Source organism: Protopterus annectens, chromosome 10.part0 (genome assembly GCF_019279795.1).
Source record: "Protopterus annectens isolate FY-2018-M chromosome 10.part0, PAN1.0, whole genome shotgun sequence".
In the NCBI taxonomy this organism is placed as follows: Eukaryota; Metazoa; Chordata; order Ceratodontiformes; family Protopteridae; genus Protopterus; species Protopterus annectens.
The window spans coordinates 1,658,408,890-1,658,697,247 of record NC_056744.1 but is presented as its reverse complement, the minus strand read 5'-3'; the positions used below and the strand labels follow the sequence as shown (position 1 = coordinate 1,658,697,247).

The following is a 288,358-nucleotide window of genomic DNA, read 5'->3' as shown; positions in this document are numbered from 1 at the left end:
GCACAATTATCTCAGTAATGTTTGCGCAGATTTTTCACATTGTACAGGTGAGCTTTGGATTTACCGCCTTCATGTAGTCTTTTCCAAACCTAGTATGTACTACAAGAGACTGCAGTCTTGCAGATATAGCTGGCTTTTCATTTCCACCTTGACTTGCGTCATATCCCAAGCACTGCAATTTTTGCTGGCCTCTCTTCTACCATAGTCAGTGGTCTTGTTAGTGGTAGTAGTCTCGCTTGGTGTTTTGGATGTGGCATCTTGCTTCTCCTATGATGAAGGGCTGTTTTTGTTGTAAGTGTCCTAAGAGATGGTTGTTTCATTGTAGACTTTATTGGGTCTAAAGCTGTTTTATGAGAGAACCTTAAATAGTAGCCCATGAAGCACCCGACTTCTCTTTTCTTGACAGTATGTTCCTCCCTTTCAGACTTCACATACCTAAATATGCATCCATTAGTCTGCAGTGACTCTTGTAAGTTTGGGAGTGTCATCTTTGTACCGGACATGTACCCCAGTACCTCTGCTCCAGAAAGGAGAACATTTTAGATGGTTGCCCCTCACTCTGATCTTAGCATACCTCTCAACTGTTCATAATTTCACAGCAGGTCCAAATTTTTTCCTCCTGTTTTTTGGCCTCTTCCCTCATCAAATTTACAGTTAAGCTGCAGTGCAGAGCTATTTGTTTTACTTATTTTTCTTTATTCTTATGTTTCCTAGGAAGATGTTTTTAATTTGGAGAAATACATTAAACAACAATTTGCAGAATTACACCAGTTTCTCCTAGACAAGGAAGAACAACTCATCCAGCAGCTGAAGAATGTCGAAGAAAATACTCTAAAATGGATGGAAGGAAATCTCGAGTGCATTAAACAAGAGATCGTTACCTACCTTGTGACAGACTCTGATGGCAACTTGGAGGACAAGATTAAAGAAGAGGACAGCCTGAAAATAATGGAAGAAAATGTTAAATCTGTTGAAAATGATGCTATGGCCATTAACAGCATTAGTCACAGCAACATGGAGATCAGACAACCGGAACCTGTTGGTTTGCTAACAGTAAGCATACTTTTTATTTCTGCTTTTTTTTTGTTTTAGAAAGTGGAAAATGTGATAGCTGAGATAAAAAAGCATTATTAATTTTTTTTCAATTATTTCTTTATTTTGTTGGCCAGTCGGAGCCCATTCTCAGTGGAAGTGTAAAGAGAGAAGCTCCAGTATATTATTACAACACAAAAAAAAAATCCAAAAATAGATGGAAATTAGTGATGCAGTTCTACACTGGATGTTTTGATCACTCTTAAGTGATGCAACAATACATAACACTTTTCAGTCAATAGTAAATCGTCAGAAAAAACAAGTAGCTTTGGTGTCAGGCATGCGGATTGGAGAGATCTTACTTATTTATTTATTTATTCCAGTTTGATGACCGGGGAGGTCCACTGGGCTCGGGGAGCCCGTTTTCAGTGGAGGTCCGGGCAGAAAAGCTCCAACAATACATAGCTACATGAATAATTACTAAGAATTACTGACAAATAAATAGGTAGCATTCATAAAGAAACAAACAATTACAATTTAGTTAAGGTATAAAAGACAGGCAAATGGCCTTGATGCTAGATTTTACAGTATAGTTATTTATACATAATACAAATGAGCAAGGTTAGCTAGGTGCGACGTTAGCCAGGAGTAAAAGTGGAGGAGACCTTGAGAGGTATAGGGTGAAGAGTACAGTTGCATTTCCTGTTTGAGTAAAGGTAAGAATGAAGAAGAGTTTTAAAGTTTTCGAGGTTATCGCAGGTCCTAAGAGTGGAGGGAAGAGCATTCCATTTTTTGGCTAAGGTGAAGGAAAGCAGAAGTTGACCAGCTGGGTGCTTGGGTTTGTGGATGGTGATTAGGTTTTGGTGGGTAGATCTAAGTGTTCTATGGGGAGTATATGGTTGGAGGATACTGGAAAGTGCAGGGCACTTGGAAGGTTGGAATAGTAGTCTATAGGCAGTCGTGATTTGGAGAAAGTCAAGTTGGTTATGGAGTTCAAGCCAGTTTAATGAGTGAAGGGAGGAACAATGATGAGAGGAAGAATTGGCTTTGGTAGCAAATCTGGAGATTTTATTGTAACATACTTCTAGTTTGGAGGATCGTGAGGAGGATAAATTAGTAAGAAGAGGGGCGCCATACAACAGAGAGGGAAGGAGATAAGTAGTGGCGAGAGTTTGTCTGGTAGCAGGAGAGAGGAAGTGGTTGTTTCTATAAAGTAGGCCGAGCTTTTTATGTTTAGCTGGACGTGAGTATTAAATTTTAGGTGGTCATCAATGGTTAGAAGTTTGGCGGAGGGAACGACCTCTAGAATAGAGTTGTTATGACTGGTTATTTGGAATGAGTTTTTATTAATAGGGTAAGACTTAGAAGGTGAGAATAGAAGGATTTTAGTTTTGTTAGCATTTAATGAGAGGTGATTTTGGAGCATCCAGTTTTCGGTAGTTGAGAAGGCTGCTTGTGTCACTAGTTGGAGATCTGTTAAGTTGGAGGTGCAGAAGATCAAAGTAGAATCGTGAGCATATTGAACAATTTTAGTATTGGGTATGGCCTTGTAAAAGTCGTTAATAAAGATGTTGAATAGAACTGGGCCAAGTATGGATCCTTGAGGTACTCCAGTGGGGGTAGGATGGAAGGTGGAGGTGCCCTGGCCCCATTTGACAGCCTGGGACCTGTCGGAAAGATAACTGGAGAGCCAGGAGACAATTTTGTGGTAGAGATTGAGATTAGACAAATGATTAAGAAGGTGGGTGTGGGAGATGGTATCAAAAGCTTTAGATAAGTCCAACAGAACTGAGGATACTAAATTACCAGAGTCACGGGCTAAATTGACAGTATGTAAGAAGGAGAGAAGGGCCGTGTTGGTACTGGGCGTCACTTGTGTTGGGTAGGAGAGAGTAGCTGGTGTTTGGTAAGGAATGGCAAGAGCTGAAGGTGGATACATTTTTCAAGGAGTTTAGAGAGAGGGAAAAGGATGGCTATGGGGAGGAAATTAGATACTTTACAGTTTTTGCCACCCTTGTGAAGTGGAAGAATATATGCAGAGTGCCGTAGTTTGGGTACATAGGATTCAAGTAGGGATCTATTGATCAGGATGCTAATAGGGAGAGCAATACCATCAGAGGCTATTTTTAAGAAGGAGGAGGGAATGTTGTCAGGGGCATTGGAGCAAGGCTTTAGTTTAGAGAGTAGTTTCTTTATTTGGTAGGTGGAGATGGGTTTGAGTTCAAAAGTGGGGGGGATTTTTGGTTGGGGTGGGGTTGAGGGATGTTGTTGGTAAAGGTCTTGGTTAGTTCAGCAATAGAAGTGATGAAGAAGGTGTTGAATAGTGAAGCAATTTCAAGGTCAGATTTGCTGGTGTCGGGGCAGGGATTGGTTTTAGTACCTGGCCTAAGGAGAGAGTTGATAGAATTCCAAAATTTTGGGGAGTTTTTTGCATGATTGGTTTGCATTTTGATGTAGTAGGACTTTTTATCTTTGATAACTTTTGGCCAGGTTTCTTAGTTGTTTGTATTTAAATAAGATGTCTGGTTGTTTAGTTTGGAGGTAAGTTTTCCAGGTTTTATCTCTTTGTAGCATAATCTTTTTGGTGTCTTTGGTAAGCCATGGGGTGGTCTTAGTTTTTACTCTTTTTGTTTTTACTGGAGCTAGGGAGTTAAAGACATTTAAGAAAGTTGAATTGAAAAAGTCAATGTCTGAGTCTAATGGAAGAGTTTTCAGGGGGTTCCAAGTGATATTCCTGAATGAATTGGAGAAAGTAGTAGGGTTAAAGTTAGAGAGGTTCTGAGTGTGGATAAACTGGTGGGAGTGTTGCGGGATGAGGGAAGCTCGATGGGTGAAGGCAGGGAGGTGGTCTCCTAATGGGTCTGGTATGACACCAGATTGTATCACTTTATTGGGATGAGATACTAGGATCCAGTCTAGTATAGAGCCTGGGGGGGTTGGTTTTGTTGGGTCTAGTGATGATGTTAGTAAGTTGAGTGTAGTTAAATAGATTGATTGACATAGTGGGTTAGGATTGTTGATTTTGTTCCAGTCTATATTTACATCACCCAATATGTAAGTTTCCAGTTTAATATTTGAGGAGGCCCAGGACAGGATGTCTTCCAGGGTGTTGGTGTTGTTACCTGGAGGAATATAGAGGGAAATGAAGCAGATGCTTTTATGATTCTTAATTTTTAGAAGACCTGCTACAAGTTCAGCATTATTGAAAGAGGGGATGGGATTAGGATATGGAGTAAAGGACAGCTGGTTGGAGTAGACTAGTGCAACACTGCCACCTCGAGTACTTAGGCGGTCAGATCGAAGTGAGTGAAATCCAGGGGGAAGGAATTCAGAGTCACTTATATGAGGTTTTAGCCAGGTTTCAGAAATGGCTACAATGTCAGGTGAGTTGAAAGCGAGCCAGGCATGAAAGTGGTTTGTTTTATTTTTTAGGCTTTGGGTGTTGATGGTGGGGAATTTGAGGTATTTATTGATGGAATTATTGTGGGAGCTAGTGTGGTTAGTAGGACAGACGTTTGGTCCTGGATTATTGTGAATGTCACCGGCTAAGCAGAGGTAAGTGAGTTAAGGAATAAGATGTTTTGGTTTGTACTTAGTTAGAAGTGTCTGGTAATGAAAAGGTCTGGGTTTGTAGTATTTAGTAGTGATTGGGAGAAGTTTTACTTTGAAGAGGAGGGAAGGGTGGGAGGGAACTAAAGAGGCTGAGATGTTGTGGAAGTGTGTTGTGTGGGGGAGGTGGGGAGGCAGAGGTGGAGGGTATAGATGGAAGTGAGTATAGGAGGTGGCATGGTATTGAGGAAGTAGAAGAAGGATGAGGATGGATGTGGAAATAAAGGTTTTAGGAGTAAGAGAGTGCATAATAGGTGGGGCCTGTTGGATGTAATAGAGAGGAGGTTAAGGGACTTAGGAGGGAAGGGGTGAGGTAGTGAGAGGCAGGAGGGAAGGGGTGAGGTAGTGAGAGGCAGGTGGGGTGGAGGGAAAGTGTTCTGGATTGGTCGGGGGAGAGAGATACGGATGTTAGGAGGAGAATAAATGTAGGAGCACTGGGGGTGGTGGGATTTGGTAGTAAGGTAGGGGAGCGGAGAGAGCCCACAGGGCGAACGGAGCGGGTCAGAAACAAGGAAATGGAAGAGCAAGTCATCGAGGAACAATCAATGAGGTGAGTAGTAAGCACAGAGCAGCAAAGCTCAGGAGTAAGGTGCAGTTCTGATAAGAGAGATTGAGGGGGAGAAGGGAGACTACAGAAGGTAGGGCAATAGAGCAAGTAGGACAGACAAATATCCAGTAGCTTGATTTACTTTACAATAAAGTATTTAAAAGTAGTTTAATGCTGCCATCTAGTGGACGGATCAGTTAGCAGCAGCTAATGGATGTCAACAGTCAGGAAATTCGGGATTCAGATATTGATACAGTTGTTTCATGCCACTCAAAAGTTGTACATGTCTTACATGAACAATACCATTAAATAATGCTTATCCAAATTCGGTCAATAGACAACAACAATTCACAGACAAAAAAATGAAATAATGTTAATATTCTAGTCCCAAACTCAGACCAGTCTTTTCAGCTCGTCGTCTTAGTATCTTCAGTCGTTGAATTCAAATTTGGTTCATCCAACAGGTAACCATTTTGATGAAGCTATTATGAATCATTGATGTACAGATAGTCACTGAAGAAATGATCACTATTGAAGTCTTTGAGTCTTGTTCCGTACCATTGCTCCCAGTTCTAACAGTCCTGTTGTTTGCATCCTCTTCAGATTCTTCTGTAAACAAATACTTAGAGCCCTTTTGTGTGTTCCGTAGCTCAGACAGTGCAGATTAACACCAACTGCCACTAGATGAGTAATCCCAGTCCCCCCCAAAGGCAATTTGTCTTCATCTGTCTCAGCATTAATTTCTATCAATGCACAGTGAAAAATCACAGGGTTGTAAAACTTCCAACTATTCAAAAAGGCTTCAGGAACTCAGATGTAACAACTTCATGCTGTATAAGGCAATGTGCAATCCAGTCCTGTTTGAAACTCAGTTTCTGGAACACACTGCTGGCAGAGCTAACATCATGATGGAAACCTAAAACTTTTAAGCCAAGAAGATCGGAAGTCTGTGGGTTTATCCCCGCCACAGCAGGTGACGGGATTCTTGTTCCAATAATGAAAAATGCAGTGAAGCATTAGGGGATGCTGCACTCCTGAGATGCTGCCTTTGGGCAACACCTTAACTTAAGTAAGTGCTGACAGGCAGATTTTCAGTAGATGTTGGATTTTTATCAATCTTTTTTTTTTTTGCAAATACCCAAACCGTTACTCCCAGAAAACAGACAACGCAATGATTCTGGTCACCAAGGTAATGTCTGATTGCTTCGCAATACCTGCTTACAAACCAGTTGACACTTATTTTTAGAGATAACTTGGCAGTGTTTTGTTCAGATTCCTTGTTGTAGTCCCACATATATAAATGGAGGTTATGGGACTCGCACTTCATTGAATGAAACACAGGGTGATGCTTTTCTGGATGAAGATGATACATTTCCCAGTGTTGATGGTTGTGTCTGGTGGTGCAAGACCGTATCAGTACTGATTTTCTATAGTGTCATAGACTGTTCTAAGCTGAAATGCACCTAGAATAGAGAGAGTATGAGCTACACTTGAATGCGTTATACTTTGGATGGTGGTCAGCAGTTACATACCTCAGTGTGATAAGATGTTTCCTTAAGAAATTTATAAAGGAACATATTTATTTTGTGATGAAGCAGGAGGTTCTTCCATGCCTTGAAGTGGTGATGAAATGTGAGTGACCATGGTGGTTCTTACAGTGCTGGGGTTGCAGAGAGGTTTCAAGTTCTGCGAAAGTGAGAAGATGGGCATTTGTCAGATTTTTGCCAGGTGGAATGGGATACTGCCAGATCTATGTAAAGATTTTTTTTCCAAATTCAAACTAGTTTTTAGTCACTAGAGATAAACAGTGGTATGTTGTAAGGGACTGGTTAGACACAAAAGAGGAGCTCCATGGTGAGCCCCCTTAAGTTTACCAAAAGGGAGGTGTTTAGGTTAGTAAATTAATGAACAGTAGAATATTAATAACAGTACTGAGTCTAGATTTTGGTGTTGGGAAGTTTTTGATACAATAAGGGAAGACAGCTTTAACATTGAATTTTGCATATAGTTGAACTGTCTTGTATTTAAAAAAATGCAGCAACCTCACACATTTTTCATGATATTTATATCTGCTAGGTTTAGATGGTCTTTCAAAATTCGCATCTAACCCAGCATTCCAGTCACCACCTAATAAGACTCTAAATGTTCAGCAACATTATCTAAAAACTTTGTCTTCTTGAAGTAGGTCGATTGTAATATTGAAATCATCAGTATGGGTTGGTGATATTAATACTCTTAGTTGTAATCCATAGTAAACATCTTTAACAGTCACAAGTTTTTTTTAATCACTATTGATAATCCACCTGATTTATCAGTACCAAAATTATTGTATAATAATTTAGTCTCCAAGCGTTTAGCAACTGCCTGGATTCTTTCCATTGTTTAAGACGCCCATCAGCATTCTAGGAAGGCAGTTGAAGTAAGAGTTATGGAAGATAAAAGAGGGAAGTGAAAGGTCAGTACATTTTGTTACAATGTATGAATAAAATGGATACTGAGCAGTGTGAGTGATGTGAGTCCGTGTGGTGCGTTAGCACTAATTTCAGGACTTGCTGAACTTCACGTTCCTTACTGCTGGTTCAGTAGAATGACGTCTTCTTTTAAGTAAGCCATCATTTGCAAGTACTATTTACAGATTATACATGGTTATAACAAGTATCCTGTGCTAAACTGTAGTGTAGTGTCAGATAATTGCTCTTTCTTCAAAAGAAAGGAGACATAATAAAAACAAATGCTCAAATTTGATACATGCAGAGAGAGCCTGGGAGAAAGAGGAATTGTGAGAAATCTGTCCTGAATAACAAAGAAGAAGATATGACAAGAAAGACCATCAAGGGTGCAAACTTTATTTTTGACTGTTTACTGCTGGTTTCCATTCCGTTTTTTCTTTAGTACACTATGGACTTTTATGACTTTCTAAGAAAATCGGTTCCTTTTGAAGTCTGTGTATGGCCGAAATTAACTATATTCTTGTTTTGTTTCTCAGTGGTTCTTTCAGTCTGAAAACTAATATTTTATGAATTTTAGGATCTCTGGAAATTTTAGTTTGATATATTGTATTTTTTTGGTTAAATTAGGAGCCTTTTTAGAATGCCAAAGGTAATGTGGCATACAGAGACTGACATTTCTTCTTTTCTTTTTTTTTTTTTGATTTTCTTGCCCAGTTAGTTCCAGAAATTCATCTCGCTTATCTTTGATCTCCAATTTTATACTTGCTTCCAACTTACTAAGACCTTAAACTAAAGATTTTCTAATTTGCATGCCTAACTGATCTGTTGTATAAGTTAGTGCTTTTAGTTTATTGTAATTATAATTTTGGCAGTTATTTATCATTGCCTTCTTTATATAATTGTTTTGCTCTATGCAATGAAGGATTGCATATGCACGTGTGTGTGTGTGTGTGTGTGTGTGTGTGTGTGTGTGTGTGTGTGTGTGTGTGTGTGTGTGTGCGTGTGTGGAGAGAAGTGGGTTGATAAAGCTATACTTAACTACACAAATAGGTATGTAGTTCAACACAAATTTCTATATGTGGTATGTTAGAATAGTAGGATGCTTGATGAGGCTGGACTGTACGTAGTAAATTTGTATGAAAATTACCATAAAAATTTACTTTGATGAGGTTCCTTCAATATGGTATATTGGAATATGGCAGGAATAAAGAGAAATATGTAAAACAAAACTTCAGAGAGTATATTAAACATTTTTTTTAAATGAGGAGGAAATTACCAGAAACAGCAGTTAATGATAACGTGATTTCATTAAAATTGTTTGATAAAGAATGTAAGGAGTTTAATGAGAAACTGGATAAAATATAGAGAGGTTAAAGATTTTATATTTTTAGACAAGTAAAGAAAGCATATAAAGAGGTTGACAAAAAAAATGAAGAAAATTTGGGTTATTTTCAATGGCTGTGAGGAAAATGGTACAAAGCATACTGGATGCTAATGTCCGTTGGTATGAGTAAAACATGTTTGCTAGAATATGAAGAAATATGGTGCAACTGTAGATTACAAATGAAGGGAAAGAAGAGAGAGGGAACTGTACTGTATATTGCAAACAGTGGAAACCTAGAACTGGTCAGTAAATTCAGTAATAAATAGTCTAGAGAAATTATATTAAGGCTGAAAGATGAAGTCCAAGGGCAGGACCAGATTTATAATGAGTCTTATAAGTAATCAACAGGAAACTGGGACATTGTGATGCAAGAAAATTATGAGACAGATATAACACTGGGTCTGACTTCACAGAAATAAAGTGTACTTGTTCCCAGCCATAAAAAAGGATTAAATCAATCTGAATAAATACCACTTCACAATATCACTGTACTCTTCAATTAAAATTTTTCAAATATTATGCAAAATGTAAAATAAGAAATTAAGAAAATCGGCTTTCTTAAATATCACCTTACGTATGTTGCTCACAAACCAGCAGCTCAATGTTCTGCATTGAATCACAGCTTTCATAGATCTAGAAGCCACTTTTGATAACGTAAATAGAAATGCATTAATGGGAAAATGAAAAAGAGACTGCTGATAAAGAAAAAACTATCATTGATAAGAGAATTCTATATAAGACATACTGCCTGAGTAAGAATCTCTAAAAACAGGACAACTTTCTAAATGACTAGAGATCAAAAAGGGGAGTAAGGTAAGGATGTCTGCTGGTACCAAGCTTTTAAATCTATCTATAGAGATATATATGTTGAGGCTGGTTTGGAATGATGTTATGATGAAAAGGTAGGTATTCTAAAGATTAATGAATGTACATGCCCAGTAATCTGTTATACAGATAACATCATTACATTGGCCTTACAGTCAGAAGACTACAAAGTCAAATTTATAGATTGGAGGAAGATCGAAAAGGTGATTAACAATTAATATATAGAATCTTTATGATTTATGATATAGCTATGTCAAGAATCTCAATGGCAACATCCAGATCTGCTCTGAGTTACAGCACAATGGCACACAAATTACAGAACCAACTGATATTGCCAACATCCTGGCAGATAGGTTCAGTGCTAACTTTACCCCCCTCTCACCCCCTAAAGGGCCCATATCTATACAGGAAGAATGCAGGGTCCCTGTAATCACAACTTCAAAGGTAAAAGCAGCACTCTCTAAAGCCAAAAACACAGCATCCATGGGACTGGACAACATCCCAGGCTGCGTTTTGCACTAACTTCAGAACAAACTGGCTCCCCACCTAAGTACCATGTTCAATCATGGCCTCACGTCAGGTTTTGTGCACACTGAGTGGCACACAGCAACAGTTATCTCACTTTACAAAGGGGGAGCCACCACTGATCCTGGGAACTATCTCCCTATTAGCCTGACGAGCCTCGTCTGCAAGGCCATGGAACATATCATCATGGAATTCATAAACAAAGACATTGGTAACCTCCAAACACTGGACCCCACCCAGTTCAGGTTTGTGAAAGGCAGATCTTGCCTCCTGAACCTGGTCGACTTCTTTGAGGCAGACACCAAAGCCATAGACGAGGGTAAGGTGGTTCACACAGCCTTTCTTGACCTCACTAAGGCTTTCGACACCATCCCCCATTCTGGAATTATAGCTAAACTCACTAAACTATGTATAAATACCTATGTCACAAGATGCGTTGCTAACTGGCTCACTGACAGAACCCACACTGTAAAAGTTGCAGACTCCAAATCTGACTTCAAAGCAGTGACAAGTGGAGTACCACAGGGTTCAGTCCTGGGTCCTCTTCTGTTTAGTATCTACTTCTCTGAAGTACAGGCTAACATAGAAAGCCTCTTGCTAATGAAGTTTGCAGAGGACTGCAAACTAGGAGCTATAGTCAAGTCCCCAAATGTTGTGGACATCCTACAGAAGGGCCTCACTGAGACAGATGCCTTCTGTCAGAGCCATGGCCTCAAGCTCAATGACAAAAAGTGCGTTGTTATCCCCTTTTGTAAAAGCTCTGTACCCATGAACTACACCGAATGTGTGATAAGAGACCTTGGGACCCAGGTGGACAGTAGTCTCTCTTTTGATAATCACATTGCCACAGTAGTCAGGAAATCCTTCTACATAGCACACCTCATCACAAAAGGGTTCTCATCCAGGAAAAAAAGAGGTCATTGTTCCCCTCTTACAACGCCCCTTTTGGAATGTACCTCACAAGACATCTGCAGCAGCTGGAAAGGCCACAGAAGTATCTCACAAAGAGAATTACTAGCCTCAATCAGATGCCCTACACTGATCATCTCAAAAAACTCCAGCTTTACTCTGTAGCATATCGCCTACTCTGAGGTGATTTCTGCCTAACATGTAAAGCTATGTCAAACCCAGAGCTTTTGGACATGCTACATCTAAAGAAATCACAATCCCTCCGAGCTGCACGCTCTAGGCACCTAAACCTTGTCACCACAATAAACAGGACTTGCTGGAGGGATAGATTCCTCTCCCAGAGACTTCCCATACTCTGGAACAAGCTACCCATCTATGTCAAGCAAATAACACTCTTCAAGAAAAATCTTGGTGAGTGGATGGGAAATAGGAAATATACCCCGGGGATCACTTCCGTGTCTCTGCTCGACAGGGGCACAGGAAATTAACTTTCTTGGGTTGGCGTAAGCCAGGGAACTTTGTTGGCTAGACTTACTTATACCCTTGGGCTGATAGCCTAGTACCTACCAATGAACCTATAAGATAACACAGGGCTGCACACCATGCCATGATGTGTGTGGATAGATTGAAAGCCATGTCACTGTAAACTTTATTGTAAAGGATGAAATACTTCTGTGAATGTGCCTATGACTCCATAGTGGCCCTAAGCATACATTGAGTGGCACGGGAATGACACCTGCACCAGGTGGAGGAGAGACATCAGACCCCCTCCGAGCACCCCTATCACTTTGGCTATGGCTGGAGTCAACAGGCAGATGCTGGCAGTAACCACACTTCCATGATCAGTGCCTTTACCCTCCACCTGTCCAATATCTGTGCGTTCACTGGACTGGGTAGGCATAAGCCTACTGACTGTGCCCAATGGAAATGCAGGGGTTTGGCTGCATATCAACCTCAGTGTCGGATTCAACATCTGCACCTCCTGACTGTTCCTCATTTTGGCCACCATCATCATCATAGTCTGCTGATACACTGATGTCAGATGGCACAGGGCCCACGCTCCCACTGTCATGATCACCTGTGATAAAAAGCAAGAAAAACAGGAATAAAGGAATACCTGCTCTACTATAGTGTGATATATGTTAACAAACTAACAGTGCTGCCACTATTATAGACAGTACAGCAATACACACAACAGGCCTGAGATCAACTTCACACACTACAATATTTCTTTAAATTGCTCAGCAGTACTGACATAAAAATGTTTGCCTTATCATTTACAGATGAGATACTCCTCTGTAGTCCAGACAAACCTGGAAGAAGTTAAGCAAGAGGTAAGGGCAACATCAGCACAATTAACAGTAACATAGGGGGCATTAAATTTACACATTTATGTGTGCATTAATTAATGTCAACAAGAACATGTCTGACAACGCCAACCTAAGCTTATAACTGTAGCAGTTTTCAATCTTCCCCCCAAAAAGACATGTGACACAGAATTAACTTATTTATTTCAATTGATTTAATATACCACAGTATTCAACTGTTCAAATAACAAAGCCTATCTGGAGGCTCCTTTTGGGACATGCTTGCTGTCTCTGAAGGTGTTGTGCCCACACCCAGTACATGCTGTCCTGCATTTTCCTGGGAGTTGTCTGAATCTCTGAAATTGGCCAGGAACTGTTCCTTGGGGGTTAGTGGAGCTTCCCTAGTAGGTCCTGCCTGGTAGCTATTTGGTCACAGCCCACTACAGCTGCTTGCCTGTGTGCAGTAGTGATCATGTCAGTGGCACTGTGGCACACCTGTTCGTATGTATGTTCTGCCATGGCCGATCACAGCTTTCACATTTTGGGCAATTTGCTGCTGTATTTGCAGTCAGGGTGCCATATCTACCCATCTCCTTTCCAGGAGAAAAGCACCATGTTGACAAAACCAATCCATGATTACTTGATTTTCCCCATCTGTGATAGGGGGCCTATGTGGGTTGAGACAACTGAGTGGCATACTTGTAGGTGTTCTAAAAGACAACAGATGTATAATGCACATAGGTATTACATAATTACAAAATAACTGTTTCCAGATAAAACAGAAAATTAGTATTAACCACTGGAAAAACATAAAACAGTCTACAGATATGAAATACTAACAACAGGCAGGATGCAAAACAGTGAGAGTAACAAGAGCAACATATCCTTGTTTGTGCCATACCAGTAACTCTCCTTTGCTCATCCCCCCATAAAGAGCAGTCTGTTCTTGTTTGTGCCATAACAGTAACTCGCCTCTGCTCACCCCCAAAGAGGGCAGTCTGTTCTTGTTTGTGCCATAACAGTAACTCATCTTTGCTTCCCCCACAAAAGAACAGGCAGATGACCCATTTTGCTAACAAAACATCTTTGAAATGCTAAAAGTGTAATCAAAGGACCTGACCCTGAAACATTTGTATATATGTATCACACACCATTCCATTCTCATGTACTGTCAATCATGTCTACCTCTGAAATGGCTTGGCAAACATGCCCATGCTCTCAGTACATAGTAGTGCACACAGATAAAAGTGTAAAAGCCTTTGCTTCACATTATTCTTAAATACATTCCAGCATATGCAGCATGTAGGTGACAAAATGGGGGCATACCTGCTGAAGTTCAGTACTCTGTATAGAAATATCCCGAAGAAGAAGCATTCTTGCAGTCTTCCAAACATATACAACTCTTCTCACCATCAGTTTAGCTAGCTACATGTTTGTCTTTTTATAATGGTGTAGATTATTAATGGATTGAATCTGTCTTTATGTTTCACAGACGCTAATTACAGCATAAGCAGCTGAATTGCTTGCTAATCAACCAATTGAGCATGGTCAAGCTATTCAACAAGTTATAAAGCATCCACGTAGATGTCAAAACTTTTGGAGTGCAGACACGGAAGGTCTACACAGAATGTTAGGGGCTGCTGCTCCTTTAATCCATTTGTATGTGCTACAGGCTGAAGCCAGTGCTGCTGCTGATGTAAAGAGGGCCTAGACCAAGAAGGAGAAGAGTTTACAGGCCACGTTTAACGTCTCGCAACCTACATGATGTGGGAATTGTAGAGCACTACAGGGTGGACAGGGGCACACTACAGGAACTCTGTGACCTTTGCCACCTTTAACTCAGATCCTGAGGAAACAGCTGCAGCAGGATCATCAAGGGGAAGGGCCACACATCCCACCACCATTGCCAAGGTCACCATAGTCACAGGCAGATGAGTTAGAGGGGGAACCACCAGCTACTGTGGGTGTAGGCAGACATAGGCATGCTCAGTATGCCCTTGCATTGGCTATGAAACAATGCATAGCACACTCACTCACCACCTAGGGGCCTAAAACCTTCCTCCTACTCACACACATATAGTAATATTGATGCCAGGCAACTCAGACAACCTTTACCTCCCCATGTATTGGCTGTGTACTGCTTGCATCAGACAAGACCAGCCCTGAAGTAACACTGTGGCAACTGCTGCATTTACAAGGTAAGTCCTGAACCTAGAGTGTATTGTTTAATAATATTATGGCATATCCTTGTATTTCATCACTTGGTACAGTAAGCAAGTAAAATGTGGGAGAGTTGTATAGAAATTACTTTAACATGTGATACCAAAGACTTATTTGATTTGTATGTGTCCATTAGTAAGTAGTAGGCCTCAGGCATCAAAGATTCACAGTCATACCTCTCATAAATACTGATGATCACTGCATGCCCTCAGTTTACCACCATACCTTTGTACTGGAAAATCATTAAAGACAGAAGTTAGAAAGTAATGATGCACATTGCAGTTTCTGACTTCACATTCCTCTCATGATCAAACAGGCAAGATGAAAAACAAGGGAGTAAAAAGAGCAACATATCCTTGTTTGTGCCATAGTAGTAACTTACCTTTGCTCCTCCCCCAAATGAACAGTCCATTTTTGTTTGTGCCATAACAGTAATTCATCTTTGCTCATCCTAAAACAACAGTCTGTGTGGGTTTGTGCCATAACAGTAACTCACATTTGCTTGCCCCCAAAAGAGCATTCTGTACTTGTTTGTGCCATGCAGTGTGCCCTTTAGTTGTTGACAACTGCATATCATATTATTCCCAGTTAATATCCTAACACATTTGTGGCCAATGTTAATTAACTTATTTATTTCTATTTGTTAACTGGGTACTGTCCGACTGAGCAAGTAGCAAATTTTCAGTGGAGACCCAGGGAGAGAAGCTCCAGTACGTTATCAGTTTAGTATAGAACGAGTAGTAATATAATGAGTATTAATAAGTGGTACTTAACAATGCAATTAACATAGTTATTAAAGAAAGCAATAGTTGTAAAAAAACATGTAGTACAACATAGTACAGAGATCTAGTAACTGGAATAATCAAAGTCTAACAGAAAAATAAACAAATCAGATGTAGACATGAGATATAGCGCTATGTGCTTATAGAATGATATAGAATGACTTACACACTGCATGTGTCAAGAGTACTGTTCAGATAACTGATGAATGACCAAGAAACACAAAAAGGTAAGACAGAGCTGTATATTTGCAAGCAGTAATCATAACAGGTTGTGAGATCGCTAAGTGTACTATGATCGCTAAATGCACTACATCCAAATATAATACATTTTAATAAATGTACAAATACCAGTTTAGGATTTGATATTGGTGTACATTCTGCTGCAAAGCCGTTTGTGTGATAGAGGGATAAGGCACTTATCCTGTTTTCTGAAGGTGCATTGACATGAAATTTGTAATTATACCTATGTAGAAATGGATCTACTACACTAGCTTGAAGTTTCAAAACATCAAATTGCAAACTGTCAAGAGCAAAAGATTGAAGTCTTGAAACTTCAAAATTGTAATAAAAAAATAAAAACATTTTTTTTTACATTTTTGCAGAGGGCAAGCCCCCTGTATCCCCCACACCCCCTGCTAAATAAATATACCAACTCTGAGATCATACTATAATGAGGAAAATGGTAAATTTCCTGTTCCGTGCTGTACAGTGATCTCCAATCAAAATCTTTGAAGTTTCAAAACTTTAATCTTATAGTCTTGACCATTTGCAGTTCAAAGTTTTGAAACTTCCAGCTTGTGAAGGGAATCCATGGAAATATCTCATGTGTACTAACATTTTCTATTGTGTGTGCCATAGATTGCTTTTCCTCCTTTGACATATTTGTCCCTTTTTTTAACTGGATATGTAGAACACCCAGAAAGTAGAGAGCCAAAAATAGAAACCAGATGCATTCAGCAAATGTGATTCCCTGTGGCAGCAGGTATAAGTGTAGGGATGGAATACTCATGGTCCTGGGTTCTAGTACAGCATGTGCAACCTTTGTTTTACTGTTGTAACATTGCAGTTTATAGAAATGACCTTAAACATGAACAGCTGTTGTTTCAACTCTCTTGTGGCAACAGGTGTTAGTGTAGGACTGTCATGGACATGGTCCTGGGTTCAAATACATATTGCATGCACTTTTTACTGTTGTTCCACTTTGCATTATAGTCACTCTCACTTATAACACTTGCATAGTATAGCTGGTATTAGCCACATCACAAAATGCTCCACAGCACAGCGGGGCAGGCCTGCCTCACAGGATCCACCTCTCCCACTCCACTGGCCATAGCGCCATTGGCCAGCATGTCTGGAAGCCAACCTGGCAGAACCTCCTCTGCTGCCCCTGCACTACCTGCCCCCTTATTTAGTTCTACCCCAGAGGATAGGCCAGTGGTTCCCTCTGATAGCAGTGGCAGGGATGGTGAGTTTATTACCAATGAAGAACTGCCAGGGATAGTGCATAGGGTTGTGTGTTGCTTACAAGTCTACTGTTGATTTGGTGATGATGGAGCAAAGCTGCATTTGTTTTATTGCACAAAAAGGATTTATATTGCTATTCTTACTCTCTTTTTGCTGCATCCAGCCTACGGTCACATGTTAAGGACAGTGCTGTGCAAATCTCACGCATTTTACTTTTTATTCTGTTCGTGTAGACTTCTTTCTGTGGCTGTGTTCCAAAGGTTTTGGAATTCACTGGGAACACCAGCATGGAGTCTACACAGTTGCTTTAAAGCTTGTTGAGTAGCTCCAACATGTTTCCTTGGTTTAGCATGCAGTTCAGTTCTTATGCAGTAATTAGCATGTCACGGTGTTGAACTTGTTTGCACAGGGGTGCGTACTGCCACACGGTGCTTACTGAATTTAAAAGTTTCCGTGCCTGTGTGGGAAGGTCCACCTGGGGCACGCAAGATCCCTTTTCAGTGGAGACCTGGGGAGGAAAGCTCCAAAACATATTCAGTGAGAGAAAAACTTAAAGAAGCTGCAGCAGACACTTTGTGTGTACAAACAATAAAGTAATTCATATCAACAGTTACAGCAGTGCAACACAAGAGTAAACATCAGCTGAAGATAAAATAAATCATTGTGATTAGGGTGGTGATGCAGTAACATAAGGAGATAATCTTAAATTTGTATCCGTAGTTGCATCAATATTCTCAAAATAAATACTAAATGAGAAAAGTATAACCACTATAAATAAGTTGGCATGAGTGGTCACATAAGGAGAGGTTAGATAAGGCAATATCATCATACGTAGTTATTGGGATGGGATGAAAAGGTGCATCAGCTGTAATGTGAAATCTACTCTAATAAGTGTAGCAAACAGTAAGCCATAAGGAAAGACAGAGTTAAGCAACTACATGGGTATTGTAACTGATATTTTAAATATGTTTATTCTAGAAGTGATGTAAGCTAGGTGTGGATGACAAGTGGTATTTGTCAAAGAAGAAAAAGTCTAAAAAGAGGGTATTAGAGTAAAGAAAAAAAGTAGTCTGGGTTACTCTCTAATTATTTTATTCTTTTGTTGACCATGTTAGTTCAACTGGGTTTGTTGTCTTATTTTAGGGGAGACCTGAGGTGGTATTTATACTAGTAGGGAAATTTAGCACAGGCATTGGGGAACTTCCCCTACTCTTTGTCCATTGATCAGGGGTCCCATTTCACTGACGGACTTCTGCTTCTTTTCTGGGTGCAGTGGTGGCCCAGAGAAGTAGGAAGAATGCTTGAACCTTTGGGTTATAGTGGCAGTGATTTGATTGTGAAAAAGGCAGTTGAAGCCGTTTCATGATTATATGGGTTCACTGGAGGAAAGAAGAGACGTGTAAACCTTCGGAACCCACGGTTTTAGTGGTGGTGAGTCTACGTTTGTGGAGGAGGTAGTCAAGCCTTAAGAGAATTTAGTTAAAGTTTCAGAGAGAGAGAGCCAGCAGAGGAAGGTATTTAAGCTTTCAGAACTGAATAATGTTGAAATGGCAGATACAGAGGGTGGAAAGGTAGTTGAGCCTTTCAGGGACTCAGATGGCTTATTTCAAATGCAGCTGTTCAAGGAAGATAAAGGAGCTAAAGAAGGGCGTTTTATTACAATGCTCCAGTCGTGAAGGTTGCAGGATGATTTATTAACAGATTTGCTTTCAGCAAGCGAGCCAGAAAGTGGAAGAGAATTATCACGGGGCCGTAATATGTACAAAATACAACATGAAGTAGTACAGAAGATAAAATAGGAGGCAATTAAAAAGAAAACAAATGCAGATACTGTGAAGGAGACAGCAGAAAAGGGGTGGAAAATAATTTGGAACTCAAACAGAAAAAAATATATGGTGAAGATTTATAATAAAGAAAATAAAGCAATAGAAAGATATGAGGTATTGGACGATATCATTTTACCTTTGGGCACAAAAGTGGAGAGGTAAGAGCATTTTTTTTATATAAAGAGACTTTTTGTGACATTATTTTTGAAAATGGATGTGATGGAAAATTTGGGGGAGAATATAAAAAAGGGATGCTATCCTCGGAAGATATATATTTTTAAAGTTTTCAACAGAGAGACTAAACAGAAAGTTCATATTCAGTTCAGAACAGCTGTTGAAAAAAAGACTTAAACATTTAAGTAAAATGTGTAAAAATATGTTGGACATTCATAAAGTATATGATAATAGAGTATTATGGACTCCGATCATCTAGATGTATCATTCTGGTAGGAAGAGAGCTTTTAATTCTACTTCTAGAAAGTTCTCCTGCTTCTGTGGTTAAAGGTGCTCTTCTCAGTATTTCTATTCCCTTATCTAGTCTGTATTTTAGTTTTGTACCTTTTGTACAAAGACCTCGTAAATATATTTTGCAAGGGTCTGTGATGTATTTTGCTATGAGAATTGTGTGTTATAAGTTCTGCCTCATACCTTTTGTACAAAGACCTCATAAATATATTTTGCAAGGGTCTGTGATGTATTTTGCCTTGAGACTTGTGTGTTATATTCATTTGTAGAATATCTTTTATCCATTTACTGTTAGCTGTTGCTAAGTTTGTTTTGCCAGTTTCTAAAACCTCTTAAATCATAGGTAACTAGTCTGTTAATTTGTTAGTTCACATCTCCTGTGCTGTTCTGACTCTTATTTATATTTGAAACACGTGGTTTATTTACACGTCTTGGTACTTTCAGTGTTGGTCCATTTTTAATTATTGTTGGTATTTTGAAGCTTTTTGCTCGTTGCTCCATTCCTGGATTGTGTCTTAGTCTGACAACTTTCCTCAGAGGCTGAGGAATTTCTGGTACATCAGTATTGTTTTACATGTGATTTATTTAACTTGAAATTATGCTGCCTGAATCTGTTTAGTGATTTATGCCATATCATTTTTAATGCATTAGTGACTACTGGCAGTCACTTGCATCACATATTCTTGACTGTTGGATGGCTGGATTACAGTTGCTTAGAGTGGAGAGTCACAAACTTAATTAAATGTAAGGGAAGTCTTTTCTTCTGAACAGGAAAAAGTCTTTGCACATTTTGTTCTGCTGAAGTTTATTTTGTCACTTTTAACAGCAACACTGATTCCGCGGCAGTGCAGCGGTAGCGTTGTTACCTCACAGCAAGAGGTTCTCCCGTTTGATTCTCGGCTTGGCTTGGGAATGCCTTCTGTGTGGAGTCTGCATGTCCTCCCCGCGGTTGGGTAGCGTTTCGAAAGACATGCGTGCATAAATGGGCGTGCCTTTGTTGAAGGTTGGGCGTCGAGCTGGTACCTCGGCGTTTCATAAAAATCTACTTCCAATCATTAGCGGACCGGAGTTCCGCTATGGCGACCCCTTACCGGGAAAAGCCAAAAGACAAGCAACAACTGTATACTGAAAGTTCAGTACAGAGAATAAGTTACATGGAGAGTGCAAGGGGGCTTGCCCCTCTGCAAAAATGTGTTTCTCTTTGCCGGACCAGATCCCCGCTACTTATACATACTAACTCTGAGATCGTCAAACTGATTTTTGCGAAGTACACTTTAGCTAAAGTGGGTCTCGGCTGTCTCTTGTTCGAAGAATTGTGTTTTCAAACAAGAAACGTAGACCCATATATTTATATATATGGTTTACTATTAAAAACTGGGAAGTCAAAATAATTTTTAATCAAAATGTCTAAAATAACAAAAAAACTGATAACGGATAAAAAACAACAAAGACAGTGGTAATCTCCAGAAGAATTTATGCATTCTTGCTTTCATTGAACAAAATAATCCAACTTCTTCAGACACAAAATACAAACAATCCATTCCTTTTAAAGTGTTTCAACAGGAAATGACATCAACAGGAAATGACATCACAAATCTAATTACACATAAAAAGTACTTATAAAGTGCAATAGTTGTATAAAATGTGAAAAACTAGTATAAATGTTTTTATATAAAAATCATTGTAAGTATAAAAATCTTTATATTTATACACAAAAATTGCCTCCGAAACAAGAATTTATTAGATATTGCGAATGTTTATCATAGTGCTAGATTTGGTATATTTTAAATGTGGGTGCTGTAGAATTTGCCATCTTATAAAGGTGTCAAACAGGTTTTGTATTGCTGATACCATCTATTATTTGAAAGGCAGATTTAACTGAGAGTGTTGGTGTTGTTTACATTGCTTTATGTCAGTGCTAGTTTTTATATTGGAAAGACTGAGAGGCACCTTAAGCTGAGAATTTATGATTACCAGTACAGCATAGGCAGACGTAATGCTAATAACACCTTGGCTAGACATGTCATGGAATATGAGGGTCATTCCTTTGAATATATGGTTGTTGAGCAAGTGAGAAAAAATAAAAGGGGTGGTCCATGGCAATTATTTTTAGAAAGAAGAGAGTTATATTGGCAGCTTAAACTAAATGCTTCTGTTTTTCCTGGACACAATGAGCACTGCTCTTTGAAATGTATTTTAAAGTTGAAAGCACTTGAAAGGTAAAAAGTTGATTTTACTTTTTTTTGTTTAGGAGGCAATTTATATATATATATATATATATATATATATATATATATAAAGATTGTTATACTTATAATGATTTTTATATAAAAACATTTATACTAGTTTTTCACATTTTATACAAGTATTGCACTTTATAAGTACTTTATATGTGTAATTAGATTATTTGTGATGTCATTTCCTGTTGAAACACTTTAAAAGGAATGGATTGTTTGTATTTTGTGTCTGAAGAAGTTGGATTATTTTGTTCAACGAAAGTGCTAACACATAAATTATTTTGGAGATTACCACTGCCTTTGTTGTTTTTTAATCAAAATGTCGACAATAAATGTTGATTTCAATATTTCTAAGTGTTATAATTGATGAATGGTTAGTTTCCGATGGGTTTTACATTGCTAATGTTAATATACTCAAACAAATAGTTCGAAGCATTGAGGTGGTCTTTGTAGTCTTTATTGGACTTCCTGGTTATGTAACAACTTCCACACTACATCCATTATGACGTGTTTTGTTAAGTGCCGTTCAGGTATTTGTTCTGAAGCTGCCATACAAATTGTACATCTACAACACAAGCATTTACAGTTTTGCAGCCTGGCTGCAACCCTATGTAGGAGGCTGCATCCCCCACACCCCCTGCAAATTATATATTCCAACTCTGAGATTGCACTACAGTGCGGAAAAGGGGTAAATTTCTCAGTCCTGACTATAGTGCAATCTGTTATCAGAATGTCAAATGTCCATTAGTGAATGTGCAATACCATTCACTACTTTGTATTTGAACATTTGCAGGAGCACATTACTGAAACTTGAAAAGATGCATTCGTGCATTCCAGTAACTCAAAAGTATTGTTCCACATTTTAGTAGTAAACCTATATATTATATATGTGACATATATATATATGTGTGTGTGTGTGTGTGTGTGTGTGTGTGTATATATATATATATATATATATATATAGAGAGAGAGAGAGAGATATAGAGATACACATATAGATATATTTATTCAATAGTTTTCAGTTGCTATATCGCTTGACAGACTGGTGTTAATTGAATTGTTCACAAGCTAGATTTGCTATATCACCGTATCTATGACTCCCTACCCCTTAAATTAAGAAAGTAAAAATAGTGGTGTCTCTGCTGCTGAAAGACTGCAGATTATATAATGAATATAATAAACACTGAAAAGGATTTTTTTTTGTCCTTTCAGGTACCAGAAACCTTTGAAGATGTCACTGTTACTTTCACAGAAGAGGAGTGGAAGTTGTTAAGGAAACAAGATAAGGAGCTGTACAGGGACGTGATGGAACAGAACTACGAAACCTGTGTTTCTGTTGGTAAGTGAGAGCCGGCTTATGAAGTGAGTTCATTATTCTGAAAGTTATAATCATAACATGAAAATGTGCTAGAATAATTGAGAATTGTGCTCTTTACTCTTGTTTGGTGAGGGGATATAGCACCTCTCTCAGTCTCACTGTTCTTATTCCAAAGGGTTCTTACAGAATTAATGTCCGTCTCCACTGACCCTGTATGATCTTAAGTGATCCGTCTCTTTCTTGTCTACAGTGAATCTTCTCAAACATAAGCACGTCTCCCTCGGATTTAGCATTCTTGTTCTGCTACTGTAGTTACATATCACATTATAACATCATGTTTCGTTTCAGGTTTTAAACTCTTTTCCTGTACTGCGTGACATTTTTGACCATCTGCTCTTTTTCTGCATAAAACAGCCACCCCTTGAATAGGCTGTTTCCTTAGGGGTAGTTGATGCCCATTTTTTATTATCGGGGTACCCCATGGATAACATACTGTGATTAGGCAGTGTCTCATGAGGGACTGGCAGTTTGTTTCTCCAGTATCTTGTATTAACAAAGTGTGACCTGTTAGAAGTCTATACCTCATTTTATAGATAAAGAAACTTTGGCTTAATTAAAGTAATTGTTCAAAGTACACAGTTTGAAATCTGAGAAATAAAACCCAAGCCTGAAAGGTGCAGTTCATGTACAGCTTTTTAAAATAAAATGCTACTCTGTATTATCATATGTGTACATACATTGTTTTTATCACCATAAATGGGTGTGCAGTGTAAATTGCTAAGCAAGCATTAAGAAAGGCCTGTCACCTTCTAAGATGTTTGTGTAAACTGTTAAGGCAGAATATTTAAGCTCTGTGTTGCTGTGTCTTTATAAGAAGTCTGTGTGTTTCTAACAGTTTTCTCATAGTTCAAAGTGTACAGACATTCATTTAGAATAATGTTTGCCCTGCCGTGCTAGGATGGTATTAAAAGCATGTTACTGTCTTTTTAATTTTGAATCTAGTGATTTTCTGTTTGCTGGTCTGACACAGACTGCATTGGGTGATTTATTCCCATGTTCCTCTTGCCTGAATTATTTGGCCTGGATGAAACTGTTTAATTGGTAATCATCTGTTAGAAATAACTGTGGGGTAACATTTCCCTGATTTGTTTTTTGCTGGAATTATTTGTGGACGGCTCAAATCACTTTGTCTTGCTACACTTGTCTTTGCTTTGGTCTTCTACCCTTGGCCCAGTCTAACCCACTCTGCTTTATTTCCTTCGTACATGATACTTTTCAACCCTTCACTGACTTATTTTTCCTCTAATTTTAACCTTCCAATAATGTTATTTCTAGCTTGCAAAAATCAGTACATGACAAAAAGTTCTCTACCATAAAAGCCTTTCAAGCCAAGCCCCCAACAGTTGCTCATATTTACTTTTCTCCTCTCGTTCTGTTAGGCTACTTTGAAAATTCAAATTGTAACTCAGAGCAAGTCTGCTGTACGCTTACCATTCTCATACTTACTAGCACCAGCATCCAGCCCTGTTATGTTTTCCATAAAACACACCACTTTAGTTCCAAACTGGTTGCTAGAAAGTGATGAAGTCTGCCATCACACATAAACAGAACCCTTGCATGTAAACAAATCATCCCACATCATAAAATTAGTTCCTCCAGCTAAACAGAGGAACATCCCTGTACCACCTCTACTTAATTGTGTTTCTTCTACTTGCTAGCAATATCACACAAAGCCATGTTCCACCTCCGCTGATCAATAATTCCCATCATTTTGACCCCCACCTTTAGAATCTCTCTGTTAAATACTGGCAGTATCAAAAGCAAATTATAACAACTTGACTCCGTTCTGTGCATAAACAGCACTGATACTGACTCTGATGATGTTTCCATGGTAGGAAATGAAAGCGTTAAGTCCATTTTTATATTGTGTGAAGTCAGTTCATTTTTTACGTTGTTAAAATAAACTATTGATATTTCAATTGAGCTTCATTATTGAGGAGACCTCATTTGGGCTTGCAATTCAACTGAAGTGTTTGGTGGAACCACTGATACTGTATTAATCACTAAGCTGTGCCTTAAGGCAGCTGCAGAGAAATGGCCTATGAAAGGTAAACGGTTCAAGGGTGGAGCGTTGAGTTAGTGGGTCAAAAGAAATGGGCAGAAAAGACTGCAAACAGCGGTGTTAACCAAAGAAGGGGTGGAAAACACAGTAAAGAATGGGATCGACAATGCTTGAATGTAGATATATGCAAAACTCAGACAGGACTTACAGGATACAATAATGTAAAATGATGTACCATACTACATGTGCAAACAATGTAATGTTGTAGTGAGTATGCCTGTATTGTTATGTGAATGTTAATAAAATGAAAATATACAACTCTGAGGGGATCTGATCCATAAACTGTCTCCAATTGCATTGCACACTTAGCTCTTTAACAAGTTTGGTGAATTTGAGATTGGGAGCATAGTGAAGTATTCTGGACAAGACACTTCATGGGAATGGCTCTGTTTGCAAATTGATAATAGAAAAAAAAAACAGGCCTCAGTGGAATTGAACCCATGATTTGATGTTCTCATAGTCTTCTAAACAGTCATTCAGCATGATGTGCCACAAAAGAATGCTATAGTGACACTTCAGGGAAATGCCTCTTTTTGCAGAATAATAACTGAAAAAAAGCCAGGGCTTATGGGAATTGAACCCATGGCTTGTCTATTTGCTGTCCTTGTAAACAGTCAGCACAGTATGCAGCAGAACAACTCATACTGACTATGTTAGGGGAAAGCCGCTTCAAGGGAACGGCTCATAGATGCATAATGTGGTCAGTAAATTTGAGAAACAAACATATGACCCAAATCTCTATCCACTGCAATGAACAAAGTGAGCCATGTCAGCATTTTGAGTGCGAATGTAAACTTTACCCTGTTTCACTTATGCAAACTTTCACAAAACAGAGCTCAATTCGTATATGCAGCTGATGGTAGACATTGCCAATATACATGACATATTGTACATGTTGGACTTTTATCATTGCTAGACAACAAGCAGTGTCATTTGTTGATGGTTGTACATAACCGTTGTGCCCACAGGGGATTTGTTTTACACAGCATAAGCATGATGAAAAGCCTTGTTTCCCATCACGTTACAGAAGAAAACCACACTAACTGGGCTTAGAATGCTGCTGGCTGATTTTACTGCAGTATTTGTTGGAGTGGAGAGAGGGACCTGCTTATATAAGTACTACTTTATGCATGCATTCCTTTGTATTATGCAGTAACTGGCCATTAATATTTGAAAATGAGAATACTGATTGGTCAGCCCAATCAGTGTGCCCGTTGTAAATCCGAGCACATACCAATGGAAAAAGGTCCGGTCATCCGGACTTTTTTCCATTAATATATGTAATAAAAAATGTACTTTTATTTCAAATTTTTAATAAGCTGAAAAAACTGGAGAGTAAAATGAACAACAGAGATGGTGCAGAGAAAAATAAAAGGATAATCAGGTACATTAAACAAAATTAAATAAATGTATCTGATCATCCTTTTATTTCCTCTGTCCCAGCTCTCCTGGATGTTAAAAGCCTCCCGGTTTCTTTCTTAAAAAAAAAAAGAGAGAGAGAGCTATCCCTTTCTCCCTTGCTTCACACAGCACTGGTGGACTTGCAAAGGCATAGGAATGCAAGTCCCATACACATGCGCAGTGCACCAGCAACACTTCAGGACATCAAGGGAAAAGTGGAAGAAAACTACGACCTCATTATGCTAAGACATTAAGAAAAACAAGTAATTGTTTTCTTAAATAATGTCATGTATGATAGCAATAATCGACTCTGTGGTGTGGTATATTGAAGATTTACCCATGGTTGCCTTTGTTTAATCACTCGGGCTTTGCCCTCATGATTAAATCACACCAGCTGTGGGTAACTGTTAAGTATACCAAACCAACGTCGTCGGTTATTGCTGGTAAATTATCTTTTTTGAGTGCTCTTCACCAGCATTTGTAAATGTTTTGCTGAAATTCTCTCAAGGGTAATATTGTATGCTTACTCAGTGCAGTAGCCTGCAGGATTGTTAACAAAGATGTGAGACTTGCGTAGAGACCATATTCAAAGTAATGTTCAGTATTCTTGCAGTGTTGTGTGCCTTACACATATGTCATTAGCCACAAATATTTGTAACAGTACTACTGTAATCATATGTCCTTTGGTCAGTTGTACTTCTGTTATTGTGTTTGAGGAATGTATGTTTAGTACACCTACATGCCTGATGTTTACTTAAAGAATGTGAATCCAGATATGTATCTGTCAGGCCCAACCACACTAGGCTGAGTACTAGGATAGTAGTAGTAAGTATTTGTATGGACCATGCAGGAACAAAGCTGTTAATTCCATAACAGAGCTATGTCTGAAAAAAAAAAACAGGGACAGAAGAAGGGTAATGCATCCGCTAGAGCGTTTTGTTTATCTCCAAGCCCAACTTTACAAAGGCTGACACAGAGGTGGCACTAGAGGCTCTCTGTCTCCATGGTTGGTAGCTCCTTGCAATTTATTCCACCGACCAGCCCTTCTGTAACAATGTATGAGAAGAAACTGTCAACAGTGTTAATGCTGTGGGTGACCAGGATTGGGCACATGATATGGTTTGCTACAGGGTGACAGATATGATCCATGCTACCATCCATAGAGCAGAGGTCCTGGCATGGAAACAGAGGACAGTAGGTGGTGGGCCACCTACTGAACCTCCCTTTGTGGAGACCGAGGAGAGGAGTTCCTTGCCTCACTTAAAAGCAGTACCATCTCCAGCGAGTCCCACAGTGCACTAGCAGGATGTTGGAGCAGAGCTGGACAGACCCCACAGAGTATCATCTGAAAATGCCCCAAGTATGTACGCCTGTATCACAGTATCAATAGCTGCAACTTCTCCTTAAATATTAGTCAGGGTAAAGTTTTATACTGTCTGTCTGACATATGGCATGCAGGTACATCAGGGGTCAAAGTTCAATGTCAATCTGCAAAAGGTATGACCAGGGGGAATTGCTTACTAGCATATTTTCATAGTTGTAACTAAATCAGTTGCATGTGTATTTGTGGTGCTTTGTCCCACGTACACTGTATTTTTTTTTTTGCTTTGGTCTTTTTCCACATGATTCTTCATCTGACACCAACACCGTGGAACTGCCTCATTTATTGTTGGAGGATTATTAGCCTCTGATAATAGTGTAGATGATTTGGCACAGTCAGGCAGTGCAGAGGATGTGTTTGGTACAGGGGGTGAGACCCAGCTGCCCCACTCAAGATATATACACAGAGTCTTTGCCTGTGGGCACCCATGAAACACAACCATCTGAGAGATAACTGGTTGAAGGGAACACTGTGGAAGAGGGAAGTGTAGCTGACCCCAGTATAGCGATGTCTGCCTCTGTCCATTACACTTTTGGGTGGGGCAGGGATTGGTAATGGTACTCACCGGACGTATGGTTGCTACCCTCCCTCTGAGTATCAGTAGCTGCCACTCAATGTATATGCAAGGCTGTCATGGAGGCACAGCCTACTGCCATCACAGCCATGGTAGAGATGGGGGAGGGTTATCCAGGGTGTGTATACTGGCCTGTGGGATTGCATGGTGATCGAATGACAGAGCCAACTCTCGTGTGGAGAAGTGCAAGGGAAGTTGTGCTCTGCCTTGAATTTCCCGGACCTATCCAGTGGGCCAAGCCACCACCTTGCAACACCTGCTGGGTCTGTTTCTGCAGATGCATATGACCCAGAACCTCACAAAGGTACAGTGACCCATGCCCTTTAAAGCATGAACTACCACCCAAATCTGGTTCTGACAGGTCACAAAGAGCACTTTTTTTCATTTTAGTCACCTCTTTACTCACACACACATACACAACAACAACACACACACACACACACACACACACACACACACACACACACACACACACACACACACACACTTCCCAGTGAAAGACATCCACTTCACCACCTGTGGAAAAGATAACTATGCCTTGCCCCTCTGTACATAGTAACTTGGGTTGCTTGTGTCTGATGCACAGTGTGGGTAGCCTGTGTATGGGTAACAACAGTTGTATTTTTAGGTCTGCTTAACTTTTATGAGGTAAAGCTTTGTGCAGTGTACTGCCTCCTTGCTACTGTGCCCTCCTACATCTGGTATGATCATCCCATGCTGCTGGCTTCCCCCTCTGATTCCTTCCTGTCATGCTGGGAACTACTGTGCCTGTGAGAGGCCATCCTGCTGAAACTGCTTCCTTATTATAACATTGTGTAACATTACATAACACAGTCAGTATGTTAGTACTAGTGATAGGGTCATATTGCAAGGCAACAACTGGGCAAATCAAGACAGTAAAAGTATGCCTTCAACAGCCCAAACACATGTTCTGTAATGTTTTGAAGGTGTAGACTTCTTATTAAACCAAGGTTCCGGTGCATGTCCAGCATCCCCAGCAAGATAGAGGTGAGTGAAGTCAGCCCTCAGAAACTGCTGGTACAGGTCACAAGTGTGCCACATGTGAGAGTTGAGGTAACTACCTGAGTAGCCAGCTCACACATTGTATATGATACCTTGTGCATTACAAACCACCTGGAGTTTAGGAAGTGAAACCTTTTGTTGTTCACATACCTCCTTCCCTCTTTAGCAGGTGAGTTCAGTCTATTGCCCCTAGCACCTCAAGAAAACAGACTATGTTATAGTACTGCCACATGGTTTTGGCTCTCTCTTCTGGGGTGTGTGTGGGAACCACACATGAAGCATGGTATTAAAGAACTGATGGAATATTTTGGAGACAGAAGCCTGGGATACCCCTACTGTGTCCCCAGTAGGTCGCTGAAAGGTCTGTATGGCTAAATTACACAAAGCAACACATACCGTGGTATCCACTGGGATATGTACTACAAGAATCCCATGGGGCTGCAGAAAAGGCTGACACGTGTCCACAATCTGTTGCTTGGTGTGATTTCAATGCAGGACCAGTCCATTATGTTGTTGTCATGTAAGGCATGAAATGTTATGTGTATGATCTGATGATTCTGTGTCTCCAGTGATGGCATTGAGCACTTTCATGCATAGCATCTGCAATGAGAACATCAGGCAGGTACACAATTGCTATGGCTACCACAACCCTTAACATAATTCAGTGATTTACTTGGCCTGAACTCTGGCATTTATTCATGTTCAAATATACAGCAGGCACAGCTCAGAGGCATGGTATTTAAACATTTATGAATTGGTGCATTAGCTTAGCTTATTATATATTCATTGGCATATAGCACTGCTATGCATACCTTGCCAGTCAACTCTTGTCACACTAATTTGCTATAATGTTTATCTGTAACTGTTGGGTGAGAGTGACAGCTCTATTTAGTAAGTAACTTCCTCTCTTGTTTTCTCAGTTTATGGACACCATCTGGCTTTGCAGGATTGTTACTCATTGCAGAATTACTGTGACTTATGTGAAGGAACTTGTAAACAGTAGCCACGTAGTAAAGTAGTCCATTGAACAAAGCTGAATTGGAATACATGGCTGTCATTTTATGTATACCTGCTAGACAGGGGTGGGAGATAGTAATTTATCATTTTGCTTCTTTTCTCAGTTTAAAGAGCCACTATCTGGTTTTATAAGACTAATGTGCACTTTCAAAAATAATGTAATTTTGGTGAAACAACTTGGAATACTTTATTGTATGGTTGCTTTCTGCATGGAAGTTGGCAAAACTGAAATACAACACATGAACGCTATTTTTAATCAAAATTGTCTGAAATGCACACAGAAGTAACTGTAACTGCTGAGTGGGGTTTGGAGTTATCTGTTGAAAGTAACTGACCTCTTGTTCTTTACTCACTTTAAACATTCACCCATCTGGCTTTCCAGACTAGTGACCATTTTTGTGACATTGGATGGATTACTTATCTAGACATATGAGATGTGCACAGAAAAGGAGCTGCAGTTGTTGAGGCTGTATCTAGAGGAAAATAACTAGTTGCCTTTGTTGAGTCCTCATTATTCTGGATTTGCAGAACTAATGCAAAATGTGCAAAGCAACTTGGAATACTTCTGTGTGAACTACATTATGTGGCCATCTTGTGTTGCAATCATATGTGTGAATTGTACACAGAATTGGCTGTAACTGCTTGTTGGGGGTGGGGTGGGTGTCTGGATGAGAGTAATTGATCCTCTTGTGATCTGCCGAGTTTGTCATCTTTCAGAGCAGTAAGGCATAAAATACATTGCCGAACATTCAGACCTTCAGAGCTTCTAGGGGCGTAGTGGTACTGATACTCCATGGTAGTATAAGTGGATTTTGATGCAGGCTTTGTAGTGGCCTCTGTCTTGAGCACCACCTAGTTTAAAACTGCCCTTTCAAGAGTTGTGCACAGAATGTCATTGTAGGATGTGTTGGAGGCTGGAGACAATGTCCATATTTCTTTAATTTTCTTCCCAAACCTCAGAGGTGTGCACAGGTCACTATAGTTTGTTTTGGGCTGGGGACCATGTAGTTGTTGTTCAGTTTTACTCACAAATTTCAGATAGTACACAGAGGAGCTGTCAGAGTTTACAAGGACTCTATGATGAAAGAGTTCATGACCAAGACAGAGAAGAATAAGTAAGTAACTTTTTCTGAATTATGTTTGACTAATGATGGAAGCTATTTATCCAAACTGTAAGAGCAAATAGTTTGAAATGTTATAGAACTGGACATGAATATGAATAAGGAAGGTATTGTCCTGAGCTGCCTCTCCCCTTCCCTCTTTCTGCTAGTTTGAAAGATACCTCAAAGTAATACTACAGAAGGGGCTAATACTTTAAAAGTATAATATTTAAAAGGCTTGTCATATCTAGCATCTGTTAAACATAAATATTGAAGGTTAAAAAAGAAAATTGTGTAATTTTGGAAGTTCAGCCACGTTTATGAATTGTGTATGGTTCTGGTATGTGATGTTTGTGGACCAGCCCTGCAGAATTGTTTACTCACTTTCTGAATCCTCCAAAAAGTTTCAAGATGCAAAATATATGGGGGATAGCTAACAATGAAAATTACACAAGCTGTGATGTCTAGCCTAGGGTCTTTCAGGTTGAGAGAAGTTCCTTTCTGAAACAATGGACAATTTGACAGCGGGGATGATAGGGCCTTCATGATCTGTAGAAGGGCAACAGGTAGAAATAGGGGAAAATATACTTACTGAAGGGTTCCTAAGCATAAAGCGATACCAAGGTGATAATATAGAAAGAAAGAATGAATAACACTGGCATAATGTTATGTACACTAAAAGGGTGGAGTTTACCTTTACGGGGTTAAGGTAGAAATATAGCATTTTCACAGTTAGCAACACTCAGCGTATTATTCATAAATGCATATATCTAGTCTCTGGTCTGACTGATTGGAAGCCTATGTGCTGGGAAGCTTCTATATAACTTCCTTAGTTGACATTTTATTACCAACAACTTATAGTTTAACATTTACTTTATGTCCAGCACATTGGCTTCACTTGCTATTTCATCTTCAGTTGTTTACTTTGCCCTGTTAAAGTATCGGATATGTTGACATAAGTCATTATTCATAAGGGATGTCAACAGCAACCTGTTCACTGGTGTTTAAGAAAACCAAGGCAGATGGAAGGAGTACTTCCAACAGCTTCAGAATTAAGAAAACACAACAAAGGTCGCATTGCCGCATGCCTCATACAAAGTCTACGATGAAAGAGGAAGAAGAGCCCACCCTAAATGTAGGAGTAAGAACAGCACTAAGGGAAACCATCGGGCCTAGATAAGGTCACTGCAGATGTGATCAAGATGTTGGCTGAGAAAGGGGAGACATGACTTTGGAGGGTACTTGTAGCAGTATGGAGAGAAAGGTATCCCAGATGACTGGAGAATAAGCATTTTAGTGCCAGTGTACAAAAACAAAGGTGATATTCAGAACTGTGGGCAGTATAGAGTTATGAACCCCATCACACTGCATCAAAGTGCTACAGAGGGTGACGGATAAACTAATATATGTAGTAGAGTAGTGTACAGTAAGATAGGAGATGAGCAGTTTGGCTTCAGATCAGGATAGCACAACTGAACCAATGTCTGCAGTGAGATAGAGTTTGTAGAGGAAGCTAGAGATAAGGAAATAGTCCAACTGGGCAGTCCTAAACTTGGAGAAAGCATTTGACAGCATCACAGTAAAGCTGATTTACACAGTCCTGATCTGGGTGTGCATCATGGATCAGCTCGGAGTTCACTGCTATTCATATTGGTCATGAACTACATTAACTGACAGTTTGGAGGGGACAGATCATCAGTTTATGTATGCAGACAATGTTGCCTTACAGGCAGACTGTGCACAAGACCTTCAGCAAATGACAGGGGAAAGGAATGCAAAACTGAAGGCACATCAGATGAAACTGAGTACAGACAAGGCCATTTTCATGGCAACAAATGGGGACATATTTAGAAGATCAAAAATGACATTGAAGTGAGCACTTTCTTGGATGAGGAAGTCAAAGCTAGAATCAGAGTAGTTTCAACCATCTGACTCAGAGTGTCAGGCACAGTGTATGACAGAAGAATGACACAGGAGTTGAAAAGTTAAGTGTACCAAACAGTAGTGCAACCAGTACCACCATGTGGTACAGAAACCTGGGAAGTGAAGGTAAACCAGTTGAAGCTAGAGGTAATGGACACGAAATGACTGAAACAAGTGGCAGGATGCATATTGTGGGACAGTCGAAAAAATGTTGACATCAGAGCAGAAGTCAGAGTAGCTCCAATTAAAGACAGTTTGGTGAAGAAGATTGGGGAGATAGAGATGAAGGGAAGATGAAACTGGGATGTGCAACGAGATGGATGGACTTTGTGAGAAACAACCTGTGATAGCCAGGCATGACTGTCAAAGTGGCACTGAACTGAGAGAGAGAGAGAGATGGCAGCAGTTGACATCACACCTGTCCCCTTGTTGAAATTGGGGAAAAGGAGATAATGATATTGCCTGCAGGCAGATCCCTATGGTCCCAGAAACTGAACTCAGTGAACTTATAGGTCAATCTAGATAGCATTAATTAGCAAGTAATAGCTTATTACAAACACATCTTATTTGTGCCCCAGTCACCATGTAATATTCCTTAGTATTCTAAATGATCTCCCTATTAAAACATACTTCATTACTCTGGGTGCCTTCAGTTACCCTTCAGTAAACTGGGACAGCTGTATCTCCAGTGGAGGATGTATTCAAAAACTCCTAGGCTTAATAAACAAGAATTCCATTACACAGTTGGTAAATAAACCTTGTAGAAAACACAGTAGTCTTTACCTGATACTTACAAAATGACTGCTTCTTGCACTTCTCTGGTATCTCATTCCCCATTGAAGTCTGACAACAAATTTGTGACTTTCTTTAAAACCCTAAAAGTCCCTACTGCAAGCCCCACTGAAGACAAAGACCACAATCACAGCCGCCTTGTGCTACTATGTGAGAAAATATTGAAATTCACTTGTGACTGCTCTTCCACTGAGCTTAATACAGCAGTGAGATTCACTAGAAAATTCTACCTCCATTTACAAAAATGTACACATTTTACAAATTTGGGCTAGCAGGCCCTACCAGACTCAAGTATCAAGGGAAAATTAAAAAAAAAAAAAAACAAACCTAGTGGTCTACCACAATAAATTTACACAACAAAAGAAAGGCTCCTTAAATTATTCAGTAGGTACAAAAAATACTAAATAATATCAGGTCTACTAAATGAGACCATGAACTTAGGTTGTCATTTCTAGCCAAGCTATGTTCGAAAACTAAGAAAGAATTCCTTACATTGCTCTGAACTTATTCATAATGATGCCTCCTACTCTCTGACCCAGTAGACACTGATAATATCTTTGCAAACAAATGTATTGTTTTTTTTAACTATAAAGTTTATATTGTCAGAAAATTTATGATATTTAAGATATATTGAAATACAAGTGATCAAAAAAGGAAAAATAAAACAGAATTCAAGAACAAAACAAAAGCATGTTATTTCAAAAGTGTCTGCTATACAATAAGAATTTTAATAAAATAGAAGTAGTAACATTTATTGTACAAGTATCACTTATTTATTTAACAGTTCTTTAATTTTCATCCAAGAGTTGAACAAAGATGAAATTCTGGTTGTTCTTGTTTGATTGTTGCAAGTTCTAGGTGGCAAACTTCAGTTGCAAGATTTTTAAATTCATTCAGGTTTGGAAAAGATTAATTTTTCCAGTTGCTGGTGATAACTTTTCTTGCTGTTGCTAATATACTCCATAAGAGTGGGTCCTTTATCTTGAAACACAAGCAGGTATTGGGATATTAAATAAAAATAGTGATTTAGTTAAAGTGAATTTATCATTAAATAAAGCTTGTAGTAAAAGATTAATATTATCCCAAAATGGTTTATTTACAGTAGAAACAAAAAAACATGTTGCCAATCAGCTTTAACATTTGACTTACATTTCCAACATTCTACTCTCTTATTGTACATTAATTTGATAAAAGCTCTATGCATGAATTTCCAAGAGAACAATCTCCATTTTAGTTTGGAGATTTTTTGCTTTGTTGATAATAACCTACATTTTTTTCCTCATTAATAATAAATTTCCAACTGAAGATAAGTTTAAAATTATCCCAATAAGTAGGCTTATAATATTGAGATTTATCTTTAACCACTTTATACAATTTAGGTAATACTCCTTTCCCCGGTATAATCTGTTGCATCCAAATGATTAAAAGTTCAGTAAGTTTAGGGACAGAATTTCTAACAGTCAGTTGCATTGAATTAACTCTACTTTCAGTTACTTGTCTAAAGTTTTGAATGTCCAAACATATATCATTAGCTAAATCAAATTTATTTATTATATAATTAACTGATTGCAGTTTTTCACTATCCATCAACTGGAACCAATGTATCAGGTTTTTGTCTAAGAGTTATCATTGATAAGTTAAAATAAGAGAAATTATTCTGGGTATAAGCTATGGGAAACAGGAGGTAAAAACATGCTTTGCATTCTGGATATCTAAAGGCTGTCATTATCATTGAAATATAGGATAAATTGATTGTTTACTGTTATCTGAAAAGTAATTTTTAGCAGCCAGTGCATAGTATTGTTTAATATTAAATGATGGCGCAGAATTGTCAAATGAGTGGATGTCAGTCAAATGTTTTCTTGAAACTCTTTCTATCTTGCTTTATAATTAATATTTAACCAGAGATATATATTTTTAATGATTGATGAAAGGGTGTATAATTCTAAATCTGGTAAACTAATGCCGCCGAAAGACCGATCTCCACCGTGAGGATTCAAAGCATCTCTAGGCTTATTATGATGTCAAACAAATCTCAGGATTAATGAATTAAGCTCTTTTCTAATATTTTTAGAGGGAGGAAGAGATAGGGATTGAATTACATATATGATTTTTGGCAGAATAATCATTTTAATTATGGAAAATTTCTCTTACATAGGCAAAAAACATCTTGCCTTATTTCCTAATACAATTTTTTATAGAAGTTGCAGTGCAGAGTTATGATATAGGTTCATAGGTTTGTAGTAGGCTATTGGCCCTAGGGCCTATAAAAGCCTAGCTATAACAATTCCCTGGATATTTCTTCCCGCAATATTTACTTCCCTGGACCCCTGTCTAGTAGAGCAACTGACATGATCCCCGGGGTAAATTTCCTATCTCAAACGAACACAGTTAGCCAGCAAATTCGCAGTTGAACAAGAACCAAACCGCCAAAAAATAGATGGTGAAGATTCAACTTTATTTCCAAAAATAACAAACCGGTTTCGGCAAAAACATGCCTTCCTCAGTGTAAAAGTAACAGACATATAGAGTATAATTAGATATACAAATTTATACCCAAAGTTAACCAATGAGCATCAGTGAACTATCAGTGCTCATGAATAATATATAAATAAAATGAAAAATACAAAAAGCAAGGGACCAAAGCTATAACCTGACCTCTGATAAATTATTACAAATGGTTATAATATATATACATATACCAATTTAATTGTGTGTGAAAATCTTTATAAATAATATTTGTTGAATGAGAAAAAATAAATCTGAACACAAATGTTGCATGATAAAAAATAAAAAGTAGCAATCAATTGTTATATAACAAAGATATATAAGGAAATCACAATATGTTGAAAGTGATACAAGATATATGTGCATGAAATATCTATATTGTATAGATATATTAAATATATTAAATATATGAGGAAGAATTAACTTTCATATTGACAAATATGATAATTATATATAAAAACAAATAGAAATGTGCAGATCTGATCTGGTTCAAAAGATATTTTTTAATATCTTGTTGACACATGTCACTATATTATACCTGATAACTATATTATTAAATTGAAGGTTGGATGAATACCATTCCCCATAAAATTGTGGTTATGAATGGTCATGGAGTCCAGGCGGAAACAGTAAACCAGATAGCTAATTCATTACATTAAACAATAGTTGAATACCATTCCCCATATAATTGTTATTATACAATTGTTATTATAAATGGTCATTAAGTCCAGGTGGAAACAGAGAACCCAAACTAATAATCCAACATTTCTCCTTATGATCCAATATACCGTGCCAACCTTGTGTATTACTGCGATCACCAACAATTTTGTCTATAATCATAAACATGAACTGTGCTTGTTGGTGTTTTAAAACATGCCGATGTAGAGTATTAGTTTCCTTTTTCTTTCTAATATCACTCCGATGTTCATTCATATGTGTCCTAAGTGGCCTAGATGTCTGGCCCACATAAAATGCCCCACAATGACATGAGGCCAGGTAGACAACCCAGTTACTACTACAGTTACCAAAGATTTTACAATCAAAAACCTTACTGGTGTTGCGACTTGAAAATTGCTTGTACTTGGTGATCTGTTTGCAAGATCCACAATGGCCACACGGGAAGGTACCCAACAGTTCATGTCCTGTAATAGTAAGTTGTTTATAAATTGCTCCCCCACTACCTATGTGTTTGTAATGGGATAGTAAGGAACCCAATGTTTTTCCTTTCCTATATGAAAATTGACATTCTTCCCCCAAAACCACTCTAAGTTGTTCATTAGCCATTAATATGTTCCAGTGTCTGTTTATGATATCTCTGATGACATAATAATTTCTACCATATGTTGTTATAAATCTAATAGTAGGTGTCCTGGAATCTGCAGTGGTTATCTTGTAATCCAACATAGTCTTTCTATTAGTTTCGGAGGATCGTGTCCATGCTTGGTTAATGTCTTGTGTTTTATATCCTCTGTTGACAGATCTACGATATAAATCTTGACAAGCTGCCTCATAGTCTGATTTGGTGGAACTAAGACGCTTCATATGCATGAATTGTGATACCAGGATGATCCTGATGGTGTGGCGTGGGTGCATGCTGGAAGCATGTAGTAGGGCATTATATTGTGGATATTTGCGGAAGACTCTAGTAGCTAAGGTATGATCTGGGTTTCTCGAGATAGTTACATCAAGAAAGTTGATGGTCTGTGCATCAAAAGTAATGGAAAATTCAGTACCCCAGATATTGCCATTAAGATACTCTACAAATTCCTGCAAATATCCAGCATCCGCACGCCACACCATCCAGCAATCATCCAGGTGCCTGCGCCAAATATCCATTTCAACCAAATAGATATTGTGAGATACATCGTAAATCATGCATTCTTCAAAAAATGCCATAAATAGGTCGGCATAAATGGGAGCAAAGGAAGCCCCCATTGCCGTCCCCTGAAGCTGCCAATAACACTGGCCTTGGAAATACAAGACATTTTTATTAAGTACATGTTCTGACATGCAAATCAATAGCGTGTTAAACCCCGGTGGATAAATATTGCCCTTATCCAACCAATATTTGAGGGCTTGTAAACCATCCCAGTGTGGTATGCTGGTGTATAGGGCTTTAACATCTAATAAACACATTAACCACTCTGGCTCCAATTGAGTGTCTTCAATAATTTTGAGGAACTGTGTGGTATCCTGTAGCCTTGCCCGAACCAAACCCAAAAAGGGTTTAAGATAGTATGTCAGGAAGGCCGACAATGGTTCAGTCAAGGATCCAATACCCGAAACAATTGGTCTACCTGGAGGATTAGTTAATGATTTGTGAATTTTAGGTAGTAGATATAGAATTTGCTTACGGGGATCCTTGACCAAAAGTTGTTTGACACAGCTTTTGGAAATGATACCTTCTTCACATGCTAGATTTAAGAAAGAATCAATTTCCTTCTTGAAATTCGGGGTGAGGTCAATGGCCATGTTCATATAACATGCCGTATTAGATAACTGAGTTAAACCCTCATGAAGATAATCACTCATGTTTTGAACTACCACTGCCCACCTTTATCTGCACTTAATATGAATTCCTTGTTGTTACGTAACTCATGAAGAGCGATGCTCTCTTGCTGTGAAAGATTATGTCCCAACATAGTATATCCATGATTTTGAAAGTGTAAATCTCTGAAGACAGATTGCATGAAAATAGATACATTCTTATTCATTGGAGGATGGTTTTGCCTAAATTTCCTATCTCCCATCCAATCGTCAAGGTTCTTTTTTATGAGGGCCAAGGAGGCGCTCTGCTTGATATGTATGGGCAGTCTATTCCAGGGTTTGTGGAGTCTCTGGGTCAGGAACCTATCCCTCCAGCATGTTTTGTTCATTGTGATGACGAGATTTAGATTCCCTGGAGCATGTGGCTCTGAGAGATTGGGATTTCTTTAAGTGGAGCATGTCCGACAGCCTTGTATGTTAAGCAGAGCTCACCTCTGAGTAGACAATATGCCACAGAGTATAGCTGGAGGTTTTTTAGACTGTCAGCATAGGGCATCTGCTTTAGGCCTGTGATTCTTTTAGTGAGGAATTTCTGCGGCCTTTCCAGCTGTTGCAGATGTCTTGTGAGATACATATCAAATGGGGTGTTGTACTCTATAATGGGTCTAATGAGGGATGAGTACAGTGGGACAATGACCTCCTTTTTTCTAGATAAAAAGCCCTTAGTGATGAGGTGTGCCACATAGAAGGATTTCCTGACTGTTGTGGTGATGTGGTTATCGAAGGCGAGACCACTGTCCACCTGTGTCCCTAAGTCTCTCATCACACTTTTGGTGTTTAGTGTACTGCCACCTATGTGGTAATTCATGGGTACATGTTTTTTCCCAAAGGGGATAACTATATATTTCATGGCAATAATCTTGAGCCCATGGCTCTAGCACCAAACATCTGTTTCTGTAAGGCCCTTTTGTAGAATATCCACATCATTTGTGGATTCAATAATGGCTCTCCTTTGTTAGCCAGAGTCCCTTAATGTTGGCCTGTACTTCAGAGGAGTAGATGCCAAACAAGAGCAGTCCCAGGACTGAACCCTGAAGTACTTCACTTGTCTGAAGCTGGATTTGGAGTTGGCTACTTTTACAGTCTGGGTTCTGTCAGTAAGCCAGTTGGCAACCCATCACATGATGTAGGGATTTATGCCCAGCTTAGTAAGTTTATCTATGTTTCCAGAGTGGGGGATTGTGTTGAAGGCCTTCGCGAGGTCCAGGTAGGCTGTGTGGACCGCCTTACCCTCGGCCCCAGCTCTGGAGACTGATTTGAAGAAGTCAATCAGATTCTGGAGACAAGATCGGCCCTTCACAAACCCAAACTGGGTGGAGTCCAGTGTTTGAAGGTTGCCAATGTCTTTGTTTATAAGTTCCATGCCCTTGCAGATCAGGCTCGTCAGACTGATGGGACAGTAGTTCCCGAGATCCAAGGTGGAGCCCCCCTTGTGGAGTGGGATAACTGTAGCTGTGCGCCGCTCAGTGGGCATGAAGCCTGAGGTGAAGCTATGATTATACATGACACTTATGTGTGGTGCCAGTTCATTTTGTAGTTCATGTAGTACATAGCCCGGGATGTCATCTAGTCCCATGGATGCTGTATTCTTAGCTTTGGAGTGTGCGGTTTCTACCTGTGTGGCCTTGATTACTGGAATTTGGCAATCTTTTGGTATTGAGATGGGCCCATTAGGGGTGAGAGGGGGGTGAAGTTGGCACTAAATTGATCTGCCAGGATATTGGCAATATCCTTGGGATCAGTATATTTAATGCCATGCTGTTGTAGCTCAGAGCAGATCTGAGCATTGCCATTTAGATTCTTGACATAACTATAGAATGCCTTGTGGTTGCCTTTGGAATCTTTGGCAGTTTTATTTTCATAACTAGCTTTGGATGATTTTATGATGGATCTCAGCTTCTTACTGAGGCTGGTAAGGGAGTTTTTTGCATCCTGGGATTTTCATATTTTCTGCAACAGTTTCTTCCTTCTGTTGTATAGTTTGTTTAAGGCAGGGGACCACCAGATTGGCTTCTTTTTTTTGGAGGAGAGTGTCTTGGTTCTATTTGGGATGGGACGATTCATGCACGAGTGGATGTGCTCATACAGTGCCTTAGTGTAGGATTCAGCAGTCAAACTTTCACATCCCGTCTGCATGGGTGTCATGAAGTTTGTCACTTCTGACTTGAGTAGCATGACGTTGACTATGGAGAAGTTTTTTTACGGAGGTTTCCTTACTGGAGTGTGGGGGTGGGATGTGGATGTCAAAGGTGATTTGCTTATGGTCAGACCTGACCAATGAGGAGGTGACCACTGGTGTGGAGCATCTATCTCCCTTGTTGGTAATGACTAGGTCTAGGATATTGGAGCCCCTGGTGGGACAATGGATTAGTTGATCCAGGGCATTGGAATTTATGAATTCCAAGAACCGTTGGGAAAAGGTGTTGGTACCCTAGTAGTTTTCCCAGTTAATGGCAGGGTAGTTGAAATCACCCAGTATTAGGGTGTTTGGTTGTATCTTAATATTTTCCAGTATGTTTAGAAAGGTGTAGTGAGAATCTTGGGGCATGGTGGGGGATCTATAGCAAGCTACAATTTGGATTTCAGTCTTACCTAGTGTTAGTTGCACCTGGAGAATTTCAGATGCATTATGTTGGGCAACTAGCCTGAAGGTGTGAATATCCTTGGTGAACATGGACACTCCTCCACCTTTAGTGTTTCGGTCTTGGTTTGCTGGCCGAAAAGTGTGGTAAGAGTTGTAGCCTGGTATTGCAGCGGTGCTCTCTGGAGCCTTGAACCAGGTCTCCGTTACTGCACAGATATCAATGTTCTCCATTTTTAGGAGTGCCTCAAGACATGCAATAGGTGGATTGGACACTCTAAATTGGCCCTAGGTGTGAGGGTGTGCATGTGTGTAGGCCTTCTGTGGAAGGTTTGGCGCCGGGCTGGCAACTCGACACCGTAAAACTCCACTGCCAATCATGAGCGGACAGATGATCTGCTGTGGCGACCCCCTAACTGGGAAAAGCTGAAAGAAGAAGAAGAAGTGAAAAGAAGTAACATTAAAAGACAAAACTGAAACAAGGGTGACTTGAATGTAAACTAACACACACAAATTATATACTAGTAGAAAACAGGACTGAGAGTAACTGAAACTAATTATGCTAAATCTAGTAAATAATTAGTGACAATTTAGGATTAATTAGTGCTAATTATTGTTGCTTTTACATTAGGACATGAATAACTGAGTCTTCATGGGTTCTGTTCAAGCAGCTTTATTTTATACAAACACATCACTATAGAGGCTTACTGACTTTAACTTAAGTTAAGGGGTTGGGAGGGTGGCTTAATGGCTAAGGTGTCTGTCTTACAAACACAAGGTGCAGGATTTGAGTTTCACAAGGGATAACTGATTAGGCATAAAATGGCTCACAAGGGCAGTTAGCTTAGTACCAAACTATGAACCTATGAACTATAACTTGTATACAAATTAACAACTGCAATATGCATGCTCACTCTCTGGCTGCTTCTACAAAATGGCACTAGGGATTGTACATGTCTGGAATTTATACATGCATGTACAGCCTTGCATACGTCTTAATGATATAGCACACGGACATTACACTCTGATCTACATCCTCCCTGTTTGAGAAATAGATCATGCAATTTGCCATGAGACTATTTGGCATGTAGAAATCACAGGTAATCCATAGACATGCATTATACAATACTAAATCCACATGTATATACAATCAAGTCCACGTTGCTGCATATTTCATACTAGGCTTAGGAACTTGTCCATATCATGTGACATAAAACTGGGAATTAGATTTAGCAGCTGGGACAGTTTCTGCAAAATGGTTGACCTGCGGAATGTTTGAATCACTTACACCCTCAGAATCTACCAAGTAGGATCTCTGCTTGGCACTGATGCCTGTAATCTGTCCTGTTCAATCAGAACCTTTTGTCGTCTGGATTCATACCGTCTCTCCTTCCCTCAATGAATGAAGTAATTTGCTTGATCTGTTGTAACTAGATTTCTGGATATTATGCTTCTTAAACAATTGAGCCTTGATGTTTTTATCGTTGTTATGTTTACACTGCAGTAAACTTGAAGAAATAGGTAGCGTGGTTCTAGTTTGCCTGGAAAGTAGTCTCTGAGCATGTGCGCCAAGAATATCATCACTGGGTATGTTTCTGAGATTAAGCAAATTCAAGAATGCATTGGTATTGTCACTTTGACTTTTCAAGTATTTGCTTTGCACTCAGCACTGCACATTCAGCTGGACCATTGGACTGAGGATATTCCGGAAGATTAGTGACATGTACAAAGTTCCATTCTTTTGCAAATTTCTGAAACAACTGGCTAGTGAATTGTCAGAAAAAAGATTGTGAGGACTACCATGAGCTGAGAAATGACATTTCAATTTAGTAATAACAGTAGTTGAGGTTAAGTTTGGTAGTACATCAATCTCAAACCAATTCAAATAAGAGTCTACCATATCTAAGTAGTGTTGATTGTTCCACTCAAAGATATCAGTTGCTACAGTAGGCCAAGGTAGTTCAGGAATTGGACTTCACTTTGCAAATGCAGTCTAGTACTATTACATACTGAACAAGAATAAAGAACTCTATCAATGCCTTTTGATAATGAATGCCAAATACTAATTATCTTTCTCTTCTCTTAGTGGATGTGGATCCTGGGTGACCACAATGCTAAATCTGAATTTATCCTTGTTGTAAGGAAGCAGGAACAACAATTTTAGGACCTTTGAAAACCGTCATCTTCCATAAACAATTCATCTTTGTAAGGAAAATACGCTTGCACCTCAGGTGATACACTAGATTGCTTTGATGGCCATCCAACATTAATATAATGATTGAGCTTCTGTGAAATTAGATCAATCTGAGTGTGATCTCTTAACTCAAGTCTAGTGGTGGAAAATTATGCACTGACATCACATGAAAGTCAAAATTCTCTGCATCAACCTGTTCTGTTGTACTTCTGTGTGATCTGGAATCAGCCAGATAGAGCAATTTGCCTTTAGTGTAGACCAATTTGAAACTGTACTTTTGCAATTTGAGCATCATTCTTTGTAATTTCGCTGGATTGGAATGGATAGGCTTCTTTAGAATAGTAACTAGAGGTTGCTGATCAGTTTTAATCTGGATAGCGCAACCATAAATATAATCATGAAACTTGGAACATGCAAATACTATTGCCAAAATCTCTCTCAGTTTGAACATACTGCATCTCAGTTTGGGTTAGTGTTCTAGATGCATAAGCTACTGGTCTGCCCTCTTGAAGTATAACTGCACCTGGCCAAGTTTTGAAGCATCACAGAAAAGAATAATTGGCTTGTTGACATCATAGTATCTTGGGGTGGCATCTTTCTGCTTAAGGTCTTCAAATCCCTTCTGATGATGTTCCAGCCATGACCATGCAACATTTTTGCATGTTAGCTCTCTAAAAGATACTGTCAACTCACTGAAGTCTGGTATAAATTTGCCTAAATAATTGACCATGCCCAGGAAATGCTGTAAACCTTGTACATTGTCTGGCACTGACATTTTTAGAATACCTGCTTGCTTGGACGGGTCAGGTCTCAAGCCTGCACTTGTCAACAAACGACCTACATACGTAACTTCTGGAAGTCTGAATTTGTACTCCAGAGGATTGAGCTTTAAGTTCACTTTATGTGCTCTGTCTAGAACTTTCCTGAGGTTTCTGTCAGGCTCTGCTTCACCATTGCCTCCAATCAGTAAATCATATACTATTATGGCACAAGGATAACCCAAACAAATTTCCTCCATTGCACTCTGAAAAACTTCACTTGCAGAATTTTTTTTCCAAATGGCATCCTTAGGAATCTGTATCTGCTAAATGGTGTACCAAAAGAAGTTAGAAATGAGGATTTGTGATCAAGCAACACTTGCCAAAATGAACTCTCTGCATCCAAAACAGAAAATATAGTGGCATTCAGTATTAGAGCTGCAGCTTCTTCGACTGTGCACATTGGACGATAGGGTCTCTAATGCTTTGTTCAAATCCCTTGGGTCAATGCCTATTCTGATTTCATCTGAGCCTTTTTTGTGAGCGGATACCATGGACGACAGCCATTCAGTTGGTTCTCTGCTGAACAAATCACACCTTGCTGCATCATTTTATCCAACTGAGGTTTAACTTTATCTTGCATAGCTATTGGAACTCTTCTTGCTGGTCTGAACACTGGAGTGACCTCTGTGTCCACCTTCATGGAATACACAACCGGAAGCTTGCCCAATTTATTCATAGGTTCATACTAGGCTATCTGCCCGAGGGCATTTATAAGCCTAGCCCATAGTTTTGTGGCTTACGCCACCCCTTTAGTTTGGAGAAACTATGCCCTTTATTTTGCTGTGCCTCTATCTAGCAGTGACACTGAGGTAACCCCTGGGGTGTATCTGCGATCCCCCATCCATTGGTCAAGATTCCTCTTGAACAAGGCCAGCGAGGTGCTCTGTCTCACATAGACCGGGATATTGAAAATATCCGCATACTCTGAGAAAATGGCTTTGGAGAAGTTAGAATTCAGAACTGCACTCACATGAAGAACTTCTTTAGCAAAAGAAAGCAGATTCATTCTTAAACTATCTTTGAGACCCAGTAAAGATTGCACTGGTCTTTGGACTACATAGAATAACAAGTTGTAACAGTTCCTGGCCAGATAACACAAAAGCATCACTTGAATTTCTTCACCTCCATAAGCAACAAGTCTCACACTGCTGGTTACATTGAGTTGTTCATTTGTTCTCACTCTTACAAATGTGTCTGCTGATATAACATTATACTTTGACCCAGCATGTACTTTGACCTCTGTGGATTTTCCATTGGTCTGGACAGTACAAAACACTTCACTTCTTGTTAATAAGTTCACTGTGTCTACTCTTTCACCAAGCACTGATACACCATAGGTTGGTACTAGGCTATTGGCCCTAGGGCCTATCAAGCCTAGCCATAACAGTTCCCTGGCTATTTCTTCCCACATTATTTATTTCCCTGGACCCCTGTCTAGCAGGGCAACTGATGTGATCCCCGAGGTGAATTTCCTATCTCCCATCCAATCATCAAGGTTCCTTTTGAAGAGGGCCAAAGAGGTGCTCTGCTTGACATGTATGGGCAGTCTATTCCAGAGTATGGGGAGTCTCTGGGTCAGGAACCTATCCCTCCAGCATGTTTTGTTAATTGTATGACAAGGTTTAGATCCCTGGAGCGTGTGGCTCTGAGGGATTGGGATTTCTTTAAGTGTAGCATGTCCAACAGCTCTGGGTTTGACATGGCTTTGTATGTTAAGCTTCACATATCGTCTACTCGGAGTATATCTGGAGTTCTTTTAGACGGTCAGCATAGGACATCTGCTTTAGGCCTGTGATTCTTTTAGTGAGGTATTTCTGTGGCCTTTCCAGTTGTTGCAGATGTCTTGAGAGGTACATACCAAACGGGGCGTTGCATTCTATAATGGGGCTAATGAGGAATGAGTACAGTGGGGCAATGACCTCCTTTTTTCTGGATGAAAAGCCCTTAGTGATGAGGTGTGCCACATAGAAGGATTTCCTGACTGTTGTGGCAATGTGGTTATCGAAGGTGAGACCACTGTCTACCTGTGTCCCCAAGTCTCTTATCACACTTTCAGTGTTTAGTGTACTGCCACCTATGTGGTAATTCATGGGTACATGTTTTTTCCCAAAGGGGATAACTGTACATTTCTTGGCATTGAGCTTGAGCCCATGGCTCTGGCATCAAGCATCTGTTTCTGTAAGGCCCTTTGGTAAAATATCCACATCATTTGGGGATTCAGTAATGACTCCCAGTTTGCAGTTGTCTGCAAACGTTGTTAGCCAGAGTCCCTTAGTGTTTGCCTTTACTTCAAAGAAGTAGATGCCAAGCAAGAGCGGTCCCAGGAATGAACTCTGAGGTACCCCACTTGTCACTTGTCTGGAGCTGGATTTGGATTGGACTACTTTTACAGTGTAGGTTCTGTCATTAAGCCAGTTGGCAACCCATCGAGTGACGTAGGGATTAATGCCCAGCCTAGTAAGTTTATCTATGATTCCAGAGTGGGGGATGCTGTTGAAGGCCTTGGTGAGGTCCAGATAGACTGTGTGGACTGCCTTACCCTCATCCACAGCTCTGGAGATCGATACAAAGAAGTCATTCAGGTTCAAGGGTCAAGATCGGCCCTTCGCAAACCCAAACTGGGTGGGGTCCATTGTCTGAAGATTGCCAATGTCTTTGTTTATAAGTTCCATGATAATACGTTCCATGGCCTTACAGATAAGGCTCATCAGACTGATGGGGAGGTAGTTCCTGAGATCCAAGGTGGATCCCCCCCTTGTGGAGTGGGATAACTGTAGCTGTGCGCCACTAAGTGGGCAAGAAGCCTGAGGTGAGGCTATTATTAAACATGACAATTAGGTGAGATGCCAGTTCACTTTGTAGTTCATGTAGTATGCAGCCGGGGATGTCATCTGGTCCCATGGATGCTGTATTCTTAGCTTTGGAGAGTGCGTTTTTTTGCCTGTGTTGCCATGATTACCAGAATTTGGCAATCTTTCAGTATTGAGATGGGCCCTTTAGGGGGTGAGGGGGGGGTAACTAGCTTTGGAGGAATTTTTGAGGGATCTCAGCTTCTTACTGAGGCTGGTATGGGAGTTTTTTGCATCCTGGGATTTTCCTCTTTTCTGAAACAGTTTCTTCCTTCTGTTGTAAAGTTTGTTTATGGCAGGGGACCACCAGATTGACTTCCTTTTTTTTGGAGGAGAGCATCTTGGTACTATTTGGGATGGCATGATTCATGCATGAGTGGATGTGCTGATACAGTGCCTTAGTATAGGATTCAGCAGTCACACTTTCAGTTCCCATCTGCATGGATGTCATGAAGTTTACCACTTCTGACTTGAGTAGCATGAAGCTGGCTTTAGAGAAGTTTTTTATAGAGGTTTCCTTACTGGGGGGTGGGGGTGGGATGCGGATGTCAAGGGTGATTAGCTTATGGTCAGATCTGAACAACAAGGGGGTGACCATAGGTGTGGAGCATCGATTTCCCATGTTGGTAATGACCAGGTCTAGGATATTGGAGCCACTGGTGGGACTATGGATTAGTTGATCCAGGGCATTGGAATTTATGAATTCCAAGAACTGCCAGGCAAAGGTGTTGGTACACGAATAGTTTTCCCAGTTAATGGCAAGATAGTTGAAATCACCCAGTATTAGGGTGTTTGGTTGTATCGTAATATTTTCCAGAATGTTTAGAAAGGTGTAGTGAGAATCTTGGGGCATGGTGTGGGATCTGTAGCAAGCTACAATTTGGATTGCAGTTTTACCTAGTGTTAGTTGCACCTGGAGAATTTCAGATGCATTGTGTTGGGCAACTAGTCTGGTGGTGTGAATATCCTTGGTGAATATGGACACTACTCCACCTTTAGTGTTTCAGTCCTGGTTTGATGGCCGAAAAGTGTGGTAAGAGTTGAAGCCTGGTATTGCAGGGGTGCTCTCTGGAGCCTTGAAACAGGTCTCAGTTACTGCACAGATATCGATGTTCTCCATTTTTAGGAGTGCCTCCAGAGAGTGCATTTTGAGGTTTAGACTTCTAGCATTGAGTAGTATTACCTTCAGATTTTGCATGTTTCCATCTGTTACGGTGGTGGTTTTGTCCTTTGAACCTTTCCTAAAAAAGGCACTATAGGGGTGGCAAGAGCCTTAGCCTGTAACCTGAATCCCAGGGGCGACAGGTGCAGACCATCTCTGGCAAAGCATCGTAGTCTGTCGATCATGTTGTCCCAGGCATACAGATACTGGATCCCCTTTGAATGACACCAGAAGTTTAGCCAATTGTTCAAGTCAGTCATTTTGTCCTTATACTGTGGTATCATTCTGGGCAAAGGCAGGATGCTACTCAGGGCTAGGGTCATACCATCCTGGGCAACATGATCCGAGAGCTCTTCCATGTCTCTTTTTATGTAGTCCAGGGAGGTATGTCTCAAGTCATTCACTCCAACATGGACAATGACAGAGTCATATTTGTACCTGTGGAGTGACTTGAGTGCATGCGTTATGTGGCGGATCCTGGTACCAGACAGGCAGCTGACTGTAAATTTCTCCTTGTTCCACCTGGTGAGTGGGACATCAGTGTGCTTGACTATACAGTTACCTATGACTAAAGTGTTGGGTGTGCTGTCTTGCCTTAGGGGCTGCTGTTGGGTGGCACACTGGTGTTGTGAGCTGTATGACACTTTGGTTGCGATTGGTGTTTGCGTTTCAGCTTTGGAGGTCCTTGTTCCTTGGGCAGGTTACTTAAGGGCCTTCACATATGTGGGCTTAGTGTTGCTATGTGTGGGTGGTGGCGGTGTGGGTTTAGAAGGGGTATGTGTTGCTTGAGGTGTAGTGCGGGTGTTATCCTTCTCTTTTTGACTGTCTAGCATAATCTTGGGTGGAAAGAGCTTTGCTTCCAGTTTGGCTATCTAAGTGCATCTCTCACAGGTTATAGTGTTGGGTGCTAGGAGGAGAGGAAGATTTGATGTTTAATTTCATCTTCTCTAGTAGTGACATCAAGAACCCTAGACTTTATCCAACAGTTTGGCTATGTGAAAGGTAATTCTTGTCTGTTCAATCTGGTAATCTTCTTCAGAATAGTTACAAAGGCTGTAGACAGTGACTATGTGTTACACGTGACATACCTTGATCTGGCCAAGGGCTTTGACGCCATTCCCCATGCTGGCATCATACAGAGCTAAACACTTTAAAAATAATTCCACATGTGGTAAGATGGATAACAAACTGGCTGAAAGACAGAACCCATACAGTGTGGGCAGCAGGTGCCTCAGCAGGAAGAATGAAAGTGATCAGTTGTGGCTCAAGGAGAGAGAGAGAGAGAGATAGACGATCTCTGGTTAACAAAGATTGTAAATGACAGCAGACAGGGCTCTTGTCAAGTGATACCCTAATTTTGACCTCTCCCTAGTAAATTTGTGGTGCACTAATATCATGACTTTTGTCCTTTATTATATTGTACAGACAACATGCTGCAACAAAACAAAAATGTAGTCAGTGCCTACAATCAAATCTTAGTTGGATAATTCTCTCTCTTTTGATCATATGATAATGGTTGTCAGGAATTCTTTCTATTTAGCACAGTAATTACTAGTGGAATATCTTTAAGGTATAAAGTTAAAACACTCCCTTGTATGTGGCATTAGTCAGACTAATTACTGAATACAATGCCTCCTTCTGAATGCATCTCACCGAATATATCAGCTGAAAGATCTGAAAGGTTCCTAGCAAAAGAGATTAGAGGCCTGAAGTCCATAAGCTATTAAGGGAGGCTGCAAGTTCTGTCCTATTATTTAATCCCCTTCCCCACCCCAAGACACCCTCCTACTGCTTACCTAATTGCAGCTCTGCCTGTAGTACTACTTATCTGACTTGTGTTTTCCTGTATTAACCACGTCATCATGTTTGTCTTATTGCACTCACGACCTGCCATCCCTTCCTTTTTGTTCCTTCACTATCTTCATCAGCTGCTTTGCATACTTATTTGCATAGAAACTCCCTACTTCTGGGCAGCCATACAGTAACAAATTAGTATACCTGTCTCTGTATCCTCACTTGTTCCCCCTGTTACAGGTTCTTGTCTGATAAATTCTATTACTCATATATTCAGTCTGATATCTAGAATATTCCTTTTCGTACTGCTCTTCTCCCACTCCATCCTTTTACACGGTCCCTGTACTCCTAACTCATCTATTTCTGTTTGCCTCTTTTGTTTTCTTTCTAATAATTGCATGATACAACTTCATATTTCTTTTGTGCGTTTCCCCTCATATGGTTAGCACTGACTTGTTAAGGATTAGTAATACCTAAAGATGTTGTCATTTCCAACCATATGGTTAGCACTGACTTGTTAAGGATTAGTAATACCTAAAGATGTTGTCATTTCCAACCATATGGTTAGCACTGACTTGTTAAGGATTAGTAACATCTAAGGATGTTGTCATTTCCAACAATATGGTTAGCACTGACTTGTTAAGGATTAGTAATACCTAAAGATGTTGTCATTTCCAACCATATGGTTAGCACTGACTTGTTAAGGATTAGTAATATCTCAGGATGTTGTCATTTCCAACCATATGGTTAGCACTGACTTGTTAAGGATTAGTAATATCTAAGGATGCTGTCATTTCCAACCATATGGTTAGCACTGACTTGTTAAGGATTAGTAATATCTAAGGATGCTGTCATTTCCAACCATATGGTTAGCACTGACTTGTTAAGGATTAGTAATATCTAAGGATGTTGTCATTTCCAACCATATGGTTAGCACTGACTTGTTAAGGATTAGTAATACCTAAGGATGTTGTCATTTCCAACCATATGGTTAGCACTGACTTGTTAAGGATTAGTAATACCTAAGGATGTTGTCATTTCCAACCATATGGTTAGCACTGACTTGTTAAGGATTAGTAATATCTAAGAATGTTGTCATTTCCAACCATATGCTTAGCACTGACATGTTAAGGATTAGTAATATCTAAGAATGTTGTCATTTCTAACCATATGGTTAGCACTGACTTGTTAAGGATTAGTAATACCTAAGGATGTTGTCATTTCCAACCATATGGTTAGCACTGACTTGTTAAGGATTAGTAATATCTAAGAATGTTGTCATTTCCAACCATATGCTTAGCACTGACATGTTAAGGATTAGTAATATCTAAGAATGTTGTCATTTCTAACCATATGGTTAGCACTGACTTGTTAAGGATTAGTAATATCTAAGGATGTTGTCATTGCCAACCATATGGTTAGCACTGACTTGTTAAGGATTAGTAATATCTAAGGATGTTGTCATTTCCAACCATATGGTTAGCACTGACTTGTTAAGGATTAGTAATATCTAAGGATGTTGTCATTTCCAACCATATGGTTAGCACTGACTTGTTAAGGATTAGTAATATCTAAGGATGTTGTCATTTCCAACCATATGGTTAGCACTGACTTGTTAAGGATTAGTAATATCTAAGGATGTTGTCATTGCCAACCATATGGTTAGCACTGACTTGTTAAGGATTAGTAATATCTAAGGATGTTTCATTTCCAACCATATGGTTAGCACTGACTTGTTAAGGATTAGTAATATCTAAGGATGTTTCATTTCCAACCATATGGTTAGCACTGACTTGTTAAGGATTAGTAATATCTAAGGATGTTGTCACTTCCAACCATATGGTTAGCACTGACTTGTTAAGGATTAGTAATATCTAAGGATGTTGTCATTGCCAACCATATGGTTAGCACTGACTTGTTAAGGATTAGTAATATCTAAGGATGTTGTCATTGCCAACCATATGGTTAGCACTGACTTGTTAAGGATTAGTAATATCTAAGGATGTTTCATTTCCAACCATATGGTTAGCACTGACTTGTTAAGGATTTGTAATATCTAAGGATGTTGTCATTGCCAACCATATGGTTAGCACTGACTTGTTAAGGATAAGTAATATCTAAGGATGTTTCATTTCCAACCATATGGTTAGCACTGACTTGTTAAGGATTAGTAATATCTAAGGATGTTGTCATTTCCAACCATGTGGTTAGCACTGACATGTTAAGGATTAGTAATATCTAAGGATGTTGTCATTTCCAACCATATGGTTAGCACTGACTTGTTAAGGATTAGTAATATCTAAGGATTTTGTCATTTCCAACCATATGGTTAGCACTGACTTGTTAAGGATTAGTAATATCTAAGGATGTTGTCATTGCCAACCATATGGTTAGCACTGACTTGTTAAGGATTAGTAATATCTACAGATGTTTCATTTGCTTCCCCGTTGCATCTGTGATGACTAATGTAGTTCTGTTACCATCTGCAGTAATGTTCAGGGTCTGTATGACAAACATCTGTACATTATCCTGTTGTTAATATACACTTTTTGAGTTTGAATGTTGTGTCTTCATTCCCCTACTAAAGTGATCCTTGTCCAGTTGTGATAGACTAATTAGTAATTATGTTTATATATTTATATGCAGGATACAAAATTCCTCCAAAGAAGTTATTACAGCTATTTAAAGCAGATGAAGTTCCAAAGGATGTTGTGATGGGAATAAATATCACGAAGCAGAAGGATCATTTTGAAGATAACTCCAACAGTATGTAAATAATTTATTAATTGTATTTTACTTAAATTTGTTCTTTTTAACTGATGTTTTAAATATTTTAGGAAAAGTGAAAACGTGCATGATGTTAGAGGACTAAATGGTGTGACATAACAAGGAAAATTCTGATAAGATATGTTAATGTAAATATGAAAAGCTAAGATCTTTTTAAAAGAAAAAGGATTATTCCGTGACTGTGGCACTTGATCAACAGTTAGTGTGTGGAAGACATGGACATTACAGAAAAGACTGCTTTTCCAGTTTTGTGTAAAATAGTATAAAAATGCAGAATTCGGACTTTGCAGACACTTGTAGAAGACATTGCTATTGACTTCATTGAGTTATATTTTTACTTATCTGCAACCATACTAACATAATTGGCCATGTACATGTCCAGATGGAAAACAATCAGAAGTTTGTTTTTTCCTTCTGTAGGACAAGCCCTATTCACCCCATGTTATGGACTTCATGCCCCCCCTACTTATATGTAATACTAACTCCACTGTTACACAACCACAGAGACAAGAGAAAACTGTAAAACACAGCAAATCATTGCCAGCTCTGTAATAGAAGCAGTGTCGGTAATGATTCTCTTAGAGAAAATAAGATTTTATGAGGTGCAAATCCTCCATTTATGATCACCAGCTACAGCTTCATCCACTTTACACTTAGCCACAATTAGGGAAGCCATCAGATTTTCCTCTCTATTTCCTTTCTATTGGGTGACACTGAAATCAGATGACACGTATGTCACTAATGCATTGGGGACTGGCCACTGTTTCAGTGATGCACCATCTGCGTTAATTATACAAAATAAGAGGTTTGGATATGTCGAGGTTAATGATGTCAGTGATCATGTGGAACTCTGTATAAATACTGCTCATTAATTTAGAATTCCTACATACACTGTTTGCAGTTTGTCGTACATAATGTACTGCCTTTGCAGTCTTTCTTGTTCTTCCTTCAGAAAGCACAATAAAAACCTTTTTTTTTTTGCATCAGCTGAACCCCAGTAAACCCCCACATGGTGGACACCTAATACTCAAACAGATACAGTGTGAGGGATATACTTACCTAAAGGCATTGCAGGGAAAGTTCTCACATGAAGTCAATGTTAACTACAAGTAGGTTATCAGTAGTACACAACATCAGTCGCATGCATTATAGATCAAACACATAGATATCACTAGTGATACCTGCATTGCTTACTGTACTAGTTCCTTGTTTCACTTGAAAGAAAGTTACTGTTTGTCGTTTTTGCATTTAGTTACTTGTAACATATTGCACTCAAGTTACCTGGCACTTGCTCACTAAAGCAATTATATAAGTCAGCACTAAAAATTAAAAGCACTACACCTTCACTCCCCACTGGCCCTTGTTTTCAATTATTAAGGAATTCCCAATATTATTCTAGCATGTCCAAAGGTCAGTTGTCAATCTCCTCTCCGGTCCAGCTGGTGAATCTGGGAATCTTGAGGCAATGTTATAACTGCCTCATGTACACAGACAACCCTCTCCTCCTCCCACATAACACAAATACTTGCGAGAGATGCAGCTATTTAGCCAAACTGGAGGCTGAGCTCTCTCAACTCAGGACTGGCAAGACCAGACAGGAGGAGAAGGCAACTACACACACCACAAAACCAGCCTCACATAATGCTACCACACCACTGAGTCAAACACATAAACACACAAAGACATACTGAGGCTCTGAGTAAAATTTACCTAAACAGCAGAGGCCTCCAAAGCAGACACCCAAACAACTGCTACCTCAAGACACCCCACAAGCAACACATAAACCACAAAAGCAGTGTGCAAAGCAGTCACAGCCCTTAAGGCCAAATACAACACCAAACATACTTGTCATAGGTGACTCCATAGTCAGACACACTGACGTCCCACTCACCAGGCTGAACAAGGAGAGGGTCACAGTAAGCTGCCTATCGGGCACTAGAATCCGCCACATAACACAAGCACTCTGGTCACTCTATGGCAAGTACAAATATGACACAGTCATTGTCCATGCTGGTGTGAATGACCTGAGACGTACCTCCCTGGACTACATGAAAAGAGACATAGAGGAGCTCTCGGATTATGTAGCCCAGGCAGGTATGACCCTGACCCTGCGCAGTATCCTTCCTTCACCAAGAATGATGCCACAATATAGAGACAAGATGATCAGCTTTAGCAATTGGCTTAATGTCTGGTGTCATTCAAAGGGGATCCAGTGTCTGTCTGCCTGGGATGACATGCTTGACAAGCCACGCTGCTTCGCAAGAGACGGCTTGCACCTGTCACCCCTGGGATTCCGGATATTGGCTAAGGCTCTTGCCACCCCCATAGTGCCTTTTTTAGGCAAGGCTCAAATTCTAAACCTACCACCCTAGAAAACAAAATGGGAAGAAACTGAGGGTAATGCTGCTCAATGCCAGAAGTCTAAATCTCAAAATGCACGCACTCGAGGCCCTTCTCAGTATGGAGAACATCGATGTCTGTGCTGTAACTGAAACCTGGTTCAAGGCTCCTGAGAGCACCCCGGCACTATTAGGTTTTACCTCATATCATGCGTTCTGGCCCCAAAACCCGGATCACACCACAAAAGGAGGGGGTGTATCCATATTCATAAAGGATACCCACACCTCCAGGTTGGTGGCAACGCACGAAGCTGCGGAAACCATCCAGGTGCAACTAACCATAGGCAAAACTGCTCTACAAATTGTAGCATGCTACAGGCCACCCTCTCAAACTCAGGAACCCCACACAGCCTTCCTGAAGACACTGGAGGGTATAAATGTATCTCCAAACACCATCATATTGGGTGACTTCAACTACCCGAATGTAGACTGGGAACATTACTCAAGCCCTAACTTTCTAGCCCAACGGTTCCTGGAGTTCATAAATTCAAATGCCATGGAACAGCTAGTCACTGTTCCCACGAGAGGAGAAAATATACTAGATCTCATTATCACAAACATGGGGACAAAATGTTCCACACCGGAAGTATATCCCTCATTGGTGAGATCTGATCATAAACTAATCTCACTGGAAATCCACATCCCGCCCCACCCCAAACAAAAGACCACAGTGAAGAACTTCTCTAAAGCAAACTTCACACTACTCAAGACTGGTGTGGTATCCTTCAAGGCCCCTGAGCCAGTGGAAACCACAACCCAAGCTGCGGAAGCCCTTACAAATGCCTTCTATGAACACCTCCAGGACTGCATGGATCAGGCAATCCCAAATAAAACCAAGACTCTTTCCACAAAGGGCAAACGTCCAGTCTGGTGGACCCCAGCCATTAATAAACTTTACAATAAGAGGAGAAAGCTATTACATGATAGAACAAAATCCATAAAAGGGAAGTCACCCCTGATCATTATTAGTAAAAAATATGAGCACTCATAAAATCAACTAAGGCCAATTTTGAGAGAAAAATTGCCATGGATTCAAAGGACAATCATAAGGCCTTTTTCAGCTATGTTAGGAACCTGGGTGGAAACTCCCAGATATGCTCAGAATTAGTCCAAAATGATATAAAAATCACTGAACCCACAGACATTGCCAACATACTGGCAGACAGGTTCAGTGCAAACTTCACCCCTCTCCCCTAAAGGAGAGATAACTATCCCAGCAGAGTGTAGCCTCCCAGACAGCTCAAATGCGCAGGTGAAAGCTGCTCTCTAAAGCTAAAAACACAGCATCAATGGGACCGGATGGTGTCCCCGGCTGTGTGCTACACGAGCTAAATGAGGAATTAAACCCGCACATAAGGCAGCTGTTTAATCTCAGCCTTACCACAGGATACGTGCCCAAGGAGTGGCGTACGGCAACTGTGGTCCCACTCCACAAAGGCGGTTCCTCTACGGACCCTGGTAATTACCGCCCATAAGCTTAACAAGTCTAGTCTGCAAAGCTATGGAGAGGATCATAATGGAGCTCATAAACAAAGATATAGGGACTTGCAGACATTGGACCCGACCCAGTTTGGCTTCGTCAAGGGCAGATCATGCCTTTTGAACTTGGTCGACTTCTTCGAAACAGTCACCAAGGCCATTGATGAGGGAAAGGCAGTCCATACAGCCTACCTTGACCTTGCAAAGGGCTTTGACACAATACCCCACTCGGGTATTGTAGAAAAACTTACCAGCTTAAATGTAAACCCATATGTCACAAGATGGGTTGCAAACTGGCTTAAGGACAGAACCCACAGGGTTAGAGTTGCTGGCGCTATGTCAGACTCCAAGCCGGTCACAAGTGGTGTCCCACAGGGCTCGGTCCTTGGCCCCTATTGTTCGGCATCTACTTCTCAGAAGTACAGGCCAACATGGGAGGACTTTGGCTGACAAAGTTTGCAGACGACTGCAAACTGGGCCATAGTGGAAAGTGCATCGGACACGGATATCCTTCAGAAGGGACTCACAGAAACAGATAGCTGGTGCCAGAGCCATGGCCTGAAGTTAAACGACAAAAAATGTATAGTCATACCCTTCGGGAAAAACAAGGTAACCCCAAGCTACCATATAGATGGCAATCCACTAAGCACAGAAGAGGTTATCAGGGACCTGGGGACCCAGGTTGACAGTGGCCTTTCTTTTGACACTCACGTTGCTAAAGTGGTTAGAAAGACCTTCTACATTGCCCACCTGATCATGAAGGGATTCACATCCAGATCTAGTGAGGTCATTGTTCCCCTGTACTCTTCACTTATCAGACCAATGATCGAGTACAATGCCCCATTCGGGATGTATCTTGCCCGACATCTGCAGCGATTGGAAAGACCCCAAAAGTTCCTCACCAAAAGGATAAAGGGACTCCAAAATCTGTCATATGCTGCCAGATTGAAGAAACTCCAGCTCTATTCAGTTGCATACCGTCTGCTCAGAGGTGACATGTGCCTGACATACAAGGCCATGTCCAACCCGGAATTAATGGACATGCTCCACCTCAAAAAATCCAAATCCACCAAAACCACTAGAGCAAGCAACTTAAACCTTAGCACGGATATAAATAGGACGTGCTGGAGGGATAGATTTATCACTCAGAGACTCCCTATGCTGTGGAATAAAATCCCGGTCCATGTGAGGCAGAGCACCTCGCTGGCTCTGTTCAAGAGAAATCTTGACCTGTGCATGGGAGATCGTAGGTTTATCCCGGGAATCATCTCTGTGTCACTGCTGGACAGAGGCACAACAAACTAATGGGCACAGTATTTTTTCATATAAGGGGTGGCGTAAGCCACAAAAGTTTGGGCTAGGCTTATAAATGCCTTAGGGCAGATAGCCTAGTATAAACCTATGAACCTATAAGATATACATAGATTATTAAAAGTAACCTACCTAAACCAAAAAGGCAATTTAAATGTTACCTAAAAAACAAGCACCTTCAGCAGCCTCACAAACACACAACATAGGCAGAACCCATGTGAAACATAACGCAAGAGTAACAGCATCTCACCTTAAAAGCCCATAAGGAAGATCTTTGCACAATAAAATATTCTAGTTATAGTGACTCCATAGTGAAACACACCAGTGTATCACTCACCAGTCTGTGCAAGGAAAGCATTATGGTCAGTTGCTTATCAGATATCAGGATTCACCACAAATACTCATTCATTGTACATGTAGGTATAAATTACCTGAGATGTACCTCACTGGACTATATGAAGAAAGACATGACAGTGTCCAAGACAGATATGAGCCTAGCCTTGAGCAGCATTCTACCATCACCAAGAAACATGTAGCAGTGTGAACAAAAAATTATTAATTCAGTAATTGGCTTAACTTCTGGTGTCATTCAAAAGGGTACAATGTGTATCTTCCTGGGAGGATATGGTAGGGCCAAACTGCTTTGTCAAGGATAGTCTGCACTTGTCCCGCAAGGCTTCTGTTTTTTGGCCAAACCCTTGCCCACCCATGTAGTGCATTTCGTAGGCTGCGTTAGTCTTATAAACATTCCAGTGTAACAAAACAGAATTAGAAAGACTTAAAGGTATTGCTGCTGTCAGTGTCAGGGGTCATGACGGAAAACTTCACTCCCTCCAAGCACTTCTCACCCTGGAAATCACAGATATATGCACCATCACTGAGACCTGATTCAAGGCCAATGAGAGCACCTTAGGAGTGCAGGACTTCAACTAATTCCATACATACAGATCCACTGCATTACATGAAGGCACACCAGGTGGTGATGTCTCCATATTCATAAGAAACCATTTCATATCCAGACACATTAGACAAGAAAATGACCTGGAACTCCTCCATGTCCAAGTTACCATTAACAAAACCCCTTATCAGGCCATAGCAAGTTATACAACCCCCCCTCTGTGTCCTTAGTGACCCACCTCTCCTACTTAGTGTGTATGGAGGCCCTATGCATTAAAGCAAACACCATTTTCTTAGGGGGCTTCAACTATCCTTCCTGAAACTGGGAGACTTGTACATTCTAAAACTTGTATGCCCAGAAGAATCTGGATTTTGTCAATACAAACTCCCCTGGCTAAGTGGTCAGCACCCCAATCCAAGGTAAAAAACACTCTTGAAATGGTCACCAGTATGGGACAGCACTCTGCTCCCTATCATTTGTAGCTTCCTCACTGGTCAAATTGGTCCACATATCTGTCACATTTATCATAAAACTAAAGAGTGTAAGCATCCTCAAAATAACGTACATCAATTAGAACTGAGTGATGACTTAGCTAAATTCAAAACTCCCTCCGTATTTAATGACCCTACTGCTTACATACAGTACTTTACAGCTAAATTCTATGAACAGCTGCATTGATACATCTGTCCGCTCCAAAGTAAATACAATGCCAAATTTAAAAACAAACCCTTATGGTGCAACCCAGTTGTATTATAATAATAATAATAAATCATTGCATGTAAAAATAAATGCAACTCCCATGATACCAAATATTGCTAATCTAAAAAAGTAGGTCCAGACTCTGATTAAATCAACCAGTGAGGTATGAGGTAAAATGGCCACACAGTCACAGGACAACCACAAAGCCTATTTTAACTCTGTTAGAAACCTCAGAGCCAAAGCTCAGCATTGTGCAGAGCTACTAGTAAAAGAGATCACATACTCAGACCCAGATGATGTTGTAAACCTAGTAGCTATTAAATTTAGATCTAATTTCACCCCTTCTCCCTCCTATTACCCCCACATGACATACCAACATATGTACCACTTCAGATTTTTCAAGATCAAGTCCTCAAGGCATGTTCAAGGCTAGGAGCACTGCATCTGTGAGACTGGATAACATGCTGGGTTGTCTAATGAGCAGCCTGAAATATGGCCTGTCAAACCCACTACAGACTGTTCAACATCAGCCTCTAAACAGGCTTTGTGTTGGGTAATTGGAGGATAGCAGCAGTAATTCTCTTGTGTGAAGGGGAAACACAAACTGTACTAGGTAATTATACACTCTTAAGTCTGACCAGCTTCATTTGCAAGGCTATGGAAAGGATCATTATGGAATTAATAAAGACATGGGTAACCTGCAAACGCTCGATCCTAGCCAGTTGAGATTTTCTAAGGGCAGATCTTACTTGATTAAATTCCTCAAGAAGGTTACTGAAGCAATAGATGAGGGCAGATCAGTGCACATTACTTATCTAGACCTTGCAAAGCTTTCATCACCAACCTGCACTCTGACACCATCAATAAACTCTCTCAACAACAAGTACAACTGCAAGTGGTTGAAACTTTCTTGGATGATATAAGAATGTCATTTGGTCTTTATAAATGTGCAAAAGCAACCTTTAAAGCAGGAAAGCTGCAGCACCAAGAAAATATCTGTTGGGACAGGAATGTGATATAAAATAACTTAAGCAATAGGGAGTGTATAAATATTTGGGAATCGATAAAGGATCAACAATAAAACTTGAACTAATGCAAATACAGCCTGGTAAGGAATATTTTAAACAGTTAAAATTAATACTGAAAAAAGCTCTGACATCTAGGGACAAAGTCCAAGTTGTAAACCAATTTGCTCTTCCTGTTGTAACTTGCAGTTTTGGGGTGATTGACTGGCCTCAAAAGGTACTGAATCAGTTGGACTGGAAAACAATATGCTTCATGCTTATCAAATGGTTTATAAAAATCATTGTGTACCAAAATTATATATTCCCCATTCTGAAGGAGGGATGGACCTCCTTGAAATTGTTTGCTTGTAAAGATCAACAATTGTAGGACTGCATACATACCTGCTGACTTTACAAGATCTAAACTTAGAGAAAGTTTTAAAACATGAGGAGACCAAGTCTAAGATGACTTCCCTGCTTATTTTAGCAGAAGCATATTGGTGTCAAGCAGGAATGGAAATCAAATCAAATCAGAAGTAGATAAATATAAGGCAGCAACTGAATATGCCAAAAAGAATGAATATAAGGTGAAGGATCAGATAAGAAGGCAAGAAATGTGGAAAATGCATAAATATAGTTGCAAGTACAGAAAACTCCTGGAAAAACCTTATATCAATGTAAATCAAATGCAGGAATGGTTAAGGAGAGGTGAATTTAAACCAAAAGATGAAACGTTAATATTGGCAGCCCAGGATAGTGGGCTGTGTACACATTGGTTTACAAATTCCATTGAACATGTCAGAGTAACAGATAAATGCAGGTTTTATAAAGCAGAATTGGAAATGGATGCACATCTTGTTGCTGGGTGTGATACACTAATGGCAGATTCCTGTATACTGAAAGGCATAATAATGTGGCAGGACTGTTGCAGTGGGGATTGTGCAAACATAATAATATTGAAGTAACTGAGAAGCATTGGAAACATGAACCACAGAGCATTATAGAAAATTAACAAGTTTATATCACATGGGATCACACATTACCAACATTTCAAAAGATAGATGTGAGAAAACCAAATGTAGTAGTCCAGGAAAAGAAGACAAAAGGAGCATTGATCATTGAAACTGCTACACCCAGTGATTACAGTGTCTTATGTACAGTGAAACACAGTCATAAAATACCAGGATTTGTAGGCAGAAATGAAGGCAATGTGGAAGAAGGATACCCAGATAGTTATAAAGGTAGTAGGAACAATGGGTCTCATAAAAAAAAAGAATTTACAGTCATATTTAGATATGTTACCAATACAAGTTTTCTAGGCTCAGTGCAGGCGGTAGTGTCAAAATTACAAACTAAAACTGAATGCCAAGAAATGTATAATAGTATCCTTCACCAAGCAATATGTCCCCTATGTCTATAACATTGATAACACACCCCTAAAAATTGATCCAGTAGTGAGGGCCCTTTAACTTATATGGACAATGAACTGACCTTCAAAAACCATGTGGCTACTTTCATTGCACTGCCTATAAGTAAGGTATGACATCAGTGTCTAGGGGTGTCACTGTTCCACTGTACATATAAGTAAGGTATGACATCAGTGTCTAGGGATGTCACTGTTCCACTGTACATGGTGCTCATTAGGTCGATCATAGAATATAATGTACTTTTTGGTATCTTCCTGTCCAAACACCTGACTCATTGGAATGACCAAATTGATTTCTCATTAAGAAAATCAGAAGCCTAAATTATATAAGCTATGCAGCCTGTCTCAAATCCCTGTCCCCTATACTTTGTATCTTAGAAGCCACTGAGGGAAGATCTCTAACCTTTATATTTAGTCACATCTACCACATATTCAGAGGTGCATTGGTGGCGTAAATACCCACTCATGAGATTTTAATCTCTTTTGTAACATAAATTGAACATGTTGGTGGGATGATGATGTAGCACAAGCAATAATACTTCCATGAATAGTCTTCCTCTCCATGTAAAACAGACTAACTTTTTTACAGTATTCAGTCATAATTTGGATAAATGAACAGGTAAGCAAAAGTTTGTGTCTGTTGTACCTCTCCTGTATTGATGTATGGGGGAAACATGTAAATGTTTTTCCCATCCATGGGTTACTCTTACTATAATACAAAGATCAACTACTTACATGGGAACGTAAGGCTAGACTTCTGAAGATCCTAACAGCTCAGTAGTCTTGTATAATCTAGTAAGTACCTGTCATCCTAGAAAATAATTAAGTAAGATCATCATAATCATTAGAAATTAGATTTTGCACCAGTTATCAGTATAACTCCTAAGAACTTATCTCACAAAGAGATGTCTGTTGAAGTAGTAAGTGTTAAACATTGACTTTTATAAAAACTTTAGTTGGTTGGTGAGATATTAATATAGCAGCACAGTGGTACTAGTGCAGTATGGTGAGGTACCCATGTAGCAGCACAGTGGTACTAGTGCAGTATGTGGGGAGGTATCCATGTAGCAGCATGGTGGTACTAGTGCTGTATTGGAAGGTATCCATGTAGCAGCATGGTAGTACTAGTGCAGTACCAGGAGGTATCCATGTAGCAGCACAGTAGTACTAGTACTTTACAGGAAGGCATCTGTAGCAGCACTGTCATAGTAGTACAGTATGAGGAGGTATCCATATAGCAGCACAGTAGCACTAGTGCATTATGGGGAGGTATCCATGTAGCAGCAATGTGGTGTTAGTGTAGTATGGAGAAGTATCCATGTAGCAGCATGGTAGTACTATTGCAGTACGGGAAGGTATCCGTGTAGCAGCACAGTGGTACTAGTGCAGTATGGTGAGGTATCCATGTAGCAGCACAGTGGTACTAGTGCAGTATGGTGAGGTATCCATGTAGTAACACAGTGGTACTAGTGCAGTATGGTGAGGTATCCATGCAGTAACACAGTGGTACTAGTGCAGTATGGTGAGGTATTCATATAGCAGCACGGTGGTACTAGTGCAGTACGGTGAGGTATCCATGTAGTAACACAGTGGTACTAGTGCAGTATGGTGAGGTATCCCTGTAGCAGCACAGTGGTACTAGTGCAGTATGGTGAGGTATCCATGTAGTAACACAGTGGTACTAGTGCAGTATGGTGAGGTATCCATGTAGCAGCACAGTGGTACTAGTGCAGTACATGGAGGTATCTGTATAGTAGCACGGTGGTACTAGTGCAGTATGTAGCTGAAATGCATGGTCATTGAGTCAGGTTGTTGTGTTCAACATCTTCTTTTGCCCCCAAGCATATTATGTACATCAGAGTGGATTGTGTTAAGTCTGGAAGAACAGGAGGTGCAGCCCTTGAAGGAGATTGTGAGGGGTTGGTCACTACAGAAAAACATGATTTCATAAAGTAATAGTCTTACATAGAATATGAGTCCCAAATTACACCAACAGAAATCCTGCATTAGGCATAACATTCTGAGGAATGTGAAAATGAAAGAGACAAATGTATACAAAATGGGTGTGCGTGATGATGGTCCTTCCTTAGATCAGTGTGTTGCAGTATTCCAGTCTGTCATGTACTTCCCTACGTCCACCTTGACAGATCATTACAATAAGTAACAAAGTGAAGTAATCTGCTTTGTAACTTTTGCATGAGAGGCACATCTCCATCCACCTGAAGTCTGCCTCTCCTCATCAACTTGAACAGAAGGGAATGAATGTATTTATCTTTTTTCTGTGTCTGTGTAACCTCTAAAGTAGTATATACATAGAACTCAGAGGGGTTTTTGCATTTTCGAGCAGAAGGAGTACAGGCTCCCCTGCATAAGTGCCGTAAAATTAACTGTTTCTGACACTAATGTGACAATCTGGAGAGAAGAAAGAATGTATGTTCAGTATGCCGAGTGTCGGTCTACTGTAATCAGTTTGCAGTAGACTCTACAAAAACTTAAACCTATTTTCTTTATTTGCAGCTCCTGTCCATATCTATATGCAGAGTGATTACACCCAATCTAATATTGTAATAGCCAGTGTTGAAGCACCTCGGGGTAAATGTAACTGCACAACCTCATACTAGTATAAACAGCAGTCTTACTTTCATGCTTATATGTGCACCCCCTGATGACTCACAACAAGCAGCACCCACTACACACTAAACTCCCGCACCCAGCATCCGCAGCCTTTCCTACAGTTGTAGTTAAAATTGTAATATCCTGTGAAAGATTGTTTTATTTTATTTTTGGCAAAACAAGTCATTGTTTTAACACACCCCACTGAGTAGCACATATCATACTAAACTACTAGAAAAATGGTGTGACATGAACTCCATATGGTACAGCATTCTGCTTTTGGAATGGGTGACTGAGCTTGACAGATGTCTTCTTTCTTAGTATGCATTGGCAGTGTGTTAGCAGGTATTACTGTAGCATTTGATGATGGAAGACCATACAGCTGAGGGTTCTAGCTCTACACCAGGTGCTTTGCTTCATTTTCTATTACTGACTGTGCAGGACAGCAGAGAGGGATACTGCACTCCTAATATTCCAACTTTCAGATGGTACCTTGTAATGTGTTCACACATGCCTGACCTCATGGTAGGTCAAGTAAATGTGAAAGTTCATGTGACATTCATTGAAAAGGAAAGGGACTGTAGTAAATGTACTTTTTCATGTAGTATAACTTTTCACAAGTTATCAATTTCCTGTATCATACAGTTTTCCACATAATTATTTTCCATTAGTGCGTACATAACAGATTAGGACATGACTACAATGTGGCCCTCGGAAAACAACAATGTGTAAAGGCTTTTCCTTTTATTTTTGTGGATGATTTAAAACTGTAAAGATTATCAGATGAAGGACTGAAAGCACAACTGCAAGTGGTCAAAATTTTTTCAGATGATGTAAGAATGTTATTTGTTCTTGATCAATATGCAAACACAGCCTTTAAAGCAGTAAAGCTACAGTACCAAAAAAACATCAGCCTGCGACAAGAATGAGATGCAGAAGGCGGGTGTATAAATATGTGGGAATTGATGAAGGATCGACAATAAAACATTAACTAATGCAAATAAAACTTAGTAAGGAATATTTTAGAAGACTAAAATTCATACAGAAATCAGCGCTGACATCGAGGAACTAAGTCCAAGCTGTAAACCAATTTGCTGTTCCTGTTCCAACTTACAGTTTTGGGGTGATTGACTGGCCTCAAAAGGTGTTGGGTCACTTGGAAAACAAAAAAAAAAAAAATGCTTGTCAAATCAAAATGATGTAAAAAAATCAGTGTATAAGATAATATATTCTTTCTGAAAGAGGTAAAGAGGTATGAAGATGAATTACATGTATAGATCTGCAATTGTAGGACTGCATACGCATCTGCTGACTTCATCAGATCCAAACATACGGAAAGTCTTCATCAGATCCAAACATACTGAAAGTTTTAAACATGAAGAGAACATGTCTAAGATGACTTCCCTGCTTAGTTTAGGATAAGCATATCAATGTCAAATGGGAATGAAAATCAAACCAGAAGTAGACAAAAATCAGGCAACAAGTGAATGTTCCAGAAGAAATTGAGAAGGATCAGATGAGAAGACAAGGAATGAGGAAAAGGTACAAATATTGTGGCAAGTACAAAAACTACTGGAACAACCTCATGTTGATCAGGATTTGATCCAGGAATGGTTAAGGAAAGGTACAAATATTGTGGCAAGTACAAAAACTACTGGAACAACCTCATGTTGGTCAGGATTTGATCCAGGAATGGTTAAGGAAAGGTACAAATATTGTGGCAAGTACAAAAACTACTGGAACAACCTCATGTTGGTCAGGATTTGATCCAGGAATGGTTAAGGAAAGGTACAAATATTGTGGCAAGTACAAAAACTACTGGAACAACCTCATGTTGATCAGGATTTGATCCAGGAATGGTTAAGGAAAGGTACAAATATTGTGGCAAGTACAAAAACTACTGGAACAACCTCATGTTGATCAGGATTTGATCCAGGAATGGTTAAGGAAAGGTACAAATATTGTGGCAAGTACAAAAACTACTGGAACAACCTCATGTTGGTCAGGATTTGATCCAGGAATGGTTAAGGAAAGGTACAAATATTGTGTCAAGTACAAAAACTACTGGAACAACCTCATGTTGATCAGGATTTGATCCAGGAATGGTTAAGGAAAGGTACAAATATTGTGGCAAGTACAAAAACTACTGGAACAACCTCATGTTGATCAGGATTTGATCCAGGAATGGTTAAGGAAAGGTACATTTAAACTAAAAGGTGAAAGGATAATGTTAGTGGTCCAGGATAGTGGACTCTGTACAAGTTGTTTTACAAAGTCCATTGACCACGTGGGAGAAAGAGACAAATGCCGGTGCTGTAAAACAGAACTGATAACAGTTGCACATGTTGTTGCTGGGTGTGATACTGTAGTGGCAGAGGGCCTGTATACTGAAAGGCATTATAATGTGACAAGACTGTTGCATTGGGGATTGTGCAAACATTATAATATTGAAGTAGCTGAGAAGCACTGGAAACATGAGCCACAAAGCATTATGCAGAATGATGAAATTTATATCGTCTGGGATCACCCATTACCAACATTTCAGAAAATGAATACGAGAAAAGCAGATATAATTGTTTATGAAAAAGTAGCATTGATCATTGAAATTGCTATACCCAGTGATTACAGTGTCTTGCATACAAAGAGAGACAAAAGTATAAAATACCAGGATTTGCAGGATGAAACAAGATCAATGTGGAAGAAAGATACCAAGATGGTTTCAGTAGTAGCTGGAGGAATGGATCTCATAAAAATAATTTACAGTCATATTTGCATATGTTACCAGTCCATGTAACCCCATATAAATTGCAGCAGGAGTCATTTCAGGGTAGACTGCTGGTGATGCAAAGAGCACTTTTGGCTAAGGTCAAAGATTGAAACAATAGTAAATTTCATGAACTTTAATCATACCCTGACTTAGGAATTGAGTCCATACTGATCATGTTATTAGAAATCCAAAAGACTTGGAGATATTAAACCAGGAATAAACCAAATAAGTGCACTGAATGCAGTAAATGCTGCACACATCTTCACAATCGTCAACAGCATCATGACACTTGCATGACACTACATGGGGTCCAAATGGAGAGATGAAAAGTCCGCAAGCAAAGGAGAGTAGTAGTGCTGAAATGAATTCATCCTCAAGTCTTGGTGAGTACCATCACAAGGTGGACCCGGTTTTCACAAAATCTTACCAAGGCAACACTGATATATAGACTGCATTTATATAGCGTATATCATGGATAGAAGTAGGTCAAAAATTGAGAGATAGCTTGGCGCACAAGACCCAGGATAAAAAGTGCCCATTCCTGGTAGGCGCACTGGTGCCAGGACTGGAGAAAATGACAGTGTAGAATCCTCAAAATATGGCAACATTCCTACAATGGGGCCGTTTCAGGCCCAGGGGGAGGATGCCCCCCCTGTTGTAGAAGGAAGTAGTAGTCCACAAAAGTCACAAATACTGATAGGCCAAGGAATAGCAATAAAGACGATAAAGTGGACTATTGAGAATAAGAAAGAAATTGTGTATTGTTACTATTATGCAAAATGCCCAGAATTTCCAGATATAAGGTATACAAAACGATTAAGAGAAATTAGAAAGAAAAATACGTCCGCAAGAAAACCTGTCAGAAACTTCACATGAAAATTTGCATTCACTAGTACAACAGATTTGTGAAAAACAATATATAGATCAAGAACCTTTGATCTATTTGGAAAAAGAAGCATCTGAGTAACACAAAAATATAAACAAAGCCAAGAGATATTTTGAAAAGTATAAAAAAGAAATATGGGCATGGGAAAGAAAAAGAGATTTGATATGGTGCAATATTTATGCAAAGGAAAAAAGCCAAATTAATCAATATAAAGAAGGCAGCCCCAAAGATATTCAACAGGCAAACCCATCTGGATATGGAAAATTTCACAATAAAAAATATTATAAAGATGCAACATAGAAAAGAAGATTAGTAAATTGGAAGTTAAAAAAAATAGAAGTTGAAGTTATGGAGTGCCTGCAAAGTGAAGGATTTGGTGCAGAAGGTCTAACACAGGTTACATCACAGCATGATGGAGTGAGTCCTCAAAGTAAGGAGAAACAGGAAGATCAGTTGACATCTGAAGAAGAAAAATGGACATGGGAAAGAAAGATTTAATATAGTGTAATATTTATGCAAAGCAGAAACCAAACTAACCAATAAAAAAAGAGCAGCACCAAAGGTATTTGAAGAGAAATACAGGCAAGGGAATCCAGACATGGGCAACTTTACAATGCAAAAAATAAGAAGACAAAGAGGAAAAGTAGAAAAGGAGATTAGTAATGTAGAATTTAAAGAAATGGAAACTGAGGTTATGGAGTACATGCGAAGTGAAGGATTCAGTGTAGAAAACCTAATTCAGAAATCACCACAACAGAATAGAGCAATGGATATCACATTTAAGGGGAAACCAATGGAACACGAAGCGGGTCTATATCAGGACATCAAGCATTGAAAAGAGCGAACGCTCTAACATCGAACTCTGATAACCAAAACCACAGAATGTTGAATGGCCGGAACTGTGTTTTTATTCCCACATTTTTTTTTTTTTTTTTTTTTTTACCTGTGGAAAAAAAAATCGATGTTCCATATGTTAGACATTGTGTGGTTTCAGTTATTAGGAGTCTATGTAAAAGCGTTCACTCTTTTCAATGTTCGACTATCTAATATAGACTCCAGGAAGCAGTTGGTGAGGTGCCATATCAAGATATTTTGGAGCCTTCCACAGGAAACCAGTATAAATGTTTACTTGAAGCTAGACAGCAAGGAAAGGAACAGGAAACTGTGGAAACTCTGCTGCAGTCAATGTTGAGGAGTGATAGGCCAGTGAGTTCCCATATGACAGAGCAACGGATGGCACAGGATGAAATTGAAGCGAAGAAGCCACAGTTAGATCCTATAGAAATTTTTATAGAATGCCTGCAGGAAATGGAAAACAAGTGATGTGCCCTCAGGTTGGGAGAAAATGAGCTAAGAGAAGAGTTGCTTGATTTAATAGACATGGATAGATATATTAAAATCAAAGAGAAATAGACTGCAGAAGGTCAATAAAACCCAAAAAGTCAGAAGTCTGATAAAACAAATGAATGTAGTAATTAGGACTGTCCATAGAAATACATGAAATATAACCAAAGTAAACAGGCTATATTACTGTGCTGCTAAATTAATAAGTGATGAAGTTCTACCACAAGAACAGAGGGTAGCGAGGGAAAGGAAGTGGAGAAATCGAATACCATCATGGAAGTATCGAGTAGAGAAAACTATAAAGCAATTAAGACAAGAAGTCTCACTGTTAGAAGACTATAGAAGAGGGAATAGATCAACAGAAATATTAAATAAGATGTGATATAAGCAATACGCAGTATTAGAACAGACCAGGATCGATCATGCACTATCGCAAATAAACTAAACGTTCAGCACAGGAGGAAAAACTTAGAAGATACACAGATAAATATAAAGGAAAAGTACAAAATAAGCAATTTATTGACGACTCAAAAAAGATTTATAGGGAATTGGGAAACAAGGTAAAAGGAATTGAAAGACACCAAAAAAAGTGGAAGTAGAATCATTTTGGAGAAGTATTTATGAAGATCCTGTGGAACATAACAAAGATGCTAAATGGATGGAAGAAGTAAAAGAAAGACTAAGAAGCTTAAAGGTGCATAATATGAAATTGGATGAAGTAACAGCCAGAGAGATTGAAACAAAGTTAAAAAAAGCCTTTAATTGGAAAACACCAGATCCCGATGCAGTACCTAACTTTCGGTCAAAAGTATTGACATCTTTGCATGAAGATTTAGCCATGAATAAAAACTGTTTATATGCACACCCCAGACAGACACCAACATGGCCAACGGGCAAAACAATGCTCCTACTTAAGAGTGAATGTGCAAGCAACCCTAAAAATTATAGACCAATAACTTGCCTTATGACGACATATAAACTACACACGGGAATTGATGGTGGCAGAGATGATAGTCGTTTAGAAGAAAACTCAATTATGGCAGTAGACCAAAAGGGCAATAAAAGAAAGTCATATGGAACAAATGATCATTTTGTTAAATAGTCATACTGGAGAACTGTAAAAAGGGGAAGTATTTAAGTATTGCATGGACTGACTATAAAAATCATTTGACAGTATCCCACATTCATGGATAAAAGCGTGTGTAAAAATGTACAAGATATACCCCATACTGATAGACTGTATTTGAGTGACAAACCACTTTGCAGTTAAGCCATGATAAAGGACAGATTACTATCCCAGGGATAAAAACTCAAAGGGGAATATTCCAGGGTGACCCACTGTCATTGTTGGTATTCTGCTTTGCCATTAACCCATTAAGCTGTTTACTTAACAGCTTAGGCCATGGCTACAATTTGGCTCCTAGAAAACAACAGTGTGTAAAAATTTCTCATCTTCTTGGTCTATGATTTAAAACTGTATAGCTCATCATATGAGGAACTGAAAGCACAGCTGCAGGTTGTCAAAACTTTTTCAGATGATGTAAGAATGTCATTTGGTCTTGGTAAGTGTGCAAAAGCAACCTTTAAAGCAGGAAAATATCAGTTTAGGGCAAGAATGTAAGATAAAAGAACTTGAGCAAGAGGGAGTGTATAAATGTTTTGGAACTGATGAAAGATCAACAATAAAACATGAAAAAATGTGAAAAAAAATTAGCAAGGAATACTTTAGAAGACTTAAATTAATACTGAAACAGCGTTGACATTTAGGAACAAAATCCAAGCTATAAACCAATTTGCTGTTCCTGTCCTAACTTACAGTTTTGGAATGATTGACTGGCCCCAAAATGTGTTGGATAGATTAGATAGGAAAGCAAGAAGGATGCTTCATGCTCCCCAAATGATTTATAAAAAATCAGTGTATATTAAGATTATATATTCCCTGTTCCGAAGGAGGAATGAGCCTCCTTGAAATTAATTACATGTATAGATCTGCAGTCGTGGGACTCCATACATATCTGCTGACCTCAGAAGACCCAAACATAGTGAAAGTTTTGAAACATGAGGAGAATAAATCTAAGATGACTTCTCTGATTCATTTAGCAGAAGCATATCGGCATCAAGCAGGAATGGAAATAAAACCAGAAGTAGATAAAAATCAGGCAGCAACTGAATGTGCCAAAAAACAAAAGAAAGAATATAAGGTGAAGGATCAGATGAGAAGGCAAGAAATGTGGAAAAAGCATAAATATAGTTGCAAGTATCGAAAACTTCTGGAAGAACTTCATGTTGATCAGGAACGAATGCTGGAATGGTTAAGGAGAGGCAAATTCAAACTAAGAGATGAAAGATTAATATTGGCAGCCCAAAGTCCATTGAACATGTGGGAGAAACAGACAAATGTAGGTTTTATAAAACTGGATTGGAAAAGGTCACACACCTCATTTCTGGTTGTGACATACTAATGGCAGAAGGACTGTATACTGAAAGGCATAATAGTATGGCAAGACTGTTGCACCCGGGATTGTGTAAACATTATGGTATTGAAGTGGCTGAAAAAAAACTGGAAACATGAGCCATAAAGCATCATAGAAAATTATGAAGTTTATATCAAATGGGATCACCCATTACCAACAGTTCAAAAAATAGATGCTAGAAAACTGGTTATAGTGACACAAGAAAAGAAGACAAAAGTAACATTGATCATTGAAATCAGTATACCCAGTGACTACAGCATCTTACGTACAGAGAGACACAGTCATAAAATATCAAGATCTGCAGGCAGAAATGAGAGCAATGTGGAAGAAAGATACCTAGACAGTTCCAATAGTAGTAGGAGCAATGGATCTTATCTACAATTGTAACTAGATATGTTACCAATACGTGTAACCCCATACAAATTGCAGAAGTAGTCATTACTGGGCACATTGCGGGTGCTGCGAAAAGCACTTTTGGCTGACAACAAAGATTGAAACAATACTAATTTCATGAACTTTAATCATACTTTAACTTAGGAAGGGTCCATTACCATCATGGTATTAGAAACCCAAACTATTTGGAGAAATTAAGACTACATACATATTGGTTTACAAAGTCTATTGAAAAAGCGGGAGAAATTAAACACAAGTTGTATAATACAGCACTAGAAATAGTTGCATATGTCATTATTGGTTTCAGTATGTTTTCATCCTTAAAACATTTTACATTATTATATATTCCCTACTGCTATACCACATATACCAGCTGGCTTTTCTTATTTTGAGCCAGCTTTCAAAGAAATTTCCACACCTTACTGTCACTTATTTATTTTCTGCTTATACTTTTTATTGCTTTTTTGTATCCTGTCGTCTGTCTTGTTCCAGACATCATATAGTTAAGTTCTTGGTATTTTCATTCAAAACTTCCCATTCCTCTTTGTATATTATTTTCCAGTTCTTTATTAACTTACTCAGATTAATATCTTTATTTCTTGCTTTCCTTTTTTCACGTTTCATTTATCTCCATGTGTCCCCTACTTCCTTATTACTTGTATCCCTAAACTAGTGTCTTTCCATTAGCTTTCTGTTGTGTGCTATTACTGTACATCCTTAACCCACCTTCGTCTCCTTTCTCTAAGCACCCTTCCTGTTTTTTAGGTGTATTTGTGGTCCCAAATTATTCTTAAGCAGTCTTGTAATATATCTTTCTTTGATGGCTCTTCTATGTAATAAGTCACTGTAGCATAGCTTTTGATTGCTATTAAGACTGATTCCAGCAGTGTATCATTTTTATCTAATATAACAGTCTGATGTAATATAAGTCAGTGGTGTTGCCATGTTAGAGCAAAATGTTCATGATTTTGATTCTTTGCTGTGTTGCCTTCTGCAGACTATATTTCCTCCCTGTGTCCTGTGGGTTTTATTCATGGTCTGTATTGTCCTTCCCATTGCAAACTGTAGGTGAGCTATCATTGTCCAACTTCCCCATAGGTGTGTTTGCATGAGTGGGATTGTGTGTTATTTAACAGTATGGTTCTTTTCCGGAATGTTTTTCAGTGCTTTGTGCTTATTTGTTGCCAGGAGAGACTCCAGTCTGCCCATAACTCTGTAAGGATAAAACAGCTTATTGCAAAATGCATGTGTAAACAGATGTATGCAAAAACATTTGTAATCCTTATGTGCATCTTAACTTAAGGTTGTCGTCTTCTTTAATATTAAGGAGATGGAACTCAAATTACATCTGAATGATATTGATTTTGTATTTAAGATTTCTGGATGGCACCCCATACGGAGCTAATTTTTGGAGCTTTTGTTTTCCAAATGCATAATACTGCATTCAGCCATCCCTAGTTCATTTTATGTGATCAAGTCACGTATTAGATGCTTACAGCAAAATTATATTGTTTTGACATTATTGTTAGAGATGTCTTTAGGGTTCAGGATTCTCTGCTGTAAGAGTTATGATGTTTGCTTTTGGTACGCAACAAAGTTGTGTTTATGATATTTGAGCTCCATTGATAACTGTAGTCCCAATGATTTTGCCAAAAGAGGATACCATTCAAAGGGATATGCAGTTATTCTGTGTGTTAAATGGAAATTACTTGTATTCTTCATTGGCAGTTTTGAAGGCATTATGTAGTGGTTTTAGATTGAGTTGGATGCTTATTTGTTGGTGTAAAGTATGTTTTGCTTGTTTTTGCTGATAAATGTTTAGTGGTTGTATTCATATTTATGATGTTTCAATGATTTTATTACTTATTGTTGTATTTTTGTATGGTTTTCTCATATAGACCTGGTATATAAATATCTGATATGAGTACATGCATACATATATACTGTACACACACTTATGCAGTCTGTACCCTTTGCTGACCAGGTTAGTCCCACTAGGCCAATAGCCCCATTCCGTGGAAAATCCAAGGCGGTAGTCATACTGATAGGTAAGATTTAGCTATGGCCCAAGGGAACCTCCCCAACTCATATTGATAACACCATGGGATATTGTACATCCATCAGAACTGCAAGCAGCTCAGGTGGATGGGACTTCATTTACTGTTTCATTAAAGTACTGTGCACTTATGCCCTAATGTTGTCAGCAATGGAAAATAAATCCAGTCATCTGGGGTGGAAATAGAACCCACAACGTTCTCATCTTCCAGCACCAAAGGTGAGTGCTCTGTAACTGTTCAGCTACTAATATTGTAAACTGCACCAGAGACAGAAATGTCAGTTTGTTGTGCAGTTTATTTAAAGGGTAGATCAGGATAAAGTTCCTCCTTAGAAAGAAAAATGAAAATAAGTGTACAAAAATAAACATACTTTCTGCATGAAATAAATTTAGGGTTTTATTTTAGTCCTTGATTATGGCAGTTTGGTTAAGTTGACCCACAACTATTATTTCACAGTAGGGGAGGATGGCATAATGGTTAAGGTGTTTACCTTATAGGTGCAAGGTGAAGGGTTTGATTCTCACATGGGGTAATTGGCTAGGCTTGAAATGGCTCACAAGGGCAGTTAGCCTAGTTCTAAACTATGAACCTAAGTCCATAGGTAACCTCCTGGTACTCCACAGGTAAATTCCAGGACAGTTTCTGGTATTTCACAGATAAATTCCAGGAAAGTTTCTAGTATTCCACAAGTAAATGTGCAGGAAAGCTTCTGGTGTTCCATAAGTAAATACACAGCAAAGCTTCTGTTATTCCACAAGTAAATGTACAGGAAAGACTCTTTTTATTCCACAAATAAGCTCACACCTTCTCCAGCAAGTGTTTCACAATTAACCTCTGCTTTCCTAATTTATACAGTGATGGTAGATATGAACCATGACTGCATGTATACATTATGTGGTATGTACGCATGACCATAAAACAACATTTTTAACCTTTTTGACTAACCTCTATCTCATAAAAAAACCCTTCCCAGCATAGAATCCATCATTATATAGGGAATGAGATTGGGTGTGAAACCAGGATAATCTGTCTGCATTCGAGTGACTACTGCCAGACCTGTGTCAATGTAATGGAATGGCTGTAATGATACATTGTTTCTGTTCAACTTTATGTTGACATCCTGTTGTTTGTACAACCACTGTAGGAGTGCATGGTCAGTTACCAGAGTGACCCTGAATTCTAATAAGTAAGGCTGTAGGGACGTAAGTGCCAACTTAATACTGAGACATTCCTACTATGTTGCAGGTAGTGGACTAGGTGTTTCTCACCAACTATTTCCAGAAGTAACACGGCATCTAATTCAACACAAGATGCATCAGTGTATACAACAAATAAATTACTAAAACACAGCACAGTTTTTAAATTGTCAAAAGCAACTTGTTGGGTACAACCTTTTTGTTAGCAGCATGCTAGTCTGAAAAATTAGTTTGATTTTCATTTGGCGTTGGGTATTTTTGGGTGTTTGATGGCGCACCACACAATTCAACTTCTAAGGCTTTAATATAATAGTGTAGAACTTTATTCCTCACACTAAATGGACTTGTTCAGAACTAAATTACATAATGCAGACACTGCATTTTAGACACAATGGTATCACATAATCCAAAGCAACCACTTCAAGACATTTAGACCAAACTAGTTGCAGTACAAAAATATAACAATAAAATCCAAAATGTTTATTAAAAAAGCAGTATTACATGTAAATAACATCACAAGAATGCAAAAACATACATTTATAATGCACAGAACTGCACAAAATCTGTTGTTTAGCTACTCTAAGAACAATGTTAAAAGATTATACGCCCCAAACATGTACATTGAAGTTAGTTAACTATATGGACAAAAATTTGATATAAACCTTATTACTTTGATGACGAGCTTCATGAAAACCCTAGCAAAGGGTTGTACATTTGATTATGTAAAAGTGAGCATGTCGTAACTCCCCTTAGAGAAGAATGGCTGGGTGTTTCGGAGTAGCGTTTATTAGCACAAAATTGTGCTGGGTTTTAAAATGTTACTTAACACATTTTAGTGTTACGTCTCCAATTTGATAAGCACAGCAGTGTTGAATATTGTTTAATGGAATTGTTTCAAATTCAAACACAAGTAGATAAACACTCGCACAGTAACAGTTGCTTTCTTGTTGATAAGCTCTCAAATATGCATACTTAGTGTCCTCTAGCCATTTCTAACACTACAATATGTGACATTTTTTCATTAGAAATAAAAAAGGATTAGACTACCCTTTTTTAAAGGAAGAAGCTAACATCTTTCAAATTGACAGCACTGTACAATAGGAAAAAACTTCTGAGACTTTCAGAGATTGTTGGCTAAGCACAGTAATGCTGTCCAAGGTACATATTATAAGGAAATACTGGATCTTCTTGGAGTGGGGAACTCCCTTTATCTTCTGTGAGGAACCTGACAACATCCTTATGCAGTCTGATATGTCCCTATAATCCTATCAGGCATTATTGTTAATATTTGTGAGTAAGGTCGGTACTGTGGCAGAGTTCTTAACATATTGGGATTACCTGCAGGAAGATATGTGCCCAGCCAGCCCACATCCCAAAGCTCTGTAGACACAAACATAGACAGACTCCTCTTCATGTGAAGATGCATACCTGAATCCTTGATAAGAAGGCAATCAGCCCTCATCATCTTTTTTCTTTTTTACCGGTGAAGATGAAAGCTGTGTTCTGTGGATGGAGAGCTGCATCATAATTAGCCATTATTTAAAGTATTCAAACTGTGGTGCTCTGCCTTAGAAGCTGTGGATCGAGGCAGATACAGGTGAGGATAAGGGCCATCTCTATTCCTAATTTATGCTCCTCCTTCCTCCTAAAATTTCACAGGACTAAAACTACTAAAGGTGTGGAAGCTCAAACTACAAAAGTGATCTTACTCAAACAGCTACAGTTATAGTGAATTGCTCACATATCTGTAATATTTATATCATATATGATACTGATCACTGCTGTGGTAAAATTCTTGATGCATGTCAGACTGCCACAGTTATATCAGGAAAGGGGGGGGGGGAGTATTTCATCCTTTTGAGTTTTAAACAAGACTGGGTGAACATAGAGAGGATTTGTTATAAACTTGTGGTTACATATAGATACTTGACAGGGGATGAAAAATAGTCAAGTAGGCAGTACATTAACAAAAGGGAGGTAAACAGGGAACAGAGATCAAACTGTGAAGCATGTATCTGAGATTACCTAAAACTATGAATGGCGGAAGTTAGATGTGAGGAAAATGGTTATTTTGGAGGGAAGAGTGAACTGGAAAGAAAGGTGAGAAAAGGGCTATATGTCAGTTTTACAAAATTGTAAAGCAGCAGTTAAGTTTGTGATTTAGGCTACCTGATAAAAAAGAGCATTTGGCTGAAATAAACTAAACACCTACTCACATTGACCAAATTCTGATAAAAAGTGGAACTGAACTACCTAACCTTATTTTATTAGTGGTGCTAATAACAGAATAAAATACTTAATAAACGAAAACAAATCAAAAAAAAATTTAATTGCTAAACTGTGCACTCATCATTCTGATGAAATAAATTTCATATTTCCTTTGTTCTTGTAATAAAATACTTTCAAATAATTTGCTTTAGGTATGAAGCGTGCGGACTGTAATGTGAATCGCAGTCAACAGCCAGCTCTTTTGAAAACACAGTTACATCACCCTACAAGGAACGTCCAGCAGAGGTCTCAGCCTGGAAAAGACAGTGACGAGGTTTATGTCACTTGTGTACCACAGCTTCCATCAGATCATCACTGCCACCAAACCCCTGAACTTGACAATGGAACCCCTGCGGCACATCACCAGACAGAGCATCTACCACTGCATACTCAGCCAGTGAAGGTGTGTGATGAGCTTTCTCGTACTCCATCTCCAAGACTTCACTCAGGACATGGCTGCAGCAGGAGCTCTGAATGTAACACTGGAACACCTGCAGCACATCATCTGACAGAGCATCTACCGCCACATACTCAGCCGGTGAAGGCGTGTGATGAGCTTTCTCTTACTCCTACTCCAACACTTCACTCAGGACATGGCGGCAGCAGGAGCTCTGAATGTGACACAACTAAGAGATTTCACACAAAAAAAGAAACGCACAAATGTGCTGAATGCAGTAAGGCTTTCACACGTGCCAGTGGCCTGAAACAGCATCAAGCCATTCACACAGGACTGAAACCGTATAAATGTGCTGAATGCAGTAAGTGTTACACACAACTAGGCAGTCTTCGAAAGCATTATGCCATTCACACAGGACTGAAACCATATAAATGTACTGAATGCAGTAAGTGCTTCACACAGCTAAGCAGTCTTCGAAAACATTATGCCATTCACACAGGACTGAAACCATATAAATGTACTTTATGCCGTAAGTGTTTCACACAGCTAAGTCATCTTCAGTCACATCATGCCATTCACACAGGCACGAAACCACATAAATGTACCGAATGTGGTAAGTCTTTCAAATGGGCCAGTAGCATGAAAAGGCATCAAGTCATTCACACATGACTGAAACCATATAAATGTTCCAAATGCAGTAAGTGTTTCAGCAAACTCAGCAAGCTTCGACAGGATTATGTCATTCACACAGAATTGAAGCAATATGAATGTACTGAATTCGGTAAGTGTATCACACATCTCAGCAGTCTGCAACAGCGTCATGCCAGTCACTGAGGGAATAAACCAAATATACTAAATGCAGTAAGTGCTTCACACATCTTATCAATCTTTGACCAAATCATGACAGTCAAACTATGTACATGTTGGTTCACAAAGTCTGTAGAAAAAGTGGGAGAAATTAATAAATATAGATTCTGTAATACAGAGAAATAGTTGAACATGTCATTACTGGGTTCAGTATGTCTTCATCCTTAAAACATTTCACATTATTATTTATTCCTTTCTGCTTATAGGTTCATAGGTTCATACTAGGCTATCTGCCCTAGGGCATTTATAAGCCTAGCCAGAGTGTGTTTGGCTTTTGCCACCTATTTTAAATTAATTTTGCTATGCCCTTTTTCGAGGTTAGTATACTGTGCCTCTGTCTAACAGTGACACAGAAGTGATACCCATGGTAAACCTACGATCTCCTATCCACTCATTGAGATCCCTCTTGAAGAGAGTCAATGAGGGACTTTGCCTAACCTGGACTGGGATTTTATTCCAGAGTGAAGGGAGCCTCTGGGTTATGAATCTGTCCCTCCAGCATATACGATTTATTTCAGTACTGAGGTTCAAATCTCTCGAGCACGTAGCTCGATGGGATTTGGATTTTCTGAGGTGCAGCATGTCCATTAATTCTGGGTTGGACATGGCTTTATATGTCAGGCACAGATCGCCTCTGAGCAGGCGGTATGCCACTGAGTAGAGCTGGAGTTTCTTTAACCGGGCAGCATATGGCATCTGTTTGAGCCCTTTGATCCTCTTGGTGAGGTACTTTTGGGATCTTTCCAGTTGCTGCAGGTGTCTGGTAAGGTACATCCCAAAAGGGGCATTGTACTCAATTATGGGCCTGATGAGGGATGAGTAAAGAGGCACGATGACCTCCCCTGATTTAGATGTGAATCCCTTCATGATTAGGTGGGCTATATAAAATGTTTTTCTAACCACTTTGGCCACGTGGTTGTCAAATGAGAGATTGCTAGTCCCCAGGTCCCTAATTACTTCTTCTGTACTTAATGGATTACCACCTATGTGGTAATTTGTGGGCACTTTTTTTTTTCCAAAGGGGATGACTATACACTTTTTGGCGTTTAGCTTGAGGCCATGGCTCTGGCACCAGTTGTCTGTTTCTATGCTGCCCTTTTGGAGGATGCTTGTGTCGGCTGGAGAGTCGATTATGGCGCCCAGTTTGCAGTCATCTGCGAACTTGGTCAGCCACAGTCCTTCCGTGTTGGCCTGTACCTTCGAGAAATATATACCGAACAAGAGAGGTCCCAGGACTGAGCCTTGTGGGACACCATTTGTAACTGGTTTGGAGTCTGACATGGCTCCAGCAATTCTAACCATGTGGGTTCTGTCCTTGAGCCAGTTTGCAACCCATCTAGTGACATAGGGGTTTATATTTAAGCTGGTGAGCTTATCTATAATGCCCAAGTGGGGTATTGTATCGAAGGCTTTTGCGAGGTCCAGGTAGGCTGTGTGGACCACGTTCCCCTCTTCAATGGCCTTGGTGACTGTTTCAAAGAAATCGACCAGGTTTAAGAGGCAGGATCTGCCCTTAACAAAGCTGAACTGGGTAGGATCCAGTGTCTGTAGGTCCCCAATATCTTTATTTATGAGGTCTATGATGATCCTTTCCATAGCTTTGCAGACCAAGCTAGTCAGGCTTATGGGGCGATAGTTTCCAGGATCCGTTGAGGCACCACCTTTGTGGAGAGGGACCACTGTTGCTGTACGCCACTCTTTGGGTATATATCCTGTAGTAAGGCTGAGATTGAACAGTAGTTTTATGTTTGGGTTTAGCTCTTCTTGGAGTTCATGTAGGACGCAGCCCGGGACACCATCTGGTCCCATTGATGTTGTGTTTTTTGCTTTGGAGAGGGCTGCTCTTACCTGAGCATCTGAGATGTCAGGGGGGCAGCACTCTGCTGGGATAGATATTTGCCCTTTGGTGGGGAGTTTGCGCTGAACCTGTCAGCTAGGATGTTGGCAATGTATGTGGGTTCGGTGTATTTTTTGTCATTTTGGATTAATTCTGAGCATATCTGGGAATTCCCTCTCAGGTTCCTAACATAACTAAAGAAAGCCTTGTGATTATCCTTTGTGTCTTTGCAGTTTTTCTCTTGAAGCTGGCCTTAGACGATTTTATGAGTGCCCGTAATTTTTTGCTAATACTGATCAGAGATGCCTTCCCTTTTTGGAATTTTGCTCTATCATGTAGTAGCTTCCTCCTTCTGTTGTATAGTTTGTTTATGGCTGGGGTCCACCAGACAGGACGTCTGCCTTTGGAGGATTGGGTCTAGGTATTATTTGGGATTGCATGATCCATGCATTCCTGAAGGTGTATATAGAATGCGTTTATAAAGGATTCTGCCATCTGGGCCGTATTTTCCACAGGCCCGGGGGCTTTGAAGGATTCCACCTCGGTTTTCAGGAGTGTGAAATTTGCTTTAGAGAAGTTTTTCACTGTGGTTTTCTGGGCAGGGGGTGGGGTCAGGATGTGAATATCCAGTGAGATTAGTTTATGGTCTGATCTTACCAGTGAGGGATACACTTCTGGTCTGTAGCATAGAGTCCCCATGTTGGTGATGATCAGGTCCAGTATGTTTTCCCCTCTTGTGGGAGTGGTAACAAGTTGTTCCATAGCATTTGAGTTTATAAATTCTAGGAACTTTGGGCTAGGGTGTTGAAGCTAGAGTAATGCTCCCAGTCTATGTTTTGGTAGCTGAAGTCGCCCAATATAATGGTGTTTGGAGAGACCTTCATATTTTCCAGTGTTCTCAGGAAGGCCGAGTGGGGTTCCTGGGTTTGGGAGGGTGGTCTGTAGCAGGCTATAAACTGGAAGGCAGTTTTACCCACTGTTAGTTGCACATGGATAGTCTCTGATGCTTCGTGCTGTGCCACCAACCTGGAGGTGTGGGTATCTTTGACGAATATTGATACTCCCCCTCCTTTTGTGGTTCCGTCCAAGTTTTGCGGCTGAAAAGCATGGTATGAGGTATAACCTGGTAGTGCAGGGGTGCTCTCGGGAGCCTTGAACCAGGTTTCTGTTACCACACAGATATTGATGTTTTCCATGCTAAGGAGAGTTTCGAGTGCATGCATCTTGAGGTTTAGACTTCTGGCATTGAGTAGCATTACTCTTAGTTTCTTATCCCTTGTGATACCTATGGAGGTGGGTTTGTCTTTTGAGCCTTGCCTAAAAAAGGCACTATGCGGGTAGCAAGAGCCTTTGCCAATATCCAAAAGCCCAGCGGTGACAGGTGCAAGCCGTCCCTAGCGAAGCATCGTGGCTTGTCGAGCATGTCATCCCAGGCTGACAGGCATTGGATCCCCTTTGAATGACACCAATACTTAAGCCAATTGTTGAAATTGATCATCTTGTCTTCATATTGTGGCATCATTCTTGGTGAGGGTAAGATGCTACTCAAGGTCAGGGTCATACTGGCCTGGGCTACATGGTCAGAGAGCTCTCTGTCTCTTTTCATGTAGTCCAGGGAAGTACATCTCAGGTCATTCACACCAGCATGGACAATGACTGAATCATATTTGTACTTGCCTTGGAGTGACCTGAATGCTTGTGTTATGTGGCGGATCCTAGCGCCCGACAGGCAGCTCACTGTGACCTTCTCCTTGTTCAGCCTGGTGAGCGGGACGTCAGTGTGCCTGACGATAGAGTCACCTATTACAATTGTATCAGGTGTGTTGTTTAGCCTTAAGGGCTGTGACTGTTCGGCACACTGGCTATGTGAGCTATGTGTTGCACGTGTTTTGTTTTGGGGTAGCGGTTGCTTGGGTGTCTGCTTTGGAGGTCTCTGCTGCTTAGGCAGATTTTTATTTAGAGCCTCCAAGTATGTTTTTGTGTGTTTGTTTGTTTGTGTTTGGTTTGCTGTCGTGGTAGGTCTATGTGAGACTGGAATTGTAGTGAGTGTGGTTTCCTTCTCCTCCTGACTGGTTACGCCAGTACTTAGTTGAGAGAGCTTAGCCTCCAGTTTGGATATATGGTTGCATCTCTCACGTGTGTTGGAATTTGTTGGGAGGAGGAGAGAGAGGGTTGTCTGTGTACATGAGGCAGTTGTAACATTGCCTCAAGATTCCCAGATTCACCAGCTGGACCGGAGAGGAGATTGACAACTGACCTTTGGATATGCTAGAATAGTATTGGGAATTCCTTTATAATTGAAAAAAAGGGCCAATGGGGAACAAGGTACTCAAGGGGAGTTTGTGAGGGTGTAGTGCTTTTAATTTTTTAGTGCTGACATATCATTGCTTTAGTGAGCAAGTGCCAGGTAACTTAAATGCAATGTGTTACAGGTAACTTAAATGCAAAAATGACAAACAGCAACTTTCTTTCAAGTGAAACAAGGAAATAAGTACAGTAAGCAATGCAGATATTATTAGGGATCCACAGAAGCGCTGAAAAGCCGCGTTTTAGGTGGAATTAGCGTTGCAGGGAAATAACAAGCAAACAAACAACAAGCATACAAACAAAGCTAGATTCAGCAGGCCTGGATCTAGTCTATGCTACAGCAAACAAGGTGTACCAACTTCAGTAAGAAACAGTTCAAATATGCAGGCACTTTAAGCCTTTAACCAGAAATTCCCAGCTCAGAAGGGCAGAGTCCAGCCTCTCCTCCCACAAGAGTGCAGACTACGAACCTTCTTAATGTAAAATAACTGGCCTGAAGCCCAAGTGCTTAAACCAGAACTAATACACTTTTAGAATAACAGACACTGAGCCCTCATTCAGCAGTTCCCAACTTAGAAGGATGTAAGCTACCTGTCCTGCCACCACAGTGCAGGCCACAAACCTTCCTAATGTAAAACAACTGGTCTGAAGCCCAAGTGCTTAATCCAAAATACTTAGAATGATAGCTACACTTTAATCAAGTTACTACCAAGCAGTAATAAATACAATTGAATACTTTAAAGAATGCCTGGATTAGTGCTCAAGTTATACAAACAAAGCTAGATTCAGCAGGCCTGGATCTAGTCTATGCTACAACAAACAAGGTGTACCAATTTCAGTAAGAAGCAGTTCAAATATGCAGGCACTATAAGCCTTTAGCCAGAAATTCCAAGCTCAGAAGGGCAGAGTCCAGCCTCTCCTCCCACAAGAGTGCAGACCACGAACCCTCTTAATGTAAAATAACTGGCCTGAAGCCCAAGTGCTTAAACCAGAATTAATACACTTTTAGAATAACAGACCACGAACCCTCTTAATGTAAAATAACTGGCCTGAAGCCCAAGTGCTTAAACCAGAATTAATACACTTTTAGAATAACAGACACTGAGCCCTCAATCAGCAGTTCCCAACTTAGAAGAATGTAAGCTACCTGTTCTGCCACTACAGTGCAGACCACAAACCTTCTTAATGTAAAACAACTGGTCTGAAGCCCAAGTGCTTAAACTAAAAGGCTTAGAATGAGTTACACCAAGTAGTAATAAATACAATTGAGTACTTTTAAGATGACGCAAAAGCAAAATAAAGTAGGAAGAAACACAAATACAGTAAAAGCAGATATAATTTTTTTTTTTTTGAGTGAGCAAATGAGATGGGCCCAGGAGTTACAGGACAGAAACAAGTGCAAATGCAGGCCTTCAAATCAGAAAGTTGAGAGAGATGAAAGACCACCCAAATGGCCAATAACTACAAATTCTGGGCCAGAACCACTCCTTATGTGGCAGACAGGTTACCTAATGCTTACCACTCCCACTGATAAGCTGGAAGGTTTCCCCTCCAACACAGAAAGGCTTGGGGGGCTCAGAAGCTTACAAACAGTCCTGGATATAGCAAATCTGTATCTGGAACACTAATTACAGGAAAGGTAGGAAACAGGCTTACAATTTTTTTTTTTGTGCTGAATCACATATACCAGCTGACAATTTATTACAGTCTTCTTTTGGGCCAGCTTACAAAGAAATGTCCGCACCTTACTTACACTTTCTTATTTTCTGCTTTTAATTTTTATTGCTTTTTTTATGTATCTTCTCATCTAACTTGTTCCACACATCATCTTTTTAACTTTCAGTAGTTTTGTTTTTCTTTGAAAAACTTTCAATTTTCCCATTCCTCTTCATATACTATATTCCAGTTCTTTATTAATTTACTCAGTTTAGTATCTTTGTTTCTTGCTTCCCCTTTCAGTGTTTCATTTTTCACCATTTGTCATCTACTTCCTTATTACTTGTATACCTAAACTAGTGTTTGGCCATTAGCCTTCTCTTCTATGCTATCACTGTATCTCTTAACCCATCTTCACCCCCTTTATCTAAGTACCCTTCTTGTTTAATAATTTTGTTTTGGTCTAGGGTTGCCACCTTTTCAAATGCCCAAAGTGGGACATGTTTGTACAAACGTCAGATTTTGCAGGGTGAAATATACACATGTCCAGTACAAAGGACAAAACTTCTTTTTTTGCCTAAATAAAAGCTTATTATTGTAGCATTTTAGTTGCTTATTCTGTTTCTTATAACATTTAGGTGTTGTTATGGATTAGTAATATCTCAGGATGTTGTCATTTCCAACCATATGGTTAGCACTGACTTAAGGATTAGTAATATCTAAGGATGTTGTCATTTCCAACCATATGGTTAGCACTGACCTGTTAAGGATTAGTAATATCTAAGGATGTTGTCATTTCCAACCATATGGTTAGCACTGACTTGTTCATAGGTTCATACTAGGCTATCTGCCCTAGGGCATTTATAAGCCTAGCCAGAATGTGTTTGGCTTTCGCCACCCATTTTAAATTTATTTTGCTATGCCCTTTTTCGAGGTTAGTATACTGTGCCTCTGTCTAACAGTGACACAGAAGTGATACCCGGGGTAAACCTACGATCTCCCATCCACTCATCAAGATTCCTCTTGAAGAGAGTCAATGAGGGACTCTGCCTAACCTGGACTGGGATTTTATTCCAGAGTGAAGGGAGCCTCTGGGTTATGAATCTGTCCCTCCAGCATGTCCTATTTATTTCAGTGCTGAGGCTCAAGTCTCCCAAGTGCATAGCTCGATGGGATTTGGATTTTCTGAGGTGCAGCATGTCCATTAATTCTGGGTTGGACATGGCTTTATACATCAGGCACAGATCGCCTCTGAACAGGCGGTATGCCACTGAGTAGAGCTGGAGTTTCTTTAACCGGGCAGCATATGGCATCTGTTTGAGCCCTTTGATCCTGTTGGTGAGGTACATTTGGGGTCTTTCCAGTTGCTGCAGGTGTCTGGTAAGGTACATCCAAAAAGGGGCATTGTACTCAATTATGGGCCTGATGAGGGATGAGTAAAGAGGCACGATGACCTCCCCTGATCTAGATGTGAATCCCTTCATGATTAGGTGGGCTATATAAAATGTTTTTCTAACCACTTTGGCCATGTAGTTGTCAAATGAGAGATTGCTATCAGCTTGGGTCCCCAAGTCCCTAATTACTTCTTCTGTACTTAATGGATTACCACCTATGTGGTAATTTGTGGGCACTTTGTTTTTGCCAAAGGGGATGACTATACACTTTTTGGCATTTAGCTTGAGGCCATGGCTCTGGCACCAGTTGTCTGTTTCTATGAGGCCCTTTTGGAGGATGCTTGTGTCGGCTGGAGAGTCGATTATGGTGCCCAGTTTGCAGTCATCTGCGAACTTGGTCAGCCACAGTCCTTGTATGTTGGCCTGTGCCTCTGAGAAATATATACCGAACAAGAGAGGTCCCAAGACTGAGCCTTGTGGGACACACTTGTTACTGGTTTGGAGTCTGACATGGCTCCAGCAATTCTAACCATGTGGGTTCTGTCCTTGAGCCAGTTTGCAATCCATCTAGTGACATAGGGGTTTATATTTAAGCTGTTGAGCTTATCTATAATGCCCGAGTGGGGTATTGTATCGAAGGCTTTTGCGAGGTCCAGGTAGGCTGTGTGGACCACCTTCCCCTCGTCATTGGCCTTGGTGACTGTTTCAAAGAAATCAGCCAGGTTTAAGAGGCAGGATCTGCCCTTAACAAAGCCGAACTGGGTAGGATCCAGTGTCTGTAGGTCCCCAATATCATTATTTGTGAGGTCCATGATGATCCTTTCCATAGCTTTGCAGACCAAGCTAGTCAGGCTTATGGGGCGATAGGTTCCAGGATCCATTGAGGCACCACCTTTATGTAGAGGGGCCACTGTTGCTGTACGCCACTCTTTGGGCACATAGCCTGTAGTAAGGCTGAGATTGAACAGTAGTTTTATGTTTGGGTTTAGCTCTTCTTGGAGTTCATGTAGGACGCAGCCCGGGACACCATCTGGTCCCATTGATGCTGTGTTTTTTACTTTGGAGATGGCGGCTCTTACCTGAGCATCTGAGATGTCAGGGGGGCAGCACTCTGCTGGGATAGATATTTGCCGTTTTGGTGGGGAGGGGGGGAGAAGTTTGCGCTGAACCTGTCAGCTAGGATGTTGGCAATGTCTGTGGGTTCGATGTATTTTTTGTCATTTTGGACTAATTCTGAGCATATCTGGGAATTACCACCCAGGTTCCTAACATAACTAAAGAAAGCCTTGTGATTATCCTTAGTGTCCTGTGCAATTTTTCTCTCGAAGCTGACCTTAGACAATTTTATGAGTGCCCGTAGTTTTTTGCTAATACTGATCAGTGATGCCTTCCCTTTTTGGGATTTTTCTCTATCATTTAGTAGCTTCCTCCTTCTATTGTATAGTTTGTTTATGGCTGGGGTCCACCAGACAGGACGTCTGCCTTTGGAGGATTGGGTCTTGGTTTTATTTGGGATTGCATGATCCATGCATTCCTGAAGGTGTTCATAGAATGCGTTTATAAAGGATTCTGCGGTCTGGGCCATATTTTCCACAGGCCCGGGGGCTTTGAAGGATTCCACCTCGGTTTTGAGGAGTGTGAAATTTGCTTTAGAGAAGTTTTTCACTGTGGTTTTCTGGGCATGGGGTGGGGTCGAGATGTGAATATCCAGTGAGATTAGTTTATGGTCTGATCTTACCAGTGAGGGATACACTTCTGGTCTGTAGCATAGAGTCCCCATGTTGGTGATGATCAGGTCCAGTATGTTTTCCCCTCTTGTGGGAGTGGTAACAAGTTGTTCCATAGCATTTGAGTTTATAAATTCTAGGAACCTTTGGGCTAGGGTGTTGGAGCTAGAGTAATGCTCCCAGTCTATGATTGGGTAGTTGAAGTCGCCCAATATAATGGTGTTTGGAGAGACCTTCATATTTTTCCAGTGTTCTCAGGAAGGCCGAGTGGGGTTCCTGGGTTTGGGATGGTGGTCTGTAGCAGGCTATAAACTGGAAGGCAGTTTTACCCACTGTTAGTTGCACATGGATAGTCTCTGATGCTTCGTGCTTTGCCACCAAGTTAAGGATTAGTAATACCTAAGGATGTTATTTCCAACCATATGGTTAGCACTGACTTGTTAAGGATTAGTAATATCTAAGGATGTTGTCATTTCCAACCATATGGTTAGCACTGACCTGTTAAGGATTAGTAATATTTAAGGATGTTGTCATTTCCAACCATATGGTTAGCACTGACTTGTTAAGGATTAGTAATATCTAAGGATGTTGTCATTTCCAACCATGTGGTTAGCACTGACTTGTTAAGGATTAGTAATATCTAAGGATGTTGTCATTTCCAATCATATGGTTAGCACAGACTTGTTAAGGATTAGTTATATCTAAGGATGTTGCCATTTCCAGCCATATCATTAGCACTGAATTGTTAAGGATTAGTAATATATTAGGATGTTGTCATTTCCAACCATATGGTTAGCACTGACTTGTTAAGGATTAGTAATATCTAAGGATGTTGTCATTTCCAACCATATGGTTAGCACTGACTTGTTAAGGATTAGTAATATCTAAGGATGTTGTCATTTTCAACCATATGGTTAGCACTGACTTGTTAAGGATTAGTAATACCTAAGGATGTTGTCATTTCCAACCATATGGTTAGCACTGACTTGTTAAGGATTAGTAATATATTAGGATGTTGTCATTTCCAACCATATGGTTAGCACTGACTTGTTAAGGATTAGTAATATCTAAGGGTGTTGTCATTTCCAACCATATGGTTAGCACTGAGTTGTTAAGGATTAGTAATATCTAAGGATGTTGTCATTTCCAACCATATGGTTAGCACTAACTTGTTAAGGATTAGTAATATCTAAGGATGTTGTAATTTCTAACCATATGGTTAGCATTAACTTGTTAAGGATTAGTAATATCTAAGGATGTTTTCATTTCCAACCATATGGTTAGCACTGACTTGTTAAGTATTAGTAATATCTAAGGATGTTGTCATTTCCAACCATATGGTTAGCACTGACTTGTTAAGGATTAGTAATATCTAAGGATGTTGTCATTTCCAACCATATGGTTAGCACTGACTTGTTAAGGATTAGTAATGTCTAAGGATGTTATCATATCCCATCATATCGTTAGCACTGACTTGTTAATGATTAGTAATATCTAAGGATGTTTTCATTTCCAACCATATGGTTAGCACTGACTTGTTAAGGATTAGTAATATCTCAGGATGTTGTCATTGCCAACCATATGGTTAGCACTGACTTGTTAATTATTAGTAATATCTAAGGATGTTGTCCTTTCCAACCATATGGTTAGCACTGACTTGTTAAGGATTAGTAATATCTCAGGATGTTGTCATTTCCAACCATGTGGTTCGCACTGACTTGTTAAGGATTAGTAATATCCAAGGATGTTGTCATTTCCAACCATATGGTTAGCACTGACTTGTTAAGGATTAGTAATATCTAAGGATGTTGCCATTGCCAACCATATGGTTAGCACTGACTTGTTAAGTATTAGTAATATCTAAGGATGTTGTCATTTCCAACCATATGGTTATCACTGACTTGTTAAGGATTAGTAATATCTAAGGATGTTGTCATTTCCAACCATATGGTTAGCACTGACTTGTTAAGGATTAGTAATGTCTAAGGATGTTATCATATCCCATCATATCGTTAGCACTGACTTGTTAAGGATTAGTAATATCTAAGGATGTTTTCATTTCCAACCATATGGTTAGCACTGACTTGTTAAGGATTAGTAATATCTCAGGATGTTGTCATTTCCAACCATATGGTTAGCACTGACTTGTTAAGTATTAGTAATATCTAAGGATGTTGTCCTTTCCAACCATATGGTTAGCACTGACTTGTTAAGGATTAGTAATATCTCAGGATGTTGTCATTTCCAACCATATGGTTAGCACTGACTTGTTAAGGATTAGTAATATCTAAGGATGTTGCCATTGCCAACCATATGGTTAGCACTGACTTGTTAAGGATTAGTAATATCTAAGGATGTTGTTATTTTTAAACCATACTGTTAGCACTGACTTGTTAAGGATTAGTAATATCTAAGGATGTTTTCATTTCCAACTATATGGTTAGCACTGACTTGTTAAGGATTAGTAATATCTAAGGATGTTGTCATTTCCAACCATGTGGTTAGCACTGACTTGTTAAGGATTAGTAATATCCAAGGATGTTGTCATTTCCAACCATATGGTTAGCACTGACTTGTTAAGGATTAGTAATATCTAAGGATGTTGCCATTGCCAACCATATGGTTAGCACTGACTTGTTAAGGATTAGTAATATCTAAGGATGTTGTTATTTTTAAACCATACTGTTAGCACTGACTTGTTAAGGATTAGTAATAGCTAAGGATGTTGTCATTTCCAACCGTATGGTTAGCACTGACTTGTTAAGAATTAGTAATATCTAAGGATGTTGTCATTTCCATCCATATGGTTAGCACTGACTTGTTAAGGATTAGTAATATCTAAGGATGTTGTCATTTTCAACCATATGTTTAGCACTGACTTGTTAAGTATTAGTAATATCTAAGGATGTTGTCATTTCCAAATATATGGTTATCACTGACTTGTTAAGGATTAGTAATATCTAAGGATGTTGTCATTTCCAACCATATGGTTAGCACTGACTTGTTAAGGATTAGTAATATCTAAGGATGCTGTCATTTCCAACCATATGGTTAGCACTGACTTCTTAAGGATTAGTAATATCTAAGGATGTTGTCATTTCCAACCATATGGTTAGCACTGACTTGTTAAGGATTAGTAATATCTAAGGATGTTGTCATTTACTTCCCCATTGCATCTGTGATGACTAATGCAGTTCTGTTACTATCTGCAGTAATGTTCAGGGTCTGTATGACAAACGTCTGTACATTATCCTGTTGTTAATATACACTTTGAGTTTGAATGTTTTGTTTTCATTCCTCTACTAAAGTGATCCTTGTCCAGTTGTGATAGACTAAATAGTAATTATGCTTATATTTTTATATGCAGGATGCAAAATTCCTCCAGAGAAGTTATTACAGCTATTTAAAGCAGATGAAGTTCCAAAGGATATTGTGATGGGAATAAATATCAGGAAGCAGAAGGATCATTTTGAAGAAAACTTCAATGGTATGTAAACAATTTATTAATTGCATTTTACATAAATTTGTTCTTTTTAACTGATGTTTTAAATATTTTAGGAAAAGTGAAAACGTGCATGATGTTTGAGGACTAAATGGTGTGACACAACAAGGAAAAGTCTGATAAGATATGTTAATGTAAATATGAAAGCTGTGGCACTTGACCAGCAGTTAGTGTGTGGAAGATGTGGACATTATAGAAAAGACTGCTTTTCCAGTTTTGTGTAAACTAGTATAAAAATGCAGAATTTGGACTCTGCGGACAGTTGTAAAAGACTGATTGCTATTGACTTCATCACATGTATGGGTTACTGATGCTTCCACTATAATACAGTAAGTTGTATTTGTGCATATCTGCAGCCAGACTAACATAGCTGGTCATTTACATGTCCAGATGGAATCCGTAATCAGAAAGTTTTTGTTTTTTTTCCATAAGGCAAGCCCCTGTACACCCCATGTGATGGACTGCCCCCCTACTTATATGTACTACTACCTCCACTGTCACACAACCACAGAGATAAGTGAAAACTGTACAGTGAATCATTGCCATCTCTATAATAGAAGCAGTGTTAGTAATGATTCTGTTAGACAAAATAAGATTTATGAGGTGCAAATCCTCCGTTTATGATCACCAGCTACAGCTTCATCCACTTTACACTTAACCACTATTAGAGAAACCAGCACTAACATGGGAAGATTTTCCTCTCTTCATTTCCTTTATACTGAGTGACATTGAAATCAGATGGCACACATGTCACTAATACACTGGGGACTGGCCACTGTTTCAAGTGATGCAGCCTCTGAGTTAAATATACAGAAGGAGAGGTTTGAATATGTTGTGGTTAATGACCTCAGTGTTACTATCAGGTCATCTTGTGGAACGCCGTATAAATACTGCTCATTACTTTAGAATTCCTACACACACTGTTTTCGATTTATTGTACATAATGTTCTGCCTTTGGAGTATTTCTTGCTTCAGAAAGCACAATAAAACCTTTTTTTTTTGCATCAGATGAGCCCCTGTAGACCCCCATGTGGTGAACACCTAATACTCAAACAGATGAAGTGTGAGGTTGTCAGTAGTACGCATCATCATTTGCATGCATTAAAACACATAGACCTCCACAAACTTAAAAGTAACCTACCTAACCAAAAAGGCCTTTTAAATGTTAGCTAAAAAAACAAGCACCCTCAGCAGCCTCACAAACACACAACACAGGCGGTACCCATGTGAAACATAACCCAAGTGTAACAGTATCTCATCTCAAAAGCTGTAAGGAAGATCTTTGCACAGTAAAACATTCTAGTCTTAGTGACTCCATAGAGAAATCCCCCCATGTATCACTCACTAGTCAATGCAAGGAAAGCATTATTGTCAGTTGCTTATCAGATATCAGGATTCACCACAAGTACTCAGTCATTGTGCATGTAGGTATAAGTGACCTGAGATGTACCTCACTAGACATGACAGTGTCCAAGACAGATACAAACCTAGCCTTGAGCAGCATTCTGCCATCACCAAGAAAGATGTAGCAGTATTAACAAAAAATTATTAATTCAGTAATTGGCTTAGCTTCTGATGTCATTCAGAAGGGTACAGTGTGTATCTTCCTGGGAGGATATGGTAAATTGGCCAAACTGCTTTGCCAAGGATGGTCTGCACTTGTTCTACAAGGCTTTTGAATATTGGCCCAACCCTTGCCCACACTCGTAGTGCATGTTGTAGTCAGTGTGTGTTAGTCTTCTAAACCTTCTAACATAAAACAGAATCAGAAAAAGCTAAAGGTGTTACTGCTGTTAGTGCCAGGTGTCATGACGGAAAACTTCACTCCCTGCAAGCACTTCTCACCCTGGAATTCATAGATATATGCACCCTCACTGAGACCTGATTCAAGGCCAATGAGAGCTCGTTAGGAGTGCAGGGTTTCAACTAATTCCATACATACAGACCCACTGCATTACATGAAGGCACTACAGGTGGTGATGTCTGCATATTCATAAGTAACCAGTTCAACTCCAGACACATTAGATAAGAAAATGACCTGGCCTAGTCCATGTCCAAGTTACCAGTAACCAAAACCCCTTATCATGCCATAGCAAATTATACAACCCCGTATGTGTCCTTAGTCTGCCTCTCCTCATCAGCTTCTAACATAGTAGTTTGGGAGTTACACCACCTTAGAGTAGAAGGGAATAAATGTATGTATCTTTTTATATGTGTAGCCTCTAAATTAACATATACATAGAACTCAGAGGGGTTGTAGCATTTTGGAGCAGAAGGGGTACAGGCTCCCCTGCATAAGTGTCGTAAAATTAGCTGTTTCTGACACTAATGTGACAGTCTGGGGAGAAGTAAGAATGTATGTTCAGTATGTTGAGAGTGTCAGTCTAACTTCATCAATTTTCAGTAGACACAACAAAAATATAAACCTATTTTTTTATTTGCAGCTCTTCTCCATATCTATATGCAGAGTGGCTATACACAACCTAATATTGTAATAACCAATGATGTCCTTCAAGGATGCATCTGCAGTCATAACATATGGGCTGTCCTGCCTCAGGCAGCCCTTCGGTCGGCCGGATTCCAAAGTCTGGGTCTGGCCTCGGCTGATGTCGCACTTTCCCCGACGTCAGAGCGTCTGGGGTATAAAAGCATCAGCCGACGCCATTTTCCTCAGTCTTTCTTGCCGCGCGGTGCCCGAAGCAGAAGCTGTTCGCAAGTGCCCGTCGGTCAGATCCAGTGAATTCACCTACCGAAGACTTCGAAAAAGCTAAGTACCCCATTGGGGACTCTTTCTTGCCTCAGCCGATGTCAGACAAAGTAAATAATTGTTTAACTTGTGGGAAACAAATACCTCATAAGGATTTCCATTCCTACTGCCTTCCTTGCTTAGGCCCAGACCACGACATATCGGCCTGTTTAGCCTGTGCTTCCTTCAACCGACGAACTCTTAGACGTCGGTCGGAGTTTGCAGAGGAATTTTTTGGGGCCAGTTTTGCATATAAAATACCGTCGGAGACTCCGACATCGCATTTGGTGAAAAAAATGGAAGGACAAGGACCGACACTCGCGGCCCGCGGTTTTGGCTGAAACCACGGTAAGGCCTACCGCGAGTGTCTCGGTTTCAGCCGAAACCGAGTCCTCGGAGATTCCTTCTTCCGAATCCATTCAACTGACCACCGCGGCCCGGGAGGCCCCGGCTGAGTCGGCTACCGAGTTACCTACCGAAACCAGTGTCCAGGAAATGTCCGACACCATACCTTTGGGCATTTCTACTCCTGCACATGGGGCAGCTAGGCCCCCTGCTTCCATGTCCATTAAGGCCTTTTCTAGGGCTAAAGCTGCTAAACTTTCTAAAGCTTTGCCTCCCAAGACTACCTCCCAGAGGCCTTCCTCTAGTTCTCAGATCCTCAGCCTTGCAGAGGACCTTATTTCTTTAATTAGAGGTTCACAACCTCACCCGGACAGGGCCTCTCACCCTCCACCAGACAAAAGGCCCAGGACTGACCCCTCTGACCCGCACTCTTCAGATGAGTCCACGGATGGATCTGAGTTGTCAGACCACCAGGAGCAGGCTTATTCGCCCTATGAGGATTCTGATGCTGAAGAATCTATCCCTTCTGCCTCCCCTCCTGAAGAGTTTTCCTTTGGTGAGACTCTACACTCCATGAGAGAGCATTTTCAATGGCAAGGTCAGGAATTCTCTGATTCTAGAAAAAGATTAAGGACCTTTTTACATTTGCCTCAACATAGGCCCTTAGCTATACCTCCTGTTTTGAATGTAATTGATGATGTGTACAATGATGTCAGTACAGCCCCTGATACTCTCCCTCCGGCCCCTGCCAAACCTGATAGATACTACAGGGTCCCGGATTCTCATTTCCATCTGTATAAAGCCCATCCTGCAGACCCAGAAACTATTTCTCAGGGCCCTAAAGGGGTTGCAGCCACTGCCAAAAATCCTCTACCCTCTGAAAGAGAGTCTAGAGCTTTAGAGAGATGGGGAAAGAAGGTATATACTTCTGCAACTCTTTCTGTCAGGGCATTAAATTGTCAATTTCATATGATACAGTACCAAGAGTATTTGTTAGATGAACTGAATAAGAAACTTTCTTCTCCTGAACCCCTTGACCGTAAATCCCTTCAGGATTTGGTACACAACTCACAGCAGGTTAGTAATCATTTCTTAAAATGTGGCTGTGATGCATTGGAGGCTTCATTTAGGTCAGCTATGACTGGGGCAGTTATTCGTAGGCATGCCTGGCTGAAGGAACAATCTTTGCCAGACCATGTTAAAGCTAAACTCCTGGATGCTCCAATGGAGAAACAAAATTTATTTGGCTCCTCTGCTCAGGAGGTCTTAAAAAAGTTTGAAGAAAAGGCAAAATCTGTGCAAACAGTTAAGGATTTCCTGCAAGTACAGCCACTGAGATTCAGCAGAAACTGGCCTATTAAGAATTGGTCCTTTCCAGACTCAGACAGAGCCCAGAGAGGCAGGAACAGACACCCCAGAGGCAGAGGCCAATTGAAGGGCTCCTACAGAGGCCGTCAGCGGCAGCCTGCCAACCAGAGGAGTAGTGCAACAGCAGCAACAACAACTACTACACCAGGACAGGCTCAATGACTTTACTCTGATTCCGCCTACCAGGGCTCAACTGGAAGCATCCTTGGGCAGAAAGCTTGCTTTATTCTCAAAAAACTGGCATTATATTACAAGGGACACATGGACACTGCAAATAATAGACAAAGGATACAGGTTCCACTTCCACACTTTGCCAAAAAGAAACAGAATGCCAAACCTACCACCAAATCAGACGGCAGAGGCTTTAAAGCAGATCAACAACTTGCTTCAAATGAAAGCTATAGAAAAGGTACCACTTTCAGAATAAGGCCAAGGATTCTACTCCAGACTATTCCTTGTACCAAGAAAAGAAAATCAATGGAGGCCTATTCTCGACCTGTCCGCACTGAATGCTTACCTCATTGTGCCAAAATTCAAGATGCTGACCCTACAGCAACTTCTTCCCATGTTGGGCAAGGAGTCTTGGCTGGTGACTCTAGATCTCAAGGAGGCATACCTGCACGTCCCTATTCGACCAAGTTGCAGAAGACACCTCAGATTTCTTGCAGGATCAGAGCATTATCAATTCTCAGCTTTGCCCTTTGGCTTATCTACTGCACCTAGAGTATTCACGAAATGCCTGGCATCAGTAATTGCACACTGCAGACTTCAGGGGATTCAAATCTACCCATATCTGGACGACTGCCTTATACAAGTGGACAACAAGGGAAATTTGATAAAGGACTTGGCCTATGCCATCCACCTGCTACAGGCCTTGGGATACACAGTCAACATCCAAAAGTCAAGACTTGTTCCATCCCAAAGGATAACCTTTTAGGGTGCAGATCTGGACACAACCACCCAAATGGCCTTTCTCACAGAAGAAAAACAAAAACAACTTCCAGATTACTTCATGATTCTGACAAGACAAACACAGATTACTGCAAGGAAAATCCTGCAAGCCCTGGGTTACATGGCATCCTGCATAATTCTGATACCACAGGCCAAGCTGCATATGAGAAAATTACAATGGTACCTAAGGAGTGTATGGTCTCAACACAGTCACAGTTTAGAAACTTTGATACCAATCATTCCTTGCCTTCAAAAGGAATTCCTGTGGTGGGCTCAGGCCTGCCAGTCCAACAGAGGGTTGCCTTTCAACAAACCAAAAACAAAACAAACCATCACCACGGATGCTTCAGACCGAGGATGGGGAGCACACATGGAGGGCAAATGTATCCAAGGCCTATGGTCTCAAGGGCAGCTACGCATGCACATAAACCAAAAGGAAATGCTGGCAGTGATGCATGCAATCGAGGCTTTCAAACCCTTCCTCCATCAAGGCCACCTGTTAATAAGGACAGACAACACCACGGTCATGTGGCACATAAACAAGCAGGGAGGCACACACTCCTACCCTCTATGCCGGCTGGCTATGAATCTATGAGAACTATGCCTGAAACTCAATATCCAACTACAGTCCCAGTTCGTGCCAGGAAAAGAGAATACACTGGCAGACAGCTTAAGCAGAACTACCATGGATGCACACGAATGGATGCTGCACCCAGACATCTTCCAACTCATAGCAAAGACATGGGGAATGCCGGAGATAGATCTGTTCGCCTCCCCCTCAACCATCAACTGAAGATATTCTGCTCAAGGACATACCACCCACAAGCTTGGATGGTGGACTCTCTCTCTTTCAGCTGGGAAGCTCTAAAAGTATATGCCTTTCCACCTCTCCCATTAATGTACAAGGTTCTACTGAAGATCAGGGAGGAACAGCCAAGAGTGATTCTGATAGCTCCAGACTGGCCAAGGCAACACTGGTATCCACTATTGAGGAGCATGTCACAGGCAAAACCATGGCCTCTCCCCCTATGGCCTCTTCTTCTGACGCAGAACAATTTCAAGATCATGCATCCCAACTTGAAAACATTGCAGCTAACTGCCTGGAAAATTCCTTAAATCCCAATCAAAATGTTTTATCACAGAGAGTGAAGGACATTATCATGGAAGCTCGCCGGCCTTCCACAAGGAAGACATACTCAGCTAAATGGAAAAGATTCCTCATTTTGAACACTTCAAAAGGCTCAGATGTGACAGTGGCAAACATGACACATATTCTGGAATACTTAGCAGAATTGTTCCACAATGGCCTGTCCTATTCTTCCATTAAGATTCATGCCTCAGCAATTTCAGCAGAATACAATGTGGATCCACCTATCTTCTCACACCCTCTCCTCAGGCAATTTCTGAGAGGGATCAAAAATATTAAACCTCCAAGAAAACCCCCTCTACCTGCTTGGGATCTCAACTTTGTACTGGAGAAACTAACACTTCCTCCTTTTGAACCAGCAGCATCAGCGGATCTAAAGTTTCTGTCTTGGAAAACTGCATTACTTCTGGCAATAACTTCAGCAAGAAGAGTATCTGAGTTACAAGCATTAATGGCAGTACAGCCATTTCTTATCTTCCATCAGGACAGAGTTTCACTAAGAACCAATCCTACTTTTATGCCAAAGGTGGTATCTAGGGTATCCTTGAACCAAGCTATTCACTTGCCTACATTCTTCCCAAATCCACAGAATAGAGGGGAAAAACTTCTGCACACCCTGGATATACACAGACAACTACGCTACTACTTGGACAGAACTAAAAGTAGCACAAAAACTGACCAACTATTTGTAGCATATGTTACTGGGGTGCAAGGAAAAGCAATTTCCAAACAGACAATTTCAAAATGGATAGGAAATTGCATTCGAATTTGTTACTCCTTTCATGGAAAGACATTTCCTGAAAACATCAGGCCTCATTCCACAAGGGCCACGGCCACCACTACAGCCTTCCTACGAGGGGTGGCTACCAAGGACATTTTAGAAGCTGCTACTTGGAGCTCCGTGCATACATTTGCCAAACATTACAATCTACCTTTATACTCCAGATCCAGAGCAGGTTTTGCTACTGCAGTCCTGCAGGGGATCTTAACTACTCCAACCTTTTCTTAGTACCTCCTCCCCCAGATTGGCTATGGTATTCTACCCATATGTTATGACTGCAGATGCATCCTTGAAAGACATAGTACAGTTTTGTACCTACCATAAATGTAGATGTCCGATAGGTATGCATCTGCAGTCAGGTTTACCCTCCCTCCTACCCCTCTGTGGTATTCCTAGGTGCTTACCCTCTTTTAGCTAACTGGGGGAATCTATTATGGTGTATTTGTTTGTATATACATGTATATATATATATATATATATATATATATATATATATATATATATATATATATATATATATATATATATATATGTATATATATATATATATATATATATATATATATATATATATATATATATATATATATATATATATATTTTTTTTTTTGCAAATGTTTGGAACTTTATTGCATTTATCCAAATTTAGCCTTCCTAGAGGGTACCTGGCATCTGGGGCAAGAAAAACTGAGGAAAATGGCGTCGGCTGATGCTTTTATACCCCAGACGCTCTGACGTCGGGGAAAGTGCGACATCAGCAGAGGCCAGACCCAGACTTTGGAATCCGGCTGACCGAAAGGCTGCCTGAGGCAGGACAACCCATATGTTATGACTGCAGATGCATACCTATCGGACATCTACATTTATGGTAGGTACAAAACTGTACTTTGAAGCACCTCAGGGAAATTTAAGTGCAGCAACCTGATACTAGTATAAAAAGCAGTTTTATTTCATGCTTATATATGCACTTCCAATGACTAACCCAAACAGCACCCACTACATCCTGAATAACTCCAGCACCCAGCATTCACAACCTTTCCTACAGTTGTAGTTAAAATTGTAATATCCTGTGAAGGATTCTGTTTTATTTTATTTCTGGCAAAACAAGTAATTGTTTTAACAAACTCCACTAAGTAGCATTTATCATACTAAACTACTAGGCATGACTGATATATAGACTGTATTTATATAGCATATATCATGGACAGAAGTAGGTCAAAAATTAAGATTGAGAGCTGGGTGCACAAGACCCAGGATTAAAAAAGTGCCCATTCATGGTAGGCGCACTGGTGCCAGGACTGGAAAAAATGACAGTGTAGAATCCTCAGATACGGAAACATTCCTACAATGGGGCTGTGCCAGGCCCAGGGGGAGGATGCCTCCCTGTTATAGAAGGAAGTAGCAGTCTACAAAAATCACAAAAACTAATATGCCAAAGATGAGCCATAAAGACGATAAAGTGGTCTATTGAGGATAAGAAAGAAATTATGTATTGTTACTATTACGCAAAAAGCCCAGAATTCCCAGACACAAGATGTACAAAACGATTAAGAGAGAAATTACAGGAAAGAAAAATACTTCCACAAGAAAAAAGTGTCAGAAGCTTCAAATGAAAATTTGCGTTCATTAATACAACATATTTGTGAAAAACAGTATATAGATCAAGAAACTTTGATCTGTTTGGAAAAAGAAGCATCTGATGAAGTAGAAAAATATAAACAACAAAACCTAGAGATATTTGAAAAGTATAAAAATGAAATGTGGACATGGAAAGAAAGAGAAATTTGATATAGTGCAATATTTATGCAAAGGAAAAAGCCAAATTAATCAATATAAAGAAGGCAGCCCCAAAGATATTCAAAGAGGAATACAGGCAAACCCATCCAGATATGGAAAATTTCAAGTAGAAAATATCACAAAGATGGAACATGCAAAAGAAGATTAGTAAAGTAGAAGTTAAAAAAAAATAGAAATTGAAGTTATGGAGTACCTGTAAAATGAAGGATTTGGTATAGAAGGTCTAACACAGGTTACATCACAGCATGATGGAGTGAGTCCCCAAAGTAAGCAGAAACAGGAAGATCAGGAGACATCTGAAGAAGAAATATGGACACGGGAAAGAAAGATTTAATATGGTGTAATATTTATCCGAAGGAAAGGAGAAAGCAAAACTAACCAATAAAAAAAGATATTTGAAGAGAAATACAGGTAAAGGAATCCAGACATGGAAAACTTTACAATACAAAAAATAAGAAGGAAAAAGTAGAAAAGAAGATTAGTAGAAGTTAAAGAAATAGAAGCTGAGGTTATGGATTACCAGCAAAGTGAGGGATTAAGTGTAGAACATCGAATGCAGAAAGCACCTCAACAGGATAGAGCAATGGATATCCAATTTAAGGGGAATCCAGTGGAACAGGAAGCAGTTGGTCAGGTGCCATATCAAGATATTTTGGAGCCTTCCACAGGAAACCAGTATAAATGTTTACTTGAAGCTAGACAGCAAGGAAAGGGACAGGAAACTGTAAACTCTGATGCAGTCAACGTTGAGGAGTGATAGGCCAGTGAGTTCCCTGTCCCATATGACAGAGCAATGGATGGCACAGGATGAAATTGAAGAGAAGGAGCCACAGGAAGATTCTGTAGAAATGTCTGTAGAATGCCCACAGGAAATGGAAAACAAGGGATGTGCCCTCAGTTTGGAAGAAAGAGTTGCTTGATTTAATAGACGTGGATAGATATATTAAGATCAAAGAGAAATAGACTGCAGAAGGTCAATAAAACCCAAAAAGTCAGAAGTCTGATAAAACAAATGAATGCAGTAATTAGGACTATCCATAGAGATCCATGCAATATAACAGAAATAAACAAGATATAATACTGTGCAGCTAAATTAATAACTGATAAAGTTCTACCACAAGAACACAGGGTAGCGAGGGAAAGGGAGAGGAGAAATCGAATACCATAATGGAAGTATCGAATAGAAAAAACTATAAAGCAATTAAGACAATAAGTCTTACTGTTAGAAGACTATAGAAGAAGGAATAGATCATCAAAAATACTAAGATGTGATATAAGCAATATGCAGTATTAGAACAGACCAGGATCTATCATGCACTAAAAATTTCAGCACAGGTGGAAAAACATAGAAGATACACAGATGAATATAAAGGAAAAGTACAAAATAAGCAATTTATTGATGACCCAAAAAAGATTTATAGAGAAATGGTAAACAAGGTAAAAGGAATTGAAAGACCACCAAAAAAAGAGGAAGTAGAAACATTTTGGAAAAGTATCTCTGAAGATCCTGTGGAATATAATAAAGATGCTAAATATATAGAAGAAGTAAAAGAAAGAATAAGAAGTTTGAAGGTGCAGAATATGAAATGGAATGAAGTAACAGCCAGAGAGATTGAAACAAAGTTAAGAAAAGCCTTTAATTGGAATGCCCCAGGTCCAGATGCAATACCTGACTTTTGGTTAAAAGTATTAACATCTTTGTAAGAAGATTTAGCCATGAATAAGAATTATTTATATGCACACCCTGAACAGACACCAACTTGGCTAAGAACAGCCAAAACAATGCTCCTACTTAAGAGTGAATTTGCAAGCTACCCTAAAAATTATAGAACAATAACTTGCCTTAAGATGATGTATAAACTACACACGGGAATTGATGCTGGCATAGTTTACAGTCATTAAGAAGAAAACTCGGTTCTGACAGTAGAACAAAAGGGTAATAAATGAAAGTCATATGGAACAAAGGATAATTTTGTTGTTAGTCATACAGGAAAACTGGAAAAAGGGGAAGAATTTAAGTATGGCATGGATTGATTATAAAAATACATTTGATAGTATCCCACATTCATGGATAAAAGAGTGCTTAAAAATGTTTAAGATATACCCTGCACTGATTGACTACATTAGAGTGACATACCACTATGCAATTAAGCCATGGTAAAGGACAGATTATTCCAGGATTAAAAATTCAAAGGGGCATATTCCAGGGTGCTTGTCTGTCACCGCTGCTATTCTGCATTGCCATTAAACCATTAAGCTGTTTACTTAACAGCTTAGGCCATGGCTAAAATTTGGCTCCTAGAAAACAGCAAGTGTAAAGATTTCTCATCTTGTCTTTGTTGATGATTTAAAACTGTATAGCTCATCAGATGAACTGAGAGCACAGCTGCAGGTTGTCAAAACTTTTTCAGATGATGTAAGAATGTAATTTGGTCTTGGTAAGTGTGCAAAAACAACCTTTAAAGTAGGAAAACTGCAACATGAGGAAAACAGTTTGGGACAAGAATGTGAAATAAAAGAATTTGAGCAAAAGGGAGTGTATAGATATTTGGGAGTTGATGAAGGATCAACAATAAAACATGAACAAATGTGAATAAAACTTAGTAAGGAATACTTTAGAAGACAAATGAATCCTAAAAACAGTGTTGACATTTAGGAACAAAATCCAAGCTATAAACCAATTGCTCTTCCTATCTTAACTTACGGTTTTGGAGAGACTGACTTGCTCCAAAATGTGTTGGATAGATTAGATAGGAAAACAAGAAGGATGCTTCATGCTCACCAAATGATTTATAGAAATCAGTGTATACCAAGATTATATATTCCCCGTTCTGAAGGAGGAATGGGCCTCCTTGAAATTGATTACATGTATAGATCTGCAATCATCGGACTCCACACATATCTGCTGGCCTCACAAGACCCAAACCTTGTGAAAGTTTTGAAACATGAGGAGAATAAATCTACAATGACTTCTCTGCTTCATCTAGCAGAAGTATATTGGCATCAAGCAGGTATGGAAATAAAACCAGAAATAGATAAAAATCAGGCAGCAACTGAATGTGCCAAAAAAACAAAAGAAGGAATATAAGGTGAAGGATCAGATGAGAAAGCAAGAAATCTGGAAAAAGCATGAATATAATTGCAAGTATCGAAAACTTCTGGAAGAACCGCATGTTGCTCAGGAACGAATGCAGGAATGGTTAAGGAGAGACAAATTTAAACCAAGAGATGAAAGATTAATATTGGCAGCCCAAGGTAGTGGGCTATGTACACATTGGTTTACAAAGTCCAGTGAACATGTGGGAGAAACAGACAAATGTAGGTTTTGTAAAACTAAATTGGAAAACGTTGCACACCTCGTTGTGACATACTAATGGCAGAAGCACCTTATACTGAAAGACATAATGTCGCAAGACTGCTGCACTGGGGATTGTGTAAACATTATGGTGTTGAAGTGGCCGAAAAACACTGGAAACTTGAGACACAAAGCATCATAGAAAGTGATGAAGTTTAGATCACATGGGATCGTCCATTACCAACGGTTCAAAATATAGGTGCTAGAAAACTGGATCTAGTGGTCCAAGAAAAGAAGACAAAAGTAACATTGATCATTGAAATCGCTACACCCAGTGACTACAGTGTCTTGCATACAGAGAGACACAAAGTCATAAAATATCAGGATCTACAGGCATAAGTGTGAGCAATGTGGAAGAAAGATACCCAGACAGTTCCAATAGTAGTAGGAGCAACGGGTCTTGTCTACAATTGTATCTAGATATATTTCCAATACGTGTAACCACGTACAAATTGCAGAAGGAGTCATTACTGAGCACATTGCAGGTGCTGCGAAGAACCCTTTTGGCTGATATCAAAGATTGAAACAATACTAATTTCATGAACTTTAATCGTACTTTAACTTAGGAAGGGTCCATTGTCATCATGGTATTAGAAACCCAAAAGATTTGGAGAAATTAAGACTACATACATATTGGTTTACAAAGTCTATTGAAAAAGCAGGAGAAATTAAACACAAGTTGTATAATACAGAACTAGAAATAGTTGCATATGTCATTACTGGTTTCAGTATGTTTTCATCCTTAGAACATTTTACGTTATTATATATTCCCTACTGGTAAACCTCATATACCAGCTGGCTTTTCTTATTTTGAGCCAGCTTTGAAAGAATTTTCCACACCTTACTGTCTCTTATTTATTTTCTGCGTATAATTTTTATTGCTTTTTTGTAGCCTGTCATCTGTCTTGCTCCAGACATCATATAGATGTTCTTCATTCCACATTGCTGCAGTCCTAACTATTGGGTAGTCCGCTGTCCAGTCGGCCCGAATACCAAAGTATATGGCTGACGTCGGTCACGCATGACCGACGTCATATCCTCAGTCTTTTTTGCCGCATGGTCCGATGCAGAAGCAATTTTGCGAGTGCAGGTTGGCGTTCTGAAAGTTTCTGAAGTCAGAGTTTCAGACCGAATCAAAAATATTTTGGTTTTCTTGCCTCAGTATTTAACCGGATGTCAGAAAAAGTGAATAACTGTATTTCTTGTGGGAAACAGATACCTCATAGGGATTACCATACTTTGTGTATACCTTGTTTAGGGCCTGAGCACGGCGTTGTTGGATGCCGCTCTTGTGCTAGATTTAACAAACGCACTATTAAGAGAAGGTTAGACTGTGCCAGGTTAGTGTTTGGGAAGCGTTGTAATTATAAAATGCCGTCGGATGCTCCGACGCTTGAGAAAAGCAAAGATAAAGCAGCAAAGCCTAGGGTGGAGGAACCGACAGTCCCAGGCGCTGGTTCTTTGGAAGGCTCAGTGGAGCCGGAGGTTTTGCCAGGTGTCTCTTTGGAGTCTCAGGAAGAGACTTTACTGTTACAGGATGTATCCTCTCAGGAAGTAGGCCACGCTGAGGGGGCTTCTCAGGTGGCTGTTCTCCCCTCTCTTCCTAAGGTGGTTAGAGCCTCTCCTTCAGTTTCCAAGGCTTCTTTGAGGGGCAGGCCAAGTTTAGCTTCTGTGGGGTTTCTCCTAGTACTTCAGGATCTTTGCCTAAGAAACATATGCTTAAAATGGCAGAGGATTTGATTACTATGATTAGGGTTCTATGCCCTCCTGATAAGAGGCCTAGGGTGGAACCTGAGTTTGAGAGTTTTGAGCAATGCTCGGAGGCTTGAGTCTTCGGCTGAAGACTTGCAGGAGTACCCTCCTTATTCTGATTCTGATGTGGATGATTCTACTCCTTCTGCTTCTCCTCCTGAGGATTTTTCATTTTCAGAGACTCTGCATTCCATGAGGGAGCATTTTAAATGGGAAGGTCAAGATTTCTCTGATTCCAGGAAAAGGCTTAGGGAATTCTTGTTTTACCCCAGCATAGGCCTTTAGCTATACCTCCTGTTTTGAATGTGGTGGAAGATGTGTTTGCAGAGGCTTCCCTGAATCCTGATTCTTTGCCTCCTGCCCCAGTTAATCCGGATAGGTATTATAGGGTGCCTGAAGCTCATAAGTATCTTTTTAAGAGTCCTAGGGCAGACCCAGAAACTGTCTCTCAGGGGCCTAAAGGTGTGAAGGCCTCAGTTGTTAAAAATCCTGTCCCTCCTGATAAAGAGGCAAGGGCTTTGGATAGATGGGGAAAGAAAGTGTATACTTCTTCCACTTTAGCCATGAGGCGTTGAATTGTCAGTTTCACATGTTAAAATATCAGAATTATCTTCTTTCACAGTTGAAATCTAAGGTGGATGCTCTGGCTGAAGGTATTGAGTGTAAAGAGTTGCAGGATTTAGTTCATGTGTCTGAACAGGTAGGTAAACATTCCTTGCAGTGTGGTTTTGATGCTGTGCAGGCCTCCTCCAGGGTGGCTGCCACTGGTTCTGTTCTTCGAGGCACGCCTGGCTGAGAGATCAGAATTTAGCTGAGCATGTTAAGACAAGGATTTTGGATGCTCCTTTACAGTCTGATGTGTTGTTTGGTTCGCCTGTGGAAGCAGTTTTGAAGAAAATGGAGGACAAGGCTAAGTCTATGCAAACTGTTAAAGATTTTTGCAGGTGCAGCCTCCGAGTTTAGTAGAAATTGGCCTACTAAGGGATGGACTTATCCTGCTTATGATTCCCAGTCTAGGGGTAGGTCTAGACGTGGTAGGGGCAGAGCTCAGGGTTCTTTTAGGCCTAGGTCAGGGAATTCCCCTGCTCAGACTTCTGGTGAGGGCAGGGGTCAGTCCTTTCGTAAGCAGACCCAATGACCTACCTTTTCAGCTGCCAGTACATTCTCGCCTGGCAGCACCTTTGGGAGGAAGGCTGTCTCTTTTCAAAGAAAATTGGGATTTAATTACCCAAGACAGATGGGTTCTGGATATTATTCACCACGGTTACAGGTTTTATTTCCATACCTTGCCTCCTTTCAAAGGCATGCCAGACATTCCTCCTCTTCAAAGGACAGAGGCTCACAAGCAAATTTCTCTGTTGCTCCAAATAGGGGCCATTCAGTCAGTTCCTGTGCCGGAAAGGGGCCTAGGATTTTATTCTCGCCTGTTCCTAGTACCAAAGAAGGGGAACACGTGGAGACCAATTCTGGATTTATCTATCCTCAACACTTATCTGGACATTCCCAAGTTCAAAATGTTGACGTTACAACAGCTTTTACCTCTGCTGGGCAAAGATCACTGGATGGTAACTTTAGATCTCAAGGAAGCTTACCTTCATGTGCCAATCAGACTAAGTTGCAGGAAGTATCTAGCTGGAAATTCTCATTATCAGTTCTCTGCATTGCCCTTTGGCTTATCCACTGCCCAGAGTATTCACAAAGGTTCTGGCTCCAGTGATAGCTTACTTCAGGCTAAAAGGAATCCAAATCTATCCTTACTTGGACGACTGCCTGATTCTGGCTCAAGAAAAGAAGATCTTCTACAGCATCTGGAATATGTCATAGCAGTGCTAAGATGCCTAGGGTATTCTGTGAGCGAAATAAAGTCCAGTCTAGTACCCTCTCAAGACATGTGCTTTCTGGGTGTGAGACTGAATACAGCAGCCCAGATGGCCTTTTTAACCCCGGACAAACAAAAGAATCTTTCCAGTTACTTCCATCATCTATCTCTTCAGTCCGGGCTGACTGCAAGGACAGTCCTTCAAGCCTTAGGGTTCATGGCATCTTGTATTCTGGTGCTTCCCAATGCCAAACTGCATATGAGGAAGCTACAATGGTATCTCAAAAATCTGTGGACACAGCACTGCCAGGATTTGGACACTGTCATTCAAATAATACCTTGCATTCAAAAGGAATTTTTGTGGTGGGCTCAGGAATGTCACCTAAACAAGGGACTCTCTGTGACCCGGCCAGAGGCAAGTCAGATTCTAACGACAGATGCCTCAGATGTTGCTTGGGGAGCTCATCTAAATGGAAAGTGGATACAAGACAAGTAGCCTGCCAGACTACAGCATCTACATATCAACATGAAAGAGATGTTAGCAGTTCAGTTTGCATTAATTGCTTTCAAAGAGTTACTTCTTCCAGGGCAGGTGTTGATTCTAACAGACAACACAACTGTCATGTGGTACATCAACAAACAAGGGGGAAGACATTCTTACCCACTGTGCAGAGAAGCAATGATTTTATGGGAGACTCTGCAACTAACTCTTCAGGCAAGGTTTCTGCCGGAGCACAGAACTCCTTAGCAGATGTATTAAGCAGACAAATCATGGATCCCCACGAGTGGAAACTGGATCTTCATGTATTTCAAAATTGACAGTGACATGGGGAACTCCAGACATAGATCTGTTCGCTTCTCCACTAAACCACCAGCTGACAAAGTTTTGCACGAAGGGATTTCATCACACAGCTTGGAAAGTGGATGCTCTTTCTTTCAGTTGGAAAAATCTTCATGTGTATGCCTTTCCACCTCTGCCTCTTCTTCCAAAGGTGCTTCTAAAGGTCAGACAAGACAAGCCAAGGATGATTTTAATAGCTCCAGATTGGCCTCGCAGCACTGGTACCCATTACTGAGGAGTCTGGTAAGGAAGCCTCCATGGCCTTTACCCTTGATTCCACACCTGTTGTCTCAGAGGGACGGTCATCTGCTCAATGTCAAGCTTCACTCTCTACATCTAACAGCCTGGCATATTCTGTTTTGAAAGACAGCAGGTCTCAGCTTCCTCAACAAGTTTTAAATGTGATTATGGAAGCCAGAAGACCTAGTACAAGGAAAGAAAATGGAAGAGATTTTTGTTTTGGAGTGCAGCAAACAATTTGGAGATTACTGAGCCAAATTTGAGTGTGGCTCTTCAATATCTTACTGAGTTACTGGACAAAGGTTTGTCTTTCTCTTCCATTAAGATTCATGCTGCAGCAATTTCAGCTCACTACGATTGTGACCCACCATTGTTTTTCCTTTGTTCAAGCAATTTCTTAGAGGGCAAAGAATATAAGACCCCAGCGTGAGCTCCTACTCCTGCTTGGGATCTCAATTTTGTGTTGGAGAAACTTACTCTACAACCTTTTGAGCCTCGGCTACTGCTGAATTGAAATACTTGTCATGGAAGACTGCTTTTTGTTGGCCATTACTTCTGCAAGAAGGGTTTCTGAGTTGCAGGCCCTTATGGCAGTGGAGCCTTTTTGATTTTTCATAAGGATAGGGTATCTTTAATCCTTCCTTTATGCCTAAGGTGGTTTCTAGTGTGGCTTTAAACCAAACTATTCATTTGCCTACTTTTATGCAGATCCCCAAAATAAAGGGGAAAAGATTTTGCACACTTTAGATGTACACAGGCTATTGCGTTATTATTTGAGCAGGACTAAGGATTTTAGGCAGTCTCAGCAGTTGTTTGTTTCTTTTGCTTTGAGTTCAAAGGGCAAGCCTGTGTCAAAACAAACTATTTCTAGGTGGATTGGGTGTTGCATTACATTTTGTTATTCCCATCATGGCAAGGAGATTCCAGCTGGGATTAGGCCTCATTCCACTAGGGCTACTGCCACTTCCACAGCATTTCTAAGGGGGTGGCAACTAAGGATATTTTGGAGGCAGCTACTTGGAGTTCAGTGCATACTTTCTCTAAGCATTATCACCTTCCTCTCTACTCTAAGTCTAGGGCTGGTTTTGCCACAGCTATTTTGCAAGGCATGTTGTCAGTTCCTGCTTCCTTATGATTTGCCAGCCTCCCTTACCTCTGCTTTGGGATTCTACCCAATAGTTAGGACTGCAGCAATGTGGAATGAAGAACATAGTACAGTTTTGTACCTACCATAAATGTAGGTGTTCGAGGATCCACATTGCTGCAGTCCACTTACTCCTCCTTCCCCTCTGTGTTTAGGGGTGGTTGTGTAGGTGAGGTTATATTCTGCTAATTGTGTATATATTGTATATATATTTTGGTGCAGGTATTTTGGGAGTTTTGTTTTGGCCTTATCTTTTCAGGGTCTTCTGACATCTGGGGCAAGAAAAGACTGAGGATATGACGTCGGTCATGCGCATTAGTACCCTGACGTACTGACGTCAGTCTAATGCGCGCTGACCGACGCCAGCCATATACTTTGGTATTCGGGCCGACTGGACAGCGGACTACCCAATAGTTAGGACTGCAGCAATGTGGATCCTCGAACATCTACATTTATGGTAGGTACAAAACTGTACTTTAAGTTCTTGGTATTTTCATTAAAACTTCCCGTTCCTCTTTGTGTATTATTTTCCATTTCTTTATTTCAGGTTAATATCTTTGTTTCTTGCTTTCCTTTTCCATGTTTCATTTATCTCCATGTGTCTCCTACTTCCTTATTACTTGTATCCCTGAACTAGTGTCTTTCCATTAGATTTCTGTTGTGTGCTGTTACTGTACATCTTTAACGCACCTTTGTCTCCTTTCTCTAAGCACCCTTCCTGTTTTTAGGTGTATTTGTGGTCCCAAATTATCCTTAAGCAGTCTTGTAATATATCTTTCTTTGATGCCTCTTCTATGTAATAAGTCACTGTAGCATAGCTTTTGATTTCATTTAAGACCGATTCCAACAGTGTATCATTTTTATCTAATATAATAGTCTGATGTAATATAAGTCAGTGGTGTTGCCATGTCAGAGCAAAATGTTCATGATTTTGATTCTTGGCTGTGTTGCCTTCTGTGTGGAGACTGTATTTCCTCCCTGTGTCCTGTGGGTTTTATTTATGTACTGTATTGTCCTTCCCAATGCATACTGTAGGTGAGCTGTCATTGTCCAACTTCTAGGTGTGTTTGCATGAGTGGGATTGTGTGTTCTTTAACAGTATGGTTCTTTTCCAGGATGTTCCTCAGTGCTTTGTGCTTATTGGTTGCTAGGTGAGACCCCAGTCTCTCCATAACTCTGCAAGGATAAAGCATCTTATTGCAAAATGTGTGTGTGTGTGTGTGTGTGTGTGTGTGTGTGTGTGTGTGTGTGTGTGTGTGTGTGTGTGTGTGTGTGTGTGTGTGTGTGTAAACAGATATATGCAGCTACATTTATATTCCTTATGTGCATCTTAACTTAAGGTTGTCGTCGCCTTTAATATTAAGGAGATGGAACTCAACTTACATAAGAATGATATGCATTTTGTATTTCAGATTTCTGTATGGCACCCCGTATGGAGCTCATTTTTGGAGTTTTTGTTTTCCAAAGGATTAATACTGCATTTAGCCATCCCTAGTTCATTTTAAGTGAGTGAGTCATATATGAGATGCTTAAAGCAAAGTTGTGTTGTTTTGACATCATTGTTAGAGATGTCTTTAGGGTTCAAGATTCTCTGCTGTAAGAGTTATGAAGTTTGCTTTTGTAAGTAACAAAGTTGTGTTTGATAAAACAAGAAGCAAAAATCCACACCAAACAGGAACCCCAGTAATACCAACGAATAAGTATCCAAAAACACTGACTGAAGTATGGCTCCAGTTCAAAGAAAAAGGTAAAAAAGCAATAAAAAATTCTTCAGTAGCAGTACTGGTTTATTACAAAGCGACACAAGCGCTTTCACCAATGCTTCATCAGGTGTACTCAATCAGATAATAACCACACCTTGTATAGTAAAATCTATTGACATCACTTAGCATGCAGTATAGTATTTAAAAAGTCACACATATAAAAACATTTGTTAAAAACATATCAATATACATAAAGTGTATAGTATAAAATATATAAATACATATGTATGTTCACAAAAATATAAATAATAATAAAAACACCTCATCTCTTCAGACCCCTTTTTAAGAGAACTGGTCTGATAGGTAGACTTTCATTTAACCCATGTCCAAAACTGGCCCTTAGCATAACAATCCATCTAGCCTCTATCTCCTCAGTTCTTAACCTAACATCACCCCCTCTGATATTCTCAGATGTTGTGGAAAGAACCTGAAATTTGAAAGTGTGATTGTTGCCTGTTCTACTGACATGTTTGGCTAGGGCATTAAAAATAGTACCCTTTTTAATATGATAGACATGCTCTTTTATCCTTTCCCTCAGGGCTTGGTCAGTCTTACCTACATAGAAACAACTGCAGGTTTCACAAACTGCAAGGTATATCACGTGCATAGTACTGCAGGTGGACAATACTCTGATATCAAAAGTTCTACCTGTATCTGGATGTTTAAAAAACTTGCTTACATTTATATAAACACATTGAGCACATTTGCCACAGGGTTCTGTGCCATTCTTATCACTCTTTGTAGAACTGGCATTGGGGGTGCATAGTCTCCTTTTCAAATTTCTATAATTCCTAAATGTAAATTGTGGTCTCAAGCCTACTACCTCTGCTATTTCAGGGTCTGATGTTAAGATGTTCCAATGTTTATTAAATATTTCAGTATACATACTAACATTTTTGGAATAAGGAATGCTAATTCTTAATTGAGTGTCATATTTCCTAGGACTTCTAACATACCCTTCCGAAAAATAAGGTCTGGCTTTGGTATATCTAAACTGTCTAACTTTGTTCTCATTCCTAGCCACCATTTCTTCACTATAACCTCTCTGTGACAGTTCTAAACTGGTAGCACTCATTCTCATCTCATATTCTTCTGTGTTAGCACTCAGTCTGGACGCTCTTAAAAACTGATTTTGTACAACATTATTAAATATGTAGTTAGGGTGCATACTGTCCCTAGAGAGTAAACCATTCACCCAGCACTCTTTCCTGTACATTTTACTAGTAATTCTCTTTTCTGAATCTCTAAATACGAACACGTCTAAAAAAACTAATCTTTGAATCTGAATAATCAATGGTAAATTTCAAAACTTTGAGTCGAATTATTAATAAAGTTTAGAAATTCTAATAAACATGATGTTGTGCCTCTCCATAAAATGAAGCAATCATCCAGAAACCTCCTATAGAAATATATATAATTTCTATAGGGCCCATCCAATATATATTTCTTCTCCCATGTCACCATCACAGCATTGGCATAACTGTTGGAGCAAGAGCTCCCCATGGCTACACCATTTTTCTGCCAATACACTTGGTCTTGAAACACAAACAAGTTATTGCACAAAACTAACCTCATCAACTCCAACAGTAACAATTTCTCATCACCATTGTAAGTTCCTTTTTTCACTATAAACTCTTCTAAAAAATCAATACCTATAGTATTTGGAATGCCCGTGAATAATGACACGACATCAAGTGTGACCAACAATAGACCATCACATATGGATAGTGAGTTAATACTCTCATATAAGTCACGCAAAAAATGTTCAGTGTCTCTTAAAACATGTACAGATGAGTCAACAATAGGTCTCAATTTTTTCTCTAAGTAAATAGAAATACTCTCAGTGCACCAACCTCTCCCTGAAACTATTGGCCTCATAGGTGGTGCCTTTATGTTTTTATGTAGCTTGGGAAGCCCTTGTATAACAGGTAAAACAGGTTTGGTCACCAGAAAATATTTAACTAATTCTTTGTCAATAAGGCCTATTCTTTCCAAGTACTTAATATGTTCTGAAACTGAAGTGATAACAAAGCCCACATGCAATGAATCAACCTTAACATAATATTCTCCATCACATAACATATCATGCATTAATGAAAAATATTGATCTCTATCTAAAACTACTATCCTGCCTCCCTTGTCAGCAGGTCTAATGACAATGTTTACATTATTTTCTAAATTCCTTAAAGCCTGAAATTCACTTGCACTTAAATTATTTCTAGCAGCATTATAACTGTTGTAATTATAGTAAACATTGTATACATCAGTAATGCAAACTTGTTCAAAGGCATTAACTAAAGAATTAAGCTTAGGAACAAAGGTGCTCGGTTTCTTAAACACAAATTCACTGTCATGTGCATCAGTTTTAAACATATGTCTTAATGTTAAATTCCTTGGGAATTTCTTTATATCAAAAACAATATCAGTCAATGACATATTTCTATTTGGTATAAAGGACAAGCCTTTCATTAAAACATGCATTTCTTCTTGAGTCAATATATGCTTGGACAAATTAAATACTAAAGTCTTACTTTCGAGAAGGTTTTTTTCACGTTCTGCAGACTGTTTGTGTCTTCTTGCAGTTTCCTTTTGTAACGTGTTGTATTCCTTCCTCTGCCCATGTGCTGTTCTCGACCCACATATGTCCCTTGCCGAGTTGTCAAATTGTCCCTCACAGGCAAAGGAAAATTTAGGCCATTTATTTATTGTTTATTTTTGTATGGTTTTCTCATATATACCTGGTATATAAATATCTGATATGAGTACATGCACACATATATACTGTACACACACTTATGCAGTGTGTACCCTTTGTTGACCAGGTTAGTCCCACTAGGCCAATATCCCCTTTCCGTGGAAAATCCAAGGTGGTAGTTATACTGAATAGGTAAGATTTGGCCAGGGCCCAAGGGAACTTCCCCAACTCATTTTGATAACACCATGGGATATTGTACATCCATCAGAACTACAAGCAGCTCAGGCTGATGGGACCTCCATTTCCTGTCTCATTAAAGGATTGTGCACTTAGGCCCTAATGTTGTCAGTAATGGAAAATAAATCCAGTCATCTGGGGTAGAACTAGAACCCACAACTTTCGCATCTTCCAGCAGCAAAGGTGAGTACTCTTTAACTGTTCAGTTACTAACATTGTAAACTACACCAGAGACAGAAATATCTGTTTGTTGTGCAGTTTATTTAAAGTGTAGATCAGGATAAAGTTCCTTCTTAGAAGGAAAAATGAAAATAAGCGAAGAAAAATAAACATACTTTCTGCATGAAATAAATTTAGGGTTTTCTTTTAGTTCTTGATTATGGCAGTTTGGTCAAGTTGACCCACAACTGTTACTTCACAGTAAGTCCATAAGTAACCTCCTGGTATTCCACAGGTAAATTCCATGACAGTTTCTGTTATTCTGCAAGTAAATGGGCAGGAAAGACTCCTTTATTTCACAAATAAGGTCACACCTTCTTCAGCAAGTGTTTCAAAGTTAACCTCTGCTATCCTAATTTATACAGTGATGGTATATATGCACTATCACTGGATGTATACATTATGTGGTGTGTACGCACGACCATAAAACAGCATTTTTAACCTTTTTGACTAACTACTATCTCATAAAAAACCTTTCTCAGCATAGAATCCATGATTATATAGTGAATGAGACTGGGTGTGAAACCAGGATAGCCTGTCTGCATTCAAGTGGCTACTGCCAGACCTGTGTCAGTGTAATGGAATGGCTGTAATGATACATTGTTTCTGTTCAACTTTATGTTGACATCCTGTTTATACAACCACTGTAGGAGTGCATGGTCAGTTACCAGAGTGAAGCTGAATTCTAATAAGTAAGGCTGTAGGGACGTACGTGCCCTCTTAATACTGAGACATTCCTGCTGTGTTGCAGGTAGTGCACTAGGTGTTTCTCACCAACTTTTTTCAGAAGTAACACAGCATCTAACTCAACGCGAGATGCATCAGTGTATACAACAAAACATTTACTAAAGTCAAGGGCAGTCAGGAGTGGTTCTGAACATAGCATAGTTTTTAAAGTTGTCAAAAGCAACTTACACTGTTGGGTACAACCTTTTTGTTAGCAGCATGCTAGTCTGACAAATTAGTTTGATTTTCATTTGGTATTGGGTATTTTTGGGTGTTTGACTTCTGTTGTATTACCCCTCTCTCACTCCAATAGCCTAGGTTGAAGTCTTTATACATGTTACGATTACTTTTGGCAGCATTGATGTCAAGTCCTCCCTATTTTAAAGAGTCCAGCCCGACTTGTACAGTGACTGAATGTGATCTCACTATTCTGAGTAAATGACTGTGTCATTACGGTACACAGATAAATCTGTAGCATGAGGTATCAGAGCCTTATCGCGAGCCTTTGAAGGATGATAACCACTCTGCGAAGTACAAAGGGTAAAACAGGCTAATGAAAAAGGCATTTTGGGTGGGGAATGCTTTCTTTTTTTTTTTCTGGCTTCATGAGTAAGTTCAATATGCCAGTACCCTTTTGTGCAGTCTTTGGTAGTTAAAAACCTTACTTTGCTTTAGCGCCTGTATGTGTTGATCTAGTCTAGGCATTGGTTAAGTGTCAGTTTGGGATATATAATTCAGAAGTCATTCAAAAATGTGAAATTCAAAAAGGCAAACAGTGATACAAAGAACAAAATGTAACAACAAAGTGCACCACACAATTCACCTTCTAAGGCTTTAATATAATAGTGTAGAACTTTATTCCTCACACTAAATGGACTTCTTCAGAACTAAATTACATAATGCAGACACTGCATTTAAAACACCATGGGATTACATGATCCAAAGCAACCACTTCAAGACAGTTAGACCAAACTAGTTGCAGAACAAAAATGTAAAAATAAAATCCAAAATGCTTGTTATAAAAAAAAAAGCTGTGTTACATGTAAATATCACTACAAGAATGCAAAAACATACACTTACAATACACAGACCTGCAAAAAAGCTATTGTTTAGCTACTTTAAGAACAATGTTAAATGATTATACCCCCAAAGATGTACATTGAAGTTAGTTAACTGTATGGACAAAGTAGATATAAACCTTATTACATTGATGATAAAACTTCATGAAAACCCTAGCAAAGGGTTGTACATTTGATTATGTAAAAGTGAGCATGTCGTAACTCCCCTTAGAGAAGAATGGCTGGGTGTTTTGGAGTAGCGTTTATTACCACAAAATTGCGTTGGGTTTTAAAATGTTACTTAACACATTTAGTGTTACAGCTCCAATTTGATAAGCACAGCAGTGTTGGATATTGTTTAATGGAATTGTTTCAAATTCAAACACAAGCAGATAAACACTCACACAGTAACAGTTGCTTTTTTGTAGATAAGCTCTTAAATATGCATATTCAGAATGTTATCTAGCTATTTCTAACACTAATTTATAATGAAAAAAATGTCACATGTTGTAGACTACCCTTTTTTAAAGGAAGAAGCTAACATCTTTCAAATTGATAGGACTGTACAATAAAAAATCTTCTGAATCTACTTTCAGAGATTGTTGGCTAAGTATAGTAATGCTGTCCAAGGTGCATATTATAAGGAAGTAATGGATCTTCTTGGAGTGGGGAACTCCCTTTATCTTCTGTGAGGAACCTGACAACATCCTTGTGCCGTCTGTTGTTGTTTGTCTTTTCGGCTTTTCCTGGTTAGGGGTCGCCACAGTGGAAATCCGGTCCGCTAATGATTGGCAGTCAATTTTTATGGTGCCGAGTTGCCAGCCCGACGCCCAACCTTCAGCGAAGGCACGCCCATTCACACATGTCTTTCGGAGGCCACTCGACTGTGGGGAGGACATGCAGACTCCATACAGAAGGCGCTCCAGCTGAGAATCGAACAGGAGAACCTCTTGCTGTGAGGCAACAACGCTACCACTGTACCACCGCGGCTATGCTTGTGTCGTCTGTTATGTCCCTATAATTCTGTCAGTCATTATTGTTAATATTTGTGAGTAAGGTCAGTACTGTGGCACAGTTCTTAACATATTGGAATTACTTGCAGGAAGATATGTGCCCAGCCATCCCACATCCCAAAGCTCTGTAGACACAAACACAGACCGATTTCTCTTCATGTGAAGATGCATACCTGAATCTTTTTTCTTTGTTACCAGTGAAGATGAAAGCTGCGTTCTGTGGATGGAGAGCTACATCTTAATTAGACATTATTTAAAGTATTCATACTCTGGTGCTCTGCCTTAGAAGCTGTGGATTGAGGCAAATACAGGTGAGGATAAGGGCAGTGTCTATTCCTGATTTATACTCCTCCTTTCTTCTAAAATGTCACAGGACTAAAACTACTAAAGATGTGGAAGCCTAAACTACAAAAGTGATCCTACTCAAACAGCTACAGTTATAGTGAATTGCTCACATATCTGTAATATTTATTATTTATTTATTTATTTTACATTTGTTGACCGGGCTAGTCTAGCTGGATACATTTCCATTTTCAGTAGAGGCCCGGGGAGAAAAGCTCCACATAAATTTGAACAAAAAACGTTACAATAGACAAGCAAATGGACAAATCATCATAGATGAAAAGACAAATAAAAAATATAGTACCCAATAACAGATATATACAAAAAGAGGATCACATTTCTAAAAATAACATTAATTAGCTGAAATAACATCAAGAGCAAGTCACAAAACAGAGAGCAAAATTGATTAATAATATTATATAGAACTAATCTTAGTAACATCAGGAGAAAGAGAAGCACTAAAATAGGAGAGGAGGAAGGGAAGCAGTATAAGAAAAGAGAATGGGAATTTGAGAGAGATTAGCATAGAGGAAAGAAGAAACAAAATACTCTAAAAGGAGGTAGACTGAAGCAGATACAGTAAAGAGAGAGGGAAAGTAGTAGGAAAGTGCAGAGTAGTAGGAAAGCACAGAGGAGGTAAAGGATCAGTCAGGTTTTGAACAGGAACAGAGCCAGTGGCTTTGGAAGTAGTCTTTGATTTTGTGTTTAAAGAGAGGCAGAGATGTGGTAAGTGTTATGTCGCTAGGAAGCAGATTCCAGTTCCTTCCTACAGTATTATTGAAAAGAGAGTCACCGGCAGAATTATAAGTCTTTGTTATAGTAGCCATAAGTTTACTGGATGAGCGAAGGGAGTTTAGGTTGTTATAGGGATTAAAAGTTTAGAAAGAATAGGGTTTTGTTTGGTTGGTATAAGATTTTATGGGCAATAGTGAGTTGAGGGATTAACAGAAGGTTTTGTAGTTCAAGCCAGCCTAGAAGTTTCAGGTTAATACAGTGATGAGTTCTAAAAGGGTTACTAGTGGCAAAACGGGCAATGTTGTTGTAGCAAGTAGCCAGTTTGTTAAGGTTGGCTTTCTTAAGGTTAGTAAAATTGGTGAGGCATAAAGAAGAGTAGACAAAAGATGAGAGTGGGCAATCTTGGCTCTGGATGATGATGTTAGGAAAGGTTTAATTCTATATAGGCTTCCTATTTTTCTATTGACTGTTTTAATGGTGTTGTTGATATGCTGGTCAAAGGAGAGGTTGTTATCAATTGTTATTCCTAATAATTTTGTTGTTGGATCAGGAGCAATGAGAGTGGCATTATTTGAGGAGATGGTGAAGTCCAAGGGGTGGACCTAGTGCTAGGAGAGAAAAGGAGAAGTTTAGTTTTTTTGGCATTGAGGAGGAGGTTGCGTCTGGTGAACCAAGTTTCTACAGCGTTGAAGACATTTTGAGTAATAGATGAAAGTTCATTAGGAGATGAAGCAGAGCAGATAAGGGTGGAGTCATCTGCATATTGAATGCAGGTAGATTGAGGAATTGCTAAGTGAAGATCATTGATGAACAGGGAGAAGAGAAGAGGTCCTAGAATGGAGCCCTGAGGTACACCGATGGAAACGGGTGTGAGTGAGGAAATTTGGTTTTCCCAACGAACTGCTTGCTGTCTATTGCCAAGGTAGGATGTAAACCAGTTAATGGCAAGATTATCAAAGAAGAGGGATGTAAGAGTGTTAATTAAAATGGAGTGGTTGACCATATCGAAAGCTTTAGAGAGGTCAATGAAGAGAGCAGAAGAGAGAAGGTTGTCGTTGCGGTTCCTATTGATAGTATCTACAAATGATAGGAGAGCAGTGGTAGTACTGTGATGTGGTCTGAAACCATGTTGACAGTTTGCTATTATGTTGTTTTGAGAGAGATGCTGTAAAAGTTGTAGGTGAATACATTTTTCCATTATTTTTGCTAAGGGAGAAAGGAGGGCAATTGGTCTATAGTTTGAGTACTCAATGGAGTTTCCACCTTTATGTAAAGGGATAATATGGGATATTTTCCAGATGTCTGGAATGGTTCCCTCTTGGATTGTCCTATTTATAAGTATAGATACTGGATATGCAATTTCTTTGGCAGCTTTTTGGAGGAAAAGTGAAGGGAGCTTGTCAGCAGAAGAGGTACAAGGCTTCAGTTTGTGGATAAGTCTAGAGATGAAAGATGTAGGAATAGGGTGTATTTTAAAGTTATTTGAAGGGTGTCTTTGGTTTATAGGTGGGCTGGAGTTATTAGTGCTAAGTTGTTTAGCTAGTGATAGAATAGTGTCAGTAAAAAAAGAGTTGAAAGCATTTGCAGTGAGGTGGGGAGTATCTGGGTCGGCATTGAGAGGGGTGGGAGTTTTGGATGTTCCTGGGGAGAGGAGTCTATTTATAGATGACCAGAACTGTTTGGGGTTGTTATGATGAGTTTGTTGAAGTTTGCAGTAGTAGGTTTTTTTGTCAGTAATTATTGCTTTTTTAGTTGAGTTTCTAAGTTGGCAGAAATGAAGAAGGTCAAGGGAATTTCTATGGTTTCTCCATTTGGCCCAGACTTTATTTCTGGAGAGAATTAGCTTTTTAGTTTCTTTAGAGAGCCATGGAGCAATATTGGGTTTCATTCTGATGGTGCGTTCAGGAGCATGTTTGTTGAGAATGGATAAAAAAGTGGTATTAAAGTATGATACTGCATTTTCAAGGGGAAGAGATTTCAGGGGGCTCCAGTTGCATTTGCTGAGTTCATTTTGAAATAGGTCGATGTTAAAATTTTTAGTAGAGCGTATTTTTTGAATGTTAGGGGGGTTAGGGAAATCAGTTCTTTCTCTAGTAATAAAGGTTAAAGCATGGTCACTTATGTCATCAGGCAGGGTTCCTGCTTTGTAGGCGTGTTTGATTTTGTTTATGAGTATCCAGTCTAAAATACTCTCTTTATTGTTAGGCTTGTTGATTCTAGTGGTTGAAGTAATAGTCTGGGTGAAACCATATAGGTTCATATGAGAGGAAGGATTTTCTGCATTTATAGTGTTCCAGTCAACATTGATGTCACCTAGAATTATAGTTTCTTGGGGTAAGTAGTAGATACCCAGCTGAGAAAGGGTTCTAGTATGGGTATATTGTTTCCTGGTGGTAAGTAGATGCAGATAATATAAAGGGATTTCTTGGTGTTTATTTGGAGTTTTGTTATGATGGCTTCTACTTTGCAATCTGGGGTAGGATAGGCTGGAAGAGTAGAGATATTAAGCTGATTCTTAAAAAGAATTGCTACTCCACCACCTTTACGTTTTGGTCGGTCAAGTCTTATTATGCTATATCCTTGGGGTGTGATCTCAGTGTCTTTTGTTTCTGGTTTGAGCCAGGTCTCTGAGAGGCACAGAATGTCAAACGAATGAATATCAAGGAGGGCATGTAATTGAGCTATTTTGTTATTTATACTATGAATGTTTAGTTGTCCAATAAGGAGGGAGTCATAGATTTTAGGTGAATTAGTTTTGGGAGAGGGATAAGCTGGCCCAGGATTAGGGTGGATATCTCCATCTTGTAATGTAAGAAGATTAGGTTTAGTTATTAAATGGTTCTTTAGAAAGATTTGAAGTATTAGTTTCTTATTGGTAGGATACACATACTTAAGGTGGGAGAGTCTGTGGTATTTAGGTAAGAGATAGTTGGGGTTAAAAGTAATGTTAGAGTGTAAAATAGGAGAAGTATTTGTAAGGGTTGATGTGTGTTTATAGGGGTAGATGGAGTGGGCAGAAAGAGGGTTTTCAAAGAAGGTAAGAAGGTATGCAGAGAACAGGAGTGGAATTGTGAGTGTGGGCATAGTAGGGAAGTTGGGAGGCATAGTTAGAGAGTATTATAGTAGGAGTTAAGGAAGATACTAGAAGAGGCTAAGATAGGAGAAATGATATAAAGCCTAATAGAAGAGGGAGGAGAGAAAGAGGGCCAGTAAGAGGTAGTAAGAGGGTGTAAAATGGTAGTGTAAGAGAAAAATAAAAAATAAAAATGAAGTAGATGACAAATATAGAGCTGTGAGGTCAGATATAAGGGAGGGATTTTGGAAGGAATGAGGTATGAGGGGAGGAGGTGGTAAGGGGTGTGGTTAACAGAGGAGCAGGATAAAGCAGGGTAAGATATTGGTAGAAAGAAGTAGGGGGTGTGTTCAGAGAGGTATAAGAGTAGGATCCCTGGGGGTGTGTGGGAATTGGGGGTAGGGAGGGGAGCGGAGTGAGCCCGCAGGGCGAACGGAGCAGGAAGAAACAGCTGAAGGAGAGATGGGAAAGGAGGCAATCAAAAATGCAGGTAAGTAAGGTGAGAGAGGTATATAGTGAGAAAAAGAAGGTAAAGTAGAGACCAGAGTTCAGGGAGAAGATAAAGCACAGACAGGTAAAAATCAGTATGTGAACATACAGTGAAAATAGAGGAAGAGCAGGTCTGAGTTAAGGGGGGGGGGCTAAGAAGGGCAGGTACTGGCTGCTAGAGACTCACACACAGGCAAACTATAAGACCCTTATAGGAATACCAGAACAGGAGCCCAATTTGCAAACAAATCTATGCCCAGAACCTACTTTCTCTACTTTTCTTTCCTTTTCTTTCCTTGGTAGAGTGTACAGTATAGGACAGGCAGTTTCAATCAGTCACAAGAGGGTTGGCAGGTTCTTCCGGCACCAGGAGGATTTACAAGAAGACTGGAAACAGTATAGTTCAGCTGGAACTTTGGGGATAGGCAGGCAGGTAAGAAGGAGGAAAACAAAAAAGAACAGTGAGAGCATGAGCTTAGCATGAGAGAAAAAAGGTCCAACAAAAACTCAGTTGAAAGAACAGAATAACTACCAATCTAATACTTATACTCTATTTAATAGTTGAAATAAGGTAGCCTATTGATAAGCATTAGCTCATTGCATTAATACAGTGATTACAGTACATATAAAATAACAATATGCTGGAGAGTAAATTGTATGACATTTATAAACAGCTTCTCAGTTATCATTCATCATTAAAATAAACTCTGAGGTTTTAGTAAGTCAGTAATAGGAAAAGAAATAAAAACAAAATTAGTGTAGTAGATAGTGCAGGTAATTATAAAATATATTGTATAATAGACTAGCATGGATAATTGAGGATGAAATAAGGGATTTACAGGGGCATCAGCAGCAAATAAATAGCTACCGCTTAGAAGCCTTTAAAAACTAGGGTCTGCAGGTAAAATGTAAAACCACCAAGAGTTAAGGTGTTAAAGTCGCTTGGTTCCTTGTTTCTACTACTACAGTGCCTAAGCGCAAGTAGCTGGTGAGCGGTAATTAACATACAGTTAGAGGTTTAGGTACGCTAGATGATAGGAGGGTATTTAAAACCCTGCAAGAGATAAGGTGTTGCTAGCGCTTAAATCCCTGTTTCTTGCTGTGTAGCGTTTTTAGCACAAACTAAGTGATAAGCAGAGATACCTCATAAAAGAGGTCTTAAGGAGCGATAACATTTCAGGGTAGTTTCAGCTCAAAAACCATATGTAAAGTGGTGAATAAAGGTATCTAAATGCAACTCCTATAGTTAGAGGGTTTTACGATGGTAAATGAGTATTGGGAGTGAGGAAACGTCAGCTGAGCACGTGGCCAGGCTCTGCGGGGGTGGCGTGGTGAAGGTAATAAAGTAAGCTACGGTAAAATTAATGTTTACAGTAAGGAGTCAAAGTAAACAAGCTAGATATCTAGCAACAAGTATATATTAATATATATAATATAAAGTGGAAAGCCAAAGTAAAAGCGCCAGGCAACAGAAGAAGAAATACGACTGTTACACTATAAGTAGCTACTCAAATCCCTACAGCGACATAGCCAGTTAGTATGTTCTAAAAGAAAAACCACACTTAAAAACACATTAAAAACGCCATTAGCATACACTGAGAACAGCGAGCAAATACAAGCTAGTTGAAGCCTGCAATAGGCGACTAGCAAGTGTTTAGGCAAGAAGGCACTAATATAGCTATACTAAAACAGTATAATAAACAGTAAGCAAGTGGTTCAAAACTATGAAATATGCATCTAAATAGAAACGAAACAAGCCTTTCAGTTGTCAAAATATATACACATCAGTATACAGTCTTTCGTTAGGAAAGCAAATCATAAATAAAACACAGAACCAGCACTATAGCGTGGTGTAGATAAAGCTTAGTGCATATATTCCACAATAAAACAGCAAACTGCAGTCAATAAGTACAGTATACAGGGCTGCAAAAACCACAAGAACTGCGAGTAGTGACTCAAGCAGGTAAAGCCTACCAGATCTAGTACGCCAGGATAGAGCGGACAGCAGCCAGGAGCCTACGCAGAGTAAGGCAGTAAAAGGGGAGACGTAGTTACAGGAAGGGGTAGAAATAAACTCTCAGGGGATGAGAGGCGGGACGAGAGTACACAAGAGAGTTGCAGGAAATAGGTAGGCGGGACCACATAAAGAAAAGGTGGGGGGGGAGTCTAGGAGTAGGTAAAATAATATACCGGGGAACTAAGGTGGGTAAATGAATCCTAAAGTAGGATATAATACTAAGAAAAGTACTATGTAATAATGGGACACAGGTAGAGATAAGGGAGAAACAGCTGAAGGAGAGATGGGAAAGGAGGCAATCAAAAATGCAGGTAAGTAAGGTGAGAGAGGTATATAGTGAGAAAAAGAAGGTAAAGTAGAGACCAGAGTTCAGGGAGAAGATAAAGCACAGACAGGTAAAAATCATTATGTGAACATACAGTGAAAATAGAGGAAGAGCAGGTCTGAGTTAAGGAAAGTAGGCAGCTTACAAGGAATAGAGCAAAGCAGGGAGATAGGGGACAGATGGAGAGTGAGGCTAGGATAGAGGTGAAAAGGAATAGGAAGCCAGAGTACTATTGTAAACAGATGTAAGGGCTAGTTGGAGCCAGAAGGGAACAGCATACGAAACAACAGAAACAGAGGGGAGGGAGCTACCTAAAAGATAGCGCAGATAAAAAGAGAAAGAAAATGGAGAAATAAAGAATAAGACCAAGAGAGGTGTGAGGGAGAAGAGAAAATAGTTAAAAAGTAGGAGAGTAGAGCATACGAAGGGTGGGAGAGGGGGGGGGCTAAGAAGGGCAGGTACTGGCTGATAGAGACTCACACACAGGCAAACTATAAGACCCTTATAGGAATACCAGAACAGGAGCCCAATTTGCAAACAAATCTATGCCCAGAACCTACTTTCTCTACTTTTCTTTCCTTTTCTTTCCTTGGTAGAGTGTACAGTATAGGACAGGCAGTTTCAATCAGTCACAAGAGGGTTGGCAGGTTCTTCCAGCACCAGGAGGATTTACAAGAAGACTGGAAACAGTATAGTTCAGCTGGAATTTCTCTACTTTTCTTTCCTTGGTCGAGTGTACAGTATATGACAGGCAGTTTCAATCAGTCACAAGAGGGTTGGCAGGTTCTTCCGGCACCAGGAGGATTTACAAGAAGACTGGAAACAGTATAGTTCAGCTGGAATTTCTCTACTTTTCTTTCCTTTCCTTGGTAGAGTGTACAGTATAGGACAGGCAGTTTCAATCAGTCACAAGAGGGTTGGCAGGTTCTTCCGGCACCAGGAGGATTTACAAGAAGTCTGGAAACAGTATAGTTCAGCTGGAATTTCTCTACTTTTCTTTCCTTTTCTTTCCTTGGTAGAGTGTACAGTATAGGACAGGCAGTTTCAATCAGTCACAAGAGGGTTGGCAGGTTCTTCCGGCACCAGGAGGATTTACAAGAAGACTGGAAACAGTATAGTTCAGCTGGAATTTCTCTATTTTTCTTTCCTTGGTAGAGTGTACAGTATAGGACAGGCAGTTTCAATCAGTCACAAGAGGGTTGGCAGGTTCTTCCAGCACCAGGAGGATTTACAAGAAGACTGGAAACAGTATAGTTCAGCTGAAATTTCTCTACTTTTCTTTCCTTTTCTTTCCTTGGTAGAGTGTACAGTATAGGACAGGCAGTTTCAATCAGTCACAAGAGGGTTGGCAGGTTCTTCCGGCACCAGGAGGATTTACAAGAAGACTGGAAACAGTATAGTTCAGCTGGAATTTCTCTACTTTTCTTTCCTTTCCTTTTCTTTCCTTGGTAGAGTGTACAGTATAGGACAGGCAGTTTCAATCAGTCACAAGAGGGTTGGCAGGTTCTTCCGGCACCAGGAGGATTTACAAGAAGACTGGAAACAGTATAGTTCAGCTGGAATTTCTCTACTTTTCTTTCCTTTTCTTTCCTTGGTAGAGTGTACAGTATAGGATAGGCAGTTTCAATCAGTCACAAGAGGGTTGGCAGGTTCTTCCGGCACCAGGAGGATTTACAAGAAGACTGGAAACAGTATAGTTCAGCTGGAATTTCTCTACTTTTCTTTCCTTTTCTTTCCTTGGTAGAGTGTACAGTATAGGACAGGCAGTTTCAATCAGTCACAAGAGGGTTGGCAGGTTCTTCCGGCACCAGGAGGATTTACAAGAAGACTGGAAACAGTATAGTTCAGCTGGAATTTCTCTACTTTTCTTTCCTTTTCTTTCCTTGGTAGAGTGTACAGTATAGGACAGGCAGTTTCAATCAGTCACAAGAGGGTTGGCAGGTTCTTCCGGCACCAGGAGGATTTACAAGAAGACTGGAAACAGTATAGTTCAGCTGGATCAGATCTAGTACGCCAGGATAGAGTGGACAGCAGCCAGGAGCCATTCAACTTGTCAAGCTCTGGGGTGCTACATTGTGGTGACTTCTCTATCACAGATGTGGTAAAGTCAGTCTCATCAGTGGACATCTAGCTGTTTTGAAAGCTAAGGCATCATGGTCTCTTTCTTGAAGGGGTCACACCCTGCTTCTTTTTGGGGGTAGTCATATTCTGAACCCCTTTCAACAGCTGCTTCTTCATCGATTCCTTAATCTGGTAAAGTATCCAAAAACCTAAATTAAAACCAGTGAAATAATGTCTCATACAGACCACTAAAGCTTGCAGGAGACAGTTGAGCATATGATATGGATCACTGCTGTGGTAAAATTCTTGACACATGTCAGACTGCCAAAGTTATATCAGGAAAGAGAGGAGGAAAAAGCAGTATTTCGTCCTTTCAGTTTTAAACAAGACTAGGTGAACATAGAGAGGATTTGCTATAAAGTTGTGGTTACATATAGCCACTTGACGGGATGAACAGTAGTGTAGTACAGAGTACATTAAACAAAGGGAGGTAAATGGGGAACAGAGACCAAACTGTGAAGCATGTATCTGAGATTACCTAAAACTATGAATGGCAGAAGTTAGATGTGAGGAAGATGGTTATTTTGGAGGGAAGAGTAAACTAGGAAGAAGGTGGCCATATGTCTGTTTTACAGAATTGTAAAGCAGCACTTAAGTTTGTGATTTAGGCTACCTGATAAAAAAGTGCATTTGAGTGAAATAAACTAAACACCTACTCACATTGACCAAATTCTGATAAAAAGTGGAACTGAACTACCTAACCTTATTTTATTAGTGGTGCTAATAACAGAAAAAATACTTAATAAACGAAAACAAATCAAAACATTTTTAAATTGCTAAACTGTACACACGTCGTTGTGATGAAATACATTGCATATTTGTTTTGTTCTTGTAATAATATATTTTCATATAATCTGCTTTAGGTATAAAGAGTACAGACAGCAGTGTGAATTGTAGTCAACAGCCATCACTTGTGACATCACAGTTGCATCACCCTACATGGAACCTCCAGCAGAGGTCTCAGCCTGGAAAGGACATTGATGAGGTTTATCTCACTGATGTACCACAGCTTCCATCAGAGCATCACTGCCACCAAACCCCTGAATGTGACACTGGAACACCTGCAGCACATCACCTGACAGAGTATCTATCACTGCATAGTCAGCCAGTGAAGGTCTGTGATGAGCTTTCTCTTACTTCTAATCCAAGACTTCACTCAGGACATGGCTGCAGCAGGAGCTCTGAACATGACACAACTAAGAGGTTAGGCACACACAAAGAAAAGCACAAATGTGCTGAATGCAGTAAGTCTTTCACATGGGCCAGCAGACTGAAAAGGCATCAAGTCGTTCACACAGGACTGAAACCATATAAATGTACTGAATGCAGTAAGTGTTTCACACAGCTAAGTCATCTTCAGTCACATCGTGTCATTCACACAGGCACGAAACCACATAAATGTACTGAATGTGGTAAGCCTTTCACATGGGCTTCTAACCTGAAAAGGCATCAGGTCATTCATACAGGACTGAAACCATATAAATGTACTGAATGCAGTAAATGTTTCACACAGCTAAGCGGTCTTCAGGCACACTGTACCATTCACACAGGACTGAAACCATATAAATGTGCTGAATGCAGTAAATGTTTTACACAGCGAAGACATCTTCAGGCACATTGTGCCAATCACACAGGCATAAAACCACATAAATGTACCGAATGTGATAAGTCTTTCATATGGGCCTCTTACCTGAAAAGGCATAAAGTCAGTCACAGAGGACCAAAACCATATCAGTGTTCTGAATGCAGTAAGTGTTTCAGCGAACTCAGCAATCTTCAACGACATTATGTCATTCACACAGAATTGAAGCAATATGAATGTACTGAATTCGGTAAGTGTATTACATTTCTCAGCAGTTTGCAACAGTGTCATGCCACTCACTGAGGGAATAAACCAAATGTACTAAATGCATGAAGTGCTTCACACATCTTATCAATCTTCGACGGAATCATGACACTCAAACTATGTACATGTTGGTTCACAAAGTCTATAGAAAAAGCAGGAGAAATTAATAAATGTAGGTTCTGTAATTCAAAGAAATATTTGCACATGTCATTACTGGTTTCAGTATGTCTTCATCCAAACATTTTACATTATTTATTCCTTTCTGCTGAATCACATATACCAGCTGGCAATTCATTATAGTCTTCTTTTGGGCCAGCTTACAAAGAAATGTCCACAATTTACTTACACTTTCTTATTTTCTGCTTCTAATTTTTATTGCTTTTTTGTATCCTCTCATCTAACTTGCTCCGCACATCATCTGTTTAACTTTTAGTATTTTTTTGAAAAACTTTCAATTTTCCCATTCCTGTTCATATACTTTATTCAAGTTCTTTATTAATTTACTCAATTTAGTATCTTTGTTTCTTGCTTCCCCTTTCAATGTTTAATTTTTCTCCATGTGTCATCTACTTCCTCATTGCTTCTATATCTAAACTAGTGTTTTACTATTAGCTTTCCCTTCTGTGCTATCACCGTATCTCTTTAACCCATCTTCATCCCCTTTCTGCAAGTACTCTCCCTGTTTATTAATTTTCTTTTGGTCCCAAATTGTTCTGAAGCAGTCTTACTTCTTTAATGGGTCTGGTACCTAGTAAATCAATCTAGCATAGCTTTTGGTTGCCACTAAGAATGATTCCAACAGCATAACAGTTTTCCCTAATGTAATGGCGTGATGTAATGTAAGTGACTAGTGTTGCCACATCAACAGAGCAAGGGTTTACAATTTCAATTCTTGGCTGCGTTCCTTTCTGTGTGGAGACTATTTCCTCCTTGTGTCCTGTGGGTTTTCTTTGTGTGCTATAATGTCCTTCAAAATGCATCCTGTAGATGAGTGGACATTCTCCAGTTTCCCCATAGGTGTGTGTGTGTGTGTGTGTGTGTGTGTGTGTGTGTGTGTGTGTGTGTGTGTGTGTGTGTGTGTGTGTGTATTTATAGACATATATGTATTGAGAGAGGTATATTCACATCTAATGTATAATTATATGAAGATATATATATATATATATATATATATATATATATATATATATATATATATATATCCATTTATAATCCATATGTGTATTTAGGCAAGTGTGCATGTATATATTGCATCCCATCTATGTATGTGCATTTGTATATGTGTATGTCAGTATATCTTTGTATTCTGAATCTTGAAATACTGAAATATTGAATTTCAGTATCTTGGGACAAGAATATCTTAAGAGCTGTTGTTCAAAAATGCATAATGATAACTCTTAGGCTGCCGAATCTGATGTAGTTGTGGTGCGGTCTGTTGTGCGTAGTATGATGTCCCTTTAAGGATTAGTGTATTCTGGGTTGTAACCATGGTGGCCGATATGTGGTTATGTTCAGAGATTCAGGTAGGTTTGTAGTGTGTAGAAGGTTTTGATTAGAAATGTTTTGTTTTAGTTTTTTGGGAAGTTTTAGGAGTAGGTTGGGGGAAGATAGGTGAGAGTGTGTGTTTAACTGTTGAAAGTGGTGATTTTTGTACATGTATATTGTGCGTGTGTGTTTCTTGTGGGTATAAGTATGACAGATTACAGTTGGAGTGTAGGGCTCGCAACAGTAGGTTTGTTGCTTATTTGGTGACAGTGCAACCTTTTTGTTGGCATATGTAAGTAGTGGGGTGTGGGCAGTGCAGGAGATCTTATTCCCCCTGCTTAAACCTATAATAGTGTTGAGTGTTTTGACTTTGTTTTTGTGTTTTGTTTCAGGGAGGGTTGGGTCTTTTCTTGTGGTTCATTATTTTCAATACTTTGAACATTGTTGTTGTGATTTTTCATTTTTATGGCAGTTTGGGATTTTAGTATTGATACTGAAATTCGGTATTTCAGTATTTTGAGGTTTGAACGTAGAACATATGTATATATGAGTGTGTGTGTGTGTATATGTGTGTGTGTGTGTGTGTGTGTGTGTGTGTGTGTGTATATATATATATATATATATATATATATATATCTACATAGATATGGGTACCCTTCACATTGTCGACATTTCAAAATGACAACATTCATATGGCAGACACTATATGACTGACATTTGAAATGTCTGCAATGTAGAACCGGCATCTCAGCACAGTGCGGAATGGAAAGATTTCCATTCCTGCACTGTAGTGCGATCCTGGAGGTGATATATTAAAGTTATGGGGGATGTGGGGGGCAGGAAGTTTTTTTTTCTCTATATATATATATATATGTGTGATCAAGGTCATAGTTTCCATCAGTGAAACGCCAACATTTCCACTTGGAGGAGCTACAGACCTCTATCCATTTGGACATTCAACTAATCTATGCAGGAATCTTGTCTGCTAATACATCAAGTTAGCTAACTAGAAACTACTGAGAATAAACATGAGTCCAGAGTTATACCTCTCAACTGTACAAATTTTCACAGAATGTCCCAATTTTTGCCTCATATTTTTGGTCCATTTTTCATGAAATTGTGGTTTTCTGGTAAATTAGTTGCAAATCACTAAAGACTGAAGTAAGAAAATAATGACAGACATTTTTGTTTCAGACTTCATACACTTGAGAAAAGTCACGCTTAATGTAAAATGTGTTATTCTATCAACTTTCTAAGTTTGTAAGAGCACTATTTAAAAAAGTGTCCCTATTTTTGGGCCTTTATACCACTCTTATTTACCCCTTTGTCCAGATTTCTTGCTCTAAGAGGTTGAGAGGTATGTAAAGACAGTTTAATTTAGTTCTCACAGCCAATGAAGTTCTAGTATTCAGTTTAGAATCTTCAGTTTGTTTCAGTTAATAAGCACTGTCATTTGAGATGGTTTCAGTAGTATACACGACTATAGCTGCATACCTCCAGTGTACGCTACTTTTTTCATTATATTTGTTGATTGAAAAATTAAGATGCCCCATACAAACTGGATAGTAAAGAAGACAATGCTTTAAGCGGCTGAAAGAAATACTAATGTTCAGTGCATATCATAGTTTTAGCAAGCTGTTTATTGTACATATAGATGTACAGAGATAGATCTAGAGACACTATGATCAAAGAACTTTGATGGGGAAGGATAGGTAGAACTGCAGCTGATTATTCCACTGTTAAAAGTAATACTAGGTAATCAGGAGGACACTAGTGTCACTGAAATATTAACTTTGTGGCTGAGAAGTTACACTTGTCACAAACCATGTATATGTTACGGCTGAAAAGACAACAGGAAAGGAACATAAAACTCTGTAGGTGGGCACTTTCCTTGCAGCCTTTCAATCTTTCAATGAAACACAGACCAGGCTTGACTCACCATAATGCAAAAGGCCTGTCCAGGGCTCACAGCCCATCTAATGGCCTGAAACCATTAATATCAAGCTGGGGAGGAGATTAATGTAATACAGTGTGGTGGTCAGTGGTTATCACCAGATATAATGCAAAAACATGGAAAACTTCTGGTTTAATACATGACATAAATAGTTAGCTAACTTGATGTATTAGCAGACAAGATTCCTGCATAAATTAGTTGAATGTCCAAATGGATAGAGGTCTGTAACTCCTCCAAATGGAAATGTTGGCATTTCACTGATGGAAACTATGACCGTGATCAGATATATATATATATATATATATATATATATATATATATATATATATATATATGTATATATACCAGAAAACCACAATTTCATGAAAAATGGACCAAAAATATGAGGCAAAAATTGGGTCATTCTGTGAAAATTTGTACAGTTGAGAGGTATAACTCTGGACTCATGTTTATTCTCAGTAGTTTCTGCCACGCAGAATTTCTGGACTTCGGAACTGCTAAATTGAACTCTGTCTTGAAAATCTCCCTCTCAATAGCAAAATCTTGTAAATTTCCTATCCAGCTTTACATGCCTCCTTAACTTTGGCTCTGAAGTCTTGTACCATCTAAGTAATATAGTATTGCAGGTGCCTGTCTCCAATCTGTTTTTCTATCTTCTGCAAGGTCATTGACACACAACAGTGTTCCACACTCCTCCAAAATGGCATAGTAACTCCTTTTTATTGCTTTCTGTTGCACAACTCTTTACTGTTACTCTGGTATTCTGTCAGATTGTAATTTGATTAACTCCTCTGGAATGTTCTCAGTATGATGCCAAGTTATGTTTGTTATGCCAGGTAGCTCTGAACATACTTTCTCAGCAGAAACCCTTGTATCTGTTTCATTGATTTGATTAGTGTGCTATCTGCCTGGAAAGCTGGCATAGGGGACATTATTTCCTTTATAATCAGGCTATTTATTTTTGCCTTTAAATAAACTACAAAGGTATGTGCTCCATTGTGTCATGTGGTATGCTTCTTCTGGGCTTCTCCTACAAGTCTCTAACTTTATAATTTACATTGCTTACTTTTTTCTGCAGGTAGCATCTGCCACTCAGATAAAAAAGTGTTTTCTGAGAATGGAATTAAAACTAATACTTGTCCCCAGCTTTGAATCCCATGGTCATTGCAGTCCTGTTATCCACCCCTTGTTTTACTTCTGTAATATCAAACAGAAGGTTTGGTAGTAAAAGGTCCCAGTTCTTACTGTCTTCAGCCATAACTCTTCCCAGCATGGATTTTATTACGATGTTTGCGATGTTAAAAAGCTCCAGTAACTCATCTGTTTGTGAATGGCATACTAAGATTTTCAACTGTTTCACTTCAGAGCCCTGGTGCAGTTGATGCATTATTTTGGACAGAAATGGAGTCCCATGGTCAGTGAGTATTTGGTGTGGTAATCCTTCCCTGGAAAATAATAACACTGCTTTCTTAACTATAGGTTTAGCATTAGCCTGTAGCATATAGTAGGATGCTCTCCACAGAATACATAACATAACATCTAACATCAAATCCAGTCTCATTGTCCAAAGTATGCTGAAGCCCATTGCTGGATTTTACAGAGGAGCAACAAATCCCACAGCACTGTATTCAAGTGGCACCTCTATATTAGATACTGGAGTCAGAGGATTTCTGAAACTCGAGTGTTGTCTACAGTTCAGGCCATCCGCAAGTGGGGTTCTCACTTTTTCATTATTCATTGGCCAGTAAAACCTTCCTATGATTCTTTAGTCTTGTCCATTCCTAGATTCCTTCTTATTATAGAACTATTGTCTAACTTCATCATTAGGGTTGTGAAAATTTTGAGTAGCAACATTTGGTGTATTGTATCCTCTGTCATTTTTGACTCTGAACAGTGAATCATTTGCAACTTGAAGCACAGGTGGGACGTCGGAGCATTTTCTTCAACTTCTTCCCCTGCAGCCTTAGCTATATGTTCTCACTGTTGTGCTTAAAGTGTCTTCTTATCACTGTGGATACCTCTCAATTTCTTAGAGCAAAAAATCTGGACAAAGCCATAAATTAAAGTGGGACAGAGGTCCAAAAATAGGGACAATTTGTATATATTGATATGAACTTTTTGTATTAGTATGCATTTTCTGGAGGACATGAAGTTTGAACTTCAATCTTTAATTATTTACCACTAATTTGCCAGAAAAAAACACAATTTTATGAAAAACAGACCAAAAATATGGGGCCAAAATCTGGACACTCTGTGAAAGTCTGTACAGTTGAGAGGTGTGTTGCTGTGTCTTTTTACAGTTTATCTGGCTTACATGAAGGTCAGTGAACTGCATAGTTTCGTCAGGGTCAGTCGGTTGTGAGGTAGAAGGCAGTACCAGTACTGGTATTGGGGTCTTGGTGTCAGCAGCAGCAGCTCATACTAATACTGTCTCTTGTTAGTTTCAGTCTCTGCCATGATCAGGTTTTCCTGTTTGTCTTCCTTATAAACCTGATGTATAGAACCCTCTTTGTTCTCTGTTGAATTTCTGTATTTTGACTCAACAGGAGTATCGTTAGGGTTCTGTTCAAGGTTATTGTGTCTCTTAGTATTACATTTCTTCTCCTGTTTCTTTCCTTTTCTAGGTTGTTCTCTCTGTGTAAATAGTATCTCAGTAAAAAATTATTTTCAGTTTCACTTTGTCCTGCTTACAGATATGCGTTACCTAGAGTCTTCTCTTACTTGAGTTTTCATAAACTGCACCAGGTCAGCGCTGTGGTGCAGTGGTAGCGTTGCCTCACAGCAAGAGGTTCTCCTGTTTGATTCTTGGCCGGGGTGCCTTCTGTGTGGAGTCTGCATGTCCTCCCTGCATTTGTGTGGGTTTCCTCCGGGTGCTCTGGTTTCCTCCCATGTTACAAAGACATGCGTTTGGAGCATTTCTCCCCGGGCCTCCTCTGAAAGTTGGCCTTGTTCCAAGTCGGTTAATAAATGTTAAATAAATAAAAAATTTAAAAAAAAGAAATGGGTTTGGAATCTATAACTGGACACCATTTCTTACTATTGTTTTTGGTATAAGGTATGGGATTATAGACAGAGGTCCGTCTACTCATAAATGTTTTGGAAATGAGGGTAGGCCTCACTCTGTACATGTTTCATGATTCCCTGCAGTGTACAGCAACAAGGAGAAATGAAGTTACTATTAACTACTAAGCCTATTTCCAAAATTCAATGTTTTTGACAATGTCCACAAATTGCCTTCTAACAACCACTCACATTCCAGGAGAAGACATTGTCTCATCTGATTTCTATTGAAACCACTCGTGTTGTCTCTTTAAAAGTCTGTAGTACAAAAGTTGTTGCATATCTGGGAATGTCCTTCTGTTATTTGTTTGCATCCCCAACAAGTAACAACTTCTTTTCCATTATTCCTACATCTGGAAAACACCTCTGAGGTGGATTCATTCAGATGTGGCCCATAGTACTTCTCTACACTTTTTCTTAATTTGTTTGATCACAAAACTTCTAGAGAAAGCTGGAATGGACAAAGCCGTGGTCATTCTTATAGTTCCATTTTGGTCATAAGTCTAGATTCCACTGGTGTGTGGTCTCAATTCCGAGCAGATTCTCCATCTGATAGCCATCAGAACACTCCTGACATCTCTGTACAGTAAGTTTCACCTGGACTGTGCTACTCTGCAACAGACAAGCATGTTCTTTTCAGTTCTACTGATTATCAGGGACCCTTCTTACCTGGAAAGGATTGTCCAAATCTTTTTCTTTCCACATAATTTTTATTGATTTTTATAAATACGGGTGTAACAATGCATGTTCTTTGAGTTTCACTGTTGCAGTCATCACATTTGGGTATCCGATACCAGGATAGCCCTCAGCTGGCCAGAATGCCAGAGGCTTCACCATCAGGCATTGGTTGCTGTTGCTGGTAGAGTGACGTCAGGTCGTCTGGGCTATAAAGAGAGGCAGCCGACGCTTTACATCAATCTTTATTGCCGTGGAGCTCGAAGCAGAAGCATTTTACACGAGTGCCGGTCAGCCGTTTACCAGACCACGTTTTCCGAATTGAATTTCGAAGTCTTCAAAAAGCTAACTACCCCACTGGGGATCTCTTTTTCTTGCTCTAACTGATGTCAGAGAAGGTTAATAATTGTCTCGCCTGTGGAAAGTAGATACTGCATTGAGATTTTCAGTCTTACTGTATTACTTGCCTAGGCCTTGAACACGACGTCCCTAACTGCTGTCTGTGTGCCTTTTTCAATCCGTGTGCCATTCGTTGCAGAGCTAAGATTTTAGCTAAGCATTTCCAAACCTCAGTTCAGTACCCGATCAAGGCATCTATCAGCCATCTGGCTGCTGATATTCCTAAAAAGCGTAAAGACAAAGGAGACAGACCACAAAAAAGCAAACCTACCGACGACATTACCGCAAAGCTTGTAGTCGGTTCATTAGGCCTCGGTGAGATGCTTTTGCAGTCCCTGACTCCCACTACTTTTTCAGTGCAGGATGTTACCGAGACCCCTTTGGAGTCCAGCATGCCGCACGCTTCCACTTAAACGCCAGACACTGCGGTCATCTCTACCTTGGATGGGTCCAGAGCTGCTGAGCAGGTACCGGCTTACAAGGAAACCCTTCGCATTACCAAAACCAGAACGAAACCTACGTCCTCTTTTCTGACTACCACTGTTGCTACTCCACCAGAGTCCTTTAAGGTGATGTCCTGGCCTACCTCGCAAAAAACCTCACAGAAGCAACCGACAACCTCTGGGCTGCAACCGCAGACCAAGATACTCAGAATGGCCGAAGATTTAATTAATTTGATTAGGGGATCTCGACCAGCTACTTCCCAACGAAAAAGAACCAGGTCCCCTGAGGCATTACCTATTTCAGATTCTGAACACTCTGAGGTCTCTTCAGATGAAGAAGAATCTCAAACCCTCTCTGCTTTTGAGGATTCAGATGCTAAAGAATCCATTCCCTCAGCCTCCCCTCCAGAGGATTTCTCATTTGGAGAAACTTTACATACCCTGAGGTAGCATTTCAAGTGGGAGAGTCAGGACTACCCTCAATCTAAGAAAAGACATAGATAATTCTTGGACTTGCCTCAACATAGGCCTTTGGCCACCCCCACCCCCCATCCTAGAACTGGTGGATGATGTCTACCTTGAAACCAGTATTACTCCTGATGCTATCCCTCCAGCTCCCAGGAAGCCTGATTGATATTACAGAGTTCCTGGCTCACACAAGTTTCTGTTCAGAAACCCCCCTGCAGATCCTGAGGTTATCATTCAAAAGGGGTCGAATGTACTGCTGCAAAGAATCCCATTCCCTCTGACAGGGAATCCAGGGCATTAGACAGATGGGGCAAAAAAAGTATACACCTCTGCTACCCTGCAATTAGAGCATTGAACTGCTAGTTCCACATTCTGAAATACCAGCAGCACATTCTGGAACTTCTCAAAAATAAAATGACTACCTTTCCGGCTATGGCAGAATCTAAAGATTTACAGGAATTAATGCATTCCACCTGTCAAGTGACTAAGCATTCATTGCACTGTGGTTTTGACACTTTAGAAGCCTCTTGCAGAGCAACAGCCACAGGTTCAGTCATTTGGATACATGCATGGCTTAGGGAACGATCCCTGCCAGATTATGTGAAATCTAAATTACTGGATGCACCCTTGCATAAGGACAGCCTCTTTGGCAATAAAGCAGAAGAGGTGCTTAAAAAGATGGAGGAAGAAGCAAAGTCTATGTTCACTGTTAAAGATTTCTTACAAGTAGAGCCATCTAAGTTTAGCAGGCACTATCCCTCTAAGAATTGGGCATTTCCTGCATCCTCCAAGCAAGGCATCACCAGGTCTTGGAGCAGCAAAACTGCCAGATCCCAAGTGCAGGGATCACAAAGATCAAGACAGTGGCCAGCTTCCACCCCTAAATTGGGAAGCTCCAAGCAACCTTTAACAAGAATTCTCAATGACTCTATCCATCTTGCTTCAAAGAGTCAACCCCTAGGAGGAAGGATTCAGCAATTCTCTCATGTCTGAGCCACAATCACCAAAGACCAGTGGGTCCTCAAAATAGTTTCCCAAGGGTACAAATTCTCCTTTCATACCCTTCCAACCATCAAAGAATTCCCACCTTCCTTCAAATCAAAAGACAAAGGCAGAAAAAACTTATACTCACTTTGCTCTCTATGAGGATAATAGAGCCCATCCCAAAAGAACAGGAGGGATGAAGTTTTTACACAAGGCTGTTCCTAGTACCCAGAAAAGAAGGCACCTGGTGCCCCATTCTGGACTTGTCCAGTCTAAACACCTCCCTAAAAATTCCAAAATTCAAAATGCTTACCCTCCAAAAGCTACTACCCATGCTAGCCAGGGATGCTTGGATGGTCACAATAGACCTAAAAGAGGCCTACCTGCATATCCTTATCAGGGAGTCTTGCAGAAAATACCTTTGATTCAGAGCAGGATCACAGTACTTTCAATTCTCTGCTCTTTGGCTTATCTACTGTGCTCAGAATATTCACAAAATGCCTGGCCCCTGCCATCACCTTTTGCAGGCAGAAAAACATACAGACTTACCCTTACCTGGACAACTGCCTCATTTAGGCAGACTCCAAAAAAAAAAAGCTGCTCCAAGACCTGTCCTTTGTGGAAAAACTTCTAACCTCCTTGGGGTACATAATCAACTAGAAAAAGTCAAAACTAGTACCCACCAAACAGATTGTATTCCTGGGAGCAAACTTGGATACAACTTCTACAAAATTTCTGCAAGCCTTGGGGTACATGGCCTCTTGCATTCTACTCATTCCATATGCCAGACTGCATATGAGGAAACTTCAGTGGTACCTAATCAGCCTATGGTGTCAGCACTGTCAGGATCTAGAAATAAACCTACCACTGATTTCTTGCTTAAGAGCAGAGCTCCTGTGGTGGGCCACAGCTTGTGCGCAAAACAAGGGGTTACACTTCAAACCATCCCCTGCCACCCAAAGCCTCACAACAGACACATCAGATTACGCCTGGGGGGCTCACTTAGACAGCAAGTGCATGCAGGGTCAATGGGACCAACAGCAGCTAGCCTTACACATAAATTTAAAAGAAATGATGGCAGTGCAACAGGCCTTAGTGGGATTCAAATCCCTTCTCTCTCCAGGAACCCAGCTCATAAAGACGGACAACACCACTGTGATGTGGGGGGGGAACCCACTCCTACCCACTATGCAGGCAGACCATGGCCTTGTGGTCAACAGCATTACCCATGGTTCTACACCTGATAGCCCAGTACCTACCAGGAGCACTCAACAACATGGCAGACCAACTGAGCAGGCAGGTACTGGACCCTCACAAGTGGCAACTCAACAAGTCAGTCTTCCAACAGATATCTCAGAGGTGGGGGATCCCGGAGGTTGACCAGTTTGCCTCCCCCCTCAACAAATTTTGCACGAGGGAACATCATCATCAGGCTTGGAGAGTGGATGCTCTATCTTTCCCTTGGACACTCCTCTCAGCCTATGCATTCCATCCCCTACCACTCCTTCCAGAGTGTTAATAAAAATAAGGGAAGAAAAACTATGGGTCATTTTGATTGCCCCAGATTGGCCCAGGCAGCACTGGTACCCCTTGCGGAGCATAGCCAAGATGTTCTTCATGTTTCACTGTTGCAGTCATTACATTTGGGTAATCTGCTGGCAGGTTGCCCTCAGTCGGCCTGAATTCCAAAGTCTTGGGTCTTGCGTCGGTTGCTGTCTTCTCTTCCATGATGTCAGGTTGTCAGGGGTATAAAACATGCAGCTGACGCCATTTTCTTTAGACTTTCTTGCTGTGCAGTGCCAGAAGCAGAAGCATTTCACAAGTGCCGGTCGGCCGGCTACTGAAATATTCGAGTTTGAGTTTCAGAACCGAAGTCTTCGCTAAAGCTAAGTACCCCGTTGGGGAAAATTTTTGCTTGCTTTTTGCTAATGTCAGAAAAAGTTAATAATTGCTTTACTTGTGGAAAGCAAATACCTCACAAGGATTTCCATTTATACTGTATTCCTTGCATAGGCCCTGATCACAACGTGCCTGGCTGTCTGATTTGTGCTAGATTTAACCAATGCACTATTAAGCGTCAGTATATTTTTGCATCAAAGTATTTTGGAAACAGATTTAACTACCCAGAAATGTCGTCGGATAGTAATCCGACTACCGGAGTGCATAAAAAATGCAAAGAAAAGGACAGAGAAAGGCAGTCGAGATCCAAAACCGACAAAGCTTCTCCTAAGCCAGTCGCCAGTTCACCGGTACTCAGTGAGGCACTTTTGCAGCCCCTGATACCCGCTACCTTCAAGTTGCAGGCCTCTACCGACACCAATGTGGGGTCCGGCATGCCACAAGATACTCAAGGTATTGGACCGACGGATATATCTCCCTCAGATGAGTCCAGAGCCGCTGAGTAGGCACCGGCTTCTGAGGGTGTATTCAAACCTCAACATTTGTATATCAAACTGATGAAAGCTGCAAAACAAAAGACAAAAGCAACTTCTAAAACTAAAAAATGACGTATGAGCCACATGCACAGGCCTCTATGCCTAAAAAGCAGATGATCAAAATGGCTGAAGACCTTATTACCTTGATCAGAGGTACCCATCCCCCTCCTGATAACAGGCCTAGGCAAGACACTGATTATGAATCTTCAGATCCGGTTTCTATTTCTTTTGATTCCTCTTCTGATCAGGAATTATCTATACCTCCCTATGAGGATTCTGATGCTGAGGAGTCTATTCCATCTGCATCTCCTCCTGAGGATTATTCATTTGGAGAAACCTTGCATACTTTGAGAGAGCATTTTCACTGGGAAAGTCAAGACTTCTCAGGGATTTCCTTCTTCTTCCTCAGCACAGGCCTTTAGCCATTCCCTCTGTTTTAGACATTGTGGATGATGTGTTTTTGGAGTCAAGCTTGACCCCTGGCTCCTTACCTCCGGCTCCCAGTAAGCCTGACAGATATTACACGGTCCCTGACTCACATAATTTTTTATTTAGAAACCCTGCTGCTGATCCTGAAACTATTTGACAGGGTCCAAAGGGAGTTAAGGTCTCAACAGCAAAAAATCCTACGCTCTCTGACAGAGATTCAAGGGCATTGGACAGAAGGGGATAAAAGGTTTATAAACATCTGCAACCCTGACAATCAGGGCCTTAAACTGTCAGTTTCATATGCTTAAGTACCAACAACATGTTATGGGATTGCTGAAACAGAAAATGATGTTGTTTACAGAATGTGCAGAAAATAATGAATTGCAGGAATTAGTGCATGCAGCTGAACAGTCCGCGGTGGTGGTGCTGCGGTAGCGTTGTCGCCTCACAGTCAGACGCTGTCCGGTTCGATTCTCAGCTAGAGCGTCTTCTGCGTGGAGACATGCGTGAATGGGTGTACCTTCGTTGAAGGTTGTGCGTCAGGGCTGGTAACTCGGCATGTAAAAATCAACTACCAATCATTAGCGGACCAGAGTTCCACTGTGGCGACCCCTAACCGGGAAAGCCGAAAGACACAACAACAACAACAAGTGCATGCAGCTGAACAAGTTGGAAAGTATACTTTGCAATGTGGTTTTGATTCCTTAGAGGCCACCTGCAGGGCCGCAGTTACTGGATCTGTGATTAGGAGGCATGCCTGGTTAAAGGAACAGAATTTGCCATGTTAAAGCAAAATTGCTAGATGCACCTTTACAGCATGATTCTCTGTTTGGTATTAAGGCAGAAGAGGTTTTAAAGAAAATGGAAGATAAAGCTAAGTCTATGCAAACTGTTAAAGACTTCCTACAAGTGCAGCCATCAAGATTCAGTAGACACTGGCCTACAAAAAACTGGTCCTTTCCGGTGTCAAACAGAGCTCAAATGGGCAAATCCAGATTCCTTAAGTGTTCCAGATACCAGGAGCAAGATTCATACAGGTCAAAGCAATGGGGCACTTCCACCTCCAAATCTGAAGGAGATAAAGCACAAACCTACAGAAAGCAATCCCAATGACTCCCCTCTGCCTACACCAAGCACTTATCTTTTGGCAGCACCCATAGGGGGAAAACTAGCACTTTTTGCTCAAAATTGGCAGTTAATAAAACAGGACAAGTGGGTTCTAAACATCGTATCACAGGGATACAGATCTCCACACTCTGCCAATGGCAAATGGTGGCCAGATCTGCCAAACAATCAGTGGGCAGAGGCACAGAAACAGGTTATGTCCCTCATGGACATGGGGGCCATTCAGACAGTACCAGAACAGGAAAAAGGACAAAGTTTTTACTCAAGACTGTCCTTGGTACCCAGAAAGGACAAGGCCTGATGGCCAATACTGGATTTATTGATTTTGAATACATACCTGGACATTCCAAAATTCAAAATGCTGACTTTGCAGCAGCTTCTGCCCATGCTGGGCAAGAATGCTTGGCTGGTGAGTTTAGACCTAAAAGAGGCATACCTGCATGTCCCAATAAGACAATCGTGCAGAAGATACCTCAGATTCAGGGCTGGCATAATGCATTACCAGTTCTCTGCTCTGCCCTTTGACTTATGTACTGCGCCCAGGGTCTTTACAAAGTGCCTGGCACCAGTAATTGCACTTTGCAGATAAAAAAGTATACAAATATATCCTTACTTGGACGACTGTCTCATTCTAGCAGAGAACAAGGACACTCTTCTTCGACACCTGGTGTTTATGAAAATGCTTCTAACATGCCTAGGGTACACAATAAACGAAAAGAAGGCACAACTGGTACCCTCTCAAAAGATAACATTCCTGGGTGCAAACTTGAATACAACTGCCCAGATGACTTACCTCATGCCAGTCAAACAAAGGCAACTGACTACTTCAAACAAATGGCAACCAAAACCCAGTTATCTGCAAGACAAATTCTGCAGGCTCTGGGCTTCATGGCATCCTGCATCCTACTGATTCCATATGCAAGACTGCATATGAGTAAACTTCAGTGGTACCTAAAAAGTTTATGGAGTCAACATTCTCACAGTCTGGAAGCAATGATTCCTCTCATTCCCTGCCTACAACAGGAGCTTCTATGGTGGGCAAAGGCATGTCACCAAAACATGGTACGGGCCTTCACTCTCCCCCTTGCCAGCCAAACCTTAACAACAGACCCATCAGATTATGCCTGGGGGGCCCACATGGCAGAAAGGTGCATTCAGGGCATATGGACCCCAAAACAAATGCATCTATATATCAACCAGAAAACCAGAAAGAGATGCTAGCTGTTCAAAATGCCCTAACAGCTTTCAAGGACTTACTTCATCCAGGACAACTAATGATAAAGATGGACAACACCACAGTCATGTGGTATATAAACAAGCAAGGGGGCACACACTCATATCCCCTCTGCAGACTAGCCATGGCACTGTGGGACACAGCTTTGACTTACCAAATACATCTTCAAGCTCAATTCCTGCCAGGAAAGCAAAATACACTGGCGGACGATTTAAGCAGAAACCTTATGGATCCTCCCAAGTGGAAACTAAATCCACAAGTCTTCAGCATGATAACAGAGAAATGGGGGAGCCCAGACATAGATCTATTTGCCTCTCCTCAAAGTTATCAATTGAAAAGATTCTGCACAAGGACTTATCACAGACAAGCATGGAAAATGGACGCCCTATCCTTCAGTTAGAAAAACCTATCAGTTTACGCCTTTCCTCCTCTGCCTCTTCTCCCCAAGGTCCTCCTAAAAGTCAGACAAGAGAAACCAAAGATGATACTAATTGCCCCGGACTGGCCCCGTCAGTATTTGTACCCAGTCCTAAGGAACTTGTCTCAATACCCAGCTTGGACCTTACCTCAAAGACCTCAACTACTGTCCCAGCAAAACAATCAGATCCTGCACAATCAACTACAGACGCTGAACCTGGCAGCATGGCTGATCATGTAGTTATACAAACAACGCCTCTCAGTAAAGCTGTGATGGATGCCATTTTGGAAGCCAGAATGCCTAGTACTAGAAAATATTATGCTGACAAATGGAAGAGATTCTGTGTTTGGAATCAAGCACAAGGAACTGATACAGCAGAACCAAATATTCCTCAGATGTTACAATACTTAACTGAGATGCTTGACAAAGGCCTATCTTTCTCATCAATTAAAATCCATGCCTCTGCCATTTCGGCTCATTACAATACAGAGCCACCAATTTTTTCTCATCCTTTACTAAAGCAGTGTCTTAGAGGAGCCAAAAATTTAAGGCCTCCTAGAAGATCACCATTACCTGCATGGGACCTCAATTATGTGTTGGAAAAACTAACCCTGCATCCATTTGAACCAGCTGCTACCACTGATATAAAGTTCTTATCATGGAAAACAACTCTGCTACTAGCAATTACTTCAGCAAGAAAAGTAACAGAGCTACAGGCCCTCATGGCTGTAGAGACTTTTATCATATTTTACCCTGACAGGATGTCTCTGAGGACAAATCCTACTTTTATGCCTAAGGTGGTGTCCAGCATGGCTCTTAACCAAACAATTAATCTGCCAACCTTTTATCCAAATCCGCAGAACAAGGGGGAGAAAATTCTGCATTCCTTGGACGTACACAGACAGCTAAGATTCTACTTGAGCAGGACTAAAGCTCTAAGAAAAACTGAGCAATTACTAGTGTCATATGCTGCAGGATTAGTAGGAAAGGGTATTATGAAGCAGACAATTTCAAAGTGGATAAGCCACTGCATCTGTTTCTGCTACTTACACCATGGTAAACCTGTGCCCAAGGGCATTAGGTCTCATTCCACCAGAGCTGCAGCTACTTCAGCAGCCTTTCTCAGAGGAGTACCAACCAAAAACATTCTAGAGGTTGCTACTTGGAGTTCTGTTCACACCTTTACAAAGCATTATCATTTGCCTCTCTATAAGTCTAGGGCAGGCTTTGTCACTGCAGTGCTGCATGGCCTTATAGCCGCACCTAATGCTGTTTAGCTCCAGCCTCCCAACCATAGCTTTGGGATTCTACCCAAATGTAATGACTGCAACAGTGAGACAGGAAGAACATAGTACAGCTGAGTACACTTACCATAAATGTAGATGTTCAAGTGTATTCACTGTTGCAGTCCAGGTTACCCTCCCGCCATCCCCCTGTCATTCTGGAGTTTATCTTTCCTTCTCTATCTTCTACAACCTATGTGGTGTATTTGCTTGTAGACGAAGGTAAAGTTTATATTGATGAATGTGTGTATATATATATATATATATATATATATATATATATATATGTATATATATATATATATATATATATATATATATATATATGTATATGCATATATATATATATATATATGTATATGCATATATATATATATATATATATATATATATATATATATACCTATATATTTTTGCTACCTTTTTGGGGGCAAGAAAAACTAAAGAAAATGGCGTCTGCTGCATGTTTTATACCCCTGATGACCTGATGTCATGGAAGAGAAGACAGCAACCGACGCAGGACCCAAGACTTTGGAATTCAGGCCGACTGAGGGCAACCTACCAGCAGATTACCCAAATGTAATGACTGCAACAGTGAATACACTCGAACATCTACATTTATGGTAAGTGTACACAACTGTACTATACCGCCTTGGCATCTGAAGAAAATTCCAGACCTCCTGACACAGGAGGAAGGGAAATTCCTGCATCCACAGGTCAGTCTGGCAGCCTGGCTCATAGCCTGAGTCCAAACCAGTCTTGCCTCCTCAGCCCTCAGGTTCTGCAAGTTCTTCAAGAAACCAGACGCCCAAGCACAAGAAAGTCTTATGCAAATAAATGGAAAAGATTCTGTGCTTGGTTATAGACACAGGGGATTAATGTCTCAGATTTCCCTCCCTATAGTCTTGGACTACCTGGCGGACCTCCGTAACTGAGACCTTTCCTTCTCCACTATAAAAATTCATGCCTCAGCAATTTCTGCACATTGCAATTCGGAGCAACCTTTGTTTTCTCACCCCCTAATCAAGCAGTTTCTCAGGGGTGCCAACAATCTAACCCCCCCCAGAAGGGCACCCACCCCTGCTTGAGATCTCAACTTTACACTGGAGAAACTTACTCTCCCACCATTTGAGCCTGCTGCCTCTGCAGAGTTAAAATTTCTTTCCTGGAAAACAACATTCCTCCTGGCCATCACCTCAGCCAGGAGAGTCTCTGAACTCCAGCCTCTTAATGCAGTGGAACCTTTCATTATCTTCCATGCAGACAGGGTCACCCACAGAACCAACCCCTCCTTCATGTGTTGCCTTTAACCAATCCATTCACCTTTCCACCTTCTATGCTAACGCACAAAATAAGGGTGAACGGATCCTGCATTCCTTGGATGTACACAGACAGCTTAGATACTACCTTGACAGGACCAAGCCTTTCAGAAAATCTGACCAACTGCTAGTAAGCTTTGCTTCAGGGGCAGAGGTCAAAGCCATATCTAAGCAGACCATCTCCAAATGGATAGCACACTGCATCCAATTTTGCTACAAATTTCATGGTAAACCTACCCCAAAAGGGATCAGAACTTACTCTACAAGAGCAGGATCCACCTCAGCAGCTTTCCTCAGGGGGGTTCCCACTATGGAAATTTTGGAGGCTGCCACTTGGACATCTGTCCACACATTTTCCAAGCATTATCATCTGCCACATTTTTCTAAATCTAGGGCAGGGTTTGCCCCTGCAGTCCTGCAGGGCATGCTTTCCAACCCCTAAGCCCTAGGGGCTACCTCCACCCTTCTACCTAGCTTTGGGAATCTACCCAAATGTGATGACTGCAACAGTGAAACACGAAGAACATATTACAGTTGTGTAAACTTACCATAAATGTAGATGTTCGAGTGTATTCACTGTTGCAGTCCTGCCCCCCCTTCCCCCTTTTTGTCTTTTTACACTCCTTTCCTTTCCTTGGGAAGAGACATAGGGTATTATTGAAAGTTTTTTCTTTTATAGCGGGGATCTGTTTCCAGACCCCAGCCTTCACTTTTGAGGGGGGCTTCTGAAAGGTTATGACAAGAAAAACTGATGTAATGGCGTTGGCTGCCTCTCTTTATAGCCCTGACGTCACTCTACCAGTGACAGCAACCGACGCCTGATGATGAAAGCTCTGGTATTCTGGCTGGCTGAGGCCTATCCTGGCACTGGATACCCAAATGTGATGACTGCAACAGTGAATACACTTGAACATCTACATTTATGGTAAGTGTACACAACTGTACTTTTTAAACAATGAAAATAAACCTAACTATATACAGTGTCCATAACAGATATGCTTTTGATAATACGTTCACATTTTATCTAACAATTTTTTAAGTTTTAACCAAGCCAGTTGTTTGTGTCATTCTTGAAGTTATAGTCAGTAATTCTCTGTTGCATACAATTTTGGCCAGTGATATGAGTCCACAAATGGTATAATTTTTTTTCTTTCTCCAATTTAAGGTAATGGTTTTTCTTGCTATTGCAAGGAGGGACCAGAGTAGGTGCACTTCTGTACTTGGAATGTACGCTGGTATTGGATTGTTAAATAATGTGAGTCAGTCACTTCACATTTATCCGACCACAGCGCTTTTATAAAGGATTTAAATTCCAGCCAAAAAGGGATTACAGTTTTACATCCTAAAAACGTATACGCCCAGTCTGCACGTATTGTTTCTTCACATTTCCAGCATTCCGATATGTTATTTCCAGATGTCAGTGCCATTTTATGAGGAGTAAAGAAACTTTTGTGAATGAATTTCCATGTTTAGATTTTCCAAAAGGGAGATGATGTAGTATTACTAATTGATTTAAGTATAGTTGCTTTCTCCTTTTCTGAGAATCTAAATTTATTAACCTTGTCTGCATAATTCCATAGAGATTCATCTTGGGCTTGTATGTCCACTCGTAGTGTTCTATATAATCTCGATAATGAAAACCCATCATTATTACATAATGCATTAATTTCGCAAAAAGGTGTTAGGATTTTAGGTCTAGATGTGGATTTTACTATTTGACTTATTTTGAATTAATTTACTGTATACTTTCTGAATGTTTGTATGTTTAGCCAATTGTTTTGGTTTATGTTATATCTTGCTATGAGGGAAGTAGCCTCCTGAATATACTTGGAGTCAAGAAATTGGTACCAAAACCCTAATCCATTTCTTTTAATTTCTCCTATTTTTTTCATATTATAAGAGTCCAAACATTTGTTTGTAAAAGCTATAGGAAACATTACAAATAAAAGCTCTCTTGTCTTGTAATCTTTGTTCATTATTTGTTTAAAGTTATTTTACTACATAGTCAGTAAACTGATAGAAAGTTTCTTTTTTACTTGTATTATAGCAGAAGTTTTTTATGACCAAATAAACTTTTTCTGCTTCAGAAAACGTATCATTGTTTGTTTCCTCACTATTATCTACTAATATTGTTTTATGTAAGTTTTTTTCCAATTAGATATGTACTTATAATTTAGCCATTGACTTGTGAAGTTGAGAATGATTGATTCTGCATATAGTTCTAAGTATGAAAAAGCTATTTCCCCTTCCTAATTTCTGTTATGCCATGCATGACCAGTTCTTGTTTTTTTTTTTGGAAACCATAGAAAATTAACTAATAAAGAATTAAGTTGCTTCATTAGTTTTTTTGAAGGAGAAGCTATTATAGTTTGTAAGATATACACAATTTTAGGTAATATAATAATTTTAACTAAGGTTAACCTTTCTTCCATGGTAAAGAACATTTTACTCCATTTGTTTAAGTGGTCCTTGACAGTGTTTATTAACATTGTATAATTTATTTGTATAGTGTCTTTCCAGTTTGCTTTTATATATATCCCTAAGTACTTAAACATAGTATTCGTCCTGTTAAAATTACTGTATTTTTCAAGGATGGGGTTTGTTTTTTTTGTTCAGCAAAATAGTTTTTGGTATGATTAAAATTTAAACCTGAAATTTTTTCAAAACTATGTAGAGATTGTATAATGTGTTCAACTGAAGAGTCTATGTCCCCGATTGTTAATAAAATATCATCAGCAAAAAGCTGAATTTTGTAATTATAATTTACATTAATACTGAAGCTACTTATCTTGTTATTTGTTCTTATGTAATTAGCTAAGGGTTCCACTGATATAGCAAATAATAAGGGAGATAGGGGACACCCTTGCTTGGTGCCTTTCATTATTTTAAGTGGACCTGAAAGAAAAGCTCCAATTTTAATATATGATATAGAAGTGGTATATAATTTGCGTAACAGTTTTTTAAAATCTGAGGAAAAGTTATATATTTCTAATACTTTAAATAAATATGACCAGCTTATAGAATCAAAGGCTTTATCCGGATCCAAACTTATGATTGTTAATTCCCTTTTTCTTTTTGTTTGGATAGTCAATTAAAGTTAAAAGTCTAATGACACTATCTTGGACCTTTCTGTGCGAGATAAACCCTGTTTGATCATCTTTTATTATTTTTGTCAAAAAGTGATTTAATCTATCTCCCAGGATTGATGTAAAAATCTTGTAGTCCACATTTAAAAGAGAAATAGGGTGTTAAGAATTCACTAGATTAGGGTCTTTGCCATGCTTTAAGATGGGAGAAGTCATGGCATACTTCCATGAAGGAAAAGCACTGTCATTCTTTCTGAATTCTTCGAAAGCATCAATTAAGATCATTAGAGTTTTGTCTGGAAGTGTCTTATATACATTTCTCCTATTAGTCCATCAAGACCTGGAGTCTTATTATTTTTATTGTTTTGTATTCTTTCCTTAAGCTCCTTTAATGAGATTGGTTTAAATAATCTAGTGTTTTGTTCCTTTGTTAATTTTTTCTTTGTTATCTTTCAAGAATTCATCCTTTAGAGTGTTGTCAGTATTAATTGAATTGGTGCTATTCACTGTTTCATGATGTGTTCTAAAGGCCTCTAGTATTTCTTTTAAGTCAGTTATATCTTTAGGTTTCTTCTTCGAGTTATCTATAATTTCTTTAATATGATTGGCATTTGTCAAGCTTTTAGATTTAACTGCAAGTCTATGCGTATTTTTGGGATTGGTTGAATAAGTTTGCAGTTTTATTCTCTCTCGGTTTATTGCTACTTTGTGATTCAAAATCTCTGTGTACATCAGGTTCAGTTGTTTTATTTCAGAAAGTCTAGCAACATCTTTCGTGTCTAAGTTATTTTTTAATATATCAGTGTTTGATTGTATCCTTATTAACTCCTTGTCCTATGCTTTCCTTTTGTGTAAATACCAACTTTTAGTTTTACCTTATAAATACAATTTTAATGTATCCCAGAGTATAATTCTAGATGTCTCATTATTATCATTGATATCAAGAAAGGGTTTTATTTCTTTTAATAGCCATTCTCTCAAATCATTTAGTTTAGTAATATATGCAGGTAGTCTCTGCCAGAAAATCAAGTCCCTTAGGTGTTATGTGTACTTTAAAGAAGATAGTGTTGTGGTCGGAGAGTGAACATGAACTGATCATAACCTCTTGTATCTTGGATGTTAAGTCATTGGTAACAAATATCTTATCTATAGTTGTTTGTGTACCAAACCTATAAGAGTAATGTGTATATTGAAGGGATTCTGACTATCTTATGACATAGATATCCCTCATATTAGAAGTGCAAATAAAATTGTTTAGTCTTTTGGCTGTGGCCGACATTCTAAAATTGCTACTTTTAGTAGTGTCACTCTTAGAAAGGATACAATTAAAATCCCTACACATATAATGTCTCCTTTAGCTTCGCTTGAGATTAAATCTAAATATTTATTTGCTGTTTCTGCTCCAGCACCAGGTATCCAGTATATATTAACTAAAGTGACATACTTTCTATTTATTTCCAATGTTACCATACTCAACATACCATTTTTGTCTGAATATGAGCCAATAACTTTAGGTACACGTAATGTTTTTTTTTCTCACAGGATCATAGTGCCCTTCTCTTGGTCTGGTAATGAGATTCAACAAATATTGAGTATCCATTAAAAAACATTCTGTTTACATCCTTTTCTTTTAAATGAGTTTCTTGTATGAAAGCAATGTCAACTTTGATTGTTTTGAGATATTTACATAAACTTCCTCTCTTCATGCTATTGTTAAGGCCATTAGTATTAAGTGAAACATTAAAAAATTTAAACATTTGTTTGTAAAAGCTATAGGAAACATTACAAATAAAAGCTCTCTTGTCTTGTAATCTTTGTTCATTATTTGTTTAAAGTTATTTTACTACATAGTCAGTAAACTGATAGAAAGTTTCTTTTTTACTTGTATTATAGCAGAAGTTTTTTATGACCAAATAAACTTTTTCTGCTTCAGAAAACGTATCATTGTTTGTTTCCTCACTATTATCTACTAATATTGTTTTATGTAAGTTTTTTTCCAATTAGATATGTACTTATAATTTAGCCATTGACTTGTGAAGTTGAGAATGATTGATTCTGCATATAGTTCTAAGTATGAAAAAGCTATTTCCCCTTCCTAATTTCTGTTATGCCATGCATGACCAGTTCTTGTTTTTTTTTTTTGGAAACCATAGAAAATTAACCAATAAAGAATTAAGTTGCTTCATTAGTTTTTTTGAAGGAGAAGCTATTATAGTTTGTAAGATATACACAATTTTAGGTAATATAATAATTTTAACTAAGGTTAACCTTTCTTCCATGGTAAAGAACATTTTACTCCATTTGTTTAAGTGGTCCTTGACAGTGTTTATTAACATTGTATAATTTATTTGTATAGTGTCTTTCCAGTTTGCTTTTATATATATCCCCAAGTACTTAAACATAGTATTCGTCCTGTTAAAATTACTGTATTTTTCAAGGATGGGGTTTGTTTTTTTTGTTCAGCAAAATAGTTTTTGGTATGATTAAAATTTAAACCTGAAATTTTTCAAAACTATGTAGAGATTGTATAATGTGTTCAACTGAAGAGTCTATGTCCCCGATTGTTAATAAAATATCATCAGCAAAAGCTGAATTTTGTAATTATAATTTACATTAATACTGAAGCTACTTATCTTGTTATTTGTTCTTATGTAATTAGCTAAGGGTTCCACTGATATAGCAAATAATAAGGGAGATAGGGGACACCCTTGCTTGGTGCCTTTCATTATTTTAAGTGGACCTGAAAGAAAAGCTCCAATTTTAATATATGATATAGAAGTGGTATATAATTTATGAACAGTTTTTAAAATCTGAGGAAAAGTTATATATTTCTAATACTTTAAATAAATATGACCAGCTTATAGAATCAAAGGCTTTATCCGGATCCAAACTTATGATTGTTAATTCCCTTTTTCTTTTTGTTTGGATAGTCAATTAAAGTTAAAAGTCTAATGACACTATCTTGGACCTTTCTGTAGATAAACCCTGTTTGATCATCTTTTATTATTTTTGTCAAAAGTGATTTAATCTATCTCCCAGGATTGATGTAAAAATCTTGTAGTCCACATTTAAAAGAGAAATAGGGTGTTAAGAATTCACTAGATTAGGGTCTTTGCCATGCTTTAAGATGGGAGAAGTCATGGCATACTTCCATGAAGGAAAAGCACTGTCATTCTTTCTGAATTCTTCGAAAGCATCAATTAAGATCATTAGAGTTTTGTCTGGAAGTGTCTTATATACATTTCTCCTATTAGTCCATCAAGACCTGGAGTCTTATTATTTTTATTGTTTTGTATTCTTTCCTTAAGCTCCTTTAATGAGATTGGTTTAAATAATCTAGTGTTTTGTTCCTTTGTTAATTTTTTTCTTTGTTATCTTTCAAGAATTCATCCTTTAGAGTGTTGTCAGTATTAATTGAATTGGTGCTATTCACTGTTTCATGATGTGTTCTAAAGGCCTCTAGTATTTCTTTTAAGTCAGTTATATCTTTAGGTTTCTTCTTCGAGTTATCTATAATTTCTTTAATATGATTGGCATTTGTCAAGCTTTTAGATTTAACTGCAAGTCTATGCGTATTTTTGGGATTGGTTGAATAAGTTTGCAGTTTTATTCTCTCTCGGTTTATTGCTACTTTGTGATTCAAAATCTCTGTGTACATCAGGTTCAGTTGTTTTATTTCAGAAAGTCTAGCAACATCTTTCGTGTCTAAGTTATTTTTAATATATCAGTGTTTGATTGTATCCTTATTAACTCCTTGTCCTATGCTTTCCTTTTGTGTAAATACCAACTTTTAGTTTTACCTTATAAATACAATTTTAATGTATCCCAGAGTATAATTCTAGATGTCTCATTATTATCATTGATATCAAGAAAGGGTTTTATTTCTTTTAATAGCCATTCTCTCAAATCATTTAGTTTAGTAATATATGCAGGTAGTCTCTGCCAGAAAATCAAGTCCCTTAGGTGTTATGTGTACTTTAAAGAAGATAGTGTTGTGGTCGGAGAGTGAACATGAACTGATCATAACCTCTTGTATCTTGGATGTTAAGTCATTGGTAACAAATATCTTATCTATAGTTGTTTGTGTACCAAACCTATAAGAGTAATGTGTATATTGAAGGGATTCTGACTATCTTATGACATAGATATCCCTCATATTAGAAGTGCAAATAAAATTGTTTAGTCTTTTGGCTGTGGCCGACATTCTAAAATTGCTACTTTTAGTAGTGTCACTCTTAGAAAGGATACAATTAAAATCCCCTACACATATAATGTCTCCTTTAGCTTCGCTTGAGATTAAATCTAAATATTTATTTGCTGTTTCTGCTCCAGCACCAGGTATCCAGTATATATTAACTAAAGTGACATACTTTCTATTTATTTCCAATGTTACCATACTCAACATACCATTTTTGTCTGAATATGAGCCAATAACTTTAGGTACACGTAATGTTTTTTTTTCTCACAGGATCATAGTGCCCCTTCTCTTGGTCTGGTAATGAGATTCAACAAATATTGAGTATCCATTAAAAAACATTCTGTTTACATCCTTTTCTTTTAAATGAGTTTCTTGTATGAAAGCAATGTCAACTTTGATTGTTTTGAGATATTTACATAAACTTCCTCTCTTCATGCTATTGTTAAGGCCATTAGTATTAAGTGAAACATATTTATATACAGACATAATTAAAGACAGATTTTTGTGTTATGTATTCTATTATGGACAAAACATAACTTTAAACATATCAAATACATATTCATAACTATATACAGCTCCAGACATGGAATATGATATTCCTGGTCTACAGTCGCTGGCCATTTTTGGTCTAATACTTCTGCCAAGGTTTAATGAATAGCACGATATGCAGCAAAGTATGACAACTCTCTTAATATGTGTTGGGCAACTCATCAACCGTTTAACGTGTCATAAAATTGCATATTAATTATTTCAGTCAGACAACTATGTTCATAAAATAGAGTGTCTAATAACAGTGACACACATCATACTGTTTTCAAATGGTAAAAACTGTGAGGCTGCTGAGTAGTAGATTGTTTGTTACTCATTGCTGAGAAGGAAATAATCAAAGAAATTTATTCTTAGATTATATAGAGATTCTATCTTGTATTGATAGCATACGTATATTAAACCATTTATATTTTGTAATTGATACTAAGACTTTGCAGTAGCATGTAATATAGATAATCACCTCATAACATTAACTTAGCTAGTATTTGGCATATATTTCAAATGAATACAGTGAGAATTATATATTTATCAAACTTTACATATCAGCTTTTTCTTAACACAATATAAAATTATATAAAAATTGTGAATAACAAAAGGGAGGTGTCACAAATAACTCTGAACATTAACATGTCCTGCCATTCGCTAGAGTAAGGGATGCTTAAAAAAAAAAAAATATATATATATATATATATATATATATATATATATATATATATATTTTTTTTTTTTTTTGTTTGGACCTATGTTACTTCATAAATCTTTAGGAAATTACATATGTGTAGGTTCTGTGGTCTTAATTTGTAGATTTGTACATTCCATTAAGTATGTGTATAGTTAGATAAAGCATTTAGTACATATATTTCTAAGCATATAAGTGCCAGTGTATCTTTTCCTTTTCACTTTTTATGCATTATAGTGCACACTTATAGTTCAAGAATACAGCAATGTTTCATTTTAATTCCATTAAACAGCTTCAAATTACCCTGGCAGTTCTAGACATTATAGTCATTGTAAACAGCTATCTATACCTATCAAGTTAATTAAACATGTTATTTTCATATTCAGAATGCTTTACTAAATAATCTTGTAAGCAGAAACATTTCTAGTGCCTTTTCCTGCTCAAATTCAAATGGGTTTGCATTTCTAAAGCTTGAATAAGGTCGTACAGTCCATTGAGAAGCCCAGCAACTGAAATACAGCATTCTTTCCTTCGCACGGTGTCGCACCGTGATGGCAAAAGTTCAAAGGTTGCACATTTCTTTCCTTCATGCTGTAAATCAACAGGATGGCTGCTGTGGCACTATAGTTTAAAACATATTGAATCAGTTGTAAACATAAAACATCAATTTCTCTGTATTTTTACATATAGTTTCAGTATAGTATAATAAAAACAAATCTATTTGCACTTTAAGAACTGCATTTTTACTGCCCCCCCCCTTTTTTTTTAGGTAACCCACAGTGCACAACACTTTTAAATAGAAAGTATAAATTATTGCTTTCACCTCCCAACAGTAGTTTTACTAAGTAGATATTGTGCCTCCAGGGTATTATATACTTTATTTTTTATAAGTTTTAATCTACATAAAGACACAATGGATATGTATAGAAGGTTGTCAGCATAACATTAGCACTTAGTGTATATACAGGCTTCTAATCAAGTAATAAGCAACTAGATGCAATTTAAACAGCCTATTCATATAGATTTCTATTTTATAATTACCAGTGAGAGGGAAAAAAAAAAAAATATATATATATATATATATATATATATATATATATATATATATATATATATATAAGAAGATTTTTACCTTAGGGCTTGTTCGCTTGTTTTTATAACATTAAGATAAATTCTGTTAGAATGATAGTATTACATGTGAAGATTAGTAGATTTATTTCCCTTTTAGTTTTTTATTGGTTTTGTCAATTGTAGATAGTTTACCATTGATAGCTTGTCTTTTCAGACTTGGAAGTGAAATATCCATATCTTCTATTTTGTCCAACAGCTTGTTTTTCTTAACAAAATCTGTTGCTTCTTCAAGGTTACCGAATATTTTTTGCCCATCCAGGAGGGTAATCTTAATTCTTGCAGGAAATAAAATGTGCGCTTTTATATCAGCCTTTTTCAAATTTTTGATGAGAGAGAGAGAGAGACATTTTTTTCTTTTTGATATTGTAGTGGAAGTATAGTCATTATCAAACCTTATAATGTTCTGTAGTCCCATCTCACCTTCATTCTTACATATGGGATCTGACTCTGCCTATTTACAAGCTGGAAGTCTTATAGTTGACTTGAGGCTAGGTAGGTATCCCATAGTGCAACAGTACAATCCCCAGATCTTGTTTGCCACGTCAACGAGTTCGGTTGTGCTTCTCTTTGGCTCTGGCTAAGTTTTGTATTTTCTTAAATGTATTCGAAAAATTTTGGACTGTTTTAGTCAAAAACTGTTATTGTATCATTGTTTAGTCACAGTTAGCATAGTTTGCAAATTAGAATAGTTAGTCGTTATAATTGTGCCATTTGGTGCAATCTTTGACCTTTTGGCTTCTTAGTATTGGTATCCTGTGTGCTGGTTTTTGTGTTTCTTAATAGCCTTAGTATTGTAGGCACCTTTTGCTCTCTGTTAGACTGTGTGTTGTTAGTAGGCATAAGTCAAGTTTTTTGTGGATTCCCGCTTGTTAAATTGTTACCGTTGTTAACAGAATGAGGTTCTGTTTTATTCCTTAGTCATAAGTCTGAGGTTTTGCAGATTCCCGCTTGCTTCATTGGTTACTGTTGTTAACAGAACTAGGTTCCGTTTCCCTTGTTTAGTATTCCTGTTTGAATGTGTGAACTTCTCTGCTTACTGTAACTCTCTAGGTCTGTTTTAGTTAGAAGACTTAGTTTCTCCATTTTCCTTCCTGCCCGGGCTAGGCCCGTTTAAGTTAGAGGACCTAGTCCTCGTGGTTTCTTCCTCTTTCCTGCAGGGCTAGGCCCGTTTAAATTAGAGGACCTAGTCCCCCCTCTCCTTTTTCTCTGTGTGTGTGTGTGTGTGTGTGTGTGTGTGTGTGTGTGTGTGTGTGTGTGTGTGTGTGTGTTCATCTCTGTGAGAATGTCTAAAGAAAGTAAGGACCATAAGCCATCTGGCTTTAAGAAATGTATTAAATGCTCACAGAAGCTGTCCATAATGGATGGCCACAGTAACTGCGTTTACTGTTTGGGGGCCATCCATTTACAGGAAACTTGCTTATTTTGCCACTCTTTCAGTACCAGGGTGTTGCAAGAAAGAAAAAATAAGCTCATCTTAAAAGGTCTTCTTAAACCTTCCTTTGAGGAAGATCTGGCTAACTCTTCCTCCTCTTCTAAATCTACAAAGGAAAAGTCTAAGCCCTCTAAGAAGCCCTCTCCAGCACCAGCTGGTGTCTCAGAGCCACCTCTTAAAGACTTAGGAAGGTTCAGTATTTTGGGCAGCCATTAATTTAAAAACAGGACCATATTACTTCCTTCCATTTTTTTCGGGTATCCCATATATTCTGATATTGTTCCTTCTTGATCTGGACTCCAGATCTACTTTCTCCAGTAATTGGTTATTTTGTTTTAGAAGGAATTCTATCCGAGTGTCATTTTCCATCTGTCTCCCATCAATGTCATTTACAGTTTCTTCTATGGCTGCTATTTGTTCAGAATGTTTGGTAATAAGTTCTTTCTGGTCTTTCTGTTTGTTTCTTACTATCCTTTTACATGTTCTCCATAATTTTTTCTAAATTGTCCATTTTCACAGGGAGGTCCTGTATGCTGGAGATTATTGTATGAAGTTATTTTTTCATGGAACTGCCTTGAGGAGAGGCTCTTGTATGACTCATGGTTTTATCCAGTTGTACTAAGCTGTAGAACTTCTGAAAGGAAATTTCTTGGTAAAAGTTTCTGAAAACTCTGGTTTCTTCTTTGTAGATAATCCACAATGTCAAGAAGTATAACTTGTGAGAAAAAACTTCAAAGTTTTTTAAGTTAGAACATAAAAAAATCCTGGCAAAAACAATATTTACAGGCAGAGTATCAGAAAAGTGCTGCTACCACTTAGGCATCTTAGCTACTCCCCCAATTGTCCAGATCTTAACTTCATTGACCAACTACCAAAAAGACATTAAAAAGTAAATTAACTTGTTTTTCAGTTCATACCATGGCTAGGGGCTTTGAGCTGTTAACTACCCATATTCCTGCTTATTCTTCAAAGATATTTTATTGAGGTTTCAGTTATTATCCTATTGAAATTCATTTGGCAGCCATAATTAAATTCCTGTCAGGATGCTAACATTTTATCTTTGCTTTCCCTTTTTAAGACTTTCTTCAGTAATAACTTTTGTAAGTCAGAGGCTTTAAAAACTTTTTTTCAGTGAAGACCTTGTCATGTATTTGCATGAGGAGGTGCAAGCAAGGGAGCCCGCAGGATTTTTTGCAGGGGGGTGCAAACCCAGAGCCCCACCCACATAGCTCTCCCTGCCCCCTGTCAAAACAGCCCCGCCCAAGTCCACCCACCCCCAAGCCCCGCCCACACAGCCATTCCAGTGTCCCATTACTTGGCTATTTCTCCCCATTTGCCATAGACACTGTTCAAATCTGTGTGCATACTGTTTTATGCTTTAGTTCTACAATGATTACAGGCAGTTGGATTTAATTTACAACTTTTATTTCAAACATTATAGCCCAAACACTGAGACATTTACTAAACCTAAACAAAGCAATAGTCTTACAATGAAAACAGACTTGGCATTAAAGCTTCTCTACTTTTGAAACTCATATTCAATGAAACAGCATTGAAACCCACATTCAAAGAAAATGCATCTGGCCAGTGGCAGGTTATTTACCTTTGAACTGTTTTCAAGCAATCGGCTCCTTGCACACTGTTAGGGCCATGCAAATGTTTTGATTTACCTGATTGTATTAATTATAATATATAATTGAATTATAGCCCTTGTATTATACAGCAACACTTGTTTGAGTGTCTATGCCGAAGTAAAAGTAATCTGAATAATTCCACATTAAAGATATATGAAACTAATGAAGATGTTGCTAGAAAACAGCTGTATATTTCAGTGTTTCATCTACAAATTCAGTGCCTGCTGCCGTCAAAGAAAAAATTGCCTATGTTAAATTAAAAAAATGGCAAGCTGGTATATTGCAATAGAAAATGGATGGCAAGCTGAAAAACAGGTTCATAGTTATTAGGCATCTCATCCAAAAGAGGACATCCTCAGGACTGCAGCATATAAATGTACGTGCTGTAGGAATAGAACCTCAAGCCTCTACATTAAGATGTATTCTACTTGTGGTGCTACTAACATAGCTTTAAAACTTTATACCACAATAGAGATACCATTTGCTAAACAAAACAGTTGCACATTGTAAATAGACTTGGCATGAGCAGCAGTAAACTTCGCTTCCCTTAAAACTCACAGTTCCTTGAAAATGCACTTGAAAATAAATTCCACCTGCTAACTCTAACTTGGGCATTTCACTTTCTCTCTCTCTCACCATACCCCTCAAGGCCTCAACCTTAGTGCAAGAAACCTGGACAAAGCCTAAAATAAATAGGGACAGATTATAAATATGGCTCTCATAAACTTAGAAAATTGCAAGAGTAACAGGATTTGTGTTAGAATGCATTTTTCTAAATGATATGACATCTAAAACTGAAATGTCAAATTTTTTAGCAACTTCAATCCTTTTTAGGAGGAATATGGGGCAAAAATCTGGACATTCTGCAAAAACCTGGACAGCTGAGGGGTATGCTACCTCCCTCATACACACACACGCACACACACACACACACACACACACACACACACACACACACACACACACACACAAAATAATTCTGGTCAGACTTGAATTAGTTCTGGGAAGGGTGCACTGAACGGCACCGTGCTTGATCTGAAGTGGGTGAAATCCTGGTAGCCAGTGATAATAACGGATCTGCAGCTCAGCAATGTGGAGCATTAAAGCATTTTTAGCAGAGCATTGTTTCATTACTACCTATTGTGTTTGCACATAAGCTGTAGTTATTTCAAACATTTGCCTTTTTTGATTACTACAGAGTACATTTACCCACCAGAGCTATTGTGTTTTGTCTTCAGTGTGGAGCTTACCTAGTTGTTGCAGGGCTTGGCTTTTAAGTAAGGTAGCAATGCTTATTTACCATATACCATTAAAGCCACCCAACTAAGTGTACTAACACACAAACACTGCTACAAGACACTGGTCTCCAATAAAATGTAATGAGCTTCTGAAAATACTGTAATCCTGTCCTTTTATTACAAATACTGTCATATGCATTTCAATACCCAAGGCTTATACATTATCTAGTTATGTAAATATTCTCTGCATGGCAACAACGAAAAGGCTTTCAATGCTGGTAATTCTTTAACAATATGCTTACTAAAGCTTACTTGCATCTTACAATCTCCGACAAGCTTACATGATGTTCACTAAACCATGGCTACTTAAACAGAGCAACAAGGCACTGTGACAGCATGCAGTTCCTGAATAATAAGAAGCATAAATCAACAGTATAAAAATCTGATAGAAAACCAGAACATTCTGCAAAATCAAGGATAGATGAAAAGCCACGGTCGTATTTGTGATCTACCTTGGATGGGGGAATACTCTGCACACTTACACTGCATAACTGCTCCTTGCCTTCCTTGGACACATCCAGAGCCACTACAATGGAGGGTGGGGTGCAATAAGTATGTCATAATTTGAAATGTCTCTGGCTGACAGTGATGGCTCTGACACTCATACCTCTCATCTTCAGAGCAAGAAATCTGGACAAAGCCATACATAGAACTAGAAGTGAGACACAGGCCCAAAAATAAGGCCAATTTTAAATATTGCTCTTATTAACTTAGATAATAGAACAGTAGTAGATCTTGCATTAGTACAATTTTCTGAAGGGTATAAAATCTGAAACTCAAATGTCTGCCATTATTTTCTAACTTCAATCTTTAATGACTTGCCACTAATTTGCCAGAAAACCACAAGTTTATGAAAACGGGAGCAAAATGTGATGCAAAATACCTGTCAAAAAGGGACACCTTTTTAGTATTAACATTGTTAACTTGAGCAGCTAACAAAATAAGAGCATCTACATGCATTTCTGAAATAAAAGTAATCTATAACTCTGATAATTAGTTATATACAATTGTAAACCCTCCACATTTTCTTCCAAAATTGCCATTTTGGAGGAGGGATTATTAGGGGAGAGCAACATTTTGAGCCATAATTGGGGACAATTGAGAGGTTTGGATATTTAATCTACAGTGATTTGCACGTACCTCTCAACCTCTTAATGCAGGAAATCTGGACAAGGCCAAATATATTGGGGGAATATACAAACACTACTAAAAATTGCTCTTGTATAAACTTAAGACAGTCTTGCATTAGCATGCATTTTTCTGAAGGTTATGACGTCTGAAACTATGTGTCATTTAGTGACTTCATTCCTAAATGATTTGCTAGAAAACCACAAATTTTATGAGGAACAAACCAAAAATAAGAAGCAAATATCTATTCATTCTGCAAAGATATGGACAACTGAGAGGTATAGTTCAATCGGGGCTGTCTGAGATCACTACCCCCCCCCTCACAAAATCATGGTCGAATGGAGCCTCCCCCTGCAGCCATTCCAATGTCCCATTCCTTGGTTATTTTGCCCCATTTACCATAAACACTGTAATGTGCATACTGCTTTACTTCTGCGATTATATAGGATTTCATTTGAAAGTTTTATTTTGCATTTTACAGCACAAACCCTAATACATATCTGTTAAACAAAGCAATGCAGTCTCACAATGAAAATAGACTAACATTAAAACTTCTCTGCCCTTGAAACTCACATGCATTGAAACAGCATTGAAACCCACTTTCAAAGAAAATACATTTTGCCAGTGGCAGATAAATATTAACTCTGGGCTGTCTTCAAAATCATAGGCCCCTCGAACATAACATACACATGCTCTTTGATACACCTTCCTGACTGTATTACATTATATTCCTTGTACAATACAGTCCAGTTGTTAGAGGGCATTTTAAATTTATTGTTTTGAACATTTTTCCAGTAAACAATGAAACAAAATGCATACACCAATGGCAAAACTGCCCAATTCAGAACATTTCCATCATAAAAAGTTTACTTAACCATCTATAGTCCACCAGTATCAGTAAAAAATATGCACAATCTCTGAAGTAGTAAAATCCACATTAAAGAAATTTGTAACTAATAAAGAGGTTGCTGCTTTATATGTCATTATTTAATCTACAAATAAGTGCCTGTTGCCCTTGAAGAATAAATTGCCTATGTTGCATGCAATAAAAAAATGATAAGCTAGTAATACCGCAATAGGGAATGGATAGCAAACTGATAACAGGTTCATAGTTACTAGGTATCTTTACCAAAAGGACTGCAGCATCCACCCCCTTTACAACACAGTACAGTATCAGCAATGCATCTACCTACTGTGGGAGTAGAACCCACAGCCTTCAGCATCAAAAGCAAGGACACTATCTGTTGAGCTATTAACAATGCAAGCAGACTAAACATAAGCAGCACTAAACTTTTGCTCCCCTGCAGCTCTCAGCTCATAAAATCTACTCGACACTCAGCTGTATCTCTGAACTTTGCAGCACAAGAAATCTGGAAAAAGCCAAAATTTATTGGGGGGGGGGGGGCAAAAGGCCAAATATGCTTGTATAATGTTGGAAAGTTGCTATAATAAAATGCTGTATTACCACCATACATTTCACTGCCACATCCTGAACCCAGGGGACCCTGTGCAAAACAGTCAGAGCAACATACCACTACACCAAATCAGCTGTTTTGTGAAAGAGGAAGACTGAAACTTAAATGGCTACCATTTAGTGAATTCAGTTCTCACCATAGCACAGCTGTCAACCTCTTAGCACAAAATACCTGAACAAAGCCAATAATGGGTGAATACAACCCCCAAACATTCAGTGAATTCAGTTCTCACCATAGCTCTCACCCTCTTAGCAAAAAACACCCGGACAAAGCCAGTAATGGGGGAATATAGCCCCCAAACATATTCAGTGAATTCAGTTCTTACCGTAGCTCTCAACCTTAGCACAAAACCTGGATGAAGCTAATAAATACCTGAACAAAGCCAATACTGGGTGAATACAGCCCCCAAACATATTCAGTGAATTCAGTTCTTACCATAGCTCTCAACCTTAGCACAAAACCTGGATGAAGCCAATAATGGGGGGGAATACAGTCCCAAAGACAGGGATACATTTCAAATATCCATCTTGTACACTTTAAAAATTGCTAGAATAAAAGCTTTTGTTACCATGCACTTTCTGAAGAATATGAAGTCTGATATTGAAATGAGTGGCCATTTTTTTTTTTTAACATTTGTTAACCAGGAAAGTCTGACTTGGAAAATAAGCTAATTTTTAGCAGAGGCCCAGGGAGAAACACTCCAGACAGCCAAGAATCAAATGAGAGAACATGTAGCTGTCAAGCAACAAGGACACAAATACAGAAACCACAGATATTATGAGGAACAGAAAGAGTATGAGGGGAAAAACCTGCAACATTTTTACAAATGGTGGTGGGTAGGGACTTCAGGCTCTTGCCACTTGGGCCCAAGGTACAGGGTTCAAGCCTTATTCTCTACCCACCACCATGTAACTCCTAGGGCATTTTACACACACACATCATGAAGTATACATTTTAAGGGATCACATCAGCAGTTTGGTGCAATAGTTAAGCCTTGTCTAAAATATCTTCTGTGACTAAAAAGCCTTCATCCCTATTAGTGTTCAGAGCAGTGTGCATTTGCATGTCACCATCTATTGAGTAAGCCCATCCTTTGTCACTGTTGTTCACAATACTACAGAATAGCATATTAACTGCTGATGCCATGGAAGACATAATTATTAGTTGTTAGAAACACACACTTTTAAGGAATGACACGAGTGGTATGTTAAAAACAATATGATTCTGAAAATATTTATTGAGAAATCAAAATAATATAGCTTGTCAGCCTTTACCCGATGTTGATTTATCCACATCATATGTATTGATGAACCCATTGCTAATCAAATCAGCTGCTGTGTTAAACAACCATAGGATGTGAATCCACCTGGATATGAACCACTGTCTATATATGTAAATATTCTTGAGAGGTCTGCATTAACTGCTTCCACTACAGATTTTAAATTACAGGCCTCAGAAAGTACTGGCATAAGCATGGTTTTGGAATGCTCATATATCCCATTAAATGTATGTTGAAAGATCAAAATCTTTAGACATGTCAGTGTTCACACAACTGCGAGTCAGCCATATCACCATTGTTGGTTGAAATCCTGTTTATTACATTAGTTGCACATTGCCAGACTGGATTCATGTCGCTTTATCAAAGGCAGTTTGGGCAAATACAATAAATAAATAAAAAGCAGTTCACTGGAACCACCTTCAGCAGAAACATTTTTTTCAGGGAGCAAGACCCCCCTATACACCCCATGTGGAGGGACTGCTGACACACACACACACAAACACCTACCTTACTAAAGCCGCCCGTTTCAGTTCCCGCTCGCTTGCAAGAGTCCCCTCTCCAGTAAAGTCCTCTAAACTGTCTGTTTCATCTCCCACGCTTCCCGCTCGCAAACTTCACGCGATGATCACAGCATCCTCTAAACTGTCCATATTAGTTCCCACTCGCAAACTTCACGCGATGATGTCAGCACGCCTGCGACTGGACTTCTTAAAGAAGAACGCCCTAAAAAAAAAAAAAAAAAAATTTTTTTTTTAAATCAAAAGATTAACTTGTCAGCGGATTCCAGGGGGGTGCAAGTGCACCCCCTTGCACCTGCCTGCGGGCGCCCTTGGGTGCAAGTATTTGTGTCTGTGTGTGCACTGTGGGAGAATATGCCTGCAAATATATTATAAAAAATAATAATCAAAAGCTTTGTGTTCTGGCCAACAACACACTGTCAAGATTCCCATGGCTGGTGGGTGTACTGTCCCATTCTGCCAGGATGCCTTAGCTCTCCTGTCTGCAAAAGCTTAGTACATTAGGATACTTGTAATCCCTTAACTTTCCTGGCTGGCAATAAGCAGCAGAGAGTATGATTTGCTTTTTAGAACATATTGGTTAGCCAGTATTAATAGGAAGCTGCTGTTTACTGACTGCAAGGTTTCTCTCCTTACTGTCCTATTAACAAGCAGTGGGCTTTTACTATTGGTTTCCAAGCTACACATACTAATACTCTTACATGGAAGAAATTGGTATGGAGCAAAATTACCACCTGAAGTAATATTAAAGGGGACTTCAATCTTAATTTAAGGAGATGGAACTCAAATTACATGAGAATGATATACATTTTTTACTAAACCTTTCTGGATGGCACCTCATACAGACTTAATGTTGGGAGCTTTTGTTTTCAAAAGGCATACTGCATTTAGCCTGTTTAGTTCATTATATGTAATCAAGTCATCTATGAGATGCTTAAAGCAAAATTATGCTGAGTCTCGGCATCTTTTGAGTTCAAGATTTCTGATGCAAGAGTTATGATTGTTTTATTTACATAACAAAGTTGTGTTTGTGAAATTCAAGCTCAGATGATGTCTGAAGTGTCAATGATCTGCCAAGAGAGGATACTGCTTAAAGGAATATACAGTTATGTTGCATATTAGAGATCTGAGAAGGACTTGTATTCTTCATTGGAAGTTTTGAAAGCTTTATGTAGTTTTAAATGTTTATTTGGATGTTTATTTGTTGGTGTATTGAAGTATGTTTTACTTGTTTTTTGACAATACTTGCTTGGTGGATGTATTAGTATTGAAGCTATTCACTGATTTGCTCTTTGTGTCATTTATTTTGATGGTCATTTTACTCATGTTGACCTGATGTATAAACATCTTTCTCAGACATACACACACACACACACACACACACACACACACACACACACACACACACACACACACACACACACACACACACATAAATACATATGCAATATAATAAATACTTTTATCCTTTGTATCCTTCAGGAAATCATCCACCCCTGGTAGCTATCATATTGACAACACACCCTTAATAGCTGACCCTGTAGTCAGGGCCTTGCGGACACACACAGACCGTAATCTTGCCTTTGACCATCACATGTCTACAGAAGTGAGGAAATCCTTCAATGTTGTGCAACTTATAAACAAAGGTATGACATCTAGGTCCAAGGAAGTCATTGTTCCACTGTATTCAGCATTTATCAGAGCTGTCATTGAATACAATGCCCCCTATGTACCTAACCAGGCATATACAGCAACTGGAACATTCACTGAGATTCCTAACTAAAAGACTACAGGGAGTAAGTAACATGTCCTATGCAAACTGCCTCAAAGCCCTATCCCTGTATACTGTCTTCTCCGGGATGTTGAGGGGAGATCTATGCTGGGCATACAAGGCATTGCTAAACCCCACTCTGATGGACCTCCTGCATATCTGCAAAACTAAAAGCACCATAGTTACCCATTCTAAAGACTTAAACCTTGCCTGTGATATAAATAGGACCTACTGGAGAGACAGGAATGTATCCGAGAGACTACCCCTTCTCTGGTACAGGCTCCCCATCAATGTGAATCAGAGTTCATCCCTAACCCATTTCAAGTGTAACTTGGAGAATTAGATGGGGGACATGACATTCATCCTTGGTTTGGCACCTATGTCTCTAATGGAGGTAGGCAGCCTGTAAATGATTCATCTCAGTTGCCACTGCTTGTAAACGTTTCATATCCCAATCCCTTACTTACAGAGCATCTCACTGGCCCTCTTCAAGAGAAATCTTAATGAGTGAATGGGAAATAGAAAATTCACCCTGGAGATCACTCCAGTGCCTCTACTTGACAGAGGCACTGGGAACTAAGGTCGGGTGGCACAATGCCAGGGTAATCCTATGGGCTAGGCTTGTAAAGGCTCCAGAGCCATTAACCTAGTACACACCTATGAACCTGTCAACCCTTATCAAGGGTACCATAACTTGTCAAAGATTTGGGATACATGGCTAGGCTTAAAAGGGCCCTTGTGGTGGTTTGCCTAGTAAACACCTATGACCTGGGTTAGTCCCACTAGGCCAGTGGCTCCATTCCAGGGGAGACTGACGGTGTTAGTCATACTGATTAGGTAAGATTTGGCTAGGACACGGGGAAATTCCCCTAACACTACAGGATCTCATACATCTACCTGTCCTGTAAGCAGATCAGGAAGATGTGACCTCATTTTAATGTCTCATCCAAAGGATGGCACACTTAGGAGGGCAGCATCCCCCAATGTTTTGCTGCAGTGTCAGTAATGGAAAATGAAGCCGGTCATCTGATATGGAAATAGAATCTACATCCTTCTGGTGTCCTGCTGAGTCACTGTTGCAATATTCTTAACAGATGATTGTAGCTCACTAATATCCAGTTGGGGTATTGATGCTTTACCTTCCTAAGACGTGCATCCAGATAATGACCTCACCTCATCAGCATAAGTGTATAAAATTGGATGTACGTGTGGCATCATCAAATTGTCTTGCTGCTAGCCTGAATGTAAGTCATTGTACCCAATAGACTGTGATTGTTTGATAGCTTGGTATCATAGCATTGTTGGATCAGATAAGAGCCCCATTGGGGATCCTTCCTTTCTAAAGTTTTGACTGTTTTTCTTACTGTTATTAGATAACAGCTAGAAGGGTAAGTGCAAGTGTGGTAGGCAAATTCCATACAGAGACTTGCACACTAAGTGCCTCTTCTGTCTAGGTCCTGAACACGACTATAAAACTTGATCTGTCTGTCAGTCATTGTTCCTAAAACCCTACAGTCTAGGCTTTCAACACTGAATACCCTCCTTGAGACCCAAAGCTTGAAATGCTTGTCCCACTCCACCATGTCTGAAGACCCAGATGTTGGCCTCTTGCCCAGAAAAAAAATTAAAAAGACCTAAAGGGGAGTCTCAGTTTGCCATCTCAGAAGCAGACATACCCATTGAGGTGCCTGAATCCATGGTATGCCAGTTGTCTTCTCATAATCCCTCTACCATGAAGCCACCAGAGGGTAGTATGGCTCCTGAAGCTGTGCAGATGACTAAATCCACTGACTAACCATGACTTATTATCTCAGAGATCCCTGAGGAGTCCCTCAGATTCTTATGTGGGAAAGGATTCCTCTTACTCTGATAGAAATTCACCAAGACACAGACCCTCCAAGCTGCTACAGACAGATGTCTCCCTTAAAAAAAATAAAAAATAAAAAAAAAAAACTTAAGCACTCAGTGTCCCCTTCTGCATCCAGGGAAAAAGAATGAATTGATTTTTCTCAGGGGCCATTCAAGACAATCATGTTCCTGAAGCCTTATTCCCTTGTGACCCAGCTTTCTCAGCTCACATCACAGAAACAGATTCTTCTTCCTCTGAGGAGGAACTAGACTGGGATTATGGCCATTCTTTGGACTACTCTTCCCAGTTACAGTCTCCAGAACAGATTTCCTCAGATGAGGGAGAGTCACTGTTTCCAGAATCCCCCTTGGAAGTGGCTTCCTTTGTAGAAACCTTGCAAAGCATGATGGAGCATTTTGAAAGACAATATAAACAGGTGTCTGAAGTGCAAAAGAGATGCTGCAACATAATACAAATGGGCACCCCTGCAACTCCTCCAGTTCTCCCAGTGTTAGATGCCTACCTAGACATATTTTTAGCTAACTCTTCTGTACCTTATTCTCAACCTCCTGCTAGACATGTTCCACAACGTTCCTGATGAACTAAAGTACCAATAAAATACACCCTGTTGCAGACCCAGTTGCAGTATCCCTGGCCACCGACAAACTTTCCAAGCTGTTTTGTGGCACTAATGGCACCCAATGACAAGGGAAGTTGAACAATGGACCATCGGGGTAAGAAAGTGTATACTTTAGCCTTCAGAGCTATTAACTCCCACACTCAAATGACAAAGTACTTACTCTGTATTCATCTTTAAGCAGCACCAGCAGAGACCCCCAGACATCGGAATCAAAGCAGCATATGTAGTCTCTACTGGCCCAGGCCTCACAAATGAATGACAGGAATCACAAGAATGTCAGGATGGCTGAGTGGTCTAAGGCAGCAGATGCAAGGGTTACGCTCCTTCCATGGCTCATGGGAGTTCTGGTCTCCAAATGGAGACATGGGTTCAAATCCCACTTCTGACAGATGAACTTAATGACTGCTTCACTATCTCAGACTGTTAACATACTGATGTGTACTGTAGGAGAAGGGAGGTTTCAGGGTCAAATGCCCTTAACAGTGCTAATAACCTCTGACTAAAAGATTACAACATATAGCCAGACACATTATAAAATTCAGCTATGATGCTGTGGGTGCCTCTTACAAGATGGCTGCTACTTGCTCAGTGATCAGGCAGTATGCCTGGCTTGAGAGGTCAACCTATTCCAGAAGATTTCAAGTTAAAGATTCTAGATTCCCCCATAGAACATCATCCTTTTTGGCTCACCAGTTGCCAGCCTTTTCAGTCCTTCGCAGCAACAGGGCAAGCCAATTAAAAATTGCCACCAGACTTTGCTTTCTACATTTCCCCAGGTACCATAGAAATTATCCAGCAAAATCTACCTCCTTTGCCAAGAGAGAGATTCTAGAACACCTCATAGGCAAAAGAAAATTACTAAGAAAAGATTGCCAAAAAAGGGATCCTCCTTCTGGGAGGCCTTAGTTTGGCAGCTGGTCCCTATGAATATATTCCACCCGTCCTCCTGTCCAAACTCACCTCCTCCACATCCTTCCTGGCATAGCCAACAGCCCTGGGCAAGTAGGAAGAGGATTTTGTGTTAACCAACAGAAATTCCATGCCGCACATATCGTGTTCTCTTTGTTTTATCTACAATATTTTTATTGTATGGAAAGGTGACACTTTACACCTAGAAGAGTTTATCAGGTACCTCAGTCTAACTGCTACCTTCCTGCGTTTTACCTCCTCCAACAGCTCCAGTTCAACCACCTTTTAGACATGCTAATTTCCAAGGACATAAGCAGCAGCAAAATTTCCACTGATCCATACCAAAAACCGATGACAGTGAAACTTTTACTGCACGGTAAAAGTCTGCATCCCACCAAGACAAAATATAACCTGGTTAAGTCTCAGGGATATGGGTTAGCTGGAATAACCACAAAGATGGAGCCTTTTCTGAGAAACCTTAACAATTTGGTAAACAATTTCTTAGCAAGGGGGTACGGGAACCAAATGTTAAAAAACATTTTTAAACCAATTATCGAACTTAAATGTTTAAGAAATTTGTGAACAATAAATCAAAAGACAGCTGCATACTGACATATACTATATATTTTCATTGTACCAAGAATATTATCAAGGAGAACTGGGCCATAATAACAGAAAGACCTTATCTTGGAGACATTCTGGGTGAAGCCCTGACTTTCATATATAGGAAGGCTAAAAATATTAGGAGCATTGTAGAAGGAAAACCTAAACCAAAAGAAAGGAACATGAAAAAATGTGAAACAGACTGTTAATTTTACACCTACATTTGAGGAGAGACTCTTTTTACTGCCCATATTTAAAGAAACTTAGGCTGAACTCTTTTAGAAAGCCTGGGCTAAACTGTTATTGCTCTCTGAAAAAGTGTACTTGAGCTATGAAACTTGCCCCATTGTTTAGAAGACTAAAGATGTAAACTTTATTATTTGCAATTAACAACAATTTTATTAACTATTAACGTTGTTAATGTAATATTAAAATTTAATATTATGGTAGTGGCTTATTAATTATTAATTTTGGTTTAGTGGATACATTTGTATACAAATATTTATCTGTTTATAATCACTTCTTAAGTATTTAAATGTTTATGCTAATTATATCTTCATGTTGTACTATTATTAGAAGCAGGACACATTCATAAGACACTTTCTTACAATTTTTATAACTAGGACTTTCCATTAGAGTAGAACTACCTTAGAGCAGTATGTATATATTCTGCAGATGTCATGACATTTTATTAATTCCTGTTTATAACTTTTTAGTGCAAGCATGGAGAGCTTTAATAACTATAGTCATATTAGTAAGGGGTTGAATGCTACTTATTTTAGCTGGCACAGATAGATTAACTTCTGAATATTTTAAACGGTAGACAAATGTTAATTTCTTTTTCACAAACAGCCAAGCTAGATTCCATATAGCACATGCATGACTTTTGTGACAGTTTAGCCTTTTTAGGTTGTAGCTTTTTAATGCACAGTGTTTAAGCTTAAGTAGACACATATTGAGTATTAGCAGATGTACTATATGTTTATATGGGCTCCAATACCATAACATTCCTAAATTTTAAACAGGGTCCTGATTACACATTTTTTCAAGGGTTTGCAGACCTGAGCAAATATTACTGCTATGAGCAGCATGAGTGACTGTTTTTTCCACTAGATATTTCATATATATAAATTTATATATATATATATATAAGTTTTCTTAGTGTATCTGAGATGAATAGACCTAAGTACATACATACATATGTATATATATATATTTCCAGTTTATAATCTCGAAGTATTGAAATCTTGAATTTCAGTATCTCGAGACCATAAAGTCGAAACCTTGAAATCCCGAAAGCCCAAAACCGCGAAACACAAAATCGTGAACATAAACACACCATACAACACATACAGCATCCTACCCACACTACAACAACTCAACAAACGAAACACACACAAACACAAATAAACAAACCTACACTATATATAAGTAGGGGGGCAAGCCCTCCTGCACCCCCATGTTGGGGGCTGCACCCCCGCCACACCCCTACTTATATATACTAACTCTGAGATTGCACCAAACAGAAAAAGACAGCAAACTCACCACTAGACACTATACAGTACCCCTTGTGCGCACACATCACAAATATACAAACACCACCACTTTCAACACTCATTCTTTTACCTGCCTACCCTAACCCACACATAAAACTTTCGAACACACTCACATACACTCAAACACATACGTAAAACCCTAACAAAATACTCACTTACCTTACATACCAGCTAAATCCACACACTTATAGAGTTTCACAATGTTAAATTAATTCGACTTTTTGGTCTTAAGATACTGAAATTTGAGATTTCAGTATTTCGAGATTATAATGTGGGACCATATATATATATATATATATATATATATATATATATATATATGTGTGTGTATATATATATATATATATATATATATATATATATATATATATATATATATATATATATATATTCTCAAGTGTTTGGTAGGTTTTTTATTTAGGATTTGTTTTTTGTACTAGATTTTCTTAAATAATATGTATTGATTTTAGCCCATCACAATTTAGTGCTATATATTTTTATTTAACTTTTAATTTTTAGTTGCTTTCCCACTTGACACACAAACCTGATGAAGTTCTAAAAATGTTTTTAAATGTTGGTAGAAAAAATTTCTAAGGAATTTTGGAGACGTGTTAACTTTTTTCTTTTTTGATACTACAATGAAATGCTTTCAGGAAGTTTTAGCAATTATTAATGTATAACTTTTAGTTGTAACTTTTAGTTTAGTTTAACATATCCTGGAATCACACAGCTTGAAGTAGAGTAGCACTGTGTCAAATATCACACTGGTGTATGGGGAAGGGGTGTTTAGCTAGTAAACATGCTAACTGTCTTTTACAACAGAGCTACCCTAGTAAACTACTCCCATGCTTTTATAGACATGGAATGGTTAATTTCTACACTTTACTCTTTTTTCAACTACTATTTGGATTGCTTGTTTGTGTGTTTTTAATAACGATTTGATGTGAACTAGTTTGTGCTTCCCTACTTTCATTAGTGGATTTATACTTTGGAAAGTTTTTAAAGAAAGTATTTCTACCGCCCGTTATTAGGTGGGATGCTCACAGTATGGCTTTTATTAGGTGCCTGAACTCTAAGGGACTGTAGAAAATCTTAGATCTTCCACACAGAGAAGCTTCCTCATTATTTATTTATTTATTTATTTTGCCTTTTCCGTTCTAGGAAGCAATGACCTCATACAAATACAAATGGGTCTTAAACATTATCAAAGAGGGGTATCCTATGTCTTGTGTAAGCAGCCAGTCTGTGGAGGAATACCCCCACCTCCTCCCAACTAGATACACCTGCTACCTAAGACTTACTGGCACAAGGAACCATATTAGAGGTTCCCTAAACCTTTATAGGAAAAAGATTTTACTGAAAGATCTGGGTCAGTGAAGACCTAAGTGGACCACTCCTGGCTAAACACCTTTCTGAGAGTTCCAGCTTTCAAATGATGGCTTTACAACGTCTTCTACCCTTCCCACTTCCCCATGCTTTTCTGGTATCCTTAGACCTAAAGGATGCTTACCTGCATATTCCCATCCATCCTTCCTGCAGAAAATTTCTCAGGTTCTTTAATGGATCATCACATTTTCAGTTTACTGTTTTGTCCTTTGGTCTTACTACAACTCCAAATGTTTTCACAAAATGTCTGCCCCCAGTAGTGGCTTTTTGCTGCACTCAGGGCATACAAATCTTCTCTTACCTGGTTGACTTTCTACTTCAGGCTTTATCCTGGGATACTTTCCTCAAGCATCTTCATTACACTGTGCAACTTTTGACCCAACTGGAGTTTGCCAGCTCATATTTCTGAGATGTAGCCAGGACACGTTGACCATGCATGCCTGTATTCCTCAGGGGGAAGGTCAGTTCCCTAACCACTGAGTTCTTAATGCTTTTCAAAGAAGAGCACCATTTGGCCAGACCAGCCATAAGGGTCCTGGGACTCCTGGCTGCCACAATTCCTATTTTAACCCTTGACAGACTACACATTAAAAAAATACAGTGGTATCTGAAATCAATGTGGTCCCAGAACTCTCAGCCTCTGTTTTTCCTCTCTTTCCTTACATTAAGAAGAAATTCCTTTGGTGGACCATCCAGGTTATTCACAACCCAGGCGTTCCATTCACTTCAGTCCCACATAACCATGTCCTGTTTACAGATACTTCATACAAGGCAATGGTGCTTAGACAGGAGACCACAGAGTTCAAGGTCAGTGGCCTTCCAAAATATTAAAAGAACACATCAATATAAAGGAAACGAGGGCACTATTACTAGTCTTACAGACCTTCTCACAACTTTGTAAACCAGGCACCCTGTTGGTGTACACAGACAATACCCAGAAGTGTTCAAGTCCATAACTCTCAGATGGGGAATCCTCAGATAGATTAACCTCTTTGCTTCCACCCAAGAATGACCTTCTCCCACTTTTCTGCACGAGGAACCATGCACCTCTAGCCTGGAAGACATATGCCTTCTCTTTCCATTGGACAGGAAAATTCCATTAAGCATACCCTCCCTCACAATCTTCTTCCAAAACTCCTACTCAAGGCACAGAAATAATCTTCAAAATGCATGCTTCTGGCACCTTTCTGGCCAAGACAACACTGGGTCCTGCCTCTGTTTCACCTATCAAAGGGAAATTACTGGAGAATCCCTCCAAAATCAGATATAATCACTCAACATCAAGGGTGGCTCCTTCAAACCAATCTGATTTCACTCAGTCTTGCACTGTGTATGATTGGATTCTAATCCTACAAGACACATTTTTTCTGAAGAGAGGGTTCAAGTCCTACAAGAAACCTAACATCAGGAAATCATGCACAGCCAAGTAGAAGAGATTCTCTCTCTGGTACTTCAACCACAGACCTCCAAGCCCCTTCTATTTGATACCCCCTGTGAAAAACTGAGGGGCTGCCAGCCCAGCCAAATAGAATTTTGTAAATAATTCTATGTCATTGTAAATATTAATATGATCCACAGGCTGGTTTCACAAATGTAAAAAAAAAACTGTGCTATGTGCTAAGCTTCAAGTTAAACCCCTGTAATCACGGGTGAACAAGTAAAGACCGCACTCTCCAAAGCCAAGAACACAGCATCCATGGGACCAGACAACATCCCAGGCTGTGTACTGCATGAACTACAGAATGAACTGGCACCCCACCTAAGTACCATGTTCAGTCATAGCCTCACCTCAGGCTATATGCCTACTGAATGGCACACAGCGACGGCTATCCCACTCCACAAAGGAGGTGGCACCACGGAAACTACCTCCCCATTAGCCTGATGAGCCTGGTCTGCAAGGCCATGGAACGTATCATCTTAGAGCTTATAAACAAAGACATAGGTAACCTCAAAACCCTGGACCCCACTCAGTTTGGGTTTGCAAAAGGTAGATCATGCCTACTAAATCTGATTGACTTCTTTGAAGCAGTCACTAGAGCCGTAGATGAGGGCAAGGTAGTGCACACAGCCTAGCTTGACCTCACCAAGGCTTTTGTTAACATCCCCCAATCTGGAATTATAGATAAACTCACAAAACTGGGCATAAATCCCTATGTCACAAGTTCAGTGGCCAACTAGCTCACTGACAGAACCCACACAGTAAAAGTAGCTGACTCCAAGTCTGACTTCAGACCAGTGACGAGTGGAGTACCACAGGGTTCAGTCCTGGGTCCTCTTCTGTTCAGCATCTACATCTCTGAAGTGCAGGCCAACACAGAACATCTTTGGCTAACAAAGTTCACAGATGACTGCAAATTGGGAGCCATAATAGAATTACCTAATGATGTAGATATTCTACAAAAGGGCCTCACAGAGACAGATGCTTGTTGTCAAACTCATGGCCTCAAGCTCAATGCCAAGATGTGCATTGTCATCCCCCTTTGGGAAAAACTCGGTACCCATGAACTACCACATAGGCGGTAGCTTACTAAACACCGAAAGTGTGATAAGAGGCCTCGGGACACAGGTGGACAGTAGTCTCTCCTTTGATAACCATATCGCCACTGTAGTCAGAAAATCTTACTACATGGCACACCTCATCACAAAGGGGTTCTCCTCTAGAAAAAAGGAGGTCATTGTTCCTCTCTACTCATCCCTCATCAGACCCATTATAGAGTACAATGCCCCATTTGGCATGTATCTCACAAGACACCTACAATTGGAAAGGCCACAGAAATACCTCACTAAGGGGATTACTGGCCTCAAACAGATGCCATATGCAGACCATCTAAAAAAAAACTCCAGCTCTACTCTATCGCATATCGCCTACTCAGAGGCAATCTCTGTCTAACATACAAAACTATGTCAAACCCAGAGCTGTTGGACATGCTACACTTAAAGAAATCCCAATCCCTCCAAACCACACGCTCCAGGACCTAAACCTTGTCAGCACAATAAGCAGAACATGCTGGAGGGATAGATTCCTGTCCCAGAGACTTCACATACTCTGGGACAAACTACCCATTCATGTCAAGTAAAGCTCGTCATTGGCCCTGTTTAAGAAAAATCTTGACGACTGGATGGGAAATAGAAAATTCACCCCGGGATCACTTCTGCAGCACTGCTGGATAGGGGCACAGGAAAATAATTTTCTTGGGTGGCGAAAGTCAAGGAACCTTTTTGGCTAGGCTTATATAGGCCCCAGGGCTGATAGCCTAGTACCTACCTATGAACCAATGTAACCATAGTGCACCCTGCTGGAAGAAAGCTGATAAATAAGGAATTTTACGATGTGTTATAAACCAGTTTATCTCAATCCAGGAGACAGGATGTCTGGGCTAGGAAATTCTATCATCTTAGGACAGAGACAGTTACTAGGTTTCACATGTAAACTGTCTTTTATTGCTGTGTTTCCTGGCAGGTGCAGATTACAAAGACATGTTAAATTTTAAGTTATGTCAGCCTGGGAAACTTAAGCAGAAATGTCAAGAATGATGTAATATGAAATGACTCAGCAGTAGTGTGCATTATCAATTTAAGGGCTATCTCAGAAAGTGAGAATAGCATTTGTATTTGTTTCTGAACATGAACACATCATCTCAACATCACTTGCTTTGCTCTGTAAATAAGATATTTAGATCTTAGCATTTCTCTTAGAGATAGAAATATGGCAAGATTACTCTGTCTGTTTTCTATATTTTTGTGAGACTATCCTATAATGTTGTTTTAAAGTATTCCCTGTGATTTCTGAACTCTATGCTGTCACTGCGTTGAATTAATGAGTATTGTCTTGTTTTTATTATTTATTATTAAATATTTTTAAACCTTTCAACTGTGGCTGTTTTGTGTAGAGATAATTTAAGCTCTTAAGAGTACTTGCATGTATTTGGTGATGCTGTATAGACCACTCTAGAATAGCCTTAAAAGTTTTGGTCATGCTTACCATTTGGATAACAGTAACATTGCACTGTAGAATTGGACACCCTTTGGTAAGGGCCTTTATAGTAGCTGATAAGGGTGGTTGGTGGCAGTGATTACTACCTGTTAGTCTGGGCAGAAGGGGGCATAGCTATTGAACCTGTGCCAGCCTTCCCCAGGAGTGTCTGTGTGTTTGTATATCAATCAAATCACAAAGTGTGTGTGTGTCAGCTAATTGGTCAGGGACATGAAGCACGGTTGGACATAGAGGGTGCTGTAGGATGTTCTTTGTGCTTCACTGTTGCAGTCATCACATTTGGGTTATCTGCTTGCAGTAGCCCTCAGTCGGCCCGATTAACAAAGTCTTGGGTCCTGTGTCTGTTGCTGTCCCTTCTTCCATGACGTCAGGTCGTCAGGGGTATAAAACATGCAGCCGACGCCTTTACATCAGTCTTTCTTGTTGTGCGGTGCCCGAAGCAGAAGCAGTTCGCAAGTGCCGCTCGGCCAACTCCTGAAATTTTCGTTTTCGAGTTTCAGAACCGAAGTCTTCAACTAAAGCAAAGTACCCCATTGGGGAAACTTTTTCTTGCTCTTTACCAATGTCAGTAAAAGTTAATAATTGCATTTCTTGTGGAAAGCAAATACCTCATAAAGATTTTCATTCATACTGTATTCCTTGCCTAGGCCCTGACCACGACATACCTCGCTGTCAGTTTTGTGCTTTATTTAACCAATGAACTATCCATCATTGGTATATTTACGCTTCTAAATATTTCGGTGCTCGGTTCAATTATCCAGATATGTCATCGGTAAGCCATCTGACTACCGGCATTCCGAAAATACGCAAAGATAAAGACAGAGACAGGCTGCCTAGGTCCAAAGCTGCCGACGATGCTTCTCCTAAGCCAGTTTCCAGTTCACCGGTACTTAGTAAGGCACTTTCACAACCCCTGATACCCACTACTTCTGATTCGTAGGCCTCTACTGAGACCCATTCGGAGTCCGGCATGCCGCAAGATGCTTCAACTGTGGAACCTGTGGATGTCTCTACCTTGGATGGGTCCAGAGCCGCTGTGCAGGCACAGGCTTCTGAGGGGTTATTCAGGCCTATGGACTTGCATATTAAACCAATGCCACCTTCTTCTTTAAGGTCCAGGCCACATGCTCAGGCCTGTATGCCTAAAAAACAAATGATAAGAATGGCTGTAGACCTTATAACTTTAATCAGGGGAAGCCAACCATCCCCTTCTAAGAGACCTAGGACTGAATTTGCTTATGAATCTTCTAACCAGGATTCTGAAATTTCTGTTTCTTCTGATGACCTGGATTTACCCTTATCTGCTTATGCGGATTCTGATGCAGGGGACTCTATTCCCTCTGCATCCCCTCTAGAGGATTTCTCTTTTGGTGAAACCTTGTATATTCTTAGGGAGCATTTCCACTGGGAAAGCCAGGATTACTGTGATTCAAAAAAGAGGCTTAGGGACTTCGTACTACTGCCCCAGCACAGGCCTTTAGCCACACCTCCTGTACTAGATATTGTTGATGATGCCTTTTCGGAATCTAGCTTGGCCCCTGACTCTCTACCTCCTGCTCCCAGAAAACCTGATAGATATCACAGGGTCCCTGACTCTCACAAGTTCCTTTTTAAAAATCCTACTGCAGATCCAGAGACCATTTCACAGGGACCCAAGGGCATTAAAGCTACTACTGCCAAAAATCCTACCCCCTCTAATAGAGACTCCAGGGCACTGGATAGATGGGATAAGAAGGTATACACTTCTGCAACTTTGGCCATTAGGGCCTTAAACTGCCAGTTTCATGTGTTAAAGTATCAGCAGCGTATTACTGGATTGCTTAAAAATAAAATGATGTTGATTCCTGATTGCGCTGAAAATAAGGATTTACAGGATTTACTGCATTCAGCTGAACAAGTTGGAAAACATACTTTGCAATGTGGTTTTGATTCACTAGAGGCATCGTGCAGGGCTGCTGTAACTGGGTCTGTACTTAGAAGGCATGCTTGGCAGATCATGTTAAAGTGAAATTACTGTATGTTCCCTTAAACCAGGACCACCTGTTTGACAACAAGGCAGCAGAAGTTCTTAAAAAGATGGAGGAAAAAGCAAAATCTATGCAAACTGTTAAAAAATTTTTTACAAGTGCAACCACCAAGGTTTAGTAGGCATTGGTCTTCCAAGAATTGGTCCTTTCCTGCCTCCTCCAGACCTACTCAGTCCAAACCCAGATCCAGCAGAGCTCCCAGGCTTCAGTCCCTGAGTACGCTCAGGTCTAAGCAGTGGGGGCCTCCACTTCCAAATCTGGGAGTAATAAAACTCCTCCCTATGGTAAACTGTCTCAATGACTTCTTTTTAAAACGTCCAAGCAATTCTCAACTGACCTGAACTTTGGTGGGAAAGATTGCTCTTCATGCAAAGAACTGGGAACTCATTACCCAGGGCAATGGGTTTTAAATATAGTGTCCAGGGATACAGATTTCACTTCCACATGTTACCAACGCCAAGCGGATGGCCAGATCTACCCCCAAATCAGTGGGCAGAGGCCCAAAAGCAAGTATTTTCTCTCTCAAACATGGGGGCTATTCAGTTGGTACCAGAAGAGGAAAAGGGACAAGGTTTCTACTCGAGACTTTTTCTGGTACCCAGAAAAGACAGTTCATGGCATCCTATCCTGGACCTGTCTACTCTAAATACCTTTTTGGTGATTTCAAAATTCAAGATACTGACTCTTCACCAGTTGCTCCCTATACTAGGTAAAGACGCCTGGTTGGCGACACTAGATTTAAAGGAAGCATACCTGCACATCCCAATCAGGGAATCTTGCAGAAGATACCTACGCTTCAAAGCAGGCTACATGCACTATCAGTTCTCTGCACTGCCCTTTGGCTTATCTACTGTGCCCAGGGTATTCACAAAGTGCCTAGCTCCAGTCATTGCATTTTGCAGGCAAATAAATATTTAAATATACCCATACCTGGATGATTGTCTAATTCAGGCAGAAAGCCAGGACATACTTTTGAATCATCTGGCCTTTGTACAAAGGGTGCTAATTTGTCTGAGGTATACTATAAATTAAAAGAAATCACACCCGGTATCCTGTCAACAAATTATATTCCTGAGAGCAAGCTGGAATACAACTTCCCAGATGGCCTTCCTCACGCCAGAGAAACAAATTCATTTGACAACCTACTTCAAACAAGTGGCCACAAAAACCCTGCTATCTGCAAGGCAAATACTATAAGCCTTGGGGTTCATGGCCTCCTGCATTCTTCTAATTCCATATGCAAGACTGCATATGAGGAAACTACAATGATATCTAAAAAACCTATGGTGTCAACATTCTCAGGATCTAGAAGCAATGATTCCTATCATACCTTGCCTATGCCTAGAGTTTCTTTGGTGGGCAGAGGCCTGCTACCAAAACAAGGGACTACCATTCACACTACCCCCTACCACCCAAACCCTAACAGATGCATCAGACTATGCATGGGGGCCTCTCTTGGCAGGGAAGTGCATTCGGGGCAAATGGAACCCAAGTCAAATGCACTTGTATGTCAATCAAAAAGAAATGTTAGCCATACAGAATGCTCTGACAGCCTTCAAGGACCACATTCTTCCAGGGCAATTAATGGTAAAGACGGACAACACCACTGTTATGTGGTACATCAACAAGCAGGGGGGGTACACATTCTTACCCCCTCTGCAGACTAGCCATGGCATTGTGGAACACAGCCCAGAGCTACCAAGTACATCTATAAGCTCAATTCCTGTCAGGAAAATTAAATACACTGGCAGATGAACTAAGCAGAAACTTCATGTACCCACACGAGTGGAAACTGGAACCAAGGATTTTCAACATGTTGACAAGCAAATGGGGGAGCCCAGATATAGACCTGTTTGCCTCCCCCCAGAACTATCAGTTGGACAAATTTTGCACAAGGACTTCCCCACAAACAAGCTTGGAAAGTGGATGCTCTGTTCTTCAGCTGGAAACTCCTATCAGTTTATGCTTTTCCTCCTCTGCCTCTGCTCTCCAAAGTACTACTAAAGATCAAACAAGACAAACCAAGGACCATTTTGATTGCACCAGACTGGCCATGCCAACACTGGTACCCCCTCTTGTGCAGTGTGTCACTGTTGGCCCCATGGCACCTGCCTCAGACTCCTACCCTATTGTCCCAGCAGGGGAACCAGATCCTGCACCCTCAGCTTCAAACACTGAACCTAGCAGCCTGACTAATTACCTAATCTCTCCTTTACCATTCCTCAGTAAACCAGTGATGGATATCATCTTAGCGGCAAGGAGGCTTAGTACTAGAAAATCTTATGCTGAAAAATAGAAAAGATTCTGTGCCTGGAACCAATCTCAAGGGATGAGCACAGCAGTGCCCAATTTACCTCAGATTTTACAATACTTAACTGAGATGCTTCTCAAGGGCCTGTCTTTCTCCTCCATCAAAATTCACACTTCAGCCATTTCAGCTCATTATAACACCGAACCTCCCCTCTTCTCTCATCCACTGCTCCAGCAGTTTCTCACAGGCGCCAAAAATTTACGACTGCCCAGGAGAGCTCCAACTCCAGCCTGGGACCTTAACTTTGTATTAGAGAAACTCACTCTGCCTCCTTTCGAGACAGCTGCTACTGCAGACTTAAAATTCCTTTCTTGGAAAACAGCTTTCCTTTTAGCAATCACTTCAGCAAGAAGGGTATCTGAATTACAGGCCCTCATGGCAGTGGAGCCTTTCATCATCTTTCATGTGGACAGGGTGTCCCTCAGGACCAATTCCTCCTTCATGCCCAAGGTAGTATCCAGTGTGGCCCTTAATCAATCCATTCATTTGCCAACCTTCTTTCCTAATCCACAGAACAAAGGGGAACAGATACTGCACTCCTTAGATGTGCACAGACAACTTAAATTCTACTTGGACAGGACTAAACCTCAAAGGAAATCTGACCAACTGCTGGTGGCATTTGCTGCAGGAGCAGAGGGGAAGGCTCAAAGCAAATCATTTTCAAATGGATAGGCCATTGCATTCATTTTTGCTACAATCACCATGGAAAACCTATCCCACAGGGGATCAAACCCTACTCAACCAGGGCTGCATCTACCTCTACAGCCTTTCTCAGAGGCGTCCCTACCAGGGACATCCTAGAAGCTGCTACCTGGAGTTCTGTACATACTTTCACCAAGCATTACCATCTGCCAGTTGTCTCTAAATCCAGAGCTGGCTTTGCCACTGCAGTCTTGCAGGGCCTTATAGCTGGTCCTAATGCTATCTAAATTCCTCCTCCTATCCTTAGCTTTGGGAATCTACCCAAATGTGATGACTGCAACAGTGAAACACGAAGAACATAGTACAGTTGTGTACACTTACCATAAATGTAGATGTTCGAGTGTATTCACTGTTGCAGTCCTGGTTATACTCCCTACAGCCTCCTTACTTCTTTTGGCTATACCTCTACTCTCCTTTACTATACTCAAAAGCTTTTTGGTATATTTGCTTTTTTGTTGGAGGTATAACCTTGTATATTTATAGATCTAATTGCTTCCCATTAGGGGGGCACCTGACATCTGGGGCAAGAAAAACCGATGTAATGGTGTTGGCTGCATGTTTTATATCCCTGATGACCTGATGTCATGGAAGAAGGGACAGTAACCGACGCAGGACCCAAGACTTTGTTAATCAGGCAGACTGAGGGCTACTGCAAGCAGATAACCCAAATGTGATGACTGCAACAGTGAATACACTCGAACATATACATTTATGGTAAGTGTACACAACTGTACTTTTTGGCTTGACCACTTGACTGAGATCTGAACCCTATAGCTGTGCCAGTGGGGAGTCTTATTGAAGATCTGGAGAAGGAGAAACCAGCCCCAGACTAACTGTGATCTCTATGTGCTCTTAAGGAAAATTGTACTTTACTGTGTGTGTACTTGTTACCCTCCCAATGTGCACTTCCCTTAATGGTATTAGTGATGAGGTTTGAGGCTCCTTGATTACTGGGCCAGTGCACGGGCATCACATATTAATTGTTTGCAGTGGTGGGATAGCCACATCAAATATTAATTGGTTGATGGTGGTGAGTCAGCCACATCACATATTAATTGGCTTGTAGTGGTGTGGATAGTGAATTCCTGTATCTTATGTACAGTGATCACTGAAGGTGTTTTTGTAATCTAAATCAGCCATGCTGTGAACATTCAGAGTTCAGATCACAATTGTTTTATTTCTTTTGTTAGCTTAGTTAGTCAGGGAGAGCAGGCAAGCATATCACCAGAAAAATATGGCAAGCTGACAAGGAGCCAGTTGGCTGAGATGTGCCAGGCTAAAGGACTGGTGCCTGGAAACATGACTAAAGCAGACATGATTGCAGCTTTAGTCACAGCTGCATCAGAAAATATCAGCTAGGAGGATGATCAGACTGGCTGTGGAGATGTACAACACTCGGAGAATGGCAGGTCAACCTTTGTACAAAGGACTTAAAAATTCGTCTGGAGCTTAAGAGACTTGAGTTGGAGGCCAGGCATTTGGAAATAGAAGCTGAGGAGAAGGAGAGGCAGAGGCAACATGAAAGGGTGATGCTGACTCTTCGCCAGAGTCATGAAGGTAATGGGGAAGGGAGTAACTGGACCCCCAGAAGCACATAAGGTCAGTAAATTTCTTCCACAGTTTACAGAGGGGGATAATTTTGATAGTTTCATTCATATGTTTGGGATGGTATGTAAACAGTATGATGTTGACCAAAGGCTTTGGGTACGGTTCCTGACCGCATTACTCAATGGTAAAGCTGTAACTGTGTTGTCCAAAATATTTGATCATGATTTTTTAAACTTTAATGTTGTAAAGAATTGTTTTTTTAGAATTTTTTAAGCTAACACCTGAAACTTATAGGAAAAAGTTCCATGAGCATAGACGCAAGCAGAAGAAAGTGTGTGTGACTATGTTGCTGAACTAAGCACTTATTTTCATAGCTGGGTGAGTGGATGTCAGATCACCTCTTTTGAAGGACTTGCAGACCTTTTGGTGAGGGAACAAGTCCTTAGCACTTTGCCTGAGGACATTAGGATCTGGTTAGCTGATAGACAATGCTGTACTGTTGATGAGTTGGTGAAGAAGGGAGATCTATACCTAGCAAGCAGGGTATCCCTGCACAGAAAAGAGACACCTAGTGCTGCTCATGGGTCTAAGGGAACCCATGGTGGGCAGCCCAGACTGCCTCAACAGAATCTGCCAGTAGCAGGGGAAGCCACTAGTCCAGGTACACATCCAGGACCAAGGGTTAAATGTTTTCAATGCAACCAGTAGGGGTCATGTAGCATATATATGTCCACAGAGGCAAGGTGGGGGACAAAAGGTGGTAGAGCCAGTAATTGGGAAGGACAGAATGCCAGTAGTAGGTTGTCTTGAGACAACAAGGGTACAAAACTACCATCCTGCAGATGCCCTGATAGGGAAAGATTGTGATAATGCAGTACTGTGTGTTAATGCATTTACACGCAGTCAGGCTAGGAGACAAGCATGTGGATCTGGTAGCCTGGGGGAGACACAGTCAGACTGCATACTTGCAGCCAGGACTGGTGAGGTGGTTACTTCAGAGTGGGAACTGCCCTGTAGCAGTGAGACTGAAGGTGAGCCACAGCTGCTTGTTGGTACTGATGGTCCCTTGGACAGAGTGACTGCAAAGGCAGAGGTGAGTAGTAGTACCCAGGCTGACAGTGAGGCAACACTGTCAGAGGATGCCAGACTTCCTGTGGAAGGGAAGCTGGGAAAGGTCACCAAGAGAGAGAGAGAGAGTTGAGACAGGCTCTGGTCTTAGACCCTATATTACAAGGCCTGAGAGTGGTAGCTAGTGAGGCACCTGATTCTCAAGGGAAGGAGGAATCTGTGTACGGGGACAAAGGGTTACTGTATAAAATGTGGACCCTTGAGGGAGGGCTAGAAGGTGAGAGAATATAGCAGTTGGTACTGCCTAGAGCCTGCCATCCTGCACTACTAGTCATAGCCCATGATATTCCCTTTGCAGGTCATATGGGTATAAAACATACAAACAGAAATATTATTCAGAACTTCTATTGGCCTGGAGTTTCCAGAGATGTAACAGGGTACTGCAGGACCTGTGAGCAGTGGCAAAAGGTAGGCAAGGCAGGAGACAAGGTGCCTGTGATTGAAGAGCCATTTCATAGGGTAGCTATGGTTATTCTAGGGCCTGTGAGTACCCCAAGTTCCATAGGGAAAAAGTATATCTAAGTGGTAGTAGATTAGGCTACAAGATACCATGAGGCAGTGGCTTTCTCCTCCATTGAGGGAGAAAAGGTGGCAAATGCTTTGTTAGAGATTTTAAGCAGGGTAGGTTTCCCAAAAGAAATACTGACTGATAGAGGTGCCAATTTCTTGTCAGACCTGCTGGCTTGTCTGTGGAAGTACTGTGGGTTGAAGCACCTAAAGACCACCCCCAAACTAATGGTGTTGTTGAGAGATTAAACTCTACACTCAAGTCCATGCTACAGGGATTTGCAGACCAGTTTAAGAGGGAGTGGGACAAATATTTGCCCCATCTGTTTGCTAACAGGGAGGTTCCCCAGGAATCCACGGGTTTTTAACCCTTTGAGTTGTTATACGGGCATAGGGTGAGGGGGGGTCTATAGACTTAATTCATAATGAGTGGGAAGGTGAATGTGAATCTCACAAGGAGCCTTTTGTGGCATATGTCCTAAACCTCAGGACAAGGCTCAGGGAACTCATGGGCCTGGCCCAGGAGAAGCTGGCAGAAGCCCAACAGTAGAAAAACATCTACTATGATAGGAATGCTTGAGCTAGAGTGTATGCTGTAGGTCAGCAGGTAATGGTTCTCATTATTGTCAGACACAGCAAGTTGCAGGCAGCCTGGGAGGGACCCTACAAGGTGGTAAGGAAGGTCAGTGATGTTAACTACATGGTAGAACTGCTAGGCAGGAGGAAGGGGTACAAATTGTACCATGTTAGCATGATGAAACCTTGCCATGATAGGGAGGCCCTTGTGCTGAGTATTTGCAGTGGATTGCAGAAGGAGTTTGAAGGAGATCTGGTGACTGATCTCCTCAGTGAGGCTTGGACTGACCACCTCAGGGGAAGGGGTAGCAATGTCCCAGCAGCTATCACCTACCCAGATTTGAGAAATCCGAGCAGTGTTACAGGAGTTTAGGGACATGTTCACTGGGAAACCAGGGTGCACCCACCTGGTGCAGCACCAGGTGGATACAGGATCCCAAAGGCCTATTAAGCAGGCCCCTTATAGGGTACCTGAGAGAGGATACAGGAAATGTTGGAACTTGGGGTAATTCAGGAATGCAATAGTCCATGGGCCTCCCAGGTGGTGCTGGTTCCAAAGAAGGATGGCAGCACCAGGTTCTGTGTGGACTACGGGAAATTATGTAGCCACACAAAGTCAGATGCTTACCCCATGCCTAGGACAAATTAAGCCCTAGAGCAGCTAGGTGGGGCTAAGTATCTTACTACCATTCATCTTACCAATGGTTACTGGCAGGTGCCCTTGACTCCCAGTGCCAGAGAGAGGTCAGCCTTTGTGACTCTTTTTGACTTGTATGAGTTCACAAAGATGCCATTTGGGATGAAAAATGCCCCGGCGACTTTCCAGAGGCTGGTAGATCATATCCTAGCGGGAGATGCTGCCCTTGCTTCCGTAGATGATACTGCCATCTACAGCCATTCCTGGCAAGAGTACCTTCAGCATGTCAGGTGGGTATGGCAGAGGTCTCCTACCTGGGACATAGAGTGGGAGTGGAAAGATCAGGCCAGAACTTGCCAAAGTGGAAGCCATTCAGGCACTGCCTGCACCTGTTACCAAAAAGCAGGTGAGGGCATTCATAGGGACAGCAGGGTACTACAATAAGTTTGTCCCCAGTTATAGTACCATAACTGCTCCCCTCACAGACCTGATGAAGAAAAACAGGCCAGGTAAGGTAGTGTGGATGACGGCATGTAAGCAGGCATTCCAGTAGCTTAAAGAAGCTTTGGGAGGACCCCTCTGTGTTAGGCAGTCCAGATTACAGCAAAGAATGTGTTGTGCAGATGGATGCTTCGAACCATGGGGTGAGGGCTGTACTTAGCCAGATTTCTTCAGAGGGAGAAGAGCACCCAGTGGTTTATCTCAGTTGCAGGCTCCAACCTAGGGAGGAATACTATGCAGCTGTAGAAAAGGAATGTCTAGCCATAGTGTGGGCACTCAGAAATTTCAGCCTTATCTGTATGGAAGGAAATTCACTGTTATGACAGATCACAATCTCCTAACATGGTTACATCGAGCCAGCCAGAAAAATGCCAAGCTACTAAGGCAGAGCCTAGGGTTGCAAGCATATGATATGTCAGTGCAGCACTGCAGTGGGATTAGCAATGCCAATGCAGTTGGGCTCTCAAGACGGGGAATGGGGTATGGTATACCCAGCCAGGTTCAACCCTCTCAAGCAAAGTTTCTCGAAGGACACTTGAAAAACTAGCTTGAGTTTTAGGGGGGGGTGTGTGTGAAAAACTGAGGGGCTGCCAACCCAGCCAGATAGAATTTTGTAAATAATTCTATGTCGTTGTAAGTATTAATAAGATCCACAGGCTGGTTTTACTTGCTTCGAAAATGTAACCACAGTGCACCCTACTGTAAGAAAGCTGATAAATAAAGAATTTTACGGTGTGTTATAAAGTTGGTTTATCTAAAGCTGGGAGACAGGATGTCTGGGCTTGGAAATTCTTTTTATTCCTTAGGACAAAGTTACTAGGTTTCACATATAAAGTGTCTTTATTGCTGTGGTTTCCTGGCAGGTGCAGATTACAAAGGCATGTTAAATTTTAAGCTCTGTGAGCCTGGGAAACTTAATCAAAAGTGTCAAGAATGATGTAATCTGAAATGACTCAGCAGTAATGTGCGTTATCATTTTAAGGGCTATCTCAGAAAGGAAAAATAGCATTTTGTATTTGTTTCTGAACCTGAACACATCATCTCACCAGCACTTGCTTTGCTCTGTAAGTAAGATATTTAGATCTCAGTATTTCTATTAGAGATAGATTAGGAATATAGCAAGATTAGTCTATCAGGAATATAGCAAGATTAGTCTATCTGTTTCCTATATTTATGCGAGACTGTCCTACAATGTTGTTTTAAAGTATTCCCTGGATTTCTGAACTGTGTTGTCACTGTGTTGAATTAATGAGTATTGTCTTGTGTTTTTATTATTTGTTATTAAATATTTTTAAACCTTTCAACTGTGGCTGTTTTGTGTTGAGATAATTCAAACTCTTAAGAGTACTTGCATGTATTTGGTGATACTGTATAGACCACTGTAGAATAGCCTTAAACGTTCTGGTCACACTTACCATTTGGATAACAGTAACATTGCATCATGGAATTGGACACCCTTTGGTAAGGGCCTTTATAGTAGCTGATAATGGTGGTTGGTAGCAGTAATTACTACCTTTTAGTCTGGACAGAAGGGGGCATAGCTAGTGAACCTGTGCCAGCTTTCCCCAGGAGTGTCTGTGTATTTGCACAGCAATCAAATCACAAAGTGTATGTGTGTGTCAGCTACTTGGGCAAGGGATATGAAGCACTGGTTGGACAGAGAAGGTGCTGGAGGTTTTGGCTTGACCACTCGGCTGAGATCTGAAACCTATAGTGGTGCCAGTGGGGAGTCTTATTGGGGATCTGGAGAGGGAGGGAGAAACCAGCCCCAGACTGACTATGATCTCTGTGTGTTCTTAAGGGAAATTGTACTTTACTGTGTGTGTACTTGTTACCCTCCCAATGTGCATGTCCCTTACTGATATTAGCAGTGAGGATTGAGGCTTCTTGATTACTGGGCCAGTGCACGGGCATCACACCACCTACAGTGCTTCAATACTTATGTCAATTCTTACATTCGTGGTTGGTTTACTTGTCCACTAAGGCTCATTTTTCTGCCATTAATGCTTGCCTAAGTCTGGAGCTCCCCCTCGTATCCAGGACAGAGGTTAATTTTTTTTGCTGAGAGGTGCTCTACAACTTAAACCCTCAAGAAAGCCTATTGCCCCAGCTTGGGACCTTAATTTTTTTGGAAAAACATATTTTACCCCATTTGAACCAGCTGCTTTAGCTGTTCTTAAATTCTGCACTTGGAAAATAGTGCTCCTCCTAGCCTTGACTTCAGTCTGTAGAGTCTCAGAGCTACGTGCTCTTATGGCTGTTCCACCATTCCTCATCTTCCACAAAAATAGGTTGAGCCTCAGGGCCAGTCCTTCCTTCATTCTAAAAATGGTTACTGAGCTAACCCTAAGTCAGGCAATCAGTCTGCCTACCTTTTTCCACAATCTCCAAAATAGAATGGAAAGAATTTTACTCTCCTTAGACATTCACAGGTAATTGAGGTTTTACCTGGATAGAACTAAGGATATCAGAAAAATAGACAGGTGTTCATCTCCTTTATAGATTCCAGGTTAGAACAGCCAATTTCCAAACAAACTATTGCTTCCTGGATCTCGAAGGATATTTCCTTCTGCTGCTCTCACCATGTAAAGGCTTTACCCATGTGGCCAAAAAGCACATTCCACTTGAGCAGTAGCCACATCCTGGGTCTTCTACAAGGGGTTGGATACCAGGTCCATTCTAGATGGAGCTGCATGGTCATCTATCCACACTTTCACAAAACACACTAAGCTAGATGCCTTCCCCAGGTCCAGGACAATGTTTGCCATAAGTATTCTGTCTGGCCTCCTGGACCTTTCTCTTCTACTTTTCTTTAAGCCTGCCACCCTTCTCTCTCTACAGCTCTAGGAATCTTCCATCTGTTAAGAATACTGCAAGAGTGACTCACTCAGGACATAGTACAGTTGTATAAAAACTTACCGTAACAACAGTATTCCTTCCCTCCCACCTTATACCCCCTTCTGTTAGTTTTCTTTCTGTTCTGGCAGAAACACTATACCTTACACTCAGAGATACACAAGCATTATCCCAGGATATTACAGCTTTTATTAGGGGGAACCCTTTTCAGACTAACCCCCTCTTAGCTGACCTGTCTCCTTCCTAGATTTTCTTCAGGCTGCTGCTGACTTGGGGATAGTCTGAGGATCTTGCACATAAATCCAGTTTTATACTCCTACACCAATGAGCTGAGGTCATTATCGAGATGTACATCATAGGAAGGTAAAGCTGTAGTACCCAGGATGGACATCAGTAAGCTACAACCCATCTGTTAAGAATATTCCAACAGTGATCAGTAGGACATCAGGTGTTATGGTAAGTTCTGTCTTCCAGCGCTAAAGGTGAGAGCTCTCACCTGTTGTGCAGTACTAACATTGACTAATACACTGGAGGCAGTTACTATTTATTTTTGTGCAGTTTACTTAGTAGATCAAAATAAAGCTCATTCTTTGGAAAAAAAAAGGAAAAGAAGCATACAAAAATAAACATTCGTTCTGTATAAACAAAATTGAAAAAAAATATTTTAGTTGTTGATTATAGTAGCTTTGGACAGCTGTCACACACCTGGTACCTCGTAATAAGTCCACAAGGAAGCTGCTGATACAACACAGGTAAATCCACTGACAAATCTCTGGTATTTCACAAGTAAAGGCACAGGAAAGCTTCTGGTATTCCACAAGTAAATTCACAACTTCTGCTTACAATTTATACAAGAATCTCTACTCTTAAGTCTTGGAAATTCCCTCTTTGAGGCAGGCAAATGTCTTTACCATCTTGGGCTAAAGCCTTTGCTTTTAACACAGGTTCAACAAGTGTTTTAAAATTAACCTCTGTTATCCTAATTTATAGAGTAATGGTAAATATGCAGTATTACTGGATTCACACCACATTATGTAGTGTGTACACACCACCTTAAAACAGCACTAACACTTTTGACAGCTGCTATTCCATAAAAAAACCCTTCCCAGCATAGAATCCATGGTTTTATAGGGAATGAATTCAGTTATGAGAGCAGGACAACCCATATGCATTTACATGGCTAGTGCCAGGCCTGTATCAGATAGTGAAATTATATTTTACTTTTTTTTTATTTAACATTTGTTTACTGGGAAAGTCTGACTTGAAATGAAGCCAATTTTCAGCGGAGGCCCAGGGAGAAATGCTCCAAACGTGTCTTTATAACGTGGGAGGAAACCCACATGAAAGCAGGGAGGGCATGCAGACTCTGCACAGAAGACACCCCAGCCGAGAATCAAACCAGAGAACCTCTTGCTGTGAGGCAACAATGCAACTGCTGCACCACTGCACCATCCAGTTGAATAATACCTCCTTTGTATTCAACTTTGCTGACATGCTATTGTTTATGCAACCACTTTAGGAGTGCACAGTCAGTTACCAGAGTGAAGCTGCATTCTTATAAGTAAGGCTGGAGGGACATATGTGCCCTCTTAATACTGAGACATTCCCACTGTGTTGCAGCATATTTTTTTCTCAGACATACACAACTTACAATGTTGGGTAGAAACTTTTGGAAGCAGCATGCTAATTACAAAAAACGTTTTGTTTTCATATGGTACCGGGTATTGCCCAGTTTATGAAAGTTTCTATTTTGTCTGTTTGTGGTCTAGTTACCACTCTCCCAGTCCCAAAGCTTAGGTTGCTGCTGTTTGAGATCTAATTACCCCTTTTGCAATTCCATAGCCTAGGTTGCTATCTTCAGTTATGCAAAGTGTATTTGTTGCAGGTTTAAGTGCAAGTCCTCCTTGTTTTAGAGAGCCCTGCACTGCTTGTGTATTGACTGTCATCCTACTGTTTTGAATAAATGGCTGTGTCATCAAGGTTACAGACATGAGGTGTCAAAGCCTTATCCATGAGCTTTTGAAAGGTGATAAGAGCTCTCCAAAGTGCAAAGGGTAAGACAGCATAATGAAAAAGGCCTCTTAGGTGGAAAATGCCATCTTCTCCTTCTGGCTTTATGGGTAAAATGAATATGCTAGTACCCTTTTTTGAAGTCTGTGGTGGTCAAAAACCTTGTTTTGCTTAGTCTTTCAATGAGTTCATCCACTCTAGACATTGGAGAAGTGTTAAATTTGGATATGTCATTTATCTTTCAGAAATTCCAAAATATTTATTAAAAACTGCAATACAGGTAAATAGCGTAAAGGACAGATCTACATAAAATCTGTTGTTTAGCATCTCTGAGTTTAAGCACACTGTTAAATGATTCATTCTCATTTATTCCAGGAATTCTGAAAAGGTTCAGTTTTCGCTGGCATAACAGCTGTCTGTATTCAACTGTTTCCTCCCTGCCCCCCCCCCTTCCGAAATTTTAAATTGAAGTCAGGTAACTATATTGACCAAAACAGAAATAAACCTTATATTATTTGCATTAAACATGATGATCAAAGCAAAGTGTTGTTAATTCAATTATGGAAAAGTAAACCTGTAACAGCTCCACTTAGAGAAGGACTGGGTATTTTGGAGTAGTGTTTATTACCCTAAACTTGTGCTGGGTTTTAAAATGTATTTTTTGTTAGGTAACATTTAGTTTTATGTCTCCAATTTTGATAAGTACAAGAATGTCTAGTATTGTTCAGTTCCAAAATTCAAACACAAATAAGACAAACACATGCACAGTAAGAGATGCTCTCTTGCAGATAAGCACTCAGATATGCATATCTACTGAGAGCTGTACAGCTATTTCTAAAATTACAATATGTAAATTTTTTCCATTAGAAATAAACAAGGAATATAGTACTCTTTCTTTGAAAAGAGAGAAAAAACGTCCTTCAGAATGACAGGACTGTACAATAAAAAAAAAAAAACTCAAGAGACATACAAAAGTTGTTTGCCACGTATGGTAATTGCTCAGGGTGGGTATTATAAGGAAATAACATGTCTTACTGGAGTGGTGGAGTCCAGTCATTGTTGTTGTTGAACCTGATAATACTCTTGTACAGTATGTTATCTTCACAACATGAAAAAACTAAAAAGTAAGGTAGGAAAAAAAAAACACAAAACAAAAATTCATCCAAGGCAAGGCACCAACTAAATAATCAGTGTTTTAATAAAACAAATTAAGCGCTTTCATCCACAAGGGACTTCATCAGACTGCAAAGCATGCAAACTGGCTAGTATTTAAATACATATTATCCAATGAACAACACCAAGCAAACAGTAAAAAGTAAGCTATCTAATAATTATCTAATATAGCTAGTATTATGTAAAAAAAACTAATAATCATCTAAAATAGCTAGTATTATGTAAAAAAAATTTTATACTGATGGTTTCATTTAAGTCAGGAAATTTATCAGCCTGCAGTTTGATTTGCCGCATGTTCTCATACAGTTCTAAAAAAATTCTTATAATTTAATTTCCACCCCTGTAATCTAAAGGTACATACTCTAAACAGTAAAGTATTTAAAAAAAAACTGCAAGACAAGGTATGTTTATATAAGGCTTTTTTTGACTTTGTTGTCTATGCTCTTTGATGCATTTAAATTCCTTACAAGTTGTCATGCCATCATAAAAGGCATTACATTTTGAACACAAGGAAGTATAGACAACTCCAGTGGTATTGCAAATAACATGTTCAAAAATCTTAATAGATCTATCAAGATTACATACCAAACAAGCTCTGATTCCTATTAGACCCATTGTTTCAGCTGCTGGGAGTATCAATGATGACATTTCTATATTTTTAGAGTCCTTATTAAATCCCTTAGTACAAAAATTAGACAGTTTTATCGTTTGATAATATGTATTTAAATACCAGCCAGTTTGTACATTTTGCTGTATGTTCTCTTTCTGTAATGCTGTCAAGAACTGTTTATATTTGAGTGTAAGATGACTACTGTGGTACATTTGTTAACATATTGGGATTACCTGCAGGAAAATGTGTGCCCCACCAGCCCACGTCCAAAAGCTCTGTAAACATATGAACACAAACAGATTCTTCTTTATGCAAGGGTACATACTTAAATCCTAGATAAGGAGGCAGTCAGCCCTCATCTTTTTTTTTTTTTTTTTTTTTTTTTTATCAGTGAAGATAGCTGTATTCTGTGGACAGAGAGCCTACATCATAAGTCATTTTTGGAGCATTCAAACTGTAGTATCCTGCCATTCAAAGGCGTGGATTGAGGCAGATACATGTAAGTATAAGGGCAGTCTCCGTGCCTGATTTATGTACATGTACGTATAAGGGCAGTCTCCATGCCTGATTTATGTACATGTAAGTATAAGGGCCATCCTTATGCCTGATGAATGTACATGTAAGTATAAGGGCAGTCTCCATGCCTGATTTATGTACATGTAAGTATAAGGGCAGTCTCCATGCCTGATGAATGTACATGTAAGTATAAGGGCAGTCTCCGTGCCTGATTTATGTACATGTAAGTATAAGGGCAGTCTCCGTGCCTGATTTATGTACATGTACGTATAAGGGCAGTCTCCATGCCTGATTTATGTACATGTAAGTGTAAGGGCAGCCTCCGTGCCTGATTTATGTACATGTAAGTACAAGGGCAGTCTCCATGCCTGATTTATGTACGTGTAAGTATAAGGGCAGTCTCCGTGCCTGATTTATGTACATGTAAATACAACGGCAGTCTCCATGTCTGATTTATGTACATGTAAGTATAAGGGCAGTCTCCATGCTTGATTTATGTATATGTAAGTATAAGGGCAGTCTCCATGCCTGATGAATATACATGTAAGTATAAGGGCAGTCTCCATGCCTGATTTATGTACATGTAAGTATAAGGGCAGTCTCTATGCCTTATTTATGTACATGTAACTATATGGGCAGTCTCCATGCCTGATGACTGTACATGTAAGTATAAGGGCAGTCTCCATGCCTGATAAATGTACATGTAAGTATAAGGGCAGTCTTCATGCTTGATTTATGTACATGTAATATAAGGGCAGTCTCCATGCCTGAATTATGTACATGTAAGTATAAGGCAGTCCCAGTGCCTGATTTATGTACGGGTAAGTATAAGGGCAGTCTTCATGCCTGATTTATGTACATGTAAGTATAAGGGCAGTCTCTGTGCCTGATTTATGTACATGTAAGTATAAGGGCAGTCTCCATGCCTGATGAACGTACATGTAATTATAAGGGCAGTCTCTGTGCCTAATTTATGTACATGTAAGTATAAGGGCAGTCTCCATGCCTGTTTTATGTACATGTAAGTATAAGGGCCATCCCCATGCCTGATGAATGTACATGCAAGTATAAGGGCAGTCTCCGTGCATGATTTATGTACATGTAAGTATAAGGGCAGTGTCCATGCCTGATTTATGTACATGTAAGTATAAGGGCAGTCTCCATGCCTGATGAATGTGCACGTAAGTATAGGGGTAGTCTCTGTGCCTGATTTATGTACATGTAGGTATAAGGGCAATCTCCATGCCTGATTTATGTACATGCGAGTATAAGGGCAGTCTCCATGCCTGATGAATGTACATGTAAGTATAAGGGCAGTCTCCGTGCCTGATTTATGTACATGTAGGTATAAGGGCAATCTCCGTGCCTGATTTATGTACATGTAAGTATAAGGGCAGTCTCCGTGCCTGATTTATGTACATGTAGGTATAAGGGCCGTCTCCATGCCTGATTTATGTACATGTAAGTATAAGGGTAGTCTCCATGACTGATTTATGTACATGTAAGTATAAGGGCCGTCTCCATGCCTGATTTATGTACATGTAAGTATAAGGGCAGTCTCCGTGCCTAATTTATGTACATGTAGGTATAAGGGCAGTCTCCGTGCCTAATTTATGTACATGTAGGTATAAGGGCATTCTCCATGCCTGATTTATGCACATGTAAGTATTAGGGCCGTCTCCATGCCTGATTTATGTACATGTAGGTATAAGGGCTGTCTCCATGCCTGATGAATGTACATGTAAGTATAAGGGCAGTCTCCGTGCCTGATTTATGTACATGTAGGTATAAGGGCAATCTCCGTGCCTGATTTATGTACATGTAAGTATAAGGGCAGTCTCCGTGCCTGATTTATGTACATGTAGGTATAAGGGCCGTCTCCATGCCTGATTTATGTACATGTAAGTATAAGGGTAGTCTCCATGCCTGATTTATGTACATGTAACTATAAGGGCCATCCTCATGCCTGATGAATGTGCATGTAAGTATAAGGGCAGTCTCTGTTCTTGATTTATGTACATGTAAGTATAAGGGCAGTCTCCATGCCTGATGAATGTACATGTAAGTATAAGGGCCGTCTCCATGCCTGATTTATGTACATGTAGGTATAAGGGCAGTCTCCATGCCTGATTTATGCACATGTAAGTATAAGGGCCTTCTCCATGCTTGATTTATGCTTTCCCTGCTCTCCTAGGAGACAATAGGACTAAACCTGGTAAAGCTGTTGCAGCTTAAACTGCAAAAATGATCCTACTCAAACTTCTATAGCTATAGTGAGTTGTTCACTAACCTGTAAAATGCATATTTTATCATATGGCTCACTGCTGCAGTAAAATCTTTGACATATGGAAGACTTCCAAAGCTATATCAGGAGAGAGAGGAGGAAAAAGCGGTATTATGTCCTTCTGAGCAAGACCGGGTGAACATGAAGAGGATTTGTTTTAAAGTTGTGGTTACATATAGCTACTTGACAAGGTAGGAACAATAATGTAGTAGACGGTACATAAAAGGGAAGTGAATGGGGAAACAACAGAGACTGAACTGTAAAGCATGTATCTGAGATTAACTAAAGCTATGAATGCTGGAAGTTAGATGTGAGGGAGATTGTTACTGGGGAGGAAACAGTAAACCGGGAGAAGGAAGATGAGAAGAGGGCCATACGGCAGTTTTACAGAATTGTAAAGCAGCAATTGTTTGTGATTTACACTGCTTGATATAAAACAGCTGATTGAAATAAACTAAACACCTACTCACTGTGACCAAATTCTGATAAAAGGTGGAACAGAAGTACCTAACTTTATTTTATTAGTGGTGTTAATAACAACAGAATTAAATAGTTGCTAAAATAAAATAAATCCAAAAATGTTTAAATTCCTAAAGTGTACACAAATGTCATTGTGATGAAATACATTGCATATTTCTTTTGTTCTTGTATTAAAATATTTTCAAATAATCTGCTTTAGGTATGAAGAGTACAGACAGCAGTGTGAATTGCAGTCAACAGCCATCACTTGTGACATCACAGTTGCATCACCCTAGAAGGAACCTCCAGCAGAGGTCTCAGCCTGGAAAGGACATTGACAAGGTTTATCTCACTGAAGTACCACAGCTTCCATCAGAGCATCTGTGCCACCAAGCCCCTGAATGTGACACTGGAACACCTGCAGCACATTACACAACAAAGCATCTACCACCGCATACTCATTCAGTGAAAGTGTATGACGAGCTTTCTCTTGCTCCTTCTCCAAGACTTCACTCAGGACATGGCTGCAGCAGGAACTCTGAATGTGACACAACTAAGAGATTTCACACAAAGAATGAAACGTACAAATGTGCTGAATGTAGTAAGTCTTTCACACGTGCCAGTGGTCTGAAAAAGCATCAAGCCATTCACACAGGATTGAAACCATATAAATGTTCTGAGTGCAGTAAGTGTTTCACACAGATAAGCAATCTTCGACGGCATCTTGTTACTCACACAGGAGAGAAACGATATAAATGTATTGAGTGCAGTAAGTGCTTCACACATCTGACTAGTCTTCAGGCACATCATATGGTTCACACAGGACTGAAACCATATAAATGTACTGAATGTAGTAAGAGTTTCACACGGCTAAGCAGTCTTCGACAGCATTTTTTCATTCACAAGGGAGGAAAGCAATATAAATGTACTGAATGCAGTAAGTGTTTCTCTTGGCGAAGCAGTCTTCGACAGCATTTTGTCATTCACAAGGGAGAAGACAGGAAATGGAAAACAAGGAATGTGCCCTCAGTTTGGAAGAAAATGAGCTAAGAGAAGAGTTGCTTGATTTGATGGACATGGATAGATATATTAAGATCAAACAGAGAAATAGGCTGCAGAAGGTCAATAAAACCCAAAAAGTAAGAAGTCTGATAAAACAAATGAACGCAGTAATTAGGACTGTCTATAGAGATCCATGTGATGTAACAGACATAAACAGGATATATTACTGTGCAGCTAAATTAATAACTAATAAAGTTCTACCACAGGAACACAGGGTAGTGAGGGAGAGAAAGGGGAGAACTTGAATACCATCATGGAAGTATTGAATAGAGAAAACTATAAAGTAATTAAGACAAGAATTGTCACTCTTAGAAGTCTATAAAAGTGGGATTAGATCAACAAAAATACTAAGAAAGATATGATAAAAGCAATGAGCAGTATTAAAACAGACTAGGATCTATCATGCAATATCGCAAATAAACTAAAAATTTCAGCACAGGAGGAAAAATTTAGAAGATACACACACAACATGGAATATAACAAAGATTCTAAATGGATAGAAGAAGTAAAAGAAATAATAAGAAGTTTAAAGGTACAGGATATGAAATGGGATGAAGTAATAGCCAGAGAGATTGAAACAAAGTTAAGAAAAGCCTCTAACTGGAAAACCCCAGTCCTAGATATAACTTTTGGTTAAAAGTAATAACATCTTTGCATGAAGATTTAGCCATGAGTAAGAACTATTTATATGCACACCATGAACAGACACCAACCTGTGCTACTAGTTAAGAGTGAACTTGCAAACTTCCATAAAAATTATAGACCAATAACTTGCCTTCCAATGTCGTATCAACTATTCATGGGAATTGATGGCGAAATAGTTTATAGTCAGTTAGAAGAAAAGCTATATCAAACAAAGGATCATTTGTTGTTAAAGTCATAGTTGAGAACTGTAAAAAGGGGAAGAATCTAAGTAGGGCATTGACTGGCTACAAAAAAAAATTGATAGTATCCCACATTCATGGATAAAACAGTGCTTAAAATGTATCAGATACACTCTGCTCTGATCGACTACATTACAGTGACCATGAAACATTGGCAGACCACTTTGCAATTGTAAGCCATGACAAAGGTCAAAATATTATCGCAGGGATAAAAATTCAAAGAGGGATATTCCAAGTTGACTCTCTGTCACCACTCTTATTCTGCCTTGCCCTTAACCCATTAAGCTGTCTACTTAACAGCTTAGGTCATGGTTATAGTTGTCGGTGATTTAAAATTATATAGCTCAGCAGATGCAGAACTGAAAGTACAACTGGAAGTTGTCAATACTTTTCAGATGATATAAGAATGCCAATTGGTCTTGATAAATGTGTAAAAGCAACCTTTAAAGCAGGAAAACTGCAGTACCAAAAAAAATCAGTTTGGGACAAGAAAGTGATATAAAAGAACTTGAGCAAGAGAGAGTGTATAAATATTTGGGAATTGATGAAGGATCAACAGTAAAACATAAACAAATAAAACTCAGTAAAGAATATTTTAGAAGTCTTAAATTAATCCTGAAAATAGTGTTGACATCTAGTAACAACGTTCAAGCTTTAAACCAGTTTACTCTTCCTGTCCTAACTTAGTTTTGGAGTGATTGACTAGCCCCAAAAGGTGCTGGATAGATTAGACAGGAGAACAAGAAGGATGCTTCATGCTCATCAAATGGTTTATAAAAATCAGTGGATACCAAGATTATATATTCCCCACTCTGAAGGAGGTATGGGCCTCCTTGAAATTGATTGCATGTATAGATCTGCAATTCTGTGACTGCATACATATTTGCTGACCTCAGAAGACCCAAACATAGTGAAAGTTTTGAAACACGAGGAGAATAAATCTAAGATGACATCCCTACTTAGTCTAGTAGAAGCCTATCAGCGTCAAGCAGGAATGGAAATCAAAAATTCAACAGCTTACAAACCCTGGTCTATTCAGAACAAGAAGAAGAAAATCTCTAGAAAGTGCTATGTAATAGGTAATACTGTTAAAAAAACTTCTTTAATAAAATGATTTAAAATAAGATAAGCACTTTCATTTTGTTTCACCACAAAACTTCATCAGATAAATCCAAGGAAGTTGGGCTAAGAATTTATGTAACAGTTCACTTCTCAGCAGCCAAGCAAAGTGTAAAAATTGAGCCAGCACCCCCATAAAGGGATACTTGCTTTAGTTTTAACAGACTGGAAATGGAGATACATTCATTAATACATGGCCAAACATCTGTTTGAAACACCAGCTGCCAAAATACTTCCCTTCTTTCTAGAAATAAATGCCATGGGCCTCCTGTAGCCCCTTGGTGGATCTGCTCAACAACTACAAAATAAAAGTAATGGTTGTGAAATTCTTTTACATGTTTAACCAGGGCATTAGTAATTTTGCCTTTTCGTATATCGTAAAGATATTCGTACATCTTTTCTTTTAAGGCATGTTCAGTCTTTCTGATGTGAAAGGATGGACATCCCTGACAGAGAGCAGCATAGACCACACCTTTGCTGCTACAATCAAATTTTCCTCTGACCTGAACATGTTGTTTTTTAATCCAAAAAGAATCACCCACTTTGATCCACTTACAGAAAGAACATTGTCCACATTTGATTATTCTACAAACATTACTGGTTGCATTAATATTAAGCATTGTACCTTCTAACATCTTCTTAATGTTCTTCTCTCTTCTAAAAAACAGCAAAGGGCACCCTGGAAGTAGTTGTAAAAGTTCCCTGTCTTCTTTAATTAAATCCCAAGTCTTCTTCAGTATCCATCTTATACTCTGATGGTCTTGGTTAAAATCTGTAATGAAGGCACTCCCCAGATCACTGGTTCCATTGTTATCTTTTTTGCCAGTTTCAAATGTAACATCACCCTTATTATTGAGTATTGGGATGTAGTAGTTCCTTTTCATCACCACTTCCTCCTTGATGTCATTTACAAACTCTTTGGGGTAACCTCTTGCTAGAAACATGTTTTCCAAGGTAGTACAGAACTGCTGTTACAGGGTGACTATACTTGCAGCCTTCACAAATTGTCCCTTTACTACTGATTTCTTTTGGGCAAGGGGATGAGCACTTAAAAAAATGGAGAAAGGAGTTGGACTAGGTTGGCTTTCAGTAAATCCTTGAAACATAATGACCATTGTTTGAGTCCATGGACAAAAAAAATCCAGAAAAGAAATTCAGAAACTCTGCGCTTGAGTTGATGTAGTTCATGAATTCCGTCCGTCAGCTTCTCCTCTCTATACTGCCAGATGATAAACAAATCATCCAGGTATCTGGTGTAAAATCTCATGGATGTATAAAAGGGGCCAATGAACACAAAGGCTTGTTCCCATTTAGCCATTATAATAGTGATATAAGTGGAGCCACAATTTGCCCCCATGGCCATACCTTGGTTTGATGATATAATTGTCCCTCATGGAAAATATAGTTGTTGGTAAGGACAATTTCCAACAAATCTTCCAGTAGACTAGTCTGATCATTGTTAAAGCCTTTGTTTTCAAGAAACTCACAGAACCAGTTTAGTCCCACCTTGTGGTATCACCTTGTATAAATCAACCAAGTCAGTAGAAACAAGTAGGTCAGTGTCCATGTAGATAGTGTTATTGATTTTTCTTAAGAACTCCCAGGAGTCTTTGCAAACTTGTTTCAGTCTTAAGTATTTCTTTTAACTTATAATCCAAACTTAGAACATGCTTGAGTGATAGATCCCCGACTGTCCACAGTGGGATGCATAGGAGGGTTATTAAGGTCCTTGTGGATTTTAGGGCTCCCGAAAATTGTAGGTGTCACAGGAGAGATATTGTTAAGGTAGTTAAATTCTTTGATGTTGATTCTTTATTCTATAAACATATCATTTAAAAGGGAAGTGATCCTCCTGTATGCTTGATTTAATTAATTTCTGGATATTTAATTGTAAACACTGTTGTTTAACATTTCCTTAATTCTCCTGGAATATTCTTTCTGTTCCGTGATGACAAGGCCCCCATCTTTATTAGGCTCCATAAGTCTTAGGCCAGTGTTTCTGATATTATGTAAAGCTTCTTCCTCATCTCTAGACAGATTAGGTGTAATTTGACACTTTCTGTGTGCCATATATCTTATGTCTATTTCACAGTTTTTTTTAAATGTGCAGTAATGGGTTCAACAGAGGGTTAAAAGTACTTGAAACTTGAAGAAATTGAGTAGGTTGTGTATCTTCTTTAAATAGCAGTTTAAAATTTAGTTTACAAACAATACACTTCAAATCCAACAAGGTCTCTGGAACGTTGGCTCTCCTGGAAGGCACAAAAGTCATGCCGTTACCAACAGCTTCATTGAGTGCTGTTTCAATACAAAGTGTGGTATAGTTATAAATTTTGAAGTCGCCCTCTTTGTTGGTACATATATGGCATTTTGTGTTGTCATTGAGAACTTCAAGAACATTCATGGTAGGTATTAATGCAGATGGAACTTCCTCTATGTTCAACAGGTGTTTCTGGTGATTTCTGGTTCTCTGGGGTGGTTTGTTCCTGAAATTTCTCCCCTGTTGGTTCCAAGGGGTACATTTTCATTGGCTGCTGAGGAGTGAACTGTTTCATAAATTCTTAGCCCTACTTCCTTAGATTTATCTGATGAAGTTTTGTGGTGAAACAAAATTAAAGTGCTTATCTTATTTTAAATAATTTTTATTAAATAGTTTTTTAACAGCCCTACCTATTATACAACAATTTCTGGAGATTTGCTTCTTGCTGTTCTGAATAGATCGGGGTCATACCTGTCAACTGTACAGATTTTCACAGAATGTCCAGATTTTTGCCTCATAGTTTTGGTCTGTCCTTCATAAAATTTCTGGTTTTCTGGCAAATCACTGAGAACTGAAGTCACTAAATAATGAACTCATTTGAGTTATAGATTTCATATCATTCAGAAAATGTATGCTAATACAAAACCAGACATTCTAATTATAAGAGCAATATTTAAAATCTGCCCATATTTGTGAACTTTTGTCCCCCCAAAATTTGGGGCTTTGTTCTGATTTCTTGCACTAAGAGGTTGAGAGCTATGACCAGGGTTTGTAAGCTGTTGAACTTTTGTGGTTTTTACTTCAGTTTGTAGGAATGGAAATCAAACCAGAAGTAGATAAAAATTAGCAGCAACTGAATGTACTAAAAAAAAAAACAAAAGAAAATATAAGGTGAAGGAACATATGAGAAGGCAATAAATGTGGAAAATGCTTAAATATAGTTGCAAGTATAGAAAGCTCCTTGGACAGCCTTGTGTTGATCTGAATCAAATGCATGAATGGTTAAGGAGAGGCACTTTCAAACCAAGTGATGAAAGGTTAATATTGGCAGCCCAGGATAGTGGACTACGTACACATTGGTTTACAAAGTCCATTGAACTTGTGGGAGTACACAGACAAATCTAGATTTTGTAAAACAGAATTGAAAACAGTTGCACACCTTTGTTGCTGCTTGTGACATACTAATGGCAGAAGGATTGTATACTGAAAGGCATAGTAATGTGGCAAGACTGTTGCACTGGGGTTTGTGCAAACATTATAATAATGAAGTAGTTTAAAAACACTGAAAACATGAACCACAAAGCATCATAGAAAATGATGAAGTCTGCATCACATGGGATCACCCATTACCAACAGTTCAAAAGATAGATGTGAAAACACCAGGTATAGTGGTCCAGGAAAAGAAGAAAAAAGTAGCATTGATCATTGAAATCACTACACCCAGTGACTACAGTATCTTGTATACAGAGAGACACAAAGTCATAAAATGTCAGGATCTGCAAGCAGAAATGAGAGCAATGTGGAAGAAATATACCCAGACAGTTCCAATAGTAGTAGGAGCAACGGGTCTTATAAAAAAGAATCTTCACTCATACTTAGATATGTTACCAGTACTTGTAACACTGTACAAATTGCAGAAGGAATCACTACTGGGCACATTGCAGGTGCTGTGAAGAGCACTTCAGGCTGACATCAAAGATTAAAGCGATACTAATTTCATGAACTTTAATCATACTTTGATTTAGGAATGGGGTCCATTCCCATCATGGTATTAGAAACCCAAAAAAATTGGAGAAATTAAAAAACAGTGAAATGTTATGAATGTACGGAATGGGGAAAGTGCTTCAAATATTACAGCAGTCTTCACTTGCATTGTTCCACTCACAGGTCTGACTGGATAGATGATAAATCAGAAGCATAGGAGAGTAGCACTGCAGGAAATAAATTCATCATCAGATCCTGGTGAGTACCTTCATAAGGTGGACCCTATTTTTCATAAAATCTCACCAAGAACACACTGATACATAGACTGTTTTATTTAGCATATATCATAGACAGAAGTTGGTTAAAAAATAAAAGAAGATAGCTGGGTGCGCAAAACTCAGTATAAAAAGTGTGCAATCCGGGTAGGCACAGTGTTGCTGGGACTGGAAAAAAATGACAATATAGAATCCTTGAGACATGGAAACATTCGTATAATAGGACTAGTCCAGGCTGAAGGGGTGAATAGGCCACCCTGTTGTAGAAGGAAGTAGTAGGCCTGAAAAATCACAAAAATAAATAGGCCAAAAAAAGAGCCATAAAGATGATAGAGTGGACTATTGACGATAAAGAAACATATGCTACTATTGTGATAGAAGCCCAGAGTTTTCAGGCAGAAGATGAGCAAAAAAATACATAAATAAATAAGAGATGAATTAGAGGAAAGAAAAATATTTGCACAAGAAAAAGTGTCAGAAGCATCAAATAAAAAAAATGAGTTAATTAATACAAGAGATTTATGAAAAACATTATATAGACCAAGAAACATTGGGTCATTTGGAAGAAGAAGCAACTGAGGAAATGCAAAAACAAAAAGAACACTATTTGGAAAATTTTTGAAAGTTATAGAAATTAAATATGAACATGGGAAAGAAAGGGGGATCTTTTATGGTGAAATATTTATGCAAAGGAGAAGGCCAAATTAATAGCATGAAAAAGCAGCTGCAAAGATATTCAGAGAAACACTGGCAAAGGCATCCAGATATGGAAAAGTTTACAATATTAAAAATACAATCACAAATAGGGAACATAGAACAAATGATTAGTAGATGTTAAAGAATAGAAGTTGAAGTTACAGAATACCTGTAAGTGAAGGATTTAGTGCAGAAAGACTAACACAGGTTATATCACAGCATGATGGAAAAATAAGTCCCCCAATAAGGAGGAACAGGAGAAACAGGAGGCGCAGGAGACATCTGAAGAAGAAATAAGAACATGGAAAAGAAAAAGAGATTTCATATGGTACAATATTTATGGAAAGGAGAAGGCAAAACTAATCAATACAAAAAGAGCAGCACTAAAGATATCTGGATATGGAAAATTTTACAATACAAAAATAAGAAAACAAAGAGGATTACTAATGCAGAAGTTAAAGAAATAGAAACTGAGGTTACGGATTACCTGCAACATGAAGGATTTAGTCTAAAAATGTAACACTGATAATATCACAGTAAGATAGAGCAATGGATTCCCAAATTAAGGAAAAATCAGTGTAGCAGGAAACATATGATCAGTTGCTATATGAAGATACTTTGGAGGCTTCCCTAGGAAAAGTACAGAAGTTCATTTGGAGTTGCACAGCAAAGGAAGGAATAGGAAACGGTGGCATTCTGATCCAGTTGATGATGTGGAGTGATAGACCAGGGAGTTTTCATATGAAAGAGCAACATATGACACGGGATAAACTTGAAGAGAATGTGGCACAGGAAAAAACTCTGGAACTTTCTGTAGAATGCCCACATGAAATGGAGAACAAAGAATGTGCCCTCATTGTAGAAGAAAATGATCTAAGAGGAGAGTTGCTTGATTTAGTAGAGATGAATAGACATATTAATGTCGCTGAAAGAACTAGATTGCAAAAAGTCAATAAGACCGAAAATGTTAGAGGTTAGTAAAACAAACACTGTAATAAAGACTATTAACAGAAATTCATGTGAGATAACACAAGTACATCAGATATATTACTGTGCAGCTAAATTAATAACAGATAAATTCTTATCACACAAAAAATACAGGGCAATAAGGAAAAGAAAGGGATGAAATCAAATGCCATCAAATAGAAGGATAGAGAAGTGGGAACAGATCAACAAAAAGAAATATATGCGTATTAGAACAGACCGTAATCTATCATACACTATTGCAAATAATAAAGTAAAAATAGCACAGGCAGAAAATCCTAGAAGATATTAAGATAAATATAAAGGAAGGGTACAAAATAAGCAATTAATTGATGACCCAAAAAGTTGTATAGAGAATTGAGAAACAAACCAAAAGGAATACCACCAAAAAGAAGAAATATATATGTTTTGGAGAAATATCTGTGAAGATCCCGTGGAGCTTAATAAAGATGCTCTATGGACAGAAGAAGTGGAAAAAAACAGTAATACATACAAGTGTACGGGCTATGAAATGGGATGAAGTTACAGCAAGAAAACTTGAAACAAAATAGAACAGCTCCTAATTGGAGAAACCTATGCCCAGATACAGTACCTAACTTCTGGTTAAAAGTATTAACGTCTTTACATGAAGATTTAGCTTTGAGTAAGTACTACTTATAAATGCATCTCAAACAGAAACTAACCTGATTAACAACATGAAAATCAATAGTCTTCCTCAAGAGTGAACCTGCAATCTGCCCTAAAAACTTTAGACGAGTAACTTGCCTTCCAGCAATGTATAAAATGTACACTGGAATTGATGCCAAAATAGTTTATTAAAGTAATTTAGAAGAAAACTCAATCATGGCATTAGAAAAAAGGGTAACAAAAGAAAGCTGCATGGAACAAAAGATCATGTGTTAGAGTCTTCTGCCTTTTACAATAATCCGTTATGACTAAGTATGGTGTGGGTAGATTGACAAAAAGCATTTGACAGCATCCTACATTCATAGAGAAAGGAGTGCTTACAGATGTGTAAGATACACTGTGCATTGATTGATGCCAATCCACTTTGCAGCTAAGCCATGATAAAGGACAATTTTTTATTCCAGGGATAAAATTTCAAAGGGGGTATTCCAGGGCGACTCTATCACTGCTGCTCTTTTGTCTTATCCTTGACTTGTTAAGCTGCCTACTTACCAGATTTGGTCATGGTTACAGTTTGTCTACCAGAAAACAACAAAGTGTAAAGATTTCTCATCATCTTTTTGTGGATAATTTAAAACTGTGCACTTCATCAGATGAAGAGCTGAAAGCACAACTGGAAATGGTCAAAGGTTTCTCAGATGATATAAGAATGTCATCTGGTCTTCATACATGTGCAAAAGAAACATGTAAAGCAGGAAAGCTGCAGCATAAAGAAAATATCAGTCTGGAACAGGAATGTGATATAAAGAACTTGAACAGGAGAGAGTGCATTACTATTTGGGAATTGATGAAGGGTCGACAATAAAACATGAGCAAATGTGAACAAAACTCAGTAAGAAATATTTTAGAAGGCTAAAATTAATACCGAAAACAGCCCTAACATCTGGGAACAAAGTCCAAGCTATAAATCAATTTATTCTTCCTGTTCTTATTTATAATTTTGGTGATTGGCTGGCCCCAAAAAATCAGTTTCACAGAAAAAGAAGAAAAATGCTTCATGCAAATGATATATAAAAATCAGTGTATACCATGACTGTATATTCTTTGTTCTGAAGGAGGTATGGGTCTCCTCGAAATTCATTACATGTATAGATCTGCAATCATAGAACTGCATACATATCTGCTGACCTCATCAGATCCAAATATAGTGAAAGTTTTGAAACATGAAGAGAATAGGTCTAAGATGACCTTTTTGCTTAGTTTAGCAGAGGCATGTCAGTGTCAAGCAATAATGGAAACCAGGCCAGAAATAGAGGAAAAATTAGGAAGTAACTGAAAATGCCAAAATGGAAAAGAAAGACTATAAGGAGAAGGATCTGATGAGAAGGCAGGGAAGACATGTGGAAGACACATAAATACAGTTCCAAGCACAGAAAACTCCTGGAACAACCTCATGTCAGTCAGGATCTGATGCAGGAATGACTAAGGATAGTGCAATTTAAACCAAAATATTAATATTTGTGCCTCAGGATAGTGGACTGCATACGTGTTGGCTTACAAAGTCCATTGACCAGATTGGAGAAACAAGCAACTGCACATTCTGTAAAAAGAGCTGGAAACATTCGTACATCTTGTTGCTGGGTATGATACAGTATGGCAGAGGGTCTTTATACTGAAAGGCATAATAATGTGGCAAGACATTTGCATTAGGAATTGTGCAAAAATTGCAGTATTAAAGTAGCTGAGAAGCACTGGAAACATGAACCACAAAGCATTATAGAGAATAATGTTTATATCACATGGATCACCCATTACCAACATTTAAAAAAAAAATAGATGTGTGAAAACCAGAGACAGTAATCCATGAAAAGTAGACAAAAGTAGCATTGATCATTAAAATTGCTACACCCAGTGAGTACAGTGTCTTATGTAGAAAGAGACACAAAGTCATAAAATATCAGGATTTCTGGCAGAAATGAGGGCAGTATGGAAGAACGATGCACAGACAGTTTCAGTAGTAGTTGCAGCAGTAGTAATGGGTCTCGTAAAAAATTACAGTCTTGTTTAGATAGGTTATCGCTATATGAATTGCAGAAGGAGCCAGTTCCGAGCACTTTGTGGGTACTGCAAATACCACTTTTGGTTAACATGAAAGATTCAAACAGTACTAATTTCATGAACTTTAATAGTACTTTGACTTAGGAATGGGGTCCATTCCCATCATGGTATTAGAAACCAAAATGACTTGGAGAAATTAAAATGTGTCATTTTAAGGTAGAAGTTAAATATGTAGATACTAAAGTAATGGAATATTTGGGAAGTGAATAGTTTTGTGTGGAGACTCCAACACAGGCTGTATCATAGCATGATAGGACAATGGGTCCCTGGACTAAGAAGCAGCAGGTGGGGCAGGAGGCATCTGCAGATTTGCCACATGGTAATGTTCTGGAGCCTACTGTTGGAGACTGATACAAAAAGCCACTGAAATTGCTCAGCAAGGGTAGGAGGATGAAACAGTGGCAACTCTGCTGCAGGTAATATTGTGGATTGATAGGCTAATGGGTCCTCATATGAATGACCCACAGATGAAACAGGGTGCATCTGAAGTGGATATGTCACAGAAAGATGTTTTGGAACTTTTTTTTAGAATACTTACAGGAAAAAGGGAACAAAAAGATGCTGTCAGTCCAGAAGAAAATGATGTAAGGGAAGACCTAGTTGTGTATGAGATACCCGTTAGGATAGAGGAAAGAACTGGATTACAGAAAGTAAATAAGACCCAAAACAGGAGACTGGTAAAACAGATGAACACAGTAATCAGGACTGTTAAGAGAAATTTATGTGATGTTACAAAAATAAACAGAATATATTTCAATATATTTTATATTTATATATATTTTATATATATATTTTAATATATATACTTTGTAGGTCAACTAATAGAAATTCATGTCATGTAACAGAAATATGCTGTATTAACATGAGTCTAAACCAATACAGCAAAAAAGGTTACCACAAAAATGTAGAGTTACAAAGGAAAGGAGTGGAACAAGTAAAATGCTGCCATGAAAGCACTGAACAGAGACAACTATAAAGGAGTTAGGAAAAGAAGTATCACTGTTAGAAGAAACCAGAAAAGGGAACAGATCATCTAACATACTTAGAAAGACAGATGTGGTAAAAGCAATGCAGAGTATCAAAACAGACCAAAAGTTATCCTGCACTACTTCCAATAATAAACTAAAATATGCAGAAGAACTTAGGAGATATTTAGATAAAGATGAAGTATAAAGATGAAGTACAAAATAAGCAATTCATTAATGATCCAGAAAGGCTTTATACAGAATTGGGAAACAAAGCAAAAGGAATACAAATACCACCAAAGCAATTGCAGTAGGTATATTTTGGAAAAATATTTATGAAAACCCTGTTGAACATGAATAGAATGGATGGAAAAATTAAAAGAGATGGTAAAGAGCTGTAATGTAGATGATATTAAATAGGATAAAGTAAAAAACATAGAAATTGAGACCAAATTATGAAAATCTCTTCAATAGAAAACCCTGGTCCAGATGCAGTACCCACTTTGGGTTAAAGATATTAACATCTGTACACAATTCAGCCCTGATTGTGAATTACTTGTAAAGATATTAACATCTCTGCACAAAGATTCAGCCCTGATTGTGAATTACTTGTACAGATATTAACATCTCTACACAAAGATTCAGCCCTGATTGTGAATTACTCATAGGCACATCCTGAGCAGACACCAACCTGGCTAACAATAACAAAAAAAATATACTTCTCCTTAAGAGTGAACCTGCAACCCATCCTAAAAACTGTATACCAATAGCTTGCCTTCTAACAACATACAAATCGTATACTGGATTTGATGCAGAGAATATAATCATTGAGAAAATATCTATTATGGCAATAGAATAAAAAGGTAATAAAAGAAAGTCATATGGAACACAGTATAATTTGTTGCTAAATAAAGCCATAAGACAAAGTTTAAAAAGTGGGGGGACATTTAAGTATGGCATACATAGATTACAGAAAAGCATTTAACAGTATCCCACATTAAAGGATAAAGGAGTGCTTGCAGATATACAAGATACACCCTACATTGACCAGTTACATTGCAGTGACAAAGAAATGGTTGAAAACCACTTTGCAGTTAAGCCATGACAAAGGGCAAATTATTATCCCAGGGATAAAAATTCAAAAGGAGATACTACAGGGTGATTCTTTGCCATCACTTTTCTTTTGTTCTTAACACATTAAGCTTTTTACTTACTAGATTAGGCTATGGTCTCAAAAACAAACTGTTTAAAACCTTCTCATGTGCTTTTTGTGAATTATGTAAATTAGTATAGCTCATCATAGGAGGAATTGAAAGCACGACTACAAATGGTTAAACTTTTTTTCAGGTGTCCTAAGAATGACATTTGGTCTTGGTAGGTGTGCAAAGGTAACATTTGAAAAAATGAAAGTTGCAGCATCAAGAAAATGTCAACCTGAGACAGGAGTGTGACAGAACAGCACTTGAGTAGGAAGGATGTTTATATATTTAGGAACAGATGGAGGTTCTGCAATAAATCCTGAACACGAGAATGAAGCTCAGTAAGAAATACTTCAACTAACTATCTACAAATAAAGTTCAAGCTATAAATCAATTTGCTCATTGTGATCTAAATTATAACTTTGGGATGATTGATTGGCCGCAAAAAATATTGAATCGGTTGAGCACAAAACAGGAAAAATGCTGTATGTTTATTAAATAATATATAATAATCAGTGTATACCAAGATGATATATTCCTTGTTCTGAAGGAGGTATTGGTCTCTCAGAATTGACTGTATGTATAGATCTGCAGTCATGCCTATCTGCTGACCTCATCAGATCCAAACATATTGAAAGTTTTAAAACATGTGGAAATGTCCATGATGACATCTTTGCAGAAGCATTTCAGAATCAAGTGGAAATTTGAATCAAACTAGACATAAACAGAAATCAGACAGCAAATGAATGTGCTAAAAACAAAAGAAATATAAAAGGAAAAGGGTCAGATAACAAGGGGAAAAATAGAAAACTCAGAAATGTAGTAGCAAGTACAGAGATCTCCTGGAACAACCTCATGTTGACCAAGATTTGGCAAAGGAATGGTTAGGGAGAAGTGAATTGAAACCAAAACAGGAATGATTATTAATGTTGGCCCAGGATAGTAGACTATGTATACATTGATTTACAAGGGCCATTGAAGACATTGGACAAGCAGGCAAATGCAGGTTCTGTAAAACAAACAAAAGAAAAGGACAAAAGTAACATTGATCATTGAAATTAATACACCCAGTGATTATTGTGTCTTGCGTACAAAGAAATACAAAGACATTAAATACCCAGATTTGTAAGAAAAAATGACAGCAATGTAGAAGAAAAAAACATGGACAATTCCTGTAGTTCTAGGAGTGACAGCACTAATAAAAAAGAATCTAAAATCATTAAATCATATATAAATATGCTACCGATACTTGTAATTCCATATTAACTACAGAATGAGGCAATTCTGAAACAATACAGATTTCAAGAACTTTAAGTATGCCCTGATTTAAGGACAGAGTCCATTTCCATCAAGGTATATAAAAAAAAAAAAAAAGAAAGAAAGAAAAAAGAAACTAAACATTTTGAAAAATGAAATTGAGTCATAATGGAGAGATTGAAATGGGGTCCTAATGAAGAGATGGAAACATCAAGAAAAGGAGACTAAGGTTGGTGGAACTGAATTCATCCTCAAGTGTTGGCAAGTACCTTTACACGTGGACTTTGTTTTAATAAAACTGCACCATGGTAATGCTGATACTGATATAGACTCTATTTTATATATCATGGAGAAAGACAGGTTAGCAAAAGCTACACAGGTCATAGGATAAAAAGTGCCACTTTTGTCATAAGTATTGGTACCAAGACTGGAAAAAAGACTGTGTATAATCCTCAAAAAACAGAAAACAAATTGTGGGTGAAGTAAGAAATGGCAAAACATAAATAAACTAATAGGCCAGGAGGAATAGAGAGAATAGGGTGGAATCTTAGAAGAAAGAGATTATGTATTGTTTCTGTTATGTAACAAACCCAGCAGTTGTACACAGAAGATGTAGAGCAAAAACAGGAAATATATAGAAAGAAAAATATTTGTATCACAAAAACTGTTAAAAGCTGCAAGTAAAAATGTAAGAAATTTACTAGAGAAGATCAGAACCAAACAATACCTAATTAAAGAAACATTAGACCATCTGGAAAAAGATGAAACAGAAAAAGAACAAAAAATAGGATATCCAAATTCGTAGAAAAGGAGCATGAACTTAGAAAAGCAAATAAGATATAATATGGTGCAATATGTATACAGAAAAGAAATCTGAACTAACAAGTATTGCAAGTGCATCTTCAAACTTTCCAGTAAAAGGTAATAAAAAAAACAAAAATGGATTTTATCGAGAACAAACACATTTAGTGATATGAAAAAGTAACAATTAGGAAATCAACTGTTAAACCAGCTTTGAAGAAAAGGGTTTTGTTTGGATACTTTCATGCAGGCAATATCCAAATATGATGCTTTAATAAATCTTCAGAGAGTGGTACAACACATTAGGACACATTTAGAAAAAGTGTAGTATAAAGACATTTTTTAACCTTCTGCAACAGACTAAGTTGAAACATCAGACTACACAGTAGGAGAAGAGAAAGCAACAGCAAAAAGGACACTGTCAGAGAAGAAGGAATTAAAGAAAGATTTGTTTGATTTAATAGAAATGGATAGATACATTAAGATAGATGAAAGAGAAGGCACTTCCAGTAATAGTGGACTGCAGCTGAGTCATGGTTCATCTCTTCCTCAGTAAGTTAAAAGTCGATGGTTTCTTCCCTTTAGTTTTCAAAAACCTCAGTCTTTTGTTGGGAGTAAAAAAAGTTATCGATGTGGAGATGGTCTGTGATTTATTCATGAGAAGCCAAACAGCAGACAAAAAGAAAATGCAGTCTTGATCACCATGCCAGACTCTCTCCACAGATGATTAACATACAATTTGCATACATAATTATGTAACCCCACCCACTCCAATGGAATTGTGGGGTACCAACTTTCAAACACAAACTAAAGAACAGACAACCAAAATATGGCACTAGAGTCCCCATGCAGCCATTCCAATGTCCCATTACCTTGCTTTTTCACCCCATTTACTATAAACACTAATGTGCATACTGCTTTATTTTTAGAATGATTATTTGGATATTATTTTTACATTTTATAGCACAATGCACAAACACTAATAGACATCTGCTAAACAAAGCAATACTGTCTCACAATGAAAACAGACTTAGCATTAAAACTTAACTGCCCTTGAAACTCACATTCATTGAAACAGCATTGAAACCCACACCACATCTAAAAAATTGCATCTGGCCAGTGGTGGATAAAGATTACCTTTGGGCTGTTTTCAGATCATAGGCCCCTTGCACACAAAACAAAAAACAAGAAACATACAAGTGTTCTTCAATACACCTTCCTGACTTTATTAAATTATATTCCTTGTATAATACAGCACACTTGTTAGACTTAGAGCACATTTTAAATTTATTGTTTGAACATTTTTCCAGTAGGCAGTGAAACAAAATGCATGAACCAATAATGACAAAACTGCCGAATTCAGAAAATTTCCATCATAAAAGTCTACTTACACACCCACACACACACTTTATATATATAAATAGAATGACAGTAGTGTAAGCCATGGGCATCTTGCATAGCTTTTTGAAATTATTTTCAATTTCAGTTTTTTGCTTAACTTACTCTGATTTGTGTTATCAGACCAATTCAATAGCTGTACAACAAAATAAACTAGGTGAACTGCATGTTTTAAGACTTCCAATTCTTAGTCCAAGTACTGACAGACCCTCTCCTGTATTCATCCTGAAGCATCAAAACCATCATTGTAATCCAGGTGCTGTTAACTGGCCACTCTTGCTTCTCCACTGTCTGCAGTGCAAAAATATGTGTTTTATCTCGAATGCTGGAAATGTACTGTACTTGTTTAAAAATATTTTCTTATAATGCAGCCAAGAACATAATTATGATTTTCTGTACCTGAATTTGGGTTAATGATATTTTTTGCTCTTTCCACCGAGTCACAAATGCCCTTGTGCTTGACATTTTCCCACTTCTGTTGCATCTGTAGCTACACCCTTGACTTGTTACACCCACATCCTTTAAAAGTACAAGAACACAATACAGTATCAGCAATGCATCTACATACTGTGGGAGTAGAACCCATAGCCTTCTGCATCAAAAGCAGGTATTTAACCTGTTATGCAGTTAACAATGCAAGCAGAGTCAGCATAAGCAGCACTAAACTTTTCTTCCTCTGAAGATCTCAGTTCCTTGTAAAATCCACTCGACACTCAACTGTATCTCTCAAATTTGTAGCACAAAAAATCTGGAAAAAGCCGAAAATTATGGGGGGAGGGACAAAAGCCCAAAAACCAGGGACACATTTTAAACATTGCTTGTATAATTTTGAAAAGTTGCAACAATAAAATGTGTTACCACCATGCTTTTCACTGCCAAGTCTTGAACCCAGGACCCTGTGCACTATAGTCAGAGCAACATACCACTATGCCAAATCAGCAGTTTACTGAAGAATAGAAAGGCTGAAACTTAAATGGCTATCACTTAGTGAATTCAATTCTCACCATAGCTCTCAACCTCTTAGTATAAAAAGCCTGAACAAAGTCAATTATGGGGGAATACAGAATTCAATTCTCACTTCTCTCCTCTCACCCTAGCTTTCAACCTCTTAGCACAAAAAACCTGGACAAAGCCAATAATGGGGGAATACAGCCCCCAAAATTGGGACAAATTTCAAATACTGATGTTATAAACTTAGAAAATTGCTAGAATAAAATGTTTGGTGTTACCATTTATTTTCTGAAGAATATGAAGTCTGAAATTCAAATGCCTGTCATTATTTAGATTCAGTCTTTCACTGAAATTCAGAACACCACAGATTTTATGAAGAACAGAATAAAAATATGAGGCATAGATCTAGAAAGTTTTCAGAAGGGGTGGTGGGTAGGGATGTTAGGCTGTTGTTACCTGTACCCAAAGTGCAAGGTTTAAGCCTGAGTACCTCCTCTAGCCACCAGGTATATTCACCTGGGGTGCAGACACACACACACACACACATACACACACCTCTGCTTTCAAATGAAAATGACTCGCTTTTCCTATCTTTCCAGGCAGCTCGGCTTGGCTCAGCAGCTATCCCTATCCTGTTCAGCAGTATTGAAAAGGGGCCTGGCTCAGCAGCTATCCCTATCCCATTTGGCAACATTGAAAAGTGCTTAGCTCACTCTCAGGCTCAGCAAATCTAGAATAGATATCCCTATCCTGTTTGGCAGCAGCATTCAAAACGCATGGCGGTTATTTGGATTTGAGCAGCCATCAGTCGGAAAATTACATATGTTGAGCTTCAGCTCAATTCTGAGAGGCTGATGGAGCTGACATCATCGCGCACATGATGACGTCAGCTCAGAAAGCCAGGAAATAATTTTTAAAATAAAAGCACTGGGAAATTCAGAAATTAAGGGGTGCCACTCAAGACTCATGGTACCTGATCATTTGGATCCCAAAACTTGGTAAAAACTGAGTAATTCGGTATGGTTGGGAGTTATGTAGGTAACACTGAGCAGGTTTGTCATAGTGGAACACATTTAAAGTTCTATGAAATTAAAGCTAGCTACAAGGAAGCAGTTATGAAACTGAAATCTGCTAGCTCTCTTTTATTCTGTTCTATTTTATATATCATGTAAACCCAATAAATACAAGGGTCTCTTATTCAGGCAACCTGGGATTGTGCTGTCTGGTTAAGTGAGTTGTTCAGAGTCATAGAATAAGCAAATGGAAACTGAAGGAGCCAAACACAGGACTGCAGGATGAAGCTTATTAGTAGCTTCCAGCCTTAATCTTGTGTATTACTTTGCTAGATTTCTAAGTAATATATTGTAAAAGAGAACTGCAATGCTCTATAGTACTGAGAATGTTTGCAAAAGGGAAAAAAAAAGATATGTGAATTAAAATACAGCTGCAAACAATTATTTTGTGTTAGAAAACCTGGTTACTAACCCATGTGCACACTACATTAAATGTGATGTGTTTTGGACTACTCCATTACATTTTTTATTGATGGTTGAGTTTGTTGGAATGTCTGCTGAATATTAAGAAATGTGTTGGTTGGCTGTAATGAAGCTACAGTGTTTGCTGTTTAATATTAATAAGGCTGGGTGTTAGCTGTTGTGGAAGGTATTTAATACTAGTAAGGGATATTGCCTGTAGGGAAGCTGGGATGGTTACTAATATTAATAAGGGATGAGTACTGTCTGTAGTGAAGCTATGGTGGTTGCTGGTTAAAGGAAACTTCACCCTGGAACTCAAACATGTATATTTTGCATTATGTGTTTGTGTTCTCAACTGTTTTTTATGCATTAGAATAATTCACAAAATGGCAGGCATGGGGTCTGAGATACTAATATTTTAGTGGTTTCTTGTTTCCTTCTCAGAATTCATTTTGAGTCCCTTTTATAATACTTATACTAGACATAAGGAAGTGACCGTATTTTCCTAGTCCATTAAGATACAGTAGAAACAGTGTCAATCATAGACATCTTGCCTCTTGACCCTCTGTAGGAGGACTGCCTTCATTTTATTCCTGAATGACCACCATGTACATTCTGTCAGGGTCTCTTACAAGCCATTCAAAGCAATCTTACATCACTGGTCAAGGAAAGTAGCTAAATTCCAGGCTTTTGTAATGATTGACACTTTGTAGTCTTTGTTCTGAGCACTGTCAGACCCTCCCATACTCTTATTGAGATACCAAATCTAGCACTGTAACCCAAAAGCTGTTAACACTTGAAATAACTTCCTCTGCTATTCACTAAGTAGAAAGTTTTTTTAGTTATCCTAAATGTTGGAGAAATATGCTAATGTGCTTGTGTTTTTTTACACTACAGATGTGTAAGATACACTGTGCATTGATTGATGCCAATCCACTTTGTAGCTAAGCCATGATAAAGGACAATTTTTTATTCCAGGGATAAAATTTCAAAGGGGGTATTCCAGGGCAACTCTATCACTGCTGCTCTTTTGTCTTATCCTTGACTTGTTAAGCTGCCTACTTACCAGAATCGGTCATGGTTACAGTTTGTCTCCCAGAAAACAACAAAGTGTAAAGATTTCTCATCATCTTTTTGTGGATAATTTAAAACTGTGCACTTCATCAGATGAAGAGCTGAAAGCACAACTGGAAATGGTCAAAAGTTTCTTAGATGATATAAGAATGTCATCTGGTCTTCATACATGTGCAAAAGAAACATATAAAGCAGGAAAGCTGCAGCATAAAGAAAATATCAGTCTGGAACAGGAATGTGATGTAAAGAACTTGAACAGGAGAGAGTGCATTACTATTTGGGAATTGATGAAGGGTCGACAATAAAACATGAACAAATGTGAACAAAACTCAGTAAGAAATTTTTTAGAAGGCTAAAATTAATACCGAAAACAGCCCTAACATCTGGGAACAAAGTCCAAGCTATAAATCAATTTGTTCTTCCTGTTCTTATTTATAATTTTGGTGATTGGCTGGCCCCAAAAAATCAGTTTGACAGAAAAAGAAGAAAAATGCTTCATGCAAATGATATATAAAAATCAGTGTATACCAAGACTGTATATTCTTTGTTCTGAAGGAGGTATGGGTCTCCTCGAAATTCATTACATGTATAGATCTGCAATCATAGAACTGCATACTTATCTGCTGACCTCATCAGAGCCAAATATAGTGAAAGTTTTGAAACATGAAGAGAATAGGTCTAAGATGACCTCTTTGTTTAGTTTAGCAGAGGCATATCAGTGCCAAGCAATAATGGAAACCAGGCCAGAAACAGAGGAAAAATTAGGAAGTAACTGAAAATGCCAAAACAGAAAAGAAAGACTATAAGGAGAAGGATCTGATGAGAAGGCAGGGAAGACATGTGGAAAACACATAAATACAGTTCCAAGCACAGAAAACTCCTGGAACAACCTCATGTCAGTCAGGATCTGATGCAGGAATGACTAAGGATAGTGGAATTTAAACCAAAATATTAATATTTGTGCCTCAGGATAGTGGACTGCATACGTGTTGGCTTACAAAGTCCATTGACCAGATTGGAGAAACAAGCAACTGCACATTTTATAAAAAGAGCTGGAAACAGTCGTATGTCTTGTTGCTGGGTGTGATACAGTATGGCAGAGGGTCTTTATACTGAAAGGCATAATAATGTGGCAAGACATTTGCATTAGGAATTGTGCATAAATTTCAGTATTGAAGTAGCTGAGAAGCACTGGAAACATGAACCACAAAGCATTATAGAGAATAATGTTTATATCACATGGATCACCCATTACCAACATTTAAAAAAAAATAGATGTGTGAAAACCAGAGACAGTAATCCATGAAAAGAAGGCAAAAGTAGCATTGATCATTAAAATTGCTACACCCAGTGAATACAGTGTCTTATGTAGAAAGAGACACAAAGTCATAAAATATCAGGATTTCTGGCAGAAATGAGGGCAGTGTGGAAGAACGATGCACAGACAGTTTCAGTAGTAGTTGCAGCAGTAGTAATGGGTCTCATAAAAAAATACAGTCTTGTTTAGATAGGTTATCGCTACATGTAACTCCATATGAATTGCAGAAGGAGCCAGTTCCGAGCACTTTGTGGGTACTGCAAATACCACTTTTGGTTAACATGAAAGATTCAAACAGTACTAATTTCATGAACTTTAATAGTACTTTGACTTAGGAATGGGGTCCATTCCCATCATTGTATTAGAAACCAAAATGACTTGGAGAAATTAAAATATGTCATTTTACGGTAGAAGTTAAATATGTAGATACTAAAGTAATGGAATATTTGGGAAGTGAATAGTTTTGTGTGGAGACTCCAACACAGGCTGTATCATAGCATGATAGGACAATGGGTCCCTGGACTAAGAAGCAGCAGGTGGGGCAGGAGGCATCTGCAGATTTGCCACATGGTAATGTACTGGAGCCTACTGTTGGAGACTGATACAAAAAGCCACTGAAATTGCTCAGCAAGGGTAGGAGGATGAAACAGTGGCAACTCTGCTGCAGGTAATGTTGTGGATTGATAGGCTAATGGGTCCTCATATGAATGACCTGCAGATGAAGCAGGGTGCATCTGAAGTGGATATGTCACAGAAAGATGTTTTGGAACTTTTTTTAGAATACTTACAGGAAAAAGGGAACAAAAAGATGCTGTCAGTCCAGAAGAAAATGATGTAGGGGAAGACCTAGTTGTGTATGAGATACCCATTAGGATAGAGGAAAGAACTGGATTACAGAAAATAAATAAGATCCAAAACAGGAGACTGGTAAAACAGATGAACACAGTAATCAGGACTATTAAGAGAAATTCATGTGATGTTACAAAAATAAACAGAATATATTTTAATATATTTTATATTTATATATATTATATATATATATATTTAATATATATACTTTGTAGGTCAACTAATAGAAATTCATGTCATGTAACAGAAATATGCTGTATTAACATGAGTCTAAACCAATACAGCAAAAAAAGGTTACCACAAAAATGTAGAGTTACAAAGGAAAGGAGTGGAACAAGTAAAATGCTGCCATGAAAGCACTGAACAGAGACAACTATAAAGGAGTTAGGAAAAGAAGTATCACTGTTAGAAGAAACCAGAAAAGGGAACAGATCATCTAACATACTTAGAAAGACAGATGTGGTAAAAGCAATGCAGAATATCAAAACAGACCAAAAGTTATCCTGCACTACTTCCAATAATAAACTAAAATATGCAGAAGAACTTAGGAGATATTTAGATAAAGATGAAGTACAAAATAAGCAATTCATTAATGATCCAGAAAGGCTTTATACAGAATTGGGAAACAAAGCAAAAGGAATACAAATACCACCAAAGCAATTGCAGTAGGTATATTTTGGAAAAATATTTATGAAAACCCTGTTGAACATGAATAGAATGGATGGAAAAATTAAAAGAGATGGTAAAGAGCTGTAATGTAGATGATATTAAATAGGATAAAGTAAAAAACATAGAAATTGAGACCAAATTATGAAAATCTCTTCAATAGAAAACCCTGGTCCAGATGCAGTACCCACTTTGGGTTAAAGATATTAACATCTGTACACAATTCAGCCCTGATTGTGAATTACTTGTAAAGATATTAACATCTCTACACAAAGATTCAGCCCTGATTGTGAATTACTTGTACAGATATTAACATCTCTACACAAAGATTCAGCCCTGATTGTGAATTACTCATAGGCACATCCTGAGCAGACACCAACCTGGCTAACAATAGCAAAAAATATATACTTCTCCTTAAGAGTGAACCTGCAACCCATCCTAAAAACTGTATACCAATAGCTTGCCTTCTAACAACATACAAATCGTATACTGGATTTGATGCAGAGAATATAATCATTTAGAAAATATCTATTATGGCAATAGAATAAAAAAGTAATTGAAGAAAGTCATATGGAACAAAGGATAATGTGTTGCTAAATAAAGCCATAATAAAAAAGTTGTAAAAAGGGAGAACATTTAAGTATGGCATACATAGATTACAGAAAAGCATTTAACAGTATCCCACATTAAAGGATAAAGGAGTGCTTACAGATATACAAGATACACCCTACATTGACCAGTTACATTGCAGTGACAAAGAAATGGTTGAAAACCACTTTGCAGTTAAGCCATGACAAAGGGCAAATTATTATCCCAGGGATAAAAATTCAAAAGGAGATACTACAGGGTGATTCTTTGCCATCACTTTTCTTTTATTCTTAACACATTAAGCTTTTTACTTACTAGATTAGGCTATGGTCTCAAAAACAAACTGTTTAAAACCTTCTCATGTGCTTTTTGTGAATTATGTAAATTAGTATAGCTCATCATAGGAGGAATTGAAAGCATGACTACAAATGGTTAAACTTTTTTTCAGGTGTCCTAAGAATGACATTTGGTCTTGGTAGGTGTGCAAAGGTAACATTTGAAAAAATGAAAGTTGCAGCATCAAGAAAATGTCAACCTGAGACAGGAGTGTGACAGAACAGCACTTGAGTAGGAAGGATGTTTATACATTTAGGAACAGATGGAGGTTCTGCAATAAATCCTGAACACGAGAATGAAGCTCAGTAAGAAATACTTCAACTAACTATCTACAAATAAAGTTCAAGCTATAAATCAATTTGCTCATTGTGATCTAAATTATAACTTTGGGATGATTGATTGGCCGCAAAAAATATTGAATCGGTTGAGCACAAAACAGGGAAAATGCTGTATGTTTATTCAATAATATATAATAATCAGTGTATACCAAGATGATATATTCCTTGTTCTGAAGGAGGTATTGGTCTCTCAGAATTGACTGTATGTATAGATCTGCAGTCATGCCTATCTGCTGACCTCATCAGATCCAAACATATTGAAAGTTTTAAAACATGTGGAAATGTCCATGATGACATCTTTGCAGAAGCATTTCAGAATCAAGTGGAAATTTGAATCAAACTAGACATAAACAGAAATCAGACAGCAAATGAATGTGCTAAAAACAAAAGAAATATAAAAGGAAAAGGGTCAGATAACAAGGGGAAAAATAGAAAACTCAGAAATGTAGTAGCAAGTACATAGATCTCCTGGAACAACCTCATGTTGACCAAGATTTGGCAAAGGAATGGTTAGGGAGAAGTGAATTGAAACCAAAACAGGAATGATTATTAATGTTGGCCCAGGATAGTAGACTATGTATACATTGATTTACAAGGGCCATTGAAGACATTGGACAAGCAGGCAAATGCAGGTTCTGTAAAACAAACAAAAGAAAAGGACAAAAATAACATTGATCATTGAAATTAATACACCCAGTGATTATTGTGTCTTACGTACAAAGAAATACAAAGACATTAAATACCCAGATTTGTAAGAAGAAATGACAGCAATGTAGAAGAAAAAAACATGGACAATTCCTGTAGTTCTAGGAGTGACAGCACTAATAAAAAAGAATCTAAAATCATTAAATCATATATAAATATGCTACCGATACTTGTAATTCCATATTAACTACAGAATGAGGCAATTCTGAAACAATACAGATTTCATGAACTTAGTGTGCCCTAACTTAAGGACAGGGTCCATTTCCATCAAGGTATGTAAAAAAAAAAAAAAAAAAAAGAAAGAAAAAAGAAACTAAACATTTTGAAAAATGAAATTGAGTCATAATGGAGAGATTGAAATGGGGTCCTAATGAAGAGATGGAAACATCAAGAAAAGGAGACTAAGGTTGGTGGAACTGAATTCATCCTCAAGTGTTGGCAGGTACCATTACACATGGACTTTGTTTTAATAAAACTGCACCATGGTAATGCTGATACTGATATAGACTCTATTTTATATATCATGGAGAAAGACAGGTTAGCAAAAGCTACACAGGTCATAGGATAAAAAGTGCCACTTTTGTCATAAGTATTGGTACCAAGACTGGAAAAAAGACTGTGTATAATCCTCAAAAAACAGAAAACAAATTGTGGGTGAAGTAAGAAATGGCAAAACATAAATAAACTAATAGGCCAGGAGGAATAGAGAGAATAGGGTGGAATCCTAGAAGAAAGAGATTATGTATTGTTTCTGTTATGTAACAAACCCAGCAGTTGTACACAGAAGATGTAGAGCAAAAACAGGAAATATATAGAAAGAAAAATATTTGTATCACAAAAACTGTTAAAAGCTGCAAGTAAAAATGTAAGAAATTTACTAGAGAAGATCAGAACCAAACAATACCTAATTAAAGAAACATTAGACCATCTGGAAAAAGATGAAACAGAAAAAGAACAAAAAATAGGATATCCAAATTGTAGAAAAGGAGCATGAACTTAGAAAAGCAAATAAGATATAATATGGTGCAATATGTATACAGAAAAGAAATCTGAACTAACAAGTATTGCAAGTGCATCTTCAAACTTTCCAGTAAAAGGTAATAAAAAAAACAAAAATGGATTTTATCGAGAACAAACACATTTAGTGATATGAAAAAGTAACAATTAGGAAATCAACTGTTAAACCAGCATTGAAGAAAAGGGTTTTGTTTGGATACTTTCATGCAGGCAATATCCAAATATGATGCTTTAATAAATCTTCAGAGAGTGGTACAACACATTAGGACACATTTAGAAAAAGTGTAATATAAAGACATTTTTTAACCTTCTGCAACAGACTAAGTTGAAACATCAGACTACACAGTAGGAGAAGAGAAAGAAACAGCAAAAAGGACACTGTCAGAGAAGAAGGAATTAAAGAAAGATTTGTTTGATTTAATAGAAATGGATAGATACATTAAGATAGATGAAAGAGAAGGCACTTCCAGTAATAGTGGACTGCAGCTGAGTCATGGTTCATCTCTTCCTCAGTAAGTTAAAAGTCGATGGTTTCTTCCCTTTAGTTTTCAAAAACCTCAGTCTTTTGTTGGGAGTAAAAAAAGTTATCGATGTGGAGATGGTCTGTGATTTATTCATGAGAAGCCAAACAGCAGCTAAAAAGAAAATGCAGTCTTGATCACCATGCCAGACTCTCTCCACAGATAATTAACATACAATTTGCATACATAATTATGTAACCCCACCCACTCCAATGGAATTGTGGGGTACCAACTTTCAAACACAAACTAAAGAACAGACAACCAAAATATGGCACTAGAGTCCCCATGCAGCCATTCCAATGTCCCATTACCTTGCTTTTTCACCCCATTTACTATAAACACTAATGTGCATACTGCTTTATTTTTAGAATGATTATTTGGATATTATTTTTACATTTTATAGCACAATGCACAAACACTAATAGACATCTGCTAAACAAAGCAATACTGTCTCACAATGAAAACAGACTTAGCATTAAAACTTAACTGCCCTTGAAACTCACATTCATTGAAACAGCATTGAAACCCACACCACATCCAAAAAATTGCATCTGGCCAGTGGTGGATAAATATTACCTTTGGGCTGTTTTCAGATCATAGGCCCCTTGCACACAAAACAAAAAACAAGAAACATACAAGTGTTCTTCAATACACCTTCCTGACTTTATTAAATTATATTCCTTGTATAATACAGCACACTTGTTAGACTTAGAGCACATTTTAAATTTATTGTTTGAACATTTTTCCAGTAGGCAGTGAAACAAAATGCATGAACCAATAATGACAAAACTGCCGAATTCAGAAAATTTCCATCATAAAAGTCTACATACACACCCACACACACACTTTATATATATAAATAGAATGACAGTAGTGTAAGCCATGGGCATCTTGCATAGCTTCTTGAAATTATTTTCAATTTCAGTTTTTTGCTTAACTTACTCTGATTTGTGTTATCAGACCAATTCAATAGCTGTACAACAAAATAAACTAGGTGAACTGCATGTTTTAAGACTTCCAATTCTTAGTCCAAGTACTGACAGACCCTCTCCTGTATTCATCCTGAAGCATCAAAACCATCATTGTAATCCAGGTGCTGTTAACTGGCCACTCTTGCTTCTCCACTGTCTGCAGTGCAAAAATAGGTGTTTTATCTCGAATGCTGGAAATGTAATGTACTTGTTTAAAAATATTTTCTTATAATGCAGCCAAGAACATAATTATGATTTTCTGTACCTGAATTTGGGTTAATGATATTTTATGCTCTTTCCACCGAGTCACAAATGCCCTTGTGCTTGACATTTTCCCACTTCTGTTGCATCTGTAGCTACACCCTTGACTTGTTACACCCACATCCTTTAAAAGTACAAGAACACAATACAGTATCAGCAATGCATCTACATACTGTGGGAGTAGAACCCATAGCCTTCTGCATCAAAAGCAGGTATTTAACCTGTTATGCAGTTAACAATGCAAGCAGAGTCAGCATAAGCAGCACTAAACTTTTCTTCCTCTGAAGATCTCAGTTCCTTGTAAAATCCACTCGACACTCAACTGTATCTCTCAAATTTGTAGCACAAGAAATCTGGAAAAAGCCAAAAATTATGGGGGGAGGGACAAAAGCCCAAAAACCAGGGACACATTTTAAACATTGCTTGTATAATTTTGAAAAGTTGCAACAATAAAATGTGTTACCACCATGCTTTTCACTGCCAAGTCTTGAACCCAGGACCCTGTGCACTATAGTCAGAGCAACATACCACTATGCCAAATCAGCAGTTTACTGAACAATAGAAAGGCTGAAACTTAAATGGCTATCACTTAGTGAATTCAATTCTCACCATAGCTCTCAACCTCTTAGTATAAAAAGCCTGGACAAAGTCAATAATGGGGGAATACAGAATTCAATTCTCACTTCTCTCCTCTCACCCTAGCTTTCAACCTCTTAGCACAAAAAACCTGGACAAAGCCAATAATGGGGGAATACAGCCCCCAAAATTGGGACAAATTTCAAATACTGATGTTATAAACTTAGAAAATTGCTAGAATAAAATGTTTGGTGTTACCAATTATTTTCTGAAGAATATGAAGTCTGAAATTCAAATGCCTGTCATTATTTAGATTCAGTCCTTCACTGAAATTCAGAACACCACAGATTTTATGAAGAACAGAATAAAAATATGAGGCATAGATCTAGAAAGTTTTCAGAAGGGGTGGTGGGTAGGGATGTTAGGCTGTTGTTACCTGTACCCAAAGTACAAGGTTTAAGCCTGAGTACCTCCTCTAGCCACCAGGTATATTCACCTGGGGTGCAGACACACACACACACACAAATACACACACCTCTGCTTTCAAATGAAAATGACTCGCTCTTCCTATCTTTCCAGGCAGCTCGGCTTGGCTCAGCAGCTATCCCTATCCTGTTCAGCAGTATTGAAAAGGGGCCTGGCTCAGCAGCTATCCCTATCCCATTTGGCAACATTGAAAAGTGCTTAGCTCACTCTCAGGCTCAGCAAATCTAGAATAGATATCCCTATCCCGTTTGGCAGCAGCATTGAAAACGCATGGCGGTTATTTGGATTTGAGCAGCCATCAGTCGGAAAATTACATATGTTGAGCTTCAGCTCAATTCTGACAGGCTGATGGAGCTGACATCATCGCGCACATGATGACGTCAGCTCAGAAAGCCAGGAAATAATTTTTAAAATAAAAGCACTGGGAAATTCAGAAATTAAGGGGTGCCACTCAAGACTCATGGTACCCGATCATTTGGATCCCAAAACTTGGTAAAAACTGAGTAATTCGGTATGGTTGGGAGGTATGTAGGTAACACTGAGCAGGTTTGTCATAGTGGAACACATTTAAAGTTCTATGAAATTAAAGCTAGCTACAAGGAAGCAGTTATGAAACTGAAATCTGCTAGCTCTCTTTTATTCTGTTCTGTTTTATATATCATGTAAACCCAATAAATACAAGGGTCTCTTATTCAGGCAACCTGGGATTGTGCTGTCTGGTTAAGTGAGTTCAGAGTCATAGAATAAGCAAATGGAAACTGAAGGAGCCAAACAAAGGACTGCAGGATGAAGCTTATTAGTAGCTCCCAGTCATAATCTTGTGTATTATATTGCTAGATTTTCTAAGTAATATGTTGTAAAGAGAACTGCAATGCTTTATAGTACTGAGAATGTTTTTAAAAGGGAAAAAAGATATGTGAATTAAAATACAGCTGCTAACAATTATTTTGTGTTAGAAAACCTGGTTGCTAACCCATGTGCACACTACATTAAATGGGATGCGTTTTGGACTACTCCATTAAAATTTTGATTGATGGTTGAGCTTGTTGGAATGTCTGCTGAATATTAAGAAATGTGTTGGTTGGCTGTAATGAAGCTGTGGTGTTTGCTGTTTAATATTATTAAGGGCTAGATGTTAGCTGTAGTGGAAGGTATTTAATACTAGTAAGTGATATTGTCTATAGGGAAGCTGGGATGGTTACTAATATTAATAAGGGATGTGTTGACTGTAGTGAAGCTATAGTGGTTGCTGGTTAAAGGAAACTTGACCTTGGAACTCAAAAATGTATTTTTTGCATTATGTGTTTGTTCTGAACTGTTTTTATGCATTAAAATAATTCACAAAATGGCAGGCATGGGGCCTGAGATACTAATATTTTAGTGGTTTCTTTTTTCCTTCTCAGAATTCATTTCAAGTCCCTTTTATATTACTTATACTAGACATAAGGAAGTGATAGTATTTTCCTAGTACATTAAGATACAATAGCAACAGTGTCAATCATAGACATCTTGCACACCCTCTGTAGCAGGACTGCTTGCATTTTATTCCTGAGTGACTATCATATACAATCTGTTAGGGTCTGTTACAAGCCATTCAAAGCGATTTTACACCACTGGTAAAGGAAAGTGGCTAAATTCCAGGCTTTTGTAATGATTGCCACTTTGTAGTCTTTGTTCTGAGCACTGTCAGACCCTCCCATACTCTTATTGAGATGCCAAATCTAGCACTGTAATCCAAGAGCTGTTAACACTTGAAATAACTTACTCTGCTACTCACTAAGTAGAAAGTTTTTTTAGTTATCCTAAATGTTGGAAAAATATGCTAATGTGCTTGTGTTTTTTTTCTCTCAAAGTATTTACCATGCACAGTACAAAATGTACAACTATCTAGTCTTCAGTTTGTGTTAGATTTTTAACTGAGGCACAGATTCATTCATACCTTTCCTACTTCTTTGCATTGCTACCTCTTGGCTTATATTGCAGCACACTGACCACTTCATCAAAACCATAATCCTTGAGCATGACATCAGTAGCTGTGTGTGTTAGCAACACTTTCTATAAAATTGTTACAATGATAGAAACTACCTTTTATAAGATCATAGACGTTACTAGGCTAATGGCCACTGGGCCCTTACAAGCCCAGGCAAGTTCTACTCTTATGCAGATGATCAACACCTAATTCCCCTGTCCAAGAGGGACACAGGTAGAACCCTGGGGTGAATTTACATTTACCGATTCAGGCATCCATATTGTGTTTGATTTGTTGTCAGATCTTACCCGGGAAGATTTCACAGTGGGGTTGCTACAGTGGTTTCCCATATTGTAGGGGTGTCAACGAGCTGGTCCAAGACATTGGAGTTAATGAAGTCGAGGAACCTTTGGGAAAGTGAGTTTGAGCACGAGTAATTTACCCAGTCAATAGATGGGTTGTTAAAATCACCCACAACCATGGTGTTCATATGAACACCTGATGGATTCAAGTAGACCCAAATAGGCAGAGAGGGTGTTCTGATTCATGGAGGGGGTCCTATAGCTGAAAATGACTTGAAGAGTTGTCCTACCAACAGTTAATTGCACCTGAGGTATCACCAGGGAATCATACTGTTTAACCAATCTGAAGGTTTATTTATCTTTAATGAATTTTGATAAACTGCCTCCTTTAGTTTTCACACCTTCAGTTTTTGTGGTCTGAATGTGTAGGAGGAGGTGTAACCTGGTATGGCTCGGGTGCTCTCCACAGCCTTGAACCAGGTCTCTGTGACTGCACAAATGTATGTGTCTTCCAAGGTGAGGACTGATTCCAGTGAGTGCAGTTTCATGTTAAGACTGCTAGTGTTTAGCAGGATAACCTTGAGGCTGTTTTTAGATGGAGTTTTTATGTTGCATATTTTGTCCTTGAGACACTGCCTAAAAAAGGCACTATGGAGGTGGCAATAGCCTTAGTCAGTAACTGAAATGCCAGGGGTGACAGATGAAGACCATCTCTGGAAAAGCATCGAGGTCTGTTGATCATATCATCCCAGGCTGACAGATACTGGATCCCCTTAGAATGACACCAGAAACTAAGCCAATTATTGAAGTCAATCATTTTCTGTTTGTAGTGAGGCATCATCCTAGGTGAAGGTAAAATGATACTTAATCTGAGAGCTCAGTCATGTCTTTCTTCCTATAGTCCAAAGAGGTACATCTCATGTTATTCACACCAACATGGACTATGACAGAGTCATAACAGTACTTGTTGAGAGACTTGAGTGCATGCGTGATATGGTGGATTCTAGCACCTGACAGCTGACCATGAATTTTTCCTTATCCAGCCTGGTGAGAGGGACATCTGTGTGTCTCATGATGGAATCACCTATGACTAATATGTTTGGTTTTGTGTTTTGCCTTATCGGCTTGATAGGTGAGACACTGGTGGATGAGCTGTTATGTGCATTGAGCTCTGCAGAGGAAGTATTATGTGTAGCGTGATTGTATTTGTGTTTCGGAGGTCTCTGGTGTTTAGGTATGTTTCTGATGAGGACCTCCACATATGTAGGTATGTGTGATATGTGTTTTGTTGAATTAGAAGGTGAGGTGTGCATGCTGACAACCCACTCATTGTCATATGTTCTGACTGGTGTGTGAGAGAGCAGAGATTCAAGCTTCTTAATATAGCTGTATCGCTCACATGTTGAGTTTGTGAGGATCCATTATAAATGGATCACTATGCAAAATAGGTAACCAGCTATTAGGGCTGCCATATTTTTTATTTTTCCAAAATGGGATGATCTTACTGAAACTTCAGATTATGCAGTACAAACCATATTATCAAATTAAAAACAATTATTTTCATCTTATTACCAAGATAAAGACTCTGTGATATGCATTGTTGGTTGTTTGTACTACTTTATATTTTAAGATGAATTAAATGTAGTATCAAAGATTCCAATGACATTTAGAGAAAAGTCAGAAAATCTTTTTTTCTTGTAAAATATTGATGCATTTGTTAGTTTTTTTACCCCCTCTTCCACAGAACAGAATTTTCCAAGGCAAGACTGCTCTGCAGAAAGAGAGAGAGAGAGAGATGGCAACCCTCTAGACTAGGTACGCTGATGTGGTTTCTCTTCCTGTCTGCAATAAAATTAATGAAAAATAGTTTCATAGCTCTCTCTTTTTTATAGCAGCTGCTAAGCTCCTGACAACAGCAGGAATAATTTCCCATCTGAAATTTTCAGCAGTACCTATAGGGTAAACTACAGATTTCTCTGTGACTGGGATATGTCATGTAGTTGGAGAAAATTCTTGTGCAAGATATCAGGGGTTGAGCTCGTCAGAAGTCGGTGCTTCCCCTTCCTTTGATTCCAAGGCAAGGAAATGAAAGTTTTATAAACTACAAGCAGGTTTCTGGTACTTATGCAATACCTGAGTCATATAACAGGGGGTAAAGTATCATAAGGGTTGAGTAAATTGTAGGAGAAGGTGGAGTTTTCCTTTAACAATAATAATGTTAGTTTTCAGTTGTAAAGCTGTAGTACTGTTTTTGTTCTTAAAGTTTGGGAATTTTTGGCTGAACTGGATTATGGGGAATATGGAGAAATTATAGAATGGAAGAGGGAGGCATGAGTAAGGTGTGTGGGTTGCAGATTAGGAATTAATCTCCATTAATTTTAATCAAAGCCCATCTGGTTAAACCTGGAAGATTAAAAGAGCAAGTCGGTTACACTTTTTACATAGGTGGCAATGTTCTTCACACTTTATCCCAAATATAGGAGACTGGTCATTTTGTACTCTTGATATAGGTATATTTTAGGTGTTCAGCATCAACATAAATTATATTTATGTCACTAGGTAAACCATTTGGACTCCATGGTTTAACTAAATATGTTTGGTTGAAGTGAGTGGTGATAAACTAACTTAAATCATTGGAGCTGCAGTCTGAAGGAGAAATGTAAGTACCGTGTAGGACATATTAGACATCTAAACAAAAATGAGGTTGGTCAATTGGGAATGCTATGGACACTTGGGAGGGATTATGGAGTATGGATTATTAAGGAGAAGTAGGGCTAATAGGAGTGAGAGTACAAAAAAATGTGGAGTAAGTAATGTCAGGGTATTGTAATGGAATGAAAAGGTTAAAGTTAGTGATAAAAATACTGAGGATAGAGGAAGGGGATTTTACAAGCTATGTCGCTGCAAAATAATCATTGGAATGTTACAGAGTTAAGAAAGAGAAGGGATATAAAGAAGAACAAAAACAATGGGCTGGCAGCAGTCACAGCAGGTACCAGCAAAACGTAAATAAGACAAGAAAAAATGATGGGAGTCAAGAGATAGATTTTTGTTTTCATGTATTACATTTATTTATAAATTATTGTCCAGGGTAATGTAATGATCCATATGTGGTATATATATTCCAGATACTGTCTTGAGTGCAGAGCACACTAATTAAAAATTCTTACCATGGTCAAGTGCTGCATATTATAACACTGACAGATTCTCAATGACACTACAGCTAGCAATTATTTATCTATATAATGAGAGTCTAATAGGAAACCATTCAATACTGAAAAAAAATTAAATCAGTGATTCATTAATCCATATGTTTAAGTGCAGTTGTTGACATTTCAAACAAGTAAGATGCATATATATATATATATATATATATATATATATATATATATATATATATATATATACACACATGTGCCTTATATATGGCTACAGTCTAAAAGGTGAACTCTCACATAAGCGCACACTTTTTAGTGGTAAAAAAAAGTGAGCTCTCATGTGAAAGAACATTCTTTGCAATGGAGTATCTACCTGCACTGTTTTGAACGGGATTGCAGTACAGAAGTGAGTCAATGCGATATTTGACAGATGACCATGTGACTTCTGTCTTTTTTTTTTTAAATAAGAAGATTTGTATTAATTTAACATATTTACAATATATATACAGAAAGGAAGACATTCAACATCACATATTCTGATACAATGATAGGAATAACTGTGAATCATCAAGGTAGTCTTATACAATTAACATATTAAGAGTCTTCAAGGCAAAAATAGTCAGTATTAGTGTGGTGATAAGTCCAGTTCTTTAAAATTAAATCCAAAAGTATCAGCAAACAAAAGCAACTTGACCCACGAGCAGTCTTAAATGCTGGTTTATTGAAGGTTACTGCGCAAGTGCATAGAAAATACACTTTCACAATCCAGGGTTCTTCAGGCTTGGAGTCCCATAGTATGACGTTACTAACCTGACCATTATTATTCAAAGATAAAAGATTCTCAGTGTGTTCCTTAAGGTAACTCTTAAATTTTTTTAGTTTTATCATATAAACTGGGATTCTATAAATAATCTGAATTTTCCTTATATCCATTAATATATTATACTTAGTGCATTATGATCAGATAAAGGGCAGGGAATAGTTTTAAAATAATTCACTTTATTAAGTAAATCTGTAGAGGCATAAATCCTACCAGTTCTTGTTTGCATTCCATGTGCATAAGTATAATGAGTGAAGAACAATGACTTATCTTCTGCATTTGCTAGTAAAGCAAACAAATTACTATTACTAATCCATCTATTTAGTGCTTTAGTTGATGCCAGTATTGTAGTTTTATTCTGTTCACTTGTATCTTCGATACTAGATATGCAGTTAAAATCCCCTGCTTAAAATTAAACTACCCTTCCAATAACTGTGTAGTAAGGTTAATTGATCTTTAGCTACGCTTGCACCTATTTCACAGATCCAGTAAATATTAGCTAGTGTACAAATTTTGCCATTGTATTTAATTATTACAAATGTATACATTCATTAGGGATCATTAATGGATTCCATGACCTTAGGCATTACAGTATATTTTCTCCAAAGTATAACACTTGCTCTCCTCTTTTTATTAAAAGAAGCAGATGATAAAATTTCATAACCTAAGTTATTTAAATATTGTATGTCTTGCAAGAATATAATGTCGCCTCGCATAAATTTTTGATAGCTTGTTAATGATTTCTTTTGTTGCTATTATTTAATCCATTTACATTAATAGATAATAGATTAAAAACTATCCATACTGTGTATTTAAAAATATTTCTTTTAAAAGATAATATGACACATATATCCACTATATTAATTTAATTAAGACTGTAATGCATTCCTCCAACAATATCTTAAAATTCAACATGTTTTTGAATTCTTCCTTTCTACAAACTAAACTACTAAAACTCATAAATAACAAAGACAAGTCTACAACTATAACTGTATATATTGCTAATAAAACACAATCTACCATGGATACCAAAGTTCCTAGTATGCCTATTGAATAGACAAGCTACTATACTATCTCTCTATCTACTAATACCTACAATTTCATAAAAAAACTAGACAAAAACTATTATGTATAAGTCAAAAATAATGAGAGTATTAATTTAGTTATATATTTTGCCATTTAAAACTGTTCCCTGCATTACTACATAAAAGTTTAATAATGCTCTTCTTTTAATCACAAATATTAAATAATCCAACAAAAAGTGTACTATATACCTGTTTATGGAATAGTCCTATAAATTACTCTTTAAATATTCCTAAATTATTCATTCATTCAACATTATTGTAACTAAATCTCTTAATAAACAAGTATAACAGAGTGGGACCTGAAGAGGTAAACACTCTAAACTTAGAGGTAACAGGTAATCTTAGCTTACTAAACTATAATAGAAAAGGGAAATCAATGCATGTATAGATTTATTATGCTAAAAGTTACATACATATTTTATAGATCTGACAAAAGCTTTGAATTAAGTTTTAAAGCACAAGTCTATATCTTAAAACTGTGTTTCACTTTTAACATGACAAATATCAAAATATTTAAAATCATTTAGCTTATTAAACTACTTTGTAAAAATATGTACATTACTGAGGTCAAAGATAATGTCTAGCTGTTTCTATGGAGTCAAGAAAATATTTGCATTCTGCATTGTATTCAAAGGTTAGTGTGTTCAATTCAAATCCCATTCTCCCTTAACAGATTCAAATATATTGAGAAATCTACTTGACTTTCTATCAGAATGGATGTACTAATTCAGCAATAAAACATTCAAATTTCAGCTTTCACTTATGAAATAAGTTATTTCATGTAGTCTTAGTGAATCTAATAACATACAGCATGTAAAAAGCTTCTACATTCACATGACCAAGTTTAAAATTTCTGTTCTCCTCAAATATGTTTAAATGATTTTCTATGTAAATTATATGAGATCTTGTACATTAACATTTCTGCCTTATGTAGTCATATGTCAGACATCTTTCTTAAAAGCAGTTTATTTAAATATATTTTTCTGCCTTATTTTCCCACTAATATTCTACCTTACTCTGTTTATCTTGTATTTCTGAAATATCCAAAGAGCTATTTAATCATCAGCTGTCTATGTGTACATATTTCTTAACTTACTGATACTGCTCTTTTATTAACCTTACATATCAAATGTTTCATTCCTTGTGTATTTGGATATTATTCAGAAGATGTGTACTCTTCTTAGTTCTAGTATTATAAGTAGTCTTAACTGTATAAAAGAATTCCTGCTTGTTTAATTTGAATGTGCATTTTAGCCATTGTGAACTGCTGTTCTGATCTGTGCTTCACATCCTGACATTAGAATTAGACTACAGCATGCCTAAATGCATGTGACAACTCACATCACACAGCAGCTGCTAATGTCCTGTACAAGTCTCTCCTTCTTATTTCTTAAGCTGCTCTAATCAGTAACACACATCTAACTGTAGTTTTCAATGAATATGTACAGTTAATATACATAGTTAACAATAGTACAGCATAAGCTATTATCATGCAGATTGTAAGCAAATTATATGTCAGCAACATCTTGGTGTAGAATATTACTAGAGCTTTTGCCTTACCAATTCTTTACTTCTAAGAAAAAAGGGTATTATTTTGAGTATATTTTTTTCACATGTATAGTTGAAAAAAGAAACAAAAAGAAAGATCCTTTCTGTTTTCACAGGCATAGATTTTCATGAGGACAGCACAAGGTGGGAATCCCAAGGTATAAAAAGATTTGACCAGAGCAAAAAAAATCAGCATTGTACACACTTCAGATTAGGGAGGATTTATGTGTTAAGAAAGCAAATGGAGGTTGATATATTGATGCCATCAAAGACATGTTACATAAAGGCACACAATATAAGATAGAAGATTTATATTTTTTGTTGATATAAAACAAAGAAATACATTATGCTCTGTTAGATCAAGGTTATATTGAAGTTAAGACCTTCGATTTTTTTTATGTAAAGATTAAATTAGGAGTGTGAGTTGGTATACCCCAAATGCAAAAATCTTGAAAAAGCCCCTTTTCAGACCTATTATTTTGGCTAGTAGAGCTGTTTCAGACAGTATTTCTTTTTATTTGGATATTCTTTTACATTTCTTGTTAAGGAAATGTGTTCATTTAGCAGAGATTCATGGGATTTTATAAACAAATTAAAAACTTATTCCTTTAATGCTCAAGAAGCATTTTTATTTAAATTACATTGACAGTCTTTACATAGTTTAATTTCTATAATACAGGGTATGGATTTTTTTCCTCTATTTTGGTTTAATACACTGAATAGGAAAATGTAAAGGTAAACATGGGTTATATATTACTGAAAATGGTTTTAAATAACAAATTTTATTTTTTTTTAATGGAAAATATTATCAACAGATGAAAGGAGTCGCAATGGGTACCTCTGTAGTACCAGCTTTTGCAAACCTGAAAAAGTTTCATATTATTCTCATTTGTGGATTATTTATTTTTTATTTGGAAAGGTACAAATGAGGATTGTTTACAGTTCATTCAGAATATCAGCAGTAACATTTGTTTTTTTGAATTTTAAATTAGGGCATATTAGACTTCAGCTTGTTTTTTTTTTAGACATCAATATTAAGATTAATGTCAAAGAGAAGATTTTTTGGTACCACATTGTGCTGTAAATTTTGGAAATATCTCAAGATTTGTTCAGTGAAGGGTCAGCTGACAACACAGGAGTGATGCTTGTTTCTTTTCCATTGGGGCAAAATAATTTGGAAAATCCAGGTGTTAATGTTAGCCAAAAATACACTGGATACTAATTTTATGAACTACATTTTATCATGTTGCCATAAAAACCATGACAAGGTTTTATACATTCCAACTAATTAATTTATGGCCTTCAAATGTTGTGATGTTTCAACTACTGTTAAAATGGTGACTCAAGTACATAAGAGAACTCATTAAGCTGTATGAAAAGAATACCTGAATATACAAATCTCTGATTTATGATAATTTGTATCCAAGTCATTGTCTGAGTTTATATATTGTGCCTAAAAGAATAAGATTTTTTAAATGTCCCAATAGCATTTTTGCCAGTGATAAAATGTATCCAAGCCACTGAGTTCATATATTATGTTTAAAAGAAGAAGATTTTTTAAATGTCCCAATAGCATTTCAGCTAGTAATAAAATTTGTAATAAACTTAAGACTTTTTTACCAGGAGCAGTATGGATTTAATGAAAAATTTAATGAGACAGAAAAAAGCACAAATTAATGTGTTATGTGAATGAAATGCATTATAGCAATTAAGGATTTCTGAGTTATTTGCTGTATGTATTGTCTGTAATATCTGTGCTATTTATTGTCCAATTAGTTGTGTTTTAATACAGAACCTCTGACAGCTGTTCAAGTCTTAACATAACAAGAAAACTGCCTGATATACCAAAGTTAGTGTACTCCTAAAATGTTCATACTATGGAAGACCATTTTCTTCAATCTTGAAAACATGCAAAGCTAAAGTGTTTCTTAAAAAAATAAATGCTACATACCTGAAGAATGAATAATAATTTGCTGCTAAGTTAAGCAACTGTGTGAGGATATTTTGAGTATGACTTATGAAAATTATCTCTGTAGGCATCAGAAATGTTCTTGTGCATTGGGAAGTTGCACAGTATAACACTCCAAAGACCTTGGTTCTATATAACTTATGTGATTTGTGCACATGAATCCTACCTAAGTTGCACCTATTCACCTCAATGAGACAAGCAAATTACCTAAGTTAACAAACTCTAGTTTACACCTGAGTGCTATGCAGCTATGGTCTAGTCAGTGGGGCACTTGTATGGTATTATAAAATCTGCATGGTATGCAATTTAATGGGCAATTCAAAAGCAGGTGTTTATATTGCTTTATGTTTCAGCAGCACAGCTGTGCCAAACTGAGCTGATGACATTGCTCAGTTGGGATCAGAGTTTATGAATACTGCCTTACATATGCCTTGGTCTGAAGGGGACATGACCCTCTTGACAGCTCTGTAATACTAGGTCTACATACATATTTTGTTGACATAATCAGATCCAAATAGAATGAAAGTTTTAAACCAGGAAAACAAATCTAAGATTACATCCTTGTTTAGAACAGCAGAAGCATTTAAAAAAATATATATATATATATATATATATATATATATATATATATATATATATATATATATATGGGTCTACTTCATTTGCCCTAACTTCCGACTGACCAACATCCATTTGCCTGAGACCATTTGACCAAAACTTCATTTGACCGACAAGTATTATTGGCAAGAAAATGGGGTATGCCCCCTTCCCCACTGTAGTGCAACCCTGGAGTTAGAATATATAGTTGGGGGGTGTGGGGGGCACAGCCCCCCACAATGGGGGTTGTGGGTGGGAATCCCCCCCCACTTACTTTTGTTTTACTAAGCAAGATTAAAGCAAAACTAAACAATATAATATGAAATTAAGTGAGGGGCTTCACCCACCACACCCCCAGTGTGGGTGGCTGTGACCCCCACACCCCTCCAACTATAAATTCTAATGCCAGGGTCGCACTACAGTGGGGGAAGGGGGCATATCCCACTTTCTTGCCAATAATACTTGTCAGTCAAATGAAGTGTCGGTCAAATGAAATTTCAGTCATTTGGTCTCAGGCAAATGGGTATCGGTCAATCGGAAGTTAGGGCAAATGAAGTAGACATATATATATATATAATATACATTCATATGAATGTGTCTATATATCTATAAATTTATATATATATATATATATATATATGTATATATATATATATATGTGTGTAGATATATATATATATATATATATATATATATATATATATATATATATATATATATATAAGCAAACACACACACACACACACATAATATACTTATACACATCCAGACAAAATTGATAAAAAATATATATGTCATCCAGTCCCAGCGTCAGTTTGATTTTTTTCTTCCTCTACTACTGGCCAATAAACCCTTAACTAATACTTAACCCTCAAAAACTGAATCTATAATGTTTGAAAGCTATCAAAAACTCTCCAAAACCCCTACACGCTTCAGAGTATAGACCTTAACAACATCATTATAGGAACAGTCACCTCCTTCAAATACATCAGGATCTTACTGCATCAGTCAATCAGCGTTAAACTCCATATTGAAAAAACAAGGAACAAAAAAAAAAAAACACTTTCTTCTGTTCAACAAAATTTCAACTTATGTTGCAGCTCCTGTAAGATGCTAGCGATAGACAAAGAGATCCTTCTGACCCATCTAGAATATGGCCTTCCACTTATAGCAGTTGTCAAATAAGAAACAAAGTCCTACAAGACATTATTAACAATATCTGATGATTTGTTACTAATTCACCTGTCCATGAGGATCACTTCCTCACTCTAGAAAAAGCAAAATGGCTCCTCTTTCAACAACAACAAAAAAATGATCTATTACTATGTGTTGAACTCTTTAAACTACCATACCTTGATAAAGTATCGCCTCTAACAGCCAAACTAATAAAAAAAAAATCAGAGGATATTCACTGTCTGCTCCTATACTACAGTTGCCTAACAGGTGACAGCATTCACCACATCATGCACTCATGTCCTTGCACCACAAGTACACATATGACACAGTCATAATGCATAATGGAGCTCTCAGAATATGTATGTAAGGCAGGTATGGACCTAGCCTTGAGCAGCATTCTATCATCATCAAAATGATACTGTGGTATAAACAAAAGGTTAATGACTTATACAAATGGCTTAGCGTCTGGTAACAATATGTATGGGTGAAATTGTATACTATCCTAACTGCTTGAATAGGGACAGCCTGCATTTATCCCCACAAAGTTTTCGTATAGTGGCTAAACACTTGTCCAACCAATAGTGCCTTTTTTTAGTCAATGTCCATCTTCTAAAGCTTCCATTATAGCAAAACAAAATCTGAAAAACATAAAGTTATTTCTGCTCAATGCAAGGAGCCTTAACAAAACTCTACACTTCACAAGCACTCCTTTCCTGGAAGACAATATATGCTTTGAAAGGGAGAACTGGTTTAAGCCCAATGACAGCATTCCAAAAGTGTGGGGTTTCAGTGTGTACCACACATTCTGACCCACTGCATCAGATGAAGACACTAAAGGCAATGATGTCTCCATTTTCTTAAAAATCACCTCCAGGCTCACTAGACAAAATAATGACCTGGAACTCCTCCACTTCCAAATTACTATTAATAAACCCTTATTATGTCTTAGCTAGTGAAAGTATCCCCTCTATGTCCCCTGTCAGCCAATACCTCTGACTTACCACTATGGTGTCACTATGCTAATATTTAGCCAAACATCATTTTCCTTTGATATATCAGCTATCCCTTCATTAGCTGGAAGACTTGTACATCATCAAAGATGTATGCAGAGAAATTTCTGGATTACATCAGTACAAACTTCCTGGACCAGTTATTCCACATCCCAACCAGGGATGATAAAATCCTGGACTTGGTCCTTACTAATATGAGTCAGCTTGGCTCCCCATCAATTGTAACTTCTTCCCAGGTCAAACTTGACTACAAATCGGTCAGTTTCACCTTAAGACTGAAGTTGTAACCCTCTTCCAATACCTCAGTAATTGGAGATTAGTGATAACCTGGCTAAACTAAAAAACTCATCTATCATGATAACCCATTGCTTATGCAGAATCATTTCTGCCAGTTTCTATGCACATATAAATTGCAGAGACACATCTGCTGTCCTCCCAAGTAAATACAATGCCAAATTTAAAAATATCCCCTGTGTGAAATCCTAATACAAACAGGCTTTAAAATTAAAGAAAAAAAAAACTCATTGCATGCCTACCTCTCAACTATCCAGATGTTTGAAGAACATCCTGATTTTTACCTAATGTATTTAGTCTGTTCTTCATAAAATGTGTGGTTTTCAGGGAAATCGCTTAGGATTGATGTCATTACATAATGACATATATTTGAGTTTCAGACTTCACATCCTTCAGATAATGCATGCTAATACAAATCTTGTTAATCTAGCAACTTTGTAAGTTTATAAGAGCAATATTTAGAGGTGTTCCATATGTTTGGGCTTTTGTACCCACATTACTTGTGGCTTTGTCCAGATTTCTTGCACAAAGAAGCTGAGAAGTATGACTGCACATAAAAATAAATGTAACTCTCATGATGCCAGTAATGATCTTGCTAAAGTTAGCAAGAAACTCCAGACCCCGATCAAATCAACCAAAGCCAGATAAAAAGTAAAAATAGACACAAAGCCTTCTTTGCCTATGTTGGAAATCTCAGAAATAATGTCCAGCCCTGTACAAAGCTAATAGTAAAGGATACCACATACTCAGACCCAGAGAAAACAGCCTATCTACTAGCAGACATATTTATTTCACACTTTATCTCCCTTTCCCTTCCTATATTCTCAGATCACATACCTGTATCTGCACACCTTCAGATCTCCCAAGAACAAGTTCTCAAGGCACTATCCAAGACAAAGAACACTTCTATGGGACTGTGGAACATACTGAGCTGCCTACTGGCCAGCGTAAACAAGACTTGTCTGACCCCCTACAGATGTTATTCATATCAGACTTCAAGCAGGTTTCATACTAGATGAATGGAGGACAGCAACAGCTATCCTCTATACTAAGATGAGGCATCTACAGACCTGGGTAATTATAGATCCATAAGCTTGACCAGCCTCATCTGTAAGTCTATGGAAAATAGCATTATAGAATTAATAAATAAGGATATAGGTAACCTACACACTTTTGACCCAAACCAATTCATATTTATCAAAGGCGTAACCTGCCTACTGAACCTGCTTGACATCTTTGAGAAGGTTACTGAAGCAATGGATAAGGGCAAATCAATTTGCACCACATATCTAGACTTCAGAAGTAAATTCAACACCATCCCACGCTCTGATATCATAGCTAAATTCTCCCAACTAAATGTAAATCCCTATGTAACTCATTGGATAGCAAACTGGCTCACAAAAAGAACTCAGGAAATTAGGATGGGCAACTTTACCTCTCCCAATAGTCCTGCCACAAGTAACATACCCCAAGTTTCACTCCTTGGGCCAGTCGTCTTTAGCATTTAATTCTCAGAGGTCAAAGCAAATGTTAACAGTTTATGGTTGATGAAGTTTGCAGATAAATACAAACTTGGTGCCATCATAAACTCCCCAGTCGGTATCAAATCCTCCAAGAGGGCCTTTCAAAACAAGTAGCTGGCATCAAAGCCATGGACTAAAACTAAATGCCAAGAAATGTATAATTCTGTCCCTCAGCAAGCATGGCTTCCCTTGTGACTATCACATTGAAAACATACACCTGAAAGTTGATCCTGTAGTCAGGAATCTGGGTACCTATGTCCAGAATTAACTGTCCTTTGATGAGCACGTATCCACTATTATAAGGAAGTAGTTCTTCATCACACACTCCTGGATTACAGAATACTCAGAGAAGTACATGATTCATCATACCTTGATAATTGATATTACAATTAATACAAAATGTGGTAAATCACTTTACAACTGAATCTTTAAAAAGGACAAATCACAATGCAGAATGGCAAGAATCCAGCAGAGAATATTCTAGTATAATTCTTTGTCGCTTAATGTTTTTCCTTGCCCTCAGTAGTGTGTGGATACAGTCTAACTTCAAAAAAAAAAGTCTTGACAAATTACACCTTCTCTACATTTTGGAGATGATCTAAAAGTGTATACTTCATCTGGCAAACAAAATGAAAATATTTGGGAATAGATGAAAGAACAGCAATACAGTATGAACCAACATGAAAGCATTGTTCGGAATATTTTAGAAGACTGAATCTAATTTGGAAACTATGAAGTCTAATAATAATAATGTCCAAGCTACACGTTAGCTTTTCTATGGTGTTCTGCCTTATAACATTGCTGTGATAAAGCAAAATATAACTGCTTCATACCTACCATATGATGTATAAAACATTGTTTTTCAAGATTATGTATACTTCAGTTCAAAAGGAGGAGGTATGTACCTCCTTGATATTGAATATATGTATCTGTCAAGGTTTGTGGGACTGCATACATATTTGTTGACATCATCACATCTGACCACAGAGAAAATTCTATACCATGAAGAATACAGTCTAGGGTGATTTCCTAGCACAAGTTAGCAGAAACATTTAGATAGGAAATTAGCACTGGAATAAAACCTGAGGTGTGAAGAAAAGAAGGCATATAAAGATTAAGGGCAGAAAAAAGAAAAGAAAACTGAAAAGCTTACAATTTTAGTGGAGGTTGTTGATAACTGTTGGAATAACCACCTATCAATCAAGAATTGATGCATGAATGGCTTTTGTGAGCCAACTTTAAACCAAAAGTTGAAAAGTTAATAACTACAGCTGAAGATAGTGGGATACATACACAGTGGGTCAAAAAATCTATTAAAAAATATGGAGATGCCACCACAGTTGCCATCAAGACCGAAGGCATACAAAGCACAGTACCTAGGTATGGAGGGAATGTTTTCTGAACATTTACATCAACAATATCTGTGTGTGAGTAGTTCAACCTTAAGACTCTGCATGGGTCTATTCACAAGACAAAAATGCAGTTATTATATAGTACTTAAGCTTTGTGGAATATAAAAAAATCAGAATGTTCTCCACCCCATGTTACACAATACACATATACTGCCCCTCAAAGTCCAAAGTTCATAGCCATTTTCCCATAGCACCTTCACAGCACATGTAATAACAGTTATACAGATAGGGAAGAATTTTAACAGCTTCTCACATGGGTTAGGCAAATCCAACAGTCTCCACAGCCTTCATTCAACTTTCCTTTGGATAGCTGCTCTACTGTTCCAACAATGTCTTCTTTGACTCAAAGTTGCTGGTGTATACTCTATAGAAATCTTTCCAGGGTTAGTGGGAAGTGAATATGACAAGTCTAGTAAGTTCAGATCTAATATGCAGTTATTTTTACTTGACATTTCTTCCTTTGCCTGCTTACAAAGCTTGTATCTGCTGTTAAAAGCACACTCTGTAGTGTTTATTAGTTCCTTTGAGGCTGTCCTACCTTCACTGCTCTGTCTAGTGCTCAAAACAGATAAAGCTCCATGCAGTACAAATAAGTATGATCAGTTCACCAATCAAAATGTTAAATTATGTATTCTCAACATGGATGCCAAGATTAAAGTCTCGAGCTTTGCTCTCAAAGTGAAATTTTTTGCTTCCATATCTTGAACACATAACAAGCAGGTTATGATTGGTGACCTGATCATCATCCCCTGTCAGATTGCTTGATTTGCTCATTTTATTTATCTATATTTGTGACATATTATGAGAAGTTTATCAGCAGTTTATCTACATTGCTGGTGTGTCATATACCCTAATAAAATTCCCTAAATCAGCAATATGTATGTTACTCAATAAAAAACAAAAAACACTCTGGAGTCAGAAATGCCAATAAAAGGTTTTAATCTTACAAAGCTTTCAGGATTTCTCCCTTCATCAATGGTAAAAACAAAAACAAACATTCCAAGAAACATGTTGGATGCATACCTCTCAACCTAGAAAAATCAAAAATCTGGACAAGGCCCATGAAAAATAGGTACAAATCTGTACACTAATTAATGTAAAATTTGCATACATAATTATGTAACCCCACCCACTCCAATGGAGGTGTGGCATACCAACTTTCAAACGCAAACTGAAAAACAGACAACCAAAATATGGCACCACAGTCCCTCTGCAGCCATTCCAATGCCCTATTACCTGGCTATTTCATCCCATTTACCATAAACACTAATGTGTGCATACTGCTTTACTTCTACAATGACTGTAAACTGACTATACTGTGTAAAATGTTGCCTTATTTAATATCCTGTAAACTCTATATAGCACATCTTAGGTGTAAATGTAAAATTTGATATAGCCCCTACCCTATGTCTCCGGTTGTGGCTGACAGAATTCTTGTACTAGCCTACCTTCCTCATTCAAATAATCAAATAAATAAAATAAGTACAAGTTGCACACTACCATAACTAGAGACTGATGAAAAAGAGGCATAAAATAAAAGAAAGTCTAGAAATTGTTAAACAATCATGGCTGAATTTTGCATCACTTTGTTCTCAACAGACTGCAGAACAATACAAAATATTTACTCTAACTTTGTGTCTTTACTCTTGTATTACTGTAACGCACTCAATTCTGTCCATTCACTATTCAGTACAATATACACTTGCTTGCTACTTAGTTTCTGTTCTTGTCCTCTCTCTACATTGGGGGGGGGTTACCTACAAGGAGTTAGACCCTTGAATCCATTTCTGCTGTGTTATGTTCACATATCAGATATAACTGTACTTAACATGTTGTTCTTCATTACTTAAAATATCTGCAGTTGGCCTGAGCTCATAAGCTGAATCAGACGAAACAAGACTCCCATAAGAATGATTTTAATGCAGGGGTCTCTTACAGTATTCACTGAAGGAAAATGACTCGCTTATTGAGCCAGTTATTCTGTTTGTCGTATAGATTCAGCATGCTAAAACATGTTGCATTGTACTACAGTGAATAATTCCATTCACATAGAACGTCTATACCTCACTAATGACCCAGCTAGGTTCTTTTTATGTCATTATGTGCTTTTCTCATGGGATTTTTCCTTTCTGCAGCACTTATTTTAAAACATTGGGAATTTCCATTGTTACACCACTAAAACAGCCCCAGGCACTATTTATTCCTGATTTTTGCTTCACAGGCTGTCAACTTCTGCAAGTAAAAAAAAAATCTGAATAAGCTTCATTCTGCTTTATTATTTTTTTACTTCACTTGCTTTAATAAAGATCTTCTTAGCTTCATAGATAGTCACTTCCAATCACAGTGTTAATATGTGCACTTCATATAACCAGTCTCATGGAATTCCTGAATCTTATGCCTGTGGAGTTCACTGAGAGTATTTCTCCAGCTCTCATAAACTCTGTTATAAATGGATGGTGCTGTCTACTGTTACAGTGTCAAACCTTGGTGGTCTGTTTATTCAGCCAAGAACCAGCACTAGTATCAAACATGGGACCTTCATACCTGCAAGCAGTGTTGCATCCACAGTTTGACTCTCACAGCTCTGTTTTTTACTATAGTCTTTTAATTTGTACTGATGGCTAGAAGAGTGTTGGGGGCACTCACAGCATGTGCATTATGTTGCCGATGTTCCAGTGTCAAACTTTGTTGACTTTCAGAACACTGATGGACTAAAAATGCAGTTATCTTCAGTATATGCTAATCCCAAACACACAGTTTCCCAAGCTACAAAATCTTGAAAAAAATATGCCAAAACCTGCCTTCTCTGACCAACAAGCTCCCCTAACCTGAAACCTATGCAAATCATGAATCCCCAATATTGTACTGAACAAAAATTAAAAATTAACAGTTTCTTTTTATGATTAGTCATGCAAAAACAAAGGTGTGCGTGAGCACACACACACACACACACACACACACGCAGATACCTCTGCAGTGTGTTCTGTTCAATTCAGGCTTCACATACAGGCTTGCAGATACCTCTGCAGTGTGTTCTCTTCAATTCATGTACATTATGGTGCAGTGTTCTGTTGAATTCACCACACACACACACACACACACACACACACACACACACACACACACACACACACACACACACACCCCTGTCAGAGTTCATACATTACGGGCTCACAGATACATCTGAAGTGTTTTGTTCATATACCTCTCCTCTATAGTCCTTCCTTACATTCCCGTTCACTACCTCCCAGGGTCAGAAGAGACGATTCACCAGATATAACATCCCAGAAGAGAAGAGATGATTCACATCTGTCTGCAGTCCTAGTTATGTTCCTGCTCGCATACAGTTGATATAACATCCCCGAAGATAACAGTTTTATGTTCCACTTCCTGCTTGTATTCCTGCTTGGCTGGAAATGTATGCACATGAGCCCATGAGTTCAATTTTGACAGGCTGGTTGGAGCTGACATCATTGCGCACGTGATGATGTCTGCTCAAAAAGCAAAAAAAAGTAAAACATTTAAATAAAAGCTGGAAAAATTCAGAAATTAAGGGGTGCCACTCGGGAATCATGGCACCCCATTATTTGGACCCAAAACTCAGTAAAAATCAAGTAATTTGGTATGGTTGGGAGGTGTGGTTGGACGTTAGAAATTAAGCAGGGTTTGGCTTGGTTAGTACTTGGATGGGAGACCACCTAAGAATATCAGGTGAGGTAGTTTTCTAATGTTGAATTTTAAAAATTATGTAGCGAATACATTTTTTTTAGATCTTTTACTAAACTTAATTAAGTCTGTGTTCTGATTGGAGGCTGTGTTTTGTGATGAAATTTGAATTTGGTATTTAAGTAACTGATGTTTTTGGAATTTTTTTTAAAACTGATGAAGGGAGAAATCCCCAAAGCATTGTAAGATTAAAAGTTTTTATTGGTGTTTCTGAGTCCAGAGTGCTTTTTGGATTTTATTGGTTTTATTGCCGTTGAGTCAGTTTACTGGCTATCTGGATCCTATTTTCTTTGTGTTACTCAATAAAAACTAATCTTAAAGGTCTCACACACACACACACACCTCAAAACATCCTAGCCCACATAAAAATGACTAATGGATTGCATCTGCCATTCACTTAATTGTTAAAAAGTAAACTGACGCAATGCATATAGAAAACACTTCCCATAAAAAGTGGGCATCTAAATCCACTCTTAGAAATGAAATTTGTTTATACTAAAATAAAAAAAATGAAAAGTGAAATAAAACACTGACTACAACTAATCAAATGCAAAATAACATTGCTGTCAAAGCAGACATGGCTCTATGTAAACTAATTAAAATATTTTAATAGCAAAACTAGACAGTCAAATAAATGTATCCAAACGTAATCCTGAGTACTCTAAAAATGATCAAGATGTAACCTATGTGCAAAAAAAAAAAAAAACATTTTAAATTTCCTTACCACAAGAGCAAATAAGTACTCATGAGACACTTCATGTATAAAACAAGTACACTAACTAAAGCTCTGTTCAGAGTAAACTTAGGAAATGAACATAGCCCACTAAGGTTAATATGAAATACAATCTAACCTAAAAACAGGAAAAGCTTATAACTGCAATGCAAGGTCTTTTTTTTTTTTTTTTTGATACATGATGTGACGACCCTCCAGTGGTCCAGTAATCAAAGAGCCTCAATTCTCACCTCTGGCTCCTGTGGGGAACATTCACTGGCAGAATAACAGGTACATACAGAGTATCTCCAGATGCAGCTCTCTGTAGCAAGCACAATTTCCCTTAAGAGCACACAGGGAACATAGTCAGTCCAGGACTGGTTCCTCTCTCTTTCTCCAGATCCCCAATAAGAGTTCCGACTGGCACAGCTATAGAGTTGAGTCCTTAGCCAGGGTTCCAAGTCAAGTCTTCCACCATTCTTTCTGTCCGACCAGTGCATCTTGTCACTGCCCAAGTAGGTGACACACGCACACACTTTGAAATTTGATTTGCATACACACACACACACACACACACACACACACACACACACACACACACACACACACACACACACACCTGGGAAAGGCTGGCACAGCTTTACTAGCTATGGCCCCTCTTTGCCCAGACAATAAAGTAGTTACCACTGCCACCAGAACCTCTTACCAGCTACTTTAAGACCCTTAAAAAAGGGTACCCAATTTTACTGTGTAATATTAATACTAATACAAATGTTAGTTTGACCAAGAGCAAAGCTATTAGGAGTGGCTCATACAGTATCACCGAATGAATATGCAAATACTCTCAAAACATAGATATCTCTATAAAGATCAGCCACAATGAAAGGTTTAAATATATTTAATAATAAATAATAAAATAACAAGACAATACTAAATATATATTCACAATGACATCAGAGTTCAAAACCACAGGAAATATTTAAAATTATATTGCAGGACAGACTCAGACAAATAAAGAAAAAAAATCTAAACTAATCTTCACTATATTTCTGACTGAATCTAAGAGAATTATACTATTCCCAACTCACTTAATAGAGCAAGGCAGATGATGTGGTGAACTGTCCTTCTTGTTGTCAGCCCAAGACAGAATACAAAATGTTCAGTCTCACTAAGAGACTTCTCAAAATAATATCTAAAAGATTATCTCTGGTATAGCCTACAGAATGACATTACTTTTGATCATCTGACTTTTAGTTCCTATGTAAACTCCCCATTGCTGGAAGCTGGTAGGATTTAGCACCTGCGTGCAAATATATACACACACACACACACAAGGGCTTTTGCTCAGATCTGCAAATGTCTGAAACAACTGACTAGTAAATTGAGTACCATTGTCAGAAATAACTTTGTGTGGACTACCACGAACTGAGAAATGACATTTCAACTTAGTAATAAAAGTAGTGGATGTTAAGTTAGGTAGTAAGTCAATCTCAAACCAGTTTGAATAAGAGTCTGCCAGTACTAAGTAGTGTTGATTATTCCAGTCAAAGATATTAGTGGTTACTGTTGACCAAGGTAGTTCATAAACTTAACTTAGCTGAAGTGGTTCTCTTTGCAAATGCAGTCTAGTACTATTGCAACCTGAACAAGAAGAAAGTACTTTATGAATGTCTTTCAGTAATGCTGGCCAAAATATTAATTCTGTTGCTCTTCTCTTAGTGGATGTGGAACCTGGGTGACCATGATGCAAAATCTCAGTATATTCTTGTTGTAAGAAAGCAGTAACAACAGTTTTAGGACCTTTGAAAATAATGCCATTTTCCATCAACATTTCATCTCTGTAAAGAAAATAAGTTTGCACTTCAGATGGTACACTAGATTGCTTTGACAGCCATCCAACATTAATGTAGTGCTTGAGCTTTTGCAAAATTGGATCAGTCTTAGTATGACCTCTTAACTCATTAAGCCTAGTGGTGGAAAAATTATGCACTGCCATCACATCAAAGTCAGAATTCTCTGCATCAAGCTGTTCCATCATATTTCTGGGTGAACTGAATAAGGTACCAGCCAGAAAGAGTAGTTTGCCTTTTGTGTAGACCATTTTGAAGTTGTACGTTTGCAATTTGAGCATTATTCTTTGTAATCTTGCTGGAGCGGAATGCATAGGCTTTTTTAGAATAGTAACTAGAGGTTGCTGATCAGTTTCAGGCTGAATAGCTCGACCATAAATATAATCATGAAACTTGGAACATGCAAATACTATTGCCAAAAGTTCTTTCTCAATTTGAGCATACGGCATCTCAGTTTGAGTAAGTGTTCTAGATACATAGGCTACTGGTCGGCCCTTTTGAAGTGTAACTGTGCTTAGACCAAATTTTGAAGCATCATATGAAAGCGTGACTGATTTGTTCACATCATAGTATCTTAATGTAGGTGTGGTGACAGTTTCCTGCTTAAGGTCTTCAAATGCCTTCTGGTGGTGTTCCAACCATGACCATGCAGCATTTTTGCATGTTAGCTTTCTTAAAGGTGCTGTCAAATCACTGAAGTCTGGTATAAACTAGCCCAAATAATTGAAAAGAAATGCTGTAGAACTTGAACATTGTCTGGTGCTCACATCTCAAGGATAGCTGCTTGCTTGGTTGGATCTGGTCTCAAACCAGCACTGGTAAACAAATGACCTACATATGTAACTTGTGGAAGCCTGAATTTTCACTTCAGAGGATTTAGCTTCAAGTTTACTTCATGTGTTCTGTCTAGAACTCTCTTTAGGTTTCTGTCATGCTCTGCTTCATCATTGCCTCCAACCAATACATCATCTACTATTGTGGCAGAAGGATAACCTGAAAACATTTGCTCCATGGCATGCTGAAAGACTTCACTTGCAGAATTTATTCCAAATGACATCCTTAGGAATCTTTATCTGCCAAACAGGGTAAGAAAAGTAAATGATATCCAGAACCAGGAGGTGATACACACAGCAGGATAAAAAGTTTAATTTTAATAAGTATAAGCGCTTTTGCATTGTTTGCACAATGCTTCCTCAGATACAAAACATTAATGAAAATCTGTGCACCTATTTAAAACTGTTAAACAACCAATTTTATGAGTAAAAAAAAGTTACATGATCCTAAAACTCTACGTTATGTATCTGATGAATATTATCAAGCAAATATAAATTACCGTTCAAAAACCATCATTCTAAAGCTAAGCTGAAAGTTAACTATTGATCAAAAAAATGTATAAAAAACTATTTTTATGTTCAGTATGTGCCTAACATCCAAGTTAAAACTTCACTAAATTTTGTCCTATAAACCATGAGTATTATTCTTAAAAATGCATCGCAAATTAAAACTCACAATATAATGGCAAAATAAATCTAAAAACTTAATCTGAAACTCCCTCATTGCAGAAGAACATGATGAATGCCAAATCGGCTATGTAGCATCTGATGTTGACAACTCTGCTACTTCATGTTCAAACTAAGTAAGACTAAACTGCAGTCACTTTTAAGGGAAGAGTGCCCTCTGGAGGCAACTCAGCACAATTACAAAAGCAGATATTTTACAAATGATCCAACAATATGTTTTAAAATTCAGTCATCGTAACATGACATGATTCATATCAGAACAACTGTTTTACTCTAAACATGTCACAGTATCACTTCAGACTGAATAAAGAGCTAAACTGCAGTTACTTTATAAATAAACTATGTCCTATTATAACAACATAATACATTTACAAAGTAAATATCTGTATTCATAAACTGATCAAAACTTCCCGACTGAGAAAACTACACTGCCCATCCTTTCGGCCATATATCCTCTCTAATGACACCTCAATACACTGGAAAAATGCACAGGTTTCATTACTAAAAATTAATGCATATCCTGGCACCCTCCCATTCCCAATATTTAAATGGGACAAAACAAGATGTATAAAATAACATCCAATGTGAGTGTCAATTGTTATGGATCTATAAATCAATCACCGTACTAATGGTCTGTCTACTAAAAATGGTTTGAGACAGACGCTCTCATTAAGACCATGTTTGCAATCAACCTGGAGTTGGAGTCTTATGATCCACTTTTGCTTCTCCATGTTCAGTCTTATTAGTCATATTTCCTAACCTAATACTCATATTCAAATATTGTAATATGAGGAATCTGAAACTATGAGTGGAATCAGTCTCCTCAGTGTGCTTGTCCATAGCTACTGATAAATCCAGCTTCCTAATCTTATATATATGTTCACGCACCTCTCCCTCAAAGTTGTATTGGTTTTCCCTACATAAAAACAGCAACATACACTACAAATGGCAAGGTATACAACATTCTGAGTAGAGCAATCTGCATAAAAATGCATTTCATACTTACTTCCAGTGTCAAAATATATAAATGTTGCCTCATTGGCCATGTATTGTACATTACAGTGCCTACAACTGTAAGTGCCTTTTCTCTTGGAGGCCAATCGAGGTTGCACATGCTGTTGGATATAAAATATCCTACGTATCAAGGACTTGCAATTCTTATAGGCTATATGTGGGCGATCGCTTACCAATCCATGTATACGATCATCAGATAGAAAAATATGCCAGTTCTTCCTAATTATATCCATAACCTGTTTGTTATCTGAGGTGTATGTCAGGGCCAATCTATTGACATATTTATTGATTTATTTTACATATGTTGACCGGGTTAGTCTGACTGAGCTTAGTGGCCCATTTTCAGCAGAGACCTGGGGAGAAAAACTCCTCAGTAAGATACAATTCTATTACAATGGTACTAAACTAAAATGAGAAATATACATTATATACAATGTGGTCCATAGTTATACAGTTGTAGTTTCAAACCTGAGGCAGTGCTTAGAGTGTAGTGTTTAGAGCTAAAAATAATTGAATAAGAATGATTATGTACAATAAGTTGTAGACAGAGTTTGGATAGTATGTTAGCTATATTGTCTTTCAGTAGTGTTTAACTCATCTCCCTGACGCTTAGAAAAATGAGGTCTAGCCCTACCCTTTCTATCTGAATGCACCACAGAAGCATACTTGGTGCACAATTTAGAGGAATACCCCCCGTTTTGTAAATTGGTGGTTACAGCCTTGACCATCCTGTCCAACACGCTGTCATCACTTGTTAAATTAGATTTTTATTTTTATTTTACATTTGTTGACCAGGATAGTCCAACTGGATATATGTCCATTTTCAGCGGAGGCCCGGGGAGAAAAGCTCTATACAGATCAACACAAGACAGATAAGTATAAGTAAAACTGGTACACATTTACATGTTACACATTATCAAATTAGAGACAATCAAGATAAAAAATCTGTTTTATATATATATATATATATATATATATATATATATATATATATACACACACACTTTACTTCCAGGTTTCAATACAAGCATTAAACAATTCCTTATTCTTTATGTATCAATTCTTGGATCTTTGCAGCTTATATACAAGGAGAGGAACTAGTCCTTACTTATTCAGTTGGTTTGTTCAGAGATATCTGGCTAGACCCTTAGGGAAAGGCCAGGAAGACCTCTAAGGGTGCACCGAGGGAGGGGGGAGAGTTTAGTCCAGGTGGAGCAAGGACAAAGCCAGTGTTTTTTGAGGTATTGAATACAATTCTTTTTGAATAGGGCTGAAGAGGGTTCTGAGGTTAGGTATGCAGGAAGAGAATTCCATGTTTTACCAACAGAGTTGGAAAACAGCGTATCCCTGTCTGAGTTGTTAGCCTTATGTGTGAGAGCTAACATTTTGTTGGAGGATCTGAGAGTTTTGAGGTTCTGATAGGGGTTGATGAGACTTTTAAGATCAGGTGTGTGTTCTGGCTGGTAAAGGATCTTGTGGGCTATAACTAGTTGGTTGATCAGGAGTAGATTAGGTAATTCAAGCCATCCTAGTAGTTTTAGGTTAAGGCAATGGTGAGTTCTATGAGCAGAGGCAGTTGCAAATTTGGCAATGTGATTATAGCACACTGTGTTCTTATTTAGGACAGTTTTACTGAAATTTGTGAATAGGGGAGAGGCATAGAGAAGTGTAGAGAGTAGATGTGTGCGAGCAAGAGTAGTTCTGGTTAGAGGAGTTAAGAAGGGTTTGACCCTGTATAGTGCACCCAGTTTTTATTAACTGTTTTAATTGTATGGTTAATATGCAGGTCAAACCTCAGGTTATTATCAGCTATTATTCCTAGGAGTTTAGTAGCGGGATCTAGTGAGATAATAGTATCATCCCTTGATTTAATAGAGAAGGTTAGAGTGGAGGACTTGCGAGATGGAGAGAACAGCAGCAGTTTCTTTTTTGGGGGATTTAGTATAAGATGGCGATAGAGGAGCCAGTTTTCAACTGCATTAACATACTTTGGGATAAAGCCAATAGCTCTTCAGGGGATGTGGCAGAACATATTAGGGTCAAGTCATCGGCATACTGAATGCAGGTAGCTTGTGGTACAACCTTGTGCAAGACATTAATGAATAAGGAGAATAGGAGGGGTCCTAAGATGGATCCTTGGAGAACTCCGAGTGCGATAGGTAGAAGGGTAGATACGTTATTTTTCCAAAGGACTGCCTGCTCTCTACTGTTCAGATATGATTTAAACCACTGTGTGGTCTGGGTATCTAGGGAATTTGATTGTAAGGTTTGCAAGAGCTGTTGGTGGTTTACCATGTCAAAGACCTTGGAAAGGTGTGGGAAGATGGCTGTAATTTGAGAGTTCAGTGGAACTGCCTCATTTATGGAGCAGAATAATGTGGGAAATCTTCCAGATAGTGGAAATGGTAGCTTCTGATATAGTTCTGTTTATTAGAATGGATATTGGACAGGCTACCGCATCAGCTGATTTTTGTAGGTACTGTGCAGGTAGGAGGTCTGCGGCTAGGGTGGTTGGTTTTGGTTTACTAATTAGTTTTTGAATAATTAAGATTGAGACTGGTTGAAGTTTAAAGATGGTTTGGGTACTGGGTGTGATGGCAGTTGGATTAGGTACATTGGGGAATGATTTATTAGCTAGTTGTTGGATGGTTTCAATGAAGAAGTTGTTAAAGGAATTAGTGACTTCTGCAGGGATGTTAGTTTTTAAATTTATGAGGATGGGGTGGAGGGTTGTCCTGGGTAGAGAAGCTTGTTTAGACCTGCCCAGAATTTCTGTGGTTTGTTTTGGTGTATCTGTTGTAGGTGGCAATAGTGATTTTTTTTTATCGGACAGATTTTTTAGTATCATTCCTTAATTGTCTGTAAGTATGATGGTTTGTTAGGATTTTAGTGACTCGCCAGGTGGCCCATGCTTTGTTCCTAACTAAGATTTGTTTGCCTAGTTTCTGCTGTAAGCCATGGGTTTGGTTTAGCTTTCATTCTAATTGAGCGTTCTGGAGCATGGGTGTTTAGGATGGATAAGAATTTGTTAAATTATTTTACAGACTCCTGAAGTGGCAGATACCTGAGGGCAGACCAGTTGCAAAGTTTGAGGTCAGTTTTGAAATTAGTAAGGTTGAAGTTTTTCTTATTCCTGATTATTTTATAGATAGTTTGTTTAGGGATTCCAGCCTTCTGCCTGATAATATAGGTGAGAAAGTGATCACTTTTGCTGTCAGGAAGGGTTCCAGTTTTATATATCTCGGGTTGACCATTAATAAGGATCCAGTCTAGAATAGTTTCTTTATCCTTAGGTTTAGTTATCCTGGGAGGGGAGATAATGACTTGTGTGAAACCATAAAGATTAATATGTTGAGTAGGGGGTTCTGAGAAGCAGGTGTGCCAGTTTATGTTAAAATCCCCTAGAACAATGGTTTCTTGGGGGTAACCGCTTGCCACCCAGTTTAGTATGTCCTTAAGAATTTGTATGTTTTTACCTGGGGGGGATGTAGACACAGGCAATATATATGCATTTATTTTTATTGATTTGCAATTTAGTAGTAATAATTTCAGCCTTGTCCTTTCTAGTTGTTTGAGGAGTGTCAATGGACAGCTCTAGTGTAGATTTATATAGGACGGCTACCCCCTTCTTAGTTGTGTGGTCAGCTCTTAATATATTATAACCTGGTGATGTAATCTCATTATCTGAGGTGGATGGTTTAAGCCAGGTTTCAGTGAGATAAAGAATGTCAGGACAGAGGTGATCAAGTAGGGCATGGAGGTGATGGATTTTATTATTTATACTTCTAATATTTAGATGGCTAATCAGGAGTGAGTTGGATGGACTATTTAGGGTGTGGGTGTTAAGGGAAGAGGTGGTCGGGATGCCGGAGTGATCAGTAGGGGCCGGCCAGGGTTTGGGTGGATGTTACCATCCATAGTAAGATTATATGGAATTGTGACAGTCAATTTCAGAAACTTGAGACACAAAAACTGTGCTTTAGTAATGCTTTCAAATACATGGTTAGGGTGCATACTGGATCTGTCTAGCAAATTATTAGTCCAACACTTTTTCTTATTCACCTTTGCCTTAATTGCTCCTTTTTCATAATACAGATGAATATCCAAAAAAAAATCTATATGATCTCTGGACTTCTGCATGGTAAATTTAAAAAAATTAGTAGTGTGTTCTATATATTCCAAAAACTCCTCAAATATCTGTTGCTCTCCTTGCCAGATCAAAAATATATCATCCACAAAACGTTTATAATAATACAAATGTGGAGAAGGTCTACTGTCACTGTTCAAAATGAGGACCTCCTCCCATTGTGCCATGACCATATTTGCATAAGACTTGGCACACAATGTGCCCATTGCTACCCCCCTGGGTACCAAAAGTGGTTAGTAATGAGTTTTTGTGATCAAGCATCACTTGCCAAAATGAACGTTTTGCATCTAAAACAGAAACAACAGTGGCATTCAGTATTAGAGCTGCAACCTCTTTGACTGTGTGCATTAGATGATATGGTCTCTTCAATGCTTTGTTCAAATCTCTTAGGTCAATACATACTCTGATTTCATCTGAGCCTTTTTTGTGAGCTGCTACCATAGACAACATTCATTCAGTTGGTTCTGTAACTGGACAAATTACACCTTGCTGCACCATTTTATCCAACTGAGCCTTGACCTTATTCTGCATAGCTATCAGACCTTTTCTTGACAGTCTGACCACTGGATTGACCTCTGGGTCTAATTTCATAGAATACACAACTGGAAGTTTGCCCAACTTGTCACTGAAAACATCTGCATACTCTGAGAAAATGGCTTCAGACAATTTGGAACTAGGAGATGCACTTATGTGATGAACTTCTTTTGGTAAAAGAAAGCAGATTCATTCTGAAACTGTCTTTGAGACCCAATAAAGACTGTACTGGCCTTTGATCTACATAGAATAACAAGTTGTAGCAGTTCTTGGCCAAATAACATGAAAGCATCACTGAGCCCTCTGTTTAAATTTCTTCCCATCCATAAGCAACGTTTCACACTACTGGCCCCACTGAGTTGCTCATTAGCTCTCACTTTAGCAAATGTGTCTGTTGATATAGCATTACACTTTGGACCAGTGTGTACTTTAAGCTCTGGGGATTTACCATTGATGTAGACAGTACAAAACACTTTGCTCTTTGCCAATAAATTCACAGTATCAGCTCTTTCACCAAGCACTGATATACCATCAACATAGAAAGCTGACTGTTGTGTCTCTACTTGATCAACTCACTTTTTTGTGTGACCTTTTTTTACAACTGTGTGGATTTTACTTGATTTGCAAAGCTTTTGAAAATGGTTCCATTTTTTACACTCGTGACATTTTTGACCAAATGCTAAACATTTCTCTCTTTTAGACTCATGATTTGCACCACAATTGTGACAGTTAACAATAAAGCTGGACTTGGGTTTTGCTGATTCACTCTTGTACTGCACTAAGGCTGCTCTTTTAACTGAGCTAGTCTTAGAACTTGCTGGAAAGCTACATGGTTTCCCTGGTAAGCCAGCAGGGGCTGTGGGTGCTATGTGCTTAGGCCTACTTCTGTTTGCCACATTTTGCATGCTGTCTGCATTTGCTCTGGAGTCTTCTGAACCCATGCTCTTGTCACTTGCACGCATACCTGTATGTTTTTCTGTCACTTCATGGATCTGACAAATCTCTATGGCAGCATCAGATCACTGTCACAAAGCAAGATCTTTCTCACAGCCACACTTTTGATATCCACTGTAGGTTTAACAAAATGAATGCCTTGTGCGTGCATCTTTATCTCAATAAGCTGCTTGTATAAAAATATCATACTCTTGCTCAAATATTCTCCAATTCTCTGCAATATTCTGATCAAATGCAAGTGGTCAGGGCTTTCAAAATTTGTCTGCCATATTAACACATACCAGTGGACTGTTTTGCAAATAAACATGAACACATGCACATACACATATGCCAGTATTTTATGCCAGTCTTTGTAACTTTGTGTTTCAGAAACTATGATTTGGGGCTTTTTGAAATTACGCTGTTGGGCTTATTCTGCAAAACAACTTTCTCAGACACTGTAACACTGTTGAAATCACTTTATTGCAAGAAATCACCTCTTATCAGTATAAGAAACATATCAAACAACTGCACGATGCAAGCCTCTGTGTAACTGGACTTTGTGAAATACGCCTCTAGGGCACTATAATACTCTTGAAATTATTGTCTTCCTAAAGCAATTTATCAACATTTTAAGCAACATCTCAAATAACTTCATGATGTGAATGAACTGGGCAAGAGAAGCTCAGAGTCAGTAACATTTCAAAGTAATTGCACTTTGCGAATAAATTGTACACAGCATACTAAAATTTCCCCAAAATGGTGGTACTTTGCTGGGCAACTCTTTACAGTGAAAGAAACACTCTGTAATGGCGGCACTTTGCAAATAGACATACCCAGCACAATAAACTGTTCGAAATGGCTACACTTTGACTGTACTTGACAAAATAGTTGCACTTTGCACACAATAAACTCTTTGGAATACATACACTGTAATAAGCATAGACTGTTAAGCACTTTTACACACTTTGAGATACTTTGAATAACTTTAGTTATGCCCTTAATACAATACAAAGCTGTAGTTATGCTAAAACATAGCATGTTGCCAAAAACATACAGTTGCCTTGCTTTATTTACACTTGATGTGCCCTTTTTGCCCTTACTATAATCGTTTTGCTCGTTTAATTTCTTTTCATGTCCATTGTACTCTTCATATGCTCATTTTACTCTAAACATGCTCGTTTTACTCTAAACATGCTTGTTTTACTTTAAACATGCTCGTTTTACTCTAAACATGCTTGTTTTACTTTAAACATGCTCGTTTTACTTTAAACATGCTCGTTTTACTCTAAACATGCTCGTTTTACTCTAAACATGCTCGTTTTACTTTAAACATGCTCATTTTACTTTAAACATGCTCGTTTTACTCTAAACATGCTCGTTTTACTTTAAACATGCTCGTTTTACTTTAAACATGCTTGTTTTACTCTAAACATGCTCGTTTTACTCTAAACATGCTTGTTTTACTTTAAACATGCTCGTTTTACTCTAAACATGCTCGTTTTACTCTAAACATGCTCGTTTTACTCTAAATATGCTTGTTTTACTTTAAACATGCTCGTTTTACTCTAAACATGCTTGTTTTACTTTAAACATGCTAGTTTTACTCTAAACATGCTCGTTTTACTCTAAACATGCTTGTTTTACTCTAAACATGCTTGTTTTACTTTTCTGATGATCATTTTGTCAAATGTCATTATATTAAACATTTCCCTTAGTTAAGAAATGTTTTGTGCCTCCCGTTTGTTGATAATGCAGTTTGTGCCCTTGTAATGCTCTATTGTACCTTTTTTTAAATAAAATAAGTAGTTTGTGCAAATTCTCATTACCTTTGATTCTTTTCTGGTTCTTTTTCATGCTCATTTAGTTTACCTTCACTGTCATCTCTGTACCTCATGGCTCCAAATATTATTCTCTGTGATCCCAGTTCTGACACCATGTCGCTCTCCTACTTTGGACACAATAGTAGAGTCTTTGTGGGTTCTGTTCAAGCAGCTTTAGTTTATACAAACACATCACTCTCTGGCTGCACTCTCAAAATGGCACTAGGAATGGCACATGCTTGACATTAATACATGCATGTTACGTCTTTGACATGCTTCTTAAAGATACAGCACAGAGCACGTGCACTTTGACCTACACGCTCCATGCTCGCTAAAGTCTCTGTCACTGCCTTTTTTTTTTATTTCAGCCAGGAACCATGCTGACAGTTGTTGCCAAAATGACCTACACTGGCCTTCCTGAGATGGAAGAAGGATTAAGTCTCATAATTTCTCTCTCATTCTCATGTGGCTCCCCAGTGACCAGGCCCCTGTCTGAACCCATTCACATAGACATGGTATGGGCTTTATCCCTCTTCACCCTGGAGCTGACCTACAGCTTGGAAAAAGTCAATGCAGATATGAGTCAGACTTCTCATAAGTTATTCTAAGCTAAACTCCATGAACACTCTGAATAATGTAAAAGAAATGCATGATTTCAGAGCATTATGTAACAATGCCTTCACTTTCAGGTCGAAGGAACTCCCAATCAGATATGCTTGCACTCTTAGCTGTATGTACAGCAGCTTCTCTTTTTTCAAAAACTGTAGTTCTGCCTCCAGAAAAGTTCATTTAAACTCTTGGATAAAACTATGTCATGGATGGCATTAATTAAACTTCAAGGCTCTTCATATGAAAACATAAATCCAACATGCAGATTGGCTCTTCTGTTTACAAGGTGCAATGCTATCCATGTATAATTGTAGTAAACATCTGACATGTTCTGGTTATCTCTTTTATTTGTCATTTTATTTAGGATTTATGTTTGTCTGTTACTCAGGCATACCCATCTTAGAGTACACCATGCATTATAGGACCCAGGTATTAATATCCAAATAAAATAATGTGTTGCAGAGGGTAGTATATTTGTGCAACAGTTAGTATTGCAGCCTCACAATGCTTACTTCTCCACGTCAGATGCCATATAGAGTAACTTCTTTATGGAGTCTTGAATGTTATCCCAAGTGTCTTTATTTGTTTTTTTTTTTACTTGTTGCATCAGTTTTCCCCTTTTAGACCTCAAATACTTGCCTGTAGATGTGCATGTCTCATGTCAGTGTGTGTGTGTGTGTGTGTGTGTGTGTGTGTGTGTGTGTGTGTGTGTGTGTGTGTGTGTGTGTGTGTGTGTGTGTGTGTGTTATGCATGAGTGTGTGTGTGCGTATTTGTGAGTATGTATGTATACATTCTGTCATGGACTGGTATCCTGTCCACTCCAGGATTAGTTTCTCTGTGTTATACCTGTTCAGTTCAAGGACTGGCTCTGGCTTGCCTCTGACCATGACAAGGATAATGTGGACACTGGAAAAATGTAGGTGTTTGTATTTGTAGTAGAATTACTACCAAAATTACAAGACTATTGCTTTGAAGCATAGGTCATGGATTGATATATGTAACAAAAGCAAGCTGCTAAACTGTTAAAGTCTAGCTTTAGCAACTACAAGTAAAATATATCAAAGTATTAAGGCCTTTCCTAATCCACAGTGTACTTTCTATGTATCTAAAGACAAGTTCTAAGGCAGCTACAGGCCACACCAGCAGGGTATTCAGAAAAAAATGATTGCTTTGCCACAAGGAGTAGCTGTAACTAAACACTGGGCAGTATGAACGTTTGTGATTCTGAAACCTGAGTTTGCTGAATATAAGCAACTTGCAGCATAGCAAACAATAATTATGATTCGTAAGTCCTTGTGGTGATATGAGTGATTCACAATTAATAATGTGTAATCTGAACCAAAGGTCAGGCTACCGTACCACTCAGAATAGTACAACAAGAAACACTGCTTTCTAGATTTGTGCATGTAGTACACTGTGAAGGAATGCATTTCATTAATGTAGCTTCTGATTGCACCTAAAAGAAAAATCAGCAACAACTTGTAATAAAATAAATATACTAGTTCCACATTTACAGAGCAGTTTGGTGCTGCTCCCCTGACATCATAAGAACATCAGGTTACAAGATCTACTGGTTTGCTGAGTGAGGGTTAACTACTAAATTGCTTTGCGGCTTGACATAACATGCTGACTGACTTAATTATTCATGGTGCTACAAAACCTCACCTGAATCACAGAAATAATGTAGCCCGGTGAAAGCCTTTTTCAATCTATCACTCAGTTTCTGAATCTAGAACAAGGCCATTAACATTATATTTTATTCTAGTAGAAACAAAGCAGCTATTTGTGGGTCTAGTGGAAAGAATTTCTCTCTAAAACTGGGAATGATGTTAAGTGCTAAGTGTCTGTGCAAAGAAACGGAAGTGGGATTATAGAAAAGGGAAATGTAACAAGTTTAGTTAGCCCACAGATGTAGTAGAGTTTATCTTGAGTTCAGATCTTTGAATTTGAGAAATAAAGTACTACAAGTTTCTAAAATAGACTGCCTAAATAAAAAGGAACTTAGAGTGCAATATTTTTAATCTCTGATTTGAAGAGCTCTCACATTGCCCCTTTAAAAGGAGGTGGTCACTTCTCAGCACTTACTACTTCCTGTGCTGTGAAAATGAAACAAAAAAAAAAAAGGTTAGTTGTAGATATGTGGCTTGCAGTATATAAAGTAGAGTTTTGTATGGCAAATTATTTGCTGTTTGCCTGAGATACTATTTCTGTAGAACATCTATTTACAGGATTTGATATAAAACAATAAAACTGACCTGGTATGAATTTATGCAGGAACTTCCCCTGGAGAGTTTCACAGTGAACTGATTGCCGGCTGATTTGGTGCAAAGATCCCAGAGAGTAAAGCAGGAATGTACACAAAACAAGAAGGAGATTGCAGGGAAGAAGAAGAGATGCATAATTTGTGTGCTACAAATAGAAGAACAGAGCAGTGTTGTAGGGAGCATAAAGAGAGGCTGAAGTTATTTTGTAAGGATGATGAGACCTTTATCTGTGCCCTGTGTGTTCCCAGACACAGTTTTGTATTCCTGCACGAGGCAATCAGTGTGTATAAGGTAAGGGACACTGCATGATAACTAATTTTAGCTAACAGGGTTCTTATAGGGGTTGTACTAACATTTTTCCTTGAATTTTCAATGTGGGATTTGTGTATTGCTTAGTTGTTATTAATATTATTGTTTTTGTTAGTACTTAATAACAAATCAGTTAGTTTTCTTGTATATTCTTGGAGCATAAGCAATGAGAAACTTTATTACAGAGAATTATGTTGCTATACTGTTTTCAAGTGTAATAATAGCTGAGCTGGCCTAAGTGTAGGTGCGTATATGCATGCATGCATGTGCAGGGGTGTAGCCAGATATTGACATTTTGTACGCAAACCTAATGTTGTTGCTCCCACCACCTATCATTTTAAAGTTGTACTCCCCCCTCAAAATGCTACCTCCAGCCATAAAGGAAGGGACACCTTATTTTCAACTGTTACCATTTATACCCATAAAAAATATTTTTATAGGTGATCTCCTTTCACACAAGCATTTGTTTATGTAACTCGGTACAATAAATATTTGTTTACACGGTTCTTAACATTCTGTGCTTTTAGATTGTTAAAAGTTTCCAAAATGTGTACATTGCGTATACCTAGCTACACCCTTGTATATGTGAATGCATAATGTGTATAGATAAATACACACACAGGCAGAAAAAGAGAGAATGGAGAGTGCCTTTAATCTTCTGATGCTAGCTGGTTAGTAGCTTATATAGTGGGAAAACATCAGAGGCCATATTAGAAAAAGACGCTTCACTGGTTTCAGATATCATAATACTAGTGTGGGTTCCTATCAAACACAACCTAATGCAGTTCTCTGGCCATGGTTTGCTTACACTTTAACAAGGCCTGTGACGTGGCTTCCTTAGACTTAACAAGGCCTGTGACGTGGCTTCCTTAGACTTAACAAGGCCTGTGACATGGCTTCCTTCGACTTTAACAAGGCCTGTGACATGGCTTCCTTCGACTTTAACAAGGCCTGTGACATGGCTTCCTTCGACTTTAACAAGGCCTGTGACGTGGCTTCCTTCGACTTTAACAAGGCCTGTGACGTGGCTTCCTTCGACTTTAACAAGGCCTGTGACGTGGCTTCCTTCGACTTTAACAAGGCCTGTGACGTGGCTTCCTTCGACTTTAACAAGGCCTGTGGCGTGACTTTAACAAGGCCTGTGACGTTCCTTCGACTTTAACAAGGCCTGTGACGTGGCTTCCTTCGACTTTAACAAGGCCTGTGACGTGGCTTCCTTCGACTTTAACAAGGCCTGTGACGTGGCTTCCTTCGACTTTAACAAGGCCTGTGACGTGGCTTCCTTCGACTTTAACAAGGCCTGTGACGTGGCTTCCTTCGACTTTAACAAGGCCTGTGACGTGGCTTCCTTCGACTTTAACAATGCATGTAACATGGTACAGAATAAATACTACATAAATTAGAATGACTTGGACTGAGTCCATTGGTAGCTGCATGGATAACACATTAATTAGATAAGATCATAGGAAATGGATCCCTGTCTGTAGGGAGGCTGGGGACAAGTTTTACCACATGGGTAAGTGTGGACCAGTCCACTTCATTGTTCTTATAACGGATGTTATAGAAGGACTGAAGGAAAAGTTAACCTTTATGCTGATCTCTCCAACTTATTTACATACAGATTAAGGTCTTGAAAGGATGAGGAGCGGCTCTTGCTAAGACTGTGGGGACTACGTGAGAACCATCAGTTAATTTCAATTAATTTTACTTCCAGTTATACTCATCATGGTAAATTTACTTGTGCTTTTTTGGTTAGTTTTACTGTCTTCTCAGTTGCCATACATAAAGTATGATGTCATGACAGGATTGGTAAATTATTTGCACATAAATGCAAAGCACTGAGGGTAATCAAAAACATCTTATTTAGTAGAGCAGCTTCTTACCTATATTGCTGTCTCACTACTGAATCATCACATATGCTAATTTCTAATGTACAGTGCCCCACCTGCAAGACCTGCTTGACCAATTGTCTTTGTAGGAAGTAAGAGACTCATAATGATGCGTATATCACAGAAATGCAGTATCTTGTCCATTAGGTAGTGAAGCATCATGGGTGCAGTCTTTCATGATGTCATGGTAGGGAATTTCAGCTCTGAGAAAAATGCAGGAGGTTATCTTATCAACAAAATAAAATAAAAAAAAAAACACACAGTTTGCACCAAATCTATATGGCATGCTAAAGAGGTTATGTCCAACTCCAAAGGTTTATTACTTTCATTTGCTTCAGAATGTGACTGATATACTTTGAATTCAGTGTGCAAATGCAGTATAATAACTGCATAATGGAAGAAAGAGAGGGAATGGAGATTACAGATGGAACGTAGTAACATTAACAAGGGAAGAATGGAGCCTTGTGCAACCATATATCACTATGCCATTCTGTCTCTCTTTCCAGCAGGTAGAGGGCCCTTTTCAGCCATGACATGGGCCAGGGGATTGTGCCCATTGTGTGACAGTCCTTTGAATTAAAATATTTACATTAAAAAGGTATGACATGGGTAATTGTTAATGACCATCTGAGAACAGCACCCAACAGTTATATTCACAAAGAAACAACATTGTAAAGCTTGAGTGCAGAGAAGCATCCATTCCCTTGAGTTACTGGCATTTATATACTGTACTAGTTATGAGGGGGCTTAGAGTTACTGACATTTGTATACTGTACTAGTTATGAGGGGGCTTAGTTACTGATATTTGTATACTGTACTAGTTCTGAGGGGGCTTAGAGTTACTGACATTTGTATACTGTACTAGATGTTTTTCGTGTTTCACTGTTGCAGTCATCACATTTGGGTTATCTGCTTGCAGTAGCCCTCAGTCGGCCTGATTATCAAAGTCTTGGGTCCTGCATCGGTTGCTGTTTCATCTTCCATGATGTCAGGTAGTCAGGGGTGTAAAGCATGCAGCCGATGCCATTACATCAGTCTTTCTTGCCGTGCGGTGCCCGTAGCAGAAGCAGTTCGCAAGTGCCGGTCGGCCGACCGACTCCTGAAATTTTCGTTTTTGAGTTTCAGAACCGAAGTCTTCAACTAAAGCTAAGTACCTCATTGGAGAAACTTTTTCTTGATCTTAACTGATGTCAGTAAAAGTCAATAACTGTATTTCTTTTGGAAAGCAAATACCTCACAAAGATTTTCATTCGTACTGTATTCCTTGCCTAGGTCCTGACCACGACGTACCTTGCTGTCATTTTTTTGCCTTATTTAAGCAATGAACTATTTGTTGTCAGTATATTTATGCTTCTATTTTGGTACTCTGTCTAATTATCCAGATATGTCTTCGGTAACCCATCCGACTACCAACATTCCGAAAAAACGCAAAGATAAAGACAGAGACAGGCCACCTAGGTCCAAAGCTGTCGACAATGCTTCTTCTAAGCCATTTCACCGGTACTCAGTGAGGCGCTTTTGCAGCCCTTGATACCTGCTACTTCAGATTCGCAGGCCTCTGCTGAGACCCATTCGGAGTCCGGTATGCCGCGAGATGCTTCAACTGTGGAACCTGCAGATGTCTCTACCTTGGATGGGTCTGGAGCCGCTGTGCAGGCACCAGCTTCTGAGGGTGTATTCAGGCCTACTGACTTGCATATTAAACCAACGCCATCTTCTTCAAGACCTAAAACTCTAACTATGCCTAGAAAACCGACGCCCAGACAGCATGGTCAGGCTTCTGTGCCTAAAAAAAGAATAAGGATGAATAAAGACCTTATTACTTTAATCAGGGGAAGCCAGCCTTCCCCCTCTAAGAGACCTAGGACTGAATTTGCTTATGATACCTCTGACCAGGATTCTGAAATTTCTGTTCCTCTGATGACCAGTATTACCCTTATCTACCTATGAGGATTCTGATGCAGAGGACTCTATTCCCTCTGCCCCCCCCCCCCCCCCCCAGAGGATTTCTCTTTTGATGAAACCCTGCATACTCTGAGGGAGCACTTTCACTGGGAAAGCCAGGATTACTCTGATTTTAAAAAGCGGCTTAGGGATTTCTTACTCCTGCCCCAGCACAGGCCTTTAGCTATCCCTCTGGTACTAGACATTGTTGATGATGCCTTTTTGGAATCTAGCTTGGCCCCTGACTCTTTACCTCCTGCTCCCAGAAAACCTGATGGATATTACAGGGTTCCTGACTCTCACAAGTTCCTTTTTAAAAATCCTACTGCGGATCCTGAGACCATTTCACAGGGACTCAAGGGGATCAAGGCTACTATTGCCAAAAATCCTACTCCCTCTGATAGAGACTCCAGGGCGCTGGATAGATGGGGTAAGAAAGTATACACTTCTGCAACTTTGGCCATTAGGGCCTTAAACTGCCAGTTTCATATGTTAAAGTATCAGCAGCATATTATTGGATTGCTTAAACAGAAAATTATGTTGATTCCTGACTGTGCTGAAAGTAAGGCTTTACAGGATTTAATGCATTCTGCTGAACAGGTTGTAAAGCTTACTTTGCAATGTGGTTTTAATTCACTAGAGGCATCTTGCAGGGCTGTTGTCACTGGGTCTGTACTTAGAAGGCATGCTTGGCTTAAGGAGCAATCTTTGCCAGATTAACTTAAAGCTTAATTGCTGGATGCTCCCTTAAATCAGGACCACCTGTTTTTCAGCAAAGCATAAGAAGTTCTTAAAAAGATGGAAGAAAAAGCTAAATCTATGCAAACTGTTAAAGACTTCCTACAAGTACAACCTCCAAGATTTAGTAGGCATTGGGCCTCTAAGAATTGGTCTTTTCCTGCCTCTTCCAGGCCTTCTCAGTCCAAACCTAGAACCAGCAGAACACCCAGGCTTCAGTCCCAGAGTATGCACAAGACTAAGCAGTGGGGAGCTCCCACTTCCAAATCAGGGAGTAGTAAGACTCCCTCTATGATAAACTGTCTCAGTGACTTAACTTTAAAATTTCCAAGCACTTCTCAACTGACTGCTCCTTTAGGGGGAAAGATTGCTCTGCAGGCAAAAAACTGGGAACTCATTACGCAGGACAAATTGGTTTTAAATATAGTTTCCCAAGGATATAGATTTCACTTCCACATGTTACCAACCCCAAACAGTTGGCCAGATCTACCCTCAAATCAGTGGGCAGAGGCTCAAAAGCAAGTACTCTCTCTCTTAAGCATAAATGCTATTCAGACTGTACCAGAACAGGAAAAGGGACAAGGCTTCTACTCAAGACTTTTCCTGGTACCCAGAAAAGACAACTCATGGTGTCCTATCCTGGACCTTTCTATATTAAACATCTTTTTGGTGATTCCAAAATTCAAGATGCTAACTCTTCACCAGTTACTTCCTATGCTAGGCAAAGATGCCTGGTTGGCAACACTGGATTTAAAGGAAGCCTACCTGCACATCCCAATCAGGGAATCTTGCAGAAGATACCTACGCTTCAAAGCAGGCTACACGCACTATCAGTTCTCTGCACTGCCCTTTGGCTTATCTACTGCACCCTGGGTATTCACAAAGTGCCTAGCTCCAGTCATTGCATTTTGCAGGCAAAGAAATATTCAAATATACCCATACCTGGACTATTGTCTAATTCAGGCAGAAAGCCAGGACATACTTTTGAATCATCTGGCATTTGTACAAAAGGTGTTAACTTGTCTGTGGTACACCATAAACGAAAAGAAATCACATCTGGTACCCTGTCAACAAATTATATTCCTGGGGGCAAGCTTGAACACAACTTCCCAAATGGCTTTCCTCATGCCAGAGAAATAAATTCATTTGACAACTTACTTCAAACTAATGGCCACAAAAACCCTGCTATCTGCAAGGCAAATACCGCAAGCCTTGGGGTTCATGGCCGCCTGCATTCTATTAATTCCATATGCAAGACTGCATATGAGGAAACTACAATGGTATCTAAAAAGCCTATGGTGTCAACATTCTCAGGATCTAGAAACAATGATCCCTTTCATACCTTGCCTACAGTTAGAGTTCCTTTGGTGGGCAGAGGCCTGCTACCAAAAGAAGGGACTACCATTCACTCTACCCCGTGCCACCCAAACCTTAACAACAGACGCATCAGACTATACATGGGGGGGCTCACCTGGCAGGGAAGTCCATTCAGGGCAAATGGAACCCAAGTCAAATGCAGCTGAATATCAATCAAAAAGAAATGTTAGCTGTACAGAATGCTCTGACAGCCTTCACGGACCACATTCTTCCAGGACAATTAATGGTAAGGACGGACAACATCACTGTTATGTGGTACATAAACAAGCAGGGGGGTACCCATTCTTACCCCCTCTGCAGACTAGCCTTGGCTCTGTGGAGCACAGCCTTGAGCTACCAAGTGCATCCACAGGCTCAATTCCTGCCAGGAAAACTAAATACACTGGCAGACGAACCAAGCAGAAATCTCATGAAACCACATGAGTGGAAACTGGATCCAAAGATTTTCAACATGCTGATAAACAAATGGGGGAGCCCAGATATAGACCTGTTTGCCTCCCCCCAGAACTACCAATTGGACAAATCCTGCACAAGGACTCCCCACAAACAAGCTTGGAAAGCGGATACTCTGTCATTCAGCTGGAAAAATCTATCAGTTTATGCCTTTCCTCCTCTGCCTCTCCTCTCCATAGTACTACTAAAGATCAAACAGGACAAACCAAGGACAATACTGATTGCACCAGACTGGCCACGCCAACACTGGTACCCCCTCTTGCGCAGTGTGTCACTGCCAGCTCCATGGCACCTGCCTCAAACTCCTTCCCTGTTGTCACAGCAGGAGAACCAGATTCTGCACTCTCTGCTTCAAACCCTGAACCTGGCAGCCTGGCTAATTACCTAATCTCTGTTACCTTCCCTCAGTAAACAAGTGTTGGATGTCATTTTGGAGGCAAGGAGGCCTAGTACTAGAAAATCCTATCCTGAAATATGGAAAAGATTCTGTGCCTGGAACCAAACTCAAGGGATGGGCACAGCAGCACCCCATTTACCTCAGATTCTTCAATACTTAACTGAGATGCTTCACAAGGGCCTTTCTTTTTCCTTCATCAAATTTCACGCCTCAGCCGCCTCAGCCATTTCAGCTCATTACAACACAGAACCACCCCTCTTCTCTCATCCACTGCTCAAGCAGTTCCTCAGAGGGGTTAAAAACTTAAGACCATCCAGGAGAGCCCCAACTCCAGTGTGGGACCTTTAACATTGTATTAGAAAAACTCACTCTCCCTCCTTTTGAGCCAGCTGCAAGTTCAGAGTTAAAATTTCTTTCTTGGAAAACAGCCTTCCTTTTAGCAATTACTTCAGCAAGAAAGGTATCTGAACTACAGGCCCTTATAGCAGTGGAGCCTTTCATCATCTTTCATGCAGACAGGGTGTCCCTCAGTACCAATCCCTCATTCATGCCCAAGATGGTATCCAGTGTGGCTCTTAATCAGTCCATTCATTTGCCAACCTTCTTTTCTAATCCACAATACAAAGGGGAACTGATGCTGCCCTCCTTAATTGTGCACAGACAACTTAGATTTTACTTGGACAGGACTAAACCTCAAAGGAAATCTGAACAACTGCTGGTGGCATTTGCTGCAGGAGCAGAGGGGAAGGCTATTTTAAAGCAAGCCATTTCTAAGTGGATAGGCCATTGCATTCATTTCTGCTATAAACACCATGGAAAACATATCCCACAGGGGATTAGACCCCATTCAACCAGGGCTGCATCTACCTCTGCAGCCTTTCTCAGAGGTGTACCTACCAGGGACATCCTAAAAGCTGCTACCTGGAGTTCTGTACATACTTTCACCAAGCATTACCAATTTTTTCTAAATCCAGAGCTGGTTTGCCACTGCAGCCTTGCAGGGCCTTATAGTTGGTCCTAATGCTATCTAAATTCCTCCTCCCATCCTTAGCTTTGGGAATCTACCCAAATGTGATGACTGCAACAGTGAAACACGAAAAACATAGTACAGTTGTGTACACTTACCATAAATGTAGATGTTCGAGTGTATTCACTGTTGAAGTCCTGATCACCTTCCCTCCAGCCCCCTGACTTCTTTTGGCTATACCTCTACTCTACTCTACTTTACTATGCTTAAAAGCTTTTTGGTGTATTTGCTTTTTTGTTGGAGGTGTAACCTTGTATATATGTATTTAATTGCTTCCCATTAGGGGGCACCTGACATCTGAGGCAAGAACAATTGATGTAATGGTGTCGGTTGCATGCTTTATACCCCTGACTACCTGACATCATGGAAGATAAGAGAGCAACTGATGCAGGACCCAAGACTTTGATAATCAAGCCGACCTAGGGCTACTGCAAGCAGATAACCCGAATGTGATGACTGCAACAGTGAATGCACTCGAACATCTACATTTATGGTAAGTGTACACAACTGTACTTTATGAGGGGGCTTAGAGTTCATAGGTTGGTACTAAGCTATCGGCCCTAGGGCCTATACAAGCCTAGCCATAACAAATTCCCTGGCTATTTCTTCCCACACTATTTACTTCCCTGGACCCCTGTCTAGCAGGGTGACTGACGTGATCCCCAGGGTGAATTTCCTTTCTCCCATCCAATCATCAAGGTTCCTTTTGAAGAGGGCCAAAGAGGCGCTCTGCTTGACATGTATGGGCAGTCTATTCCAGAGTCTGGGGAGTCTCTGGGTCAGGAACCAATCCCTCCAGCATGTTTTGTTTATTGTGATGACAAGATTTAGATCCCTGGAGCGTGTGGCTCTGAGGGATTGGGATTTCTCTGTGTAGCATGTCCAACAGCTCTGGGTTTGACATGGCCTTGTATGTTAAGCAGAGATCGCCTTGGAGTAGACTATATGCGACAGAGTATAGCTGGAGTTTTTTAAGGCGGTCAGCATAGGGCATCTGCTTTAGGCCTGTGATTCTTTTAGTGAGGTATTTCTGCGGCCTTTCCAGTTGTTGTAGATGTCTTGAGAGGTACATACCAAATGGACGGTTGTACTCTATAATGGGTCTAATGAGGGATGGGTACAGTGGGACAATGACCTCCTTTTTTTTGGATGAAAAGCCCTTACTGATGAGGTGTGCCACATAGAAGGATTTCCTGACTGTTGTGGCGATGTGGTTATTGAAGGTGAGACCACTGTCCACCTGTGTCCCTAAGTCTCTTATCACACTTTCGGTGTTTAGTGTACTGCCACCTATGTGATAATTCATGGGTACATGTTTTTTCCCAAAGGGGATAACTATACATTTCTTGGCATTGAGTTTGAGCCCATGGCTCTGGCACCAAGCATCTGTTTCTGTAAGGCCCTTTTGTATAGTATCTACATCATTTGGGGATTCAATAATGGCTCCCAGTTTGCAGTCATCTGCAAACTTTGTTAGCCAGAGTCCCTTAGTGTTGGTCTGTACTTCAGAGAAGTAGATGCCAAACAAGAGAGGTCCCAGGACTGAACCCTGAGGTACTCCACTTGTCTGGAGCTGGATTTGGAGTCAGCTACTTTTACAGTGTGGGTTCTGTCAGTAAGCCAGTTGGCAACCCATTGAGTGATGTAGGGATTAATGCCAAGCTTAGTAAGTTTATCTATGATTCCAGAGTGGGTGATGGTGTCAAAGGCTTTGGTGAGGTCCAGATAGGCTGTGTGGACTGCCTTACCCTCGTCCACAGCACTGGAGACTGATTTGAGGAAGTCAGTAAGGTTCAGGAGACAAGATCGGCCCTTCACGAACCCAAACTCGGTGGGGTCCAGTGTTTTAAGGTTGCCAATGTCTTTGCTTATAAGTTCCATGGCCTTGCAGATCAAGCTTGTCAGACTGATGGGGTGGTAGTTCCCGGGATCCAAGGTGGATCCCCCCTTGTGGAGTGGGATAACTGTAGCTGTGCGCCACTCAGTGGGCATGAAGCCTGAGGTGAGGGCATGACTAAACATGACACTTAGGTGAGGTGCCAGTTCATTTTGTAGTTAATGTAGTATACAGCCCAGGATGTCAACTGGTCCCATGGATGCTGTATTCTTAGCTTTGGAGAGTGCGTTTTTTTACCTGTGTGGCCATTATTACTAGAATTTGGCAATCTTCCAGTATTAAGATGGGCCATTTAGGGGGTGAGAGGGGGGGGTGAAGTTGGCACTGAATCGATCTGCCATGATATTGGCAATATCCTTGGGATCAGTATATTTAATGCCATTCTGTTGTAGTTCAGAGCAGATCTGAGCATTGCCATTTAGATTCTTGACATAGTTATAGAATGCCTTGTGGTCGTCTTTGGAATCTTTGGCAATTTTATTTTCATAACTAGCTTTGGAGGATTTTATGAGGGATCTCAGCTTCTTACTGAGTCTGGTAAGGGAGTTTTTTTGCATGCTGGAATTTTCCTCTTTTCTGCAACAGTTTTTTTCCTTTTGTTGTAAAGTTTGTTTATGGCAGGGGACCACCAGATTGGCTTCCTTTTTTTGGATGAGAGCATCTTGGTTCTATTTGGGATGGCATGATTCATGCATGAGTGGATGTGCTTGTACAGTGCCTTAGTGTAGGACTCAGCATTTGAACTTTCAGTTCCCGTCTGCATGGGTGTCATGAAGTTTGTCACTTCTGACTTGAGTAGCATGAAGTTGGCATTGGAGAAGTTTTTTATGGAGGTTTCCTTACTGGGGGGTGGGGGTGGGATGTGGATGTTAAGGGTGATTAGCTTATGGTCTGACCTGACCAACGAGGGGGTGACCATAGGTGTGGAGCATCGATTTCCCATGTTGGTAATGACCAGGTCTAGGATATTGGAGCCCCCGGTGGGACTGCGGATTAGTTGATCCAGGGCATTGGAATTTACTGATATTTGTATACTGTACTAGTTATGAGGGGGCTTAGACTTACTGACATTTATACACTGAATAGTTATGAGAGGGCTTAGTTAGTGATATTTGTATACTGTACTAGTTATGAGGGGGCTTAGACTTACTGGCATTTGTATATTGTATTCGTTATGAGGGGGCTTAGACTTATTGATGCCTGTATACTGTACTAGTTATGAGGGGGCTTAGAGTTACTAACATTTGTATACTGTACTAGTTATGAGGGGGCTTAGTTACTGATATTTGTGCACTGTACTAGTTATGAGGGGGCTTAGAGTTACTGACATTTGTATACTGTACTAGTTATGAGGGGGCTTAGAGTTACTAACATTTGTATACTGTACTAGTTATGAGGGGGCTTAGTTACTGATATTTGTATACTGTACTAGTTATGAGGGGGCTTAGAGTTACTGACATTTGTGCACTGTACTAGTTATGAGGGGGCTTAGAGTTACTGACGTCTGTATACTGTACTAGTTATGAAGGGGCTTAGAGTGACTGACATTTGTATACTGTACTAGTTATGAGCAGGCTTAATTACTGACATTAGTGTGCTGTATTAGTTATGAGGGGGCTTAGAGTTACTGACGTCTGTATACTGTACTAGTTATGAAGGGGCTTAGAGTGACTGACATTTGTATACTGTGCTAGTTATGAGGGGGCTTAGAGTTACTGACATTTGTGCACTGTACTAGTTATGAGGGGGCTTAGAGTTACTGACGTCTGTATACTGTACTAGTTATGAAGGGGCTTAGAGTGACTGACATTTGTATACTGTACTAGTTATGAGCAGGCTTAATTACTGACATTTGTGTGCTGTATTAGTTATGAGGGGGCTTAGAGTTACTGACGTCTGTATACTGTACTAGTTATGAAGGGGCTTAGAGTGACTGACATTTGTATACTGTACTAGTTATGAGCAGGCTTAATTACTGACATTTGTGTGCTGTATTAGTTATGAGGGGGCTTAGAGTTACTGACGTCTGTATACTGTACTAGTTATGAAGGGGCTTAGAGTGACTGACATTTGTATACTGTACTAGTTATGAGGGGGCTTAGAGTTACATTTGTATACTGTACTAGTTATGAGGGGGGATTTGTGTACTATGCTAGTTATGAGGGGGCTTGTATCTAAAATTAACAAAAAGGTAAGCATGCGGTGTGTGTGTGTGAGGACAGCTAGAAAGGTAGGGGTACAGTGGATATACAAGAATGGCCAGAAGTGCTAGAAATCTGCTGTTTCCTCTTTTGTACAGACATTTGCTAGATCCTGTCTGGAGTTCACTGTAAAATTCCAGGCATCTCTTCATTCTTAGGATGGAGATCAGATAGAAGTAGTTCAATGGAAGATGACAGAACTGTATATGGTGTTGATGGGAAGCCATGCCATCTACAGCCTTTTGGTGCAGTGAGCAAGTTTCTATATGAGCTGTCAGTGACTCAGGCTTGATTTGTGCTTGTTTATTAATGCTCTATTTTCCTGCTTCCTTTCATTAGTAATTTCAGTAGCACTTGGCAGTTTGGTTACAGCTGTACATGTACTTCAAACTCTTATAAATTAATCCTGTGAAAATGTTCTTATCAGATGCTCTGGTTAAAAAGCATCTGCAAACAGTGTGTATGTTAGCCATGAATCACTGATAAAAATAAATAAATAATAAATAATTGGATAGCCAATCCAATACTTTTAATAAATGAATGAGGACTTGTGTGTCTAATTAATAAATAAATAATAATTAATTGGATAGCCAATCCAATACTTTTAATAAATGACTGAGGACTTTTGTGTCTAATTTTGTAATGGTCTTCATCAGAGTGGTCCTTAGTTAAAAGTAACTTTATATATGGGTGTAGTGCAGTCTTCATCAGGGTGGCCCTTAGTTAAAAGTAACTTTATATATGGGTGTAGTGCTCTCTTCATCAGGGTAGTCTTTAGTTAAAAGTAACTTTATATGTGGGGGTAGTGCAGTCTTCATGAGGGTGCTCCTTAGTTAAAAGTAACTTTATATATGGGTGTAGTGCAGTCTTCATCAGGGTCGTCCTTAGTTAAAAGTCACTTTATATATGGGTGTATTGCAGTCTTCATCAGGGTGGTCCTTAGTTAAACATAACTTTTATATATAGGCATAGTGCAGTCTTCATCAGGGTGGTCCTTAGTTAAACGTAACTTTATATATGGGTGTATTGCAGTCTTCATCAGGGTGGTCCTTAGTTAAACATAACTTTATATATGGGCATAGTGCAGTCTTCATCAGGGTGGTCCTTAGTTAAACGTAACTTTATATATGGGTGTAGTGCAGTCTTCCATAGGGTTGTCCTTAGTTAAAAGTCACTTTATATATGGGCATAGTGCAGTCTTTATCAGGGTGGTCCTTAGTTAAACGTAACTTTATACATGGATGTAGTGCAGTATTCATCAGGGTAGTCCTTAATTAAATGTAACTTTATTTATGGGTGCAGTGCAGTCTTCAATAGGCTGTCCTTAGTTAAAAGGCACTTTATATATGGGTGTAGTGCAGTCTTCATCAGGGTGGTCCTTAGTTAAAAGTCACTTTATATATGGGTGGAGTGGGTTTGATCCACTACTCATTAGACTGAATAGTTTTTCTTGGTGCAGGAATAAGTGACTCATTAAGAGTATCAACTTCACACTAAGTCATTTGGAATATTAGCGAAAAGACTAAACGTAGTGTGTGTGTGTGTGTGTGTGTGTAGGAGAGGATTAGTTGTATGTGTGGTTAGTTTAGGATTACCTAGTGGTGTTTTACGTGTGATAGCTGCCTGTTTTCTATTTTGGAAATGTAATCACTTCCACTGTGGCTTTTCAGTGTGCACAGCACTCATTCCATTCTATTAGGTGTTTGCACAGTCATAGAGTTGGCATATGTAAGTTCAGTGGGTGTAGGGGGACCTTCCCTTTACATGAGGTGCAGGGTAGATAGCACTTGTGCAAAAAAAAAAAAAAAAATATATATATATATATATATATATATATATATATATATATATATATATATATATATATATAATTGGTGTTTTTATGTGCTTTTCTTGAGTGTATGATAATTTATTGAGATGCATAAAGCAAACATAGAAACGCATTCAATTAATAGCAGCATGTCAAAATATCCTTACAGAAGTCATACGATCAAAACTACTACACCAGTCACTAAAGGAAAAACTAACTCTTTGTCTAATTAGTAATATTGTTAGGTAAAGGGCTTTTCATGAGGTAATGGGTGTGGTTGGGTTGAGATAAGGAGTATGGGCAGTTATTAGGGATAGGATGAGCAGGTGAGGTGATGCCCCTCCCCCACATCACCAAACTATGTACTAACACAAGTAATGTCCCTACCTCGGTGTATAGTACCGTACCAAAAAATCCTTTCCCTAATAATGCCACTAAACAAGACACTTCACACACAGCAGAACACACTAAATAGGTCCCCATCTAGCCCTAACCTGCAAACACACACAAAGCGCTAATGCCAAGAGTTTCTGCATTAACAGAAATTCTGATTTACCTTAATCACAAGTGCATCCCCTAAAGGTAACAAATTCTTTTTTCCTCCTTTCGTTAGCTTGTACATGTGATGGAGCACTTTTAACGAGTTGTGATAGCAGTAAACTGTTTACAAAGAGAATATTCAATAGTGTACTGCACCTGTAGTTTGGTAATGTTGAGGACTGTAATTATGTTTGGGTCTGTGATCTGAGGTTCAGTTATTTGTGGTTGACTGTATTGTGCAGTTGCTTTTTTCAGTGATTTGATGCTCCTGTTTGCAGTCAAGACTTTTCATGATATAATTGTATATAGTCATCATTAATCCCCTTATTCTGATTCTGTAGGTGGGGTCATGGGGTCATGGTGTTGTGTCAGCTGTCGCTGTCTCAGTTCAGTGACTGTCCTGACTTCTCTGACAGTCATACCTGTCACAGATCTTGTCTCATGAAGTCTGTCTCTTTACTGGATGCTCTTGTTTATTCTTGCCTTGTTCCGGTTTCTACCAAAATCATCTTCTGCATTCGTGCACGTGTGTGAACCTCCATAATCTGTTCCCTTTGGCATTCTCTGTCATCGGAGATACTTCGACTTCTGCTCTGATATTGTCATTTCTTCATTCTTTCCCACAGTCTGCATCTTATCACCATCTCGGGCACCTCCATCACCTCTGCTTCCTTAGCTGCTCTGCCTTCACTGCTCAAGTTCCTGCAGTATCTATAAGAAGTGGTTTCATTTCTGTTTTGTGCACCCCTCCATTTCCAGTCTATGCATCTATGTCTGTATCAACATTATCTCTATGTCTGGTGTGTGTGTGTGTGTGTGTGTGTGTGTGTGTGTGTGTGTGTGTGTGTGTGTGTGTGTGTGTGTGTGTGTGTGTGTGTGTGTGTGTGTGTGAGTGTGAGTAAACTGTGTACATACATACAGAATAATAAATCATACATTATAAGTAAGCAACCATAGCCATCACTCCTACAGTTTAACTCAACTCTTGAGTTGCTTTTCTCTCTATAATATTTTCCATTAGTGTGTAGATGCCTGAAACCTGCTTGTATTTTATAAAACTTTCATTTCCTCTCTGTGGTATCAACGGAAGGGAACAAACACCCACTTTTTTAAGCTTAACTTCTCACATAAGTTGCAGAGGAATTTGTCTACACTTGCATGACACACCACAGACAGAGAAATTTGTAGTCAGGATCTTAGGCTGAGGTAAACAAAACAGAGAGGTGTGAAACTGTTTTCCATTGTCTTTATTGCAGAGTGGATGAGAACTTTGATCTAATTGCTCTGTTTTGCTATGAAAGGCATGGCTACTTTGGAAACAGCAGTCACTCAGTTAATGGTTCAAAGACAGTTGTCACTTCTTTTGACAAATTTATATAAGCAGCTGCCAGCATCACAGTATTGAAATGCTAAGTTTTAAATTTTAAATATTTCTTGTTTATACTACTTTACATTTTAATATGAATAATATCAAACATGTCTGTGACATTTAGAGAAAAGTCAGGAAATATTTTTATTGTAAAGTATCAGCACATTTACCAAAGTGTTGGGGGATGGGCTGTCAATTAATCTTGAAGCAAAAAAAAGATAACTTTGAACAAAGTCCTGCAATTTAATAATTGTTTTGGTTGCAGCTGTATAGTTCTGTAGTGTACTATAAAACAAGCTCCGAGACGCACACAAATGAGGGCCATTCAAGAAATAAAAGAAGCTCATTATATGTCAATGGCATGGGAATACACCACTACTTCCTTATGTCTAGCATGACTCGTATAAAGCAGACTTGAAATGGATTATGGGAAAGAGAGAAAGGCTTGAAGAAAAATAAGATCACATTGATACGTCAAGCCCCACTGACAGCCGTTTTGCAGAAAACATATTAAAATTCCACTGTGGTACAGCGGTAGCGTTGTTACCTCACAGCCAGAGGTTCTCCTGTTCTTTTCTCGGCTAGAATGGCTTCTGTGTGGAGTCTGCATGTCCTCCCCGTGGTCGAGTGGCCTCCGAAAGACATGCGTGAATGGGCATGCCTTCGCTGAAGGCTGGGCATCGGGCTGGCAACTAGGCACCATAAAAATCGACTGCCAATCATTAACAGACTGGCGTTCCGCTGTGGCGACCCCTAACCGGGAAACAATATGAAGCAGTCAGAGTGATTTTGAGGTATGAAAATAACTCCGAAAACAGAGAGAGTGAAAAATAGATTTTTTTGGTTATAAGGTGAAGTTTTCCTTTAAAAACTTGAACCTTTACACCATTTTAAAAATGACTTGTCATAGCATTTAAAATCATATGTCAAATTAAATAACATTCCACTTATAAACTACTCATTTAAAAATGCACAAATATGATATTAATTGTCTCCGTATGCAAATGTATACCAAGTTCCACTGTATTTGTATGGAAAACTGTTGAAATTCATGTCTGGTGTTTTTATTTTAAGGAACTCCTCAAACTAATATACTTATTTAAACTAGAGACCCTTTATCCAGAAGTAAGCTGCTACTTTAGTTTGTTATACCTTAAATCTGTATCATAGTCACCACCCTTGGGCCCAGAGTAAAAAGGGCTATTGCAGGGGAAAATAACATATTGTATATTTGGCATGCCATAGTTTTCCTGTACAGAGCATTCTGTGAAGTATTTTGTATTTGTTATAGATGCTTATGTATGCACTGGCATAACTTTCTTTAACTTGGCCAAAATGCTTCATAGCCAGAGTGTCCTCATTATAAACCAGTGCAGTTGTAATATAATTAAAATATTCATTAGTACCATACATGTAGAACAAATTACTAAAAAACACCACATGGCCCTCCTGTAATAATTACCCACATCACATCTGAAAGTCTCTTTAATTGCATTTAGGGTTGCCACCTTTTCAAATGGCCAAAGTGGGACATTTTCGGGACACACATCAGATTTTACAGGCCGACACATACCCACGGTCAGTACAAAGGTTAGAACTTTACTTTTTTGCCTGAATAAAAGCTTATTCTTGTAGCAGTTTAGTTGCTTATTCTGTTTCTTGATATTTTAGATACAGAAATAACTATTTTATGCAACTATTACATAAAATATGGGACATAATTATGTCCTACAATCTCAGGCCATTTGCCATTTTTATTTTTTTTTGGTCAGGACACAACTGCCCAAAGAGGGACTGTCCCTCGCAAAGTGGGACAGGTGGTAACCCTAATTGCATTGTTAAGCAAACTTATTTATTTATTTATTTATTTATTTGCAGTTGGTTTACCAGGATAGTCCATTGGGCCAAAAGAACCCGTTTTCAATGGAGTCCTGGGGAGAAAAGCTCCAATATAGACAAAATTAGGTACATACAATAACTACAAGATAATTATACAGAGTAGAGATAACAATTGATACATATAGGCTTAAATTTGAGAAACTTTCGAAAATGGGGAGAAAAGCTGTGATATAGGCAGAATTAGGTACATGTTGTGACTACAAGACAGTTATACAGAGTAGAGATAAAACATTAGTACATTTAGGCATAAATTTGAGAAACATTCAAAAATAAACAGTATTGAGATATGCCATCAGAGAAGTTATTGAAGAAGAAACACAGAATGTCTTTATTAAATAATTATAGTGAGGGAACATAAGCTTTGATAGGATAAGGGTGAGGGGAATGGAATGTTATAGATCTATGAGGGGAGGGAGCAAGAACAATCCCATTGGGATCTTAGATATATGTGAAGTGATTTTTTGAACATGTATTTGTTAGTGATAGTACGAATGGATGGGGGAAGTGAGTTCCAGAGACGGGCAAGGTTAAAAGATAGTAAGTAACTTCTTGAAAATTGTATAGTCATTCTGTTTTAACAGTATATTTAAACTGAACACACTCATACATGTAAATGTGGGCTTATTTAGTACAACTTTATAAAAATTGTGGTTGCTTATTAAAATCTTTCTCTTGTCAGTAATGATGATGTATTGATACCATAGCTATCGGGACTGTAGGTAATGTCTGTAACATTGTAACCTGTGTTACAACTATCATCTCCTGCAAAAGGCACATTTCTTTATTTATTTCCTTTCTTCATCTGTTTTATTCATCGAGTCTCAGTATAGTATCCCTGCAGTTGCACTGGGCTCAAAGTACAGACCTGGTTCAGACCTTTGGGGATGTTTCTTTTGGGGTTGCTAATGTATCAATGTCCTGATTGCTCACTGGTGTGGGACGAAGTCAGTCTTCCATCTTTCTTTTGTTCAAAAGTCTGACCTGTTACCCTTGAGGAATGCAAAACTAGTCAGACATTTCCCTGGGATGCTCTTGCTTCTATATTCAGTTTGGGATCCAGCCTCAACTTTCATTTAGCTCCCAAAGGTTGGGTGGTAGGCAGTTGTTAGTTTACTGATATTGTCTTATTCTTCAAGTGACTCTCTTGAACTTGGTTGTCTAATAACTTACTCTGGGTTATTATTGCTCACTGATTAAATGATTTGCATGTCCTGTCTGTGTCCTTCATTCCCCTGGTCATCCTGACACTTTATAGCTGCAGTTTAATAATTTGACTCGGTTCTTATTTTGTTGATTGTATAATCTCTAGTGACTTGCTGCTGTGTGGTAAAACTTTTCAGTTTTCTTTATTCATATGTTAAAGCTGTATGTTGCCTTGTCTATGCATGCCTAGTTTCACTGTGTTAAATCTAGAGTGCAGCTTTCTGTGCAGGAGTAACATGGCTGGTACAGTGATGCGATAGCATGTTTAACATTATGGTAATATAAAACAACACGTTATTTTGTTTTGCAGTGGTTTTATGGATGGGGTATCCCTTTCATAGTGTTGAATATATTTACAAATGTCAGCCATTCCATTCATACTTAGATGGGAAGATGAAATATAAGTGGTTAGTGTCATTTATAGGTTCATAGGTGTTTACTAGGCTAAAGACCACAAGGGTCTTTTTAAGCATAGCCATGCATCCAAATCTCTGACAAGTTCTGATGCCCTTGATAAGTGTAATCATGGGCCTGGGAGATGAACCATTTACAGGTTACCTGTGTCCATTAGAGACATATGTGCCAAACCAAGGATGCATTTCCAGTTTCCCATCCAATTGTTCAAGCTACACTTGAATTGGGTTAGAGAGGAACTCTGATTTACATGGATGGGGAGCCTTTTCCATAGATGGGGTAGTCTGCGATACATACTTATCTCTCCAGTGCTTCCAATTTATATCGCAGGCAAGGTTTAAGACTTCAGAAAGGATAATTCTGGTGCTGTTTGTTTTGTGGATATGAAAGAGGTCCATCAGAGTGGGGTCTGACAATGCCCTGTATGCCAGGCATAGATCTCCCCTCAAAAGCCTGTAGGAGACAGAATACAGGGAAGGGGTCTTGAGGCAGTCTGCATAGGACATTTTACTTACACCCTGTATTCTTTCAGTGAGGAATCTCTGTGGACATTCCAGTTGTTGGATATGCCTGGTTAGGTACATACCAAAGGGGCATTGTGCTCAATGATATTTGATAGGTAGATATAAATGCCGAATACAGTGGAACAATGACTTCCTTGGACTTAGATGCCATACCTTTGGTTATAAGTTGTGCAACATAGAATGATTTCCTCACCACTGTAGACACATGATGTTCAAAGGCTAGATTACCGTCTATGTGTGTCCCCAAGTCCCTGACTACTGGGTCAACTCTAAGGGGTGGGTTGTCAATATGGTACTTGCCAGGGGTGGATGACTTCCCAAAGGATACTATTATGCATTTCTTGGCATTTGGTTTTAGTCCATGGCTCTGACGCCAGTTGTTTGTCTGTGTCAGCCCCTCCTGGAGAACATTTCTGTTGGTGTGAGATTCAATGACTGCTTCTAATTTGCAGTCATCTGCAAATTTAGCTAGCTAGAGACCAATGACATTGGCCTTGACTTCTGAGAAGTAAATGCCAAAAAGGAGTGACCAAGGACTGATCCCTGAGGGACTCCAATTGTGACTGGCCTCTTTGTAGAGGTGGACTCCTCAATTCTAACTTACTGGGTCCTCAATTGTGACTGGCTTCTTTGTAGAGGTGGACTCCTCAATTCTAACTTACTGGGTCCTGTCTGTGAGCCAACTGGCTATCCACTGGGTGGCATATGGGTTTTTGCCTAACCTCTTGAGTTTGTCAACAATGCTCAAGTGGGGTATTGTCAAATGCCTTGGCTAGGTCAAGGTAGGCAGTGTGAACAATTTTGAACAATTTTGCCCTCATCCATTGCTTTGGTGACCTTCTCAAAGAAGTCCACCAGGTTATCTGCTCTTGATGAAGCCAGTGTTTGGAGGTTTACTATATCACTATTGATTATCTCCATGATAATTCTTTCCATGGCTTTACATATAGACTAGTGACACTTGTGTATCTGTAGTTTCCAGGTTCTGTAGATGGCCCTCCTTTGTGCTGAGAGATGACTGTTGCCTTTCTCCGTTCACGAGGCATGAAGCCTGTTTGGAGCCTACAGTTAAATAGTAATTCCTAAGTCCCTGATAGGTAATGTTTCATGCTATTTAGAAGGCATCCTGGAATATTTTCTGGGCCCATTGATGCAGTGTTCTTCATCTTAGAAAGAGCATTAAGGCCCTTTTCCTTACTGATACTAGGGGAGTTTTATTTGATCATGTTTCCTGATGGAAGGTTGAGGGGGAGAGTTGGAAATGAATTTATCAGCCAGGAGGTTTGCTATATCTTTTGGCTCAGTATAGGTGGGTCTATTTACAATGAGCTCTGCACATAATTGTGTATTGACTTTGAGGTTGTGGACATAGCTAAATAATGTTTTATGGTTGTACTTTGCGTCGGAAGCTAAACTTACATCATATTTGGCTTTGGTAGACTTTATTTGTCCTTTGAGTTGTTTGGTTAATTTGAGAGTGCTTTTATCCTGCTTGGGTGCTACACCTTCTAATTAATGCCATGCTTTTCTTCCTCCTGTTATATAGCCTATTGCTTTTGTGATTATATCAGGGTGGCTTGTGTGTTAGTTCTGTACTTCTTCTTGGTGGGTACAGCTGCTTCTATGCAGCTATTAACATGCTTGTACATGGTTTCTGTTAACAGTTCTGCATAAGCAGCAGTGTTCTCAAGGTTTGTGTGGGCTTGCAATTGTGCCAGGTTCTGACTTAATAGCAGGAGGTTAGCCTTAGAATAGTTCCTGAATATTACAGGTTTAGCTGGGGGTCCAGGTTTTATTTTTACTTCAAAGGAGACCATTTTGTGGTCTGACCTTACCAGGGAAGGCATTACAGTAGGGGGTGTGCAGCAGTCTCCCATATTAGTGAGGTCTAGATCCAGTATGGTTGCACCCCTGGTTGGTGTATTAACTGTCTGGTCCAGGGAATTTGTGTTTACAAAATCCAGGAATCTCTGTGCATGTATGTTTGGTGTCATATAGGATGCCCAGTTAATAGTGGGATAATTAAAGCCACCCATTAATATGGTATTGGGTTGGATGGTCACCCATGAATATGGTATTGGGTTGGATGGTTAGTGTTTCTAATAAGTTTAAATACATGGTATTAGTTTCTTGGTTCATAGAGGGGGACTTATAGCTTGCAAGGAGATGGTGTTGGATTTTACCTATAGTCATTTGAACATGGAGCAGTGCATTGTTCTGTTTGACCCCCTTGAAGTATATTTATTTTTGATGTAAATATAGACATTTCCAACTTTAGTCCCTGTCTGTGAAGTAGCTGACCTAAATATGTGGAAGGCAATTTAAAATGAGTTTCAGTTTTGAGTGAAAAGTTTTTTATTTCTGATTTTTCTCCAATAAAAGTTATTAAAAAATTTCCTTCACTATTCAAACATAATGCAGCGTCGGACGTCACAACACCCATGGGCAGGCATTAATTACACAATAACACACACCATGTCGGGCATTATTGCTTGCATATTTCCTCTCCCTTCTGTTGTAGTGACATCATTGAGACTACTCGTGTTAGCCTACGTTAGAGTTAAGTCTAAATTCAAATGACGGTTGTTAATTACTAGTCTTTGTGTAGCTAGTTATTTTGGAAGTAATTAGTGGATTACAGTGACTGTAACTGAGATATGGAAGATTTTGAATGATGCATTTTTACATTTAAGACAACAAGAAGATGTCTAAACACAGAGTTATCTCATCACTAGAATTTTCAAACCATATACAAAGGGATCAGTTTCAGAGGTTATGGGGAAGGGAGGTACTTTGAATTTGATGAATGTTATGAAGTAACAGTGAAGCTAATAAAAAAACTGATATAAAATACTTGGATGTGTGGGTGTGGTAATAGGGAAAGTGAGGAAAGACAAGTACTGGATTTAAGGCTATGCCAAGTGCTTGTAACATTAATTGTTTTAACCGAGAGATTGGAATGATTAAGGAAATACTAGTATGGAGTTAGTAATCATAGATGCATTACTCTGAGATTTTAACTGTAGCTTGAAAAAGAACGCTAATAAAGTTTTAGATGTTGTTAAATGTAAGGAATTGCTAAAATGTGGCTAATTGCACGTGAGGAAGGACAGATGGGGAACAAGTTTAAAACAGAAATTGATTGTTTCTTCTTTTCAGAAGGTTTGGAAACAGTTGGTGTTAAGTAGATATAACTGTATATTCTGATAGTCTGACATTTGAGGCCACTTCTGGGGAAGTATAAATAAGGGAAAGGAGAATTAACAAAGAGAGATAAAATGGTTCTAGGATGAACATATTAATATGGCATCTTTGTATGACACCTGGATGAAATGGTGGGGGGAATATTTAAGAAGAAATATGGGAAAGTGTGTATATGGAAGTAGAAAAAGAATGACTCGAGGAGAGAAAATAAACAAGATATTGGTAGAAGAGTTTGACCAGTTCATACAGCAGAGGAGTTTAGGCTGTTTTAACAAGAAGGAAAAGTGTGAACTCTAAAGAAAAAATAATACACCTAATAAAGCATCAAAGTTTTTTTTTGTAAAAAAAAATATTCTGTAGACAAAAATAAATTTTCTGAAAAGGAAATGGAGGTTACATATTTTTCATATAGAAAGTAAATATGAGTGTAAAGTAAAGGAAATGGAAAATTTAGCATAGGGGAATATAGAAAATATCCAATCTTGCATTCTAAAAATGTGAGAAACATGCATGTTGAAAAATGACAAAAAAGGTAAAAATGAAATGTGGGATTAAACTTGAATTGGTAAAAGGACTAAAGTTGCAAAAAGAAACAGTATCATACATGGATTAAATACTGAAGAAATAAGAGAATGTAGTTCACCAGAAACAGATAGTATTGGGTATTCTTTTTTAAAATGATGGGAAAGAAGGAGAAGGAATGTGTTGTGCAGGTTGTGAATGAAGGATTTAGTCATGGAATAAACGAGGAAGCCATTTGAGTTGGAGTAATACGTTTTCTGTGGATGAAATAAAAACAGATAAAAATGTGGATTTTATGTTATATAAATACTAACGTGAATATTGCAAAAAGAGATTTGTTTATTTATTTAATGAATATAATAGGTGCTGGCATTTATGGTATACGTAAAAAAACAAAGGGAATGCTGATTACAGTAAAGTAACATGTAGACAGTGTAATAAGGGAACAAAAGGCAAAACTGATATATTGCATTGATTGTGTCTGTCATAACCAGGCATGGGTTGTGCATGGATGGATGACCAAACATGGACAATTATGGTGTTGGAATAAAAGTTATGAACAGGGTTTAAGATTGTTTTATGATTGGATAAAAAAGAAGTCTGACAAAGATGACCTATGAGTGCTACAGTCTTTATGATGATAAATAATACAGCCATTGAGAGTTGTAATAAAAACTGTAAACAGCTAGACTGATTATCATGGAAGGGGTTCATCCTCCACTACTTGAAAATTATACTGATTTAGTTTTAATTATTAAAGCAAAAGAATTGGTTAAGTAGATAATAAAATGGTGGCCATTCAGTTAGGAAGTGTAAGCTTAAAATTAAGTAAAGAAAAGAAGGAGGAATAAGGTTGAAATTGGAGGTGTATATTTTTCACAAACAGAAGCATTTGTATTGGGATAAGGTGTATATAAAAAAGTGGTAAATAGATAATTGAAGGAATCTTAAGACTGAGAATATGCTACTTTCAGAAACAGAAACTCTTAAGAGTGAGGTTCATAATGGTAAAAAACAGAAGTCTGTGGTAGTTAAATCTAATGGTTCATTTGAAATTGTTGCATTTATTATGGGTCTTGAATAAAATAATGTTGGTTGAAGAAGTAGTAGTGATAAGTAAATTACTGTTAGGAATTGTGAAGTGTATTGAGATAATATAAAACACAATGAG

At 38.8% G+C, this 288,358-nt stretch overlaps 3 protein-coding genes across 3 annotated transcripts in view; all 3 read left to right on the top strand.

Annotated features, from left to right (window-relative positions):
* LOC122814386 (zinc finger protein 723-like) overlaps window positions 1-79,756 on the top strand; it is a 135,873-nt gene extending 56,117 nt beyond the window's left edge. The window contains exons 3-6 of the mRNA XM_044086969.1: window positions 715-1,053; window positions 22,795-22,921; window positions 53,336-53,455; window positions 78,843-79,756. Coding sequence (XP_043942904.1) covers window positions 715-1,053; window positions 22,795-22,921; window positions 53,336-53,455; window positions 78,843-79,756 — 1,500 coding nt within the window. The remainder of the gene's footprint in view (window positions 1-714; window positions 1,054-22,794; window positions 22,922-53,335; window positions 53,456-78,842) is intronic.
* A 12,464-nt stretch (window positions 79,757-92,220) lies between these two features.
* LOC122814385 (zinc finger protein 665-like) lies at window positions 92,221-217,027 on the top strand. Its single transcript, XM_044086968.1, has 4 exons — window positions 92,221-92,362; window positions 128,340-129,356; window positions 198,214-199,013; window positions 216,893-217,027. Exons 1-4 carry the CDS (start codon window positions 92,221-92,223, stop codon window positions 217,025-217,027), a joined length of 2,094 nt encoding a protein of 697 aa, XP_043942903.1.
* A 46,321-nt stretch (window positions 217,028-263,348) lies between these two features.
* Window positions 263,349-288,358, top strand: part of LOC122814383 (E3 ubiquitin-protein ligase TRIM39-like) — a 175,290-nt gene continuing 150,280 nt past the window's right edge. The window contains exon 1 of the mRNA XM_044086967.1: window positions 263,349-263,761. Coding sequence (XP_043942902.1) covers window positions 263,558-263,761 — 204 coding nt within the window. The 5' untranslated portion in view covers window positions 263,349-263,557. The remainder of the gene's footprint in view (window positions 263,762-288,358) is intronic.

Coding starts and splice junctions, on each gene's coding strand:
- LOC122814385 (XM_044086968.1), top strand. CDS start 92,221: ATGCTTATATTTTTATATGCAGGATGCAAAATTCCTCCAGAGAAGTTA. Junction 129,357..198,213: donor GCAACAGTGTCATGCCACTC/ACTGAGGGAATA, acceptor AATCTGCTTTAG/GTATGAAGAGTACAGACAGC. Junction 199,014..216,892: donor GGAAATGGAAAACAAGGAAT/GTGCCCTCAGTT, acceptor CTATCTTTCCAG/GCAGCTCGGCTTGGCTCAGC.